The following is a 288358-nucleotide window of genomic DNA, read 5'->3' as shown; positions in this document are numbered from 1 at the left end:
GGTATCTATTAAGTCTGCAGAAGGAAGACAGATCATACACAGATTCTGAGTTAATAAAGCAGGATCTAAATGTATGAACTAGAAAGCCTTAACATGTTATCAGCACCTTTCCATGCTATAGGCAAAAACAGCACAGACATGCATATACATACATACATATATACACACACATATATGCATTTATGGTTCTTCTATGTTTATTTCCTTTCTCAGCTCTGTACCTCTTCTAGTGCTCTGTCCCTATCTTCTCCCATCCTTCCATCCCCCATTCCGCCCAGCGAGTGATGTCCTTATGACGACCTCCTTCATCTTCCCCTTTCCTCCCCTCCCTTTCTAATCCCCCTCCAGCTCCCTTTTCTTAAACTCAGTAGCTCATTTTGAGTGATTCTGCTGCCATCTGCGCTCCACAGAAGCTTTTGTAACAATTAGATGCCTCGCCTTTCGTCCCAGTTCCCTTTCAGCACCCTGTCTGTCTGTCAGTCTCGCTCCTTCTGCTAGTTGTCATTGGAGACCACACAACTTGCGGTATCCTAACGTTTATTCTTACATCCTTACATCCCACCAGCCTTGGGAATATTTCTAGAGAAACTTAGTACTAAGAGGCAAGCAGTATCTTTACAGATTTCCCTTGGTAAGAACGGCTAGTTCTCTTCGCTGCTTGGTTATTGAGACATAGCCTCTTCCCCCTCACTACTTTCCCCTTTCTTCCCCCTTTTCTTTCCCTTTGACCCCTGCCCAAAGATCCTCGTGAAGGGCATCAGTTATTCAGCTGGCTTGAGTAGGAGGAACCAAAACAATATCTTTAAATATCTTACCGAAGATCCACATTTTTGTACCTACACTTCTACGTTGTGTTTTTCCCTCTGTCTTACAGGGTCTCCCTCCTCCCCTAAACAGGGGCGTGCACAGAACAAACAGCCCCAAACTCTCCAAAACCTTAAATACCAGCAAAAGCTCCCAGGAAACACATTACTTACGTGAAAAAGAAATTTAAAATTATTACTTCGAGGAGGCAGGGGAGAATGATCACTATTCAACTTGCAATCATTCGGGGATCATTCTAAAAGCAACCTTGCAATATTGGGACACGAGTCCTCCCTTTGTGTTGTCATTCTCAAGCACTGAACAACATTCTTCTTAGAATATCTCTACTATATTTCCACCACCAAAACTGCCATCTGAACTAAGTCATTTGTAATTTGAAAGCCTCTGTCTCTGCCTCGGTCTCTGTCTCTCTCTTTCCCTTCCTTCCTCCCTCCTTCTTTCCTTCTCTCCCTCCCCTTTCCTCTGTCTCTGTCTCAGTGTCTCTCTATCTGTGTCTCTCTCTGTTTATGTCTCTCTCTTTCTGTGTGTCTCTGTCTCCCTGTCTATGTGTCACTGTCTCTGTTTCTCGATCTCTCTAACTTTCTGTTTGTCAGTGTCTCTCTGTGTGTCTGTCTCTCTGTATGTCTGGCTCCGTGTCTCTGTCTTTCTGTCTCTGTCTCTTTTTCTCCTGTCTGTCTCTGTCTACTTCTCTCTCTCTCTCTCTCTCTCTCTCTCTCTCTCTCTCTCTCTCTCTCTCTCTCTCTCTCTCTCTCTCTCCCTCTCTCTCTCCCTCTCACTCTCCCTCTCTCTCTCCCTCCCTCCCTCCCTCTCTCCCTCTCTCTCTCCCCCTCTCTCCCCCTCTCTCCTCTCTCTCTCTCTCTCTCTCTCTCTCTCTCTCTCTCTCTCTCTCTCTCTCTCTCTCTCTCTCTCTTCTGTCACAGTGACTCAATCAGCCCTTCTTGTTGGTCTGTTAGTTTGTGTGTCTCTTCCTTCGCTTTCTAAAATAATTAAAAAGAAAAAGAAAAAAGATTCCGATTTTAGAGCAATTGTTCTATATAACAATCTTGTATTCATTCCAGTCCCTCAATTTCTCAAGTTAATGGTAGACAGACTATTCCTGCTTTCCACTCTTTTTGTCCTCAAGCCCCAAAGTCACTAACTAGGGATTCTCAGAAGAGTGAATAGAACTTTCTGGCAAAACTCAACCAAAAAGAATATGGGGATGGTAAAACAAAACAAAAAACCAGCCAGGTAGGAGTATGGAGTCAAACTCAGAGAGTTGTGCAAAGAGGAAAGAGAGATGCCAGATTCCTCCGCTGCAAGTTAAGAAAGTAGCGACTGTGGGCTTGGGGCACTCTGTGTGTGTGTGTGTGTGTGTGTGTGTGTGTGTGTGTGTGTGTGTGTGTGTTTCTTCACAATCCGTCTCTTCCAACAGCTCTGCTCGTGTTCAAAGAAAATCAAAGTCAGTTCTAGACACTGAGAGGAGACATCAACCCAAAGGAGAAAGACACTGGCCACCGTGCAACCTTCCTATTTCTCCCTCTCTCAGTCTAGCAGAACACAGTGCCTTGTCTCTTCCGCCCCATCCCCCTCTCCAGTGTTTTTTCATAAGTAAACTTTTTTTTTTTTTTTTTTTTTTTTAATAAGCAATCAATTACAGTAATTTGCTGTTTTCCCAAAAGGAATTTGGAAAGCCCAGCAGAGGCAAGGGAGGAAAGAGACCGAGGGAGGAGGTGGGGGCGGGGGGAGGGGGAATAGAGGGAGGAGAGGACACACACACACACAAAGAGAGAGACAGAGGCACACAGATAAACAGAGAGGCAGAGAAAGGAAGGGAAGGGAAGAAGAGAGAGGGGAGTAGGGAGAGAGAGAGAGAGAGAGAGAGAGAGAGAGAGAGAGAGAGAGAGAGAGAGAGAGAGAGATTGCTGTGAAGTTCATCACGATAGAGATGCGTGCAGCAGCAGTCTCAAAAGGGAACCAATGCCTTTGGGTAAATGACATTCTTAGCTGTTGTAAAAAAGACACTAGGTCCGGGTTAGGGTGACACGCCTGGTTATCTCACTTTGCACTGAGTAAGATGTTCTTTTAAAGACCAAGATATGCACAGAGTTTGATAAACTTTCTTGGCACTGGATACCAGTAAGTCTCTTTTGAGTTGTGTATGGAAACATGTTTTGGGGAAAGGTACAGAGAGATAACATTAAATGGGAGGTGCAAGACATTGTTTATATCATACATTCATATGTAATTGAATATAAATAACTGCATGTCAGAGAATGCATGTGTTCTGTGTAATGCATTATTTGCAAGATATTTAATGACATATATAAATAAAATAGAATGCATAACACATAGCATGGCAGTACTTCATTGCATATATTTCCTCAGGAATATATCCATTAATTAGCTAAAGAATACTTGCTGAATCATAGAGTAGACTCATGGATCTCCTGATAAAGCAGTTTCAGACATATAGTACTCCCATAGAATTATGGGATATTAGAATTGGAAGATGCTTTAGAAATCATCTACTCCAGAATATTCATTTTGCAAAGTGAGGAATTGAAGTCTGGAGAAGAGAATTAACTAGATCTAGATAGTGTCAGAACTGGGATTAGTTTGTGTTCTTCATCCAGATGAAAGGAGTGAACTTTGCTCATATGCTTTGCAGTTCTAATTACATATTTTTCACCACTGGGGACATTTCTAAAAGATACTCTTCCATGTTATCCTTTTGCATAAATATCTAAGCAGTTACATATCTATATATCTAAATCCATATCTGAGTGTCTATAAAATCTATGGCATGTTTGGATTACAAAGCCTTTGACAGTGGACCAGATCTAATCACTTGCCTCCCAATCCCTTTTTGGATTTTGCTTCTGTTCCAAGCAACTAGAACACAACATCAAACTTCTGAAAATAGTATAAGTGATATAATTGGAACCAGATAGCCATAGGCAGGTAACTAAAGGGCCTTAATTCTATTTTTTTTTTCTTCTTGGAGAGGGAATGCTCTTTCATTTACTCTCTGACTACCTCCTTTCTTCTCTAAAAGCTGTCAGCTCAGATCAGCCTAGAACCTTCTATATAAAACTTCAGTTTGGTATAGATCTGTACTGGCATATAGTAGGTACTTAATAAATTCTTGCTGACTTGGTTGTATACTAAGTACCACTAGAGCACTTTGGGTTGAATTGGAACATAGCCCAATATGACTGCAATGGGAGTAGAGTGAAGAAGGAGGCATAAGTGTTCTCAGAAGGAATGGGACCCCAAAAGAGGCCCCTGGTTCCGGGGAACCAGCTGTGGAATTCTATCTCCCACCTAGGTCTGGTGCCAGGAAGCCTAGGATAGGTTTAAGATGTCAGTGCTGGGGAGAGTAGGCACTGGCTGAGGTGATGAGTGAGTACCCATGTCTGAACTCAGTCAGGATAAGCCCCAGAGGCGCAACCTGCTTGAGAGGCCTGCCACCGGAACCTCTCTTCTCCCCAGATCCTTTGATAGAAGAGGAAGAAGTGGCACTGGATCCTGGGCCAATGGATCCTCAGCCTCTTAGTCTGAGAGAAAGCTTTCATTTCTAAAGTGGCTTGGAAAGTCACCTGGAGCAATCCATCTAAATATCTTTGTATTTATCTCTGTCTTCACCTCTGTCTCTCCCTGAGAGGGATATAGGAGAGAGGTGAAGGGAAATGGTGTTCTCCATTGGTCTCAGAGAAAAAGGGGGAAAAAAGCATCAATTTTCTTCCCTTTACTTCTTCCTCTATCTCACGCCTCCCATCCCACAAACTTTTCCAAACCAGAACAATAGCATTTTTTTCCTCCACCACCTGCTAGAAAACAAGTTCTAAGGATGAACATCCAGCAAAGTAAAGCAAAGTAGCACAGGACCAGTTCAATGTCTCCATTCAGCCCTCATCTCCTCCTGGCCCCAAACTTAGAGTTTGAGGGAGCAAATCACAACCATTCACTGTTTTGGTTCTCTGAAGAATGAGGTATGAATTAGTACTTGTACTTGTGTGTTGGGAGTGTGGGGAGAGCAGGGAAAGTTGTTTTGGTCCTACAATCTTTTGATCAAAACTATTTGTAATGTGAATCCTTGTTTCCCCTGATTGAGGGTTCCTCCTTCTATCACTAGCTCTCAGCTGGAACACCATAAAAGTGTTCATTGTTATTGCTCCAAGTAGCATGGTTCAAACACTTTTCAGGCATAGTCCTGAGACTATGCTCAGTCCAGGATCCTAAAGCCAGAGTTACAGACACATGGCCTAAGTGCACTTGAGCTTTTTTGGTACATCATTCCAACATCTCTCTAGAGTTTTTTGTCCCAGTGATTCAACAACCCTAAGTGGAATAAATGGTTGGAGGGAGATGCAGATGAAAGAGCACTACACTATACAGGAAGGTTTTGTCTGGTGAAAATGAATACTCTCTGTCTCCTTCAACTCCCTTTTCCATATATTTGTCTTTTTATCCTTCCCTCTCTCTCCCCCTCTCCTTTCCTCCCTCCCTCCCTTCCTCTTTCCTTCATTTCCTCTATCCTCCCTCTTTTCCTCTCTCCCTTTCTTTTTCCTTCCTCTTACCTTCTCTTTTTTCTTTCTTCCCTTCCTCCTTCCCTCCCTCCTTTTCTCCTTTCCTTCCTCTCCTCCCTCCCTTCCCTCATTTTCTCCCTTCCTCCTTCCCTCCCTCCCTTTCTCCTTTCCTTCCTCTCCTCCCTCCCTTCCCTCCTTTTCTCCCTTCCTCCTTCTCTCTCTTTTTTCCTCCCTCCCTTCTTTCCCTCTCTCTCTTCCTCCCTTTCTCCCTCCCTCCCTTCCTTCTACTTCATCCTTCTCTTCTCTCTTCCTCCCTCTTTCTTTGCCTCTCTCATTCCCTCTTTCCCTCCCTCCCTCCTTCTATTCCTCCCTTCATCCCTCCTTCTGCCTCTCCCCCACCTCTCTCCCTCCCCTCCTCTCTCCCTCTTTCCCCCCTTTCCTCTCCTCTTCTCTCCCTCCCTCCCTCCCTTCCTCCCTCCCTCCCTCCTTTCTTTCCTTCTTTCCTTCCTTGCTTCCTTAAATCCATCTAGTCTGTGTTGCACTGTGAGCCTCTTCTGACTTTTCTTTTTCCTGAGGGCAATACAAAATTTTTGTAACCATTTCCTTAAATGATATGTTTTAGGGCATTGTTGACTCAAAAAAAAAAAAAAAAAAAAGGCATTTAGTGGATTTAGTTTGTTATAGTAAACAGAAAGAAATAAAAAGAAGACTCTTTAATTTCTCATCTTGCTACCTAAGAACTCAAACTTTGTGAAGCTCATGACAGGTGACTTGAAACTCCAGAAAGAAACAGCATTCTGACCAATCTGAAAGTCCAAGATAATATAACATATGCTGCTAGAATGGAATACTTGTCCTAAAATTAGTGTTCAAAAGCCAAGGAAGAATAAACAATGTGCCAATTAGCCCAGTCTCCAAATAACTTCTCTTAGTCCTTTAACTCTGGGCTAACTTGTCTTAAATAACATATCTGTGGTTATTAATTTTTCACATTAAGTTAAGCCTAGATTTAGCAAAGCTGCACATTTTAAAAGATAGAAACACACTACAAGTTTTCATCAAAGTGTCACAATGCTGGGACACAAATACTGTAACACAGAAGAAATTCTACAGAGTTTTCAAGTATTATTTGAAAAAAAATCTAGTTTATACTTAACTGTTTGATAATCACTCCAAATAGCTAGTCTTGAACAGCTGCCTATTTTCAAACTCAATCTTTTTATCCTTAAACAATTATCCTTAAAACGATTTTTGAAGAACAATAGTCTAAGTGGAAATGACATGTTATGAATTATATTTTCCAACTACTTTAGGCTAGTACATATGACAGCTGAAAAAAATCACTTATTCTGGATATAGTGAAAGAATTTTTATCTATTGAAATAATTAATTTCTTTCTTTAAAATTCTTGAGATACACATGTACATCTATATGCTTGTTAACTCTAGGAAGTTCAACTTTGTAAAACAACAACAACAACAAAGTGAAAAGCAATGATTTGCAAAGGTGATTCACTTGATAAGATTTCTTTACATTAAAGCAGATACATCACAAGTGAAGTAGTTTGTACTTACTGATAGGCGTTAGTCCATGCTTTACTGATTCCTGGGTGCCGTGGATATCAGAACTAGAAGACATTCTTAGGTATAATTATAGGTCACTCTTGGACTTAAAGCATATACCATTGAGGAAGACAAAGGTGAAGCTTGTCAAATTTTCTGGCCTTGGGGAAGATACTACAGACTACAGTAACCTTCAGTGAAAGTTAACCAACCCCCTTCACACACACACACACACACACACACATACACACACATACAGACACACACACACACATACAGACACACACACACACATACACACACACAAAAATGTTCAAGAATTCAGAAAGTAACAAGTAGGTCTTTCTCTGGACTCTGTACTTTTTTCCAACATTAGTGACCTGTTGTAAACCATGGATCCAGTTTCATGATGGTCTCTAATCAGAGGAATTGAAACTTATGATAGGCTTGACCCTGTCACGTGATTTTGTGCAGGTTGATAAGAGCACCCTGTTATAAAGTGACAGCAAAAGAGATAAGAGCTTCTGGCAGATAAAGGCAGAGAAATGATTAACTCAGAAGGGGAGAGGTGCTATACAGCAGAGAGTGAAAAGTTGTAAAATTGCGGGTCAGAGGATCATACTTAGTGGACAAAACTCCATACCAACTTAAATCTAGTAACTAAAAATTTAGGCTTGTGATAATGTGCCCTCTTTACTCCCTCTCCCAGATGTTGTCATTGCTTTGCATAGTGGAGAGCAGACATCACTGTAATGGCTTCTACAAATCCACTTTAAATGATAACAATGGATGACAAAATTAATTCCTTTAGAGATGACTGTGAATATGATTGGCACTTTGAATCACTAGTAGTAAGACTTTTCGAGTCTAAGGTTATTTATTTATTTAGTTTTGGCTGACCAAACCTTTTTTATTGCACCTATTCATTAGACAAAGGGCTAACCTTACCTTGTTTGTAAGTTGGTCAATTGGTTAAGAGGGCAACCTATTTCCCCCCAATAAAGTAAAACTTTTACTTTGAGGTTAAGTATTGCTACGATGGGAAAATCATGTATGTTGAATACCTCTTACACAATTTTAAAAAATATTTTTTCCTGGCTGGGATCATCAAACAATCAGATTGGTGGCTTTTTACTGAGCTGAATTACTGGAAGAATATTGTTAGAAGAACCAACAGTGCCTCTTACTTATTTATTTTTTCCAAGTTTGATGTTTAGATATGCATCAAATAGCTATGCTTTTCTTTAAAATCATAAATCTGAATTGCTATTAAAAAAAGAATACCTTTTCCAAAATTGTGGTGCAATTAGTAGCTTCCCAGAGATGGATAAAATCATGGAAACATTTTATCTAGCCTTCTTGTTTTTCAGATGAGGGAAGGGACTGAAACCTTTGGAAGTATACTGACTTGCCTAAGATCACAGAGTCAGCTTTAGTAATTCACATTTACATATATATCTATATCTATATCTATATCTATATCTATATCTATATCTATATCTATATCTATATCTATATCTATATTTATATCTATATCTATATATATCAGTCTCCCAGCCCAGAGCTTTTACAAATATACCAAATTACCATGGGGAGAGATTATCCTCTACTAACCCTGGGGAAAATAGCAGATTACCATTCACACAAAGCATCATCCAATTGGGCTGTTCATACTCTTCCCTTGCTCATATTATTCACAGGACAAAGAAGGGGCATCCTCTAACCTACAGGCAGATCTATTCCCATGTCTAGTTTGTTCTTGTGACCATACTTGTTGATAAAACTTTTCTGACAAAAAGCATTCTGAGGCTAGGTAATCATGGGAAAAATATAACTTTAACTCTTTAAATTTCAGAAAGATTGAGTCCCCTACAGTGACTTCCAAAGACTCATGAGTTTTGTGATATGATTTAGCCCTAGGCTCTTTCTTGGTCTTGACTGATCTGCTTTAAGCAAAGCCACAAATTCTGATACTTTATTGTACAGAGATTGTCTCCAGTCCTGGTGTCCAGGACCATTAGTGCTCTTGATATTCAGGTGAAGGAAACAGTGGCATTTTCACAGTCTTTACTGAGCTTTACTTGTATGTGGGCTTTACTTACCATTAGTCACTGAGCTTGTATGTGAAAGTGAGAGATCTCTCTTATCTTCCTCTGAGGTACTGGCAGTTCTTAGATGGCCAGTGATCTCTATACTAAAGTTAAATCAACGAGCATTTATTAAGCCCCTACTGTGTTCCAGGAACTATGCCAAGTGCTAGGGATACAAAGAAAGTAAAAACAAAACAAATAAAAAAAACCCAGAAAATTAATGCATTTTCTACTCTCAAGGAGCTCAGAGTCCGATTGAAGAAACAATATGAAAATAATTTTGTATAAGGAAAATATATACAGGACAAATGAAGGCAATGAATGACACTGGTATTAAGAAAGGTTGGGAAGGAGGTCTTGTAGAAGATAGGTCACCATTTGTTATGATCAATATTTTCACACTGGTCTAGCTCCTCTTGTCAGGATAAGCAAAAGTCCTTGCCCCACGTGTGGACGCCAATTGTAGCGAGCTGTCGTCTCCAGAAGCTGCCGGATCGCTCTCTGGGAAGAGATCTGCTGTGTCTACTCAAATCTCTCAGACAGATTCTTCTTCCTGTAGTGAACCGTTGTCTCCAGGCAGTTGCTGTTAACTCTTGTCCAGAGAAGTGACTTCCCTTCCTGCAGAAAGCCCCGTCAAGCCTGATGTAATGCAGAGACTTCTCCTTGAATCCTGGCTCTGAATCTCCTCCAGCTCTTGTCCTTCCCCAGGCAGACTAATTTCATCAGGCAGTCTAAAATAATTTTGGGTGGATCTCAAAGAATGCTATTACCCATCTTTACAAATGATAGTGCAGAGGTATAAGGGGCAAAAGTAGACTAGGAATTGATCCACATGTGCCTTAAGATATGAAAATTGTTATATTCCTCTTTACTCCCTCTCCCAGATATTGTCTACTAGAAACTCCATTAGAATACACGGAACTTGATATTATTTAGTGAGATAATATTGTGCTCTAAGTCACTATCTATGTTACAAGTCCTGGCTATGTTGATCATAGAACCCTCAATAAGTCAGAAGAAAAGAAAATATATTCCAGAAATCAAGTATCAGAAGTCATAAGTTGTTGCCAGTTTTAACTTTGAGAATCCAAGGCACATTTTAAGTGGGCAAAACTCTAGATAGGATGATACTACTTATATCAAAGCTTCTTAAACTATGGGTCATAACTCTATATGGGGTCATATAACTGAATGTAGGGATCTCAAAATTATTATTTATTAGTAAATGTTTGATTAGTGTACCTATTTTATATACTTATATGTTTGGGATCATGTTAAAAATTTCTTGGGTGAAAAAGGGATTTGATGTAAAAAGTTCATACTTTTTTTTTCCGTAAGTATTTACTTAATACCATACTTGGCTGGATCCCAATATATAGGAATGACAATTCTCCCTGTCCTCTCCTCCCATTTTCTAGATTCCCACCCCTAGAGCTTAGAAAACCTATTATGCAACCACTCACCTAGTATAGTATTTGAGTGAGCTGTTTGCATTTTTTTGTCTTTTTCATATTGGGAAGATGTCAGTTTGGACAACTCCTAGCCTGCTACCAGATGTGTAGCTTCTCCAAGTGATTTGCCTTTATCACAATAAGACTATTTTAAACAAATAAGACACTCTAAACCATTAGCAGGTCCCTTTATGCTAAATTATGGGATATACAGGATATATCACCTTCCATTATTTCACTAAATGGAAAATGTTTCTGGAGTCAGAAAGGTCACTGCTTAGAGAGGCCTTCCTCAGTTTGTTAATGATAATAATATGATATAAAACAAAGAGCCATCATTGTCTCATCAGGAACAAGTTACATCAGACTAAAGTCATTTCCTTTTTTTGACAGGATTACTAAATTAATAAATGAAGGAATGGGGTGGATATGGTTTATTTATATTTTAGCAAAGCTTTCAATAAAGTATTTTAATAAATAAAAATAAAATTTTATTTTGGAGAAGATGGAGAGATATAGATTAGACAATAATATAGCCAAAAGGATTTACAGTTAGTTGGATGGCTGGACTCAAGGAATATTTGTTAATTGTTCTATGCCACTGTTGGAGCAGGTCTCCAGTGGAGTGTTCCAAGGATCTGCCCTTGCTTTGTGCTATTTTACATAGTTACTACATGGGAGGACAGATTAAGATTTTTAACAAGTTAGAGAGAAGATCAAATTCAATAGGGATGAATCTAAAATATATATACTATATTTGGGTACAAAAATCAGCTTTACAAATAAGAGATGGGGAAGAGCATTTATAATTTGGAGAGTTGTTTAGAGGAGGATGAACAGGATGATGAAGGACTTTGAATTTGTGATGTATAAGGAATGAATGAAAGAACGGGGAAGGCTTGAAGTCTCTCATTCAGGAGAGAGATTAGACTTATTCTTTTTTGCCTAAAAGAGCAAAACTAGGGGTTGAACTTGCAAATATGCCAGTTTAGATTTAATGTCAGGAAAATAAAGCAACAAACTTCCCAATAATTTGAACTGTTCCAAAGTAGGATGGGCTGCCTCTGGAGGTGCTGCATTAAGCTCTTTATGCAAATGCTAGATAACACTGTGGAATATACTTGAGGAAGCTATAGTGGAAGTTCCCTCACCTATGAGTTAGGCTAAATAGCTGCTGAGGTGCTTCTAACTTAAATTCTATGATTCTGTAACACTGCCTTAAGAGAAGGGAACTTGGACTATAGTCCTAACTTTTTTTTGTCATTTTTGAACAAGTCACTTAAACCTTCTGAGCTTTGAGTTTGTCTTTTGTAAATGAAAGGATCTGATCTCCCCGATCTCTTTGGTGCCTTCCAGTTCTATAATATTAATGTAAACTTCCTACTGCATACTTATTTAATATATATATATATATATATATATATATATATATATATACACATATACATATATATACATATAAATAATGTATATTTCCTAAGGTATACAATATGGATTTTAAAATTTTTGTCTCAAAGGAGATAATTTAATAAATAATTTCATATTTTTAGCACATGTAGTTTTAATTTGAATTATAGTAGATTTAATATTACTATGTAATATTCACATATGCCTTTAAGATTTACAAAGTGTTTTTCACATATTATCTCATTTGGTTCTCACAAAAATTCTGTGAGGTAAATACTATTATTGTCCCCATTTTAGAGATTGAGAAACTGAGGCTGAGAGGTTGTCACTTGCTAAGAATGGTACAGATAGCTAGTAAATGACTCACTCTGCAGTCTCTCCATACTTTAGAAAATGGAAGGATTTAAAAAAAAAAGTGACCAAGACTGTGCTAATAAGCCTCTATGACCTAATTTGGATCAGTGTTCAGATGACAGACATCTAGTCTATTATTTGGCCCATATTTGAAGCCCTTCCAATCTGGCAACACTTGCCAGAACTTTTATCCTACTGGCAGAAACTCGAGTCACCTTTATGCTTTGACAAAGTATTTAACACTCTAAGTATGTTTATAATAAACATTTAAAAATCATATAAAATTGCAAGCATGATAGATTTATTACTGTCCATATGATTGTAGATAAGCCAATATAAATTGGGTTGTACCCATACTTGTAAAAATGGAAAAGAAAGAAACTTGAAGGGATGTTTAATTTTATAGGTTGGTTCAATCATAGATGGACTTTGCTTAACGAAATAGACAAAATGTAAAAAGTTGATTTTATTTATTTATTTGACAGGCCAGATTTAATGTTAAGCACACTAGAGGAATCTCTAATCAAAGGAACCCAAAAAAGGATAAAAAAAACCAAACATGTAAAGCAAAAATTCTCTCATTCAACATAAATTGGTTTTTTCTGTTAGTTCACATTTTGTCTATTTTCTTTAAGGAAATGTGTGTGTGTGTGTGTGTGTGTGTGTGTGTGTGTGTGTGTGTGTGCATGTATATATGTAAGGACTATGGTAGGATGAATCTTGAATTAGATTAATAATAAGCATATTCTTCCCTTGAGAATTTTCTTGGACACTGTGAAAGGATTGGAAAATGGGAAATGTAGCAAATTTTTGTCTGTAGCTAGAAACTTTTTTCTGTCTCATCAGAGTCAGTATCATATCTTCATTGGTCCCTTGTCTGGAACATGTAAAAGAATTCTCAGAACATGGGGGAGAGGGATGCAAACTAAAGACACTCATGATTTGGACTGCCAGACTGACTTGTCATAGTTTCTTTGAAACAAGTGTCAAGATTATTTTAAAACTCACCTCCCTCCCTTTTGGATACATTGTCATCTGGTTGAAAGATGGATTGCTGGACAAACAGCACTTTATTAATTTTCTTCAGGATGGCATGGCTGGAACACTCAAGGACATTTATTAACCTCCTAGTAAGCCAGCTTCTTTAGAACAGGTTTAGGATAGAGTTATGGCATTATCAAAACAAATATTGTGGCTGCTAGCCAAGTGGTCAAGCATAAAAGCCAGAAATGGTCCAAAACAACAAACAAACAAACAAAAGGAGTTGATGTTTCTATTGTGACTGCTTGGATTCTTATAACCCTGACCCTAAAAGTTCAAATGTTCATGGGAAGCTTCTAAGGAGTCATGGTTTTGATCCATATGAAGGTAGTTTTCGTATAGAGAAATTTTTGATAGCCTCAGTGCTCTGGAACATCATCTAGCCCTGTTAAGTTTTTCATAATGCGTGCCTTTGGTTAGAAAAAAGGACCAGGTGAGGTTCATTTATTTTGCAAATATTACAGAATAATTGAGAATCATTGAATTTTAGTATGAGGGAATTTTCTGAAATTGTGGTTTGGGGACCTAGAATTTAAAATGTATGCTGATTTTTGAAAATTCATGCTGCTATTTGGTTGAATTTTAATTGTTTAATTCCTACAGAAAACACCAGAAAAGGTATTAAAATTGGAGTTGAGGAAGATCTAGTTTCAAATCCTGTTTCAGACCTTTACTAGCTATATTATGCTGGTTACCTCTTCATTATCATTTCTGAACTTCTTTGTTTTAAAGTCTATGAAATGGAAATAATTCTTTGAGTCCTATCTTGAAGGATTATTACAAGAAGTAAATAGGATAATGTAAAGCAAAACATGCTTTATCAACTTGAAAAAGCTCTTTAAATGTTTGAAAAATGATAAAGCATTTATTAACTACTTACAGTATGCAAAACACTATGGTAAGTGCTAAGGATACAAAAAGAAAAATGAAGGAGTTAACTGAAAATATATGCAAGTCAGATGGAAAAGTGGCATGGTCATTAGATTGCAGAAGCAGATGGTAATACACCTTCTTTCTTATTATTTCCACTTATCCATTTATGATATTGTAACATTTGATAGTTCCAAGGATTTTGGTAGTTAAGAATCTTTTTTTTTTGGGGGGGGAGGGCGGTTCAGTAGCTGTGGTTGTCAGGTGTATTCCATTTTTTGTCAACCTCTAAAGGCTCACCAGACATAAAACAGATTAAAAGATGACGACACTGATATCCCTTTTAACTAAAAGCATGCATTTCCTGGCATCCCTTTTTATGAAGAATTTGATATGCATAAGCTATTGATAAATGGTTTATTATATTATATAATAATAATATAATGGTATATTATATAATAATAATATAATGGTATATTATATTATATTAAAATGAAATTGCAAGTTAGTTCTTTAATCAAGTCATATGGGTCTATAAATATATACTCAGAGAGACAGTAAGGCTAATGTAGGGAAAAGAGATGGGAAGTCTAGGTTTTAATCCTGGTTTTGTCTTTTACCACATCATTTCAGGAAGCTCTCTGAGTCTCAGTTTCTTTATCTATAAAATGAAGTTATTAATGTACCTCATAGAGTTATTGTGGACAGGATTTTATAAGTGTTATATTTATATGAAGTATATATGCATTAGTTGGTTGTTGTCCTTTATTTGCAAAGCCTACCAAAATGGTCCTCTATGATAGAACTGAGTTAGTGTGTCTGACTACTACTGATCAGATCAATATGAGCTCAGAATCCTCTACTCCAGCTCAGACACAAATAATCCATGTGTACTTTTTAGGTAGATTCTTTAACTTTGTGCATCTCATGTTTCTTTTGAGCTAATTTAATTCTGCTTTGCTCTCAGACCACAGCACCTTCTCTGATGCTAGGTGGTTCTATGTCAGTCTCTCCCATATCACACAATTGTTCTAAAGTTCTTAAGAGAGACCTTGAGAGTGTCCTTGTATCATTTGCTCTGACCACCATGTGAGCACTTGCCTTGTGTAAGTTCTTTGTAAAATACTTATACACACATATATAAATATATACATGTATATATGCATGTATCTATGTATCTATCATCTATCCATCTATTATCTCATCTATCTTCTTGTTCATTATTCCTTGTATTTTTGCTTCACAAACATTTCCAATATTCTTTTCATTTCCCCCTTATTCTGAATCTTCCACATGCAGATTTAGAACTGTCATGGACTTCAGCAGTCATTTAGTCTAATTCCCTCATTTGAGAGATAAGGAAACTGAGTCCCAAAGATGTGAAATGACTTTACCTAAATTCAAATAGGTGATGAATAATAGAATCTGGATTGAAATCTAGGTCCTCTGACACTAAACTTGACAATTTCCCCACTGTCTATGCTGCTTCCCCGTGATTAGATTAATTTGAAAAAAAAAGTTTCAGTGTCCTAGAAAATATACTCTGAGCTAGGTATAGTGGTCCATGCCTTAATTTCTGGGACTGGGGGCACTGAAGGTAGAAGACCTCTTGACCTTAAGAATTCTGAGCTATAATGGGCTAACTCAATCAGGTTTTCACATTAAATTCATCATTAGTACGGCAGATCTCTAGGACTGGGACACACCAGAATGCCTAAGAAGTGAGCTGGCTCAGAAATGGAGTAGGGTCAAAGCTTTGTGTTAATCAGAATAGGATGGGCCAAGAATAACCCCTTGCATTTCTAGCCTGCGTTAGATTGACACAGAGTATACATATATGCAAACATATATATGCATGTATGTATGGTCTATATATGTACATATATAAATATAACTATATATATTTTATGTATATACAATATAATATAACATAATATAATATATATATATGTAGTTGTTCATCCTTCATTTTCAAAGATGCACAATGATATAATGAGTAATGTATTAATTTGCACAGGAATTGGAGTTTAGTGAGGTAGGGTTGCCCAAGATGGTCAACTATGTCTTCTAGAATCATTGAAAGGAAGATGACTAATGATGGCCCAGGATCCAGTGGGTTACATTGTTACCTTTGATGTCTGTTTCAAATGCCTTTATGTCTGTTGGAACAAATTATTCTCATCTAGCTATTCCTCCTGGGAAAGTCTTAGTACATTTGGGGTAGATGTTTCCCTAACTTACTGATAGGTTTGAGGTCCATCAGTTATCCTTAACCTGATTTAACTCATCAGCCATAATAGTTTACTGCGGTATGGCCATTGAACATGTTACAGTTTCATAGGGCCACAAGTGAGAATTGGGTGAATCAAATGAAGACCAAAGTTGGATGACAGTCTGAAAAGGACTTGACAAGCTCTTTTACCAGATATTCTAGTCCTCTTGGAATATATCTATATATATCTATATATATATCTATATATATCTAGATAAAAAATTCCATATAATAGCATATGGGCGCTAATGTTAGTGGTACGAAGGCATGTAAGGAAAATGTGAAAAACACATTTTCCTATATATATAGGAAAAACATTCATTCCCATTCCTTATTCCTAGTCTCCCTGTGGCTATTCCCTGCCTAGCCTATGCCCTGTCTTGGCTCCAGACAGCCAGTGAAGAATTCATTCACCTTGGGCTTCAGTTTAAGTGGTTGGAGTCTGGGCGCCCTCTGGAAGGCAGAGGTAGGAGCAACACCTGTAAATCCCAGTATAACATGCAGCTGGGAGTCAGAAGGTTGTCTTCCTACCACTTGGAGAAATCTTGCATAATATCTTCTTGGATTGGGGAGGGATTCCATAGAGTTAAGTTTTTAGTCTTCTATGACTTTTTTTTTTAGTTCAGCTTACAATGCTGTTTTGTTTGACCCTTTAATTACTAATGCTAAATGTATCCATTGCCTTTTACTAATTTTTGTTTTGAAGTTTATTGACATTTTATAATTAAAATTATGTCTTCTATTAAATATTTGATTGCAAAATGTTGTTTCTGGAGTGTAATTTTCTTAAGCCCATTTTCCTCTCTTATGGAAGACAGTTTCAGTTTTATAATGGAACTAACTGTGTCTTAGAAATAGATAGAAAATTGCTTAAAAGCAACTTTTCTTTTGTGCTGTTATATGTAGATATTATCCACATATAACATAAATAAAGGAGTAGATCTATTTTTGTTAATTAAGATTCAATTATGTGCATAGTTTAAAATGGCCAATGTATCACATTTTTGGAACATTTAGCTGACTCCATGAGAATCAGAATGGGTGTAGTAAATAGAGGGCTGGGCATGAAGTCAGATTAAAGTCCTATCTCAGATTATACTATAAGACCCTTGGAAAGTCACATGCCCCAGGCAATTTGCCAAGACTATATTTTGCAGAATATTGCAGATCTGATTTGGTGAAGGGAATTTCTTCTTTGAGAGATTTCTACATGGGTGAAATCACAGATTCAATTAAAAATGATAACATCAAATAATATATTTTCTACCCTAGGGCAGCTATAATGCTTTAATAGTTAACCTTATGTCATTATTTTATGCCAATTGACATATTTTTAAATTGACAGATTTTAAAATCTAAGTTAATTTGATTACAAATAAAATATAACATTGGGAAAGAATGGTGGGGATGAAATAAATATGTAGTTGGGATGGTGAGGTATTGTTGGATTTTCCACACTGGAATTTTGGCAGATATTTATCATTCCCTTCTATTCACTCCTAGCTTAGTCACAAATGCTATTGCATATACTATAGAAGGCTTGATATGATTCACATACTTCCTGAAAAAGAGACCATATAATTTAATAGCATTATAAAATGATTTGCTTTTATTCCCTTCCTTTTTCTGTATGGTTAATGAAACATATAACAGCACAAAGATTGAATTTCAAGCTATGCCACCTGCTTCTGGTTAGACTGCAGAAATGGTTAAGAGAAGTAAAAAAAAATAAAGGAATAATGATAACATCCCTAGACTAGGTGGTATACTGGAATCTTTTAAAACATGTTTATTTATTGCTCGCCACCTTCTCATTCACTCTTCAATCCAATTTATTGGCATGCTGAAGAAACACTTTATTAATGAGTGACTCTGGTCTTTTGAAGCTTATCTGACAGACTAATTTAATAGAAATGGTCACTTAGAACTTGACTTTGTGAGAAAAGAACAGATTTTTTTGAAAGAGGAAATGGAGTAACTTTCACATGTGGTACAAATAACAGGTGTTCGGAACTCAGCTTCTGCAGACACGTAACAAGCAATCACAACCAAGTTGAGGAAAGATACACATTCAACAGGAACAGCACATTTACAGTGTTGGGTTCTCCAAGGAAGACTTAGCTTTTCATGTGATCTATCTCAGCATTTTCCATTCTAGTGTTCTGTTTTGATACTGCCCACTCCTGATTCTCAGTCTGCCACACACCACAGAGTGTACTTATAGTCACTGGTACTTACAAGAATATACTTTTATAATGATGAAATACTATCTGTTTACTGATTCCTGAAAGAATTGTAAATGTTCCATAGATGACTAATGACTCCAACGTATCTTTGCCAAAATCTAAAAAGCATATAATGACATCCTATGAATGTACATCCCACAATACCATTCAAATTCAGTTAACGAGCTACCTCCACTGAAAACTTCCTGAATGGATATCTTCCATGAAACTCAGTAGTCAAAAATATAGGTTAGAAATTGCCATTCACATAAGGTAAGATTTGGGGTCAATTACCTCCCACATGAAAAGCAGCATGGCAGAATGGATGGAAAATTGACTTTGGAATCAGGAAGGCCAGAGTTCAATTGCTTCTTTAGACAAAGAAAGGCTTGGTGACTCTAAACTCTTTTGTCATCAGGCAGCTATCTAAGACTATGGATTGTAGACCAGTTACTAATTTGTATTAATAGAAGAAAAATCTATCTTTCTTGCAAAATCACATGGGAAGACTTTTATATATGTACAAGATTTTGAAAAGCATGCTTATCCATAATTTTGTCTAATGATCTTTTTCAAATCTCATGATAGTACCCATAACTGTGAATCATTGAACATCATGAGCTCAAAAGAATCATAGTGGCAGATGGTCCCAAGAGCATCGGAAAGACATTTGGTGATCATGAATAGGTTGCCACTTCTTATCTACAATCATTTGGGTATATGTGTGAAATAGTGGAAAAGATCATCAAGGCCAAAACTGGAAAAGAAAGTTGAGCTGATTAGCCAGTTAGAAGAATGGATAATAACAGGATAGCTTGGGCATTCCACTTGTATCTGATGAATTATTAATAACATTAAGTAGTTTGGACATATCTGGGGTCAGACCCCACCTCTTCAACTTGTATGATCCTAAGTAAGTCATTTAATCTCCACATGCTAAAATCAAACTTATAATGAAACAATAATCTTAAGGCTTAAATATTTTCTTTAATTACTTTCAGGTTATATGTGTACATTCATTTTTTACATATTTCCATAAGCGTTGTTGGGAGAGAAAAATCAGAACAAAAGGGAAAAACCATGAGAAAGAAAAAAATAGAAGGAAAAAAAGATGAAACAGTAGACTTCAATCCAAATTCAGTCTTTATAATTCTCTTTCTGAATGTGGATGGCATTTTCCATTTAAAGTTTAATGGAATTGGCTTGGTTATTAAGTATTACTAAATATTAAATTACTTAAGTATTAAATCAAACTACAATCCTATTTCACAGAAATATTATAAAGAAATGAGGGACAGGAACTCAACCTATGCTTTTATGGGAATTCCCAGGTAAAGAAACTTTCTACCAATACTGGTCAGTAACTCAAGGTTAAGTGACTTGCCTAAAGGGTTCATAAAGTCAGGATGTATGAGAAGCTGTATCGCTGGCTTTGGGGCCAGCTCTCTCTTTACTATCCCACATTGCCTATCTTACAGTCATCCCCTTCATCTCCCTCCCACTGGAACTTGGACTTTGCCCTTGGGAAAAGTGAGTTTGTCTTATTTTCCAGGAACTACGCCTTTATCTCACTTCCCAGAAATTTCACACCAGGTCCCTTAGCCTTAGAGTAATGAGTATCCTCCCTTCATCCCCAACTTCTCTCTACCCTACTTCTAGCTCTCTTTTACATGTTCCCTTTCTCTAATAGAATGTAAGCTTTCTGCTGTCAGTCTTGCTTGTTTGTATGTGTATCCTGAGAACTTAGCACACTGCCTGGAACATTGTAAATTAAACACTTAATAAGTACTTCATCACTCATTTATTCAATTTGGAAAGTGAGTACTTTATAAGTCTTAAAGCCTTATATTAGTGAAATTACCAATTCTAATCAAAGTGGAGGGGACATCTAGCATATTAGATAAATTCATAACCTTAATAATAATAGCTATAATTTATAGAACATTTGTAATGAATATAAAACATGTTAACTCAACTGATTCTCACAACAATCTTAGGAGGTAGGTACTATTATTATCCCCATTTTACAGATAAGAAAACTGAGGCAGATAGATTTTAAGTGACTTGTCTAGGATCATAGGGCCAGTCTTTTTGAACTCAGGTCTTCTTAACTCCAAGCTCTCCTGGAAAGACATGAACTAGAATTGCCTGCAATTTAGAAGATGAGAATTGGTTTCTGTCTGCCTCCAGGAGAGAGGGTTCATACCAATGAAATCATGAACTATATCAAAGCATTGAAGTAGGTGTATCAGAAAGATGATTTTATTTTATTTTTTATTAAATCTTTTTATATTCAAAACATATGCATGCATAATTTTCCATATTTACCTTCATAAAACCTTTTGTTCCATTTTTTCCTTCTCTTCTCCCCCACCCTTTCCCCTAGACAGCAAGTAAATCAAAATAAATTATAGGTGCAATTCTATACATATTTCCACAATTATCATGCTGAGATTATCGTGTACAAAGAATAAATATTTCATTTCATAAGGGGATGTTAAGTTTATAAAAAAGCTTATAAATACTGAACCAGATCATGCTTCATGGTCATTATTTATAGTCTATTTTGTTCAATTTCTTCAGTAGTAAAACTAATTATGTATCAATGGCCACCTATGTTTCCTCCTTCAGATTTTGATCTTTTCCTCTGTTAAGTGAGGGGACTGGAAACAATGGTCTCTAAGGTCCCTTCCACCTCAGAAATTGGGAGATCTTATATCAGAAATATCAAAATCTGGGTTTAGGGCAGTAGTGATTGAGTCACATTAAAATGTAGTGGGAAAATGTTGATCAAAATAAATACAAATATAATGCAACATAAATAATGCTAATTTGTGATTTTCTAAATCAAAATGTGGTCTGAAGGAATTGTGTGCTACCACTGCTTTACATAATCCAAAACAAGAATCAAGTGGAGTTTGCATTCTTATTTTCCACCTGTTGAATTTTTTGTCACCTAGAGATGATGGTATAACAAGTTTTGAAAAGGACTGGAAAAGTAAAGATTTCTTCTCACTCTTCTTAATAATTGTGAGAAATATAGCACCTGGCAAGAAGATAAGTGACTTTTATATGGCACAATTATAGCCAGGTAAATATTACTCACTTTTTATACTACTAATTATTAAACAGTCCACCAATCAGCAAATTAAATTTTTAAATACTTTTTTCATATGTGTGTTTGTGCTGACCTCTCTGCATTTGCCAGAAAATATAATATTTTGACTTCATATTCAATGATAGTAGCAGATACATATCCCTTAGCACAAAAACAAGGAAACACAAACCATTTTGCCTCCTTTAAAGCTTTTTACAATCAATGAAACATCTGCCTAAAGCTCTGAGACAACTGATAAATCTGATAAACCAAACACATATTTGTGAATGAACTATTTAAAAAAATCAGAGCATACAGTGTCAGAAACATTTTCCTATGAGTCATGCAATAATTAATTGTTATGCTCAGAATTGTGGGATAGAATTCAGAAATCACAATTTTTCAAGGTCTGGTTCTCATGAAACTGAATGCCACCAACACAACTGGTCTCACCTTATCTTCTGGCAGACCATCTGGTATTGTATATATTTGATGAGTAGCATGAGAGGTGGAGGGAGTACTGAACTGGAGTTAGACACCAGAACTGTGTGTCACTTAACACCCTATATAGCTGATCCTTCATCTGTAAAGACAATATTATTTGTAGCACATCCTTACCTTATGGGATTTTCTTGAAAATCAGAATTGTTGCATATTAACTATATTCAGTAAATGTTAAAGTTACATGTAGATTTTAGCTATTAGCAAACTTTTTATTTGCAGTATTTGTTAGAAATGGCATAAAATTCAATATGGAGATAGTATCATGGTTAATTGCATAAATGCCATATTTCAGCTCTTTCCATAGAATGTTTGAAGTTTTAGTCCCCCTCCCCACAATTTTCTGGGACACTAATCTGTGATTAGTCTAAATATCAATCTACAGAAAGTTGCAGAATGTAGAATCATTGAATTCCAGGGCTGAAAAATCACTTGAGAGAACATTTAGTCTAAGTCACAGGTTTTACAGAAGAAACTGAAGTGAAGAGATTTGAATAAGGTTTTTAGAGAAGTTAGGGGCAAAGCTGGGATTAGAATCCTTGTCTCCTAACCAATGACCCAATTCAATTATGTGTTTTATTTGAATTTCAAAACAGTATTCTGAGCAGGGATCTATTGATTTCACCAAGCCGCCAAAAGGGGCCCATCATGCAAAATAGGTTAAGAACTCTCTGAAAAGATGAGAATTAAATAATTAATACTATTTAAAACTAGGAGGTTGTAAGGAAACCATACAGAGCTGAGAATACCAAAAGAAGTACATTAAAAGGAAGACTTAAGTTTTGAGATTGAGGGCACCCGGGTGTTCTGGCTGTAGTTACAGAGAAATGTCACAGGGCAGGCTATCCTGATAGTGGAATTACATCAGAAGGTTCTGATAACCAGCATGTTCCCTGGCCCAGATTCTATAGTTCTTAGTCTTGAATTCTGAATCAGATCCACTATTTTTAGAAGTTTATCACAACCTTGTAGCCGTTGGACAGCTTCCCATTCCTGATAGCATCCAGGCTCAGCTTCTTGCAGGGACTTAATTGATCTCAGAGAGAATTGATGAGTAGAATTTTCTTCTTTTTCAGCTAGGTTAGTAATCGCCTGAATATGTTTTACCTTCTGTTTCTTAGTTTAATTCCAGAAGAAAATAGCTGCTGATGGCTAGTATTTGTCCCCACTTCATTATCATGTGGAGAATTCAGACTATCCATAATAGAAGTCTAATGATCTCCTTTTCCTAATAATGCCTATGGCAAAATATTAGACTTTAGTAAAGAAGGAGGGGTGTTTGATTTCTCATGAGTTTGAGAATGGTGATATCAAAATTAAAAAAAAAAAGTGAACCACATTTCCAAATATGTAGCAAATGCAATCCAAGGAGATCTCTCAAATTTGATGCTTTGTGGGAAGACAAATACTTTACTTTGTGAAATGGTGGATAATGACAACAGCAAGAAAAGAAAACTTGGGACTATGAAAAAAAATTTATTAATGTTAAAAAGTTCTTCAAGAAAGAATTATCTTTGTCTTTTTTTGGGGTAGGGGGAGTGGTGCTAGAGGGATCCTACTCTTATATACTAATGTTTTTTTCCTCCCAGATACTTTTCTCATTTAGTTCTATATTTGCACTTTTCTTCTCTCCTTTTCAGCAACTATTAATTTCACTGCAGGAGGCACAAGATTTGCAAAATTCAGTCAAATGCTAGAAGGCCTATAATCTATGAGAGAGGCAAGATATCAAGTTGATACTATATGAAAATCATACACATGTATACATATATAAATAAAAAATATTTAATACATATATATATATAAGTCCAAATCTCAGGTCCAAGTTCTCTCCCTATCTCTTACAAATACACCTGTATGTGGAAAATACCTATATATGTAGAGTCATCCACATAATAAGGAAGATCTGAGATCAGCCCTATCCCTGGCATACTAGCTATGTATCCTTGGGCAAAAGATTGAATTTCTTAGTGCCCTGAGCAGCTCTTAAGACTATAAGATACAAAACAAGTATGTCATCTATATTGATGATTCCATCACAAGCTCTAACAAATGAAATCTCAGGCCTAGTGACATAAACAAAACACTTTCTCTTTGTGTAATATGTATATGTATATATATACACATGCATGCTTAAATACAAAAATTGCTATATTTCTAAAACTGAACACCTGTAAAAGTATAATCATAAGCTTTCATGTTCTTGTTTTATGGATTTGAGAGGACCTGAGTTTGAATCTCATCTCTGTTACTCTCTGGGTGATTTTGACCCTCTGTCTTATACAAACCCTTATCTATAAAATGAGAGAATTGAATTGAAAGATCTGTAAGGTCCCTCTCATCTCTTAAACCAATAAATTCATTGGAATGTAAATTCCTTGAGAGCAGGAATTAATCTCATTTTTTATTTGTATCCTATGTGTTTAGTGTAGCACCTAGAACACAATAAGGGTTTGTTTATTCATTGGTTGTTGCCTAATCCTTCAATTAAATAGAAAAAAAATTTAGAATTAAAGAATTCAAGAGTTGGAAGTACCACCCACAAATATTTAATTCAACTCTTTATTTTATATTTACTTCTTTATGTATATTTATGTTTCCCAAGAAGGACTTCAACTCCTTGGGAGCTGGGATTGTTTTATTTTGGTCTTTATATGATCAAGGCTTACCAAAGTGGCTGCCACAGTTGACAATAAGTGTCTGCTGATTGATTAACTGATCTTCTCTAAGTTACTTGGTCTGAGTGTCTTCCAGCCTATGCCTAAAGATAGTTAAAAGGTGGTTTAAAAAACCAGCCTTGAGTCTTGAATCAGAAGACTTCAAATACATCCTCAAATGCTTTATACCTATATGACCCTGACCAAAACTACTTTATCTGTCTGCCCCAGTTACCTTAATAGCAAAATGGGGATAATGATAGCATCTATCTCATAACGTTTTGTGAAGATTAATGTGATAATATTTGTAAAGTACATTTCATAGTATCTAGCATATATTAGGCATTTAATAAATGCTTATTCCTCTTACTCCTCTTATATGTCTGAAAGAAGAAAAAAAAATCTATAAATTGCTAACATCTATTTCTTACCCTTCATTCCCCATAAAAATAAGCAAGTGAGTAAGTGGACAAATAAACAAATAATTATATAAAATAGGGCAAAATTTGTCCAAAATCAGTCTTTTTCCCAGATCCTAGAAGTTAGATAGCAAACATCCCAAAACATCTATTCCCAGCTGCATCTTTGGTGATTATTTGAGGGTATGCTTTCTGGATTTTCCAGATAAGTAGAATAGTTGGAGCTGGTTTCTTCAATGCTCATCTCTCTTTGTAAAATCAAAATTATATCTTCTTTACAGGGAAATACAGAACACAGATTAGATCTAGGCTTGATATAGATATCAAAAGTGTTTTTGAATATTTGTACACTTAAATGCTTAGAAATTGAAATGTGTGAATTTGGTTTCCTTGCAGTAAATGTGCTTCTGAAAAGTTAGATGTAAATCAAACTTGATATTTTAAACTCAGGGTCCAAAGGGAATCTGTGATTGGTCTTTTTATTGGGAGCTAATCCCTTTGCAATGCAGATATCCAGTTTTTAATGGATCTCTTTGTGAAATGTATAAATTTTGATATGGAAGGGTTGTATACTTAAGACTGGTTTAGGCATGTAGGGGACACAAAGATAAAAGATCACAGAATGTTAGAATTGGAGACTTTAGAGATCATATAGTCCAAGTTCCTCTTTTTACAAAACTGGAAACTAAGGCATACAGATTTGTTCAGGATCACACGTTAGAATTCAACGCTAGGACTAGAATTCAGTTCTTGTGACTCCCTGTTAGTTTAATAGTGAACCAACCCTTACTCTCCAAGAGCTTTCAATCTATTTGAGAAGGGATTATTTTGTTTTATGTTTTAAAACCAAACAATAAAAGATTTAAGTAATGTTTCCCGGCAACAATTAAAGAGAGAGAATACTATCTAAAAACAGCATCTGACTAAGTGCCTAATTGGATCATGCAGACAATCATTGCTATAGGATTCAGAAGAGGGAGAGATTACTAACTATGAATTTTTATGTTCTGAGGTTTCACAAGACAAGGGGTGGTTTGGGGCTGACTCTTGAAAGATGAGCAGCATTGGAATAAATAAAGAAAAGGGTATGGGGCAGGAAGGACATTTTGCAGAGGGGAGCTCCCCTAAGGAAAAGGTGGAAACTTGTTTATAAACTGCTGTCTGAGTTAATGAATGAAATTTGGAAAGCACAAGGCATGTTTGGGGAATGATGTATCACCAGAAGTTGTATGCTAATCCTAATTAGATATTCTGTTTGTCCGTCTCTTTCTACACATATATACATGTAAGACATGTTATTTACACACAGGACAAATTGAGAAAAATCTCTAAGGGAAGTCATTAAATTTAAAGAGCATCGGGAAAGACGTGTAAAAGTTTGGACTTTGCCTGAAACTTGAAATCAGGAGGCAGAAATGAAGGAGAGTTTCAGGCTTAGACAATAGCCAGTGAAAATACTAGATACTGGAGATAGTGTGTTTTGAATGAGAAATAGCATAGAAGCTAGTGTTATTGGATATTTGGTACCCTATAAGATATGTGAAGGATGTAAGAAGACTAAAAATATAGAGAGGACTAAGTTAATGAAAGACTTTAAAAGCCAAACAGAAGATTTTGTAATTGATCATAGCTACAATTGTGATTCTTAGTCATGTGCAGTGATGATCAATCTTGTTGGACTATTTAGTCCTCTTCTCAGTAATGAGTTTTTCCTTCCATAAAATACCATTCTGGGTCCTTTTCTTAGCCTTTTATTCCTGGTTGCTAGATCTGGATCCACAGGGAAAATGTTGTTAAGGGTATATATGGCAGGAATGAAAATATGGCTTTATTTATATATCTGGCACTTCTTTCTCAACTGGATATCCTAGTAGCAGAGCCTTGGGGAATAAGTGGAAGGGGGTAAATGATAAGGGAAATAGTATGCATAGAGAAGTGTAGGGGTGAGCTCTTCAACTATGACTTTGCATCCATAATATATATGCCTTTCCACTGCTCCTAGAAAACGGTTTTTCTTTTTAAAAATATTTTTTAAAATAGTTCTGAACATCAACACAACTAATAAACTTATTTTAGAACTATTTTCACTTAAATTAATTCATTTCAATACATAAAATAATATAACTTTTTAGTCATTCCATTTAAATACTCCTCATGATTCTGTCTTTTTATTTTTCTTCTCTGGTGTTATTAATATAACACCCTTAATTATGTTTTTCAAAAAAAATTATCTTTCTAACATTTTCTACAGATTTTGACAAAGCTATTTTTCTAGAAGAAAAAAAATCTGGGTAATGAGGAAGCAGATGATATGGAGTGTATTTGAGAGGAGTTGGTATGGTTGCTTATTTCCTGGACTTACCTATTCAATATGTCTAATAGCACATGTCCTGGCAAGGATCATAGAGAGATGTGAAATCTCTCCTTGTGGGAAATGTTTATGAGCTCTCCAATGCTGTCTTAGGTATGTGTTTTTTTTTTACTTTTTTGTTTTTTTGTTTTTTTGTTCTTATTGTGTACTGTTTTAGATCATCAATTGTTCCCAATTCTTCATCATTTTGAATAAGTCACATTATTGACACAAAAGGCCTGAGTAGCTAACTGCCTTTTTCTTGACTTTTGGGTTTCCCAATCTTTGAATACCACCTTTCTCCTTACAAGTGAAATTTTGAATTTGATTTTGAATTGAGAGCTGGAAAGTTATTGAAATATTCATTGTAACTGGCCATTTTGAGCACTTAACTAATTTTTAAACCTATATGTTGTTTAGCCAAGAGTTGAAGGGGGTGGGAAGCACATTTTTACTTTTCCCATAAAGCCCTAGGAAAGAAGTGTGGCTTAAAAAGAAAAGCTAGGAGGGAAAGAGCTTTAGGAGATGCCTATGCATGTGGAAAGTCATAGGGGATTATAAGAAGATCTTTTCTGGAAGAATAGAGTCCTAAGCAATTTGACAACAAGTTAGATGCTCCTGGTTTTATCTTATTTGACTTCAGGAACAATAATGTCAAACATGAGGCCAATTTGGGGGATCCACGGTACTTTGTACTAAACTTTAAGTCTCAGTTGGCCTACTGTCATTGTTCTGAGAATTGTTTGTGGAGAATTTTGAATTACTACAATGATCTGAGTCAGTCCTAAAGTCACTAAAAGGTACAAAAGCCCCATTGTTGTTGATAACTTTTTGAAGAAGCATGGGAGAAACCTTACTGTTACATTAACAGTTTTCTAAATGATTGATTAATATTGTTCAAGTTGTATACCAAAGTTCCTTAAGTCTAAAAATATTGCCACACTGCCTCTGAGTGCTAAAGGGCTTGTGCTTGACTTTCCAACAAATCTATATCTATATCTATATCTATATTTTTTTTGCTGGAAAATATGAAGTCTGAACTCAAAGATATAGTCTAGAGGCCCAAGGGGTCTAAGATGCAAAAACTTTATTTCATGTCTTTGAATCCCAGCTCTTTTGTGCAAACCTCAGGTAAATCCTCTTTCACCTAATTCATCTCTGCATCTCAGTTTTCTAATATAAATGAGTAAATTAAACTTCATGACCTCTAAAACTGTCCTTTAGACCTAAATCTTTGAATCTATGATCCTGTTTAATGAACCTCTAGTATGGAAATTCCTTTCACAGATACAGATTGGTGACTTTGCACACTTAGAATCTGAGAAAGTTGCTTAGGGGGTCACTGAGAAATAAATAACATGCCCAAGGTCCATGGCTAAGAGGTAAACTCAGATCTTTTGGAACTTAGAAGGTGCTAAATAAGTGCTCTTGAATGAATGAATCAAAATGCCAGCTCTCTGTCCACCTTGCTATGCTGTAGCTAGAGAAATACATATTACATTGAAATATTTTAATTTTGTCACTTGGGAAGTTAGAGTTTATTTTTAAAAATCTTTACTTTCTCCTTTTCATTTTAGTTTTCTAGGGAAAGAGACTTTTTTTCAATTCTAAACAACAAGGATGGATTGTGTTGCTAGTTTAAGTACGTTATACACATTTTACAGGGTAAATTCAACATATTTCTTAAGTTGAGGGATCTTCTCCTTACCTTGTCAAACTTTAAACACTTCTTTTCCAAATAGCTACACACCTGCCCTCCCTCCCCCCACATTATGAGGAAAGGACAAATATTATTACCTGAACTTAATGGGATGGAAGAACCCAGGCACGAGTGGTTAAGTTGCCAGAGTTATAGTAACAAATCAACGGTGGAGCTGAGATTGAACATCTCATAAACTCAAAAGAAAATTGTTTTGCTCACCCACCCTTCTGGTCCTTAGATGGGATTTGTGGATGTGTGTGAGGTGGCTTCCCGGGAAAGCTTAACTCATGCCATAGAAAACATAGCAGTCTGAAACTGATTTGGCTGATTTTGTACACTCAATTGACATCATGCTCTTTGTCATATTCTTTCTTTTCAAAAGGAAGCAATAGAGTTTATTCTTATATTTTCTTTCTTTTTGATATATTTTTATTTCTTTTTCAACTAGCAAGCATTTAAAACAATTAATCTGTTCCTTTCACTTTACTTTTTTTCTTTTGCCTCTGCAAACAAATAAAACCAATTTACATCTATTAAATTGTTCAATTAGACAATTAAAAAAAATCCTCAATACATATCTGCAAGTCTGGCAAATCAAATTCTCACATCAGCTATGTTTGGAAATGTTTCTTTCTGTATTCTGTTCATTACCCTGACTCAGGAGCTAAGTTTTGAGCTTCATGGCAATTCAAATTTGTAGTCTATCATTGCATTCATCAGGACCCTTAAGTCTTAAATATCTTTTTCTATGATGTTCTTATCATTTTAGAAATCATTCTCCTAGTTCTATTCACTCCATAGAAATCAGTTCATTTTGCATCAGTTCATAAACATCTTTTCACTCCTCTGAAATAATCCATTTCATTATTTCTTAAGGTACAGTTTCATTGCATCCATATACCATAATTTATTTTGTCTTTTCCCAGTTGGAAGACACTCTTAGTTTCTAATTTTTGATTAATATGAAAAGAGTTACTATAACAAATATTTTTAAACATAGAGATCTTTCTCCTATTTCTTGGAGGATATGATTTTAGTAGTGTTATAGTTTGGTAACTTATTGAGCAGAGTTCCAAATTGTTTTCCAGAATGGCTGGACAATTTTACAAATCCATTTACAATGTAGCAGTGTAATTATTTTCCTATAGTTTCTTTACCATTTGTCACTTTCTTTTGCTATCCCGATATGTGTTCTGTTTTACATCAAAACTTCAAATAAAAATAAATTAATTTGGATTTCCTTAATTATTTGTGATTTGGAATATTTCCCCATCTTATTGTTGATAGCTCAGATTTCTCTTATTGAAAACTGCCTGTTCATATCTTTTGACTTTTTATCTATTGAGAAATAGCTCTTAATCTTAAATATTTTGAATCAATCTTGGATATGTAATCATTGTCAGTGAGGATATATGTCATTGCAAAGATTTCTTCCCTATTGCCCATTTCTCTTTTCATTTTTACTGTAGTGGATTTTTTGTGTGAAAATTTACATTTCATATAACCTAAAATTTCCATTTTATTTCCATTCGAGTAATTCCTTTCTTTTTTAAAAAATCAATTGTTTAGTCAAGAGCTTTTGACCATGACTCTTTCATAAAGATATGACAATCATTCTTCCTGTCTTTGTTTTCTAATTTCTTTATAATGTAATCTTTCATATTTGGAGTTTATATGAGTATATGGTATGAAATATTCATTTAATCTAAATGTTTTCTAGATTGTGGTACAGTTTTCTCAGAAATTTTTGTCAAATAGTCCTTCATTCAGTAACTGGAGTTTTTGTGTTTATCAAACAATTGATATTTTGCTTCTCTATGGCATCTATTTAATCTGTTCCACTGATTGACCTTTCTTTTTCTGGACTAGTAGCAAATTGTTTTAATGATTACTACTTTGAAGTACAATTTGAGATCTGGAATTGATAAAATCCCTTCCTTCCTACTTTATTCCCTCACTATTACCCTTCTGGTTTTCAACCTTTTGTTACTCTATATGAATTTCATTATTAATTTTTCCTGGGTCTATAAATATTCTTTTGGAAGTTTGGCATAGCACTGGATGAGTAAGTTAATTTAGGTAATGCTATTATTTTGATTATATTGGCTTGAACTATCCATAAGCAATTAATGTTTCTCCAATTGCTTTGATATCTTTTTATTTCTGCAAAAAAGTATTTTATAATTACATTCATACAGATCCCCAATGAATCTTGGTAAATAGTCTCTGAAACATTTTATGCCTTTGGCAGTTGTTTTGAAGGGAATTTATTATTCTAGTTTTTCTGTTAGATTTTGGTGATTATAAGAATGAGTGATTTATGTGGATTTATCTTATATCTCACAGATGTTTTGGTTTTCAATTAATTTTTAGTTTACTTTTTTAGAATTCTCTAAATACACCATTTATATCATCTGCAAAAAAGCAATAATTTTACTTTTTTGTTGCCTATGTTTATTACGTTAATAATTTACATAATAATATCTTTTTTTGGTCTATTTCTATAACTATCATCTTTGTGAAATATAACTATCATCTATGTGAAATAGTAGTGGTGATGATGGATATCTTTGAATTACTCCTGAACTTATTGGAAAAGCCTTAAACCTTTCTCAGTTACATATGTTTACTTTTGATTTAGATAAATATGATTGAAGTATGTATCCCATGGGGTTTTGTTACGAGAACCAAATGAAACAATATTGATGTACACTGTAAAACTTAAAAGTACAATACATATCAGATATTATATTAAAATATTTTACTTAAATTTTTGCATCAATCTTCATTTATCTCAATAGAGATATTAATCTGTAGTTTTCTTTCTTTGTTTTGTCTCTTCATAGTTCTTTATATCTTCCAAAGGGAGAAAATGCACTATCTCCCACCTTACCTTCCCCCACAATGCTATTATATTTAAAAAGCAATTTCTGCAGTAGAAGGTAGATTTAATAATTTAATTTGTTCCATTCAAAGAATGATAGAAAACTTCAAGTTTTCATGAAAGACAATATTATAGCTGTTAGCCCCCAAATCATTTTAAGAGATTATATTAGTAAGGCACTGAATTTGATTCTGTTACAAACAAGGTTTTTTTCCCCCATCTTTTGTTAAGACTAAAAGAAACCACAAGCAAAGAAAGTCATTAACTACAATCATTTTCTTCACAGAGCATCACTAACACCAGCTCTTTGGAAGGTACTTTTGACATCATCTAGTCCAACTTACTTTCTGTTTCCTTTTGTGTCTGCTTCTGGACCTGAAGTTTCTATTGACAATTTTTCAATTTTCCATGTTACAAATCGTCCTAGCATTTTTAAGTTCATTATATGGAGAGACAAACTTAGATATTTTGAAACCCTGGTCAGAGGAAATAAATGAACATCTTGGGAAAGATGAAAATATGAGCAACACTTGTATGTTTTAGTCCTATTTTCAGATCTAAATTCACTTTGATGGTTCAGGAAGACAAAGAATTATGTTGACATATTTAGAGACGCAAAGGTCTGGCAAAATTTGGGCATTCTACCATGCTACACTTAAAACTCTAGTTATGTTACATCTCAATATTTTTAGATTATTCATATTATGTGGATTTTTGGGGGGAGGGAGCATTTTAATTGGAAAAATAGCAAAGAATAGCCAAATCCCTTTAGGATTATGAAAAATTTTTATTCACATAATTATGCCTTCTTCATAAAAAACAAATAAAAACTAATATGCAACAATATAATAGAGGAAAATAAATGTTATTAAGTTCTCTCCAGCTCTATAGCCACAATCTTACAATTCTATGACCCTAAGAGACCAGTGGGCCTTAGGTCAAATTAGATTATAGTAATAATGTCTTTATAACAAAATTAATAGTCTACTTAGACTATTAATAGGGTGAAATATAAAAGTATTTCCTAGACACTGACTATGTGCCAAGGGTTGGGAATAAAAACAAAAAAGAAAGATAATTTCTGCCTTCATAGAACTCATTCTAACTGAGGGAGACAGCACTGAAGAATTCAACTACAGGATAGATAGAAAAAGTCTGTAGTCCTTATGGTAAAAAGGAAAGGCTGGTAAAAAGGCTAAGGAGCTCATGGATCCTTTGCTGAGAAGGGACAATAACAATGGGATCTAGAGGGGCAGGACTCAGAGTGGGGCTACTGGGGAGAATCCCATGGGTCTTGTGGGCTTCTTCATCAGCACCACTTGACTGGCATGGTTGGTGACCATTGTTTACATATAAAAAATCAGTCAAATCAATTTCATGCTGCAATATTTTCTGTTTCTTTTTTGAGTTGCCTTTTGTTCTTTTCTTTCTTTTTGACAAAGATATTGGAGTGGTTTACCATTTCTTTCTCCATCTCATTTTATAGATGAAAACATGGAAATAAATAAAGTTAATAAAGTGACTTGTCCAGGGTCACACAGCTATTGTTTGAGGTTGGATTTGAATTTACTTCTTCCTGACCCTAGGTTTGGTTCTCTATAGCTCCACAAATAATTTAACCATACCTAATTTAGCCAACATGCTTAGTGCCCAGCTTCTTAAACTGTGTTTCACAACCCCATATGGAGTCTCTTAACTGAATGAGAGGTTGTGAAATTATGACTTATTATCATCAAACATTTGATTTGTATACCTATTTTATATACCTCTATGCCTGGGCTCACATAAAAGTTTCTTGGGTGAAAAGGGGTCATGAGTGGAAAAAGTTTAAGAAGCCCTGGCTTAGTGGAAAACATATTAGATCTAGAGTTCTGGAATAGAGGCTCAAATCCTAACTGTCACTTAATACCTGTTTGACCACAGGAAAGCCACCTGACTTCCTGTGGCCTCAGTTTCCTTAATTGTAAAATGAAGATATTGGACAAGATTATGTCTAAGGTTCATCCATCTAAATCCATGATCATGTGACTCTTGAAACTTGATTTGACTTACATTTCTGGTATTTTAGATTTACCAATTTTATTGCACAAGCATTTATTGTGCTTATCCAGAGCACAATGCTAAGCACAGAGAGATTTATCAAAGAACTAATAGACACTAATCCCCACCCTTAAATAGGTTACAATAACTCAAGAGGGTCTAAAAACTAATACTGAGTTGTCATTTATTTGGATATTTTCTCTAATTTTGGAGACTTCAACTTGTTTATATCTTATGCCACATGATTCTTGTCCTTGTCCTACACAAAGTCTTCACAAAAGAATAGCCCAAAGTGCTGGAATGACTTCCTCTGGTTTGTAAATTATTGTGTGTGTGTGTATGTATAAAAATGACACAGTGACTGTATTAGACAGAGAGCAGGTGTTGGAGCTAGGTAGACCTGAATTGGACAACTGAGTTGAAATTCCACCTGTGATTTATACTGTTTGTCATTCTGGAAAGTGACTCAAACTCTCAGTAATCCAGGCAATGCTCTAAGACTATATATTGCAGAGAAGGTGCTGACCTCCATTGATAGAGTGAGTTTCATCATCTGGGAATTCTCTTTACCAATGAATTCAGAGGCCTAATCCTGATTCTCCTTTGCAAACTTAACAATTATCAACCAATGCAAATATTTTCTAGTTCTTTGTTTGCAAAATGAGGCATTTGGTCCTTTCCAACTCTAAAGCCATATTTATATGATTTCAAAATACAAAGGTGAGAGAGATAGAAAGAAAGAAAAGAGAGAGGAAAGGATGGAGAGAAACAGAGAGAGAAACACTCGCAGAGACAGAGACATACACACATAGCGACACAGAAAAAGAGACACAGAGAAAGAGAAGGAAAGTGGGAGAGGGAGAGAAAAAGACACAAAGAGAGCACTATAAGAAATGATGATTTTGTGTTATATACTTTAAGAAAGAGAAGTTAGTCTCTTAAATTGGATACATCAGTTTCTTTTGAGATTTGGGGGGCACCAATGCAGCCTTCAGCTGTCCATCTCTTTTCCTGCCCTCTGGTTATATACCATTGATTATTACCTTTTTTTCTAGTAGCATATGCACTTCAAGATAACTTTATTCTCTTTCCATGGTAAATTGTCAGTATATTTTTGGGCAGGGCAGCTAGGTGACATAATACATAGAACTTAAAGTCAGGAAGACAAGAGTTCTGATCCTGCCTAAAATATTGTAGCTATGTGATCCTGAGCAATTCATTTAACCTCTTCATACCTCAGGTTCTTCATGATTGAATAAGTTGTGACAAAATCTTTCACTAAATAAGGAAGAATGAAATGAGAAGAAATAAGAGAATATTGCATATGGAACAGCAATATTGTTTTAAGAATGACTTTGAGTGACTAAATAGTTTTGACTATTATAAATACACATATTAAAAATAAAGGATTGGGGCAGCTAGATAAAGCACTACCCCTGGGGTCAGGAGAACTTGAGTTCAAATGCAACCTCAGAAAGTTCCTGCTTACCATCTGTGTGACTATGGGCAACTAATTTAACCCCAACTGCCTTCCTAAAATAAATAAGTAAAGAAATATACAAAAGATGCTCTTTACAGAAAAAGAATCGATAAATAGCAGATGTATAGAATAATTTTACATATATACCTATCTTTCCAGGATAGAGGAAGGGACTTTTAAAAAAGGAAGAAAAAGACACTTATGTGATAACTGTTAAATATTTGGAAGAAATAGCAAATTGTACATTGCAGATTTGAAGTTTTGTGTGCAAATATCTTTTTCGTTGTTATACTATTGTAGAATGAAATGAAAATAAAATAAATTTTAAAAGATGAAGTTATTCATAGACCCTACCTTGCTATGAAAAATTGCTGTGAAGACCAAATAAAATAACACATAGAAAGTACTTTGAAAACACTAAAGTATTATTGTTGTTGTTACTGATGCTTCTGTAGGGATCAATGAAAGTGTACAACCTTCTCTATTCTATTAAGCCTGTTTTGCTCTTTCTTTTAAATTCTGGATCCAGGTCATTGTTCATTTATCACATTTCTCGACTGACTACTTCAAAGGACTGTGCATGCAACTGAATTTCACCATTTGGGCAATAAATTTGCTTCATCCACTTGAGTTTTCTGGTGTAGGTTGCTAGACTGTGACTGTTTTGAGTCGTTAAGAATGAAGATTGAAATCTTACACTTTTTCCCCCTTTCCCTTTCAGATTGCAAGCATTGAATAAATGTAACACATGAGCCTCAGGATTGGTGCCTGCTTTCAAATTTAAGTAGAAGTAGAGCTCATATCTAATTTCAAAATCTGTAAGGACAGTCTATATTTCTCAGTTACATGTTGATAAATAAATTATTAATATTAAGTGCATATTGTTAAGCAAGTATTATGTTTGAAATTTGAAGCTGGAAAATCATATCTTTCTTGTGTAGATGCATCTAAAATACCCTTGATATTTTTCTACAATCTTGGACATTTTGAAATTCATTTGAAAGCTTCTATTCAGGGTCTGGGCAAATTGCCCTTGTTAACACATTTCATATGCCAGAAAGGAATATGGAAAATAGGGAATGAATAGGACAAATGAACACAAATGATTGGTATTATCAGTTTCAAAATGGGAAAAATTATTCTACAGTCCCCTTTGTAAACAATTAATTTCATTTTAGTTCATACCAATTCCACAAACATTTAACAAATACTTTCTACTATGCAACAGGTACCATTCTAAGTACTAGGAGGATACAGATGAAAAGAAAGGACATTCTCCCTAACCTTAAACTGGAAATGTTTACATTCTCAAATTTTTTCATATTTTTTTCTTATTATTTTTTAGGATTCTTTGTTTATTTGCAGAGAGGTAAAGTATATGATTGGAACAGAATTGGTAAAAGATAAAGCTCAATTCCTTCCATTTTGTTGATAATTTGGAGTCTTTGGAGTCTTCACTTAAGATTACTGTGAATGAACCATAATAATAATACTTGACATTTATACCATGTTTTATTTATATATTTATGATTTATTATATTTACATTATATTTAATATATGTGTATTATATTTATTATATTTACATGTAACATTTATATCACGTTATTTCCCTGAATTTCACAACAACCTTACCAGGTTTATCATTCCCATTATATATGATACACATATACACATAGAGGGTTTATCATTCCCATTATATATGATACACACACCCACACACACACACACATATATATACAAATCTATATGTATATGTTTCTGCTTATATAAAATCAGAGAGGTCCAGTGACTTGCTCATTGTCACCAAATTAATGAACATCAGAGATAGGATTTGAACTCAAGCCTTCCCTAATTCCAAGGCTAGTACATCCATTTATGATTATGCTTTTGAAAAGCATCATTCCATTTTTGTGGGGAATGATATGGTTCATTTCCTTGGCTCATATGAAGAATTTCATCCTCAAATTATTCTTGTCTTCTAATAGCATCAATAGTATTGATATATGGAAGGGACTTTGGAGGTCCAGGGTCTGACATTATTTTATATATGTTGATTTGCCCAAGATCATCCAGGTAGCCCTGGATTTGATTCCTTATCCAGTCTTTTCCTTATGTCACATTGTTGCCTGCTAATAACTGTGCTCCTATGTCCTTTTAAATTCTAGTTTTTGACATATGCATGTGCTGGAACAATGTGTGCTGTCTGTGGGAGTAATCTTTTTTTTTTTTTTTTTTAATAAATAAAGGAGACACATTGTTTGTTTCTCTGTGTTTGATAGACATGTTGTAATAAGGTCCTGAACTGCTCCCAATCTCTTTATGTACCTTCTGTCTAAAGACTTGTAACCATTATGACCTATATTCATGGTACCACAAACAACAGGCTTAACCATTAACTTTCAAGCTGCCTTTAAATGAATTCTTTTTATAAGTTGAGTATTATATAGGGCTGAAATGGTTGGGAGGGGGGAAAATGGAAAAAAGAAACCAGGTTGAACTACGTTATTAAGGATAGGAAACTCATGACTTAGGATGCCCCTATACTGAACAGATAATTTGCTTTGACCTCGCCATGTCAGATAACATGACTTGGCTAACATTCCAATGCTCTGGAAAGATATAACACTTTAATAGAATTGGCATGGTTGAGAATACAATAAAAATGTGGTAACCTCTAGTATTTACTGAGCAAATGGTTTCATTATGCAGTGCCAGTGAATGCACTATTAGACTAATAAATGTTTCAGATTCTATATGTTTATATGAAATATGACTTCATATTGGCCCTTGAAAAAACCTAGGTTGCTAAATGCTTCTCCTCTCCTCTCATATACAAAGGAAAGGATTGCATATAAACATTATCTCTAACAGAGCTGTGCATTGTGGTTTCATACTTTGTTATAATATACCATTTTCCAACCTTAAAAAAATCCAAGGTAATGCCATACAGAAAAGCACATTGAACTCTAAGAAAGGGGGTTATCAGTACTCAATCTCAGTAATACTTGAGTACTTAATTAATTGCAATTGTTTTGTCTGCTCACATTATATTCCACTGAAGAAAAGAAACTGACTTTGGGATAGATAACCCATGGAATGCTATTAGTAATATTGGGGTGCCATTTGGAAAATTCCATTTTCAATTTTTTGTTTTTCCATTAGATAGCCAATAGAGTTTATTTCCTTATCTAGATAATTTAATGAGAATTTTTCTAAATATTTCAGAAGTTCTTTTCATTGTTTCATTTCAGTCTCTGACTTCATTGCCTGAATCACAGGGTGCTTCTTAATTCCATAATTACTACAGTTGAATTCTTAATTAAATCACAAATACTCTAATTTTATATATGTTGTATATTACATATATGTACACATACATATGACTAAAATGTTTAATAGGTAATTTACCTTTTTTAAAAGGATAAAAAAAATCCTGATGAAATTACAAACATCTTCAAGATCTGTGTAATTAGCACAGAATTAAAGCAAATCAACATAATGCAAATTTGCTACCTATATATTTTTGGGATTTGTTTAAAAATACACAAAAAAATCAACACAAAAAGGACTGGGATGAATACTTGACCAATTAATAGTGCAAGGCAGCATGTCACAAAGCAGCAGCACATGTTTAATTTCCAAATGAACTTTGTAGATAAGGTTATGGAACTTTTTGGTGACATATATTAGAATATTTGCCAAGTGAATTTCTTTTTGTCTAATTTTAAATATATTAATCTTTCATTTTTTTGGTCTGGACTTTTTGCACATTTGCTTTTTTAAAAGCTACTTTCAAATATAAACAGAAAGTAAACTTGTATTATCTTAGTATGTCTTAAATATGTGCTAATTTCAAAGGTTTTAAAAATGGCTAAAGGATGTCAATTTCAGCTGTTTTTTTCTTTTAAAAAGTAAGCAATTTATTACCAAAATATTAAATACAAAATAATGAAACTCTTTTGTTTGTCATTTGAAAATGTGAAGTTCTACTCATTAAATTTTATTCATCGCTTTTTAGTCTCCATCATGATGAAACAAGAATATTTGTAAAGTACTTAGCATAGTGCCTGACACATGGTAGGAACTATATAAATTCTTATTCCCTACCTTCTTAACTCTTTGTTCATAATTTTCCTTTTATCTACTCGAATACATATACATTATCTTCTTTTGGTAATTCTTTTTCATTATTTCATGAAAGGTTTCTAGAATCTTTTATATTGTTTACAGTTATCAATATTATTTGCATTTAAATGTTAATTATTTCCTATTGTTTGACACTTAAGTTTTTTTTCCATTTTTTTTTCACTTTCAAATAGTGCTGCTATGAAAATTTCTGAAAAAACAGTTTTTAAAAAAATAATACTTTTAGGATATATTACTAGCTATTGGGTGAGAGGAAACAATTATTTTGGCAATTGTTGATGCATACTATTAGATTATTCTCCAAAAAAAAAAAATTCTACAAGTTTGCATTTTTACCTGTAAATGAGCGGACCCATTTCTCCACTACTCAATCTATACTGAGTTTCAATGCTTTCAATTTATTTTTCTAACTACCTTGTAAGCTCTGATGTTGGAGACCATAGCTTATACTCCTTTGCATCTTCAGTATAAAATGCTTTGTATGCAATATGTGCTACACAAATATTTGTTGATTTGATTATTAGTTCTACAAATAAGTAATATTTCTATCTTAGTATTACTTTTTCCTCTACCACAGTCTCTTATCAGCTCTTCTCTAGATTATTGTAATAGTTTCCAAATTTGTTTCCCTGCCTTTAGTCTTTTTCCTCTCTAACATGAAGGATGCTTCATATAGTTATCACAATAATCTTACTGAAGCACAGATATACCAATGCCACTTCTCTGCAGGTAAACCTTCTCTGGCTTCCCATTGTCTAAGGATAAAATAAAAAATGAAACCTGGTATTTAAAGCCCTCTTCAATTGGGCTGCAAGCTACCTTTTTAAAGCCTTATTTCACAAACTGAACTATTAGCTACATTCTGAAGATTCCATCTTTCATCTCTGTGCATTCTTGAAGGCCATCCCTCCTGTTTGGAATGCATTTCCTCTTCATCTGAGTCTTTTAGAATCTTTATTCTCTCACAGGTATGGTACATTGTGGGTAATGTCAGAGTTTTTTTTAAGGTATTGACTTCTTGAGCCTACTTTTCCTTTCCCTCTTTTATTTTTAAAAAATTCTTAGTTATAAAGAGTTGCTCTCTGTAAAGGAGAAGAGAGAGATGCAGGAGGGAATCTAAGCAATGTAAAAATAAAAGATATCCATAAAAGTCTTTGAAAAAATAAATGTTTATTGATTTGAATTGAATGTCTGTATAACCTCGGGCAAAACATTTTACTTCTTTGAGCCTCAATTTCCTTTTCTGTAAAAGGAGGTTGTTGAGATAAATTGATTCCCAAGATTCTTTGTTCTAGAGCCTATGAATCAATCAGTTAACATGTATTTATTTCCAGGCACAGTGCTAGAGAGAATTTCTTCTCTCAACAAGCTTATATTCTATTAGAAAAGCCAATGCATATGTAAGAAAATGCAAAATAAATTTAATGTAAGCATAAGGTAATTTGGAAGGAGAGATCCCAGCTTCTGGACAGACCAGGAAACTTGAGCTGATATTGAAGGAAGGTAAAGTCAGTAAGGCAGACATGAGGAGAGTGGGCATTCCAGACATGGGAGACAGCTGGTACAAAGAAAGGCATGAAGGTGGGTGATGGTGTGCCAATTTTGGGGAACACTACAAATCATCAGATTGTTGGTTAGACCGTGTAGTGAGTAAAAGGAGGAATGTGTAAGAAGCCCAGAAAGGTGAGGGAAGATAAGTTGAGAGGGGCTTTAAATGCCAAACAGAGGAGTCTAAACTTTATCTACTCCACAGTTTGGTACAGAGCAGTTTTGGCTCCTTAGATGTAAACACCCAGTGTTAGATCAGGGACACTCACATTATCATCAAGTGGAAGCAGGTGGTGTGAGGAAATTAGATCTCTTAGGGAAAGATCTTTCATGGGCAACAGAGTCAGCTTTAACCATCCTGACTTTTTTGGAAGCAGCAATAAAGGAAAAAAAAGCGACTGGTTTTCTTTCCTGACCTCAGGGTTCACTGAGAAGAGATGTCTATTAATATCTATGAAGAACCATATCTTTAAATAGTAAACACCCGGATATCTCAGGTAGTGTAGAATGGGCTATTCTGAATGTTTGAATGCAGGAGAGTAATTTCCCATAGTAATGAAGACATTTATGGCAGCATCAGTATCAAATTTGTGGCCCATGGACTGGTTTGACCTGTAAAACTCTATGGGCCAGCCTGCTAGATTAAAATACAATTAAAAAAGGGGGAAGCTAGATGGTGGAATGGATAGAACACTGGCTGAAGTCAAGAGAATCTGAGTTCAATTTTTGGCTTCAGACACTTTACACTTAGTATCTGTGTGACTGTAGGGAAGTCCCTTAGAACCCAGTTATCTCACCCTCCACCTCCCAAAGAAAAATATAATAAGGAAATCTTTAACAAAATAAATAAGACATAGATAGTACTCATTTGTAGTTTTCTATATCACTGTGGCTTTTTATTTGAATTTGACACAACTCGATAGAGCATAGAATACTGGATTGTGATTCAGGAAGAAATGGATTCAAATCCTGCCTCTGACATTTTGCAGTAACCATAGGCAAAATATCTAATCTCTATGTGCCATATGAAACTTAATGGGGCCTATCTAGTAAGTCATAGGCTGTGTTTGCTGAAGGGAATAGCTCCCCAGATTCACATCCTTGTTATATTCCTATAGTATACATTAGAAATAGTGTAGTGGATAGAATACTGGACCTTGACTCAAGAAGGCCTGAGTTTGAATCTTCACTCAGACACAAACTTACTAGCTCTGTGACCTGGCAACACACCTAAATCCAGCCTGCTTCTAGTTCCTCATTGGTAAAATAAGAATAATAATAGTACCTACCTCCCTGAATTGTTGTGAGGATAAAATGAGATAACATCTGAAAAGTACTTTCAAATGTTAAAGCACTATAATATAAATGTTATTTACTAGTATTTCTGCTGTTACTACTACTGTTACTTCTATTGCTGTTGCTGCTGCTGCTACTACTACTACCACACTAGTACCACCATCACTACTACTACCACTACCACTATTACTTTTACTATCAATACTACTACTACTACTACTACTACTACTACTACTACTACTACTACTACTACCACCACCACTACTATTACCATTACTGCTACTACTGCTATTATCACTACTACTACTACTACTGCTGCTGCTGTTGCTGCTGTTATTATATCATGATGAGTTACATGTACAAAGTAATGCATCAAATAGAGCCATGTTGGGGAAGGGAGTTGAGCCAGTCAAGCACTGAAAGCAAGAATTAACAATGAAGAACAGCCCATGTGCTACATTAGCGCTCATATAATGTCAGAATATCTGGAGGAATATCTGCGAAGGTAGATAGATGCTCTTTGTGATTATGGAAGTTCATAGCTAGAGCAATGTATAAAATGCAGCATGTTTTGATGACAAGAGAGGCTAAATCCTGGTTCTCAGAATACCTCATTTAGCTCAGAACCTTAGAAACTGAGTTACTTTTGAGACTCTCAGGAACATTAGCTCACAATCTTAAGTCAGTGGGTCAAAATCTCCACTATGAGAGAAGCATAAATGATTATATGGGACTTTTTTCTTTTTCTTTTTTTTTTATTATAGCTTTTTATTTACAAGATATATGCATGGGTAATTTTTCAGCATTGACAACTGCAAAACCTTTTGTTCCAATTTTTCCCCTCCTTCCTCCCACCCCCTCCTGCAGATGGCAGGTAGATCAGTATATGTTAAATACAATATATGTATACAGGTCCATACAGTTATTTTGCTATACAAGAAGAATCAAACTTTGAAATAGTGTACAATTAACCTGTGAAGAAAATCAAAAATGCAGGTGGACAAAAATAGAGGGATTGGGAATTCTATGTAGTAGTTCACACTCATTTTACATAAGACTTTTTCATTAGATAAACTTGAAATTATTCTACAAACATATCAGGGTTAAGAAACTCTTTCCCATAATAATAGTCTCCTTCCTTGGAATTGATATTTGAATAGCCCTTTGAGATAACTGGAACAAAGTGGTGTCATGGACATCCAGGAATCTTTCATTGTCTATAGTTTTAAGAATCCTGATATCAGGGTTTTGTGTCACAAAGTACTTGTGAGTAACTCAGAAGAGTTTAGTCTCATATGAGAGCTATAAACCTTATCTTGGTAAATAAAATAAAACTGGCTAATGATCACCAGCCACATTTTCTTTTTTTCAAAGGATGGGCTTACAAAAAGGAGAATAGAATTATTTCAGTGGCAGTCAAAGAGCTTTTAGGTAAAAAACAAGCTTATATAAATAAATGCAAATTCCCCTTATTATACAAACACACCTTTCTCAGCTCAGTTCCTTTGAGGTACTAGTTTTATCCACATTGATGCAACTCTATAAGGAATTGTGCCTGCTGGAAAGTTGTTTGCATAAAGACAGTTAAAAATTACTTTTCTTTTGGGATGACTGAGGAGAAATTCTTCATTAATGAACTTGAAGCCAAATCAATTTCAGGGACGAGTGCTAGTGCTAATTAAGGTTGAAAATTTTTTCATTGCCTATTTCTCTGGGACCTAATTTAGGCAGTAGGGTGAACTAGTGGAAAGACCAAATAATTTCATTGGCCTGATTTGCTGCTGACCATTCTGATAAGTGGCAAAATGAGTGCTTTTAGGGTTATGATTATGTAGGAATGGTGTGATGATTGGAATTCAATTCAATTCAATTTAAGTAAAGTTTTACCTACTTTTCTTTATTGAAAGTGCCATTAACTTCAATTACTATAAATCAGTCAACAAAGTATTTACTGAATGCTTGAGAGGTGGATAAAGAATTAGTCTTAAGAAGAAAGGAAGACCCTAGTTCAAGTCCTACCTCTTACATATGATGGCTTGGTAACTCCACATGTCACTTAATTACTCTATGTTCTATTCAACTTTAAGATTGTAATTTGCAGAGAAGATGTCAATCTGTATTGGTAGGGGGAGTTTGCTCATCTTGGAGTTCCCTATACCAGAAATGTCAAACATGGTAGCCATATCTAGTCCACAACACTTTTGATTTTGGCTCAATCTGATTAAAATGTAGTTCTTATTTGATTTTAATGTGTTGATGCATTAATAAAAAAAGAAACATATAAACATGTAGAATTTTCTTAGTTAAAATATAATGGCTACAGAGGAATCCTTGGGTACAATTTAGTGGCCTTCATTTCTATTTATATTTGATTCCACTGTCCTATACTAATAATGTGGCAGATCTGCTCCCTATCTATTATCTACAAATAGTTTTATGCCATTTGCTGTGGGGACAAAGTACCTGGATGAAAAAAATTGAGACCATTTTGGAAATGAGATAAAAATGCATGTGAAAAGTTACATAACAAAAAGTACTAATAGTTTATGGAATAAGACTTCTGCAATGGGGAGAGACAGGATCAAAAAATATATATGCTTTGTAAACCTTGAAAGATTCTTCAAATGTCAATAATTATTTTTATCTTATTTAATAAATAAGCTAAATCCGAATGTTTAGATCAATCAGATAGAATTGTATCATTCTTCCTCTCCATTTTATTCCTCCACCCCATTATCTTGGATAGGTTATATGAAAATATTATTTGGATGAGAGTGTTCTGACTTCTATTTTTTTTAAAAAAAGTTTCATGCTCAACTTCTTATTTTACCTGTATGGAAAAGAACTGGTATATAACCTCGGTCCATTGATGTAAATGGACATCTGAGTAACTTACAGACTTAGGTACCTGGGCATTGAGAGATTAAGTGACTTGCTCACTGTCAAAAAGCTAGCATAGGTCAGAAAATGGGCTGTAACCCAGGCACCTTAATTCCAAGCCCAGGACTTTAGCCAGGATGGCTCACTTTCTGAGCCCATATGACATAGTTAAATAGAGCTAAAGATTTTTATTTTAAAAATAAATTTTTTGATATAAAAATAAACATTTAAAACATACATCCAAATGAGGAAAATATAGTCTCAAGTATTTATCCCTAATCTGCCCTTAGCATTCTAAAATTTCATTTCTGTTTCTCAAGATTGCTTTCTCAGTGATTTTAAGAGCAGAAAGTTTCATAATATTACATTCATCTTGGTGATGTCACCTTTCAAATTTGATTTAACATAGATCACTTGTATATATTGCAATGAGAGATAGTGTGGCATAATGGAGAGAGAGCTAATCTCAGTGACAAAAAAGATCAGTACTCAAGTACCATATTTGGGCTGCGCCAAGTCATATAATTGGACAAGTCAGTTCTCAGAAAAGGTGTTGATCTTCATGATAGGGGCAGTTTCCTGTCCCCATGATATCACAGGTCTGGTTTTCTTTCTCTCCCTTCTTTCCCCCAAACTCTTTAATAATTTTGCCATAAAATACTTTTTGTAAAGTAGTTATAAGGACTGATGTTTTATTTTTATAAAATGTTATACAACCATGGTCCCTGAATGATGGAGTTGAATGTATTAGATTGGCAAAAATAGAACAAATTCCTATTCTTTGTACTGCCAGCATCTGCATCCATATGGTTACACTGCATTTTCAGGTCTGTAGAACTCATGTAGAAAAAACATAACTTTATTTTTAGGATAGAATTTCATGACATACTTTAGAGAACTAACAGGGACTCCAGAGGTGGCAATGGAATTAATTCAGATATTTTGTCTATCTGTCCTCTATCACACAATTCTCTTATCTCAAATTTCTCATAAACATTTTGACATTTTTTTTGGGTTTATTTAAATCTTTTCCATCTGGTAGAGTAAAACTGGCAACTAGCTATTTTACTCATCTTGGAATGCTGAAAATTAAAATGTTAATTTAAAAAATTATAGTATACATTTCTGAGCTGGGTCCCTTGGACACATACCTTATTTTGAAGCTACAATATTTATGATAAAAGTGAGAATGAATTCTCATGAAATAGGATGAGGGAGTTGTAATCACCAGCTGCCTAAATTATTAGTTTTTTGTTTATAGAGTCTACATCCCCCTGGGAATGCCCCATAAGCATGCAATATATTTAACTAAAAAAGTCAGTACATATGCTACAAACTAGTTCTCTCTAGGCTGTTGAGGGTGTTATATCTCTCATATTTAATCTACTTTCCTGAAATGGGCTTGACACATTGTTTTCAGATGGTCTTCCTATTGGCCATGTGGACATGGAACCTGAAATGCCTTTCTTCCATCAAATAATAGACTTTTTGGAATATCAGGGTTCATAAATCTATGAAATGTATAGAAGAATGTGAACACAGATTGGCTAACTTAATTTCATACTCTCTTAATAGTAATAAACTCTCCTGACATTTCAAAGTATTTCATGGCACTTTGAGGAATAAGAAGAGTCCATTACACTGGGCAATTAAAAACAAAACAAAACACCGATGAGGTAGAAAGCCAGATTGCAAGGATTTGAAAAGTTAAAAGAGGAAATACAGGTGGTGAGAATAGGCAGGTTTTCCCAGAACTTTGGCTCTGTAAATGAGGAGAAGTATAGGACAATTATTATATTATTATATTATATATTATGTAGGGTCAAAAAAGGTGTTCTATCCTGCTCCAATTTAATAGGTAGCTGCTCAGTTTCCCAGTTCACTGAGGTTAAATCAATACTTGCAAGAAGTCAAAAGCTAAATAAATCATCCCATTAATTCAATTGTTCTCTTTCCCCCCCCATAATAATTTGGCCACAAAAATCTAAATATGCCAGGTTTTAAAATCATGAATTGAACAAAGGATTGCTTCCACTCTTTGACTTTATCTCATTCATGTAGACCTACTTTTATCATTGATAATCATTTCTCTAGTGACCATCCTTCTGACCTCACATAATTGATCACTCTCTTTTCCTTCACATTCTTTCCCTGTTGGATATTTATGACATGACTCATTCTTGATTTCCCTTCTGTCTGACCACTCCTCAGCATTGTTTGCTGGATCCTTACACATGTCCTTCCCCACTAACTATGGGTACAATCCACGACTGTTGTATGCTTTCTTGTTCTTTTACCTTCTCTCCATCACTTCCTCCTTCTTTTTTCTCCTTCCCTCTCTGTCTCTCCTTCTCTTTTATCTTTCTCTTTCTCATTTTGTCTCCCTCCTTTTCTCTCTATCATTTACATCTTTTTTAATCTCTCCCTCTCTCTCTTTTCCTTTCCTCTCTTTCTATCTCTTTCTGTCTCATCTCTTTATAGTTTTCTATAACTCTATTCCTTTAATTTACATATCATTTCTATATAGAAGTCTCCCAGATCTAGATATCCACTTTTTAAATCTTTCCTTAGAACCAGCTTCATGTCTCCAACTACCTATTGGATACTTTGAACTGAATAATCTGTGCACCAGCTTTCTAATCCTCCAGTTTGGAATTATTTTCTACTCCTTCATTCTCCCTCTTCAATCTTATACAATTAGTTCCCAGCTTTTGTCCATTCTGCTCCCACACATTTTTTAAAAAATATAGTACTTATATGCTAAACTACCATACCTTCTAATTGGATTTCCTGGTTCAAGTCCAAGCCTGATCCCAGCCTCCAAACCATTCTTTACACACCTGCTAAAGTGATCTTCCTAAAGCACAAGTGTGACTATGTTAATGTTCTGCTTAATAAGTTCTAGAGATGCTTAATTACCAAAAAAAAAAAAAAAAAGATCAAGTGGAAACTATCTGTCATTGAAAGCCTGCTGCAACTCAGTCAAACCTAGCTTTTTGTACTTATCACACATTATTACTCTTGAGGGTTGGTATAATGTAGTGCAGATACAGCCTTCAAACTATATGTGGCCTACAGCACTCCCAAGTATGATTGACCCAGATTAAAATGGAATTAGAAGATGACAAAATAAAAAAATACAATAAAATAAAGATAATATTACAGTGCAAAAATGAGTCATTATGCAGATGACAGGGGGTTTAGCAGCCTCTAATTCTATTTAAATCCCACCTACTGGCTGTGTGACACTAGGAGAATCACCTAAACTCTCAGTGCTCTGGAGAATACTTCCATTGGTAAAAAAAAAAAAAGCCCAAAAAAACAACAAAACAAAACAAAACAAAACAACAACAACAACAACAACAACAACCAACCAACCAAACAAACAAACAAACAAAAAAAACGAGGTTCCTTAGCTGGGGGTTATTTATAATAATTAAATCATAGGTCTAATTCTAAAATACTCTTTGTGTACTTTCTGGTCTTGCCAAATTGGCCTTCTTGCTGCTCCTAACCCATAGCATTCCATTCTGCATCCCCATATCCTATACTTACATTGTACTTCCATCTCATTTACTTTTTAAGAGTCCCTAGACAAGGCTGAGCTCAAGTGTTACCTCTTATGTGAAGCTTTCCTTGATTGCCCAGTTGCTAGTGTCTCCTTCTCTGAAATTACTTTGTATCTATATGTTGCATTTTGTTTTCCTTCTCTTAGAACTTAGGTTCCTTGAGGACAAAGACCATTCTGGTTTTATTTCTTTTTCTGATACCCAGTACAGGATTGGCACATTACAGGTAACAGGTATTTAACAAGGGAATGTTAGGTTATTTAATGATTAATGGAAATCTAAACTTTTTGGTCACTTAACCTATTTTATTTGGTGTTTACTAAGTTTAGAATAAAAAATCAGGAAAGAAGGAAATAAGGGAAGGGAAAGGAAGGAAAAAAGGAAAGAAGAATAATTCATCTCAGTTTCTATTATTCTGCTTTATCATTTAGTTATAATTCAGTAGTTAGATTAACAAAAGTAAAAATTCAGCACTTTTCTATGAAGGATCTCGAAATTGCCTCATATGGGATTTGAACTCAGGTCTTCTGGAAGAGATAATAGCACCTGTTTCTCAGGGTTGTTGTAATGAGCTAATGTTAAATTATTTGTAAACCTTAAAGCGTTATGTAAATAATAGCTGTTATTATTTTTACTGAAAATAGACAGGAGCTCAAGACTTATGATGAAATAAATAGTCATTACTTTGTTAAAATTATTATTCATATTCTTTAAAAAACAAACCTTAGTTTAGAATTTATGATTTTATGCATATATTTTAGATTGTACTTAAATGATCTTAATATTTATAAAATTTATAATAAAATAATATTATTAAAAACTTTTATCAACCTCTTTTATTTTGTTTATAATAACCTCACAGTTATTTTCCAATATGACTTCTCTGACAATCTGTCCTTTATATTAAAGAAAAACTAAATAAGTGATGCAATTACCATATCTGTCAGAGTTTCTTTCATTTGGCATTGATGCTTTGTCACAATCTACCCTCATTCTCCAGAGAATGGATGTATGTCTCTTCATCTGAAATCATCTGTTTTCATTGTATTCAAAATAATTGTAGGTATTTTTTGTGTTCTTTTAATTTGTATTATTATATTCATTATGTGCATGCTTTATTTTCTTCACTATCACTTCACAGTTCATGTAGGGTTTTTTTCATGTTTCCTTAAATTCCTCTTATTTGTTGGTTTAATAGAAAGTCATGTTTCAATACATTAATGTGTTATAATTTATTCAGGCATTCCCTCATTTGATGGACACTCATTTTGTTCATAGATTTTTGTTACTACAAAAGTATTTTTAAGCATGTTTAAATATATATGGAATCTTTTTCTCTGTCTTTGACTTCCTGGGAGTACATGCCATGTAGTGGGATTAGATGTCAAAAGATATGAATTATAAGTGCCTGCTGCTGTATATAGCACATAGCAGGCATGCTTATTGATAGGAATTGAATTCCAAATTGTTTTTCAGAACAGATGAATCAATTTCCTTATGTATAAGTGGTTTATTAGTGTGACTACTGTCCCACAGCTTTTTAATATTATATCTATCTTTTGGAACAATTTGTTGGATGTGAGGCAAAAGGTCAGAGTTGTTTTAATTTTAATATCACTTATGAATAGTTTGGAATGCTTTGATTCTGATTATTGATGGTTTGTATTCTTCCTTTGTAACAGTTATATTGAGCATTTTATTTAACTCTATACTTATAGCAATTCATTACATATTTTGAGTATCAGACTTTTTTTCTTTTGAAACATTTAAGACAAATCTTTGTCCCACTCAACAATTTCTCTTTTTATTTTAGTTACATTTATTTCGTTCATGAAAAAGCCTTTAAATTTTATTTAATCATTTTTTTTTTGTTATTGTATTTTCTTTCTTTTGTTAGATTATGAAATCTCCCCCTAAATATATCTGTCTGTCTTCTGTTTTCCCTCCTTTTTTTTTCTGATGTGACCTTTTACATTCTGATTTTTTTAAACTATGTGGAATAATTGTGACAATGTGTGCTGAGTTTTCTATAGAGACAAATGTAGATTTTAAGCCACTGAGGGTGTTCTTTGATTACATCTTTTAATTAACTTTCAATTTTATTTGTGCTCAACCTCTAGTTTTTGGTTTTGCCATAGCAGTATTTAATCTGCAATTTGGATTTTTATTGCCACAAAATATTCTTCTTTTCTACTTCATCATCTGATCTGTGTTCAAGAAAAGGAAACTGAGTTTATGGGATTTCAAAGATAAACCAGCTGTTTAAGAGTCATATAACAAAATTAGATAGAAATGATTTTTGCATAACTATTATTTTTGCATGATTCATGCCCATTGATTCACTCTGGGATTTGTCCAGAGCTACCCCTATCATAATATCAAATCTATCTATGTATCTAAGTATCTATGTCTCTATGTCTCTATGTCTCTATGTCTCTATCTATCTATCTATCTATCTATCTATCTATCTATCTATCTATCTATCTATCATCTATCTATGTATATAAAATAGCATAATAAAAATAAAATGAATTGCCTCTGGAGGAAGCAAGGCACAGAGGTGGGATCCTCCTTAGTAAGATTCCTCATAAAAAGGTTGGATAATCATTTTGGTATGTTAAAGATGAAATTCCTAGTTAGGTGCAGGTTAGACTAGAGGGCTACTTCCAACTCTGGAATTCCATGATGGCACACAAATTTACCTCTTTTAACAGGTAAAAGATAAAAGGACAAAATAAAAACGTTATACTTTTTCTTGATATTCAATTGCTGCTTTGAAGATAAATTAATACAATGTTTGATGCTTTGGTTAAATGCCATGGAGATCCATGATGAACAAAACACAATGTTAAGAGGATTGTGATTTTCAATATATCTGAAAGAGGGGAAGATATCAGATGCTTGGGGATAAAATCATGAACATTAGTACTATGTAAAAAAAGATGTAGTAGGAAATAACAACATATACTGATTTATTTGTCCACTTTTTCAACTTTACAAAGTCTTTGTGAGAATGATCTATCTACATGTCATATCATACCATTCATTTGTTTATTCATTTTTTTTTCATTTCCTGGACAACTAGTCATTCTGTTGCCCAGACCACATACCACTTCCTGAAGCACTTGATAGTTGTCTACCTGCTAGATCCCATCCTGAGCCCCATGGTGCTGATCGCTCAGTTACTCATGGCAAAAAAAATCCTATTTTGACTTCACATATATTCTACCTTCCTTTCTCCCAAGTTCTACAGACATAATAAAATGAGCCCTTCCATTGTCCCTGTAACACTTGTATCAACCTTCTCCCCTGTAGTTCCATTTATCATCATTATTTTTCAAATTAAAATACTCCTCCTTAGTTACCATTTCCGTGTGTGTGTTCTCTTTCTATGAGAAAGGAAGCTTTTTTGTGAGGCAATTGGGGTTAAATGACTTACCCAGTATCATACAGTTACTAAGTGTTAAATGCCCAAGGTCAGGCCTGAAGTTAGGTCCATTTGATTTGAGGGCTGGTGCTCTATCTACTGTGTCATCTGGCTGCTCCCAACATATACTTTTTGAAGGCAGGGACTCCCTTTGTTTTTGTGTTTATATCTCCAAAGTTTAGCACAGTGTATGGCACACAGTTGGTACTTTATGGCAAATAATTAATTATTTACCATATTTGTGTTAATATGGTAATTATTAAAGTAATAATTACATAATATACTGCATAATTACTATAAATAATATTAATAATAAGTTAAATAATTACTAATTTTGTTTACTAATCCATTCATCCACTCAACAAGCACTTAATATGTGCCAGGAGCTGAGCTAGGCTCTAGCATAACAAAACAGTCCTGCTTGCAAGTAATTAAAACTGTATTGGGAGTAGGAAAGAGAAGACAATGTATACACAGAATATTATATAAAATATTTGTAAAATAATTTCTAGGGGGAGAACATTGGCAACAGGAGGATCCATCAGAAGGTTTTGCAGGAGGTTGCACATGAGCTAAATTTTGAAGGAAATGATGGAATCTCTATGGCCTAGATTAGAAGAGATTGTGGCCTTTGGTGAAGAAATAGTAAGGAAAGATTTTTGCAAATGATTTTCTATAGCAACTCACTTTTTAATAATCATGTAATTGACCGAAAGGTACAGAAAATATAAGCTTCCAGTGTGTTTAATATTATTTGAAGCATTTGATTTAATATAGCTAACACTAATATTAGCATAGTACTTTAAGGTTTTACAAAGCTTTTTACATATGTTATTTCATTTGATCCTTTAAAAAATCCTCTGAGCAAGATACTACTATCTCCATTTTTCAGATGAGGAAACTGAGACTGAGAGGTTAAGAGATTTGCCCAGGATCAAACTGTTAGTGTCTGAAGGTCAGCATTTGGACTTAGATCTTGCTGATTCCAAATCCTTCACTCTCTCCATTGCACTACTTAGCTGTTTCCAATAATCAAGCAAAAAAACCTTTCCCCCAAAAGATGTCTACTGTGTTGTAGTTCAGTCATTTCAGTCCAACACTGAGAAAATTATGTATCATCTATTTTTGTTCAGTCATTTCAGCCATATCCAACTTTTTGTGATGCTGTTTGGGTTTTTCTTGGCAAAGATACTGAAGTGGTTTGCCATTTCCTTCTCCAGTTCATTACAGTGTTAAGGGACTTGCCCAGGGTCACATAGCTAGTAATTCTTTGAGGCTGGTTTTGAACTCAGGTTTTCCTGATGCCAGGCCAGGTGTTCTAAATACTGTGCCATTCTGCTTCCCCTACATATGTTAAAATTATTCAAGAGTCCTTGAAAACTGAAACAATGAAGTTAATTTTATTTGATGATCCTCTGATTACTAATAGCAAGTGAAGCATAAAAAGTACTTGCCACTTAGTTGGAGGAATTAATATTGAAGAGAGATTCCCTACAGATACTGAAATTTCTCAGATTGTCCTGTTTGCAGATGACACTGTGCTAATTGCATCAAGCACCAGAGCTCTCTGGAATCTTCTAAATATAATTCATAATCTCCTAAAATATTTGTTCCAAATTATCCATGTAGGAAAAAGAAATGAAAAAAAATGCTCATTACTCAAACAGTTATTTAAAATTGGATGACTAATTTTTTTTATTTTGATATGGCCCATACATATATCTCAGATAGACACTAACAAAAACAGTGAACAGGAATCTGAACTGAATGGAAGTATGAGAGCAGATTGAATTTTTTTAGAGAACAAGAAAGCAATTTTAACTACCTCACACTTCTCTGTCAAACAAAAGCAAATTTCCAGCCCATCTCAAGTCACCTTGCTAACCTAGAAGTCTTTCAAAATGACTAAAATAAAGATATGCTCAAAATTAGGCATTCTCAGGTTGGAGCACCTTAATTGGTTTGGAAAGATTATAAGAATCCTTGATATACCATTAATCAATTATCAAGCATTTATTAGGTTTTACTTTCCACCAGATACTATATTGCATACATAGATAATTAAATTTCACAGCTATTGATATTGAAAATCCTAACCCAAATGTCTACATAGAACTTAGAACATTTCCCTTCCCCACTCCTGTAGGAGAAAGATATAACTGAAGATCCCTGAAATGTTTGTGGCAGGTTTGATTCCCTGTGGTTCCCATAAATTTGACACAATTGGTATTGCATACCATTAAGTCTGATTTTAAATTTCCAAAAAGTAAGCCAAATATTCACACCCAAGTTGTTGAAAGCAAAAATCCTGGCAATTGCTTCCCATTACAGCCAGAGGCATATGTTTATCCTAGTGAATATGTTAAATTGATACCCACTGAAATGCCAGACTATGTGAAATCCAGCTTTGGTAGCTGTTCAGGTGATTAGGCTACATTAGCATCTTGTTCCAGCTATTTTGGCTTCCTTACTCTTTAAATAAAATGCATTAAAAGACAAGAAATTCTGGGTTGTGAGCTGATCCACTTTGCCTTTTTTGTATATATATTATAAATGGGTTCTAAACAAGCAAACAAAAACAGAATATATATCTCACAAATTGGTTGATCTTTTTAAATAGTACCCTGAGGAGGGTTTCTGTTTATCAGGTTTCATATGATGTGACTGTTTCTCAAAGGTCCACTTTGGGAATCATTTTCAAGACCTGATTAAGGAAAGGAACATGCATTCATAAAGTGCTTACTATATACCAGGCCCTGTGCTAAGTAAGCACTTTATAAATATCATCTTAGAAGGTAGATGCTACTGTCACATCCATTTTACAGTTGAGGAATCTGAAGCAAACACGATTAAGTGACTTGCGCAGAGTCATACAGCTTATGTGTTTGAAGCCAAATTTGTATTCAGGGCTTCTTGACTCTAGGTCTATATATAAATTGCACATAAATGATAAGTGCAGCTAGTTGTGTACTGTAGGTAGATTGCTTGGCCTGAAGTCAGAAAAACATCTTCCTGAGTTCAAATTCAGCCTCAGACACTTACCAACTATGTAACCCTGGGCCATTTCCTCATCTGTAAAATGAGCTGGGGAAGGAAATGGCAAACTACTACAGTATCTTTGCCGAGAAAATGTCAAATGAAGTCATGAAGAGTTGGAAAAGATTAAAATGATTGGACAAACATAGATGATACATAATCTTCTCAGTGATATTGCATCCTTTGAGGGTAAATTTGGTTTTAGGGAATAATCTTTGAGTAATAACTAATATTTGTGCAGTAATATAAGGTTTGTAAAGAGTTTTTCATATGTTACCTTCTCACAATAACTGGGAAATAGGAATTATTCTTGTCTGACTTTTACTCATGAGAAGCTGAAGCTTAAAAATTTCAAGTGATTTGCCCAGAATCAACAGCTGGCCAAGATCTGGGGCAGGATTTGAACACTTCTTCTTGAGTCCAGATGTAGTCTTCTATCTACTTTACCATCTGACTGCCTAATATCACTATGTGCCATATTTAACAAATAATGTATAGGGTAATAAGACTTGTAGTACTTCAATATATCTTTCATTCAGTGAAGCATTAATAAATCTTTATTAAGAGTCTTTTATATGCCAGATATTGTGCTAAATTGGGAATACTAAGACAAAAACCAGTCCCTCTCCTCAAGGAACTCCCAATCTAATGGGGAAGGACAGTACATAAAAGGAAGCTGAAAAGGGAGATAAAAAGTTCACCATTGAGGGTGCAAATGAAAGTTCAGAGGACTGAAGCTGAACAGGAAATAATGAAATGGCTGCCCTGAGTGTCCTTCTTAAATGGAGGATCTCTGAGGAGCTCTCTACAGTTTACACTTTATCCTCTCCAATCCAAGGAAAGAGTATGGGGTATTGAGGAAGTGTGAGTTTCAGAGTTGATGTGATTTTGTAGGACGATAAGATTCTGGAGAACATGGGAAATGATGTTGTCATCAATGTTTATGTTTTCTCTATTGGTGAAGGTCATAAGGTTACAAGTGTGATGCTGTTGAGAGAATCCAATAGACTGTAGGGAGGCTCATTACCAGTAGCTTAGTTACTAAGTGATAAAATCTTTGGTCATGATAATGCCCTCACTTTCCCCCCCTCAGCCCTCAAAAGAGTTTTCATTTTAAAAATACTATCCAAGATAAAGAAGGTCAGCTAGGTGATACAGTAGATTGATTGGGAATTGGAGTCAGGAAGACTCATCTTCATAAATTCAACTATAGTCTCAGACATTTACTAGTTGTGTGGCTCTGAGAAGTCACTTAATCCTGTTTGCCTCAGTTTCCACTTCTGTTAAATAAGCTGAGGAAGAAAAGGACAAATTTCTTTCAAATATCTTTGCCAAGAATACCCCAAATAGGGTCATGAAGAGTAAGACAGGACTTGAACATAGGTTTGAGCTGGAAACCATCTAATCTAAGTTCTACATTTTATAAGAAATTGACAGGTTAAGTATAATTAAGTAATGAAGTAAGAAATAAGTTATTTATCCAAGCTCATAATAAGTAGTAGAGCCTGGAGTCAAATCCAAGTCTTCTCATATGAAATCTGCAATCCTTTTTACCTTTCTTTGTCCCCCACACTCTCCAAAAGAGCAGCTATCAATGCTTTTGTACATACATGTCCCTTTTCCCCTTTTAAATGATCTCAGGAATTTAAAAAAATGACTAGGAATAAAGTTCTAAAAACATAATAAATATTAAATTATTATGGCAGGGAAAAAAGGACATTATCTAAAAAGGCTGATGTAGAAGGGATGGTACATACAGTATTCTTCTGTCAGAAGTTCTGAATGAGAAGGAAATGAAATGAGAATGGTAAGAAAAGGTATGGATAATAAGAATTTTTTGAAGCTATATTGGGCACAGGATGTGATATACACTTGCATTCCTTACAAGTTTAGGTGAGGCTGAAGCTCCTTGATGGCATAAGTTGGGGAGAGCTGGGCTAAAGCTGATATGGTGTCCTCTATACTCCCATCACTGATGGGTTAAGGTCCCTAGAAGGAAAGGACCATCAGGAATCTAGCAAGGAGCAATTAGTGAGATTGAAAATGGAGCAGGCCAACTTCTGTGTTAATCATTAGTGGGGCCAGCCCATGAAAGGCTGCTGCTGTTTCTACTTCCAACCCAGGAAATATAGAGACCTAGTTTCCATAAACAAAAACAAAAAATCCCAACAACTCAAAAAACAAACAAACAAAAAAATGATATTAGGGAAATGAATAGTTTGAAGGAAGGGATACAGAATAGACTTCGAAGGATCTGATATTCAACATAAGTAAGGAGATAGTGAAAGCACTCATAGATGTTCTAGGTAAGTTACTTTCTAGAGTAATGAAAAAATAAGAAGATATGATGCTGAATCCCTGAAAATAATTTTTGAAGGATTGTGTTGAATAAGAGAAATACTGGATGGAAGAATATTAACACTAGAAGGGCTAGACACATCACTTAAAGCAAAAATTATAATTTTACTTTGAAATAAAAATTTTCATCCTACTATTTCTATCTTCCTTTCCTTGTAGATAAAAGAAATATGTTCTATATCAATTGACATGGCTTGGTCCTTTGAGGTATTCTTAAATTCTTGTTCTTCTATTGTTAACCATCTCAATTTTCAAAATAAGGAAGCTTAAGGGAGTTTGGAAATTGCAGTGCCAGTGAGATTGATTTCAGTTTGTGGCAAAATTCTAGTAGGTGGTATCAAAGGAGAGATTAGTGAATTGAAGAAAAGGGAGCAGAAATCCATTAAAGAACATAAAAGGTTTTATTTTTTTAAAAAAGGTCATGGCATAGCTAGAGTTTATCTAGATTTTACTGCAAAATTTGATAAAATTCCTCATATTTTATTGGATAAATTGTAAAATGGGCTAGTAGAATAGGTAGATGTGAAGGAATGGGCAAAAATAGTAGTCATTCATCTTGGATGTTAACCTGAGTACTAGTGGAGTACTCAAGAGATGTGGGCTTTCTAACATTTCTAACATTCAAGATTTGAATAAAAACATAGATGCCATGGTCATTTAGTTTTCATATGCTGGTAAGCTAAGACATATAGCTAGCGTAATGAATGACTGAATTAGACTAGAATGTAAGGTCAAAATTGATGAGACAAAATTTAATAGGGATAAATTTAAAGTCCTATGCTTGGATTAGAAAAAAAAATCTACAGCACAAAATATAAGATGGAGTTCAATAGCAGTGTGAGAAAATCTTTTTTTTTTTTTAAACAGACTTCAAGCACAGTATCAATAAACAATTGGATATGGCAATCCACAAAACAAATGTTTTCTTAGAACTGCATTGAGGAAGGGATTGTATCTTGGATTAAGAAGGAGACAGTCTTTCTGCATTTTGTCCTGGTCATAGCTTACCTAATGTATTGGGCTCAGTTTTGGATGTCACATTTTAGGAAGGACTTTGATAAGCTGCAAAGTGAGCAAAAGAGGATAATCAGTAGGAGAAAGGACCTCAGGACTGTACCATTTGAGAATTAGTTGAAGGTTGGGGATGTTTATCTTGGAGAAGAGAAGAATCATGGGGATTATGATATCTCCTTTCAAGTATTTGAAGGACTGTCGTGTAGAAGAGAGATTAAAGTTCTCTTTGGCCCAAAAGACAAGAATTAGAAGGAATATATGGCAATTAAAGTAGCAAATTTAGCCTTGGTAAGTATAATATATATATATATATGTATATATGTATGTATGCATACATGCATACACACATAGACATATACGTATATATACACATATAAATCTGTAAATTAGATACATTTAAAAAAAGAACCCCCTCATGTTACAGAGTATCTTCAAATCCCCATTTACTTTGGTAATATCATAGTTAGTAACTAGTTCCATAAAACTTCTTTGATAGAGCCATATTTGACAGCTCATGGCTTCTAGCTGAGTGAATAAGGAATAAAAGCCTGAGAATTCCATATTGACTTTCCCTTCTCTCCCACCTTCTCAACCTTTGAACCACTCTCAAGCCTCTTTCTTCCCAAGCTCTGGTCCTCCATCTCTCCTAAACTGGATTGCTCTGCTTCTCTTTGTTGTTGTTGGAGTTGATATGACTCAATAGCAGTGTGAGAAAAATCTATTTTTTTAAACAGGCTGCAAGCACAATTTCTCTCACTGTCTCAGCACCTCACTGGCTTTCACTGTATCTAGCTCTGTCTATCTCTTTATTTCTCCTTTTTTTCCTCTGTAGCTCTTTCACTATCTCATACTTTATTTCTCTCTACCTTTCTGTGGCTCTTTTTGTTTCTCTGTCTCTGTTAGGAAAGCCCATGTGAATGAATGATAAGATATGTCATTGTTCATCCTTTGTTCTCAAAGAGGATAACTGTGTGTAATCTAATGTAATCCATCCCCTTTCCAGGAATAAGGTATACCTTGTATTTCTAGGATTATTGTTATCATCTATTTTTATTATATAGAAGTTTTATTGATAGATTTAAAATGCTATTAAGCTAATGATTTCCAAGACTATCCTTGTGCTTCATTGTTCATCTGGTACTTGATGGTACATTTGTTGCTGAGCTATGAATTTCCTTTTACTTTGTATTCTGATAATACCAATTAAATATCTCTTCTACACCAGTGCCATGGAGATATTATATAAGACCAAGGACAAAAGAAAGTTCAGAGCTTTCCTCTCTCCTGGTAATATGTAGGAGGAAGTAGAATCCCCCCCATCCTCACAACAGAGATCTTCCAGCTGAATGACCAGTTGTTGGGCAAAGTTTTAAGGGAATTTTTGTTCAGGTACTGTTTATACTCAATAGTTTCTGAGGTCTTTTTTAATTCTCAGATTCTATGATCTAGTCCAACTACTTCTTTTTTACAGGTGAAAAAATGGAGGCCCTGAAAGATAAAGTGATTTACCCAATGCCACATTGGGAATACAGAGTTGGGATTGGAATTGCTGTTCTTTGACTCTGAATTAATCACTTTTTCCCCTAAATTAGTCCACTGTAGCCCTTGATAGATACAAAGAGAAAACAGAATGCTTTAGAGTCAAGAGGAATCATTTTTTAAATTGTGCATTTATATAATATGATTTGAATGGGACCTTGAAAAATGCTGTTACTTCTTTTGAAAGTATTTTCTAAGGATGCTGTTATAGTTATCTTTGTAATAGTAAACTGCACAATATAAGTGTACATAGTAGTGGTGTTATGTATCCCAAATATTTTCCCCAAATATATTATGCTGAATATAAGTCCACTAATTTTTATATCTTATTTACTATTTATTTATTGGGCATATCAGAATCACCTTAATATAAATAACTTTAAAGAGTGCAAGAACCCATGTAGATATTATGTATTTAATTAAGAGAATATCTCTTTGATATCCTCTTTGCACTTCTTTGCATCCTGAGGGATATGCAAATGAGTCACATTACCATACATTTATTGTTATGTTCCAATTAGACAGTCTCTGCATTACAGAAAGGATAATATAATTTGATCTCTGTCATTAATCAATTGGATAACTTTGAGCAAATCACTTCACACAACCTAGAATTCTTTTGTTTTAGAGTGTGAGCATCCTGAAGGAAGCCCCACCCACCCCCTTCACCATTTATGTCCTTGCACTTATCAGAGTGCTTGACACATAGTAAGCACTTAACAAATTCTTACTGATTAATGTATTTATTGTCTGTTACATTAAAATATAAGCTTCTTAAAGTCAGGGACAGGTATTTTGGTTTTTCTTTGCATCCTCTTTGTTTAGCATGGTGCTTGAAAAATGGCAAATTTGCAGTAACTGCTTATTGGTTGACCAATTTTAATTCCACATTTTTTTTTTTTTTGATTGATAAGGAGAGGAACCTTCTTTAGTGGACATTGGGATACTTTGATATTTTAAGAGATAAATGATTTCTTTTTCAATCCTGAAATAGATTTTAATTCCTGCACAACAGATAGACAGTCTTTAGGAATTACTATGGATCTTCCAAAATTCATTTCATGGTGGCCAAACTTTGGGTACTAAACTAGATTAATCCAGGGACTATCCAATACCAATTTTCAGGTCTGTGTTCAAAACCTTTCCTCCAGAGCTCATGCTACCACAGAGTAACCTCTGAAAATTTATAATCACCTGTGATAAACAGCTCCTGAGAAATTCTTGTTCCGATTCAAAGATGTTTTATACAATGATTCACAATTCATATTTCTTGTGCCAACTAATTATCTGGCCACTACAAATTGGCCTAAAACTTTGGAGTAAAATCCTCTTATTCTCTATTCATGAATATTTTTAATACCCAGAAAAAACACTATCTTTATTCATTCATTAATTCATTTATTTAGTTTTATTAAGGATTTTTATTTACAAAACATACGCGTGGGTAATTTTTCAATATTGACCCTTGCAAAATCTTTTCTTCCAAATTTTTCCCTCATTCTCCCCCCCCTCCCTTAGCTGGCAGGTAGTCTAATACATGTAAAATATGTATATATATATATATATATATTCTTCAATTGATGGACATCCACTCAGTTTCCAGTTTCTTGCCACTACAAAAAGGGCTGCCACAAACTTTTTTTTTTTGCACATGTGGGTCCCTTTCCCTTGTTTAAGATCTCTTTGGGATATAATTCCAGTAGAAATATTGCTGGGTCAAAGGATATGCACTTTGACAGTTTTTTGAGTATAATTCCAAATTGCTCTCCAGAATGGTTGTATCTGTTCACAGTTCCCACCAACAATGTATCATTGTCCCAGTTTTTCCACATCCCCTCCAAGACTGGTCATTATCATTTCCTGTTATCTTAGCCACTCTGACAGGTGTGTAGTGGTATCTCAGAGTTGTCTTAATTTTCATTTCTCTGATCAATAGTGATGTGGAACACTCTTTCATATGATTACAAATAGTTCCAATGTCTTTATCTGAAAATTGTTCATTTTCTTTGAGCGTTTATCAATTGGAGAATGGCTTAAACTAATAAATTTGAGTCAATTCTCTATATATTTTAGAAATGAAGACTTCATCAGAACCTTTGAATGTAAAAATATTTTCCAAATTTATTGCTTCCCTTCTAATCTTGTCTGCATTAGTTTTGTTTGTACAAAAACTTTTAAACTCAGTATAATCACAATAATCTATTTTGTGATCAATAATGATCTCTAGTTCTTCTTTGGTCACAAATTCCTTCCTCCTCCATACATCTGAGAGGTAAATTATCCTACATTTTTCTAATTTGTTTATAATATTCTTTATGTCTAGATCCTGAACCATTTCAATATTATCTTTATTTGTGGTGTTAGGTGTAGGTCAATGCCTAGTTTCTGCCATACTAGTTTCCAATTTTCCCAGCAATTTTTGTCAAATAGTGAATTCTTATCCCCAAAACTGGGGTCTTTGGATGTGTCAAATAATAGATTGCTATAATCATTGACTATTTTGTTCTGTGAACCTAACCTATTCCACTGATCAACTGTGCTATTTCTTAGCCAGTACCAAATAGTTTTGATGACTGCTAAAGCACCATTTTAAAATATCATATAGTATAACTCTCTAATTTCCCATTTAATTCAGAGTTTACTCTATGATAAAAACCTATTCAGAATGAAAGATCAAAGTAAGGTGCTTGAAATTTAAGGATACTGCATCCAGGAAGGCTATGTTTGGACCACAAAATGATCAAGGATAAAAATGTATGTATTCAATAAACTTTTCTTTTAAAAAAAACTTCCTATTTTCAAATTATATGTATAGTTTTCAACATAGTTTTCAAGCAAAACCGTACATCCCAAATTTTTTTTCTCCCTTCCTTTCCCCCTCCCCAAATGGCAAATAATCTAATATACTTTAAATATGTAATTCTTCTACACATATTTCCACATTTATCATTCTGCACAAGAAAAATCATATCAAAAAGGAAAAAAATGAGAAAGAAAACAAAAAACAAGCAAACAACAACAAAAAAGTGAAAATACAATGTTTGTTCCACACTCAGTTCCCACAGTCCTCTCTATGGGTGCAGATCGCTCTCTCCATCACAAGTCCACTGAAACTGGTATGAATCATCTTGCTGTTGAAAAGAGCCACATCCAGTTTTCCCAATTATTTGTAATCATATGGTGGTATTATTTGTGAAGTAAATTAAAGTTGTAAATTATAATAATGAATTCCTTTGTTGCTAATTTCCAGAACTATACATTTAGCACTTAGCCTATGCTGCCTAGTGTTATATATCTTTTAAAGAATGCATCCTTTCTTCTCAACTTTAGTAAAGCATCTCAAAGACATGAATTTTGTCATATCTCTTTGTATCCTAATGCCTATGAATAATAATCTTCACATAGGTATACTGTCAAAGATGATAATATAATGATGATAATAATGATTTTAAATATGCATTTGCTTTGATTCAAACCTTTTAAATTGATCTTTAGATCTAATCCAGACAGAACAAAGCTAAGGCCAGGCTTAGCAATTTGCCAGGGAATGTGGGAAGTGACTTTGGATAATTCAGTCCTCAGTATCAGAGTTCTGCCTTTCAAGTATTTTGTTATATTTAATCCTTTTATTCATGAGATTTTAAGAACTACATGGCATTTTTTATGAAAAGGTCTTCCTATGTCAGAGAAATACTCCAGTCAATTTTTTGATTATTATAAAAGCATTTTTTATTCTGTGGGGCATCCAAACCACATTTTTGCTCATGGGCTAGCTTTCCATTGCCACCCTGAATATTTATAAAGACTTTTTATCCTGCTTCCAGTCAGCATGGGTTCAGCAAATACAAGGTCATTTTAATAACTCCAGTGAAACTAGTCAGAAAGGTGAATTTGTTGTAAAACATATAAATATGTATACAAATGTATACATGCAAATACATACAAACCTCTATCTATCTATCTGACTAACTGTTTATGGTATAAACATGGAGTAATTGATGAAGCCTCCAATCCACCCATAAAAATTACATACACACTTCAAGAAGTTAATCCCCTTGAATAGTAAGCTATCACTAGCATTTTTCATGACTGAAGTAAGTTTACTTCACAAAATTTAGTGAAGGCCTACAATGTTTTAAGAAAATTTCAGATAATGGGAAGACAGAGATCTTGGGACACAATGAGATTACTCTGTATATGGAGAGGGTTACCTATATTGCATCAGTTTTGAAGAATTATATTATTCTGTATTATATTACATATTCCAAATTATTATATTATATATCTTATGTCATATGATAGATGTCTATTACAAATAGTTTTTTTTGTTAGTTAGAAGGTTAAACTATTTATAAACTGCTGAATGAGGATAAGTGTTATTTGCAATTCTTATAGCTTTTAAAGTCTATTCCTAAATTCTCACTTAGAAGGTGAAAAACTTTGCTTAGGGAAGGTATTTTAGTGAACCTGTTTCCCAACTAACTAATTTTAAATTCTTTAAGCAATGATTGATATGATATTTTAATTGGTTGAACCTTAAGAAACAGAAAAAATTTGGGATTACAAATTCGGAATTGTATCTTGGAGGTTATCTATCTGACTCCCTAATTTACCAATGTGTAACTCGGACCTACAGAAAGTACACAAAGACACACAGTAGTAAATATCAGTTAGGATTTGAACCAGGTCCACTCACCCCAACCCAACATTATTTAATAAGAGTTTGTAGGCACAAGGACTTCAGAGAAATGTCTAGCTTAGTACAAATATAAATTTTTAAAAAATGACTTCAATAAACTGAAGATATAGTAGTTGAACATATCTCAAAAATAGACACAGGCATTCTTGCATATGCCTCTCCTGGTATATACCTAGACATGTGGCTAATGTTTCAATCCAAGTAACAAAAGTGAAATAGAGAGGAGGGGTAGATAGGAGTTGAGATATATGCAGGACATCTCTCTGCTTAAGTCCCAAGTAAATCATCTCTACTTGTATAGGGAACACAATACATACATGTATATGCATATATACATTCACATATGTATACGCATATGTGTGCATGTGTGTGTGTGTTCATCCAGTGTTTATAGCCTATGCATGAGCTGTCCTTGAGTTTTGGAATCAATATTCCATCTTCTAATCACAAGTCCAGATTTGATGGTTAATAGGGATGATATTCTCCTCTTTTTTTAACTTCCAAAAATTATTTTAGCCAAATGAATTTATGCATTAGATACAGACCATGTTTCAAACCTCATAACCTCTTTTCCCAAGAGCAACATGTCTTTTTGAACATGTTTTGAGTGAAATTCTTTGGTACTGACCAATTATTTCCTTTGAGATCCTCTTTCATCTCATCCTCAGTGAGTGGTTAAGTGGTATCTATTTCTCCTGATATTCATTTTCTTAGAACCCTTTTCAAATGACATTACTGAACATTAGAACTGGAAGGGGCCTTTGAGAGTTTTACAGATGAGAAAGTTAGAATGTAGAGAGATTTAGCCTCTCCAAATATGAATGTCAATCCTTAGATTTTGGATCTTGTAGACCCCTATAAAGTCATTCTGGGATAGAAGACATCAGCTGAAACAAGTTCTAGTATAAAAAATTTGAAAATAAAGAATTGAGAAACCACTTATTTTGAGTTAAAATTTCATAATTGAAATTCTGTATGTGGTATAACTATTTTCCTCCCGCTTCCTACTTTCTAATTTCTCATAGAAAAGAGTGCTAAGTGTGTGTGTGTGTGTGTGTGTGTGTGTGTGTGTGTGTGTGTGTGTGAAGGAATAAGTTTGGATAAGCTAGCACAGGGTTGAAGAATGAGTTTATTGCTTGAAGGTAATTATTACAGCTCTCTACCAGAAAGTACATATATACCCATTAACACTGGATGTAGGTGAGTGATGATACCTCCTTGACAGGTCAGGGTTGTCCCTTTGGGGATACTTGTTGATCCATTCACATGTAATTGAGAGTGAATGATTAAGTCTCAGTATTCAGAAATGATGGGCTTTTAAAAACTGGGTCTAAATAGTGTGTAAATAGTAATAATAGTTAACATTTATAATAATAATAGTTTACTCATAAATATGTATATATATATGTGTATTTGCCAGACACTATATTAAATGCTTACAATTTTTATCTCATTTAATAATAATAGCTGCCAGCACTAAGCTAAGCACTTTACTATTATCTCACTTAATCTTCACTATAATCCAGAGAGGTAGGTGCTATTATTATCTCCATTTTACAAGTACGAAAATGGCAGCAATGGGTTTAAGTGGCTTGCCCAGGTTCACACAGCTTGTAAGTTTCTAAGGCTGAGATTTGAATCAAGTGCTTCCTGAATCCAAGCCCAGGGCTCCATACACTATCACAACCACCTAGATGAAAAAATAAGATTGTAGATTTAGAGCTAGGAAAGACTTTAAGGACCCAATCATTTAGTTTTAACCCTTTCTTTTTACAGGTGAAAAAACTGAGGTCATATCCTCTGACTCTCAAATTATCATTCTTATCACTGTACTATACCATCACACAAGAGAAGTGAGGGAGAGAGAAAAGCTTTGGGAACTCTTAGTTAGAGTTGAGGTAGCTGAAAAGCCTCAGGTGGGGAGGAAAGAAAGGAAGGCTGTATATTGGAACAGATTCTATTCCAAGGACCTGCAAATGCCAGAATTGAAGATTTAATAAAGGACCTTTCAATCAGAAAGGAAAGAAGAGCCCTGGGTTGGGGTACAAGCCAAAATATATGAGAAGTGTCAAAGAACAAAACCTCTCTGTATAAGCCCAGAACTTGAGGTGTTGGGACACAGGCTACAGATTTTAAATGAAGTCATCTTTTAATATAAAAAATTTACAATGCAATTTTAAAAAATGGAATGTTTCTTGATGGAAATTGCTTTTTATCATTGAAATTAAGCCCTTATTCATATCCTTATGGAAAAAATGCCTATGTCAGTTTCAGGGAGGATAGGGGAAGGAGGTCAGAGGATGATTCAAAGAGAGCTTTAAAGGTGAGTTGACTTTTTTATAAGGAGATAAGAGAGAATTTCAGTGTTATTATAGAGTTGATGTTCTTTTTTATTGGAAAAAAATAGTGTAATAATCATAATAATAACATTTGTATAGCACTTACTATGAACTGTTATGTCTATTGCCTATTCCTCCAAAATAATGATATAATAATATCATATTCTCAGCAATATGTTAATCAATAACAAGGATAAATTGCAAAGATTAAATTAATCTATAGCTCACTTCCCACCCTACCAACCCCCAATGCCTTCCCATTTCCCAAACAAGTATAGATATGACTCCTCTCTTTACTACATACAAACAGGAAGACTCATGCTGTGGATCATTCCCGCCAGGAAGTGCCCAAAGTTATTGTGACAGGATTGTGTTTTGAGCAATTGTTGGCGATTTGTTTCTGAGCACACAAAGAAAGGAATAAATCTGTCACCCTGAAAAATCAGGTTGTGACCTAAAGGAGGGAGCAGATTGTGGCTTTATGTAAAAAAAAGTGACCTGCTGAGGAGGGTCATTTATCATTTGAACAAAATTGCTGGTCCTCTTCTAGCTGACCAGAAAGAAAGGCTGTGGTAAGCAAAATCAAGAGATGCAAGCATCCGAATATTTTTAACTGATCAATATTTTCAGGATTTGTAAGCAGCCTAAAATAAAATCTGTTGGAGTTCAGAGAAAGTATGTGACTCCCTTTCTCTCCCTTGCTCCATTTGTAAAAGGAAAGATTAAGAACCTTAATGATACTATTTAAAAAAACAACCCAATTACAATCAAAATTCACTCTAGAATGAGAGCAAGTGTTCCCCAGGGGACTTTATATCTGTAATTTCCTGAATGACAGTAAAAATCCAATGCTCGTGTCTTTCTGTGCTGTTCTTTTATGACTGAATGGAGGGATGTATGACTTCATTAGGTGAAGGAACTCTCCACTTATGACTTATTAGAATCATAAATTGAAAAAAATAGTTTTTTGATTTTTAATAGTTTTTCTTTATTATCTCTTCATTTATTATTTCAATTTATTATTTCTTCATTTTGGATTCTCTCCCCACTCTTGTTTCAAAGAAAAAAAATTAGGCAAAAAGCATAGGTTTGCCTATTCAAAGTTGCAAGAGATCTTGGAAATCAGGCAAGAGAGGTTAACCCACTTTTTCAACGTTATAGAGGTGGCTCAGAAAGGGGACTGAAGCAGAAAGAGGTAGGAGACTTGATCAAGCAGGAAATAAAACTAGTTCTTCCTGATTCCAAACCTAGTACTCTAGACACTGGATGGAATGAATGGACTAAACATTTATTAAGTGTTTAACTATGGGCCAGGCACTGTGCTGATTGTTTTTACAAATAATCTCATTTGATTTTCACAACAACCCTGGGATGTAAATGCTGTTATTATCTCCCTTTTCAGGTCAGGAATCTGAGGCATATAGGAAGAAAATGACTCTTCTAAGGTTACACACTACTAAATGAATTTGAACTCAGGTCTTTCTGAGTTTATCACCAGTTTGGTAGCACAATGGATAGAATGCCACGTCAGGAAAATAATTTTCCTGAGTTCAAATCTGACCTCAGACCAGTTGTGTGACCCTGGACAGATCACTTAACCCCATTTCCCTCATCTGTAAAATAAACTGAAGAAGCAAATAGCAAACCACTCCAATGTCTTTGCCAAGAAAATTCCAAATGGATCATGAAGAGTTGGATATGACTAAGTAATAACAAACTTTCTGACTCTAGGCTAGGTTTTCTAATTGCTGGGCTACCTAGGGGACCTGCTGGTTCATGCTGTCTCTGCAGTATTTTATATTTTGAGATAGCTAGATGTAGCAATGTTTGGAGTGCCCAGCTTGGAGAGAGCAAGGCTTAAATTCAAATTTGACCTCTAACGTAGCTGTGTGATTCTAGGCAAGTCACTTAATCTCTATTTGCCTCAAAACAAAGATTTATTTCAAGATAGGGATAATAATAACATCCACTTCCCAGGATTGTTGTCATTCTCCTCCTCTGCCTCCCACCTCCAAGGTACTTGTGAAAATTAAATAAAATAAAAAAGAGCTCAGCATAGTACCTGGCACTTAGTAAATGCTATATAAATATTAGCAAATATTAGCAAAATTTCATACAATAAACAAATCATTTTAGAGTATCAAATGTGAGGTTTTGTCTACACTTTTTATAGTCCTGAGCCTTGTCAACGTGCAGTGACTTACTTAGAAGCACTCCTAGTCTTACCATTGCCATTAATTAGTGAAGTCATTTCACTGGGCTTCAGTTTGATAATATGTAAAAGGAGGGAGGTTGAGCTAAATGATCTTCAATGTCTTTTCCAGAGCTAACATTCTGTGATGTTATATGAAGCTGATTAATCCTAAGAAGCTTGATCTCTCTTATGTTTTATTCACATTAGATACTTTCCATTTTCTTATATTAAATTGCCTCCCTTTCCCCCCAAAAAACCAACAACTCAACCCACAGATAAGTAATGTCATCTAAAATAGTATCAGGAAAATAAAGCTTTAAAGCAAAATGAAGAGTACTGATTAGAAATTCCAACTAGCTCCTTTCGTAGTTCTTCTGTCTTTTAGCACCTCCCACTGGCCCCAGTGGCTCTGAAGTCTCCTAGAACTTCTGGCTGGTGTTGATGCCTTCCACAGCCTTTTCAGCACCTTAAACAGTCATGGTAAATGATGTAAGCGGTTTGGAAAGAAAACATGAAGTTTTCACCATGTGTCAGTATTTTTATTGGCTCTTCCATATTACAAACAACATAATATGCCCGAGCTTTGGATATTATGAAGCTCAGATTTTATCTCTCCATTCTGCTGACATGTGCAAATATGATAAATCCAGTTTTATGAGACCATAAGTTCTTAATAAAATTGAAGCCTACATAAAGCATAGTGTTTCTGAGTAGTTATACTGATCACCTCTCATCCACCAGGGCCACAATAACGCTCCTAATTTTTACTTCTCCAGTCTACAAATCCAACAGTTCTTCCAACAAACTTGGCAGGCTCATCCTACTTCCCAGAAAAGATTTAGCGATCATGAGTTCACATAGTACAAAGACTTCATTACTTTTATTAGCTCTTCTTGCAGCATGTTGGCGTTACTAAATAATTGTAACTAAACTCTAGGTGTCAGAAATATAAATGTACCAAAACAGTGTGGCTTTCATTTTATTTATTTTATCTTCTTACTAAAGAGAACTTGAAAGGACAGTGGTCTCTTACTATGAAACTTATCTACTGTAAATTGTTTTTTATTTAGGCTTTACACATACGCATGCAGCTGGAATAGATTTTCATACATTCTATGTACTTTTGATATCTAGAGATACATACATATATGCATATATATATGTAAATTGTGTAGCGAAATAGCAATGTACTATCAGTTAATAAGAATTTATTAAATGGTTGCTATGTGCCAGACATTGCCCTGAGCAGTGGCTAGAATGTAACACAAAACTCATAATATTCTTGTTATTGCTGAGAGATATGTATTATAAAGGCAATTATATGGACCAGAAAAATAGTGGGGGATGCTTTCTGTCTTCTGTTAGCTTTTGTTCTTATTCAATTAGTTTTATGCTAATCTAAAAGGATTTTGAGAATAAGGTGGACTTTATAAACCTAGCTCCCATAGTTTGTGTAAATTTTTTTTTGAAGTGTCCAAAGCATATTTTAGGCAAAAGATTCATATCATGGATCAGAAAGAAGTTACAAGGAGTTTTCTAATTCTTAAGTTAGTTATCTCCTAAATCATGGACATCAAATCAATAGTAGATAGTAAATGATTCTGGAGAGCTAAAGATTAGTAAATGCAGCTTCAAAAGAGAGCAGCTAAGTAACCAGAGACATCCAAATACCAGAGATGTGACACAATAAAAGTGCAACATAATATCATCACCACAAAACATTGATAGCTTTTTGATGTTAGAAGTGGGATTGGTCTGTCTACTTAATGCATATTCCTTATCTTCATAGGTTATTAGCATGAGCCCCTTTTACACATGTGTGTCCATTCTTTCTCTATTTGTGTGTCCTCTAGGTCTATTACTTGGTCATATGTTTGGGTATTTGTGTGTGTGTGTGTGTGTGTGTGTGTGTGTGTGTCCTTTCTCACTGGTGGAGTGATGCGGTAGATAACCTATATATAGAATAAATTTTTTTTGGTTGCTGCTTTTGTTGTTTAGTAACATGCCTTATCTTTTGAATAAATATGCCATATTGTTGGACAATAAAGGAAAATGCACTGACGGGGGCTCATGAGCTCTTTAGTCTGTGTGGATGCTAACACACATAATGTTTTGAAACAGGAGTGGCTTTTCTACAGACTTTATGTATGAGACAGGCATTCTAGATGCATGTATGAATAATATATATTTTAGGCTAAGAAAAATATCAAGGGAACCTTAACTGGGCACTTTTAACTATGTTTGACTTTGGGAAAGCTATTTAATCTCTTTGCATCTCAGTCTGTCATTTACCATATGTAAAGTAGAAATAAAAAATGAAATATCCCCCTCAGGTTTTTTTTTTTTAAAAGAAGTAAATAGGAAAGCCACTGAACATCTTTAAAAATAATAATGCCTTTTACATTAGAGAAGTCCTAGCTATTCTACTAATGAGTTGTGTAACCTTGAATAAATTAATTTCTCTCTCTAGGCCCATTTTCTCATCTGCAAAAAGAAAAGGGTTGGATTATACAATTTCTTTGGCCATCCATGTGGGTAAGGAGGAATACCAATACAAATATTGCCAGTAATATACAGCATATACTATATGACAATTGTGTCTGAGAGCTATGGAACAAAAGACTAAACCATCTAAATTCTTCCAGGAAGCACAAGTAGGTTAAATCTTTGGGTTGACTTCTAGAAAAAAAGTGGGTTAAGTATCCATCCTGGTATGGTACATCCTCTCCTGGTATGGGTACCTAAATCATCCCAGATACTAAAGTCTATGTCTGCTTTATCCATTAATTACTCGTCTCATTTTTGTCTTTTTATCTCCAGTGCTAAACTGGTCTGGTTTTATATACTACACATTTACTATGAACCAGGAACTGGGTTAAGCACCAGATACAAAGATGGAACCTGCCCCCAATGAATTCACATTCTAATAGAGGAGGCAGTACATAAACAAGAAGGACATCCATGATACATATATAGAGTAGATGAAAAGAAATCTTAGAGGGGAAAGTACTAGTACTTGAGAATACCAGGAAAAGCTTTCTGCTAAAGTTGGGATCTTAGTTTATTCTTGAAGAAGGCAAAATGAGGTGAATGTGGGAATTGACTGAACTAGATCAGAAAATCACAGAACTTCGGAGCTAGAAAGAACCTGAGAACAACTAATAGAACAAGTGGGCCATTTAATTTTTGTCAAAGATTTCCAGTGGGGAAGCCCCATCACCTTTTAAGAGCTCATTCTACTGGATAACTCCAATGGTTAGAAAGTTTTCCTTTCCATGAAACTGAAATTTGTCTTTTTGCTACTTATACTTAATGATCTAAGTTATACCCTCTGAGAACATACAAAGCAACTTTAGGATATATAAAACTCTTTCAGGTGACAATCTTCTGAAATTCTTGATGAAAACTATCATGTTTTCCCCATCCCTGTCAATATTCTCTTCTCTAGAATAACATACTCTATTCAGGGGTTCTCAAACTACGGCTGGAGGGCCAGATGCGACCCGCTGAGGACGTTTATGCAGCCTGCTGGGTTATGGCAAATGGGCTGAGGGGCCAAGACAGAGTGTGAGCTTTTGTTTTTACTATAGTCCGGCCTCCAACAGTCTGAGGGACTATTTAAAAAGTTTGAGGACCACTGCTTCAATCAATTTTCATAGAACATGAATTCATTCTAATAGTGTATCCAATTCCAATAAATAAATGCATAGATAAGCATTTAAAATTATTTCAGCCCACTTTTTTTTTTTTTTTGACTGGAGGGCTTATGGGTAGTAGATACAACATGTAGGGCAGGCCTTTAAAATTATTTTTTAATGTATCATGTATTCTTTTGGCAGTCTGGTGAAACATATACATTTCTTTCCAGAATGATTTTTTAAATGCATAAAATAAATAAGATTACAAAGAAAATCAGTTATATTGAAATATAGTTAACAAAATACATTTTAAAAGTTCATAAACCCCAAGATAAGAACCACTGACACAAGGTCTCATGATAGTTTTAGTGAGTCAACTAGCCATAAGCTGTTTTGTATTCTAGTGTTATGATTGGTTTTACATAGAGGTGCACTGATTTCAGTAGAGTCAGGAATGATCAACAGATGTCTGAACTCCTAGAAAATCTGTCTACTAATCTGACATCATAAGAGGTTTGTTGAAACTTTTGAAAAGTTTTTATTATCTGGATATTGGTGACAACTTGAGTCCCCAAAGAGTTCCTTTCTTCCTCTAAAACCCAGCTACTTAAACTGGTTTGCAATCTACTATGGAGTGGTGTATGTGTGTGGAGGTCACAAAATGATGACTTATTAGTGAATATTTGATTTGTAAACCCATTTTATATATTTATATATCTGGAGTCACAAAAATTTTTTCTTGGGTGAAAAGGTGTTGTGAGTGGAAACAGTTTAAGAAGCCCTGCTCTAAAACAGCATGGTAAATGAATCACCAGCCTACAGCAATAAGAACAACTCTTCATACCCTCAGGGTGCCTAGGAAATGTCATTGATGACCTGCTGATGATTAAAAGGGTAATTTACTCATCCTGTTTATCTCTTCAGCTGAGATAGCTGCTGAGGCAACAAGTGCACACTGACTTAATAATGACCTTGAGGAATATTAAACAGTAGAGTGTACACTGTTGAGTGAGGATTGTTGATTCCACTTCTGAAAAGGGAGAACAAGAAGAAATGGATTTAACCTCTGGCAAGAGGAAGTTAGTTTATTAAGAAAGAAATTGCTATTAGTGAAAGTTGCTAATCATTGGCAATCCAGTGGCCTTTTCTGAGTCCTCAACTTATTTGACCTTTCTGTACTATTTAATGCTGCTGACTAGCCTTTCTTCCTGGAAACTCTTTCCTTTTTGGGTTTGTGTGATACTATTCTTGCTTAATACTCTTCTTTCTTATTTTCCCTTTCTCAGTCTTTGCTGGATCATCACCTATATCAAACTCTCTTACTGTTGTTGTCCCTCAAGGCTCTGTTTTGCACCCTCTTCTCCTTTTTCATTTTGAGATCATCGCTTGGCAATCTTGTCAACTCCCATGAGTTTAATTATCAGCTTCTGTGCAGAACTCCCAGATCAATCAACAAATTTCTTTTAATTATTTACTATATGCTAGGCACTGTGCTAGGCACTGAAAATACAACTACAAAGAGCAAAGCAATCTCCACTCTCAATGATTTTATATTTTAATGGAGAAAAACTAGTATACATAGTATTATACCCATAGCACTAATAAAAAAGTTTATATACATATACACTCAGAGCAGTTAAAAATAAAGTTTGGGAGATTCAGGAAAAGGCTTCATGTAAAAGATAATCTCATTTGCATATTAAAGGAAGAGAGGATTTCTATGAGAATTTCTAGGAGGAGGTACCTTTTAGGCTTTTTCCTGAATTATATTTAGTCAAATGAAGTCAAGTCAAAAAGCAATCATTTACTAAGCACTTATGATGTGCCAGACACTGTGCTAAGTGATGAGAATGCAAATTCACATAGAAAGACAAGTCTCTGTACTTGATTAGCTTATATTCTAGTGGGGAAAAACAAGACATAGAAAGAAGTTGGAAAGTGATCTTTAACATATGCTCATTTTAGCCTCTTCCTACCAAATATTATCATGAAAAGTGCACACACACACACACACACACCAACCAACTAGCAATTGTGAATGAACTCATTTATTCAAGCAAAATGCCAAACAGAAATTGGAGTTTTACAAATGAAAATATACCAAAAAATATACTAAGTAAATGAAGTCTTCACCTGGGAATGAAATAATATCTTAGTTCAGAGAAGGAGAGAGAATGAATTTATTTAGGGAAAGGCCTCTTCCAGCAATCTCTAGAATTGCTAGCCCTGGGAGCCAGTGTATAGGGCCCGTTCCCATACTTGTCCACCAGCCCAACCTATTGTTCCAAGTCTTTCTTGTTTCTCTCTACTGCTCCTTAGAGTTTCCTCTTCTCACACTATACTCTCAAAGTTTCCCACTGAAGTATTTGAAACAAACTGAAATAAATCTCTTTTGGCAGTGAATAGCATCACACTCAGCATTCTCTCAGCCAGTATTGTCCATAAGCAACCAGAGGCATCCAACCATCTCTCTGCAAATTCATTCTAGGCTTGGGCAAAAGCATTAATTAAGTTTCAGGAGTGATCATTGAACCCAGATCATTTACTCCAGAGCCAATATATTTAAATCACACCATCTTATTTATTCCTGATTTTTTTTTTTGGTAGAGAATGAAAATTTTAAAATAGCATTCCCAATAAGTACATAGTGTAATGAATAGAATATTTGGCAGGAAGACAAAAGAGCTTTTTGTTAAAGACCTTCTTCAGAAATTTACTGTATAAGTGACATTCATTATTAAGTTAGTTAACCTTTCTGAGTGTCTGGTTTCTCATCTGTGAAGTGGGGATAATAATCTTTACATTCCCTAATTCACAGGGTTTGCTGTGAAGATCAAATAATAGTATATATATTCTGAAGTTCAATCCTCAGTAAATTATAAATTCCTTGAGGGCAGGGGTAATTTTAATTTTATCCTTGTATCTCTAGAATTTACCCCAGTGCTTGGCATGTAGCAAGTGCTCAATAAATGCTTGTGGAACTGAAAGTGTTCTGTGAACCAAAGAAAGATAAATAAATGTCAGCTAGATATGGGAGCCAGTCTTTGCTATTGCTGAAGTGTTTATTTGAAGTTGACAGGCTTGTAGGAAGATTACAGACCTATTCTAAGAGAACTGAGAATTCAGAGCAGGTGTTTAATGTTCATTCTTGAACTCCATACCTCTGTCTTTCTCTTACTATTCTGTGTTCTTCATTTCCAGGTTCTTTTTCTGAGCCACTCTACGTATTTGCTCATGATTTTCCCAACTTTGTCCTGGTTTGGGCTTCCCAGTTCTTATGTTCTTAACTTTCTTCTTCAATACTGGCTGTCTTTTTCCTTGCTTTTGATTTGAGTGTTACAGTTTTTCAACATTTGCCTACATCTATGTCATTGGTTTCTTCCAAGGATCACCTCTCAACTAATGCTAACTTGTATGTCTTCACACTACTTAAAGATGGGATATATCAAAGAATCTGAAAATCTCCTGAGGGCGAATCTAGATTAACTGAACCATGGCATCAGATAATAAGACCAAACAGGCACATTTTCAGAACCCTAAAACAAATTTGATTTTTTAATGGATTCACAATCAAAGGAAAGAGTTTTTGTTTTTAAATCTATTTGTAAAGTTCAAATTTCAGATGGCGGCATGGAGGCAGATAGCTGCTTGAGCTCCATGTTTTCTCTCAGTACTTAACTTCATGACAAGCCTCAGAATTAATGCTTGACTGGAAAAGAAATCCACAAATAATCACCAACAGAAGACATCCATGAAATTCGCCAGAGAAGGTCTGTGTTTGCTCGCGGAGGGGACAAACAGACTGGGCACAGATTGAGGGCAGGCAGCAAGAGCGAGACAGGCAGCTCACATAGCTCAGACTGGAGAGGGGAGGGGTGCGATCTCTTCCATTTCTGCAAAAAGACTTTTATCCCAGTGTGGATGTTCCGTCTTGGCAGCAAGCCAGGAGCAGCTGAGAGGGTGTAAACACCAGAGGTGAAGAATAAAACCCTAGAAAACTAGCGTCTCTCAGGACCTGGCCATCCCCACCCCCACCAGGACTGACTCAGCACGTTCTTAGAGCCTCAGAGCGCAGAAGCAGGGCAGCCATCACTGTCCTATACGTGCCTCGCTGCTGTCTCCCGCAGTCTGTAGAGGAAGCCCAATAACACTATACAGTCCCATTCCCCACAAAAACAGACCAATTGTTTCTCTTGTGAATTTGTTTTCTTCAATTCCCTCTCTGACAAAATGAACAAAAAATTCAAAAGGGCTCTAACCATTGACAGCTTCTGTATGGAGAGAGAGCAGACTTCAAATACTGAGGAGACTAAAAGCAGATGGTCTCCAGAGGAATCCCCTAAGGGGGATATGATCTGCTCCTCAAGACACAAGACTCTCATAGAGAAAATCAAAAAGGTTCTCACAAGAGAGCTAGAAGAGAAATGGGAAAAGGAAAGGGAAGTGTCTGGAGAAGTCATCCCACACATATAGAGACAGAGTGGATAAAGAAATCAAATCACTGAAATTAGTGAATTAGAAAAGATAAACAACTCCAAGGAAAACAGGATTAATGAGCTGGAAAAAGAAAACAGCTCTCTAAAAAATAAAATGGATGAAATGGGGAAAAATTCCATAGAAGAAAAAAAAAACTCACTTAAAAACTCAATTGGACAATTACAAAAAGATATAAAAAAAGTGAGTAAAGAAAATACATCATTGAAAATTAGACTCGAACAAATAGAAATTAATGATTCAAGGAGAAACCAAGAAGTAGTCAAGCAAAACCAGAAAAATGAAACAATTGAAAAGAATGTCAAGCATCTTATTGGAAAGACAACAGACCTGGAAAACAGATCCAGGAGAGACAATTTGAGAATAATCAGACTCCCTGAAAAATGTGAGGAAAAAAAGAACCTGGATACTATTTTCCAGGAAATTATCAAAGAGAATTGCCCAGACATTTTGGAAATAGAGGGTAAAATAGACATTGAAAAAATTCGTTGATCACCTACTGAAAGGGACCCTAAAATCAAAACACCAAGAAATATAGTGACCAAGTTCAAGAACCATCAGACAAAGGAAAAAATATTGGAAGCTGCTAAAAAAAAGCAATTTAGATATGGAGGAGCCACAATAATGATAACTCAGGATCTAGCAGTGTCCACATTAAAAAGAATGAAGGGCCTGGGATATGATATTCTGAAAGGTTAAGGAACTTGGTATGCAGCCAAGAATAACTTACCCAGCAAAAATGAGCATCGTTTTCCAGGGAAGAAGATGGACATTTAACGAAATAAATGAATTTATAAATAAATAAATGAATTCCATCTATTCTTGATGAAAAAACCAGATCTACACAAAATGTTTGTCTTCAAATACAGAACTCAAGAGATTTTTAAAAAGGTAATAAGAAATCTTGAGAACTATATTTCTGCCATAAAGATATGTAAAGAACACATGTATAATTTGTCCTAGAAAACTATAGGTGGAAAGGAAATTATACCATAAAAAAGGGTGAAGTGGTGGTGCTACATCTCATGAAGAGGCAAAGGTAACCTATTATATCTGAGAGAAAGAAAGGAGGGGGATGGACATAGTGTGTATCAATAGACATATTCGATTTATGGTGAAACTTCTAGTTCATTGAAAAGTGCGAGAGAAGGAGTAAGTTAAGGGCAAGGGAATACAGAAATTGTGAGAAAAAGGGTAAAATAGGAAGAGGAACTTTAAGGTGGGGGAGGGATACTAAAAAGGGAGAGCTGTGAAAAGCAAGTGGTGCTCACAAGTTTAATACTGGGTAGGGGGATAAGAGGGAAGGAAAGGAGAAAAGCATAAACAGGGGTAAAAAGGATGGCAAGCAATATAGAATTAGTCATTCTAATAATCATAAATGTGAATGGGGTAAACTCCCTCATAAAGAGGAAGCAGTTAGCAGACTGGATTAAAAGTCAGACTCCTACTATATGTTGTTTATATAACCCTGAAACCCTGAAACAGGGTGATACATTCAAACTAAAAGTAAAAGGGTAGAGCAGAATCTACTATGCTTCAGATGAAGCCAAAAAAGCAGGGTAGCCATCCTCATCTCAGATCAAGCAAAAACAAAAATTGATCTAATTAAAAGAGATAAGGAAGGACATTATATCCTGCTAAAGGGTAGCATAGATAATGAAGCAATATCAATATAAAACATTTATACACCAAGTGGTTCAGCATCTAAATTCTTAAAAGAGAAATTAAGAGAGCTGCAAAAAGAAATAGACAGTAAAACTATAATAGTGGGAGATCTCAACCTTGCACTCTCAGAATTAGATAAATCGAAACCACAAAATAAATAAGAAAGAAGTCAAAGAGGCAAATAGAATACTGGAAGAGTTTGATATGATAGATCTTTGGCGAAAGCTAAATGGAGACAGAAAGGAGTAAACTTTCTTCTCAGCAGTTCATGGAATCTATACAAAAATTGATCATATACTAGGACATAAAAACCTCAAAATCCAATTCAGTAAGGCAGAAATAGTAAATGCATCCTTTTCAGACCATAATGCAATAAAAATTACATTTAACAAAAAGCCAGGGGAAAATAGACCAAAAAATAATTGGAAACTAAATAATCTTATACTAAAGAATGATTGGGTAAAACAGCAAATCATAGACATAATTAATAACTTCACCCAAAAAAATGACAATAATGAGACACCATACCATAAAATGTGTGGGATATAGCCAAAGCAGTAATAAGGGGAAGTTTTATATCTCTAGAGGCCTACTTGCATAAAATAAAGAAAGAGAGGGTCAACGAATTGGGCTTACAACTAAAAATGCTAGAAAAGGAACAAATTAAAACCCCCCAGACTAACATGAAACTTGAAATTCTAAAAATAAAAGGTGAGATTAATAAAATTGAAAATAAAAAACTATTGAATTAATTAATAAAACTAAGAGTTGGTTCTATGAAAAAACCAACAAAATAGTCAAACCCTTAGTAAATCTGATTTAAAAAAGAAAAAAGGAAAAGCAAATTGTTAGTCTTAAAAGTGAAAAGGGAGAACTCACCACTAATGAAGAGGAAATTAGAACAATAGTTAGGAGCTACTTTGCTCAACTTTATGCCAATAAATTCAATAACTTAAATGAAATGGAAGAATACCTTCAAAAATATAACTTGCCCAGGTTAACAGAAGAAGAAGTAAATAGTCCCATTTCAGAAAAAGAAATAGAACAAGCTATTAACCAACTTCCTAAGAAAAAATCCCCAGCACCAGATGGATTTACATGTGAATTCTACCAAACATTTAAAGAACAACTAACTCCAATGCTATATAAACTATTTGAAAAAATAGGGATGGAAGGAGTCCTACCAAATTCCTTTTATGACACAGGCATGGTACTGATACCTAAACCGGGTAGGCTGAAAACTGAGAAAGAAAATTTTAGACCAATCTCCCTGATGAATATTGATGCTAAAATCTTAAATAAAATATTAGCAAAAAGACTACAGAAAAGCACCCCCAGGATAATGCACTATGACCAAGTAAGATTTATACCAGGAATGCAGGGCTGGTTCAATATTAGGAAAGCTATTAGCATAATTGACTATATCAATAACCAAATTAACAAAAAACCATATGATCATCTCAATAGATGCAGAAAAAGCATTTGATAAAATGCTACTAAAAACACTTGAGAGTATAGGAATAAATGGACTATTCCTTAAAATAATAAGGAGCATATATTTAAAACCGTCAGGAAACATCATATGTAATGGCGATAAACTAGAACCTTTCCCTGTAAGATCAGGAGTGAAACAAGGTTGCCCACTATCACCATTACTATTCAATATTGTACTTTAGTACAATAGCTAGTAACGCTAGCATCGGCAATAAGAGCTGAGAAAGAGATTCAAGGAATTAGAGTAGGAAATGAGGAAATCAAACTATCACTCTTTGCAGATGACATGATGGTATACTTAGAGAACTCCAAAGACTATGCTAAAAATCTATTAGAAATAATTCAGAACTTTAGCAAAGATGCAGGATACAAAATAAATCCACACAAATCCTCAGCATTTTTATACATTACCAACACAATCCAACAGCAAGAGATACAAAGAGAAATTCCATTCAAAATAATGGTCAATAGTATAAAACATCTACCAAAGGAAAGTCAGGAATTATATGAGCAAAATTACAAAACACTTGCCACAAAAATAAAGTCAGATTTAAATAATTGGAAAGACATTAAGTGCTCTTGGATAGGCCTAGCGAATATAATTAAGATGACAATACTCCCTAAACTAATCTATTTATTTAGTGCTATACCAATCAGACTCCCAAGAAACTATTTCAATGACCTAGAAAAAATAACAACAAAATTCATATGGAAGAACAAAAGGTCAAGAATTTCAAGGGAAATAATGAAAACAAAACAAAACAAACAACAACAACAACAACAACAAAAAAACAAACAAACAAACAAACAAACAAAAAAAAAACAAATGAAGGTGGTCTAGATGTACCTGATCTAGAACTGTATTATAAAGTAGCAGTCACCAAAATCATTTGGTATTGGCTAAGAAATAGATTAGTTGATCAGTGGAATAGGTTAGGTTCTCAGGGCAAGATAGTGAATAAAAATAGCAATCTAGTGTTTGACAAATCCAAAGATCCCAACTTTTGGGATAAGAATTCCTTATTTGACAAAAACTGCTGGGAAGACTGGAAATTAGTATGGCAGAAACTAGGCATGGACCCACGTTTAACATCACATACTAAGATAAGATCAAAATGGGTCCAAGATTTAGGCATAAAGAATGAGATCATAAATAAGTTAGAGGAACATAGGATAGAGGAGGAAGGAATTTGTGACCAAAGGAGAACTAGAGATCATTATTGATCACAAAATAGAAAATTTTGAATACATCAGATTAAAAACTTTTGTACAAACAAAACTAATGCAAACAAGATTAGAAGGGAAGTAACAAATTGGGAAAACATTTTTACAGTTAAAGGTTCTAATAAAGGCCTCATGTCCAAAATATACAGAGAATTGACTTTAATTTATAAGAAATCAAAACCAATTGATAAATGGTCAAAGGATATGAACAGACAGTTTTCAGATGATGAAATTGAAACTATTTCCACTCATATAAAAGAGTGTTCCAAATCACTATTTATCAGAGAAATGCAAATTAATACAACTCTGAGATACCACTACACACCTGTCAGATTGGCTAAGATGAGAGGAGCAAATCATGATGCATGTTGGAGGGGCTGTGGGAAAACTGGGACACTAATACATTGTTGGTGGAGTTGTGAAAGAATCCAACCATTCTGGAGAGCAATCTGGAATTATGCCCAAAAAGTTATCAAACTGTGCATACCCTTTGACCCAGCATTGCTACTACTGGGCTTATATCCCAAGGAAATACTAAAGAAGGGAAAGGGACCTGTATGTGTCAAAATGTTTGTGGCAGCCCTTTTTGTAGTGGCTAGAACCTGGAAAATGAACTGATGCCCATTAATTGGAGAATGGTTGGGTAAATTATAGTATATGAATTTTATGGAATATTATTGTTTTATAAGAAATGACCAAGAGGATAAATACAGAGAGGCTTGGAGAGACTTACATCAACTGATGCTGAGTGAAATGAGCAGAACTAGGAGATCATTATATCCTTCAACAATGATACTGTATGAGGATGTATTCTGATGGAAGTGGATATTTTCAACATAGAGAAGAGCTAATCCAATTCCAATTGATCAATGATGGACAGAATCAGCTACACCCAGAAAAGGAACACTGGGAAGTGAGTGTAAACTGTTAGCATTTTTTGTTTTTCTCCCTCGATTATTTTTACCTTCCGAATCCATTTCTTCCTTTGCAACAATAACAACAAAATTCGGTTCTGCACATATATATTGCACCTAGGATATACTATAAGATATTTAATATGTATGGGAATGCCTGCCATCTAGGGAAGGGGGTGGAGGGAAGGAGGGGAAAAATTCGGAACAGAAGGGAGTACAAGGGATAATGTTGTGAAAAATTACTATGAATATGACCTGTCAAAAATGTTATAGTTATAAAATTAATAAAAAAATAAAGTTCAAATTTCATAAAAACTTACATATATTTTTAGTCAGATTATGTCAGAATCTCAAAATGAATAAGATTACAAAGAAAATCAATTTTGTTGAAATATCATTAGCAAACTACATTTTAAAAGTTCATAGATCACAAAGTAACAACCATTGACAGAGTTTCATGAAAATTTTAGCGAGTCAACCAGTCATAAGGAGTCTTATATTCTACTGGTAAGATAGGATCCACATTTTACTGAAATTTAATTGCTTGTATCCCTTTTATCTACTCTTGGATCTGAAATGCCTTAAAACTATTTAATGCCTAGAATTGAATGCATCTTTTAAACCTATGTATGCATACACATATATGTATGTTTGTTGTAGTTTGATATAAAAGGAAGAACACTTTGCTAGGAGTTTAAAGACCTCAGTTCCAGGCATTGGAAGTCACTAATTAGTAACTTTTGGTTTCACACAATCTCTCTGATTTTCATTAACCTCATTTTAGAGTAAAAGGGCTTCATAAAATGATTTCAAAAGTATTTTTCTATTCCAAAAGTTTATGGTTCCAAATTCATATGAAAATCAAAAAGCATATATTAAACACCTACCATTTGCAAAGCTTGATTCTTGGCATTTAGGATAAGGAAACACACCCCATCCTCCATCCCAAATATCTTCCTTCTAGGATCTTACATTCATTTTACTGGGAACTTACCTTCTATTTACATATGCTCTCACACATATATAAACTCAAGTATATGCATATATATATATACATGCATTTACATACATCTTTGTATATCTATATCTGTATCTATATCACATATGCACACATATGTATTGTTCATCCTTAGTTTTCAAAGAAGACCTGTAACTCTGGGGGTGGTGTCTTAACTTGGGCATAACTTAGATTTAAGTTAGACAGAGTTGCACAAAATTGTGTGCCAATTCTTTCTTCCAAGAGTCAATGAAATTCAGTGGTAAGACAAAAATCAAGATAATTGTCAATGGCTTGGGATGCAATGATTGATCTTGAAATCTTTGATGTCTGACTAAATTGTATGTGTTCCATAACACCTTCTTCAATTGCCTTTATATCCCTTGGAATAAATTGTTCTCATCTTCCATTTGGCCAAAGGAAATATTCACATGCTTGGAGTAAATGTCTCCCTAACTCACAGTTACTCTCAATCTGGTTTAGCCTATCTGCCAAGGCAGTTTTACTAGGATGTGGCCTTGCATGTTACAGCTTGTATTTATGAATCTCAGAGAATTTCCTAATACTTCCCAATTTATCTGTAAATATTAGAGAGAAAACTTTTTAGATAAAATAAATATATGATTTAATGAAAGTGACAATGACATGATTATAGAGATAGGTTGAACAAGGGTTAAAAAACAAAAACAAAACATCCAAAGCCAACACTTTTAATATCTAGTTTTCTTAGAACATGCTGCCAGAGTTTTATGTAAGCTTTTTCTCTTTCTTTCTTTCTTTCTTTCTTTCTTTCTTTCTTTCTTTCTTTCTTTCTTTCTTTCTTTCTTTCTTTCTTTCTTTCTTTCTTTCTTTCTTTCTTTCTTTCTTTCTTTCTTTCTTTCTTTCTTTCTTTCTTTCTTTTCTTTCTTTCTTCCTTTCTTTCTTTCTTTCTTTCTTCCTTTCTTTCTTTCTGTCCAGTATCCATAAGGTAGAAAACAATAGATCAAGACTCTTGCTTATATATCACCTGCCATCTAGAGTACTGTTGAGTAAGAGCTAAGATGATTTAAACATATTGATGGATGTAGCTCTTTGAGTCTTAATAGAGAAAATTGCTTCAATTATATAAATAAACTCCTGGGCTCTCCTCTCTTACTATCCCCAAAGACCAGGGCACATAAGGATTCATTTTACTTTGGCCCATCAGAAGTTAGGAAATATAGTAGTATTGGTCTATTCTTATCTCCATTTTGCATGAAAGGAAGTTGAAACAGAGAGAGATTAAAATGACTTGCCTAGACTAATATAGCTAGTAAGTGGTCCACCAATGCTCTAACAAATATATCATAGTTACTATACAGTAAAGATCAATGAAAGCACCAAATGATAGATACCAAAAGTTATAATTTTGAAAATGCCTTTTTTTTTTTTTTGTGGATTCTCTTCTCTTCATATCACGGGAAGTTCTAAGGACAGAGTGATCGGTGAAGGCTAGAAAGCTCTTAAGGAGAGATAAGCCCCCAGTGGGGACTTAAGGGCAAAGTAGGAACCAGATCAATAGAGATAAAGAAGAAATCCATTCCATATAAGGGAGAGAGAGTATGTTGAATCAAGGCATGGAGGCAAGAATGTACTTGACATGTTCAAAGGATGATGAGAAGATAAATTTGGGGAGGAGTTGAGTTTATGTATGGGATTGTAGGCCAGATTGTGAAGGGAACTGAATACTAAACTAGATCCTGGATTTTATACTCTAGGCAGTAGGGAGTGATTTAAGATCTTTTAGTAGAAAATGGCCTAAACAAAGGGATAATTTAAGAAGATTCATTTAGGTAGATTAATGTAATAACTTTATTTTCTCTCAGAGGTAGGTAAGACACATAACCTGCCTCAAGCAATCTCTATAAGATGATAAATTTCAGAATTGTCATCCACTTGCAGTAATAGGGGGAATTTCCTTACTGGGAGTTCCCTGTATCAATGATATCATAGGAACAAATCAAAATAAGCATACAAAAAATTCACTCCAGATTATAATTTAACCACATTCAATTCAACAATTCCATGTTTATTAAGTTCTTTAATATGGCTAATTACTTAATAATTAATTACCTGAGTTTATTTATAAGAAGTGGCAGAAAGTTGATGATCTTAACTATTTCTTAGGAAATCTGTGAGAGGGATAAGAGCTTCTACTAGCCTTTCTAGCATCTGAAATAATTTCAGTTGTGCAAAGAAGAACCTTGGAAAGAAGCTGAAGATCTTATAGCAAAAATACCCATGGTGAAAAAGACCCTGGAACATGGGAGTAGAAAGAAAACTTAAGATGGCTCTCATGGGCAAAGATCTCCTGGCACTGTTAAAGCCATGATGAAGTTGGGGGAGAGGGAACATTTTTAATTTGGCTTAGAATTACTTCTGCTATAGAAAGAAACTTGGAATCCACCCCTACTGATATACATGATTAACTTCTATAATAGCCTTTGATTCAGGCTTCATTTCAAGATGTGAAAGGTAAAGATACTTAATATTCCCCGTAGATTGAGTGAAATTGTAATGGCTTGAAGGTGACATATTCTTCCCAGAATGAAAGAATGTCTGCTCTAAGAATGAAAGAATGTTGGTCTAGGAAAGGAGTACCATGATGATGAGGGCATAGATAGGGTTAGCGGAAGATACAAGGTTTGGGGTAATTGCTACACACTCATACCTTTGGGGTAAAGCCCTTTTCTTTGTGCTCAAGTTAGAGATTTGAAAATAGAATACATGTAGTAATCAAAGATTATCTGTTACTGGGATGCCTATATGGAAGTGCCACAGTTGAGATAACCTGGAAAGAAGAGATGAGAAGTGAGGTTGAAAATTACTGATGTACTGAGAAGAAATGTTTTGCTCAATGAATGTCATTTATTATTACTTAGATAAATTTGTGATCTTATTGGATGCTCCCCTAACTGATGCAAATCATAATTCCTTTACCATGTGCAATTTTTGTCCATAATCTTCTACAAAGACTTCCAACATGACACAATTCTCTGGAAGCTTTTGTCTGACCCCTTCCTACCTTTCCTATCTTCTTATGCTTATTCACCCATACAAAATGCAATCCATTTACACTGATTTACTTGCAATTCCTAGTGTACAACACTCAGTCTTCCATCTTGCTGATTTTACATTGCCTCTCTCCCATCACTGTTCTTTCTCTTCACAATTCTCTCTCAGAATTAATGACATCCTTCAGTTCGCCCTAGTGCCACCTTCCTCACAAGGTCCTCCCTGGAATTCCTTGCTACTAAATCTTCCATTTTCCATCTATATTGTATATTACTTTTTACTTATATGTTTTCTTTCCCAACAGAATGTAGGGTTCTTGACAGAAGAGACTAATTCATTTTTCCCTCTAGAACTTAGTACAATTACTAAAATATAGTAGGTGCTTCATAAGTAATTGTTAATTGATTGATAATCTGTGGTGCATAGAAATCAGCTGAAATGCTCAGTTACATGAATATTAAGTGGTGGAAGAAGAACTTCTGAAATTTAGTCTTGGGCTTTATTTGCTGGGTTCTGCTGGGAATTAACTAAAATATCTGATTTTAGTTAATAGGTTAACTAATAAATTAAAATAAAATTGTACATAAAGAGACATTTTTCTTCATCCTACACTGGTTTCACTTAATCAAATGCTCATTTGAAAAGAAAGGCAAAAATCATTTTCTATATAGCCACTATCTTGATTTTATTTTTGGTTAAATATTTGTCATTGGCACTATTTTTTTTTCTATCTTTCCTCTTTTTGTTCTTTCATTGACAGTGATTAGCTAAAGGCAAAAGCTGAATTCTTTCTTAATGGGTTGATAAAGCCAGGATTCATTTGTGTTCTCTTCTTTTTTTTCTTATAAGGGAACAAGAGCCAATTGCTGAGTAGTCAGGACTTGAAGACCATCAAAAAACATTCTCTCTCCTTGATATCAGGTTGGTATTAGTTTGGGGAATCCCAAACATCAAGAAATAAAAATTATTATTTTTAGCTCCAGATGTTGCTTCAGGCCATTAGTTTCTTTCCATCTTGGGCTGGGAATTTATAATATCTGGGAAAATGAAGAGAAAGGCATGAAGACCAGAGCCTTCCCATCAGTGCATTGAAATAACAGTTTTCTTACCTTTCATACCCCACCTCTGGAAATCATTGCTGTTCAAATTCATTCCCAAGGAAGTGAATACATTTCTTTCTTTATATCTCCCATTTACCTGATCCTTCTAGTGCCTTAACAACACTCTGACATCCTTCTTAAGCCTTTCTGTGGTGAAGCTAGGCAGAGCACATTAGCAGACATCCACAGTTAAATGATCGAGTGTACACACTCTTGTACAGGGGATGCTTTTGAGGACCATTTTAGTTACTGCTGTAATTATTTCTGATTCAAGTATTCCCCAGAGAATGAAGCTTCTAGATTAAAAGTGGTCACATGTAGGATGGGCAGAAATAGTGGGGGAAGCAGGTTGCAGATGGTGGGCAGATCCTGAAAGAGAGATGCTTCTCCATGTCTTCATTTGGAGACTTTTCTGATTTTTATTTAGGTATTAAACTCACAAAAACTGAAGAATTTTTGCCTTAAATGTAGGATAATGGGAACCTCTCTCCTTCAGTCTGAACAAACTGCCCTAGCTGGAAGTATTAAATGCCTAAAATATAGGATTTATGAGGGGAGAGGATATGCATGTTTTGGATATACATTCTAGACGAAACCCCAATTTTGTCCCTTGTCTGCTCAAATTCTAATATATTGACATAAGGCAAGAGCAGTAAAATGAAAAAGAGAACCAAAGTTTTGACTCTGCTACTTTCCTAGTTGGATGACTTTTTGTAGATGGTTACATTTCTGAGTTTCACTTTCTCCATTTATACAATGTGGGTAATAATGTCTGTCCTATTTAACTCAGAAAGTTATTGTGAGGATCCAATAAAATTTTGTGTACAAGGTGCTTTGTTGCCATAAACTGTTATTTGAATGTTTGTTATTAGTTTTATTTTTATAGATGGAAAAAAAGAGGTACATAAGATTAGATGAACATGGTCAAAGTACTTAATACATACTTACCAGGTCATGATTTTATTCACTTGGGAACTCCTGGTCCCCTAGATAAGTGTATTTCCTTTCTTCTGTACTATGTTATGAAAGACAGGATGATACAGTGGAAAGAGAGCCATCTTCCATTCCAAGAACACCTGGGCTCAGGCCAAGGACTCCTACTGCCTCCAGGGCCATCTATAATCATTCTGATTTATATCTTGTTATAGGACTCAGGTGGCTCTGGAGGAGAAAGTAAGGCTGGTGACTTTGCATAGTCCTCCCTCTCTTAAATCCAATTCATGTTCAGGTCATGGCATCATCTTGCTGATATTACAGTCTTCTTCAAGAACAAAAGACAAACAACAATTATCTTTTTTTGTTATTATATTTCGATCAACAACAACAATTGATTAAAATATAATAACAAAAAAGATAATTTGAGGAAAATAAGAAGATAGAAATCAATGTTAGAGCTATTGTACAAGTTACAACCTTTCATCACTGTGAAAATCAGAATTTCTTTGGACTTCAATATCTTCATTTCTAACAAGAGGGGTTTGGATTGTATGAGTACTTGTCTCTCGTAGATCAAAATCCTATGAACTGTTATTAAATCCCTCAGAATCTCAAAATATTAAGACTGGAAGACATCTCAAGAATAATCTGTTTCATGGCTCTCTTTTTATAAGTGAAAAAATTGAGTCCTGGAAAAATGAAGAGACTTCCAGATATGCAAGCAGTTAAGTGGCAGATCTAGTCCTAGAAATTGAGTTTTTTGAGTCTTATTCTTCTTTCTCCTATACTATAATAGGCTTAATTTGGGGCTAACTAAACCCTTAGTGAAATGTTATTTTTTAAAGTTGACTTGAAGACTCTCAAATCCAAATAACATTCATGTGTCTTGCCCATTTCTGCATTATTTTGGTTATATTCTATTTGCTACTTACTAAGTATTTGTATCCCTGATCCAGAACATGTTTGTAGGAGAGTAATTAAGAACTTGAAACCATGACTGCATTAGGTTGCTTTCTTGCTATTTTTAGAAGTAGATGTGCTCTCTGGGTCCACTGTAGATTGGCACTTAAATGAGTTTGGGATAAGCAGATAATCAATCACCGCTAGATAATAGACATCAGTGATATTGCTTTGCAAGGTATACACTCTTTGATTTATGCCAGGGGATTGTTCTTTATGATACCTCAAGAAATATTTGTGACTGAATAATGCTTTTATGAGCAAGCCCCAAAGACAAAGCCATTATTAAAAAATAAATAAATAAATAAACAGCCCATTTATCCCCAGATTGATTAAATTGGAATGTTTTGGATGGTTGCCAACAAATTCAGTTTGTATAGTTTATAAAAAATGAGACTCTGTAAGTTAGGGAGAAGAGAAACTCATTGGCAATGCAGGATTTGGCTTTGCTGTCACAGCTCATTTTGAATTTTATAGTTCTTTGAACTGATTTTTACACACCATCTGAAACCTAGCCAAATGTTGGCATGCTCTGGATGGCTTAGGGTACATTTTTACTTGGCACTTATTTTAACTTAATTTATAAAGGAGGGGAATGCCTTTTTCAATATAGCAGGATCAGTGGTTCCTTCTAATCACTCTAGTTGAGGGGTAAGTTGTTTTCCAACTAAGTCCATTTATTTAAACTAGCCCATGAAAAATTTACAGCAGAAGGCCAGAACTTCTCTGTCCCCCTTTTTTGCTTTCTTTCATCTGTTTTAATACTCTACTGAAAAATCTAAGTAGAGTAAAATTGATTGAAACATCATTCTTTATTCCCTTCTGCATTGAAATTGTAGCATGTGTTGCCTTGCAAAAATGGGAATAGTGATATTGGCTCAGGTGCAGATATCAGGTAGGATACCACATGGTATAAACTCATTGCATATTAATTAAATGAATTCATGAACAAATGCAATTGAAAATATATATTTGTGTTTGTCTACACACAATGTTGGTTACAGATCAATAAATCAGATGATCCTTAAGTGGATTAATGGGTTGACATAAAACACCTGTCCAATGTGATGCAAATACATTTTGCCTATTTTTTGTTGTATCAACAGAAAGCAAACAGAAAGAAACCATTGATCACAAACTAAACCAGGATTATTTTTTTTTGAGTACTTACTACATACATACATATAACTGAGCTAGGTACTGTGGTAGATATAAGAATGAGTAAGACATGATCCTTGCTTACTAGAAGCTTATAATTCCATAGGGGAGACTGATTATAATAAGCAATAGAGTTTGAAAGTTCATAAGGGAAGTGAGAATTGTAAGAAGAGGGAGAAGTCACTTCAGACTGGAGGTAAGGGGATAAGCTTGAATGGGATAGGTGTGACTTGGACAGAGTACTCTGAAGTTATGATTAGATGCTTCTTATTATTAAATTAACATCTTTAAATTCATTAAAATCATTAAATTAACAGTAAATTAACATCTAATAGACATCCTAGAAGAGAATATCCAGAAGGAATAAGTGGACAACAGTTTCAAATGCTGTAAAAGGTTCCAGAATGATAAGGACAGAGATAATATAATACTATTAAATTTTAGAATTAGGAATCATTGTTGACCTTGGAAAGAACAGTTTTGGTCTAGTAATGATGGACAGAAAGTAGATTGTGGAGGGTTGAGACTAGAATGAGTTTTGAAGAATTCACTGATTATTAGATTCCTATTCTAATTAATGAGCTTCCTGTCTATAATTTTCTTTATGTTTATTTGTATACATCTTGTATTCCAATAGTGGAATGCAAGTTTGTGGAAGGTAGAGACAGAGATTTGGAGTTATTGATGTTATACCCCTAGTGACTGGTCAACTAGATGGCTCATTGGATAAAGAGCAGGAGTCAGAAAAACCCAGGTTCAAATCCTGCTTCAGACCCTTATTGTTTGTGATCTTGGGTAAATCTATTTACCTTGATCCAGTGGAGAAGAAAATAGCAAACTACTCCATTATCTCTGGTAAGAAAACTCCATAAACAGTCTTTTTTTTCTCCCTGAGGCAATTGGGGTTAAGTGACTTGCCCAGGGTCACACAGTCAGGAAGTGTTAAATATCTGAGGCCAGATTTGAACTCAGGTCCTCCTGACTTCAGGGCTGGTCCTCTATCTACTGCACCACCTAGCTGCCCTCATAGACAATCTTGATGTACTACGATCTGTGGGGTCATAAAGAATTGGACATGACTAAACCACAAATAGCAAGATTCAGTCAAGATGTCTGACACTGCAGGTAAAACTTAAGGGTTTTTGGCTATCTAGGTGATGCAATGGATAGATTGGAATCAGATGGACCCATTCATCTTGCTAAGTTCAAATCTGATTTCAGGCATGTAGTAGCTATGTGATCCTGGACAATTCATTTAACTCTGTCTCAGTTTCCTCTTCTGTAAAAAAAAATGAACTGGGGAAGGAAATGGCAAATCACTGCAGTATCTTTGCCAAGAAAACCATAAATGGGATTAAGAATAGTTGAATAGGACTGAAATGTGACTAGCACAGTGCTTTATATATAGCAAGTAATTAAATTACTCACTAAATTGACTTTACTTGAATAGACACAAGAATTTGAATACTGTATTTGTTCCAAGAAATATAAGAAGTTTTGCTATCCCATCATTTACCAAAGATTTTTGTTTTTCCTAAAGGTTAATTTTTATTCAACATTACATTGATAGTCAACCTTTCTTTGATTATAATTCACAACATATATGTTATCTGGGCTTGCCTTAGTCATTGGTGTGAAAGCTAATTCAATCTAATATTTGTCTATAATTCAGGGTAATTACACTCTGGACTGGGAAATCTGAGGCTGCATACATTTCTTTTACATACAAAATATGTACTTATACCTATGTCTATTTTGAGAGTGGAAAGTATTTGAGCTAATATTGTTATAATATGGAAGTAGAGAAATGGAAAAATAATCCTTAAAGGATTTACAGAATAGTACATGAATAGTAGTTAGATAATACTTGTCACCCTAGGTATAGACTACTGTTTCTTTTCCCTTCCTTCCTTCCTTCCCTCCTTCTATTTTTCTTTCTTTCTTTGTCCTCATAAGAAGTTACTATATTCACACATGGGTTTGATGGGGATGTGATTTAGATAGAATTAATTGTTGGATTATTTATTAGTAATTTGCACTGGAACATAAATAGTATCCTGAAACTTCAAAGGATAAAAAGAAATAAAACATTTTTAAAGGTAGATAAAATTTTTTAGTTTTAAAATAATAAAAGCAGAAAAGACTGCTTTTCCTCAAGAATATTTTCTGTTTCTTGTTGTTATATAGAAAAGACATCTTAATCCCAAATACTGCAATCTTTCTCTAGCCTCAACTTTCTTTTAATCTCAAATAAATGACCTGGCCTTCAGTTGTTTGTATTGGTCATTCTTGATCATCAAATGTCGTAAATAGAAGCAAATGATTATGTAGTAACCTCTTTAAACAAGGAAGTTTTGGGAAAGGGAAGAAAACATACCACAGTGATAATTTGTTAAGGATGACTGATGACCTTCAACTGCAAAAGAATACAATTTCTGCATTCTGCCATCTATTATTTATTAGAGCAACCATTTTCAAAGTTTCATGGGCAAGGGAATGGCCAGCATTTGCACATTAGAGATTATTGTGTTTTCCCAATGATGGGCTTGGAGAACATTATTGCATCTATCCCTTTCAAAACATTTTGGAAAACATTTGGGTGATGCCCTTAAATCAAAGTTCTGATTGTGGGATCCTATAAATTAAATTTATAGGCAAGACCCTTTTCTTGCTCTCATGCCAAGACTATAGCAAATTGGGATGTATTATTTCATTTTAGAGCCACTCATTATACAAGAAGTAGTTTTCTTAGGAAGAGTCATGGAAAGGAATTGATAAAAAGTTGTGTAACATTCTGGTGTACTAGATGTCCTGACTACTTTTGCAGCAAAATTCAAAAAGGCAAAATGCTTGACTATTCTTTTGAGAACAGCTATATGTATTGTGGAAAAGGAATATAATGGTATATTAGTATGCTGTAAGAAGTGATGGATACAAGGAATTCAGAAAAAAATGAGAAGCCATAAGAATGGAAGCAAGGCAAAGGAAGTAGAACTAGAAAAATAGCATACAAAATGAGTATAACACATAAATGATAAAAGCTGAAAGATAGCTAAACAGAGAGTAAGGACAATGAATATGACTGGTTCTGGAGTACAGAAGATGAAACACATATCCTTCCTCTCAATAGAAATGTAGAAGATTTTAGGAATGAAATGTGACAAAGTAAGTATATATAAGGTCAATTTATGGATTAGTTTTGTTTGTTCTTCTTTGTTATTTTAAAGGATCCATGTTTGTATCTGTGTTTTTGTATGTGACAGATATATTGGGAAATGTCTGGCATAAAAAAGCAAAAGGATCTATAAAACTTTATAAAAATAAAATAAAGGAAAAAATCCTTTTAGCTATTCCTAATCCCAAACATTTTGAGTTTGAATTTTGCTTTTGCATTTTTTTTCATGTTAGAGTCTTGCTATCTCATTCCTAAATCAGTATTATAATTCCCTAGCTTATAAGCACCTGTAATCCTTACTTCATTTAAACACTGTATTGTTTACTAATAATGGTAATAATTTTAAATGGAAGACTACAATTTGTACCTGTGGCAGATTTTTTTTTTTTGCTACTTTAATTAAAACTGATATTTTAGGGAATATTATTTTTCTTCTTAGTGTGTATCTTTGTGAAAACTGAAGGCTATCATTTTCTCTTGCTTTCTAAGTGTATTAGGAATAGTGCAGCATTTCATTTGAAGCAGACTCCAAAAAGATATGATTCTTTTCCTCCTTTTTTGTATTATACTTCATAGACTATTAACTAATCTGACCTTAATTTCCCGAAGCCTAGAGGTGTGAAATAGGTTGTCTAAGTTCACACATATAATATGTGGTAGAGTTGAGAGTCAATTCAGACATGAGAGTCAATGCTAAGGTAGCACACCAGACTGAAGCATACTGCTCTGATTTAGAGAATCTCTGTCAGAAACTGTAGGGTTAGTCAAGATAACTCCAAATTCTGATGTCCTTGCTTCCATGTGTCATGTCCCCTCCACCTCAAAGGACACTCTCCATTGATTAGAGCTGACAGAACACTTCAATTCTCTGTTCCCTCTGCTTTAGCACTAGGGTAAGATTATACAAATTACTCAACACTTATAGTTTATATCAAATGGATTTATATCTGCAAGGGATGTTCGACAGAGAGCACTGCTTAAATCTTTCATTTTACAGATGAGCTAACATGAGGATTAACTGACTTCCTCAGGATATTTAGCAAATACTTGTCCTTTTTTTCCCTTCTTCTATTATTTATTCCTAATATATATTCTTTTGAAAAACTTTTTTCTTTTTTTCTACTTATACATGTATATTAAATTTTAATAATACATATTTTTTATGAATCATAGGAGAGAAAAATCAGAACAAAAAGGAAAACAATAAGAGAAAAACAGAAAAAAGTGAACATAGTGTGTGTTGATTTGCTTTCACTATCTATAGTTCTCATTTTGGATGCAGATGGCATTTTATATCCAAAGTTATTGGGATTATCTTGGATCACTGAACTTCTGAGAAGAATTGTCTTTCACAGTTGATTATCACATAATCTTGCTGTTACTGTTTATAGTACATTCCTGGTTCTGCTTGCTTCACTCAATATTAATTCATGTAAATTTTTCTAGGCCTTTCTAAAATCAGCTGGTTCATATCCTATATATTCTTAAATAGCATATCAAGCTATATATGTACTTTCATTCTCTTAAATCAGCATGAAGAGAAAAAGAAAGGAGAGGAAGATCCAAATATCCATTACATTTATGAATCTGTGGTTTTTTTCTCTTTTTAAAATATAAATTTTTGGGATAGAGCCAAGATGGCAGAGTAAAGGCAGGAACTCATCTAACCTCTCCTCAAACTGCTCCAAATTCCTTTAAATAATGACTCTAAACAAATTTTAGAGCATCAGAACACCCCAAAATATATTTTTTCTATGTGAAGGCAACTTAGAACCTCAGAGAAAAGGTCTATGACCCCAGGGTGAGAATACAGTGTACAATCCCAGTGCAGTCCCAGTCCTGGCCCAGCTGACCTCTCAATCAGTGGCAGTACTAGTGGCTTCCAGACCTCTCAGCCCTGAGACACAAAAGAGGAGTTGGAAGGTCTGCAGAAAAGATCTGTGGAACCAGAGTGGGAGCCCAGCATGCAAGCCCAGTGTAGATCTAATACGGATCCCTGAATCAGCAGTAGTACTGGAAGCTTCTGGACCTCCAGGGACACCAGGGAGGACCCGGAAAGTCAGTGGAGAGGACGTGTGGCCATGGGGTGGGTCTGGTGTGCAGTCCCAGCCCTGGTCAGCACAGTAGATCTTAAAGCTACAGTGGGGCTGGGGACACACTTTATAGCTCCAGGGAAAAGAGTGCTTGTGGTCAGATTCTTAGAAGGATTTCTGAAAGTAGCAGCACAAATGCCCTGAAGCTTGGGACAGGGCACCTGCCATCCTGGAAACAGAGCCCTACTTTAATAAGGAATTAAAAGTAAAGTAATGCACTATGAAAATGAGCAGAAAACAACAACAAAAAAGTTTCTGACCATTGAAAGTTATTATGGTGACAAGGAAGAGCAAAACACACATTCACAAGATGAAAACAAAGTTCTTACACACAAATCTTCCAAGAAAAATAAGAATTGGTTTCAGGACATGGAAGAGCTCAAAAGGGATTTTGAAAATCAAGTAAGAGAAATAGAGGAAAAAATTAGGGAAGGAATTGAGAGAGGTTAAAAAAAATACAAAAAACTAATGAGGAAAAGAATGCCTTCACAAGCAAAATTGGCCAATTGGGAAAGGAAGTACAAAAGCTCACAGAGGAGCTTTTTTATGGACATCTTGTTGTTTTAATATTGGTATAATTCTTCCCTTCCCTCCCTTTTTGAAAGTTATCTTATATTTCAGATGACATTTTTTAAAGATAAAAAAATGAAAAAAAAACCTGATATAATCAATCAATAGATCGAAAAACTCTGAAATGTGTGCAATCTACAACAATTATGTACCTCTCAACTCCTTTTGTAAAGGAAAGGGAGTGTTTTCCCATATCTCTTCTTTCAAACCTTATTCTTTATAATTTTAAGCATTAACTTTTAATTTTTTTCATGGTGGTTCTTTTTATTTATATTGTTTGTAGTTATTTTGTATATTGTTTTCTTGGCTCAACTTACTGTATTTTTCATCAGTTTGTAGAGATCTTATTTATGTATATTGTTTTCTTGGCTCTACTTACTTTATTTTGCACCATTTTATAGAGTTCTTATGTTTTTCTGTATCATATTAATTTTTCTTACAGAACAATAATATTTGAGTTTTTTCTTAAATAATTTATGTTTTCTGATTTTTCAAATATTAGGCTATTGAATTTCATTGTTTTGGATTCTTTTTGTCTAGTTTGAACTCTTTTTAAATCAGTCCCAGATAATTCCATGATTCTTGCTGTAATTTGAGGTCTAGAAGTGCTAATTTGCCTTCATTTCTTCCTAATTTAGTCATTTTTAGTCATGATAGTTTTATTTTTCCAAATGAATTATGCTATCATTTTATCAAGTTCTAAAAAATATTCATTTGATAATTTGATTGGTACAGCATTAAAAGTGCAAATTAACTTTGCTAGTGCTGTCATTCTTATTATATTAATTATGGCCCAACACTGGGCTCTAAAATATTCTTCCAGCTATTTAAGCTTTCTCTTTGTTTCTTTAAGGAGCTCTTTTAACTTAAATTTATGTATGTATTTTTTTTCTTTTGGTAATGGATTCCCAAATATTTTATGTACTTTGTAGCTACTTTTTGCTTTTTTGTTTTTGGTCTATACTTGTGGTTTGTTGTTCTAGGGAATTCTCAATGAAGAAATTGCTTGTATCAATAATTGATTGATAAATGTGCTGACAATCAAAATAGTCAAAGGGAATTTCCTGATGCACTGAGAAGTTAAGTGACTTAGAGTTATAGACAGTGAGAGACAGGACTTACACTTAGATTTTTCCTGACTATAAAATTAGCTCTCTATGAATTATCCTGCACTTTGAGAAATTCAAATTTGCTCCCTAATAATGGTGGGGACCACCCATGTTGGTACTTTCTTGTGGTATAGAGGAAGAGTGCATTCTTGAATATGCATATGCATATTGCTATTATAAAAAAGTGAACTTTTTTTTTTTTTTTTTTTAAACAAATTGAAGTTTTTAGTATGTCCTTGGAAATAGATTTCAGGTCCTTTGTTGTTACAGGTCAACCTAAATATAAAGAAACTTGCTACTAGTAGGCTGGTTAACTGGAAACAAACATATATATATATATATATATATATATATATATATATATATATATATATATATATATATATATATATATATACACACACACACACACACATACATACATATATGTATATCACTTTGATAACTCATGAAATAGATATGAACACAAAATAGTTTTTAAGTCTCATTTGGCTCTTTTCATCTTCAACAGTGTTTAGGGGACAGGAAGGGTATAAGGTACTAAGAATCATATAGTTTTTTTCCTACATAGGAGGTTGAGGTTTTTGAAATGATATGTTTGAATTCCCTTCTGAAACTGCAACAAATGTATGTCTCAGGTGAGTAATTGAGCTATTTTTGTCATTTATGTTCTATGACTTCAAGAAGCCACTGATGGCTTCTAGAATGGGAAAGAGAAGTCCTTTCTATCTTCTAGTCATGTTCCACAAATGATCTGGGATAAGTACTCAAGGTTTATAGAATTGAGTCTTTTCTCCATTGTCCTCAACAGAGTTGTTTTCAAATTTTTAGAATCATTGTCTCTGTCTATTCTAAATTGTTTCCTCACCCCTTCATATCCAAATAGACTTTTTAAAGTTTCACATATAAGTTCAAATGGGTCACTGAATGTCTAATACTCTTACAAAATATCAAATTGTGCTATTTAGTCCAAACTCGCCCCAGAATTCTAATTTCATAAAATGGACGGGAAGTTTGCTGATGGAAGCAGAGGAGGATAGGTGGGTGGGTGTAATCAGGATTTCTCTTATCATCCATTTGATACATATACATTGTTTAATTAACACTGTCAACTGACCAGTGATTTGAGAAACTATGAAAGGAACTTTACCATACCCATATGACATTCTTGCCACACACACACACACACACATACACACACACATACAAAACAAAGAAATTTAGTTAAATGGAAAGAAGACTTGGACATTCTTTTTTTAAAAAAAGCAAATGAAATAGTTGTTGGAGTTGGTTTCATCATATTCACAAAGGGAACAAGATTTCATGGGACACTTAGTCATTTGGCTTTTTAGTACTTAGAACTTAAACAAAGAGACCACCATAAAGATAAGAACAAAAAGACATTAGTAACTGCTGACTCATATCCCTCCTTTCTCAAGTATATAAAATATTTATGAGAATGGTCTATATACTCACTAAAGGTATCCTTCATGAAAACATAAGAAGGGGACAAGTAGAAATTTTCAGACTAATTTGTATAGCAGATCCCCATCTTTATATTGATATATCTATATTTATTTATATTTATATTTATTTATTTATTTATATTTATCTATCTATTTATTTATTTATTTATACGCACATTTATTTATTTATTTATTTGTTTTTATATTTATTTATTTATATTTATATTTATTTTTATATTTATATATTATTATTATATATTTATATATTATTATATATATATTATATATAATATATATAATAATATATAATATTATAATTATAATTATATATATAATAATATATAATATTATAATATTATATTATTATTATTATATATTATTATAATATTATATTATTATTAATTATATATATAATATATATAATATAATATATATTTTATATATATAATATATAATATTATATATATAATATATAATATTATATATATAATATATATATTATATATATTATTATTATATATTTATATATTATTATTATATATTATTATATTATTTTATATTTATATTTATATTTATTTATTCATATTTATTTATTTATTTATTTATTTGAATTTATATTTATTTATTTATTTATATTGATATATCTTTATATTGATATATCTGAGATAAAGAATATCAGAATCCATTGTGTTTATTGTCTATTGATGCTTAAAACATTCTACTTGCAAGACAAGATTTAACTTGAAAGGTTCTTCACAGACAAGGTTTCTCCAAATCACATCTAAAAATTAAATAAAACTCTAGGATAGATGCAGCTATGGAAATAACAGTGAATGATTCACTCAGTGATCCAGTGATTAAATGAGATAGGTGTTCTAAAATTTTTGTGTGTCATAGAGTCTAAAAAAAGAATTGCTAATAAATTTGCAGAGTTTTTCATATGAAAAGATGCTTAGTCTACATTGTACTAATTGGATTAAAGATTCCTTAGTACAATTCATAGTAAAAGAGTGATTGATCTAACCTTCTAGACTAAGAAAACGATATTGATAAAAATGTATCACTTTATAGACAAAGACTGTTCAGTAACTGAAAGAATAGCCTATTGAGGGTATTCAATTTATTCACCAATATATTAGATAGTACTGCAAGATGATGACTTGGGCCCAAAATTGAGTCTAGGATAGAGATTAGACTAGATTGTATTTAAAATTCACTGTGCTTTCAATGATCCTAAACTGCTTACTATCTCTAAAGATATCTCTTTACGATGTCCCATTGATACTATATGTCATAAATCATAGAGTCATTGCTGGACAAGTTAAAATAATGGTTAATTCAAAGGTCAATAGAAATATTGATGGAGGATCTAACACATTCAGGTGAGTAGCACATTTCCAACAATGACTCATGCACAAAAGAGAATGTAAAAGATTATCATTGTAGGTAGGTTGATCATATTGCAAGGATAAAAGCTAGTAAATTGGAATACTAGCCAGACATTGATATCCTAGTCATATTAAAGAACAGTAAGGGCTCCAGCAGGAAGTGATGTGGCACGAATTATAGCATGTTGCACCTGGAGTCAGGAAGTTGTTGTTATTCAGTCATTTTTCAGCCATGTCTGACTCTTCATGACCCCATTTGGTGTTTCCTTGGCAAAGATACCAGTATCTGGAATGGTTTGTCATTTTCTTTTCTAGGACCTCCTCAGACACTTATTAGCTATGTGACTCGGGGTAGGTCACTTAACCTCAGTTTTCTCAAACTATAAAATGGGGATAATAACATCTACCTCACAGGACTGTTGTGAGGATGAAATGAGATAATATTTGTAAAGTTCTTAGCACAGTTCCTGGCACACACCAGGCATTTAATAAATTCTTATTTCCTTTTTCTTTTTCCACTATAATTGTGTGTTATTCTATGGAGCATCTGTAAAAACAGAGAATTACAGACTTAAAAGGCATGAAGAGGCTGAGGTCTGCTTTGAGGAAGAAAGGCCACAATTATACTACAATTTATGGGTTGTTATCCTTTTGATAAATATATCATTTTTCCTACTTGCAGGAAATATGTGCCTGTGATTTGAAGTGATATTAATAAAAAATTGGCTTGATATTTTTCTTCTTCTTGCATTACACTTGGACAGGTATTGCCTGCCTCTTAAAAAATCCACAGAAAAATCAAAATTTGAAAAATAGATCCATTAGGAGTGATTACATGTATTATAGAAGAGTCTTTGCTTTATTGCCATTTATTAGCTGTGACCTTAAGTAGAGCTTTTCCCTTCCCCTTCCTTCCCTCCCTTCCTTTTTTTTTTCACTGCCTTCCCTTACCCTGTTTTTCCTTTCACTTTTCTCCCTTCTTCTTCCCTCCCCTCCTTTCCCTTTCAGTACCTTCTCCTCCCCTTCTTCTCCTTTTCTTTTCTTTCCTTTCCTTTCCTCTCCTCTGACATTTTAAAATAAAGAAACATAGACTAACTGATCTGACATTGAAGAGTTGCATCTTCTGGACTTTCAGCCCCAATCTATTTAGAACTGTGATTTATTTTAGTTCTTACTCAGATATTTATAAGCCAACATAAAATGCAGTTATAGCACTTGGGGTGGTGACTGAGGGGTATTTGATGTAAAACCTCTACCTTGAAAGTGATCAAATATCATTGTCTGTGTTTAAGGAATAGAAAATGCTTGTAGTTACAAGCATTCATATTGAGCCAAATCTCCTAGTTATGAGCCTAACTAAATTCAATTCAAATTAACCCAATTTATTTAAAAATTATTCAATTCATAGAATCATTGAATTTCATAATTGATATAAGCCTTAATCAGTGTATTCTCTATCAGATAGATATTTGTATATTCTTTGTTTGAAGACCGTTGCCTCTTAAGGCAGCCAATTCAGCTTTTAGATAGTTCTAACAGGAACTATATATCAATATATCAAACCTAAATCTAAACTTTTGCAATTTTCACCTACTGGTTCACATTCTGTCCTCTGGGTTGAAGTAGATCAGTTTTAATTCTTCTTTCATAGGACAGCCTTTCATATTCTTGAAAACAGTTATAGTGGGTTCCACAAATCTCTTCTCAGCCTAAATATCACCAGTTTCCTTCAACTGGTTCTCATAAAGCAGATAGGATTTAAGATAAAGCAAACCCAAATATAAACTGCAGCCACAGACGTTCTCAAATGTGTAATCCACAGCTCACATCTTCAATTATGGAGTCATTAAATCCATGCAAGAAAATTTATTTTTGACTGTTCCCTAGAGTCTGGGACTTGGCCCAAGTCATGCCCCGTTCTCCAAACTTTATGATGTACTTAGTTAACTGTGAAATCCCAACACACAGGTGTAGATGTGCCTTCTGAGGCCCGCAGGCAATCAGCTTATGGCCTGGGGCAGGAGTTTCATTACACATATCATTATCATACTTTGCATAGCTACAGACGTGAATGACAGTAATTAATCCATTCAGATTTTCAAAGAAGGCATTTTAGAATGAGGCTTTTTGCTTTGGTCTTGCAATCATGATAGTTGAGCTCCAAGAGTGACCAGGGATCTATTGATTATGACCTCTGACAGATTTAATGTGAGAATCATCACAGGACACAGTCCAAGCAAGCATTCGCAGATGAGACAGAACAAACCTGCAGCAAATGTGCCTAACTGTCTCATTTGTTAAGTCTGTCCACTCTTAATGGTTCACAGAAATACTCATGGCATTTTAAAGCAGGCATTAATGGAAAATGCATTGGGAGTTTTAAGCAATTGCTTCTGTGCATTTCATTTTTGTTTTTTCTCAAATGCATTTTTAAGAATTATTTAACTACCAGTATCACTGGGGGGGGGGGGGCTGCTTTTTTTGTCCACTTGTATTTGGAGTTTCATGTTCTACATGACTGGGGAAAGAGGCAATTGTGTTAAATGGTTGCAACTTTAGCCAGTTATTGGCTATGATTTATTCACTGCTGTATAGTAGCAGAGTATGACATTCCAAAATCTTGCATCTCTTCTTTCAGATCCTGGCTAACTCTGTGCTATCATTCAGTATTGTACTATTTTCCCCTGGCTATTGTTCAGGCTTATTGTCTATTCCACAGTATTCTGCCACATGTCTGACTTTACCTTTCTTGTGAAATTGCTTCTATTTGTACTGAAAAATGTGTCCACCTTGTCCCAAAGATCTTTTCCCCAATAACCACTTTTGGATCTCTTTCCAAGATAGCCCCTTATGGTGTCTGTGGTTTCCCAAGGAACACACAGTACAACTTAATCATTCTGCAGGAGACATTGGACTTTAAATAATGTTCATAAGAAAACCTCATGTGGGAATAATTCCCCATTTGGGGGTTTCTGACTGACATCTGAAAATAACCATTAGCTGTGGGAATCATCAGTTGAGAATGGGAAGGATGTATACACCAAGGTTACTTTTTAAGCCCAAACTACTCCTTTATCTTCATATAATTCTAGTGTCACAAACAATGCACCATTCTCAGAAATGTCTTGGTGATGTGTATGATGATGATAGTAGTAATAGCAGCAACAACTCACACTTGTAGAGGGTTTTAATGTTTACAAAGCTTGTTCCTCACTTTTATAGTCTTTCATATTAATTTTATTTGTATAATTATATTTTTATTATGTTTGTGCTTAATTTTAAGTAGAGAGACCTTCTCCCAGTTGTTTCCTTTCTCTGGGCCTTCATGTCCTTTTTTATTAACGAGTTGGGCTACATCATATATACAGATGACCTTTTTTGGCTTTAATACCTTCTGTGCATTGGGGTACAATACCTGGCACAGACTAGGTTCTTAATTAATGCTTATTGGATGGACAAGTGTATTTAAAAAAAAATAAGGATATGGATTGGACCTTTGATTTCATTAGTAAAGGAAACTCCTGGGTGAGAAAACTCCTTCCACCAATCCAGGTCAATAAGTTCTCTGTAACCTAGAGTCTTAAGAGAGCTGCCCAGAACAATGATAGTTTATTTTCTTTTATTTTACTTTTTAATTTTTTTAAAATTTAATTTACTTTTTTATCCAGGGTCAAAATGTCACTATATGTCACACTTAAGTCCAGGTCTTCAGGAGCAGTCATCTATTTACCATGTCATGTTGACTCTCATTTTTTTTTTTTTTTTTTTGAGAAATCAGAGGTGACTTGCCTAGAGCCACATAATGAATTTGAATCTGAATTTGAACTTAGATTCTCCTGACTTCAGGGCTAGTGCTGTATTCACTGTACTACCTAATTGCTCCAACTCTCAAATTTTAAAAAGCATATTTTAAAAAGAGAGCCCACCTTGTTAACATCCCCTAAAGTCACTGTGTGTCTGCCTGGGATCACTTTCTGGTCAGGCAATTTGGGAATGAGCTTCCACCATTACTTTCCACTTTCACCATTACTTTCTGCCAGTGACAAGCTTACATAGAACCCAAGAATCTGGACAAATTCTCTATAGATGGAAGGGTGAATGGGTGATTTCCTAAAGGAGAGTGGAAAAATAGACACTAAAAACTTCCATTCCCCACATCTTAATCTTCACTTGGTTTTCACATTCCTTGAAAACCCATCAATTTTTATAGTGTAGGAGTAGGGCACTATATTTCTGCTTAAGATGTTGAGTATTACATCTGGGCAGTATCACATCTGGATTCCTCCAGTTTTCTTTTGTTCCAGAGTTTGGCTAGAGACTGCCTGGAATCTGCTCACACCTTATCCCCTGGCACAGATTTTTCCTGATTAAATTCCCTGGATTAGTTTCAGTTTCTCAGATTAGCTAATTGCCTTCTCCATGGTGTATTTCAACATTTATTTTGGGAATATGTAGAATACAAGTACCTTAGGCTAAGAATTATTTTCATTTTTGTCTTTATACACCTGATACCTAGCATGATGCCAGACACAGAGTAGGCATTCAATAAATGCTAATTAAATTGAATAGAATTGAATTTGTAACTCAATAACAGTGAATTTGTGATTTCATCAGTAGAGGTACTTTCTCCAGTGATGCAAATTACAATCCATTCATATTTTCTTTTCTATATCTTTCTGAATAACTTCCATAGAAAACCCATTCAACATTCTGGAAACTCTTGACACAATGTGAGTACTGAAGGAATATGGAGATTCCATCTGTTACGTTTTGCACTCACTATATCATTCAATTAATCAACCAGCAGTTATTAAGCTCCTGCAAGTTTCAGGGACCAAAGGCAAAAAAAAAACCCAAAAAACCCCAAAAAACAAATAATCCCTGCCTTCAAGGAGCTTACATATTGTCAGGGGAAACAATAGGAAGAGAAATAGGCATGTATGTAGAAGGTAATTTTGGAAGGAAAGGTACTAGAGCTATGGGAATCAAAAAAGGCTTCATGCCTGAAGTAGTGCTTGAACTAAATCTAGCAGGAAGCAAAGTGTTCTAAGAGATGGAGGGGAAGAGGGAGTGCATTCCGGGCATGAAGAACAGTGCATGTGAACACAAGGAGATGGGTCATGACATCATGTAATATATGTAGGAAGCTATTTGGCTGCATCTTAGACAATGTATAATGAAGGTGAATAGATAATTGGGGTTATATTTTAAAGAGCTTTAAAAATAGGAGGCTTCCGTTAAGTTCCAATTAAAATCCTACCTTCTACAGGAAGTTTTCCTCACCCTCTATTAATTCCATTGCCTTTCCTCTGTTAATTATCTGCCGTTTATCCTGCATTTAGCTTGTTTGGTGTGTATTTGTTTGCATGTTGTCTCCCTCATTAGATTATAAACTCTTTATAATCCAGTGATTAGCACAGTATCTGGCATATAGTAGGCATTTAATGAGTCTTGATTGATTATTGATTTCACATATATATATATACATACATACACATACACACACACACACACACACACACACACACACACACACACACACACACACATATATATGCAATGAAGAACCGGTGGAGTTTACTGAATAAGAAAATGACATATACTACTGCTAGGTCCATGCCCACAAGAGATGAGACAATAAGAAAAAGTTCTGGCATACACAAGAATATTTATATAGCTCCTTTTGTAATGGTTAAAAAAGAAGAAGAAGAAAACATCTTTTTAGGATGTCCATCAATTGAGGAATGGCTAAATAAGTTGTAATATACGAATATGAGAGAATACTATTGTGCTATAAGAAATGATGAAATGTGGAAAGACATATAAACTGATGAAGAGTAAACAGAACCAGAAGAATAATTTACATTATAACACTGATATTATGAAAGTGAACAATTTTGAGAACTTTTATTAACTGATGAAGAATTAAAAGAATGAGGACAATTTATATATTAATGATAATATAAAGAGAATCATGAAAGTTATAAGAACTATAATCAATGCATTGTACAACCATGGTTCAAAAGGATTGATGATTAAAAAAAAAAACAACACTATCCTCCACATGCTGACAGAGAGGTGATAGATTTAGGATCCAGAATTCATATATATATATATATATATATATATATATATATATATATATATATAACATATATGTAGTACACATGTATATTTGTATGCATACATATGTACATATGTGTGTATATATAGTATATAGATGTGGAGGCAATTTATTTAGCTTAACTATGATGGGAATAATCTGTATTGTTGGTAATGTAAAAACAAAATGCAGCAATAAAATTTCTGAAAAAAGAGAGTGTCATGGCCAGCTCTCTGCTTTAGGAAAATTACTTTGTCACTAGTGTAAGGAATGGATTGAATTGGAGACATATTTGGGTCAGGGTAACTAATTAGAAGTCGTGCAGTAGATAGAACACAAGGCCTGGAGTCAGGAAAACTGGAGTTAAAAATCCAGCTTCAGTATACTACCTGAGAAAATCTTGGCAAATCATTTAACCCTGTAGGTCTCAGTACCTTTTCCATAAAATGAGCTAGAGGAGAAAATGACAAACTACTCCAGGATCTTTACCAGGAAAATCTCAAATGGAATCATGAAGAGTTAGACATAAGTAAAATGATTGAAAAATGATTGTTTTTTCAAACACCCACCACAACCACCACCAAGGAGATTTTTCCAATAAATATTCCAAAAAAAAGTTGATAAGGGCCTGAGGTAGGGTAGTACTTATGTAACATTTATGACTGTACATTTCTTTACACATATCCAGTATCACACAAATTATAGTCTTATACTACTACCAGATGAACAGGTATTCACATTCTGAAGGAACATTCCCATTTTCTTTCATTTTCTTCTCTTCCTCCCCCTTCTCTTTTCCCTCACATTATATAAAATGTCACTGGAAGGATTTGAATCCTAGCTCTACATCTGTTACTGATGCCATGACATAGTGCCTTTTTCTACAGAACATTGCTCAAAATGATGGACATGAAGAAAATTTAGAACATCACAAGAAGAGTGATCTTGCTGGTATTGCCCTCCTTCCTTTTAATATTTCAGCCTTTAAATCATGACATATTGCTACTGGGCTCCAGCATGCTGTCACCATACCAGCCTGAGGTGTACATGAAGGTTTGGGATGGAGCAATTTTCTTCTTTAGTTATTTCCTGGAAATGGTTGTAAGTGGTTCCTGTGGTTCATAATCTCTCTTATTGACAGCTACAACAAGCTGGTTCACATCCAAGATATAGACCTGCTTCAAAGTCACTCACATGTCTTGCCATTATCAGCACTGGATAGTCCATCAGGTGGGTGATAGAGACTATGTTTTTGATGTCATCCTGGTGGTCAGGGATATCAATTGTATTTCTTGGTTTTGAACTTCCAGCATGATATATATTCATGTTGATGCTTCTGTCTTCAACTTTTCTAACATCCTAATCAAATGCTATTTCTTATTGCTTTTGGAGATAAAACAAAAGCAATTCTATCAATTTTTTTTCCCCTTGACTTTCTAAGTAGATCATAGGATCCATCTTGCTAGTTGATTCAACTTCCTTTTATTTTTTTATTTTATTTATAGAAAAATATTAATGATTTAGTTGTTGCCTACATGTTTATCAATATATAGATAATCAATCCTACACATTACTAAATACTCCACATTTGGCAATGTGATAATTTTTTGTTCTTTGGACAAGGATGCTGTTTTTAGAATATCAATAAATATGTTAATAGTTATAGACTGATTAAAATTGAGGCATTCTTAGTTCCTTCTGATTCCTTTCTGATTGCTTATCACTTAGGGAGTGAGGAGGGATAGAATTTGGAACTTAAAATTTCAACCCCCCCAAAGTTGAAATATTATTTTAACATGAAATTGGGGAAAAATAAAATATTATGTATTAAAGTTAAAAAAAAAGTTTATTAAGGTTATTGTTATTTACACTATAATAGCTTCTAAATAAACTACTGCACAGAAATTTCTTAGTAGTCCTTGTTTTAAATGTACTTAAAAAATTAAAATATTGTTACTGTAAGTTTAAAAGCTTGGAAAGTTAAAAGAAAAGCAGTTTTAGGTTGAAATCTTAAAAACTCAGTTGAGAAATGTCTTATTATAGTGACAGCTTAGAAAATGACTTATAAAATATCTTTCCTGATGAAATTAGAAAGTATGTATTTTACTTGAGGTCTCTAAGGATCTGAAGAATCTATTGGAAAAAAACCCCAGAATAAAGTAGGTTATAATGAACTTTTTTTTTATGAGAACTTTGTTAAGTATTATTTTATGAGGAAATCACAATAAAAGTTTATAAAGAAAATTCTAGGAAGAGTTTGAGAGGAGCTGAAAAACTATTATCATTATTGGAGAGAAACTGAAGATAAACAGGAAAAAAGAGAAACTATTTTCCTTATTGAAATAATTTTAACTGTGGTATTTAAAATTTTTTTTTAAAAAACCATCTCATAAAAAGACTGAAGAAAAGTCAATTGTTATAATGAGGGTTTAAAGTGACTCATTCTACATCACTGGTAGACCAAAATATTCAAAATGCTCATTTGATTTTTAAAAGATCACCTTTAAATCTTTAATTAAGAATAAATTGAGAGTTGTCCTCATAACCAGGAAGACCTATTTTGGGCAAGTATTCTGTGACTCTTGAAAGCTATAAATTGCAGAAAAGATGGCAACTTAGAAAGAGTTTCTTCACCTGGGAGTTCTCCATGCCAGTGAAATAAAGGCCAAGTCTATTTCTCTGTCCCTTTGGAGAGAAGTCTACTATTCCTCTATTGGAGGTTTGAGGGGACTGGGGTGGTTACATTGGTCATAGTGAAAATATTGTAAATTATTATATGTCTATCTAATAATTATATAGCTATAATTATTAATAATTATGATTATGTTCATTTATTTTTGATCCTATTTGTTAATACATTATATATCCAATAATGTTAATGTTTATTTAGGAATAGAAAGAATAATTTTTATTGTGAAAAGAAGTTTCTCCATTTCATTAAATGGTATTTAAGTAACTAGGTGCTTAAGATAATTAATTACCCAACGAGAAAGAGAACACCAATTTATTTATGAGAAATAGATTACCTAAATATATTCCTAGACCAATATAGGGAATAAAATTAAATGTATAGTAAGGAATTAAGTTTGGATGACCTACAAAGTGAGATATTTCAGATTCAAATAATAATTACATTGGACATAATAATCACACATGGACAGCTCTGTTGTGTCTTCAACCTGGTACAACAGCAAAGAAAAAAACAGTTAATATATCAAAACAGTGACTTGCATTTGAAAGCATAGGCAAAATTCTTAAGTTTATGACCCTTTCTGGAATTATATTCAAAAATAATATGAATTCTTGTCTCTTAGTGTTACTTTTTCCATAGATACCATTGTTGTTATTGTGTATACTATATTATCCTTGGGTTTTACTTTCCTTTCTTAGTACTAGTTGATACAAGTTTTCAGATGAATCTCTGAATTCTTTATATTTGTCATTCCTTACATTGTAAAGCTATTCTATTATATTCACATATTATAGTTTGTTCAGTTACCTGTGCACATATCGTCCCTCTGCCCCAATCTCAGTAAAAAGTAAGGATTATTTTCATTTTTGATTTCGAAGCCCAGCATCTAGTACAGTGCTTGGCATACAGTAGGTGTTTAACAAGTGCTGTGAAATTCAGTGAACATTAAACCATTAACAAAAGTAATTTGAAAAACAAATATTTAAAGTAAGGAATAAAATCTTGTGTAAAATCCTTAGCATTTAGCAAAATTGAGTCAAGCCAATCAACAGACAGTAAAAATAAGAAATATTTTTATTGCATGTCCTGTCAGAGCCTGTCTGAAGCTCTCCTTCTTGATTTTTGTTTTCCTTTTTTTTCTACATAGTGTGTATATATATATATATACATATATATAAATATATGTATATATATATATATATATACACACACACAAACACACACACACACAAACACACACACACACACATTGTTTTTGGCTCTGAGAGTCTTGCTTTATTACTAGATGATGTTGTGAGACTTCATCAATATTGTGGTATTTTTAAAAATCCAAATCAATCAATCCATTTTCCACCATCAATCATCTCCTATGTTTTCATTTAACTAAAATATTCACACAATTCCTTATCATTCAAGTACTAAATATATTTCACATCATAACCTGCAGGAGTTTCTAATGCACATTTGGAAGGAAAATCAATGCTCAAGCCATGCCTCTGTTCTTATCATTGGTAGCATTCTTTTTTGTCTTTCTCTTCCCCTCAATATCCTAGACTCTAACATCAGGGTCTGTTGAATTGGTAGCTAGTCTTAGAGGCAGGAACACCTGGGACTGCCTCAGGAACATACTGGCTATGTGATCACAAACAAATCTAATTTGCTTATAATATCATTCTTTATGTCTAAATCATGAACCCATTTAGACCTTATCTTGGTATATACAGTGTTAAGTGAGGGTGAATGCCTAGTTTCTGCCATACTAATTTTCGATTTTCCCAACAGTTTTTGCCAAATAGTGAATTCATATCCCAACAGCCAGAGTCTATTTAGCTGTCCCTAGGCACTAAATTTATACAACAAAGATCTCTGGACAAATAATATGACTGACTAGTTGCAAATAATTTGATGAGCTGAAGTGACTTCTGAAACCAAGATCAGGGAACTTTGTATTGTTCTAAAAACCAAAAAAACGCATCACAATTTCAGGGACAGAATTGATGCAACTCTGTCATGATGCTTAAAATAAATTTAAATTATTTAAAATAAATTATCATGTAAAATAAATTTACATGGTAAAAATCAAGATGATATAAAATTTTATGGTTTGTATTTCAGGGACATGTACTACTTAACTGCTTATTTTTTAACTATGCAAAAATATTAAAAGATTCTTAGGGCATTTCACCAACTAGAATGATAAAGCATACAGGAATACTTAATTTAAAACATCTAACCATTTTGCAAATTACAAAGCAACAAAATAGATAATATATTTGTAAAACTAAGCATTTTCCTTATAAGAAGAGAAACTGGATTATAATTACTTGTTTTACAAAATCATGTATTAGATTGTATAGTGGATAGAGCTCTATGTCAATAGACAGAAAGACCTGAGTTCAAATTTGACCTCAGATATTTTCTAGCTGAATGATCCTGAGCAAGTCACTTAACTCTGTTTGCCTCATTTTCCTCATCTGTAAAATGGAGATAATGAGACCATTTACCTTTTAGGATTGAGGCAGGGATGAAATGACATCATATGTCTAAAATGCTTAGCACAATGTCTGGCACATAGAAACTTGATAGCTAGTTATTTCATTTCCTCTCTTCCTTCCTTCCTTCCTTCCTTCCTTCCTTCCTTCCTTCCTTCCTTCCTTCCTTCCTTCCTTCCTTCCTTCCTTCCTTCCTTCCTTCCTTCCTTCCTTCCTTCCTTCCTTCCTTCCTTCCTTCTCCAAAAGACTTAGTACAAGGTTTTCCCCATAAAGCCAAATTCCTTAGTAGAAGGGATTTTTAATCTTTTTCTGTATCATAGTCCTCTTTAGTAATATGCTGAAACCTGAACTCAGAATAGTGTTTTTAAACACATAAAATAGACAGGATTACAAGTAAAACCAATTATATCTAGATCAAGTTATCAAAATATTTTTTAAAAGTTCCCAGGCCCCAGCTCAAGAACTTTTGCCCTAGTACATTTTAAAAGTTTAATTAAAGAAAACAGTTCCATGCCACTTCATGATAATGTAATATAATATAATATATAAATCAAGCCTTACTAGGATTGTTTTATGGCTAGATGCAAGAAAGGAAGAAAAAAAAAAAAACCTCAACAGTCACTCATCATTGTCTTCTGATTTTGTGGCTTGCCAGCTTATTGTTGAAGAAAAAAATGATCTTTTATGAAAACCCCTTCTGCTTCCCATTTCAAAAGTCAGAACAGCCTATTTCCCCCAATGCAGGAGGTGAATCACTCTCTTCTCCCTAGTTCTTCATCTTTCATCTTTTCAACGGTTCCTCCCACTCTTTTCCCAGTAGTACTGAATCTTTATCCAATATCAGATTTGGAAAAGTCAACCCCATGCAGAGGAGGTAAGATATCAGTTGTCCAGCTGACAAACTGAAACAATTTGGGACAACTGGCAAAAAAAAAAAAAAAAAAAAAAAAAAAAAAGACTAAACCCAAAACAAAGTATGAATCCAACTAGTGTTTTCAGAATCCACATTTGGTCCCCAAGAGAAAATATTGCCTTTCCAGGTTCCTGAATTAAGGGGGAAAAGAAAAATTGAATCAATTTAGTTCACTCCTCTCCCCCCAAAATAATATTTTCTTCTGAATAGTAATGATTATAATAATATTAATAAATAGTATTTCTATAGTGCCTTCTATGTGCCAAATACTATAAAGAGTTTTAAATCATTTGATTCTCATGATAACCCTAGGAGGCAATGCCATTATTATCTCCATTTTATAGTTGATGAAAAATGTCTTGTGCTCAGGGTCAGAAAGATGCTCTTAGGTAAAAATTGAACTCAGGTCTTTCTGACTCTAGGTTCATTGCTCTCTTCACTGAATGAGACAAACCAAAAAATCTGAAAGAAGGAACATGAAGATACACTGAAAATGATACCAGGAATTTGTCTTTAATGGCAGAACCTTCATTTGGAACATATCAAGGAGCATCATGGGGCTTTCACTATAGTGTGGCAGCCTTTCTGTCTTTGCTTGCTGTGTGACCTTGGGAGAGGAATAATCTTTCTGAAGTTTATTTTCTTAATGTGAAAGAAATGGAGATAATTACTACAAGATTCACCTCATGGAATAATTGTGGAATGGGTGCTTTGTAAGATATAAGGTGCTCTATTTTCTTCTATTTATTTCAATCTTTGAGATATTTGTGATTTTTAATAAGTACAGATACTTTCTCCATAAACATAAGCTATGATTCATTTATGACTTGGTTGATGGTCTTCAAGAACTGCTGTCCCCCCAAAAAATTCATCACCAAAAATTCATAGGAATAGAGCTCTGGACTTTGGCAGTCAGAAGATCTAAGTTCAACTGTAGTCTGAGACACTTAATAGTTGCAAATCACAAAACCTCTGTAGCTTCAATTTCCTCAACTATAAGATGGGGATGATGATAACATTTGCCTTGATAGTTATTGAGAGGATTAAATGAGGTAATATTTATAAGGCATTTAGCATGGTGCATGGGACATAGTAGACACTTAATACTGGCTCCTTCTTCCTATTGCCAGCTTGATAATGCATCACTCCTTCTCTCTCTCTTTCTCTCTTTCTCCTTCCTTTCTGCTGTCTTGTATCCATATACATATATAGCTATTAAGAGATAATGGAATCTAATGAATAGACAGCTAGCCCAAGCTAGGAAGAGCTGGTTTTACATCTCATCTCTGACACATACTGACTGTAGACTTCTGAATATGTCATTTAACTTCTCATTGAATTAGGTAACTCTCTGACATGATAAGGTAAAGTCAAGAAAGTTCTGGCTTATATTTATTGAGAGAGTTTTCTCACTGGAAGTTTATATCAGAGATTTCATAGGATTAGTTCCTATTTTTGACTTTTAAAATTTTTAAATCTGAAATCATATTTTCTCATATAATTTTTCCATGTGTCTAGTTGGACACAGGAGAAATGAAGGCTTCTGGGCATATAATTTAGAGAATATTATTAAAATATTTCCTAAAATTTATATACGACAACTTTCACAACAATATTGGTTCATAAGATACAATTATTTTTATGGTAGTCTTTTAATTTACACTCATAATGAGCCCTATAAGGCAAGATAGTCCTCTGAAATTGTTTTTTGTTTTCTTTGAACACACAAGAAAATCTATTCTAGCCATGCCCCCCCCCTTTTTTTGCTTCTCTAGTTAAAAAAAACAACCCTCTGAGTCATATTTCCATTTAGTCTCAACTTCCTTCTATATTCTGGTCTGATTTGTTACAAAAATATTAATATGTATGTGATTGAATTTCTCCTGTTGTACAGTGATTTGTTCACTGAACAAAGTCTCATATTAAATTAAGAATTAATTCTGGCACCATCATCTCAAATTTGGTGAATTCAACTTAACCTCCTAATTTAAAAAAATTGATCAAGTTTGAAATGAATCTTTTAGGAATAAGGAAATATAGTTAATAGAATAATAGAGTGTAGTGTGGTATTTGAATCCCATATATTGAGTGAGATTTCTCTTTCACTCAATCTAGAGTCAGGGCATTAAGAGATTCCTTCCCATGTCTATCTTTTCTTCTGGTTTTAGGATAAAAGGTTCTCAAATAAAATCTTCTCTTGTGCTGCTTCAGCATAGTATGGAGATAACCCTGGTTCCTCAAGGATAATTCTTACCACACTGGAAAGGCTTCAGATTTGGTCCCATTAAAACACTGAATGCCTATTAATTGCTGAAGGGTTCAGAGAAATTCACCATTAATTAACCAACCAATAAGCTTTGATTAAAGTCCTACTACATGCCCATCACTACAATAAGGATTGGAGTACAAACACAAGAAGATATCCCTCTAAAGGAATCTATTTTCTATCAAGGCAGACAGTACATATGTAGAAATTATTGGACAGTTTCACAGATCTGTATCATAAATATTTTCTTCAAGAAAAGAGTTAAAAGTCCCTTGACTTGGTGAATAGTGATCATCATGAAATATTAAATTCAATAGAACTAAACAGGTAATGTCTGGGAATCAGAATGAGAATAACTTCAGAATGAAAGTGATTTTGATTATAAGTGGATTAAGTCTACAAAGTAAGATTGCTATAAGTTAAAATAAAGAGCAAAATCAATAACAAATTAGAAGGGTTAGCTCTGAGAAGATACTTCGTGTAATTATAAAAACTCCAACTTGACTTATGCAAAATTTCTGTGCTGTAAAAGAGGAAATGGATAAAAGGAAAATAGTTGTTCTATCAGGATTTTCCTATAGTAGTTTAACTCATATCAATCAATTACTATTGCAAGGATGCCATAAGAGTCCAGAAATTGCTTTGGTAAGCAAATATTTGGTCTCTTATTAAAAGGAGAGATGTGGCAATCAGAATAATACTCTTTACAAAATAAAATCATTTTTAAAATATGAAGCCAGCAAACTAGTAAAATCAAAGAGTCAGGAATAGGCAATGTTAGAAAGGTTGTGAAAAGAAAGGAAAATGTATTTTTGGTGAAGCTTTAGATTAATGCAATCATTCTGGAGGACAAGTTGGAATTATAAAAATAAAATGATTAAAATACCCATATCATTTGATGCAGAGATTCTGTTGTTAGGCATATATCTAAGGAAGTTGGTGACAAAAAGAAAGGCACCAAATATATTGCACCAAGTATGCATATACATAGACATACATATTCCCCCTCTCAATATTTATACTGGCATGTTTAGTAGTAGCAAAGAATTGGAAACAAAGTAGATGTTTAATTGATTAGAAAATGGCCAATTTGTATTACATGAAAATAATGAAATATTTTGTAGAATAGAATATACTTCAATAGAATGTAGTATAACAAGTAAAAGACATGATGAATACAGAGGAGTCTAGAAAATATATATGAACTGATGCAAAGTGAAGTATGGAGAGTCAAAAAACTAATACACACAATAATTCAACAATGGAAATGAAAAGAACAATCACAAAAATTTAAAATTGAATGTTGCAAAATGCTAAAAAGAAGAAAAAAGCAAGGTTGGCCTCAAAAAAGTATGAGAAGAAATTTCCCCTGTTCCTTTTTAAATATGATGAGAACATTAAATATAATATCCGATTTTTTGATATATTGTTTGGTTTTTCACAATTTATTTTTCTCTTCCTTTTTAAAACAATTCTGTATAAGAGAGTGTTGGAGTTGGCTACATGATGCAGTGGAAAACATCATTCCTGAAGTCAGGAACACTTGAGTTCAAATTTGACCTCAGATATTTATGAGCTATATAACCCTAGACAAGTCATTTAACCCGAATTGCCTCAAAAAAGTTAGTTCTCTGGGAAGAGGAAGGTAGAGGATTATACAGGAAAATGTAGACAATGTAGAAATAAAAGATAGCAGTAAAACTTATTAAAATTATGAAGGAGAATGTTGAAAAATTATTAGCAGTATTACCTCATAAAACACAAGAGTAATGCAAGGAAAATTCATCTGCAGAAAGCTGACATGAGAACCCACAAAGTTAAATGATCCCAAGAGCATTCATGGATAAAAATGGAAGGACAATAAATATTTGAAAAATGAAATAGATATATAAAGAGTTCTATAATGATATGCTTTCATTATTAAATAATGAAAGTATATTTGGGTTTTAAACTTTAGGACCTAAAGTTCCATAAGAGGATTGGTAAATGGTATTCAAGAAGTAATTGGCAAGATCAGGTAGGTCAGATCAGATACACATGAAAGAATTTGTATTGAAGACAACATAATTTTGAAGGCATTGAAGGTCTGGCTTTTCAAATATCTAAAAGAAGGAAAGATATTTCAAATACCAATAAAAACATGATAATTTCATTAGCAAAGTAAGAATCATAAGGATTTTAGTAATTATGTACTATATACATTTTCTTTCATCATGTGTTTTATCATAATAATCTACACATTTATTCTTGCTAAAAATATGAGAAGGAAATAGGCAAGCTTTCCTGACTGACATTCTATAACAAACATTATCTTCTCAGGCATACAATGGACTGAAGGTATAGAAAATACACCTTCTGTTAGTCAACAAGCATTAATTAATCTTGTAATATTTGACAGATACTAGGCTACAAAGAAATATAAAACCCAACCCTCCTCCACAACAAAAATGACAACAGCAAAAACAAACAAACAAACAAAACCAAGGTAGTCCCTGCTTTTGTGGAGTACATCAAGGGAGACAATATATAAACAAATCTGTACAAACACAGGGTCATTTGGTGATAACCAGCAGAAGGAAGACATTGCCACTAAAGGAGGTCATGAAAAAAAAAATTATTTCATTTGTGTTTACTGTTGTTTAAATGTAAGGAACCTCAAATTTTGCTAGAGAAAAATGCAACCTTAAAGATTCTCCCAAAAGGATCTCACTTATATATGACCATCATAAAAGATTCCTTTGATATATACATCTGACTTCAATGATACCTTGATTATTAATATCAAGTAAGAATTAAGGGAAGTTTCAATAAAAATATTCATCACTATAATGGAGAATATCCTGCAAATGGAAGAGTGATTTCTTTTAAGACTTTATTTTGTTCCATTTAAGTCAAACACTTTCCCAGAATCAACATATCTTGTAAATCAAAAAATAATAAACATAGAAGGATTTTGTATTCTTTATACTATCAATTGATTAAATGATTGAAGAAGGGATCTTTAGACAATAATTTGTGAAGTCTTTCATTGTCTTCTGTCCTTCCATTAATATACCAAGTATTGATATTTTTGTGAGGGTAAATGAAGCTATCTTTTGTCTCAGTTCTTACTTAGATCTTAGTCATTGAATGGGTGTTACATGACACCTAAATCTTTATTTGTCATACATTTATATCTACATCATTTTTTTTCAATATAAATATCCATATATCTATACCTGGATCTATAGCTAGCTCTATATCTGGAGTATACACATTTATATACTTGATAAAATTATATGTATATATGTATATATACATATGCACAAACCTGTAATAGATATGTATGTATACATATATGCAAGATTATTCTAAACTATTCTACATATGTAGAATATTTTCAAAGAGTTGATAAATTAGCATATGGGTTTAGAAATTATTATTGTTGTTTTCTTTAGTATGCTATACAAACTTTCTAGCTTAATAGGAAACTAATGCCTAGAGAGGAAGGATAAATTTCCAAAAGTTCTTTCCTTTAAAACATAGTTTTCCTTAGCTTATAACTACAACAATGATAGCACAATTTAGCGGAGAACCAGTGTTATGTAATGAGAATAATGCTAGGTAGTCAGGACTTCTGAGTTCTATTCCTAATCCTGCAACTGACAAGCCATGTGACCATAGTCAAGTGATATCCTAATTTCATCACCTGTAAAATTAAGAAGGTTGAACTTTGGTCTCTGAGGCTTTTCTACCTTGTAAAATTCCATAACTTATTGATCGCATAATAACAACAGTCATGATGACCTTAAAATTAATTTCACATTATTAAAATTATTTTATTTTTATTGATTTTTTGTTTTCTCATAATATTTATTTTTTTAAACATTCCTTTTATCTCTCCTATCCAGCAAGCCATTTCTTAAGACAAAGATGAAAAAAAAAGAGAGAAATTCAGTTTGGTATAATTTATGAACATGTTGGCCCACCTAACATCACATGCAATGAAAGAAGGGAAGGAGATGCATTCTTAACTCTTCTTTAGGATAAACTTTGTCCATATGATAATGAAATATTTATTTTAATTTATTTTGTTGCTCTTTCCTTTGTTTTTCCTTTTCATTGTTATAGTTATTATATAAATTGTTTTCCTGGTTCTGCTTATTTTACTCTGCATCTTTTTTACTTTTTTTTTACTTCTGCATCAGAAGCTTCAAAATTCTTCATATTAATTGTCTTTCTTGGTGCTGTGATTTTCTATTAAATTTGTCATCTCCCATTGATGGCATTGATTTTGTTTCCATTTCCATGTCACAAAAGTGCTTCCATGAATATTTTGGTGTATGTGAGACTTTTTTGCTTCTGATCTCCTTGGAGTGTATAACTAGAAATGTTCTTTCTAGGTCAAAAGGACATGGATTTTTAGTTAGTTTTTCCTTTTAAACCTTTTTCAAAATTGTTTTACCAAATGGTCAGACCATTTCACAGCTCTATCAATAGTCTATTAGTGTGCCTGACTGATTTCACACTGTTTTCAAAGACCACTGCTTTCATTGCACATTTATTATAATGATGGTCCTCACAATCCTTTCCTTCATTAAAGCTTCATTTTTAACATCCAAATAAAAAGGAAGGCAAACAGATCCAAGAGAGTCCACATAGTAATGTATTGTGTAGGGTAAATATAATGTTATCAGTGCAAATAGAGTGAACTGATTTTACACAGGAAGTGGGTCCAGTTTACATGGCAGAGCAGAAATTTCATAGCTTTGACTTCAGCTTCTAAGATATGTTAGTGCAATGGGCACATTGTTAAATGGGTAACATTTAGAGTGGAGCTGACTTAATGAGATGGGAAACTTTAAAAAGCTATTATCCAAACACCATAACTTAGCTAGCAATACTACTGTTTGGCAATGGGTATCTCTGGCACCATAAAAAATAACAGTGTATGATTTACTGTTTTACTTTTTCTTCATGAGCAAGAAAGAGAATCAGCAGCAAAAAGAAGACATGTTTCTACATCTGAAGTGCTGTTTGAAAGAATCCCTGAATTTAGACTTGACTAAGAGGTCATAGGATAGTAGACTGAGAAGTAGAAGAGATCATAGAAGTCATTAAGCCCAACCCCCACATTTTATAAATGAGGAAACTGAAACCCAGAGAAGCTAATTTAACTTGCCCAGAGTTGTACAACTAGTAAGGGTCTGACAGAGATTTGAATTCAGGGCTACTGAGAGCCAGGTTGAATGCTATATACACTATGGCAGTATCATTCTTGAAATATATGTATCATAGAAGATACTATTTTAAGACTCTGGTACCCTGAGCTCTCATCAAGGAGCAGTAATCTTATCTTGTCATGTTTTCATCCTATCTGACTCCTCCTGGTCATTTGCACATCACCATTACAAGTTCCACTTCAAACCTATCATATTGACAGAGATAATAAAAAGGATGATGATAAATATTGGGAAGGCTGTAAAAAAATAGGCATATTGATACATTGTTGTTGAACCTGAGAATGGATACAACCATTCTGAAAAGTAATTAGGAATTTGATACAAAAAATATGCCCTTTGATCCAGTTACTTTATTACATAGCCTATACTCTCCAAAATATCAAAGACAATGAAAGAAGTCTTATATGTACAAAAATATTTATAGTAGTTCCTTTTATGATGTCCAAAACTAAAACCTAAAATTGAAGAATGACTGAATAAGTTGTAGTATATGAATATAATGGAATACTATTGTGCTGTAAGAAACCAGGAAACAGATTTGAAGAAACTTATATGAACAGATGCAAAGGGAAGTGAGCAGTACCAGAAGAACAATTTATTCTATAACATCAATATTATGAATACAATGAGTTTCAATGCACATACAAATCACCTAAGATGAACCCAGCATGTAGGAGATGCCAGACACCTGCTTCTAAGAGAAGCCATCCTGCATTTGCCTGTAAGGTAGATAAGAGCAGCTTCTTTTCATTGGCTATGTAGTTAGAGATAGCTGCACACTTAAATTAACCTGAGGATTGAGACAGAGTTGTTCTCTCTTTTTGCTGATGTCCAAGAATAAGGGTTTCTTTCATCCACAGCATAGGCAATATACATTAAGCTGGGTGGGAGAAAGGATACCTTTCTTTTTTTACCTTTGGGGTCCATGGCTCTGAGAATTGGACTTGAGGTTTTGTTCTTGTTTCATGCCGTCTTCGGTTCTAGGAGCAGGGAGTAAAGGTTCTGGACTTGAGAGTTTGAGCCACACTAACATTGGAACCAGGAATATATTTTTGCTTAATAGAAAAATTCCAAGAAGACAAAAAAATTGGAATGTAAGGAGAAGGAGTGCTTTGGACTTGGAACATGATGAGATTAATGCTACATACAAACTAATACATACAAACTACTTACAAGCTAAGCTGTGAGAGGTGACAGATTTAGAGTATATAATGAAACATAATTTTTATATTGCTAATGAGCCAAATTGTTTTGCTTGATATTTGTTACATGGAATTGTTTTTACTTTTGCTTCTTTCACATTGGTGTAGGAGGTGGGAGTGAGAAAAATATAGTTCTATTAAATTTTTTTTAAATTAAAAAAATAGAGAGGTGGGGGAATGATGTAGTTATGGAATGGTGCATGGATAATCTTGTAAGGTCACTTTAACTACAGTTTAACTTAATTCTTTTCATTGGTTGTAAGATATCTCTCATGAAGAGAGAGTAATTTGTGTTTGTAGTGCAAAACCAAGTTTTTAAAAAAGGATTTTTATTTTGTGGAGAAGATGGATAAATGGAGATCTTCTTACAATCGTTCCCTGTGTATGTTTCATCTTGCTGGTATGTGACATGCTCTGGCTTTCTTTTTCCTTTGCCTTTGGTATTTAGACTTATTTCAGGAAGAGTTCCTATGGAGATTTGATAGTCGTTCACTGGAGATGTTGTAGAGGAGTTTGTATTCTGGGTAGGGTGTTGAACTAAATGGCCTCTAGTCCCTCCCAACACGAAAATACTGTGGATTCATTTTCTACCTTATATATTTCATTTAGCCTAGCCAAGCACTTCAAAGGTCTGCTTAGCAATATTGCTCTGTAACCCAGGAAACCAAAGGTTTTAAATGCTGTCTCTAGCAGAGAGTGCATCCTCCTCAGGTCAGGAGTTTGGGCAATAAATGTGAAGTGTGTGTATGTGTGTACAACTGGCTGTACCCAGTCTATTTTATATCATGCCAAGGAGAGCTCTTCCTATGAAATAGGTTATTCTGCCTCTCTGATCACCAAGGAATCTTGTTTACTAAAGGTATATTAATCATAGTGATATTGCCAATGGGTTATCATTAGATGAAGCCATAGTAGGGGCAAGTGGATAATTTAATGAGGGAACACAGAAGGAAAATGAGTACTTTTATAAGGTGTGCACTATCAATAAGCATTTAATAAGTACTACTGTGCAAAGCGATGGAAACGTGAGAAAATAAACCTTGTTAATTCACAGAATCAGAAAATGATAGAATCTCAGAATTGAGACCTCAGATGCCATTTAATTCGATGTATATCCAAATAGGAGTTTTACCTCTATGATTGCATCCTGGACATTCAGTGGTATAGTGGAAAGAGTGTAGGAGGTGAGGTAAAAGGACATTGGTGTAAATCTTGATCTGATGACATTGGAAAATCATTTAACATTTCTGAGCCCATTTCTCCACTCCTTCGATGAGAGATTTAGGTGAGATGAACTTTAAAGTTCCTATAGCTCCCTATTTCTGTTGCTATAATTTCTGAACAAATGATTACTGAATAAATCAATGAGCATTTATTTAGTATCTGTTATGTACTAAACCATGTTACCATATGAAAAAGATACAAAGAAAAAGCAAAAATCATCCCTGCTTTTGAGGAGTTTATATTTTAATAAGGAAGACAGCATATAGCTAGCATTTACATCACTTCAAGGTTTGCCAAATTACTTCACAAAGATCATATTTTATTCTAACATCTCAAGAGGTTGGTGTTAATATTTTTCTCATTTTAAAAATGAGAAAATTGAGACTTATAGGAGCTAAGTGAGTTGTCTAGAGCCATTCAGGTAATAAGTATCTGAACTTGTATTTGAATTCTGGTTTTCCTAATTCTGGGTCCAGCTATCTACTCATTGTTTCACATTACTGACTCAGTTTCATTTTAACAAATTTAAAATACGATGATAAATAGGTATATACAAGATGAGTTGTTATTTTCCCTTTGTTCTAGAAGAGGAGCACATCAGGAAGGTGTCACTGACATGAAAGTGAATTGTATTTGAGTAGGGGAGGATTGTGCAAGGTTACTTGCCTTATTTTCCCCTCCAGAGACATTTGGGTCCAGTGGCCAAATATAAATTAGAATGACTGGACATGGCCCTGGATGCAATGGGAAACTTTGGCCTTTTTAAACTCTCTAACAAGTCTCTGACTTAGGCAATGCCCATGCAGTGATTATGGCTTGGGTAAGAAATGAGGCAAAGATTTCTAGTACCCTAAATCAGTATTGATCAAAGATACGCAAATTAAGACAACTCTGAGATACCACTACATACCTCTCAGATTGGCTAAAATGACAGGAAAAGATGACAAATGTAGGAAGGGATGTGGAAAACTGGAACACTAATACATTATTGGTGGAATTGTGAACAGATCCAACTATTCTGGAGAGTAATTTGGAACTATGCTCAAAAAGTTGTCAAACTGTGCATACCCTTTGTCCCAGAAATGTTTCTAATGGACTTATATCCCAAGGAGATCTTAAAGGAGGGAAAGGGACCCACATGTGCAAAAATGTGACAACCCTTTTTGTAGTGGTAAGAAACTGGAAACTGAGTGGATGCCCATCAGTTGGAGAATGGCTGAATAAATTATGGTATATGAATGATATGGAATATTATTGTTCTATAAGAAATGATCAGGATGATTTCAGAGAGGCCTGAAAACTTACATGAACTGATACTAAGTGAAATGAGCAGAACCAGGAGATCATTATGTATGGCAACAATAAGATTATATGATGATCAATTCTAATGGATGTGACTCATCAATGAAATGATTGAGGACAGTTCCAATGATCTTGTGATGAAGAGAACCAGAGAAAGGAATGTGGGAACTGAGTGTGGATCAAAACATAGCATTTTCACTTTTTTTTCCTGCATTTTGTTTTCTTTCTCATTTTTTCTTCCTTTTTGATCTGATTTTTCTTGTGCAGAAAGATTATTATATAAATATGTATACATATGTTGGATTTAATATATATTTGAATATGTTTAACATATATTGTATTACTTGTCATCTAGGGAAGGGGATGAGAGGAAGGAAGAGAAAATTGTGAACACAAGATTTTGTAAGTGTCAGTGTTGAAAAATTATCCATGCATATGTTTTGAAAATAAGAAGCTTTAAAATAAAATTAAAAAAAACTCTAATAAAAAAGGTCTAAAGAAACGAGGCAGAAAATGGCCTCTTTTACCTAGTCAAACAAATATCAATCTGGTACTCTGAAGTTTATGATTTTTTTTTAATGTTTTGATAACTTTTTTCAATATAATTGGTTTCTTTCAACCTTTTGATAGCTTTTTCAATATAATTATTTCCTTTATAATCCTATATATTTTATTTTAAACATTTATAAACATTATTCTAATGAGGGGTTCATTAGCTTCACCCAAAGGGGTTCATGGCACAAAAAGGTAAAGAACTCTTGTTTTAAGGTGTTGAGGTCTTTTTTTCTAGTAGTTGGCTGAAGCCCTTTTTCAGTATTTCCCCCATTTTAGCCACCAGTGATTAGCAACCCACTCAAAATAGCAACAACAATGACCACTGATGATAACAACAATGACAGCTTATATTTACATAGTGCTTATAATATGCCAGGCACATGGTTGCTTTACATTTATTATCCCATTTGATCCTCATAGCAACTCTGGGAGGTTATTAGGAAATAATATTATTAGATAATAATATTAGGTAAATAGAGATTAAGTGAATTGTTCAGGGTCACATAGTCAATAAGCTTTAAGATTTAAACTCAGGTTTTATTAACTCCAGGCGAAGCACTCTATCCCTTGTATCACATCTTAGCTTAAGCAATTAACATTAATTCATTTCCATAAAGAGATTATTCATTGCAAAGATATAACAATAGAAGTAAAATTTTCCCTCATCCCTTCTAATACCTGGAGCATATGGTTTCCTATACTAATTTTTTCTCTTTTTTTGGAGCATAGTAAAGTATACTTCCAAATGTGGCACAGGTACTGGAATAATTGGCATCTCATCCTGTGCTGGTCTGAGTCAAACAAATTGCTTGGTACTTTGCTCCTTACCATTGGGATTCTGGTAAATATTAGCATCAACTCCAGATTTCAGACCTCTAGTGGCCAACCATTCTGACTTTTCAAAACACAGAAGATTGTAGTGATCTCTGATACACCTTCAACTAAAATCAGGAAAGAATGTAAGAGTTGTTGAATTAAGAGCAGGGTCATGTGTTCTTGGGCTATGTGGCAACTTTGGTGGGAAAATAAAGGCCTGAGATCTCTTCTCTTTGCCTTCAATCAGTAATGGTGACAAAGTCTTGCTTTGACCAATAAATTCTTTGTGAGTGTTCCCCATTTTCAGGTACACAATCAATGAAGAGACCATCTCTTCATAATGTAACTAAGCAGACTGGACCCAGTTATGGAAAGTCTCCAGGTGCTTCAAACTGGGAGGGAGGGAATCACCTCCCTGATACATTATCATATCTTTCCAGAAGCAGGCTCCTCAATCTCTTCCATTTAGGGTTCTTACTGGTTGAATATGTTGCACATTCTCATTATCCCCTTATTGCATAGGCTAAATAAATGCCAAATGCTTCCACATTTTCTTCTTGGTTTTATTATTTATATTGAAATGAATCATTCTAAAAACTCCCTTCTAACAATTCTCTTCCTTCTTCTTAAGATGTGAAATTCTAAACCACTCAGTCTGTATTGTCTTGAATTGTACATGAAGGTTTTGTATCCCTCACCTAATTTTCACATCAGTCAAAGAATCCATCATACTATGCATAATTCTATCTTGGCTTATTCTTTTTTTTTTCTCTTTTTATCTCTCTTTTTTATTGTAGCTTTTTATTTACAAGCTATATGCATGGGTAATTTTTCAGCAATGACAATTGCAAAACCTTTTGTTCCAACTTTTGCCCTCTTTCCCCCCACCCTTTCCCCCTGATGGCAAGTTGACCAATACATATTAAATATGTTAAAGTATAAGTTAAATACAATATATGTATATTTGTTCTTGGCTTATTCTTAATACCATCCCTTAAGTGTAAGATGTTTGAGTCACTAAAAATATATATGAGCTCACATACATACTAGGAAGCCTGAAAGGATTATTTTTCTCATCTGGTATTCACCTTATTTTCATTTTGATAGAAGGTCATAATAATGCCTTCTGTGATTCTTTTTGTACTTTATTTCTTAGAATAAAGTATTGAATAAGCCAAGATTGGACTATTTTTTTAATAGTACTTTATTTTTTCAAATATACAAAGGTAGCTTTTGATATTCATCTTTGTAAAACTTTATGTTCAAAATTTGTCTTCCTCTTTTCTTCTCTTCCCCCCTCCAAGACAGCAAGCAATCTGATATAGGTTAAATATGTACAGTTCTTTTAAACATTTAAACATGAGAAAGAAAAAAAAGCAAGCAACAAAAAAGGTGAAAACATTATGTTTTGATCCCCATTCAGTTTCTATAGTTCTCTCTCTGAATATAAATGGCTCTTTCCATCACAAATCAATTGAAATTGATTAGATTTATCTTCAACCACTAGACTTTTCCTAATTTTTTCCCCTAAGGCAATTGGGTTAAGTGACTTGGCCAGGGTTATATAGCTAGGAGTTGTTAAGTGTCTAGGCCAAATTTGAACTCAGGTCCTCCTGACTTCAGGGCTGATGCTCCAATCACTATGCTACTTAGTTGCCCCTGACTTTTCCTAATTCTTGAAACCATAGAAACAATAATGTTACTTATTTTGATACTTTAAAATATTAGTGATTTTATCAGTATGGCTCCTGTTTCCACCAATACAGAATTCAATTCCTTTCTACTTTAGCCAGTGGCCTTCATAACCATGACTAAAAACCTCATGGTGATAGGCTTTACCTCTGGTGATGAGTTTCTTTTATTAAAGTCTTTTGTTAAAGACTTAGACTTGTCTTAATAAATATACAATATGTGTCCAAGTCTATACAAGCTTTTATAGTTGCTTAGCTCCTTCCTGAACTGTGTTAGCCTTAAAAACCTAGGCTCATCCCCATGCTATACTGAGACATCAGGGGATATGTCTTACTAGAGAATAAGATTCACAATCAATATTTATGTGGTATTCTTGCTCATACTATCTCATTTGATCTTTATAACAATGCTGTGGATTTGGTAGTTGTAAGTATTATTGGAAAACAATATGACATAATAGATAGAGTCAAGACATGACTTGGAGTCAAGAAGACCTTAAGCAGTCAATAAACATTTATTAAGTATCAACTGTGTGCCAGGCACTGAATTAAGCTCTAGAGATACAAAGAAAGGCAAAAGACAGCCTTTCTTTTTCAAAGAGCTTGCACAGTCTAAAGGGGGAGATAACATGGAAACAGCTATGTACAATCACCCTACAGACAGATAAGTTAGAAACAATTAAGTCACTTAACCTTCTGAGCTGTTGACTTCTGGCAAATTCCTCAATCTTTTTGAATGCCACTTTCCACATCTGTAGAATGGAGATAATACTTGAAATTTTATCTCACAGGCTTGTTGTGAGACCAAAATGACATAATATGTGTAAAGCTCTGAAAACTTTGAAGCATTAGAAATGGCAGTTATTATAACACACATTTTTCAGGAAAAGAACAAAAGGCTTAGGAAGATTAAGAAAAATGTTTAAAATTACTAAGTGGAATAGTTCAGGTTTTGTAACTCTAAGAGCAAATATTCTTTCTACAGAGGGCAGCTAAGTGGCTCAGGGGATGATCCTTGAGTAGGGAAGACCTGAATTCAAATCCAACTTCAGACTCTGATTCGTGTCACTAGTCACTTTGTGATTTTGGTCAAGTTGCTTAACTTCTGATTGCTTTGGGGGCAGTTACGGGGCTCAGTGGATAGAGCACTAGGTCTGGAGTCAGGAAGATGTGAATACAAATCTTGGCTCAGAAATTTACTACAATTTGGGCAAGTCATTTAACCTCTGTTGGCCTTAATCCACTGAAAAAAGGAATGGTAACACACTCCAGAATGTTTGCCAAGAAAATCTCATTGACAGATTGATGTGCTGTGGTCCACTGGGTCACAAAGAGGTGTACACAGTTAAGCAATAAGAATGTGGTCTTTTTATCATTATTTGGAGGCAGCTGGTGACTCAGGAGATTGAATACTGAGTCTAAGTTCAAATCCAGCCCTAGAAACTCAATAGCTATGTGACTATGGGTAGTTACTTAACTCTCTCTGCCTCACTTTCCTCAATTGCAAAATGGAGATAATAATAGTACCTTTTTCACAGAGTTATTATGAGGCTCAAATAAGATAATATTTGCAAAAAGTACTTATCACAGTATCTGGCACACAATAGGCAAATGTATGAGTAGGGATTTTGGGGAAGGACAGAGGACTACATTTCCTGGTGGCTTCTCATTTTAGGCCAATGGTTTTTGGTTTACATAAATGTGTATAACAGAAAAAAAGCAACACCCTAGCTTCCCAGTTAGAATATGGTTAGTGAAGCATCGAAGAAATGTTTTACATTCACTTAAAACTGAAGGGCAGTTGAATATTAAACAAAATATTCTTGGCTGCTCCTTGCTACAGATTTTCTCTACTCACTATAGAGCCCTGGGAACATCATTAGGTTGATAATGATTTCCTCCAGTCATGCACTGCTTCAGAAAAGCTGTAGCATAATGGAGCCCCAGCCCAATGGAAGATGGTTCTTACTTATTTATAATATTGTCTAACCAGCCATTGGTTATCAGTGAAAGCTGTTCGTGTAATGAGATTTAATGAACACAGAGATATGCTGATTAAGACAGGTTATGAGCATCTTAAAGCTACTGGACTATTCCTAAATTACTGTACCATAGCTATTTCAATTATTGGGCAAGTCACCAAATCATTCAGCTACTGTTAGAAATTTAAGCTGGGTTTTCTTGTGAAGTTTAGAGTTGAAAGTGAGGGCTTCAAATTTGCTTTACAGAAAACAAAACAAAATATCTTTTTCTTCACTTTCCCAAATAGTATTTGGAGGATGGCTATCATAGTCTTTTAGGATTTAGAGCTAGAAAGGACTACAAATCTCTAAGGTCTTTTATTCCCTTTATTTTACAAATTAGGGAAACTGAGTGCTTGCAAAGGTGAAGTGACTTGATGAAGGTCAAAATATAATAGCAGAGGTTAGGTTAGAATCCAGCTTGTCTGTTTCTACCATCAAGGTTTTCCCCAGCATGTCAGAAATGTCTTCCCCAGGTTTGTATTTGAGAAGACCTGGCCTTTTGGGGCAAATGGGATCACAATTACATAACCAACACCAATGAACTAATCAAGGTGGTTTAGTGTGGTGTAGTAGCCAAAGCACCAGAAGTTAGAAGGTTCTTGTTTTAAATGCTGATAATAGCTGTATCAATCTTAGACAAGTAGCTTAATCTCTCTGAGTCTAAGTTTCTTCATCTATAAAAAAGATGAAATTAGAGGGAATAGCAGAATTATTGAGTCTAATCCATATTTAAATAGGATGACCTTTACAACATACTAAACAAACCAAAATCAACAAACATTTAAGTACTTACTATGTGTCAGGCACATATGTGAAATGCTAGGGATTCAAAGAAAGAAGAACCCTCAAACAAAAATAGGCTTTGTTCTCAAGGAGCTTTATTTAATAGGGAGGATAACTTATAAACAATTGTTTACAAATTAGGTACATATGAGATATATTAGAGATAACTAATAGAGGGAAGGCACTAATTTTAAGGGATATCAGGAAAGGCTTCTTTTGGAAGATGAAATTTTATCTGGGACATAAAGGGATGCCAAAAGATGGAGATAATGAGGGAGAGCTTTCCACACATGGGAGATAGTCAGTGAAAATGCCCAGAGTTAGGAGTTGGAAGGTTTTGCTTGACTAATAGTAAGGAAATTAGAGTCATTGGATTGAAGAGTATGTGGGACGGAGAGAAGGTCTGGACTTGAGACTTAACAGTGAAGGGTCAACTCATCTGATGAAGCAGCTCATTCCACCGCTAGACACTTCTATTTGTTAGGATTTTCCCTTTATATTCAGAGAAATAAACTTCTCTCCAATTTCTTGCCATTTCTAGATCTGGGATCTGTGGCCAAACAGTATAAACATGGTCACTCTTCTTCTTCATGAAAGTCAGCCAAAACTTGAAAAAATTGATGTTTTTTCCTCTCTAGATGAAATATATCTGGTTCTTTCAAATGATCCTTACCTATTTCTAGTGAGTGGATAAGGATGAGTCAAGTAAAGAAGGGGAAGGTTCCTTACAAATATTATATCATTTGATCCTCAAAACAACCCTGTTAAGTAGGAGCTTGGAGTAAGGATTTCTGACTCTAACAACAGTATAATACAAGAGTATAATATAAGAGGATTCTACATTAAGACCTTATTTAACCACTGACTTTTAGTATTCATACTTATTTTTGAAATAAACTTAAAATAGAATATGCCAGAAGACTAAAAACAGATCCAATGAGAGAACTGTGACCATTCAATAAATATTGACTGAATTTTCTTTGTCTCTCAGATTTACCAATTTAATTTTAATTTATTCTTAAGAGCAAAGGAGGAACTGAATAAGTACTTTCCTTACCAAAGCCATATGAAATTGGCAGACCAAATATTACTATCTCAGTTTGTTAATATGGAAACTGAGTCTCTGAGATATGAAAAGAAATACCAGTAGATTGATGATTTAGATTCAGATTCTGGGATCCAGATTTCTTTCTATTCTACCATATGAGATAAAGGAATAAAGAAGTGATAGTGATAATCCTACCCTTTCTTCCTGGCTAGTCTCTCCTCTTGAAATTTTCATAACCCCACTTTCTTCTGATTCTCCTCCTAATTTTATTACCACTCCTCCATTTTTTTTTTGCTTTTTTATCATCCACATCACGCTCCAACCATGGGTAGGTGTTTCCCAGGTTTTTGTTCTACACTGTCTTCTCTTCTTTCTCCATTTTCTCTCTCTGTCTCTCTCTTTCTCTTTTTCTCTCTTTCTCTTTCTCTCTTAGTAAACTCATCAATTTTTATGGGTTTAGATATTTCTATGTAAATGACTCACAAATCTATTTATCTACCTTCAATGCCATCCCAACCTTCAGTTCCAGGCCATCAATTGATTGCCAATTGAAAATTTCAAACTGGATATTCTAGATACACATCTAAAACTCATTTTTTCTCTCTAAACCCTCCTCTCTTCCAATCTTTTCCACTTTTGTTGAAGGAATCACTATTGGTTCCATGTCTTAGGTTTTCAATTTTGGCATTATCTTAGACCTCTTATTATCTCCCTTAACCTATATGTTTAATCAATTGCAAAATCTCGTCATTTCTACCTACATAACATTTATTGTATTCCATCCCTTCTTTTGACTCACATAATTACCACTTTCATTTAGAACCTCATCACCTCAGTCATATTGTAAAAGAAAAAAATGAACCAGAAAACCCCTCAAAAATAAAGTAAAAGAAAGTATGTTTCAATCTCTATTTAGACTCCATCAGTTCTTTTTCTGGGGATGGATAGTATTTTTCATTGTAAGTTTTCAGAATTGTCTTAGATCATTGTATTGCTGGGAATAGCAAAGTCATTCATAGTTGATCATCATATAGTATTGCTGTTAATGTATAACAATGTTCTCCTGGTTTTGCTCATTTCACTTTTCATCACTTTCCCCAGATTTTTTGAGAGTCTTTCACTCATCATTTCTTATATTCTGTTTATCTTTTTAAATATTTTTACATTTCATTGGCTTCTATGGACATTATTCTTCCACTGATTAATTATAATTTAGGAAAACTCACTTTTTCTCAGGTTCCTTGCTCAGGATACTTCATTTCCTACCTCTGTACCTTTCCCCCATCTATCTTTCATTCCTGAAATATCCTTCCTCTTTACTTCTACCTCATAGAAACCTTCTCTTCCTCTAAGAGTAAGCTTACTTTCTGCATGAAACAATTTCTCCCCCAACTTATGCCTTTTCCTCCCAAACTCTTACTATATTTAATTACTTTGTGTATGTATACATACATATAAAACTATGTAACTATATTGAGAGTAGGAATAGTTTTATTCTTTGTAATTGTATCTTCAATGCCAGGATAGTACATGACATGCAGTAGGCACTTAAAACTTATTTTATTGACCAAAATATCATCAGCTCAAGATGTTATTTTCTATGTATAACAGATTATTGATGTATAAGCAATATAGAACATAATTAGCATAAGATAACTAAGGTCCCTGCTCAAAGCAATTCCCTCTAGCTCAGTCCATGACAATGGATTGCTTCTGACAGGTGCAATACAATTATTTCCTCAACACTTATGTATTGGACAGCCCAGAAAATGGCAGCTTAAGTATATTCTCATTTGAAACAGTGTAGGGGAAAAAAAAACTAGAAACAGAATGCTGAGAAGCTGTTGCTAGCACCTCATCTCCTGAAATACTGTGCTTTTACCAATGGCACTAATCTGACCACCGACAGGAGAGTGATCATTAGAGTAGAAAAGGGACTCTTTAAAATATTTCATTATGTTGCACATGGTAATCACTAGTGCCTACATGGGCTCATGCATCGGAGTGAGCAGAGAATAAAGAAGAACCAAATCAGTATTGGCTTCTTGGATTCATCTATAAAACAGAGGAAGATGTGGAAATACATTTTAATATTGCTTTTGAGTGATTCAGTCCCAACACAGTTTATTGCTTATCAGTGTAGAGTAAGTGAAGTGTTGCTCTCAGTTTTAAGGGTAGGTAGAAAGGAAGCAGTAGTTCTCTCTAAAAATCTAATCTAACAAGTATTTATTTGCAAGACTGGGGCAGCTAGGTGGTACAATGGATAGAGTATTGGGCTGCTAGGAATTAGGAAGACTAGTCTTCACGAGTTCAAATCTGGACTCAGATACTAGCAATGTAACCCCGGGCAAGTCACTTTACCTCCTGTTTGCCTCAGTTTCCTCATCTGTAAAAATGAATTGGAAAAGGAAATGGCAAATCACTCTAGTATCTTTGCCAAGGAAACCCTAAGTCATGAAGAATTAGACATGACTGGAATAACTAAATAAAAGAATAGATTGGATAGAAAAACAGAAGGAAAAATAGAACTTATATTCTATAGGAGAATAGGAGTGGGAGGAAAAGGAAAGGCAAAAGCATTTATATAGTGCCTACTCTGTCCTAGGTAGTGGGCTAAGAACTTTATAAATATTATTTCATTTAATCCTTATAACCACCCTGTAAAGTTAGCTGCTATTATTAAACCCATTTTACAGTTGTGAAAACTAAGGGAAACAGAAGTTAAGTAACTTAAGTAGGATCACATAGCTACAAAGTTTCTGAAAGCCTAGATTCAAACTTGGGTCTTTCTGACTGACTCCAGGTCCCATACTCATCCATTGTGTCACCTAGCTGTCTCTCGAATGCAACAGATTGATGGATAAATATATATGCATGTAAATTCTCACATTGCACATGTACAAAAATACATAATATATATGAATGAACACATATGCATGAATGTGCAATGGATAATGGCAGTTAGATGGTGCAGCAGATAGAGTCTGGATTCTAGTTTTGGAGTCCAGAAAACTTAAATTCACATCTGACCCAGGCATTCATTGGCTGTGTGACCCTGGGCAAGTCACTTATCCCTATTTGTTCCTCATATAAAATGCATCAGAGAAGGAAAGGGCAAAACATTCTGGTCTCTTTCTAATTTTCTCTCTCTCCATCCCTCCACTCCTCACTCTGTTCTCTCTTTTTCTCTGGCTCTATCTTCTCTCTTCTCTGTCTCTCTCTATGTATCTCTATCATTGTGTCTCTATGTTCCTTTCTCCTCTTACTCTTTCTCTTTTTTTCCCTCTCTCTGTACTCTCTCTGCTTTTTTTTTCTGTTTTTCTGTTTTTCTCTATTTCTTTTTCTCTCTGTTTATTTCTGTTTTTCCCTCTCTGTCTGTCTGTCTTTATCTCTAAATTCGTGGAGAGAACATCAACAATCAAGAGCATTATTAAAGTCTAGAGCTTATAAGAATTGAATTTTGAAAGTTCAGAATTTTGTGAACACACTTGAAGTAAATATGTGTAAAATAGACAACTATGAATTATTCATACTTTTTGTGATTCAAAAACACAATGATTGGTTTAGTCAGTCAATAAATACTAATTGAGCATTTGCTACATGTCAGGTATTATGCTAAGTGCTGTAGCTATGGGTCACTTGATGGAGTAGAATTTTCCCTTTTCATTTGTAGCAAAAATTATTTTGAAAATTTTCTCTCTAAATTGAAATTAATATCATTGGGGGGCAGCTAGGTGGTGCAGTGGATAGAGCACCAGCCCTGAATTCAGGAGGACCCGAGTTCAAATCTGGTCTCAGACACTTAATACTTCCTAGCTGTGTGACCCTTGGCAAGTCACTTAACCCCAGCCTCAGAAAATCAAAATTAAAAAATAAAAAAAAGAAAAGAAATTAATATAATTGAAAACTATAATCCCTAAAAAAAGAAAATCTCCCACCAGTACAGACCATCAACTAGCTTAGAATTTACTTTTTTACATTTAATTTTCTTTTTTTCCCTTTCAATTACATGTAAACAATTTTTTAATATTAAAAAAAAGTTTTTTGAGTTCCAAATTCTCTCCCTCACCTCTTCTCTTCTTGAGATGGAAAGCAATTTTATATAGATTATACCAGTGCAGTCATGCAAAATGTTTATATATTAAACTATGTTGCAAAAGAATATGCTGTGATTTATTGTCTTAAAGAGTTTCCTGAGGCCCTGAGAGGTTTAAGTGACTTGCTAGGGGTTTCAAACAAAGTGTGTTAGAAGTGGCACTCGAAACTAGATCTTCCTTATTTAAAGCTGGCCCTCTACTTACTATACCATACTGACCCTTTTCAATAGAACTTGACAAACTTCATCCAAGAATCATCCTGATGTTTAGAGGGTTTTTTTTTTTTTTTTTTTAAGAACCAAAGCTAGAAGAAGCAGCAAACTTAGTATTCCTCCATTAGCATAGATGGCCAATTCTAAAATATTTTAATGAATTATGGTGAATGAAAAGTCCCTTTTCACTGGCTATAGAGTCAGCCTGGGTGACTGATTAAGCTTATACTCAAACATAAGGTCACTGGGCCACACTGGAAGAACTTTCAATTTAATTGATATGAGGATTGATATAAAATTTTCTATGGCTTTGCAGATGTTTTTTGAATATCATTTTGGATGGAACAACTATGAGGTTTAGTGACTTGCCTGGGAGCATATAATTAATTAGTAAGCAATCAAAGTAGGATTTGAATGCAGATCTTCCTAATTTTAAGTACAAAAGCCAATCCACTATGCCACAGAATCAGTGTGACCTGCCAGAGTTTTCATAGCATAGGCTTTGAGAGTCTGTATTCACTTGTCATTTTGAGGGATCAGAAGCACTAGTGAGGAGAAGAAACACAAAAGCTATGTAACAGTTACATACATAACTATGTAATATCCCCTGTAGTAATTTTCTATAAGTGTCCCTCAATGTTCTGTCCTGGACCCATTTCTCTTCTCCCTCCATTTAGTGATCTCATTAGTGATTTCATTTAGTGATTCATTTAATAATCTCATTAATTTGATAAAAGAACAACAACATGATAAGCTTTGAAATACTGCTCAATGTAATGACTTTTTTTTTTTTTTTTGGTTGAGGCAGGTTACACATTTCATTTTCAGATATTCTGTACTTCAGATGTTCTAAGAACACTAAATCAAAGTTTTAGAACATTTAAAGTGTAAAGAGCATGAAATATATGACTTTTGTTAAGTTATTTAGCTTAATGGGAAGCCAGAAGGTATAGTCAATAGGGTTCTAGACTTGATCAGAAAGATCTGAGTTCATAACCAGGCTCAGATACTTATTACTTGTGCAAATCATTTAACTTCTGTCTGCCTCAATTTCCTCATCTATAAAAATGGGAATAATCCTAGTTCTCAGTGTCATTATAAAGATAAAATTAGATAATATTTAATAAAGCACTTTGCAAAACAAATCACTCTATAAATGCTAGCTATTGTTCTTCATCTGTGAAATTACACAGGTTTAAATTACAGTGGCTGAGAGAATAAAATAAAATAAACTCACTGAATTTTAAGTTAGAACAGGTGAGTTCAAACTCCAGCTCTGTCATCTAATATTTATGGGATTTCATGCAAATTGATTCCTCTGAGCCAAACATTTGGACATCTAGTTTGTTATTTAATACCTCAAATGAGGGGAGACTCACCAAATCCTGAGTAACTCAGTTTCCTTTAATTAGCACTAATTCTTAGGGGGAAGTTTCTACTTATTTTAAATCTAAAATTATCTTTGTGCAACTTCCATTCATTGTTCCTCATTCTGTCCTTTGTCTTCCATGTAACACATCTTCAAATGTAAGGACAACTATTACACCTCCCTTATTATATCTTCTTCATAGGCAATGGATAGAGGACTGGATCTGGAGTGAAGAGGCTCATCTTCCTGAGTTCAAATCCAGCTTCAGACACTTACTAATTATATGATCCTGGAAAGTCACTTCATCCTCTTTGCCTCAGTTCTTCATCTACAAAAAGAACTGAATAAGAAATTGACAAACTATTCCAGTATTTTTGCCAGGCAAACTTCATATAAGGTCATAAAGAATTGAATATGACTAAAATGACTGAATAATGATAACAACAAAGTCTTTTTTTTTTGGGGGGGGTTAAACATCTTCACTTCATCCAATTTATTCTCATATGGAATCTCAAAGTCCTTCATCATTCTGATTTTCTTCCTCCAGATACCTTTTAGTATCCAAATATCATTGGCTAGGGCTTGATATACATTACCATTGCTTTCCTAATTTCTACACCTTTCAGTGCAGCCTAAAATCACATTAATTTTTTACTCAGATTGAGCTTGCAATCCACTAATGATTTACTACTTTTATAGATAAATGGCTGTCTATCCATGCCTTCTTCATTTTGTACTTGTGAAATTGATTTTTTGAAGTCAGATATAAGACCTTGTATCTATTCCTATTTTATTGGATTTGGACCAGTGCCAAGATCTTTTTGCATTCTGACTCTTCTCACTAGCAATTTTAGCTATTCCCTTATAGCCATATGACATCTCAAAATTTGTTAAGCATACCATATATACTTTTATCTAAGACATTTATTAAAAAATTGAACAGATAAATATTTAAAGCATTTCTTTCTTCTCGAATTAGGACCATGAGATCTGATAACCATATATTAAAATCCCTTGGACCATTTATTGACTAAATCTCTAAATGTTTCTGAAAGATATTCCAGAGAAAAGAAAAATAGAAGGGGCAAAGTAATTCTAAAGAATTATTTAAAGAAACCTAGTTATTATCATAAAGCAGTCAAACTTTGTTTCAAGTTTGTTCTAATAATAGAAATAATATTAAAAGAATTATGACTAATATGGAAATATAGTTTTGCATTATTTACCATGTATAGTTGATAACAGATTACTTGCCTTCTTAGGGGTTAGTTAAGGGGAAGAATAGAAAGAGAGAATTTGAAACTCAAAATTAAAAATAATAGTATTAAAAGTTTTTACATGTAAATGGGAAATATTTCACAAAATAAATTAGATTTAAAAAGAATGTTTTGAAAATGAGGTGACACATGCATTATATAATCAATAAGATAGACAATTGGATGTTTTTCAAAACCCTTATTACCTCTCATACTTTTAACATATATAGAAATTGTGTCCATGAACTAAAGTAATCATGACTGTCTCCAATGATTAAGACACCAGAAAGCATAATGATAAATGATGTGAATATGCATCAAGAAAGAATTCAGAAACATTGTTAGGTATCTGTCTCAGTACCTGGTATGTATTTCATAAATGCTTTTTGACACTATTAGTCCTATATCACAAGAATATCAAGCAAAAAGAAAACTATATGTTCAATTTTTTTAATGAATGTTCTTTACTGAGGTGGTAAAAACCTGAACATCAAGTTCCTATTAATTAGAGAATAGCTGAACCAATTATGAATTGGTTGATTACAAATGTAATGAGATACTATTATGTTGTAAAAAAAAAATTGGTGAAAGAGAGTTTCAGAGTCAACTGGTAAAATGTGCTAAGTCGTAAAAAAGATAGTCAAGTATAGAAAAACAGAGGTTTATAGTTACAGGCTACAATGCAGTCAAATTTGTCATAAATATTCATGCAATGAGTAAGAAATATAAGCCTATATGGAATATAAACCAAGAAAATGTATATTTATTACAGAATGACTAACTGAAGAGTAAACTACAAAACAATCATAAATTAGAATGATAATAACAGAAATATTTTACTATCAGTGGAATGAAATCAAAGAAAGAGGTTTTCAGAAGCACATTCAGATCCTGACTGCCAATATCAATAAGAAAAATAAAAAATTAATAAATTAAGTCTATATATTAAAAATAGGGAAAATATACAAGAAAAGAGGAATAACCAAGATCAAAGCAGACATGGGTACAACTCAAAAGGATAAATGGTAAAAAATTTAAATGATACATAAACCCAAGAGCTTTAAAAAATACGTATACATGTGTTAAAATGAAAATCCAAATCGCTAAAATTAGAAACAAGAAAGGAGGGATCCTACAAATGGCAGAAGCAATGAAAGAACTAGATTTCATTACGCAGAATTCTGTGCTAATAAATTTATGATTTAAAAATAAATATAATTCATCTTAAGGATTATTGTTATTATAGAAAAATATAATAAGCATTTGTCTTCTTTTGTTATTCATAATCATAATTTTATCCATTTGTTGAACCTCTACTAGTTATGAATTTTTCTCTCTATTTTCTCTCTCTATCACTCTGTCTCTCAGTGTCTCATTTTCTCTCTTTTTCAATTGCTGTAGATTTCTGTATTTGCATCTATTTCAATACATTTCATTTGTTTCCTTAACATTCTTTACCACTCTCAAATAATTTTGTACTTTTTAAAATAGCATTGTGTCATGCTTTTGCATTTACCTTGTACTCATTGCCCTTCTTTTCATCATCTATAAATTCTTCTGTAAGACTTTATATTAGTTGATGAGTTCCTTGGGCACACAAATGATTCTTTTTGGACAATTTTTGCCTCCCCCCCCACCTCTCCACCCCTGCTTTGGAATCTTTTTTCTTTGTGATTTCAGAATTTCATTCTATTCCACTTAGATTGATTTTCTGCCATAGAATTTTCATCCTGTGGATATTTTCTATTTTATCTATTTTTCTGGCCCTTTGAAAATTGTTCCCAAAATGTTCATGTTGGTTGAACAATCAATAAACATTTAAAAATATTTTATTGTTTTAGTCAGCAAACATCTACCTCCTCATCCCCCCAATTAAGAACAGAAGAAAAATAATACCCATTAAAATATGTATTGTTAATCAGAATGAATTTCTACATTTGCTATGTCAAAAAATTGTCTTATTCTGCATTCTGAATTCTTCAGGTTTTTATTAGGATTGAGGGTGTGGGGAGTAGCATATTTTCTCATTGGTCTTCTGAAATCCTGATTGCTCATTATGCTGATAATAATATTTCATTATATTCATGAATCATAACTTTTTCATCCATTCTATAATTTATGGGTTTCCTCTTATATTTCCATTCTTTGGCACTTCAAAATGACATATAAATGTTTTTAGTACAACTTTAGAGTTTATTTTGCCTAAGATTAATCCCTCAAAATGTCCTTTTTCTATTTTCCCCTTTTCTCTCTTCCCTCCTATTTCTTTATTGAGTGAAATGTATTTCTGTGTACAACTCTGTGTATATGAGTATATTCTTCCTTCTTTTGACCAGTTTGGATGAAAATGATGTTAAAGCATCAGTTGTTTGCACATCCCTTGTTGTTTATAAAAGTGTCTATTTGTGCACCCTAATTATGTGAAATAATTTTTTAATATATTTCCTTTCCCTTCCACAGTCCCCAGTGCATTCCTTTTCCTTTCTCTTCTCATTCTTTTTAAAAATGTCATTAAGATTAACAGACTCACTCATAGGTCTTACCTAATTGGACTGACTCTATAAATCCAGATGATTATAGGGTTAAGAGGATAATCATGTTTTGTCTCCCCATTCAAGAATGTGATCAGATTATCCTTGTTTTTTAGTCCTTTATTATTGTTAATTTTTATATTTCTGTTTATATTTCTCTTCACTTGTATGTTTGTACTTCAAATTTTCTCAGCAGCTCTAGTCTTTCATTAGGAATGCTTGGAAGTGTTGTTTTTCATTAAAGGTTCAACCTGCCTCCCACATTAAAATAGTTTTTCTAAGTAAGATATTCTCAAATATAAGATCATATCATTTGCCTTCTGAAAAATCATATTCCAAATATCTTCTTATAGTAGTAACTGCTAAATTGTATGTGGTCCTGACTGTAGCTTCTTGGTACTTGAATTCTTTCTGGCCACTTGTATATTTTAATTTCATCTGGAAATCTTGGATTTAGGCTACATTGTGCTATTTTCATTATGAGATTTCTTTCAGGAGGTGACCAACAGAGTCTCTCTATTTCTACTTTTTCCTCTATTCTAAGAGATCTGGGTAGTTTTTTTCTTTTAGATTTCTTGAAATATGATGTCTGAGCATATACACACATAGACATGTAGATAGATATATGATCTTTGGGAATACACAGACCAAATTATCTAGATCTATATTTATGTATATACATATTTTTTCTTTTTGGATTAGAGTGGGAGAGATTCTAAGTAAAATCCTGAGAAGGCCCTCTAGCTTCCTGACTGACCTAGCTCCTTCTATTCTCTCTCATTGCCTCTGCTCAGGCTGCAGTGAGAGCAATTACTTCTAGAAATATTTTATGGGAATCATACACAGTAAGAAGCAAGGAAGAGTAAAACTATAACTTTCTCTGGGACCATATTCTCATTTTACCTTTCTGTCCAGATCTAAATTGGGCTTAATGAGATTAATTTAGATGATAGTGGAAAGAGATGTATTCCTCTCTGCTTCTTCTTTCCTTGTCCTAACTCCTATCACATGTCTTGACAAGATTAGTGGGCACTTTATAAATTTTTTAGGAAAAATGTTTTTAGCATGGTAGTTCTTTACAATGTTACAAAAATTAAAATATTATCCTGAAATATGCATTTGAAAGGATCAACAAATCTTATGTGTTATATACACACTTATTTCTCCAATTATATTCTCCTTTTCCATTCCACACCCCCCCCCCCCGCAAGTGTTTCTCTCCTGTCTCTCATACCAGCAGATGGTATCAGTTATATACAGTAGCTTCTATCCTCTGTGTTGCCAAGCAACAAAATGCATCCTCTCTGCATCCTTTCTTTGCTGTATCCCATTTCCGCTGAGCAACTCAAAATAACTAAGTCTAGTGCTTCAACATGCTACTTCCTCTTTTCTACAGAGTTGAATATCTATCAAGTATTTTCCTGGGCTTCCTATCTCTTCCTGCTATAGCCTTGAAAAAATGTGTTTGCCCCAAATTGATTTTCCTCATCACTTCCTATTTACATCAGTCCTCTCAGTGTTAAGGCATGCAAAACACACAGCAGTGAGTCATACAGCTGCTGCAGACCCATAGTGGGAAGAAGAGCCAGCTAATTGTGTAAGTTTTAAAACCAAAATCTTTCATTGTTGTCAAGTGTGGGGTTCCTGTTTGTATTTTTTATCCTGTCACTGTTTCTCAACAGATACTAGAATGTTAAACAACAAACTTTTTTTTTCTCTCCCATCTCCTCAATATTAAAAGAAAAGAGAGGAATGAAAACATCTGCTTTATTTGGGAGATAGCAAAAAACAGAGTTATTTTTTTAAACCTCATTTTTATGTTCACACACATTTTCTCCTCAGGATTTGAAAATTTGTTAGAAACTGTTGATTAATCCTACCTTCCAAGAGGTTACAAACATTTAGTGATCCTTTTCAAAATTTATTTTATATGGGCCGGGGATAAGGGTTACTATAATAGTATAACTTTTCAGCTGAGGGATTTAAAAATAACAAATTATATCAAGATACAAAGAAATAGCCAAGAACTAAGCAAAAATAAATAATAGGAGAGTTAGTTATCTCAACATTCTAGCTAGAGTTAGTATCCATTTTTATAGGAACAGTATATAAAATGAAAAACTATACAGAGAAATTTGGAAATTTAAATGAACATTGTTCTCAATTTTCAGTTTATTTTAATTAAAAACATTATAAGGTGAAAGTAGGTGAAAGGCACTAATCTAAGGTGACAGGATTCAAAGACAAAATTAAAGACTGTTTCTAGTTTATGAAAGGACAGGATTAGAATGGGTGGGGAGTAAAGCATATAAAAACATAAATAATATCAGGTTATTGGAGGAGGGAGAGAGCAAGGACAATAAAAAAGATCAGAAAGGTTTCTCTTAGGTAGTGGCACCTGAGTTAATTATTGAAGGAATGTAAGCATTGTTAGAGATGGGAGTGAGGATTAAGCACATTCTAGCAAAGAGGATTAGTCTAGATAGAATGCCAATTTCAAGACTAAAAGATTAGTTTAACTGGAAGAGAAATAATATTGTATAAAGTGGAATAAAAAATAAGTACAAAATAGTAGGCTACATCCAAAGGGATTTGAAGGGTTTTAAATGTTAAACTGAAGAGTTTCTATTTTATAAAGTTAGCAATTGGGAGCCACTGATACTTTTTAATAAAGGGAGTGACATAGATGGACCCAAGCTGATTATTTTAGCAGCTGTGTGGAAGATGGCCTGATGTAAAAGACATGACCTATCATTTTTTAACTTGAATTGATAGTTGAGACTCATAACCAAGGAAGCACCCTAATGATTTATTTCAAACTCAACAAAGAATATGAAACCCTCAAAGTTATTACTCTGATCTTATAGGTGCTGTTGTTTTGTGAGAGGTCCTATGCAGTAGCAAAAAAGTAGGTATGGTTTTAATTTAGCAAAAAGTACTAATATAAGAATAAGAAAATTAGATTTAAAAATTATCAGTCAATTATTATTTAGTTCTGACACTTTTTATTTTTTAATTTTGAGTTCCAGATTCTCTATCTCTCTTTCATTGCTTTTCCCCCACCCACCAAGAGGTCAAGCAATATGATATATGCAAAACAAATTTCCTTATTAGCCACATCACCAAAAAAGGGGAAAAAAACAAAGCAAAAAAATTTTACTTCAGTTTGCACCCAGAGTTCAAAACTTCTCTTTCTGTATGTGGATAGCATTTTTTTAATGATGAATCCTTTGGAATTTCTTCGGATCATATATTGATTGTTCTTTCACAGTTGATCACCTTTACAACATTGCTATTACTGCTCACAATGGTCTCCCAGTTCTCATTCCATTTTGCATCAGTTCATATAGGTCTTGCCATGTAGAAAACTCAGTTCTAGTCCTGGCTTTTTTTCTTTTTTTTCTTTCTGTGCATCACCATGAAGCTCAATTTATTCTTCATGCCTCAGTTTTCTCATCTACCAAATGAGAATAATAATGCTTGTACTATCTATCTCATGAGGTTAATGTGAGGAAAGCATAAATTCTAAATTGCTATAGAAATATGAGTTGTTATTGGGAAATTTCCATTTCTTAATGTTAGTCCTTGGAGCACCTTAATTTCTTGCACTATCATTCATTTCAATATGTCTCTGAGGGACACTTTTTGCTTCTAGCTTCATTGTTTTCATGCCTGATTTTGCTAAATTTTTGTTGGCCGGTTTCCTGAGGAGAGTTCTGACTGCATAAGCCAATGATTATCAGAAAAGTGGGTGAATACTCTGCCCAATTTATCCCACTCTTTATCTTGACACTCAGAACATTTTGATTTATTTTCAGACCATGATCCACATTGAGAATCAACAAGGAAACAGACATAATGTGGAAGACCAGAGTTTCATGGCATGGCTAATCTGAGGTTATTGTGGTCTCCTTTTCCTGACAGGACTTTATCAGTATTACTACAACAAGATGGATAATAATGGGACCACAGAAATAAATTATGCACTGTGGATACTATGACTATCCCATGCTTGAACTTTCCATGAGCAGAAACTCTAGCTTAAAGAAATCAGGATGGGTCTAAAAGAAATTAGACAGTAAGATTATAAGAAATGGAATTTTCTCTGTTTCTTTTAGTCACCATTTAATAATAAGCTGTTGTGGACAAGGCTTAGAAAGTATTTGTTTTTAAACAGAGGTTGTGTGGAGAAAAAGGAAAGAAAGAGAAAAAATAGGATTATCCTCTGTGTATGTATTCATGCATGTACACATACATGTATATGTATATTTATGTATGTACATAGAAACACATCTTAATGTGTGTAATTTCCTGTCAATGAATTATTTTAATTCCCAAAATTTACATATGCTCTATTGATATTTGCTAATATAATTCCCTATTTCTACCTCTGTTTTCTCTTTCTCCATCTGTATTGCTAAGAACACAAGCTCTGTTTAAAAATAAATACCCTCAAAGATCTCATCATAAAATTCAAGTTTTAACAAGCTTAAATTATATTAAGACTTTTAGAACTCCCTATGAGTTTGTACATGAATACATATGTATCTATATGGAAACAAATTTATTCACAAACATGTATATATAATATTCTGAAAGGCATTTTAGTATATGCCTTCTCCCAATAAATAAAATATTCTTTAACCTTTGTAATAGATATCTCTTAATTAATGGCTAATTACATTTCATATGGAAGTGTGGGTTTTTTTAAATTAGGATTTCAAATCAATCTTCCTCTTAAAATCTCTGTCTCTGTTTCTCTGACTCTGTCTTTCCTTCCTCCTCACCCTGTTTTTTTTTTTTTTTTTTTTTTTTAATGGGATGTAGGGGAATGGGAAGCTTTCATTGAGAAAGCTTCCTCTAACTAAAGCAAGTGGTCTTTGAGAGTTTTGCAGGGATCCTGAGATTAAGCAAGTCTCCTAGAATCACATAACTAGTATCATTTGAAACCATAGTTCCCTAATTCTGAAGGTTTTCTCTAAATAGTACACCATGCTACCTTACCTCCTTTGAAATTTTATCACAAACTTCACAATCTTCAAATACAAATTTATTTCCATCCTCTTATTGTTGGCTGAATATTTCCCTGACTATGCCACTGACTTTTTATTTTCAAGTTGGCAATGGGTCCTTGAAATCAATTATCCTCTAATACAATACAGTGAGTGCTTGAGTTTGATAGGCAGGAGTTGGGAAAAATTAACTTGGGTTGGCCATGCTGGTCTTTCTACTGATTAGTGGTTGATAGAATATGAAAACCTTTATAAAAGTTAATGTCAGAATGACATTTGGATAATTAGATATTTAGATATCTAAATAATTAGAAATGGCAGTTTCTTCTATGAGTAAGGTTGACTGAAGATGAAATTGGGAAATAAAGTTTGTTTGGAACTTTCTACCCCTCCTTTTCTTCTCCAGGAATTCAGCATCAGCACTTGAGTAAACCATGAAGGCCTATTGTCCTTGGCCAATGCCATATGTTTAAATCATTACTCTGCATTTTCCTCAGTTAAGACCTCCATTCCCTCAGTATTCTGTTCTAAGCTCTTATTAAGAAAAGCAAGTTATTTATACTAATCTTGTGAATTACTGACAATGTTTAATATGTTAGAAAAGATATAATAATAGACAGAACCCTGAAATGGGCAATCAGGAGACTTACATTCTAGTCATTGCTCTGCCACTAATTAGTTGTGTGATTTGGAAAAAAATCTTTCTTTGGGTTTTAGTTTTCTTATCCATAAACTTGGAAGGTTGAACCTGGTAGCCTCTAAGATCCCTTATTGTTGTTTGAGCATTTTCAGTTGTGTCTGATACTCCCTGGCCCCTTTGGGAATTTTTTTTTGGGGTAAAGATATTGGGATAGTTTTCCATTTTCTTCTTCAGCTCATTTTCACAAGATGAGGAACCTGAGGTAAATGGGTTAACAGACTTAGCCAGGGTCACATAGCCAGTGTCTGAAGCCAGATTTAAACTCAGGAAGATGAATTTTTTCTGACTCCAGGCCCGGCATTTTATCTGCACACTGAACTATCAAGCTGTCCTCTGTAAGGCCCTTGCAATTCCATAATTGAATGATTTCCTAGCCACCTCACTCTTATTCAGAATGATCTGTAGTTTTTTTTTTTTTTAAGAGTGCTTGATCACCCAGAGAGTTAAATACTAAAATATAACTGAAGATATATTTTTTAAAGTGAGGAGGGGAGATGTTGTTGGCTGTTGGCTAGGCATTTCCTTCTCAAATGATATATTTTAGATGATATCAATCATTCTATCTATCTATGTGACTAGATTTGTTTCAGTCTTGTCTTTCTGGATAGACTGTGGGCCCCCTGAAGACAGAGCTTTCCCCCAATCTCTAAAAGTAATTAACATCATACTGAGCCCATAGTAAGTACTCAACAAAGTCTTGTTAAATCAAAGAGGCATAATATAATTATCAACAATGACATCCTCAATTGGGCAAGGCAGGCTTTGCGCTGAGAATCAAATACAGATGATGCAATTATTATTGCATGGCAAATTGAGGTGAGGGAGTGGTAAACAGAGTGGTTGGAAGAAACATGTCAAGGTTTTTCTGAAACACAGAGAGATAAATGCCATGTTTCTGGGAAAGCACAGAGCCAAAAGACCAGCCTGACACACAACTCCAAAGAATAGGGGTTGGAGGTAGGATTGCTTCTCACTAAAGGTACTGAGATGATCCAAGGATTGCCTCATACATTTCTGAAATTTGTATGTAATATTGCATTACTTGGGTCTATCAACTTCCTGCCTCTCCCTCCTCTTATCCTTGTCCAACCACAGAGATTATTGCCATTGATAGAATCATCTTCCAAATACTTACACATGAGATAGATGAATAATATTCTTACTCTAATTTTGGTGATATAAATGATCTCTGTACCATAGTATACATCCAGGGTAATATTGTAAACCATTGTTGAGTAAAGAATAACCAAGTTACATAAACCAAATTTATTATTATTATTATTATTATTTACCTAGGCTTTGACTTGTTAAAATAGATATTTAGATGTCCCCTTTGACATTTCCTGTCTGCTGAGCACAGGGATAGGGATTGTGATTTTATTGGTCCTTCCAGGTAAGGGAACTTCCTTGATAAAGTCAGGTCAATACTGTCAACTTCTTGAAATAACAGACAGGTTGTGATTTGCCCAAGGTCACAGAACCACCATGTGTCAGAAATGTACTTAGGTCCAAGTCTTAAATGCTTCAAGGCCAGTTTTGGAGGCCTGCAGTACATTGTTTCTCCTTGCCTGATTGGGCTGTGAAAACTGGGCTAATCATTTGACTATGCTGCAATTTTGTACCTAGAATGGAGAACTCATAAGGAAACAATTTAGTTTTATCTAAATGGAAAATAATAAAACTATAGAATAATATTTATGGGAATTTTGTTTTTGGTGAATTAACCAAAAAGTCAATGTACTCATTCTCCTTCCAGGTGGGAATATTTTTTTTTTTCTGGAGTTGGGCCATTTCAGCATCAACTGGCTGAAATTGCCAGATATTTTAGTTGTTCTGTCCCGGCACTCACTATCTCATAACTTAAAAAGTATCTTAAAGCTGCATTAAAAAAGTGAAGCCACAAAGTAGGACATCCTCAAAAAGTTCAAGGTTCTGGTACAAAGAAAAATAAATTAAGGAATCATAGAAACATTCCTGATTTCAGAAAAAAAAATTCTCTGTCTCTGTTTCTCTCTTTCTTTTTGTCTCTTTGTCTCTCTCTCTCTCTCTCTCTGTTTTTTCTTTCTGTTTCTCTCTCTCTCTGTTTTCCCCTCTCTCCTCTTCTCTGTCTGTCTGTCTGTCTGTCTGTCTGTTTCTCTCCCTTTCCCTCTCCCTCTCCCACTCTCTTTCTCTGTGTGTGTGTTTCAGTCTCTGTGTCTGTCTCAGTTTCTATCTTTGTCTCTCTGTCTGTCTCTATCTCAGTCTCTCTGTGTGTCTCTTTTCTTTTTGAAGCATTTTACTCCTAGGTTATTGACAAAAGCAACTACATGCTTTGATGCTTGTGATTTTTGTAAAGTAATAGATAGAGATCTTGCCACCATGTCTTTAAACAAGATATTCTATGAAGTTCCCATGAAAAAAACATCATTTTAACAGAGATAAAATTATTTTGTGAATAAGCTAAGCAAAATCTTTCTAGCTACAAAAATATTCTCATGCATGAAAAGAAATGTCTTAATTCCTCAGGATTCCCTGTGTCAACTAAGCATTTTGTTATTTAGTCATTTCAGTCATAGTTGATTCTTCATGATCTCATGTGAGGTTTTCTTAGCAAAGTTACTGGAGTGATTTGTCATTTCCTTTGCCTGCTCATTTTACAGATGAGGAAACTGAAGCAAACAGAGTGAAGTGACTTTTCCAAGTTCACAAAGTTAATAAGTGTCTGAGGCCAGTTTTGAATTTAGATTTTTCTGACTCCAGGCCCAATGCTCTATTTATTGTGTCTCCTCGCTGCCCCAAGAGAATAAAATATTTAACAGAGTAAGAAAGTGTGAAGCAGTAGACTGACATGCTGTTCTCTAAATGTTTTTAGTGTATCCTTCTATCCATTAAAATTTTTTGAGCATGTACCTCTAATATGTATGTACACAAGCACATATTTACTTGTAAATTGTATATCTGTACTACTATACTACTAATTATACACATTATAAAACAAAGACAAAAATAGAAAATTTAAAAATGATGAGATAAAATAAATTATTTAACCTTATATTCAATACAGAGCCATTGAAAAATAAGTGGGATAGTGAAATGGTCAGACCTTTGCTTTAGAAAAACCACTTTGTGTGAGGATAGATTGAACTTGGGGGAGACTTAGAGCAAGGAGACCAATTAATCCCTACAGAGATGATAAGGTCCTGAAACAGGGTGCAGTTGTCTGAGTGTAGGGGTGAGGTATACAAGAAGTGTAGAGATAGAATGAGTAGGAAATGGCACTTGTGAAGCACTTAGCATAGAATCTGGTACAGAGTATTATACAAATGTTTATTCTCTTCTTCTTTCCTCATTCCCTCTTAATCAAGCAATAAGTATTTTATTAAGTGCTTGTTGTGTGCCAAGCACTGTGCTAAGGTCTGGGGAATACAAAAAAAGTGAAAAAAGCCTTGTTATCAAGGAACTTATTGTCTATAGAGAGACAAATTATGTTCATGTATAAATAAATAAGAAGATATACAAAGTGAATCAAAGTAGTTTTGAGGAGGAGAAGATTAGCAACTGGATAGATCAGGAAAGGTTCCATGTAGTTAGTCGTGCTTGAACTAACTTTTAATGGAATCAGTAATTTGAAGAGTTGGCTGGAAAGAATAAGAGAATTCTAGACACAAGCTATAGTCCACGAAAAGATAGAGATGGGAGAAAGAATGTTGGGTGTGACAGACAACAAATAAACCATTTTGCCTATAATATGGAATGCAAGAAGGATTGAAATGTTTAATGATGCTGAAAAGATAGGTTAGGGTCAGATTATAGAAAACTTTATGCAACAATTACATTTGCTTCTAGAGACAACTGGAGGTTTTTTTTTTTTTTTTTTAAAGTAAGAGTGATATGGTGAAACTTTCATTTAAGAAAAATCAATATAGCAGCTACATGGAGGTTTGAACTTAATTCGAATCTTCCTTTAATATTAGTACTTTCCTTATGTTGGCTGTGTCCCATTTAACCTGCATTTAACATTTATAGGTTGTTGCCATTGAACTGGGAGCTCCATGAAAAAGGGACTATCTATTCCTTTTTTTTTTTTTTTTTTTTTTTTTTTTTTGGTAGCCTCAGCATTTAGCACAGTGCCTAGCAGAAAGGTAGATACTTAATGCTGATCGGTTGAATGGAGAGAAGGAAATGAATACTAAAGAACAGATTAAATGCTTATTATGTACAAGGCACATTGGAGCACAGTCTTAGACAACTGAAGAAGGGGAACAAGAATTTGATGAGTTCTTATTATGTAACAAGTACTGTGCTAAGTGCTTTACAATTATTATCTCATTTGATCTTCACAACAGGTAGATGTAAGATAAGTGCTATTACTATACTCATTTTTTTCTCTATTGAGGACATTGGCAGACAGACATTAAATTAATAGTCAATAAATATTTATTAAATACCTATTGTATTCTATGCATTGGTTAAATATTGAGACTGTTGTTCATCCTTCTTTCTTGAAGAGGACCAATGAGTCAGGAAGGTGATATTTTTACTTGCAAATAAATTGAATTTAAGTGAGTTAGGAGTGTGCAAAGTTATCAACCTCCTTCTCTGCTCCAGAGTTATTGAAGTCTAGTGGCAAGACCACCAGACCAGCTGGTCAGAACACCTAGCAGCACCAGGCTACAAATAAGAAAAAAAAAAAAGCTCCTTTGAAGGAGCTTAAAAGTGTGTGTGTGTGTGTGTGTGTGTGTGTGTGTGTGTGTGTGTGTATAAGATAACACACAAATGAAATCTGAAAAATCAGAGGGTTGATGGAGAAGGATAGGAAGTCAAGAAGGCATCATATTTGTGAAGTTAAAACCAAACAGTGTACCTGATGGGAAATGAATTTATTTGGACAGTTCTGAGGATTTTATATAAAGGGAATCTTTGGGAGTGTATTGCTCTGCCTTCTAGCCCTCCAGTCAGAAGAGAGAGGCAAATCAGGGCATGGAGGTGGTGTTGAATTTTGAAGTTGGATCAATTTTAAATGATTTGTTCCAGGTCACATAACTAGGAAGTGAATTTGAAAGTTGAATTTGAACTCAAGTCTTTCTGATTCAAGGCTAGACACAATGCCACCTAATTTCCCCATCCATACAAAAGAATCCCAAGGTTCAGGTATAGGTCTGTTTGAAGGATGCAAAATGATTCCAGGGTTGGAGATATAAGTAACAACCAAGAAGATGCATGAAATGATGTAGGATATGGATTATAAATCAAATCTTTAAGGGATCCAGTTATTTTAAGGGACAAAGGATAAAGTGGGAAAATACAGATCATGAAAAGAGGAAATAGGTGGGAGATGGAATGTTATGTTTGAGAACTATGGATTATATTACAAGTTTATTAGGAAGATTTCATGTTCTGGAAATCATTCATTGAAATACCTCATATCACTTATTTACTACAAATTTTTAAGAATTTTGAATGCTATTATTGTTTTGGGCTGCTGCTGCATTATATAAATCACCCAAAACAGAAATATAGATTTAAAAATGTAAATATAACACGAAGCGTGTTCTATTTCTGTAAATTGATTTGAGGAAGACTTCAGGGTACAAATGGCACAATATAATTTTCATGTGCTGTTGATATTTCATAGTAATAAGAAAGCTTTATTATTAAAAGTGAAATCACTTACCCTTAATTTGGCAGAAATTGCTGCTTCTGATTTAAATTTTAATAGATCTGTGGGAGGGGTGTCAGACGTGTTTTTCCCCCCCATTTTGTAGATGGTAAATTGAGGAGCTGAGGATGTACTTATCATATTTCCTACCAGAGATATTTAGGCATATATGAAATAGAACCCAGAACTCCTGGTTTTCTAGCCAGTAATGACACTAAGAATCTTCACAAAATTTGCTAAGAAGGAAAAATTACCTAATATGGTGTCACTCCCCCCTCTCCAAAGTAGTAAAATAGTACACAGAACCTTGTGCTGACTTGGAGACCAGCCATCTTCTGAAGGATTGTATATAGTGGTTCTCAGTATTCTCTTTGACATAGAACATAAATGTGGTCAGTGTGAAGACTGCTGTTGGCCACATGCTGACTTCTGGGAATTCTGTTGGCCAACATTTGAACAGAAGGGAAATAACACCTATCAACAGCCTATCTCTGAAAAGGAAGGAAAACAATTCTCCCTGCAGCACACAGCAGCGAAAAGGTTTGTTCTCCCTAGTTCCCTCTCTTATAACATACCCACCTGGTTTTTTGCTCAGGGCAAACCAGCATTATAGTAAAAGAGCCTAAAGGCTGCAGTGGTTCTGTGGGGTCAAGATCAACAACATAGTAGATTAACCAAATGAAATAACTGGTGTCATGAGGGTGTATGTCTGGGAAGGTACAGGTTAAAGGGCTACTGTGTTATCTAATCTCATTGGATCCCTTTTAAAAATCAATATAGGCATTTATTTTAAATAAACTTAACTTTTACAAGGTGACTAATGGGGATACAATAGGCTTTAACTTCCCTCCAGTGCTTTTAACTAGGCCAGGAAATCAGACCAAGACTCTGTGGGACATTCCTTCTGGTAAATCTGTTAGAGGAAGTTCCCAATGGGATTTTTAATTCTTTTGCACATGATTGTGGTTTTTCAAGTATCATTCCAAAGCTCCCCACAAAATGCCCGCTATGGCCTTCTTGATACTCTTGGGGATGATTTGCAATGCCTCATTTTATGGTGTAAGATGCACCATGTAGTGTAAGAAGCCACTATGACATATGGTCTTTGTTGCATATGAGGAGCCACTTTATTGAATAGCAGGTGGGTTGGGCTTGCAAGAAAGAGTTCAAAATTGCAGATACTACTTATTTCCATGTTCCAGTAAACAGTTCAAGTCAATAGAAAACAGTTCAGTAGCTATTGAGACAAACTCATTGTTATGGTATATTCCTTTTATAGGGAAACCAAGAAACTTACTTCAGCATTGTGATCTGTCCAATAAATGAACTATTCCAAGGAAGGAGGGAATATGGCTAAAACAAAACAAATGAGCATTTTGTTAATGTCACAGATTTAAAAATAGGATACAGATGTCCTGAGCTCAAAAAATTCTAGTACTTTAATCAGTCACTTAGAGACTTGAATGGGCAGCAACAAACAAAATCAAAGTTAATAGGCATAAATGCAAGTTCCTGCTTTTTAGTTAAAAAAAAATCAATAGAATGTGAAACTACAGTTAGATGCACGTGAAGAAGATGTAGAGGCATTAGTGAATAAGAAGCTCAATACTAGTCAATGGTGTGGCAGTGCTTTCCCAAAGGCAATTTAGGTTACATTAGTAGAAATATAGTGTAAAGCATAAAGAAGTGATATACCTAACTGTTTTTAGTTCCAGGGTCCATAATTTTAGAAGGATAAATTGGAGCATGTACAAAAAGTCAAGTTAAGATGATGAAGGAATTCATATGAGGGAAAAGGTTGTTTAGCCTAGGGAAGGGGAAGTTTTTACAGAGATATGAAATCAATCTTCAATAGATGATGAATTATAAGGGGAATAATACTTATTTTGTACATACACACAGTTTTTAATGTAATATCTATAAATAGTGAATGCTTAATATATTAATTTTCATTCATTGTTTCATGGATTGGACAGATAAAGTTCCAATATTCTATAAGATTTTTACTTCTCTAATAAGGTGCTAATTAGTCCAACATCTAACCTTAATAAAGGCCAGTTTGCTTTGTCTTATTCTTGAACCTTTGATAAAACTATTAATTCCAGCCAGTTACCCAACAAAATGGGGATCTTGGTCACAGAGCAATGAGACAGATTGATGTAGCTACATTGCTAGTACTGAAACCAAATTAAAAACTAGGCTTGCCCTTCCTCTTTCCATTCTTGTCCTCTTTATTTTTGCTGAAAGTCAAGTGCATTGACGGGAATATTGAGACTGGAAAAGTAGATTGGGGCTCGATTAGGACAGGATTTAAATGCCAAACAGAAGAATTTGAATTTGCTCCTAAAGGTAACAGAAACCACCAGTGTTTGTTTTTGAAGAAGAGTGATCTTGCCAGAAGTAAGCTTTAAGAATATCATTTTGACCACCATGTGGAGGATGAATTGTAGTGAGATAAGACTTGAATGAGGGAGGTGAATTAGAAAAGATATAATTATATAGGCAAGAGATAACTAAGGCCTGAATTAGGGTGTTGGCCATATGAATATTGAATAGAGGGTAAATATGAAAAATGTTGTAAAAATAGAATCAACAAGGTATGGTAACTGATTATCCATGAGGCTGGTAGTAACTAGCCCTTATGTTACTAAGATTTCTTGTTCATGTTCAGATTAGACTATATCAATGGTCTGCGAAGTGGAGGGATCTCTTGGGTGGTGGTAGAATGATCCCAGCAAGAATATGGTTTAATCCAGAGAAGTTATATGAACAGCTAGTCAGTAGGCAGGAAGTTAGGTCTTATTCCACCTAGCTAAAGCTTGTCTCAAACATAACTCTTTTACTATCTTCAGCATTTTCCCACTCTACTCCCACCTGCTTTCTTCTTTTTGTAGCTGACCTGAGTGTGATTACTGAGGGAGGTTATAACCTAATTGTGTCTTAAATACCTATGCTTCCCTGAAAGCATTTTCCTCCAGTAGTATCTCTACCCCTATACCCTGATCATCAGGCTGATCACACAACAGCTGACTGTTGGTTATGGATTATCAACTGATAAGTCACTCTTTGATTACTTCTCCTTTTCTCCAACACACACACACACACACACACACACACACACACACACTTTTTTTTCTTATGAAAAAGAGCAAGTAGAACATGATGAATAGGCATAGATGGTATTTGTAGGTTAGAGCTGATTCAAGCTGTCTTCTACTTTAGAGCCATGTTAGGATGAAACAAGACACATAAAAGCCAAAGTAAAGGGCCAGGACTTTTAGCAAGGCCACAGTACAACTTCCTTGCTTTGGTTATGCTGGTCTATTGGTCAGAAGTCAGAGGGAGAAGCTTTTCATTTCACATTCTCTGGCTTTTGTACTTAGGCTGCCCCAAAGCTACATCCATAGTTCAAGCCTTTGTCTCCTGGACCAATTAAATCTCAAAGATGGTTTCTATTTCCTTTGTGACAGGGGACAAGACAATTAGCCCAATTTCATAGGATAAAGATATTTGATGTTGCTTCCATCAGAGGTGATCCCTTAATTAAGTTATCTTTTCCCACAAACCTACCCATCCTCCAAATTTTTGTTGAGGATGTCATTAATTTTCCAATCATGAAACCTTTGCATGGCAACTTTAATGCTCTACTTTCCATCACCTTACAATCACCAAATTTTGTTTTTATTTTTGAAGCATCTCTTGCAACTGGACTGACTATTCTTTCCACTCACATAGCTGCCATACTAGTTCAGATCCTCATATTCTTTCACCTGTACCATTGTAATGGCTTTCTAATTGGATGTCCTTAAATCAAGTCTTTACTCTCCCCAATTTATACCCCACACAGCTACCTAAGTCATTTTATTACACTATGGTATAACTATGACACTTCCGTTTGCAATGGTTACCCCTAAATTGATTCTAGAATGAAATATTATTTCATCTTTTTTCTCATCCATTTTATTTCTATTTTGTGTCAATTTCATAAGGTATTAAATTGTTAATACAGTAATATATGTAATTTATATATAAGTAGCTGCTCAAAAGTTTTTAACTGGTGCAAATATATGATAAAAAATTGAGATTAATTTTGGGACTTCTGGCCAAGATGGCGGCTTGGAGGCAAACAGCTGCTTGAGCTCTGCGTTTTCTCTCAGAACTTACTTCATGACAAGCCTCGGAATTAATGCTTGACCGGAAAAGAAACCCACAAATAATCACCAACAGAAGACATCCTTGAAATTCTCCAGAGAAGGTCTGTGTTTGCTTGGAAGAGGGGACGAACAGACTGGGTACAGACTGAGGGCAAGCAGAGAGAGCAAAGCAGGCAGCTTACACTGCTCAGACAAGAGCGGGGAGGGGTGCAATGTCTTCCGTTTCTGCGAAAAGACTTTTACCCCAGTGTGGATACTCCATCTTGGCAGCAAGCCAGGAGCAGCAGAGAAGGTGTAAACACAGGAGGTAAAGAATAAAACCCCCGGAAAGCCAGTGTCTCTCGGGACCCAGCCACCCCCAGCCCCACCCAGAGTGACTCAGTGCATTCTTAGAGCCTCAGAGCACAGAGGCAGCACAGCCATTGCTGTCCTGCTAGTGCCTCACTGGTGTCTCCCGCAGTCTGTAGATGAAGCCCAATAACACTATACAGCCCCATCTTCCCCCCCAGAAACAGACCAGTTGTTTCTCTTGTCAATTTGTTTTCTTTGATTCCCGCTCTGACAAAATGAACAAAAACTTTAAAAGGTCTCTAATCATTAACAGCTTCTGTATGGAGAGAGAGCAGACTTCAAACACTGAGGAGACTAAAAGCAGATTATCTCCAGAGGAATCCCCAAAAGGGGAATATGAGCTGCTCCTTAATACATAAGACTCTGATAGAAGAAATCAAAAAGGCTCTCACAAGAGAACTAAAAGAGAAATGGGAAAAGGAAAGGGAAGCTTGGCAAGAGAGTCTGGAGAAGTTATCCCAGGCATTTAAAGACAGAAAACAAATCATCGAGAAATAAAATTAGTGAGTTGGAAAAAGAAAACAGCTTTCTAAAAACTAAAATAGATGAAATGGAAAAAAATTCCATAGAAGAAAAAAACTCACTTAAAAACTCAATTGGACAATTACAAAAATATATAGAAAAAGTGAGTGAAGAAAATACATCATTGAAAATTAGACTCGAACAAGTACAAGTGAATAACTCAAGGAGAAACCAAGAAGTAGTCAAGCAAAACCAGAAAAACGAAACAATTGAAAAGAATGTCAAGTACCTTATTCAAAAGACAACAGACCTAGAAAACAGATCCAGGAGAGACAATTTGAGAATAATTGGACTCCCTGAAAAATGTGAGGAAAAAAAGAGCCTGGACACTATTTTCCAGGAAATTATCAAAGGGAACTGCCCAGATGTTTTACAAACAGAGGGTAAAATAGACATTTAAAAAATTCATCGATCACCTACTGAAAAGGACCCTAAAATCAAAACACCAAGAAATATAGTGGCCAAGTTAAAAAACCATCAGATGAAGGAAAAAATATTGGAAGCTGTTAGGAAAAAGTAATTCAGATATGGAGGAGCCACAATAAGGATAACCCAGAATCTAGCAGCATCCACATTAAAGGAATGAAAGGCCTGGAATATGATATTCCAAAAGACTAAGGAACTTGGTATGCAGCCAAGAATAACTTACCTAGCAAAAATGAGCATCGTTTTCCAGGGAAGAAGATGGATATTTAATAAAATAAATGAATTCCATCTATTCTCGATGAAAAAACCCGATCTACACAAAATGTCTGATCTTCAAATACAGAACTCAAGAGATTTCTAAAAAGGTAAAAAGAAATCTTGAGAACTATATTTCTGTCACAGAGATATGTAAAGAACACATGTATAATTTGTCCTAGAAACCAGAGGTGGAAAGGAAATTATATCATAAAAAAGGGCAAAGTGGTGGTACTACATCTCATGAAGAGGCAAAGGCAACCTATTATATCTGAGAGAAAGAAAGGAGGGGGATGAACATAATGTGCATCAATTGACATATTCAATTTATGGTGAAACTTCTTCCACTTCATTGAAAAGTGAGAGTGAAGGAGTAAGCTAAGGGGAAGGTAATACAGAAATTGTGAGGAAAAGGGGTAAAATAGGGGGAAGAACCTTAAGGTGGGGGCGGGATACTAAAAAGGGAGGGCTGTGAAAAGCAAGTAGTGTTCACAAGTTTAATACTGGAGAGGGGGATAAGAGGAAAGGAAATAAGCAGGAGTTAACAGGATGGCAAGCAGTATAGAATTAGTCATTCTAACCATAAATGTGAATGGGGTAAACTCCCCCATAAAAAGGAAACAGTTAGCAGACTGGATTAAAAGCCAGAATCCTACTATATGTTGTTTACAGGAAACACACCTGAAACAGGGTGATACATTCAGAATAAAGGTGAAAAGGTCGAGCAGAATCTACTATGTAAAGCCAAAAAAGCAGGGGTAGCCATCCTCATTTCAGATCAAGCAAAAACAAAAATTGATCTAATTAAAAGAGATAAGGAAGGGCATTATATCTTGCTAAAGGGTAGCATAGATAATGAAGCAATATCAATATTAAACATATATGCATTAAGTGGTGCAGCATCTAAATTCTTAAAAGAGAAATTAAGAGAGCTGCGAGAAGAAATAGACAGCAAAACTATAACAGTGGGAGATCTCAAACTTGCACTCTCAGAATTAGATAAATCAAACCACAAAATAAATAAGAAAGAAGTCAGAGAGGTAAATAGAATATGATAGATCTTTGACAAAAGCTAAATGGAGACAGAAAGGAGTAAACTTTCTTCTCAGCAGTTCATGGAACCTATACAAAAACTGATCATATACTAGGACATAAACTTCAAAATCAAATGCAGTAAGGCAGAATTAGCAAATGTATCCTTTTCAGACCACAATGCAATGAAAATTACATTCAATAAAAAGCTAGGGGAAAATAGACCAAAAAATAATTGGAAACTAAATAATCTCATACTAAAGAATGATTGGGTGAAAAAGCAAATCATAGACATAATTAATAACTTCTCCCAAGAAAATGACAATAATGAGACATCATACCAAAATGTGTGGGATACAGCCAAAGTAGTAATAAGGGGAAGTTTTATATCTCTAGAGGCCTACTTGCATAAAATAGAGAAAGAGAAGATCAACGAATTGGGTTTACAACTAAAAATGCTAGAAAAGGAACAAATTAAAAACCCCCAGACAAACATGAAACTTGAAATTCTAAAAATAAAAGGTGAGATTAATAAAATTGAAAGTAAAAAAAAAAACTATTGAATTAATTAATAAAACCAACAAAATAGACAAACCCTTAGCAAATCTGATTTAAAAAAGGAAAGAGGCAACTTGATAGTCTTTTTAAAAATTTTTATTTATTTATAATTTTTTTTGACAGCATGAGTAATTTTTTTTAAACATTATCCCTTGTATTCATTTTTCTAAATTATCCCCTCCCTCCCTCTACTCCCTCCCCTTGATGACAGGCAATCCCATACATTTTACATATGTTACAATATAACCTAGATACAATATATGTGTGTAAATACCATTTTCTTGTTGCACATTAAGTATTAGATTCTTAAGGTATAAGTAACCTGGGTAGATAGACAGTAGTGCTAACAATTTACATTCACTTCCCAGTGTTCCTTCTCTGGGTGTAGTTGTTTCTGTCCATCATTGATCAACTGGAAATGAGTTGGATCTTCTTTATGTTGAAGATTTCCACTTCCATCAGAATACAACTTTATACAGCATTGAAGTGTACAGCGATCTTCTGGTTCTATTCATTTCACTCAGCATTAGCAACTTGATAGTCTTAAAAATAAAAAGGGAGAACTCACCAGTAACGAAGAGGAAATTAGAAAAATAGGAGCTACTTTGCCCAACTTTTTGCCAATAAATTCGATAACTTAAATAAAATGGAAGAATACCTTCAAAAATATAGCTTGCCCATATTAACAGAGGAAGAAGTAGATAGTCTAAATAGTCTCATTTCAGAAAAAAGAAATAGAACAAGCTATTAACCAACTCCCTAAGAAAAAATCCCTAGGACCAGATGGATTTACATGTGAATTCTACCAAACATTTAAAGAACAACTAACTCCAGTGCTATATAAACTATTTGAAAAAATAGGGATTGAAGGAGTCCTACCAAATTCCTTTTATGACACAGACAAGGTACTGATACCTAAACCAGGTAGGCTGAAAACTGAGAAAGAAAATTATAGACCAATCTCCCTGATGAATATTGATGCTAAAATCTTAAATAAAATATTAGCAAAAAGACTACAAAAAATCATCCCCAGGATAATACACTATGACCAAGTGGGATTTATACCAGGAATGCAGGGCTAGTTCAATATTAGGAAAACTATTAGCATAATTGACTATATCAATAACCAAATTAACAAAAACCATATGATCATCTCAATAGATGCAGAAAAAGCATTTGATAAAATCCAACATCCATTCCTACTAAAAACAATTGAGAGTATAGGAATAAATGAACTATTCCTTAAAATAATAAGGAGCATATATTTAAAACCACCAGTAAACGTCATATGTAATGGCAATAAACTGGAACCTTTCCCTGTAAGATCAGGAGTGAAACAAGTTTACTCACTATCATCATTACTATTCAATATAGTACTAGAAATGCTAGCTTTGGCAATAAGAGCCAAGAAAGAGATTCAAGGAATTAGAGTAGGTAATGAGGAAATCAAACTATCACTCTTTGTAGATGACATGATAGTATACTTAGAGAACCCCAAAGACTCTGCTAAAAAGCTATTAGAAATAATTCAGAACTTTAGCAAAGTTGCAGGATACAAAATAAATCCACATAAATCCTCAGCATTTTTATACATTACCAACACAACCCAACAGCAAGAGATACAAAGAGAAATTCCATTCAAAATAACTGTTGATAGTATAAAATATTTGGGAATATATCTACCAAAGGAAAGTCAGGAATTATATGAGCAAAATTACAAAACACTTCCACAAAAATAAAGTCAGATTTAAATAATTGGAAAGACATTAAGTGCTCTTGGATAGGGCAAATGAATTTAATCAAGATGACAATACTCCCTAATCTATTTATTTAGTACTATACCAATTAGACTCCCAAGAAACTATTTTAATGACCTAGAAAAAATAACAATGAAATTCATATAGAAGAACAAAAAGTCAAGAATTTCAAGGGAATTAATGAAAAAAAAAACTCAAATGAAGGTGGCCTACTATACCTGATCTAGAACTATATTATAAAGCAGCAGTCACCAAAACCATTTGGTATTGGCTAAGAAATAGACTAGTTGATCAGTGGAATAGGTTAGGTTCACAGGATAAGATAGTGAATAAAAATAGCAATCTAGTGTTTGACAAACCCAAAGATCCCAACTTTTGGGATAAGAATTCATTATTTGACAAAAACTGCTGGGAAAACTGGAGATTAGTATGGCAGAAACTAGGCATGGACCCACACTTAACATCACATACTAAGATAAGATCAAAATGGGTCCATGATTTAGGCATAAAGATCGAGATCATAAATAAATTAGAGGAACATAGGATAGTTTACCTTTCAGACTTGTAGAGAAGAAAGGAATTTGTGACCAAAGGAGAACTAGAGATCATTATTGATCAAAAAATAGAAAATTTTGATTACATCAAAATAAAAAGCTTTTGTGCAAACAGAACTAATGCAAACAAGATTAGAAAGGAAGTAACAAATTGGGAAAACATTTTTACAGTTAAAGGTTCTGATAAAGGCCTCATGTCCAAAATATACAGAGAATTGACTTTAATTTATAAGAAATCAAGCCATTCTCCAATTGATAAATGGTCAAAGGATATGAACAGACAATTTTCAGATGATAAAATTAAAACTATTTCCACTCATATGAAAGAGTGTTCCAAATCACTATTGAGAAATGCTAATTAAGACAACTCTGAGACACCACTACACACCTGTCAGATTGGCTAAGATGACAGGGACAAATCATGATGCACGTTGGAGGGGATGTGGGAAAACTGGGACACTGATGTATTGTTGGTGGAGTTGTGAAAGAATCCAACCATTCTGGAGAGCAATCTGGAATTATGCCCAAAAAGTCATCAAATTATGCATACTCTTTGACTCAGCAGTGCTACTACTGGGCCTATATCCCAAGGAAATACTAAAGAAGGGAAAGGGACCTGTATGTGCCAAAATGTTTGTGGCAGCTCTTTTTGTAGTGGCTAGAAACTGGAAAATGAATGGATGCCCATCAATTGGAGAATGGTTGAGTAAATTATGGTATATGAATGTTAAGGAATATTATTGTTTTATAAGAAATGACCAGCAGGATGAATACAGAGGATCAGAGAGACTTACATCAATTGATGCTGAGTGAAATGAGCAGAACTAGGAGATCATTATACACTTCATCAACAATACTATAAGAGGATATATTCTGATGGAAGTGAATATCTTCAACATAGAGAAGAGCTAATCCAATTCCAATTGATCAATGATGGACAGAATCATCTACACCCAGAGAAGGAACACTGGGAAATGAGTGTAAACTATTAGCATTATTTTTGTTTTTCTCCCCAGGTTATTTTTACCTTCTGAATCCAATTCTTCCTTTGCAATAACAACAACAACAACAAAATTCGGTTCTGCACATATATATTGTACCTAGGATATACTATAAGATATTTAATATGTATGGGAATGCCTGCCATCTAGGGGAGGGGGTGGAGGGAAGGAGGGGAAAAATTCGGAACAGAAGGAGTACAAGAGATAATGTTGTAAAAAATTACCTATGCATATGTACTGTCAAAAAATGTTATAATTATAAAATTATTTAAAAAAGGAAAAAAATTGAGATTAAAAAACCCAACCAATTAATTAATGATTTTTATAATCTCTTCTAAGTTTAAAATTCTGGGAATTATAATTACTTAAGGCAAATAATTTAGACCTTAATTTCTTCATCTATATAATAAGAGGGTTCAATTAGATTATGTCTATAATCCTTTTCATCTCTAAATTTGGTGAATCTATGTATTAGATATGTTTAAGTAGGAGAACTCTAAAGTTAGAAAGTATCTTTTATAATTGTTATCTTAAAAATAGGTGCTTTAAGAATTCACCTTAGATTCAGAGAACTAATTCAACAGGACAGACATTTATAAAGTGTCTACTATGTGTTAAGTTCCTGAAATGTAAAGAGAAAAATAAAACCACTTAGTATGAGAGTTAGAAAGGATCTCAGAAATGATCTGGACCAAAGTTTTCATTTTACAGTTAGGGAAAGTGAGGAACAGAAACTGGGGTGAACTGCCTAAAGCAACATTAGTGAGTGGCAGAAGCTATATTCACACACAAGCTCCCTGATTCTTAATTTTTGCACTTTTTATTCTACATCTTGAAGGATGTGCAACCTTCCAGAGGACAGATTCAGAAGCAGTGCAAGGAAATTAAAAGAAACAGAATTTTTGGTTCAATCAAAAAACAACAACAACAACAACAACAACAAAGTAATATATAAATATAATATAAAGGTTTATAGATAAAGAGTTGCAATAGAACAAAGAGGCTAGCTAACTCTTATTTTCCAGTTGGAGAAAGTGAATGCCAAGGTTATTTGTTCAAGATCACATAGAGAGTAGGAGGTAATAAAGTAATTAATAAATATTTATTAATCAAACACTATGTGCAAGGTCTATTACTCAGTGCAGGGAATTCTTTGTATTGAAATTCCTTCCACCAATGTAGAATAGGAGCTCATCTATATTCTATAGTTTCAGAGATTAATAGATTTGCCCATTATGATACAATTAGTATGTGTCAGAGGCAGGGCTTTAAACCAGGTTTTCCTGAATCTAAGCCCAACCTTTTATTTATCAGGTCATGTTGAACATCCTTATAAAAGATAAAAATCAATGTCAATCTTCCCTCAAGGGAAGTACAGTTTAGGTGAGTAGCTCAGATATACACAAGACTGGATTTGATAGATGCCCTTTAAATATTACATGATGATACAAGAAGGAACAATATCTTTCTTTTCCATTCTTTGTTTAGCATCTTTCCTTCTCAGACATTTTTTAAGCCTCTTGTTCCTCTCTACTCATTTTGTTAAAGACATATCTGAAACTTCATCAGGGTGGTTACTCTATTCACCGGTTGGATCTTTTAATATTTCCTTTTCCCACAAAATTGATTGCCCACAAAATTGCATTCAGGAATATTTTATTCATAGTCAATATGTAGATAAAATATGTCCTAACTGGCTCTTGTTTAGTGAGATATTCTATAGTTAATTCTCAGCATATGCTCAGAGATTTAATTTTATAGTGATCAACAACACGAGAGGCTATCAGTGTTTCCATGGAGTAGAGTTTTCTAGTGTCCTAATATCAACACTGAAGTCATCTATAATAAGGTCATATTATTTCCCAATATGCTGAATGGGGGAAAAAGTTTATCCTGAGAGTTTTTGAAACATATAGTTTGGCTCCAAAAAATCTCTCATCACTTTTAACATAAATGTAAGTAAGACTTGCAGAAAGAAGTTTGTGCAACCATATTTTTATACAGATGTCAATTATATAGAAGCTTCCCAAAAGGGGCACTAACTTTATTATTGACCTAGTAATAGTCAATTACTATAATTAGCAATCAATTTTACTGTTAGATACATTTGTAGGCCAACAAAGAAGACAAAAGACTGTACTTTTGAGCTATATTGTAGCTTTTCTGCCAAGCTGTACTTGGAGTTTCATAAGGTGAAAAAAAGGAAACTCTTAAGATATAAAAAGCCCTTAAAATCAATTTTTTTATTTAAGAGTATATATGTATATATATGGAAACCTTATAACAAATGACATATTACCAAATGAATTTGTATGCTATCAGTTAAAGGTGAAAAAACTGAGTTGATGGACAGGAGGAAGAGAGGAAAAAAGTATCTGCTTTCCTGTTTTTTCTCTATTCTCTGAAAGATAAGGTAAGAAAATTATTTTCCAGAGACTTGTCATCATTTCTGAATATTATCTAGACAAGCCAAACAAATGCAATGTAAATGAGGAAATTTCAAATCATACAGATCCTGGGGAAATCAGGATTCTGATTGTCCAATTTCCTTTCCATATTCTAGATGTATATAATTAGGTTTATTTTAAATGAGGGAGTATGGTGGAGTGCTAAAGTTTTCAATATTAACAGTTTACATCACATGACACTTTAATGATTCTGAATCAATTTTACATAAAATATCTTCTTTGAACTTTATGACAACCTTTAGAAGTAGTTACTCTAGGTATTATTATTTCCATTTTACAGATAAGGAATTTGAGTGCTAGAAAGATTATGGTACTTTCACTAGGTAATTTTGCCTAGAATATTTATTCAGAGATTAGAAAAAGAAGGTTTACTGACTCTGGGAATCCTTACCTTTATTTAAGTTTTAGATTAAGAGCTACTTCTAACACTAAATCTTGATAGTCTACTTCCCCCATAACTATGTACTTGAAATGACTAGATAGCAAGATGAGTAAGAGTCTTAGACTTTGTATCAGGAAGTTCTGAGTTAGACTCCTGTGTTAGCCCCTTAATAATTAATTTCATAATCCTAGGCAAGTCACTTAATCTCGGTTTTCTCACCTGTAAAGATTCTTACAAAGTTGTTGTAGGATCAAGTGAGATATTATGTTTAGAACTATGCAGCTAGGTAAGCTAGGTGGCGCTATACTGTCTAGAGTGCTGGGCCTGAAATCAAGAAGATTCATGTTCCTAAGTTCAAATCTAGCTTAGAACACTTCCTAGCTGTGTGACCCTGTGAAAGTCACTTAACCCTGTTTGACTCAGTTTCCTCCTCTGTAAAATGAGCTGGAAAAGGAAATGGCAGACCATTCCAGCAAAACTCCAAATAGGGTTACTAAAAGTCAGATATAACTGAACAATAATAATGCTCTCCATACCTTAAAGTGCTATGTAAATGTTAATAACTATTATTATTACTGCTGGTGGGGCTACTACTATACTGCTCCTTCTGCTGCTGCTATTACTACTATGATATCCTCCTTTTCTCTTCCTTTCCTGCACAGTTCTGGTACTACCTCTGATAAGCCTTCTTTACTGATTTCCCAGTTATTAACTATGTCTTTTTGTATATTGACTTGTGCTGACACAGAAGCTCTTTGAGAGAGGGAATATATATATATATATGTGTGTGTGTGTGTGTGTGTGTGTGTGTGTGTGTGTGGGTGTGTGTATACATATATATAAAGTATACATATATTTAAAGTACATATATTGTCTTTAAATCTCCAGAATCTGGTACCTTGAAAGTCTATTTTAAAATGTCTATTGAAATGCTTCCTGACTATTTATATAGTATTGATATTTTAGCTCAGCTCTTTATCACCTTTAATTGATGACTTAAGTTTTAATTTGGTTTGCTTTGAAGTTTATAATTAGCTTTTCATATATTATCTTATTTTTTCCTCATAATAACCCTGTAAAGCAGGCAATGTATGTCCGCATTTTAAGCAAGAATAAATTTAATGAGAGTGCTAGATGATGTTTTGGTGATCACATAGAGTCTGGATTTGAAATCAGGTCTTCTCTGAGTCCAGCTTTAATGTTTTGTTTTATTTTTTCCCTATTATTTTATGCTATTCTCTAGCCGACACTGTAAAATTCATTAAAATTTACAAAATATTTTGATGCATTATTGCATTTAGTACTTATAACAATTTTTTGTAGTAGGCACTATAGACATTAACCACACTTTATAGATAAGGCATTTAACTGTCAGGGATTTAGAATCACTCAATTCAATTAAATTGAATATTTTGATTTTATACAAATTGATTATTTGTATTAAAAGTGTCACATTGGGACAAGCATTGGCTCTGACATCAGTGGGTATAGGTTCAAATCCTGAGTTTGTCACCTACTACTTGTGTGACTTTGGGCAAATTAACTTCATGTATCTCAGTTCCTTTTTAAATAAAATTCATAAATTTTAAGACGATCTCTAAGATGCTTTCCCTTTTGTAACTATACATCTAGGAATTAAATTAAAATATTTAATAAGCATCTGCTATAATTAATTGTCCTTTCCATCAATATTCTTTCAGGTACCTAGGGTCATACATAGATTCAGAGTTAAGCTTGATTCTTTCACTATCATTCACTATTCAATCAGTTGCCAAATCTTGTTAATTTCTACAAAATATTTTACAATCAACTATTTCTTCCTACCATACTGACATTTCTATTTAAAATCCTCATTATTCATTCCCCAGATAATTACAATGGCTTCCTAGTCTTCACTTTATCCTCTACACAGCTTCCAAAATAATTTTCCTTATGGATATATTTGACCATGTCACTTCCTTACCCAATTCTCCTGTAGATCTCTATGCCTCTAGGAAACACTCTCAATCTCTCTCTCTCTCTCTCTCTCTCTCTCTCTCTCTCTCTCTCTCTCTTTCTCTCTCTCTCTCTCTCTCTCTCTCTCTTTTCTCTCTCTTTTTCTCTCTTTCTCTGTCTCTCTCTCCTCTCTCCTTTATTTTTTTCTCTCTATTTCCCTACCCCTCTTTACATATTCATATAAAGTATACATCTATATGTGTGTACATATACATTTGTATGTACATATATGTATATAAGAAAAGAGAGGAGAGACAGAAAGAGACAGAGACAGGAGGGGGAGGGGGAAAGAGAGAGTTAAAGAGATAGACACAGAGAGACACACATAGAGAAAGAGAGACAGAGAGATGGGAGACTGGATTTTAAAAACCATTCACAACATGGTCCCAACCTATCCTATTAATGTCAATTTGCATTACTTCCTTTTCTACATTCTACAATCCAGGCAAACTCATCTTTACCGTGTTTTTCCCCTCCCCCCACATTACTCTTATCTCCTGTTTTTAGGTCCACTTTTGTCTTGTAGGCCCACCTTATTTTTTCTTTAGAGACTTTTTCTTCAAGACTGAGCTCAAGCTTCTACATCAGACCTTTCCTGATCTTCCTAGTTGTTTGTGCTGTACCTTCCTAATTATATTATATTTATTTTATATTTCTTCTGTTTATATTTCTTCTGTACATATTTGTATATGAATATATTGTCCCCCTTAAGAGAATATAATCTTGAGACTAAAGATTGCTTTTTTGTATTTGAGCAAATCTTTAAGCAAAGTGTCTGCACATAGCAGATGCTTGGTAAATCCTTGTTGATTGTTCAGTATACTGGGGCTAGGAACTCACAAGGGAGGTCTAGAATAAGAATTTAATTTCATGTTATAATTAAACTCTAAAAATCTACTTCATAATGCTTTTCTATAGCAGGGATCTCATATAAGGCAAAGAATTTTCTTTTCCTGTTCTCACTTAGTTGAGAATGAGTACAAAATGGAGTAACTGAAGATAGCAATTGAAAGGTTAGCTTAGAAGATTTTTTGTTGTAAAAATTGTTGTAAAAATATTATGAATGCTATAATAGAAGACTTATTAATTATTAGCTAATTCTGGTGAGTAGGATAGCACAATATTGTAACTCATGACAATTTGATTACCATTGGAAATTTGAAAAATAGATTTGATAGTATGCATGATCTAAATGAAAGACTAGTCTTGACTTGGTAGGCAATACTTTGGAATATTTCATATCTAAACATTATTGAAGTTGCTCATAAGGGACAGATAATTTAATATTGACATAACCTTAAATAAATTGAAAAAGCATAAATCAGAGTAATGAGATTCATAACCCTGTTAATATTAATGGGGCAACCTTTTGGGAAGCATGGTAGAAAATCAAAGAAACTAAGAACTCTAGATGTAAATGATGAGATGAAGTAATGAATAAAAGATTGAGTATTTTGTTTCAGTCTCTTCCTAAGTTAGAGCTACCATTAGAAATAGTGCTTATATCTAATCAGAAAATAGAACATAAAATTCTAAGGAAAAATTTTTAATTCACTGCTCAAAACATCATAACCTGACCTCTTTAGTCTTCGTATAGAAGAATAGAATTCTTCTTAAATTAATCTTTGTATTCACCTCAAGTAACAAGGTTGGAAATCTTTATTTCTAAGAACTCCTGATTTGCAGAAACTGTTCTATTGAATGATTAAAAATCCGTTTTATAATTGGTAGCATTTATGTAGCTATTTAAGTTTTACACAATACTATGTACATGTTATCCTATTTGTTCCTCCAACTTGATGAAATGAGTGTTATTATTATTATTAACTCTATTTTACAGATGAAGCTGAGAGCAATTAAGTGACTTCCCACTGTCATACATCTAGTAGATATCTGAGCTAGAATTTGAACTCAGATCTACCTAATTTTCACATTCTATCCACTGTGTCACCTGATAATCATTATCATTATCATTAAATTATTACCAATTACTTTATCAGTCTATAATTTTACCAATAATGGAATGGCCATCATTTTAGCCTATAAGATCAAGGAATGAAGAAAGAAAGAAGAGGATGCTGCATCAATATCTATATGAAGAAAAATTTCCTTATAGCAAAAATTGATGAGGATGGGAACAAATTGCTGAGAAAAAAATACCCAATTCCTTCCTCAGATAACCTTAAAAAGGCTCTTAGCTAAATGGGTCTAAGTAGGAATAAATGGTTCTTTGCTTTCTAGGTTCAAGGAACATTCCTATAGAAAGTTCTATTAGTATGCGGCCCAAAGAACTATTTATAAAATCAACTGGTTATTAAAAAGATAGTTGAGTTTGGCCAGTTGGGCAATTTGAAAAGTAACTGTTTGTCACACCATTTTCTTTACTATTTTTTTTTTCTTTTACCATCTTGGTTTTCAAACTGATTTGTTTGTGCATCATTTATTGGAGCTGGATTTTTAAAAATCAGAGTTTGGTTTTCTTTCATTTTATAGACTCATACAGAGATAAAACATTAAGTTCTTCCTATGCCTCAGGTGATATGCTAAATATGATGGGGTTGGGAGATGGGTAGGGGAATGTACATAAACAAGCAAAAAGGATAGTATTCATTCTCAAGGATCTTAAATTTCAATGGAGAAAAACAACACAAGAAGGAGAGCTGTTTATATAGTCTATAAATTAATGATCTCTAAAGTATTTCCCTGCTCTAAATCTGGGATCATGAAATGATGACTATCCAGAGGAGGAGCAGGGGATAAACACAGTTATATTTATGGGTGATCCTGGACTATTCATTAGAGTACATAAAACTAATGAATTCAAGCCAGGTGAGGGAGTAGGATAAGAGACACTATACCTGAAAAAATGCAAGAGAAGGTGATGATATATTAGTTATTGGATAGTCTTGAATTCTGGGTTTAGCTATAGGTTAAAGAATATGGCTATATGGAGAGTTATTCTCAGAGTACCATGAATGGCTATGTGTTAGGAATTTGAATATCCTGTAATTACTAGGTTCTAGGAATGGTCATGTTTTATAAGGAAGAAGGGTTAGGGAAATAAGAGATAACTCTATCAGCAATTGCTAGATAATATGGTAAAAATCTCTGATATTTTTGTGTAGTACTTTTCAGCAAGGTAGTTCAGTGGATAGACTTCCTGGCCTGGAGTCAGGAAGACCCATCTTTTTGATTTCAAATCCATCCTTAGACACTTAACAACCATATAACTCTGACACCCATTTGCCTCAGTTTCCTCATCTGTAAAATAAGCTGGAGAGGGAATTGGCAAATATTCAGTATCTTTGCCAAGAAAACTCCTAATAGGGTCATAAAGAGTTGGATATGGTTGAAAACAACTGAGCAGCAACATGTCCATTTTACAATTGAAGAAACTGAAACTCATAGAGACAGGACTTGAGAGTTAAGTGACTGTCACTTTTTGCTTCCATATCTGGAGTATCCTCTTTCCTTCCCTTCCCCTTAGAGAGTCCTTCTCTTTCTTTAAGAAATAGCTCCAACATTATCTTCTGTATGAAGCCTTTCCTGACTTTTCCTCCTCAATTGCTAGAACCCTCCCTTCACAACTACCTTTTTTTTTTTTTAACTATTTTGCATATATTTTTAGTCATTAAATTTGTATTCATATTAAATATATGTTTTCATGTTTGTTTTCACTATTAGAATGGGAACTCATCAAGAATAGGATTATTTCATTCAGTATTCTTGTATCACTGGATGCCTAGCACACCAATGCCTGATGTATGGTAGGGCCTTAAGAAGTACTTCTTACCCAAGATTAAAGGATTTCTAATTCTAAATCCATTTCTCTTTTCACTATAACCTTGCTCCCCTTGACAAGAAACACAAAGGATTCCTACAGGAATATTATGCCTGGCACATTGGTAGATGCTTCTAAGTACATTAATGGCTTCTTCAATTCCTTTTTCTAAAATTAGTTTATTTAAGTATTTTATTTTTTTCCCATTAATATGAGTAATTTGTATTTTTGTATATATTCATTCATTTCCTTAAGACTGTCAAATTTATAGGCACACAATAGGACAAAACAGCTGCCAATAATTGTCTTAATTGCTCCTTTATTGGTGATGAATTAATACCCTTCATTTTTGATAATAGCAAATTTGTTTTTTTCTTTTATAAATGAAATTAATTAATGACATATCTCTTTTATTGTTTTCCTCTTACAAAACCACTTTCTAATTTCATTTATTAGTTCAATGGTTTTCTTACTTTTAATTTTATTTTCTTGAATTTTCAGTGTTTCCATTTTGATGTTTAATTGGGGATTTTTAATTTGTTCTTTTTCTAGTTTTTTTTAGTTGCATGACCAATGCATTGAATTTGCTTTTTCTCTATTTTATTGATATAAACATTTAGAGATATAAATTTCTCCCTAAATACCACTTTGATGGCATCTCATAAATTTTGGCATGTTTTCTCATTGTTTTCTTGATTTGTTTCCTTAATTTGTTCTTTGACTCACTTTTTAAAGAATTAGATTATTTAAATCCCAATTAATTTTTATTTCCATTTCCATTTTACAATATTTAGTGTCATTTTTATTGCATTATGATCTGAAAAGGGTATGTTTTTTATTTCTGATTTCTGCATTTGGTTATAGGATTTTAAGTCCTAATTTTCATGTAGGTGTCATGAACTGCTAAGGCAAAAATATTTTTCTATTCCAATTCTGTTTTCTACAAAGATCTATCATATCTAAATTTTCCAGAATTTTATTCACCTCCTTATTTTCTTGTATATTTTGGTTAGATTTGTCTAATTCTGAGAGGGAAAGTTGAGGTCTCTCAGTAGCATTGCTTTATCATCTATTTCTTTCTGTAATTCATTTAATTTCTCATTCAAAATTTTAGATATACCATTTGGTGCATATGTATTTAGGATTGATGTAACTTTATTGTTTCTGGTACCTTTCAGCAAAATGTAATTTCCTTCTTTATTTTAATTAGGTCTATTTTTGTTTTTGCTTTGTCTGAGATCATGAATGGTACCTCTGCTTTCTTTGCTTCAGTTGAAACATAATAGATTCTGCTCCAATCCCTTATCATTCCTCTGTGTATCTCTCTGATTCAAATGTGTTTTTTATAAATAACATATTGTAGATTCTGATTTTTAAATTATTCTGCTATCCTCTTCTTATGGATGACCTCATCCCATTCACAATTATAGTTATGATCACTAATTATATTTCCCTCCCTGATATTTTTTACTTGCTTATTCCCTGTTTCTTATCCTGTCCAACTCTCACAAGTGTCTGATAGTCTGCTTTTATTCATTGCTCCTATCTCTGATCATATAAATTTCAATCCCTTCAAATATTCATATAGATAAATAACATGAAATTGATTATCTTGATCATAATAAAGCTTTTTAAATGAAATCCATTATAAAGGTCCAATCGTCTCTAAGTTATCCTTCCAGCCTGCCATCTCAACTCTGTCCCAGACTAGACTCAGTCCTTGCCCTCCTGCCCTCCTCTTTTATCCTAGCAGAGATTGTAGTGAGAATTCAACAGGCCTTGTGAGAAAATTACTTCAACCAATGAACTTGCTCCTCCCAAAGGTTGTGTAAACTCCTTTTCAGAAGTTCAAAGGTGCAAACTCCCCCTAAAGGCCAGAACTAAAGGTGTGAATTCTGAGCTAGAGAATTGCCCAGACAACCTGAGTTCTCACATTGTAATCCTAACAATCCATCATTATTTTTAATGGGTTGATCTAATCAACTAGAATAAACAAAGAGGATGAAAGATGCATACTTTCTAGTAATGACAATCAGTCCACAGATTTGGAGGTTTTTTCTTTTCTCCTTTTATTCCTTTCTCTCTTTCTCTCTAAACTCATTTCCTCTCACATATACACATATACATGCCCTACAAATATGCATGAATGTGTTGGCAAATTCTAGACAATGATTGTCACAAAGTCGAATAAAATTATAAAATGAAGGCAGTTTGCACTTGGAAAATTCTGTTTCTGACTCATGTAAAATTCCATCTCTCACATACTAATATTCTCCTGATTATTTCTTGATGACTTTATATCATGGAAAAATACCATTTTGGAGACAAATTTCAGATTACCCAAGGATAGTAGAAAGACAAATACTGAGTATTACTATCCTGTAGAACATTACCAATGATAAGGAATGGAATCTGAGAATCTGAGAAATGGAATAAAAGGTTTATCTCTAAGGATTATAAAAGGAGATATAATAATCTAGTAGTAAGACAAAGGAAATGTAAAAAAATGGAATTCTGCCCAAGACATTAAAATATCTAGATAAAAATCTCCAGTATGTTGGGGAGATCAATGAAAATGGTTGGAGAGACATGAATGAAAATTAAATGGCATAAAATATATATGGCAGGCTTTTGATCTTTATGCAAGAGAATAGTATAATACCTAGGAAATCAAAATTGATGAAAATATAAAAATAAAGATTTATATATTTACTCAGAAAACCACATGCTCACATATTCACATATATATACATAGTTAGAAGCAGAAAGAGACAGGACAGAAAAATACTTAGAGGAGAAGGAAAAAAAGAAGATGAAGACAAAGGAAGGGAGGAGGATGATAAGAGAAGAAGAAAAAGAATTTTTCTGCACAAGGAAACTTACTACTTTTTAAGTAATAACTTTATCAACAACAAAATAACCTTGAAAGGAGAGCATTGGAAGTATAGAAGTGGAGAGTTGGTATTCATAACATTATGGGTGATAATGAATTTTAAAATTTGCTCACTAAAGACCATCCACTTTATTTTACACAATTGATTTTTTACTTGTAAGAATAGGCATACTTTTTATAATGAAATTCATTAAATATCATCAAATATATCTACTAAAATTTATTAAGAAATAAAGCAACAGGACTACTTTTTTTCAAATTTAAAATTATTTAGTAGTACTAATAGCAGCTTTTATTAAATGCTTACTGTAAAGGGAAGAATGTTCTGAACAATGAAGGCTTTGAGTTTTGTAGATACTTGGTATATGGCCTTGCTTGATGGATGAGAGTTAAAATAGCCAGAAAAGATTTAAAAATTTATATATAAACAGAAAAAAAAAATGATCACAACTTTATCAATATAGTTTTGCCTACACTAGTGCATTTGTTTCTTATAACTACCCTGTGAGATAGTCTTTGATTAAAAAAAAAAAAGCTATAAGTAAGGAAGGAAAGAAACAGACATTTATCAAAAGATTATTTTGTGCCAGGCATTATGCTGAGTGCTGGAAATTATCTATCTATCTATCTATCTATCTATCTATCTATCTATCTATCTATCTATACACACACACACACACACACACACACACACACACACACACACACATATATATACACACAAAACAACATACAAAAGCTGGAGGACAGAGGGGAAGACACCCAGCATTGAGGCATAATTTCAAAATCTAAGAACCAGGAATAGGAACAGAAGATTAATGGGCTTCACTTTGCCACAAAATCAAAAGAATTCAAAAGAATTCACTATTGGGAAGAGGGGACAGACCTTACAGAGAAGTGTTTTAGGAGACAGGTCATTGGGTGGTTGGATGTTCCAGGACAAAGAGGTCTCAGTTGCAAAGCTATAATAGTAAAATAGTTCAAATAGGACAGAAAGAACATAGTCAGGCTCCTTCCTACTTCCACAAATGATCCCTTGATCCTAAAGGAAATTAAGTATGCTGCATATTGAATTTGGTCTTGAAGACAAAGTCAGAAAGAAGTGTTTTTCTTAATGTTATTTAAATCTCATTCTGAATTCTCTAGGCATTTATCTGAATGACTTTCTTCCTTTTTAGAAGAAGCAAAGAATCCTTAAAAGGAGAATTTTTTATGTGGTTTAGTTGTATAGAAAATCCTGAAATTGACAGCAGAAGCTTGATCGACTACAAAATGTTTCTAGAAATTGCATCAGGAAGATAATATGTATGTTGATACATATTCATAAGCCCTTTGATACTACAGAAATGGTACAAAAGTTAAAAGTTCCTAAAAATTGCATCAGGAAGATAATATGTATATTGTTGTATGTTCATGAGGTGCTTTGATACAAAGTTACCAAATAACCAAAGTTAAAAGATGAATAACATTTTAAGTAGGCAATACAATTGCTTTCTTTAAAACATTGGGTAAATAATCTAGAAAGTATTTTTATATTTTTTCCCTGCAAATAAAACAAGAAACAAATATAATGCTTACAGTAACTTGATTTTTTAAATACAAACTTTCTGTTTGGTCCAGGATTGAATTTCTGGCAATAATATGCTCTGTAGCATGTTGGACCTAATTCTGTCTAAGAAGTCTCTTTACTGCTTAGAACATCTGCAAAAATAATTGTATCTGTAATGAACTGGTAAGGGATTTGCCCCACCCCTTGTTGAAGGATGAGGGCTTTGACAGGGGTAAATTTCTTTGCCAGATTTTTTTGTTGGTTTGGGAATTTGCCTTTATGTCACTAGAGAATGCTTCACCACTGTGGGAAGTCCTGAACTCCAGATTCTTGTGGATTGGGATTGGAACTTTATAATCTAATCCTTGAAAAGTCTGACTGTACAAAAAAAAAAAAAAAGAGTATTTTGAGAGGCAGTACAGAAAGATGAAATGTGATAAAGTAAACATTTGAAAACTTGATTACTACAGCTGTTGTTCATGAAGGATACCTCTTCTCAGGATTGTTATTTGACTTGGAAGTCATTCTTCTATTATCTTACAATGTCAAAGAAAGAAATGAATTTAGAAATATAAATAGGGAAGAAAATTTTCTGTAGAATGTTCTTAATTAATAGGCTAATGTTGCAAAAAAATAAAAATAATAAAAATCCTGTGAGGAGGATAAATACATGTTATGGAACCCTGAAGGAGGGCCCTGGGGAGAATATCAAATCTTGTCATAGAATCTGGTTTCAATTTTTTTGGTTAGTCACTTATGATCTTGGGCAAATCTTTTAATTTCTAAAATATCTTCCAGCTCTGAATCTTTGATTTACTGATATAAGTACTCTCTGTCTCTATCTCTCTCAGTCTGCCTGTCTATTTGTGTTTCTCTCATATATATACACATGATACATGTGTATATACATCACACAAATACTATTCATGAAGAATAAAATTTAGGATTGTCTTATTATATTATTGAAATGTTTTTTCTCCTCTCAGTTTGATGTGATCATTGTATAGTATATCATCAGATCTGCTTAGTTGTTTTTTTTTTTTTTTTAATTACATGTTCCTAAAGATTTACTTTTGAACTTATAACTTAGGTTTCCAGAATGTGGTTGTCTTGAATTCTAGAGGTAACCTATAGGTCTACACTTTTAATGCAGTAATTCATGAGTCCCTACATCTATGTTGAATAAAACTAGTTCTTAGCAAAGGCATTTGCTTAAGTGATATGCTATAGTAGTAGTTACCAAGCCCTTCTCCATATATAAATGTGGGGTGTGATCTCGCACAAATTCATCTAGGAAGAATGACATCAAATTTGGAGTATAATGGTAGTGAGTATGCCGTGTAGAGTGTATTTGTGACAAAGACACATGTTCTGATATAGCAGAGCCAAGAATTCATTTCCTTCTTTAGAAAATTTTTTTATTATTAATTAAAGCCTTTTATTTTCAAAACATATGCATGGATAATTTTTCAACATTGAGCACTGCAAAACATTATGTTTCAAATCACCCCCCCCTTTCCCCCCCCTTCTCCTATATGGTTTTGTAGAATCTTTCATGTTCCTAAAGTCTTTAACTGGTTTGATTGTAGTGGGTATATCTTTTCATAGCCTAATGGTCAGTAGTTTACTTTCAAAAATACATGGCATAGTTCAGGATAGACAGAGAATGAGACATTTCTGCCTCTTTCCCTTTTAGGGGTCTCCCCCTTCCTGCCCCAACATATATCTTGCAGTATTCTACTACACAATTGCTTTAAGTTTTGATTGTTTTGACCTTCTCAGAGTTTAATTACTTAAAGCCCCAGAGTCTCAGATAATTTGCTTTTGCAGTCAATCATATTGTTTCCCTCTTAAGTCAATCAGAGAGGTGTTACACTTTCATAAAGGAATAGATGCATCATTTAGAGTTCATTTAGCATTTCATTAATATCTTGTGATTACATTCTGAACCTTCTGTGACTACATCAATTAAGGTGTGTGTGTGTGTGTGTGTGTGTGTGTGTGTGTGTGTATTTTGTACATGATGGTGGTGGGACCTTCCCTTTACTAGTTCAAAATAGAATGTTATGTGAGGTCCAATGGGGGAGCTCAGGAAAGGCTGCATGGATATAATTGAATACAAATTTTTTTTTTTATATATATATGGCTAATTGTCTGCAACCATGTACAGTGGTTTCAGTAAAAAAAAAAATTAGGAATTAATTCTTAACAATATACACTATTTAAATATTTGGTTTAAAAACACATTAACTTTTTTATTTGCTTTTATTTAATTATAAAAAAAAAATCAAAAGACTAATATTTTCTTTCTTCCTGAACAGATGAGAATAAAGACATGATTTGCCATGTTTTATTCAGAAAGCTATCCACTTTCAACATGGAGTGATGGATCCAGGAAGGAGTAAATAGGGGGGAGGTCTTCTTTAGTCAAGCTTTCCCAGTAGAGCTTTATTCTTTTATTTGGAAAGAGCTCTCAAAATATAAGTTGTATCCATATTCAAAAGTAAATACAAAAATACATTTTAAGAATAAATACAATTACTTCTGGAGTTCTTTAACACTTCTATTGTACAAGAAGGATTAGATATGGAATTCAAAAATGTCATAAAATGTGACATATAAAAATTGGAGAGACAGTTTTTGGGTAATTAATCATTTTATTAATTATTGCTAGTGGATAATTAATTAAAGGAGTCAATAGTGTTACACCCCTATGGACTACTCTAACCTGGTAGCTCCCCTTAGAGCTACTCTTAATGGCCCTCCATTGACAGCACCGCTAGGCCACACTTACCTGTCTTTGGGCACCAACCCGGATCCCATAGAGACAGACCACCAGAAGGTAGGGGTGAAGCGAAAGAGAGCTTTATTCTGAGCATATATTTATACCCCACTGATGATATGGGGGAAAAGGGGGGTCTTCTAGGAACCTGGGATAATGGGATTGGCCCGAGAAGAAGTACTAGGCTTTGAGAGCACTAAGGAGGGAGGCGTGGTACCTGGAATCAGACACCGCTTCATGGGGCTATGCCCCCCTCCACATAGGACTTACCTGTGCCTCAGAACCTCTCATTCCTCAGGTCCTCCCATATGCTTTGAACTGCATTCCTTGCTTCTAGAGGCTTTTTAACCCTTTCAAATGGCATTCTTGAATGTCAAAGAACCCCCATGGAACCCAGTCAATGTTTACATGCTCTTAGAAAAAAAGGGTTCCTGAGAATGGCAGTTAGCTCTAATTGGTTACCCATTAATGAAAAAAAAAAAGAATATTATAATTCTAATGAAGCGCTTGTGACAGACTCTGATCACTCTCTCCCAGACCACTCCCAGCTTTGAGCAATCTAGACAACTGATCTATCTCTATCCAGAACAGAATATAATGGGCTTTCCTACTTGAGTGGCATCTGAATAAAATTGAGGAAAAAGATAAACCAATCTCATTATCAGCTAAGTCTTTCAGATGCTAATTTGACCTAGAAAAGAATGCAGATCTAGGAAGGGAAAAAACAAACAAACAAACAAACAAACAAACCTGGATCTCCCCAATAATTGGTCATTTAATAATTATTTCTCTTAAGTCCAAGTTCTTTCTCTGTCATTTACTAACTGTGCTAATAAAACTGAGGCACAGTTTCCTCTATGTAAAATGGAGACAATAAGGTGCATAAATCACATGATTATTGTGAGCATAGGGTACTTTGTAAACTTCTTAGATGCCATAGAAATATATTTTATTATTACAAATAAATAAACGATTTAAGTGTAAAATAAACTGTAAGAAGTAATAAATAAGCTGGTAGATCTTAAAACAGGACAAGATAAAATATATGATCAATATCTAAGAATTTGCAAATCTCTCAAGTTCCATGGCTTACCTCATTCAGTTCCCAGCCTTACTGGACAAATTTTCTTGAAAGAATCAAAGGTACACAGTGGAAGGAGGAATAGTCAAAGGTATTATCCAATTCACTTTTATATTTCTCTCAAGAATGAAGATGTGCAATAGAGGGGAGAAGAAATCTTTGGCAAGACTAATGAAGGAATTATACCACTACAGGACCTCAAAGGGATGAGCTATACATCTGGTTCTGGAATAGATAAGAGAGATCAAGCCAAACACAAAAAAAAGAGAACTGAATTTCAGGGCTACCTTGTATTGAGTTCAAATGGGAAATAGTAATCATTTTGTAATCACAAAACATTATATAAAGTACAATAATGGATTCTAAGATCAAGTCAACAAGTCCCATTTATTAAGCATTTACTATGTGCTAGGTATTATACTAAGTGCTATGGATAGAAAGAAAAGCAAAAACCAGTCCTTGCTCTTAGAGTGTTAATAATCTAGTTGGGAAAGCAATATTCATAAAACAAAACACAACACAACAACAACAACAAAACTATACAAAAATGTATAAAGGATAAATTAGAGGTTAGCTCAGAAGGAAGGCACTTAGCTTAAGGAGAACTGAAAATGATATCATAGAAAGTAAAATATTAGCTGAAATTTGAAAAAAGTCCGGGCGACCAAGAGATAGAGCTGAGAGTAGAAGGAGATTCAAGTAGCAGCATGGGGAGTGGAGGGAGTTCAGGGAAAAAACTCACAAATACATTAATAGATTTACACAAAGATGGCATTTTGTAGACATATATACATGGGCGGGGAAGTAAATATTATAGAATGTTTTTCAATGCCTTTGACTGGGATGGATTTACACATATGTAATCAAGAATAGCCAAATATTTATGCTACTAAAGAAAGCATATAATTATGCTGACAAGTCTACCCAATACGTAGTGACATGAGAGAAATGAATCTAAGATTTGTACTTTAGAAATACTGACATCTTTACTTATCTCCCAGATTGTTATGGGAAAAGTGTTTTATAAATCTTAAAATGCAGCAGACATATGAATAATTATTGATATTATAAACACAACTAATTATTTTAATTAAAACATTCAGCACAAAGTTTAGGCCAACTACTAAATATCCAAATACATGTTAGTTATAAATTTTGAATAAGCACATATAAACTACATGAAAGCACTGTTGTTAAAAAAAAGATCTCCTTATGAACAACAACAAAAAACAAATTGAACTTTAACATAACAGTGAAAATTGTAGATATCCACATTTTTATTCAGTCTTAAAAAAATCCCATAGTTAATTCTTATTCATGTGTAACTGACTACTGTACATCAATAGTATTTTCAATTCTCAAATCGATAGCCTAGATGTTTTCAGAAAAAAACTAATTAGTCTCACTGAGGGGTTACTGTGTTAGGCAGGGGAAAAACCCACTGCTACTGATGTATTGACTGCACAGTCAACTGGATGGAAGCAATTTTTATCCTCCCCCTAAGAGGTCAATTTAAGTGCTCTGGGCAATACATGAGAAGTATAGCAGCTTTAAGGACTATGTCTTCTGTTGTTATGCTTAGTACCATTAATAGCACTTTGTTTAGATTTGGGAAAATTACACATTTTACTTTGGATGCAGATTTTACCAAAATGCAGCAGGAATGTTCAAAAGTTAGCATATGTCTGTGGATTATATCATACAACCTTAAAATAGATCCCAAGCTATTAATGCTTCTTTAGAGCCCACAATGGAACATTCCCACTGAAATTAGAATAGATGGGCAATTTAGATACAGTTCCCACCTTAAATGTATTGAACACAGTTTGTCTTCTAACCCTTCTTTGGTTTAACTATCAGGACAACAGAATACATATCTACTAGCTGCAGCAAAATGAAAGTCAAGTAAGCTCTTAGAGTCATATGACCAATGAGTGTGCCAAATCCTTATCAAATACAATGATTTTAATGTTTGTGTGGTTAATATTTATTTCTATTGGCAACCAGACAACTAGTTGAATTTTTACTTATTTATTTTAGAAACTATTTCTAGTCAGACATAGTAAGTGATAGTATGGTTAAGGATCATTGATTTTTGAGCTAGAAAGAAACTTGGAAGCCATTGGAAAGCCACTCTTCATTTTAAAGATGAAATAGAGACTTACCCAAGGTCATAGTTATTAGGTGTCTGGGGTAGGATTTGAACCCAGATCTTTCTTACTTTAAGTCCAACTCTTTATTTACTAATCCCTGATCCCTCTTATCTTGAAGGCCTAGAATAATTACAACTTATAAATAGTAAATCTGAATCCAAATCAATGGATTAATTTATTTGAAAATAAAAAAAAAAACTTGTTATTCAGTTGTTTCAGTCTTGCCTGATTCTTTGTTACTCCCTTTGGGGTTTGCTTGGCAGATATACTGAAGTGGTTTGCCATTTTCTTCTTCAGCTCATTTTACAGATAAGGAAACTGAGGCATATGGGGTTAAGTGACATGTCCAGGATCACACAGATAGTAAGAGATGTTTTTAGGTTATTACAATTCTGATTTAGAGCTACAGTAAGAGGTAGAAGAAAGACCTAGATAAAATCAGAAGAACTGATGAGATTTGGCTCTTCTATTTATTAACTATGTAACTTTGGGAAACTCATTGAACTTTTCTGAAGTTCATTTTCCCCATCTTTAAAAGGAGAATAAAATATTTGTATAATTTACATCATAAAATTATTAGAATCAATTGATTTAATATTTAATTAATAAATTGCTCTCCAAATGTAGGCTATTATTGACACAAGTCTATTTTGACCTATTTTGCATTATATTAACTATATGGTACCTTCAATGCTTTTGGAAGTAGATGTAATGCAAAATTATAGAATCATAGTGTTAAGAATCTTGTAGCTCAAATTAACTTGTTATTTCTAAATTAATAAATGAGTTAATAAATAAAATTTTATTTTCAAAAACATGTACAATATTTATGTATACATATGTATATGACATATTTACTAATATATGTACAGAGATACATGCATATGCACAGAGACATAAAGATACACATCCCATGCATTCATGCATAAAATTGCTACAACAATAAAAGAGGTTGTAAGATTATATGATTCAAAACCAAGTAACATCATTGGTAGATTAATGCTATTAATGTTTGTATACATAAATGCTTGGAATCATGAACTGTGTAGTTTATCAAATGCAAGCCAGAATCCTCTCTCCTCTTATTTAGAGGCTATAAAAAGATAATATTGGAGTCCCAATGTCCATTGTTTAATTCTTCTCATACTTTTTAGCTGTGTGGTTCTTGGAGACTGCTTTAATATCACTGATTACCTGCTTATACAAACATATGAGGATACATATAGTAAAAATTTACAAGATGGTTGTAATGATCAAATTACTTATTGTACATATAGAGTGCCTTGCAAAAATTAAAGCAATAGTCGGTATCAATAAACATTCATTAAATGCTTGTTATGTGTCAAGGATTGTACTAAAACATGGGGATACAAAGAAAAAGTGAAAACACTGCAGGGTTCTCCTATCCTAATGAGGGAGAAAAATGTAAGCAACAATATACATATAAGATATGCATAATACAAATGGAAAGTAGTTGTTGTTTATCCTTCATTTTCCAAGATGATCATAACATTAGAGAAGTGATACCGTGACATGCAAGTGAATTGGATTTCAATGAGGGAGGTCTGTGGAAAGTCACCTGCCTCACTTTCCTCCCTCTCCCCCCCAGAGCCACCTGGGTTCAGTGGCCAGATATAGATCAGGATGACTGGAAATGGCTCTGGATCCAATGGAAGACTTTAATCTTTTTAAGTTAAAATTTTTAATGGATCTCAGTTTAACTGAAGCAAATGCACATTTCGTGATTAAGTCTAAGTAAGAAAAGAGGCAAAGGATGTCTTTTTTATTAAAAAAAAAAAAACAACAAGCAAACAAACAAAACCTCAAAACAAACAAACAAACAAAAAAATCAGTCTGGGAAGGGAAGATCCTTAGGGTTTCTGGCCAAAATAGAAACAAATGCTATTTACATTCATTTTGAAGAAATTATCAGTGGAAGGTAGCCAGAGTAATTGGGTTTAAGTCCTGGTCCTTAAGTAAGAAATCTAGATGTCTTCCCGAGGATTCAGAAAGCAAAATTTACATTCCTTTGGGCAGAGCACCTCAGAAAAGGAAAGGAAAGAAAAAGAAAAGAAAGAAAGGAAGGAAGGAAGCAAGGAAGGAAGGAAGGAAAGAAAAAAGGGATATAGAAAGAAAAATAGAAAGGCTCTAAGAGGGAAAGCACTGGACTGATGGTAGTGGTGGTAGGTGGAACAAAGGAAAAGGTAGATTTGAGTTAAGTCTTAAAGGAAGCCTGGAAAAGGAAAAGATGACACAAAAGATATAGAGTGGCTGGAAGGAAAAATAAGTGCAACCCATTATTATCTGGGTGAAAGGAGGTGGAATGTGCATAAGGAAAATCCTTCTTTAAAAGGTAAGCTTTGAACTGAGTCTTGAAGGCTGCAGGAAAAACAAAAGGTGAAAGTGAAGAAGAGCATGCTAGGCTTGGAGATGGGAAAGGCAGCAGAAAGACCTGGAGGTATGAAGATAATAGCCATAATTTCACTGATTAAATAATCGCTTTATCCTTGCAGATGATGACCAGTTCATGCTTTATCATTCTGTTTAATTCTTACTAGTGACTTCCAATATTTTCAGTACTTTCCTTTGGACCTTTTTGTATTTTTTAAAGTACTGACACAGGACTTTATCTTTGTTATAATTCACTCACACTAGCATGGAGTCTGCCATTTCCTATATAATTAGGCCATCTGATGAGTATGAACTAGTGTTTATATGTAAGACCTTCAGAATCAAGGTATAAAGTACAGTATATGAAGAGCTTTCATCCTTTTCCAGAAATATATTTCCTTTATGCCTTTTCTCATATGTAGGTGATTGGTGGCATTATGCTATAGATCACTTATTTTCACCACATTTCTCTCATAAAGTTCCATAATTTCTGTAAGATTTTTGTTATTAGAAAGATAGATTTGTGTCCATGAACTTTGGAATCATGGGACAGACTGTATAGTTTCTCTTTTCCTCTTATTGAGTCTAGATATCCATAGATAATCATCTCCAGTTTTCTTGGAGTTTTTGTTTTGTTTTGTTTTATTAGTAACTCTTTTGAGAAAGTAGGGATTTTGTATTTTGTAATAATTTTATTATAATTATATGTAGAGAATTCAGAAATAGGAGAAAGAAATCTTATGTTTGATCCAGAGATGAAAGAAGATATAGGAACTCTGAGATTCCTAATAGTAAGGATTATTTCATTAACTCTATGTGTATTCTCAGTGCCCTTCATAGTGTCTGGTATGTAGTAGGTGCTTAACAAATATGTGTTGGTGAGTTGATTTCTGGCATGATGTTAAATAGAATTCTCTATTAACCAGCACTTCTGACCATTTAGAGTTGTGTTGGATGCTTATAATTGGTAATAAAGAGACAGAGATTATGATTAAGAACTCTAAGAATGTGAGAACTTAAAGGGACCCCAGAGATCATTTTATCTAACTTGAGTATCTAGGATTAAGGCCTAGATTTTAGGCCATATAACATAAGGGTCAAGGCCTCAGTCATTGGCTCATTTGGGTAGGAACTTAATAAGAAAGATAGTCTTTTTATCAAGGTCAGAGTCCTCTATATTTGGAGGACTAAATAGACAGGAATCTCATTTGTTGAAGGAATATATTAAAGAAGAAACCCTCTTAGGAGGAAATAAGATCATAAGAACTCACTTTCTAATGACTGAGGAACCAGGACACAGGATCAGAACCAGATTGACTTGATGTTGAGTGAGAGAATTACTGAATTATGATTCTTTCTCTCTCCTTATTAGTCTTAAAGCAAGATTAGGTCTTCAGGTGAGAGCTCAGCAGATATCCTTGTCAGGTTTAGAGACACACAGAATAGCTCAAGAATAAAATTAGAAATATGATATAAAACCATCATTACCTTTTGCAAGACAATTCAATTTGCAAGACAATTTCTGATGGTGGGTCAATTTCATTCTATGTAGTTAAAAGAATGACCTCCATGCTGGAGCAGAAGGAGATCTCAAAAAGTTCCCTATCTGGGATAATGTAGCAAGGCAATATAAACTAAAATTCAATAAGCTTCTGAGGATGTTGCTTTTTGTACAAAATCCATAATGGCTTAGATTTTTGAAAATTCCTTTGCCATCAGCTCTTTACCTGCCCATTAAAAGCACCTGTCCCTGTGGATTTTCCACACTGTAAAAGTTTCCCCATTATTCTTTAATCAGCATGCAGCAGCTAAAAACTTATTAGTTTTGTCTTTTTCCAGATACAATGGGGATGAATTCTCTTCTGGGTATCCCTGAAGTGAATCACAGTATGTAAACATCCTATAGATATTGATATATTGATTAAATAACGGTCTGCTTCATATGACTTTGATCTTTTTCTTCTTTTTTTTAAAAACAACTCATTGTTTCAAAGATTAAACTAGTGTAAAGAATATCAGTGCCAAAAATTTAAATAGTGATTTACATAAAAGAAAATAAGTATATTTCTGAATATTCTCAGGAAATAATTATGAAGAAATTTTTAGCAAATCAAGTGAAATATAAAATCCTCATATCCTACTATCCTAGAATACATATAGCAATGTGATATACCACATATATGTGTGTATCCATTTTATATTACATATGTATATACAAATAGACCAAAAATTGTCCTAACATTCCCATGCAAAAAAATTTCATAGATAATTTTCGAGAATACTCTTCATAGTTGACTAATACATAATATGATAATTCCTTTTTAATGGACCAAAATCAAAGCATTATAAAGAAGTCAATTCTGTTCGAAGACATGGAAGTCATTGCTCTTTTGAACGATCCTGGTTATCATGTTGTTTTTATACAGGAAAATATAATTTACAAAGAAATTATGGTTACATGTTACCCCATCAGAAGAATATAAAAAGGATTAAGAGAATAAAATCAACAAAACAAAACAAAACAAAAAAACAAAACAAATATGAACACCTGAGACTTTAAAAAAAATTTCTTAGCATATTGACAATGAGTTATAGATATTGGTAGGTTGCCTTTCTGGAGAGTGATGAGAATTAATGCATTGGTTTAAGCCAGATATATGCCAGAGTAATGGACTTAGAGTCAAGAAAATCTGAGTTCAATTGGCTAAGATGACAGGAAAAAATAATGAACAATGTTGGTGGGGCTGTGGGAAAACTGGGACACTGATACATTGTTGGTGGAGTTGTGAAAGAATCCAACCATTCTGAAGAGCAATCTGGAATTATGCCCCAAAAGTTATCAAACTGTGCATACCCTTTGATCCAGCAGTGCTACTACTGGGCTTATATCCCAAGGAAATACTAAAGAAGGGAAAGGTTCCTGTATGTGCCAAAATGTTTGTGGCAGCCCTTTTCGTAGTGGCTAGAAACTGGAAAATGAATGGATGTCCATCAATTGGAGAATGGTTGGGTACATTATGGTATATGAATGTTATGGAATATTATTGCTCTGTAAGAAATGACCAGCAGGATGAATACAGAGAGGCTTGGAGAGACTTACATGAACTGATGCTGAGTGAAATGAGCAGAACTAGGAGATCACTATACACTTCAAAAATGATACTGTATGAAGATGTATTCTAATGGAAGTGGATATATTCAACATAGAGAAGATCTAATTCAGTTCCAGTTGATCAATGATGGACGGAATCAGCTACACCCAGAGAAGAAACCCTGGGAATTGAGTGTAAACTGTTTTTACTATTGTCTTTCTTCCCAGGTTACTTTTACCTTTTGAATCCAATTCTTCCTGTGCAACAAGAAATTCAGTTCTTCACACATATATTGTATCTAGGATATGCTATAACACATTTAACATGTATGGAATTGCCTGTCATCTAGGGGAGGGGATAGAGGGAAAGAGGGGAAAATTCAGAACAGAAGTGAGTACAAGGGATAATGTTGTAAAAAAAAATTACTCATGCATATGTACTGTCAAAAATGTTATAATTATAAAATTAACTGAAAAATATAAAAAAAAGAAAATCTGAGTTCAAATCCTTCTTCAGACAATCAATAGATATGTGAGACTCCTAGCAAGTCAGTTGATCTCTCTCAGTCTCAATTTCCCCATCCATAAAAGGAGAATAATAATAATAGGATTGATGTGAGAATAAAAAATGAAATAACAAATATTTGTTACAAGTGCTTTGTAATCCTAAAAGCACAATAAATACGAGCTATTTTATCTTTTCTATTTTATTTGTTGGTGAAGCAATTGGGATTAAGAGAATTGCAGGATCACACAGCTAATAAGTGTTAAGTGTCTGAAGTCAGATTTGAATGCAAATTCTCCTAACTTCAGGGCCAGTGCTCTAACTATTGAGCTACCTAGCTATGCTTCTCCTCTCTTCCCCTACCCCATTATTTTTTCTAAAGGAAATAATGATTACTTTCTTCTTTGGAGCATCATTATGGATTTTTTTAACCTTTATAAAAGCACAAGTGTTTCATAAATTGAATATTTTCTTGATAGCACAAGACAGAGCTTGACAACTTTTAATAGATTTTGAAACCCAATTTGATGTCTGACATGATAATGAAATATCTATCACTGGTTGGTCTTCATTGAAAATTTTTAGAAATAAAAGAGTCATTTAAAATAAGTGACAAAAATAATGGTTGGGAAAGTTATGCTATTCATCTTGGGGATAGGAGTGTGGAACCCACAAGCATCTGTAAGAAAAACAGAAAATGATAGATGTTGATGGTGATCAGTGATGGATATGCCTTGGATCACTATTGCAGCACATCTGAAATTTCAGGGCAGCCTCTTTGATGTGGTCCCATGGGAAGGGCCTACCTCTCATACCAATAATGTAGTGATGATCTGCTAATAGGGAAAACATGTAACCCAATATGTCTATGTGGGAGCATTGGAAGAACTCTAGATGCAATTTAGAACATAAGCTTTATAGTCAAGAAGTTAAATTAGCTAGTATTCATATTAACTTTAATTATCATTAAGTCTTACTCCTTTTAGTGTGTTAATAATTTCCCATTCTTAATTGTGAATGGATGGATAAAGAGAAGATTTAAATGAAAACTTTCCTTGGGCTTAAGGATGGTTTAAGAACTGATAACTTTAGTCCCTTGGTTGATTGTTTTGTCTATATCTGTATGTTTAAAATAGGTTCTGTGGACCCCCATTGGTCTACTGAAATTCTGCAGGTGTCTCTCAGGCTAGCAGGGGTCTAGGAAAAAGGAGGTCAACATTCATCTGGGTGGTCCTAGCAAAGGCTAGCCAGGAACAATAGATTCGGCCAGTATGAAGAGGATTGTATGTGTAATTGTGTGTGTGTTTGTGATTTCTAGGTATCTGTGTTGTACCTATAAATTTTTAGACATACTGTATGTGCCCAAACTGGAAAAACTGATGTCTGTCTTACTTTTCATTATGCTTTCATTAATCTAGTGAGAGGATGGGGGTATAGAGTAGTGTGTGAATGCCGATAAGTTGGGAGTGGGTTCACAAGTATAGTTTTTTGAAATAAAGTGACTGAAGCCCATTCACTGACTGACTATATTGTCATATATTGTCATATAATATATATAATAGTATTAGAAAACCAAGAGTATTCTCTTTTACTTGGTCAAAAAAATGTAAATAAATAAATTGCTACCTAGCTTTAATAATTGAATGGATATCACCTCACTCAAATGGAGAACTATTGAAGACTTTAGCTTAAAAAGTCCAAGGTCTCCCTCTGCATCCAGAGCCATCTCCAGTTGTCTTGGTCTATATTTGGCCATTGAACCCAGGTGATTCTGGAGGGGAAAGTGAGACAGGTGACCTTGCACACCTCCCTCACTAATGCATATCATGGCATTACCTCCCTGATACCATGACTTCATCTTTCTAAACTTATAAGGTTTGGAAAAACCTTATAAAAGGAAGATTTTGGACTAATTTGTCTATATAGTCATTTTAACTATTTTGTTCTACTATTCTAATTATTTGCAATCTCAAAAAAGATTGAGAAACTTGAGATCTGTGTGATTCCAAGAAATTGATTGGTCTTATTCTCCATTTGCAAATATGTAGATACTGGTTTTATCCATAAAGCTTCACTGTAATTATTATTTAAGTCTCTTCACCCACAAAACATCTGTAAGTACTGGAAACAAATATCATTCTATCAAATTGCATTTCCTTTTTATTCCTAATTTGTTCTGTTAACCAGCAAATAATTGAGAATTCAGTTAAGCCTAATAGTAAAATGAAAAACAAGAGAACAATCAATTCCCTTCCATTCATTTCCAGCAAATATTAAATGTTTATTATGTACCCTTTGCACTAATGGAGTACTGAGGATACACTGGCAAAAAATGAAATAGCTCTGTCCTTAGGGAACTTTCATTCCATTAGGGAGATACAGCAAGTTTACAACTTAGGTGGAAGGAAATGATAGATGTTGATGGTGATCAGTGATAGACATGTTTCAGATCACTATTGAGGAACATCTGAAACTTCAGGGTGGCCTCTTTGATGTGGCCCCAAGGGGAGGGCTATGTGAGATAAAATGGTGAAGGGGGCTAACAATTAAGATAACCAGGAAAGGCTTCACAGAAAATACTGATATCTTGAAAAGAAAAGATGGTTTCTAGAAGCAAGTATAAAAGCTGGAAAAGGCTTCAAATACAGGGCTTCTTAAACTTTTTCCATTTGTGACCCCTTTTCCTCTAAGAAATTTTTATGTATGGCCCCAGGTAGATATGTGAAAAAGGTATATAAATTGAACATTTACTGATAATAAATCATAATTTTGAGACCTCCACATTCAGTTAAGACACCTCAGATGGGATCTCAAACCACAATTTAAGAGGCTTTGATCTACTCTAATCTCTCTCTTTTATAGATGAAGAAGAAGCTGAAGTCCAAAACTGACCTGGCCAGGGTCACAGCTGGAATTCTGGATCTAGATTAAGTAGTTTTTGACTATATTACTGTTTCCCAAGTCTGAAAGTCTAACCTGTAATGGGGCATATACCATTTTTGTAAATGAATGGAGGGAAGGGGGCTATAACTCAGAGGAAGGAAGGGGATGGAAAAGTAGGGAAGAGCTGGAAGGAAAGCCTTAAATGACAATCTGAGGCATTTAATCTATATGTGAGAGGCAATATGGAACCCCCTGAGGATTTTAAATAGAGGAGTGACATGGTTACATCTATATTTTAGGAAGATTATGACACTGGTTTAGAGAGGAAATAATATTTATAAAGTACTTTGAAAATCTTAAGGAACTATATAAATGCTAGTTATATTGTTATTGTTGTAGACTGGATCATAGATGTGACACACTGGAAGTAGGGAGACCAATTAGGTAACTACTACCCCAGAAAGGAGAGAAGTGATGATTGTCTGAAAGGGTGGAGGCTAAGTTAGTAGAGAGAGGAGAGGATGTATCTGACAGATTTCATAGAAGTAGAATCAATTAAGACTTAACATCTGATTAGATGTAGTAAGTGAGAGAGAAGGAAAGGAGAAGATGACTCTGAAGGTTTGAACCTGTGTAATTGGGAAAATGATGACGCACTGAGTGGAATAGAGAAGGTGGGGAAAAAAATGTGCATTTAGGGAGGGTCATTACAACCTGGAAAATAAGCTTTTGAATGGCCACATAACTGGTTGTGTTGTCTTTGTTAGATTGGCTGAAAGCAACAAAAATATTATTAAAACTGGATTGACTTGTTATCCTATTGCCAGATAATTCTGATAATACCAGATGCCAAGAACAATGATAATGACTCATATTTATGTAGTGCATTTAAAGCTCTTTCAAATAGAATATCTCATTTAATCTTTATAACTACCTGAGCAGTTAGGTATTATCAGACTATTTTATAGATGAACAAAATGACACTCAAAAGATGAAATGACTTGCTTAAGGTTACATAGTTAGTTGGTAGTCCAGCTTTGACAGCTATTCACCTCTTTGGACATAAAGTTCAGCGTTATATTATCATATACCCCAAGAGAGTTGTAGGAAGTATCCCAAAAGTTTGACCATAGTTTTAAGCCACTAGAGCTAATTATTGTAATTATTAAAACTACTTAAACTATTAAAGCTTAAAACTACCCTAAGATTTTTGGGACATTCTGTATTTCAAGCACTGTCAAATTCTGATTTTATTTGCACAAGGTGAATAGAGTGGACATATGAAGATCTCAATTACCATTCTTTTTTTATTTCGTTTTAACTTTGTAGTAGACACATATATTCTCTCTATATCTATCTATAGATATACAGATATGCATAGATACATATATATGTGTATATCTATATCTATATCTATATCTATATCTATATATATAGAAAGAGAGAGAGAGAAGCAGAGACAAAGAAAGGAAGATAGAAAAGAGGGAGAGAAAGAAAGAGAAGGAGAGAGAGAAACAGAGAGAGAAAGAGAGAAAGGAAGAGAAAAAAGAGGAAGAGACAGAGAGAGAGAGAGTTAGAAAGAGAAACACAGAGAAAGGAAAAGAAGAAGAGAGAGGCAGAGAGAGAGAGACAGAAATAGAAAGAGAAAAAGAAACAGAGAAAGAGAAAGGTAAAGAAGAAGAAAGAGTCAAAGAGCAAGAGAGACAGAGAAGTAGAGAGAAAGACAGAGAAAGAGAAAGATATACATAGAGAGACAGAGACAGAGGTGTGTGTGTGTGTGTGTGTGTGTGTGTGTGTGTGTGTATTTGTGTATATGTGCAGATATCTCCTAATTTTGTGTTTTAAATGTTTCTGGCTTTGTGACATTTATCAATTGTGTTTTTGTTTTCTCTACTAATTCTTTCTGCTTCACTTATTGAATTAAGACTTTGTTTTAAGGCCAAACTGTGTACTTTGGGGGATGATTTTAGAGACTTGTTTAGTTTTGATGGGGCAAGAAATGGGGCAATTAGTTCAACAAGAATCTCAGGGACAACTCAGTCCTGGACCTGTAAACTTTCTGTGAGACTTCAGATGATTGATCTGGGGTGTGATCTGATTGCTGTTCTTTCAACCTGAACTTGGTAGGCTCTTGACCCTATCAACTAGAGACTTGGGCCTGGTTGGAACTCTCAGAGATTTGCTGATCCCAGTTTCTGGTCAGTTAGCTGGGAGGCTCTGCAGGTTCAAAGTGGTATCTTTACTCTTGCTTTGGGGTTGAAATAACACATTAGCAGGCTCTTCCCTGGTCGATATTCACTAAGCCATTGCATAGCTGTGGACCACAGGTTCCATCCCTGATGTGTTTGAAGGCTCCAAAATGTACCATAGAGTTTTTTCTGCTTTTGTTCCTTGCCCTGGGACACAGTTGCTAGCTAGTTCTAGCCCATTTTAGAATTCTAGGAAGACCTGCTTTAGGTCTTTTTGTCTAGACCCATTCATTCTCCAGTAAATTCAAGCCTGGTTGTTTCTCTGTGATGAGCTAGGCCATAAAAAAAATGATCTACTATGATTTATCCTTCCATTTCCCAAAAAACCCAAAACAAAACAAAACATTCAATGTGGTGTCCTTCTTTCATCTTTTTTGGACTAATTGTAAAAGAACTGGGTTATACTGTTTCTTCTTCCTCTGCCAACTTTTACAATTACTAGTAGATAGTTCATGAAAATCCCTGTGTCCAAAAATTCATCTCTCTGCAACTAATCTGGTGGTGAGCCTCTCCAAGTTTTAGCTTGTCTTTGATTAACAGATATAGTCTATGATTTGATCAATAGCTAGAGTTTTTCCTGCTTGGTAGAACCAGCAAGAGCTTAAGTTCAGCTGACTGTGGTATAATCATTAAGAATCTGGAGCCATCCCCATGATACGATGGGCCTTTAATTTGAGCAAAACTTTTGCTTCTTAAAATACTACCTTAGAAAGGTCATAAAAATGAATGACAAAATTTAATCCAGTAACTTCTGAGTGCTTTGAGAAGGCAAAAATTGTAAAAATAGGTTACTTTCAGATAGACATTTGCAAAGATAATTTTTTAACGTTAAACTTCATGAATTTTCTGTAATACAGCAATATAAAGTCTATATTACACAAGTTGTTGGTGGTAGGTAAACCTACCAGAGGTCAAATATTACCTTTAAGATGTTCAAAAATAAGGGAGAATTTACTATGGGTTTCCTCTACTATAGCCTTGTCAACCTTTTTCACTTAGTGTAACAGTTATATAAATTGTCCTATTTTCCATGACCAATTTTCAGTAGGATCTGAAAAAAGATGATTTTTCCACAAGTTCAGGGTGACAAATATTTCATAGAACCTATGTGTTGTTTAAGAAAGGTGTTGATGAAATGATTTGTAAGGGGCTGAAACTCTTGAGTCAAAACTCCAGTGGCTTCCTCTTGGCTCTTAAGAGAAAAATAAACCACTCTATTTGCCTTCTAAAATCTTTTATAACCTGTACCCTCATATTTTTACACCATTTCATTCAGTCTGTTTTCTAGTCAAAGAGACAGCGTTCTTCATGACCCATAGCACTCCTGCTCCATCTCTGTGGTTCTGCATTGGCTATCCCCTATACTTGGAATACTTTCCCTCCTTACCTCCTCCTTATAGAGAGCTTTTGTTCTTTCAAGATATACAACTTTTTACAAGAGACTTTCCTTGATCTCTTCAACTTCCAGTGCCCTTCCCTTTCTAAAAGAGGCTAAATTTATAATTTCTTTGTATAAGGAACTTCTGGGAGAGGCTTCTTCTGTCAATAGAGGACAGAATGGCCAGAAACCCTGAGGGTTTTCCTTTCCCAAATTAAATTTTTTTTGGGGTGGCCCTAGGTAAAAGAGGTCATTTTTGCCTGAATTCTTACCTATCCTTAATCACTGATTGGTTTGCTTCAGTTAAACTGAGACCTGTTAAAGGTCTAGCTTAAAAAGGCAAAGGATTCCCACTATATCTGAGGCCATTTCCGCTTTTCCTGATCTACATCTTGCCACTGGATTCAGATGTCTCTGGAGGAGAAAGGTGACTTTACACAGCCCTCCCTCACTTAAATCCAATTCACTTACATGCCATGACATTATCTTATTATGCTATTATTATGTCCTTATTATGTCATGGCCCTCTTAGTGAATGAAGGACAAACAATAATATTTACAAGAAGATCAGTACCTGCTCTACAACTTGTAGGTATAGAATGTTGTCTAGGTTAATGAAAGATTAAGTGACTTGCCCAGTGTTACACAGTCACTACTATATAGGAAAGTCTTTTTGATTTTAGGAATTTCTTCCTCTGTATTTAGCTAGCTTTAATTTATTTTATATTTATATCTGATATTTGGATTTATCATATATAATATAACATTATAAAGTAATAATATAATAAAAATAAGATATATCATATTATAATGAAATAATATTTATATAATATTTTAAGGTTTGTGAAATACTATACAATTATGATCCCAGTTTATTCTCATAAAAAAACTGGGAGGTAGGTGCTAGCATTAGCTTCATTTTCCAGGTGAGGAAATTGAGCCATAGTGAGGCTAAGTGACTTGCTCAGGTTCACATAGTTAGTAAGTGTATATATGCTTAAGTATGTGCATATTTAACTTCCCTTTTAGAAAAAGCTCCTCCAAGGAAGGAATTTGTAACCAAAGGAGAACTAGAGATCATTATTAATCACAAAATAAAAATTTTGATTACATCAAATTAAGAAGCTTTTGTACAAACAAAACTAATGAAAACAAGATTAGAAGGGAAGTAACAAATTGGGAAAACATTTTTACAGTTAAAGGTTCTGATAAAGGCCTCATCTCCAAAATATGCAGAGAATTGACTCTAATTTATAAGAAATCAAGCCATTCTCCAATTGGTAAATGGTCAAAGGATATGAACAGACAATTTTCAGATGATGAATATGAAAGAGTGTTCCAAATCACTATTGATCAGAGAAATGCAAATTAAGACAACTCTGAGATACCACTACACACCTGTCAGATTGGCTAAGATGACAGGAACAAATAATGATGAATGTTGGAGGGGCTGTGGGAAAACTGGGACACTGATGCATTGGTGGTGGAGTTGTGAAAGAATCCAACCATTCTGGAGAGCAATCTGGAATTATGCCCAAAATGTTATCAAAATGTGCATACCCTTTGACCCAGCCATACTACTACTGGGCTTATATCCCAAGGAAATACTAAAGAAGGGAAAGGGACCTGTATGTGCCAAAATGTTTGTGGCAGCCCTTTTCATAGTGGCTAGAAGCTGGAAAATGAATGGATGTCCATCAATTGGAGAATGGTTGGGTACATTATGGTATATGAATGTTATGGAATATTATTGTTCTGTAAAAAATGACCAACAGGATGAATACAGAGAGGCTTGGAGAGACTTACATGAACTGATGCTGAGTGAAATGAGCAGAACTAGGAGATCATTATACACTTCAACAATGATACTGTATAAGGCTGTATTCTGATGGAAGTGGATATCTTCAACATAGAGAAGAGCTAATCCAATTCCAATTGATCAATGATGGACAGAATCAGCTACACCCAGAAAAAGGAACACTGGGAAATGAGTGTAAACTGTGTGTAAGGGGCCTTTAAATGGGTGCCACAGCGCATCGGGAGATTGAGGCCCGGAAGTAATTTCTGTGGATATTAGGACTGCCCTTGGGCGGGATCCTGGCCATATTGAGATAGCTTTGTAATGGGTGACTCTCTTGCTGATTGGCTGTGTGTGTGACCTCACAGGCCCTATATAAGCCCACTGCAGCTAGTAGGCGGCCTCTTTAACCTCGCGCTCTTCACCCTGGCTCCCTAGCCTGGGTGGCCAAGCCAAGATGGGTAGCCAAAAGAGGTCAGGGTTTTGGTAGTGAACACATGGGTCTTCTGACCAGGTGTTCACTCGGGAACCAACAAGTCAGGGCATCAAGTCAGGGCATTATGTGAGTAGGTATAATAAAGGCTTTTAAGATTACACGTGGCTGTTCTTGAGTGCGCTACCGGTTATTAAGCTATAGATTCAAGAGATTGTGGCCAGAGACCTTAGAAGGCCTCAGAGGAGGTGAGCCGGGTAGAGTTCACACTGCAAAGGACAGTGGTCAAAGGTACTCTGGTGGGTCTAGGACAGACTAGTAATTGTAACTGCCAGGAGAACACGTTACAACTGTGAGCATTTTTTTTTTTCTTCCCAGATTATTTTTACCTTCTGAATCCAATTCTTCCTTTGCAACAACTACAACACAATTTGGTTCTGCACATATATATTGTATCTAGGATATACTATAAGATATTTAATATGTATGGGAATGCCTGCCATCTAGGGGAGGAGGTGGAGGGAAGGAGGGGAAAAATTTGGAACAGAAGGGAGTACAAGGGATAATGTTGTAAAAAATTACCTATGCATATGTACTGCCAAAAATGTTATAATTATAAAATTAATAAAAAAAATTTAAAAAAAAAAGAAGAAAAAGAAAAAGAAAAAGCTCCTCCAGGCCAAGAGTTGTTTCATTCTTTGTAACAGTATCCCCATCTCTTAGCACCAGTGCCTGGTACATAAGAAAGTAATTAATAAATGTTTCTTGGTTTTTTGATTGATTGATTATGCTGCTTCTTCTTCATAGGAAGTTCCAGGAATTCCAGCTCCTGGTCCAATTGGGACCAGCCAACATAGATCCTAATCTCATAATCATGCCATCACATTTGAACAACTGCTCCCACCACAAAAATTACTTTGATTATCTGGAAAGATATTTTCTCTTTCTTGAGTTAATGATAATGAGCTGCATTTGAGTATGGAGATGGGAAAACTCTTGGAGTGGTCAAAACATATAGAGGGTCATTTTAATATGGTTGATTGTTAAGAGTCACCAAGCCTCGTGTTAAAAGAGAAGAAGAAAAAAACTCATTAGAATTTGAGATAAAGCTGATTATAGATGAATGCACAGAATTGAATGTTAAGAAGATTAAGAGGAGCCCTGGCCAAGTGTTGTTATATTCCATTGGGACTACTCTAATGCGGACACCATCCCAATCAGTGGTACCCAAAGGCAATTTTTACCTCTGTGTATCTATCCTGCTGGAGAGTAAACTCAGAGTTTGGCCAAAGGTAACAATAAATATTAAAACCTTTATTATCAATGTTTGATAGAACCATGAAACATTTATCATTATGTACTGTTTCGTTTTCGGCAAAGAAGCAGGTGATTTTTTTAAAAAAGATTTTATCATTAGGTCATTTAAAAAAAGATCTAATTATCTTTCTACCAATTTCTCTTTGTTATCTCTTTCTATAGCAGGGTAAACAAAGAAATCCTACCTTGGAAGGAAATAACACTTGCTCACAATAAAATAGTTTGTTCAAAATCAAGGTCGGTTGCAGAGAGGCTGTTGTGTTTTGACTCTTTTTAAATTTTCTGTTTAACCCCTTTCACTGTGTAGCTCTGAACAAGCTTTCAGTGGCTCAGATACAAATGCATTCAGACATTTTTGCAGTCACAAAAGCCTAGTTTCCAGTGATAGGAAGAATTAACAAGAAAATTTCTTCAGCAGGCACTTAGTAACCTTATTACCTGGGGTAGTAGAGATGGTAGTGGTGGTAGAGAAATGTCTTTCTGTGAAATTAAAAAGAAAAAAAAAAAACCCTTGAGCATTCTGAATGTAACTGCATATCTATTTGTTCCCTTTTGTGTGGTCATATAAAGCAAGTAACATAATAAGTTGTGTTTATAAAATATGATTAAGGTGAAATTTCTTAAAATATCTTTTATAATTAACCTTTAGAAAATTATCTTTACAAAAGTTGACGATGAACAGTTGGCCTTGGTCTTCCTCATGTGAATAGAATGAAACACACATTTTCTATACATGTATTTATTTTGATAAGCCAGTTATTAAAAAGGTTCTGCATTACTCCAGAAAGTGTGGAATTTACTCTATTTTTATTGGAATGTGTGAAGTTCAGGATAGATTTTTAAGACCTCACAGAAAAATAGAATGTCACTTCTGGAAGATGTTAGCTGATGTTCATTGGTTCTATGTAGGTGAGGTGGAATTGAAAAGGTGTCTACCACTTAACACAGGGGTTGGAACATGGTAAGCACTTAAGAATTTCTTGTTGACTGACTAGCTGACTTGCCTCCTGAATAAAGCAGTTACCCTGCTTCTGGTGGATTTGAATTACAGCCTCTGGGGTTTATTGCCATTTTGGATCCTAAATGGCTAATTGATGGGTGTTCCTGGTCTGATTCTATCTTGGGAATATGAATTTGAAGCCTCTGTCTTTTTCACTGAGGGCTCTGCCCTGGACCCTATTTTCTTCTTCCTTTATATAATTTCACTTGCTATCATCAGCTCTCTTGGATTCCGTTATCATATCCATGCAGATGATTCTCAATCTGCTTATCTGGTCCTAGTCTTGCATGTTCAGCTGCCCATTAGACATCTTGAATTGGGTGTCCTGTAGCTTAATATCTAAAACTGAATTCATTATCTTTTGTCCAACTTTCCCCTCTCACTTTCAAATCTCTATACTACTGTTGGAGGACCATCATCCTCCCCGTGCCCCAGGCTCATGTTCTAGGTATCACATCCTGATTCCTTTCTCTCATTGCCCATATTCAATTGCTTGTCAAGGCTTGTTGCTTTTTCATTTGTAAAATACTCCTTTCTATCCTGTGATACTGAGACATTATTGATTAGTTGTTTTTCTTTCATGTCTGATTCTTTGTGATCCCATTTGAGGTTTCCTTGGCAAGGATACTATAATGATTTGCCATTTCTTTTTCCAGCTCATTTTAGAAATAAGGAAATTGAGGCAAACAGTGGCTTGCCCAAGATCATATAGCTAGAAAGTTTCTGAGGATTCAGGAAATTGAATCTTCCTAACTCTAGGCCTGTGACTCTATCCATTGTGCTGCTTAGCTGCCCTCTTTGTTGTTATTACCTCTGCACAAATACCTCTTTTCATTGCAACTGAACTATTGATAAAACCCACTGGTTGGTCTGTCTACCACAAGTTTCTCCCCATTTTAATCCATTTTCCATTCATCTGCTAAAGTGATTTTCCTAAATCCAGGTTCAACTATATCACCTTCTTCAATAAACTTCAGTAGCTTCCTATTGTCTCCAGGATTAAATATAAAATTCTCTGTTGATCATTAATGCCCTTGATAACTCTCCTCTCTGCCTCCTTCCTTCCATTATACAACACATATAATATTTGATTCAATGACACTGAATACTGTTCCATGAATAAGACTCCATCATTTTCACTGGCTATCTTTCATACCTAGAATCTTTTCCCTTTGTATCTCCACCTTTAGATTTCCTTCAAGTCCCAGCTAAAAATCCATTTTCTATAGGAAACATTTTCCTGATCTCTCTTAATACAAATTCTTTCCTTCTGTTTATTATTTCCCCATTTCCCTATATATAATTTGTTTGCATGTAGTTGTTAGGATGTTGTCTCTCAGGCAGTGAGCATCATGGGGAAGCAAAGAAAGGCAAAAGATAGTTCTTGCCATCATTTTCCCAGCAGTTAGCCTGACAGAGAATAAGGGACTTAAATGTTATTTGATCAACAAAATATGGTTTAGATTTGGTGAATATTGGTTCTTTTCTACACCACCCATTATGCTTCACTTGATCTGCTGTTCCTCTATCATTTTGTTTATAAGGCTCACCTTCCCTTCCCACCCTATTCCTAGCCACAGGGATCTGGCTGGGCCATGACACAAGAGAGATCATTTAGCCCAATCACCCTTATATATGGGATATAATTAGATAGTAAGTACAGCAGAGAGATACTGCGCCTGGAATCAGGAAGACTTATATTCATGAGTTCAAATCTGCCCTCAGATACTTTCTAGCTGTGTGACCCTGAGCAAATCATGTAACCCTATTTTTCTCAGTTTCCTAATCTGTAAAATGAGCTGGAGAAAGAAGTGGCAAATCACTCCAGCATCTTTGCCAAGGAAATATCAAATAATAAAAGTAATGAACTGAACTTGCTACACCCAGCAAAAGAACTCTGGGAGATGACTATGAACCACTACATAGAATTCCCAATCCCTCTATTTTTGTCTGGCTGCATTTTTTATTTCCTTCACAGGCTAATTGTACACTATTTCAAAGTCCGATTCTTTTTGTACAGCAAAATAACTGTATGGACAAGTATACATATATTGTATTTAACATATACTTTAACATATTTAACATGTATTGATCAACCTGCCATCAGGGAGAAGGGCTGGGGGGAAAGAGGGGAAAAGTTGGAACAAAAGCTTTTGCAATTGTCAATGCTGAAAAATTACCCATACACATATCTTATAAATAAAAAGCTATAATAATAAAAAAGAATATCATTTCAGCAACTGTGTGGAAGATGAAATCATCTTGCATTGTCACAAGGAGGTTTCAGGGTATAGATTTAATGAAAGATTAATTCAAGCGTATGTGAAAATCATTATATTATATATATATATATATATATATATATAAACACACTTACTTCAAATGCCAGACAGAAAATTTTATTGTAGAATGTTTTTGATCAGAGAGGGACATGATTCTATCCTTACTTTAGGATTAAGCAGCATATATATGTAATATGTATATATCTCTGTGTATATATACATCTATAGGCGTACTCTTATCTGTTTATATATCTAACTCACTATCTATCTATTCATTTCAAGAATTGCACAAATACTACCATGGCAGGTTGATGGTGCAGTAGATAGATCAGGCCTGGAGTCAGAAGGACTTGGGTTCAAATCCAGATTCATATAATTACTAGGGGTATAACCCTGGGCAAGTCACTTAGCCTTGTTTGCCTCAGTTTCCTCATATTTTAAATGAACTGGAGAGGGAAATGGCAAATTATTTCAGTATCTTGTCAAGAAAACCTCAAATATAGTCATGAAGATTTGAACATAATTGAAATGATTTGATGACAACTCAAATGCCACTTGTTATTATTTTGACTTTGCATATCAAATGCAGCATGTGAAAGTCAAAAGAACACTGAATAAGGTGTCAGAAGACCTAAGGACTGTTCAGTCAACAAGTATTTATTATTTATGTGCCAGGCACTGTGCTAATGATGAGGATAAAAAGAAAGGGGAAAAGAGACTTTGACTTCTAGGAGTTCACTTTCTAAAAGAGGAGATAACAAAAAGATAATAGATACATACCAAGTAGATCTGGATAATCTTGGAAGGCATTCCTTCACTCATTAATTGTATGTCTTTAGGGAAATTATATTACTGCTTTGAGCTTCAATTTTGTCACCTATAAAATGAAAGTCTTTGTCAGAATTCCTAAAAGTTTTTATAGTAGTGTAACCTTTTACTTTATAAAGAAAAATTTGGTGGAATCCTTGTAGTAAAATAGATTAAATGATTTAAAATCTATTACAAAATGTCCCAAATTGTATACATACATATATACCTATGTATGTATGTATATGATTTTAAAACTTATCTTTCAGTCAATTTTATTTCAAATTTAACAAGATTACAAATTTACTTGGGGCTGTGTATTGACTCAGAAAGCCACAAATTAACATTATGTTGCATTGTATTTTTATTTTTGTTAAACATTTTCCATTTCCATTTTATTTTTAGGAGCAAGTTTAGCACTTCAATATAGGGGTATAAAGATAAAAAAAGATAATTCCTCAAAGGAGTAGGAAATATGTTCAATCAGGGAGATAATATGCAGATATGAAAATATACATAGAATAAATATAAAATATAGTGGTACCTTCACACTAGTCTGATTTAAAATTTGTAGAACTTGGTATTTAATCCATTTTGATGATAAAAAAAAAATGCTTCAGAACTTGATACTTGCTTGATACTTGTCTTGGTTGAACAATAAGGATGTGAGGTTGTCCTGATGTACTGCCCAGTCCCCATTTCCTTCAGTCATGGACTACCTCAGTGAAAGTAGTGGACAGGACTGTCAGATTGGAGCCCATGATGCTGAGGTTGTGCACATTGGCCCGCAGGTGAAAGGGCAATTCCTGAAGAATGATGTGGCTGCTGCATATGGTCTCCCGGCTCTAAAAACAACTGAAAGGGGCACAGAACAGCCAAAATGCTCAGCAGGAGGAGAAGCAGCAGAAGCAGAAGTAGCTGGGGTTGAGTAAGCAGAAGCTGTGGAATGCAGAGCTAGGCAGTCCCTGGACTTAGTTGGCAACCAGAGCTCTGGGCAGCCGTAGTTGGGGGACTATAGCTTCTGACTCTAGATTGCTCCCTTCTCCCTCCAAGAAACTTGGACAGTGTGGAATGGGGGAGGGGGTACAGTATAAAGGTCATAGTTCCTCTCAAAAAAGTGAATTGGTTCAAGAAGGGAGAAACCTGGCTCCTCTGAGATATTTTGTTTAGAAGCTTATTTGCACCTTTGGGGAACTGGGTCAGTCAGTAGGGATGGTTAGATTATGGACTGGAGAGGTTCTCTTTATTGGAAAGATCCAAGTACTTTTGGAATAAGAATAAGAATAAGAGGTACCATTGTAAATACAAATTGTTAAATACAAGTTAGGGAAGGAGGCACTAAGTGTTGGAGGGGATCAGGATAATTCATGTAGAAGGTGGCTTTTTTTTAAAATTTTTTTTTTGAGTAGAGCACTTCTACTTTTTTTTAAAATTAATTTTATAATTATATATATATATATATATTTTTTGACATATGCATAGGTAATTTTTTTACAACATTATCCCTTGTACTCCCTTCTGTTCCAAATTTTCCCCTCCTTCCCTCTACCCCCTCCCCTAGATGGCAGGCATTCCCATACATATTAAATATCTTATAGTATATCCTAGATACAATATATATGTGCAGAACCAAATTGTGTTGTAGTTGTTGCAAAGGAAGAATTGGATTCAGAAGGTAAAAATAATCTGGGAAGAAAAACAAAACAAAAAAAAAATGCTCACAGTTTACACTCATTTCCCAGTGTCCTTTTTCTGGGTGTAGCTGATTCTGTCCATCATTGATCAATTGGAATTGGATTAGCTCTTTTCTATGTTGAAGATATCCACTTCCATCAGAATACAGCCTTATACAGTATCATTGTTGAAGTGTATAATGATCTCCTAGTTCTGCTCATTTCACTCAGCATCAGTTCATGTAAGTCTCTCCAAGCCTCTCTGTATTCATCCTGTTGGTCATTTTTTACAGAACAATAATATTCCATAACATTCATATACCATAATGTACCCAACCATTATCCAATTGATGGACATCCATTCATTTTCCAGTTTCTAGCCACTACAAAAAGGGCTGCCACAAACATTTTGGCACATACAGGTCCCTTTCCCTTCTTTAGTATTTCCTTGGGATATAAGCCCAGTAGTAGTATGGCTGGGTCAAAGGGTATGCACATTTTGATAACATTTTGGGCATAATTCCAGATTGCTCTCCAGAATGGTTGGATTCTTTCACAACTCCACCACCAATGCATCAATGTCCTAGTTTTCCCACAGCCCCTCCAACATTCATCATTATTTGTTCCTGTCATCTTAGCCAATCTGACAGGTGTGTAGTGGTATCTCAGAGTTGTCTTAATTTGCATTTCTCTGATCAATAGTGATTTGGAACACTCTTTCATATGAGTGGAAATAGTTTCAGTTTCATCATCTGAAAATTGTCTGTTCATATCCTTTGACCATTTATCAATTGGAGAATGGCTTGATTTCTTATAAATTAGAGTCAATTCTCTGCATATTTTGGAGATGAGGCCTTTATCAGAACCTTTAACTGTAAAAATGTTTTCCCAATTTGTTACTTCCCTTCTAATCTTGTTTTCATTAGTTTTGTTTGTACAAAAGCTTCTTAATTTGATGTAATCAAAATTTTCTATTTTGTGATCAATAATGATCTCTAGTTCTCCTTTGGACACAAATTCCTTCCTCCTCCACAAGTCTGAGAGGTAAACTATCCTATGTTCCTCTAATTTATTTATGATCTTATTCTTTATGCCTAAATCTTGGACCCATTTTGATCTTATCTTAATATGTGGTGTTAAATGTGGGTCCATGTCTAGTTTCTGCCATAGTAATTTCCAATTTTCCCAGCAGTTTTTGTCAAATAATGAATTCTTATCCCAAAAGCTGGGATCTTTGGGTTTGTCAAACAATAGATTGCTATTTTATTCACTACCTTGCCCTGTGAACCTAACCTATTCCACTGATCAACTAGTCTATTTCTTAGCCAATACCAAATGGTTTTGGTGACTGCTGCTTTATAATATAGTTCTAGATCAGATACAGCTAGACCACCTTCATTTAATTTTTTTTTTTCATTACTTCCCTTGAAATTCTCGACCTTTTGTTCTTCCATATGAATTTTTTTGTTATTTTTTCTAGGTCATTAAAATAGTTTCTTGGGAGTCTGATTGGTGTAGCACTAAATAAATAGATTAGTTTAGGGAGTATTGTCATCTTAATTATATTCGCTAGACTATGCAAGAGCACTTAATGTCTTTCCAATTATTTAAATCTGACTTTATTTTTGTGGCAAGTGTTATGTAATTTTGCTCATATAATTCCTGACTTTCCTTTGGTAGATATATTTCCAAATATTTTATATTATCGACAGTTATTTTGAATGGAATTTCTCTTTGTATCTCTTGCTGTTGGATTGTGTTGGTAATGTATAAAAATGCTGAGGATTTATGTGGATTTATTTTGTATCCTGCAACTTTGCTAAAGTTCTGAATTATTTCTAATAGCTTTTTAGCAGAGTCTTTGGGGTTCTCTAAGTATACTATCATGTCATCTGCAAAGAGTGATAGTTTGATTTCCTCATTACCTACTCTAATTCCTTGAATCTCTTTCTTGGCTCTTATTGCCGATGCTAGCATTTCTAGTACTATATTGAATAGTAATGATGATAATGAGTAAACTTGTTTCACTCCTGATCTTACAGGGAAAGATTCCAGTTTATCACCATTACATATGATGTTTACTGAAGGTTTTAAATATATGCTCATTATTTTAAGGAATAGTTCATTTATTCCTATACTCTCAATTGTTTTTAGTAGGAATAGATGTTCGAGTTTATCAAATGCTTTTTCTGCATCTATTGAGATGATCATATGGTTTTTGTTAATTTGGTTATTGATATAGTCGATTATGCTAATGGTTTTCCTAATATTGAACCAGCCTTGCATTCCTGGTATAAATACCACTTGGTCATAGTGTATTATCCTGGGGATGATTTTCTGTAGTCTTTTTGCTAATATTTTATTTAAGATTTTAGCATCAATATTCATCAGGGAGATTGGTCTATAATTTTCTTTCTCAGTTTTCAGCCTACCTGGTTTAGGTATCAGTACCATGCCTGTGTCATAAAAGGAATTTGGTAGGACTCCTTCAATCCCTATTTTTTTCAAATAGCTTATATAGCATTGGAGTTAGTTATTCTTTAAATATTTGGTAGAATTCACATGCAAATCCATCTGGTCCTAGGTATTTTTTCTTAAGGAGTTGGTTAATAGCTTGTTCTATTTCTTTTTCTGAAATGGGACTATTTACTTCTTCCTCTGTTAACCTGGGCAAGTTATATTTTTGAAGGTATTCTTCCATTTCATTTAAGTTATTGAATTTATTGGCATAAAGTTGAGCAAAGTAGCTCCTAACTATTGTTCTAATTTCCTCTTCATTAGTGGTGAGTTCTCCCTTTTCATTTTTTAAGACTAACAATTTGCTTTTCCTCTTTCCTTTTTTTAATCAGATTTACTAAGGGTTTGACTATTTTGTTGGTTTTTTCATAGAACCAACTCTTAGTTTTATTAATTAATTCAATAGTTTTTTTGCTTTCAATTTTATTAATCTCTTTTATTTTTAGAATTTCAAGTTTCGTGTTAGTCTGGGGGTTTTAATATGTTCCTTTTCTAGCATTTTTAGTTGTAAGCCCAATTTGTTGACCCTCTCTCTTTCTTTATTTTATGCAAGTAGGCCTCTAGAGATATAAAACTTCCCCTTATTACTGCTTTGGCTGTATCCCACACATTTTGGTATAATGTCTCATTATTGTCATTTTCTTGGGTGAAGTTATTATGTCTATGATTTGCTGTTTTATCCAATCATTCTTTAGTATAAGATTATTTAGTTTCCAATTATTTTTTTTTGGTCTATTTTCCCCTGGCTTTTTATTAAATGTAGTTTTAATTGCATTGTGGTCTGAAAAGGATAGATTTACTATTTCTGCCTTACTGAATTGGATTTTGAGGTTTTTATGTCCTAGTATATGATCAATTTTTGTATAGGTTCCATGAACTGCTGAGAAGAAAGTACACTCCTTTCTGTCTCCATTTAGCTTTCGCCAAAGATCTATCATATCAAACTTTTCCAATATTCTATTTACCTCTTTGACTTCTTTCTTATTTATTTTGTGGTTTGATTTATCTAATTCTGAGAGTGCAAGGTTGAGATCTCCCACTATTATAGTTTTGCTGTCTATTTCTTTTTGCAGCTCTCTTAATTTCTCTTTTAAGAATTTAGATGCTGCACAACTTGGTGTGTATATGTTTAATATTGATATTGCTTCATTATCTATGCTACCCTTTAGCAGGATATAATGTCCTTCCTTATCTCTTTTAATTAGATCAATTTTTGTTTTTGCTTGATCTGAGATGAGAATGGCTACCCCTGCTTTTTTGGCTTCACCTGAAGCATAGTAGATTCTGCTCTACCCTTTTACTTTTAGTTTGAATGTATCACCCTGTTTCAGGTGTGTTTCCTGTAAACAACATATAGTAGGATTCTGGCTTTTAATCCAGTCTGCTAACTGCTTCCTCTTTATGGGGGGGTTTACCCCATTTACATTTATGGCTAGAATGACTAATTCTATATTGCTTGCCATCCTGTTAACCCCTGCTTATGCTTTTCTCCTTTCCTTCCCTCTTACCACCCTACCCAGTATTAAACTTGTGAATACCACTTGCTTTTCACAGCCCTCCCTTTTTAGTATCCCTCCCCCACCTTAAAGTTCCTCTTCCTATTTTACCCCTTTTTCTCACAATTTCTGTATTCCCTTGCCCTTAGCTTCCTTCTTCCCCTTAGCTTCCTCTTTCCCTCTCACTTTTCATTGAAGTGGAAGAAGTTTCACCATAATCGAATATTTCTATTGATACACACTATGTTCATCTTCTTCCTTTCTTTCTCTCAGATATATAATAATATAATGCCTCTTCATGAAATGTAGTACCACCACTTTACCCTTTTTTATGATATAATTTCCTTTCCACCTCTAGTTTCTAGGACAAATTATACATGTGTTCTTTACATATCTTTATGGCAGAAATATAGTTCTCAAGATTTTTTATTACGTTTTTGGAAATCTTTTGAGTTCTGTATTTGAAGATCAAACATTTTGTATAGGTCTGGTTTTTTCATCAAGAATAGATGGAATTCATTTATTTCGTTAAATGTCCATCTTCTTCCCTGGAAAACGATACTCATTTTTATTAGGTAAGTTATTCTTGGCTGCATACCAAGTTCCTTAGCCTTTTGGAATATCATATTCCAACCTCTTCGTTCTTTTAATGTGGATGATGCTAGATCCTAGGTTATCCTTATTGTGGCTCCTCCATATCTGAATTGCTTTTTTCTAACAGTTTCCAATATTTTTCCTTCATCTGATGGTTCTTGAACTTGGCCAGTATATTTCTTGGCATTTTGATTTTAGGGTCCCTTTCAGTAGGTGATCAATGAATTTTTTCAATGTCTATTTTACCTTCTGTTTCCAAAACATCTGGGCAGTTCTCTTTGATAACTTCTTGGAAAATAGTGTCTGGGCTCTTTTTTTCCTCACATTTTTCAGGGAGTCCAATTATTCTCAGATTGTCTCTCCTGGATCTGTTTTCCAGGTCTGTTGTCTTTTGAATAAGGTACTTGACATTCTTTTCAATTGTTTCATTTTTCTGGTTTTGCTTGTCTACTTCTTGGTTTCTCTTTGAGTTATTCATTTCTACTTGTTCAAATCTAATTTTCAGTGATGTATTTTCTTCACTCACTTTTTTTTATATCTTTTTGTAATTGTCAAATTGAGTTTTTAAGTGTTTTTTTCTTCTATGGAATTTTTTTCCATTTCATCCCTATAATTTTTTAGAGAGCTGTTTTCTTTTTCCAGCTCACTAATTTTATTTCTCAATGATTTGCTTTCTTTATCCGTTCTGTCTTTAAATGCGTGGAATGACTTCTCTAGGTTCTCTTGCCAAGCTTCCCTTTCCTTTTTCCATTTCTCTTCTAGCTCTCTTGTGAGATCCTTTTTGATTTCCTCTATGAGATTCTTTTGTATTGAGGAAGAGATCATATCCCCCTTAAGGGAGTACTCTGGAGACAATCTGCTTTTAGTCTCCTCAGTATTTGAAGTCTGCTCTCTCTCCATACAGAAGCTGTCAATGGTTAGAGCCCTTTTGAATTTTTTGTTCATTTTGTCAGAGCAGGAACTGAAGAAAACAAATTCACAAGAGAAACAATTGGTCTGTGTTGGGGAGGGATGGGGCTGTATAGTGTTATTGGGCTTCCTCTACAGACTGCGGAAGACAGCAGCGAGGCACTAACAGGACAGAGATGGCTGCCCTGCTTCTGCGCTCTAAGGATCTGAGAATGTGCTGAGTCACTCCAGGTGGGGGTGGGGGTGGCCGAGTCCAGAGATGCTAGCTTTCCAGAGTTTTATTCTTCACCTCAGGTGTTTACACCCCCTCCTTGCTCCTGGCTTGCTGCCAAGAGGGAACATCCACACTGGGGTAAAAGTCTTTTTGCAGAAACGGAATAGATCGTACCCCTCCCCCCTCCAGTCTGAGCTATGTGAGCTGCCTGTCTCGCTCTTGCTGCCTGCCCTCAATCTGTGCCCAGTCTGTTAGACCCTCCCCTGAGCAAACACAGACCTTCTCTGGAGAATTTCAAGGATGTCTTCTGTTGGTGATTATTTGTGGGTTTCTTTTCTGGTCAAGCATTAACTCCAAGGCTTGTCATGAAGTAAATTGTGAGAGAAAACGCGGAACTGAAGCAGCTGTCTGCATCCATGCTGCCATCTTGGCTGGAAACCCAGAAGGTGGCTTTTTAATGTCACCTCGAAGAAAGTGAATATTCTATGAAGTGGAGGGGAGGAAATAGTACATCCTACATATGTCAGAGATTTAGGAACTGGGTACAAGGAACAATGTAAGCAAAGGAATCATAAAAAATGAGGTGGTAAAAATAAATCAGGCCAGGTTGAGAAGGATATATAATGAAGGTTATATAATGGTTATATAATGAAGGGTAAGTTTGGGCAACCAAAACGAGTCAATTGAGGGTGCAATCTTTTGGAGAAAATAGAAGAGAATGGGATAGAGGATATATATCTTGTATAATTATTCCTTCCATGTCTCTTGGGTTAGGAATCACAGTACCATGATCTGGAAAAACTGCATAAAATTTTTGGGTATTTTCAGAGAAGTCTGAATTTTTTCTTTTTCTTTTATACAGTATTTACAGTACCTTATTATAAAATTTGGGTTGATACTATAAAATACTCTTCATATATTTTAATTTTTTCCTGTCATCTGCTAGCCTTCACCTATTGTTCGAGGTTTCCACAAAAGTCCCTCATAATTCTCATTTAATTTTCCATGCTGACATGTGATATATTGAAACTTAGATGGGAAAAGTCACAATGTGGAAGGGACAGCTGTAGTTGATCTTGACAAAAAGAGAGGGAGGGAGGGAGGTATGGAGAGAAGGAAAGACAGAAAGGGAAGGAGAAAGAGACAAAGACAGACAGAGAGACAGAGTCACAGAAACAGAGAGATGGAGAGTGAAGGAGAGAGACCCTTGGGGAGATAAAGGAAGGCTTCATGGAGGAGATGGCACTCTGAAAGAAGCTAAGAATTTAAAGAGGTAGAAATGAGGAAGAAGTACTTCCAGGTATAAGAGACTTCATATATGAAAATAAAGACATAAGGAATGCAATTCTGAGTTCAGGAACTAGGTCTATTTGACTGTAATATAGAAAATATGATGGAAAATAATCTCTAAGAATCAAAATAGCAGGTTATCAAGTGTGAAGTAGAGAATATAACATTACTGATAATATAAAATATTTTCTTAAAGATTAAAAAAAAAAAGCAAGTCAGTTGGCTAGTATTCGGAATTGATATTTAAGCAATTTAAGTGGCACAATGGATAGAACAGTGGACTTAGATGCAGGAAAACCTGACTGAACTCTTTTTCAGATAATTCTTTTTTACTGACTATATGACCCTCTGTTTGCCTCAGTTTTCTCATCTATAAAATGGAGATAATAATATCTATTTTCCACAGTTCTTGTGAGGGTAATAGAAGAAATATATAAATATTGTTGTTATAAATTATAATTCATGTCTTTGATGTTGTCTATATGAATATATGGGAACAAAGGACAAGAATATTCTAATTTAATTTAGTCCACAAAGAGAAGGTTCATTCCTGGAACTGTAGCTGTTCCAAAATCTTAAATTTCCTGTGACTCTGTGTGGTGTGATTTCTCATAAATAAACTAAATTCAATCAAAGAACTTTAAAAACCCCTACTATAAAAATTCACTCAACACATGAATGCAAAAAATAGCTTTTTTGCACATATTTAGATTAAATAAATGAAAAATGAAAAATCTTCTTCTTCTTCTACACCCATAATACATCAAGGTAATGGGTACTGATTAGTGTCCAGGGGCATTCAGCAACTTGTTAAGGAAAGACAATCTTCTTCTCCCCTCTCCCACTCTGTTCTCCTTCCTTGAAGGTGGATAACTTCCTTAGTAGTATTTACAATTGCTTCTTTGGCCATTAGTAGATATCTCAATTTCACTGGTTTCCCAAGCTTTTGGATGAACTCATTGTAAATATTCTTGTCTTTAATTTTTTTTAAACATGTTAGCTTGGTGGTTTGATATGTTGGAAAGGAAGATTGCCACTCTTCCAACTGTAAGAAAAGAAAGAGTCAGATTAACTAGGTGACCTAGAAAAAATAGCCCAGTGACACTATAAATTAAGGAGTTCTGAGACATTTTTTTCTTAGGGAATTAGACAAGTATGTCAGAGGTTCCCCTAAATTTTGAGTCCTCATGCCCCAAGACTTTCAATAAATCTTCCTAAACTATATTTAATAGTAAAGAAAATAAATTCTAGAGTTTGCTATACATATGAACACAAGAAATAAAATAAATAAATTTTTATAAATTAAAGCCTTGTGAGCATATTTAGTAAGAAATGAATATGATTGAATAAGAATTGCAATATGGAAGTAAATTAAAACCAAATCAAAATTTCTCTTGCACTGCTTTCACAATCCTCTTGTTCTTGTGGTAACATACATACCCCAAGTCGGGAATCATTGAAATAGCTTTTTTTTTTTTTTTTCTAAGTTTCTTTCCATCTCTAAATCTTATGAGAGTCGTTCAAATAGCCAACAAGTGATTAGTTAAGTATGTTTCAGATACTGTTATTTATAGGTTTAAAAAAAAAAAAGCCCCAAAGCCCCAAACAAACATGGTGTCCACCTTCAAGGAGCTCACATTCTGATGGGGAGACAACATGTAAATAATTAAGAATATACACAACACACAAAAAAGTGTAGATGGAAGGCAATCTCTTCATTCCCATCAGCTGATGCTGATTAAAGGCATCAGCAAATGTATATTGTGGGGGATGCTGAGGAGGTGAGAGAGATTTCATGAAGAGAGAAACCTTGAAGGAAAGGTGAGGAGAAAGAGAGTTCCAAGTATAGGGGGTACTCAGTGCAAATACATAGGAAATGAATGTTGTGTGGAAAAAACAGCAAGCAGACCTGTGTTGCTAGATCATAAAATGTCTAGAGGAGATATAAAGGTTGGAAGGAGCTAGATTGTAAAGGGCTTTAAATACCAAGTGATTTTATATTTGATTCTGGAGATGATAGGAAGCTCTCATAGTATTCCGTGTGCCTTCTCTTCTATAGATTCAATATTCCTTCAAAGGGTCTAGATGGTTCAGCGGATAGATAGCCTGGACTCAGAAAGACACATTTTTTTAAAATTCAAATTTGACCTCAGACACTTACTAACTATATGATTCTGCACTAGTTATTTAACCTTATTTTCCTCAATTTTCTCATCTGTAAAAGGAGGTAGAGAAGGAACTGGTAAATCATTCCAAATTCATGCCAAAAGGGGTCATGAAGAGTCAGACATGACTGAAAGAACTGAATAGCAAGTTCAAATCCTTTATCTCAAAGGTGAAGAAACAGGTCTAGGGGAATTAGAAGAGTGGTTTGAGATAATATAAGTAGTATTAGAAAGAGAATTTGAATCTAGATTCTCTGCAGAGTCAAAGGTTTTTTTTTTTGTTTGTTTGTTTTGTTTTTTACTACATATTCAGCTGTGGAGTTATATCATATGTTGAATCGAATAAAAATAAAACTTTTGTATGTTTTAAAAAAGGGAATTTTTGGAGAAACCACAGCAAATATTTAATACATTTTTTGTTAATTTATCTTGGGTTCTCCATTTTTGAGTCATAGCCTTTCAGTTGATTTTGATTGTCAAAAAATGCACGTATTGTATTATGTCTAAATAAGTGGGTCAGCATAAACTAAGGCTTAGTTCAACGAAATAGCCTGAATATATTAATTTGATTAGGATAATGTTTCTCCTTACTGGACCAGGGCTTACACTCTATTGAACTAAAACTAAGTCTTAAAGGTGGCAAGCTTTTAGCTCATATTATTTACAATGGCTTAAAAAAAAAAAACATACTATATTAATAGCAGCTTTAGGATTTAAATAAAATTGCCTTCACCTTTAAAAAGGCATCAGCACTAGCATACACTGTGCCTTCCTGGAATGCTCACCATAAAGAGTTTCTGCAAATGTCCACGGTGTCCTTAGTGGAGAACAAATCTATTTCAATAAAACCAGTAATCTAAAGGTAATTAAAGTAGTTTGGTAAGGTGCAATAAACATCCATTGTTGGGTCTACAGTGCATTAGTTTATGCTATTGTAAAGAAGATGTCTTTTTAGGCTCTGAGCTGTTTTGAAAAAATGCAGAGACCACAAATCTAAAAAAAAAAACCAAACAAAAAAACCAAAACAAAACAAAACAAAAAAAACAAGGACAAGATAATGATTGGAGACACAATTAATCCCTTCGCTTCTGCATAGGACAAACTGTTACAACAATCAGGAGAAAAAAACTGTACAGAGGTTATAGGAAGTTAATGCATAGCCTTAAAAAAGGGAAGACGAAAGCTTAAATAGATGATAATGACCATGACAGAGAAATGAAAACTGTAGCTTAAGAAACATTGAGTTTTAAGGAAAGGCAGGAAAAATGAGAATGTTAGTTGAAAACATGAAATAAAATTTGTGGGGATGTGCATTGAATATGAGATAGATTTTGTGTAAATAACTATGTTTATTCGGTAGTGACCTCAATGGTTATGTAGGCAAAGCTTGAACAGTACTGGGTAATGTCATGCATTCCCTAAGCAGAACTCAACAGCTTTCTACCTTGGGGATGTACCCCACCATGTATCCTAAAAAAAAAAAAAAAAATTTCTTGCTTATTTGCTGAAGGTCAGTATTAAGTTTTGGTTGGGGATTTGATTTGTATTTCTCTGACTCTTTCTCAAGCTCCCTTCAGAGGGATCTCTCTGCAAAGCCATATGAAAATAACCAGAAACCAGACTCTTCTTAGTAAATTGTTTTTTGGATGCAAGGGGGTCTGAAGAAACTCAGGGGTCTAGATGTTATATGTGTTGCCTCATTTTAAAAATTCAAAGCACTTCAACACTTCAATTGAATATCACTCTATTTCCCCTTCCTTTGAATTATTTAAATGAGAGATCACAGCTGTTGTTTTTATTTTTTTATTAAGTGGATTCAGGCAGCATTTTAGAAAAAGAAGTAATCAGTCATCATTTCACAAAACACTTTAAAAATGAATGTAGTCAATTAATTCCAGTGATCCCTTCCAGATTTGTTTGTTGTTTAGTAACTTTCAGTCCTGTCCAACTCTTGGCCACCCTTTCTGTTTTTTTGTTTTTTGATTTTTTTTTTTTTGGCAAAGATTCTGGAGTACTTTACCCCTTCCTTTTCTAGATTATTTCACAGATGAGGAAACTGAGGCAGGGTCACAGATAAGAAGTGTCTGAGCCTGGATTTGAACTCAGGTTGTCCTGATGCCAGATCTGGCACACTATCTCCATAGTGTCACCTTCCAGATTTAAATATGGGTAATTATATTTGAACAACATCACTAACTTTACGAATTTCTTTCCCTGGATAAAAAGAAGGTTGTAGACCACCTTCTTATCTCTATTAAAAGGCCATAGACAGGACCCGTGGTCTGTGTTTTAGGTTTAATGTCAGGATTCATGCCCTTCTTAGTTAGCAGGATAAAAAAAAAAAAATAAAAAAAAAAAAAGATTAAACAGAATCCTTCTGTCCCACATGAGAGAGCTGTAGTAGCCTGGACTACTGACAAGAAGAAACTGTACTTAGAACAGGAGATCCTTGAATTAATCAATTCTTTTCCACCTCTGACACAGAATGGCTGTGAAACCCTGTGAAACCAGAGTCTGGTTTCAGATAATTTTTGCCTGGCTTTGAAGAGTGAGAACTTGAGAAAGGGCCAGGGAATTACAAATCTAAACCCCAATCAAAACTTAATATTGACCTTCAGCAAATAAACAATCTCTTAGCTTCCCCTACAGAACATTCTATGACTAGATTGAAGAGAAGGTGCTGACCTGATTCCTTAGAGAGCCTGTTCTGTCTCCAGAGGATGTCCATTCAGTTGAAGTGACAGAATTAGTTTTTATATTGGAAACCCATGGAAAGCTTTTGGGCCCCATGACAAATTTAAGATTATAAATGTAGAGTTGGACAGGATCTTAGAAGCCATATAATTCAAGTTCCTCATTTGTAGATAATGAAATAGAGGCCCCCAAAAGATTAAGGGATTTGTATAAGATCTTCTAGGTAGTAAGTATCAGAGATGAGATTTGAATCCAGCTCTTTTGTCTCCAGACCAGAGCTTTTTTCCCCCACTGTAAAACTATCCTCTTTAGATAGTGGGGAGGAGATTGGCTTGGAATAAGAGTAAGACTGTGTAATTCCTCCACCTTATCAATACATTGATCAACACTATTTCCTTCTTATTCTCACTAGTCATGAAAGTTCTATACCCAAAGATGCCTTCATTGATTAAAATCACCCAGGGGCATCTTTCCTGCTCTATCTGCAGCATGATCAGGGAGGAATCTCAACACTCTTTTGCCCTAGGGGTGATGAATGATGGCATTTCTGCAAAATTAAGCTTCAGCTGTAAAAGGAATAGAATATGGATACTTTTTGTAGTCATGACTGGGTGTGACACTTTTCTATGTGAAGGAAGCAGTTGTGATAAGTATTTTTAAAAAATTCAATGATCCTCCTTATATCCTTGTATCACTGTTTTGAGCATTTCACAGGTTAGGTAACTGAAATGAAAAGAGCCAAAATGTTGTTCTTGCTCATTTGATAGAAATGATAACAATGGCTCAAATGTGTAATTCATTTTAAGGTTTATAAGGTACTTTGAATACTTATTTTATTTGGCATTTTTGTGTTTTTCCAGGGAGGACCAGTCCTAGAAAATATCTGAAATGGAAATGTAAGAACTTTTCACCGAGTTTTCTCCATTAAATCACCAGTATGGTTGGTACATATCTATGCTTTTCCAATGCTCTCCTTTCAAAAATATTACCAACAAAATTGTAATAAAGTCATTTACAATTAGGTAACACCTGTAAAGGCTATTTCACTTTAAAATAATTTTCATTTTTAACCCAAAGGTATGGATTACAAAAGGTACACTTTTCATCAGTAATATGTAAAGTATACATTTTTGGAGGGGAGAAATTAAGGGGTTCTCTTGAATCTCTTTCATCTTGCACAAAGAAATTAGTTTGGCTTTTAGAGGATGCTTTTGAGATATACTACTGAGGCAGATATCAAGAAATCCCTCAGCTGCCTTAACTGTCTTTAGATAATTTGTTTTCTTCTTTCCCGTCTTACTATTTTCCAACCTATTCTTGACACCAGAATCTGAAGCATCCATGTGGCTCTAGGATGAATTTGGTCCCTTTGAGCACTATCTGACACTTATAGAAAACCAATTCGGACTTCACTAAAGGGATCAGGTGAGAAGGAAGAAGGAAGGTTCCTTTGCTTCATGCTTTTTTTTCAGAATCAGAGTCCAAAATGTTATATCCTCAAGAGTTCATTGTGTACCTGCATGGATAGGTCAACATGTCAAAGCATGTTGAATCAGCATTAATATATATGTGAGGATGTGGGAAATAGATGCTGACATGGGGATTTCTATGTTAAAGTAGTCCAGATCGGAAGAAAGTCCCATAATATTTGGTGATATGGTATATTCCTAGAGGATTCAGTTTAATGTAATATAAGGGACCTGAACTCAAGAAGATTATCTTTCAATTTCTGCCCCAGACATTTACTGGCAGTGTGACCCTGTACAAGCCATTTAAATTCTATTTTCTTCAATTTCTTCATCTGTAAAACGGGGAGTTGGATTTGAACACTTCTAAAGATCACTTCCAACTCTAAATTTATAATCCTAATATAATAATATCCTTCTTACAAATAGACTTGTTAAAAATGACTGAAATACTCAGTGTAATAGCAGATAGAGGTCAGCCTTAGATAACTTGGTTTTTCTAATCTTGCTTCTGACATACTAAGTGACTAAACACATCACTTAACCTTCTTCTGCCCCCTCCCTCAAACAAGCTCAAAGACTGAAAGATGGAAAAGTATGACAGTTTCTTAGGGGAAAAGTTGATCATTTCAATCAAAATCAGGCAGCATTTGAACAAGGATTTCAGTATCTTCTTCTGAAGCTAGGTAACTGCTGACCCTAGTATCTTTAAATTAACCTCTTAGGAAATGAAATATTTATATATTGTGGGTTTAAAAAAAAAAAAACCACTTTTTTTAGGGGGAGGGAAATGAGTCTTAATAATTCAAAGAACTTTTTAATGGTTTAAAGAGTACATGTTAAGTACTTGATGGATTGATCAATCTAGTCCTTTGCATGGCTAAGGGTGGACATCTCTACATATGGAAATTTGACAGATGTACTGAAATTCTCTACAGGATGGGATGTTTCTTTATGACATTTCCTTGTGCACTGCATTTCAGGGAAGAAATGTGTGTGTGCACTTTATAATGAGTCATTAACTATGAAAACAAACTTATTCACAAACTTGGCTTTGATCTGGATTTCCTGTGATTTATCTTTGCTGTCTAAGCATGCACTGAATTCCTGATTGTTATTAACTCCCCAAATATTTATATCACTCCAGATAATCAATGCTTATCACAGTCAATACAGATGTTACAAGTTTCTAGAAGAAAGGCAGTGTCAGCATAATAACAATTTAATTATCATAGCATGTGTGTTGAACGGCATCTTTTGTTTACAGTATCAATTAAAGGCAGCTACCGTATATGTCTAATTAATAGATGGTATTAAAAGTGATGGTACATGTAAATTATAGCTTTTCCCACCAAAGATTTGAAGCAATAATGCAATGTCTTCGAGGTATTAATGTTCATTTAATTAATTTAAATCGAGGCTATATTTTCACTCCCTGTTCCCTTGTGTTTCAGCTCTCTGTAGGGTTAATCAACTGCTGGGTAAAACAAATTTGCTTGTGAGGCTTTTAATGATGCAACATACCTGACTTGAACTACTCTAGCAGTTCTACAAGTGGATTCACACGCTGCAGAAAAAGGAACTCCCCTTCTCTTTTGTTTTATTTGGAAGAGCTGCTTTATCTGCATTATATGTTGAATTCACTCAATATGAGACCAATTTGAGATTCTGCAGAACCTGAGGCATACTGACTTTTCAAGGTCTTCTCAGAATCTGCACAGCTCCTGGATCTGCTGAGGTTGACACTGGGTCTTTAGTGAACCATCAAAAGTGACCTGGGCTTTTCTGGGAAAGGTTTCTCCCAATAGAAACTTTGTTTCTCCAGGGAAGAGTCTATTTCCCTTTTTTTTTTTTTTTTTTTTTTTTTTTGGTCTTTTTATTCTCAGCATCTTTCCCAGAATCAGGCTTCTTAGCAGTCACTTAATAAATGTTTGCTGAATTTGAATTTTTAAATTTGAATTGGACTACCTTCTTCCCGGTTTTCTTTGAAGGCTTTAATTTTGCTGTTGAATGTCCATACCCTAAAAATCAATTTCAAGGACTGTTAGGAATGTATTTACATCTCAGAACATATCATCTTGCCTTTAAGTAAACAGCAGATTCCTGTGTGTGAAATATTTCTATAGAAAATCTAGGTACATTTGGCAGTACAGTCACCAGCTACTGAGGCACTGATAAACCTAGTTTAGCAACACACATCCAGAATATTATGAAACACCAAACACAGAGATCTGGTGAATGTTAATGGACAAAAGTTGTCTCCCCGGAGAGAATGTAAGTATTTTAAGTGCAGGAAATGTTTCTATAAAGCTATTTTTTTCCCTGATCTGCTAATGCTGTTCCTAATACATAATAGGTATTTAATAAATATTTGTTGATATTTTGATTGAATTTCTTAATAACAACAAAAAAACCAATCAAAAAGGCCAATTTGTCTCTCACTCCTTCCATGTACATATAAATGTGAATATTTATATATCTGTATATGCATATGTATATGTGTACATATATGTTCAGATACTCATGCTTACACATATGTCCACACACATAAACATATACGTATTGTACGTAGATATAGTCCACAACATATGCATGTATATAGATAAACACATGACTATAAATATGTGATTATGTGTGTATGTGTAATAGTAATAACAGTAATGATTATTGAGTGACTCATCAACTGGACTTATCATTTCATTTGTATAAGGAAATCCCAGGTTAGGAGTTTGCCAATGATTTGGCATATTCTCTAAAACTTACAGTTTTAAGGAATTCTTACAACTCCTTAGGAGTTAGGAGGCGCTCTCTCTCTCTCTCTCTCTTTCTTTCTTTCCTCCTTCTCTCTTTCTTTCTTTCCTCCTTCCCTCTTTCCCTTCTTTTCTCTTTCTCTCCCTCCCTCTCCCCTCTCTCTTTCCCTAAATCTCTCTGTATCATTTTCTTTCTGTCTCTGTTCTTCTGCCTCTGTCTTTATTTGTCTCTTTCTCCCATCTTTTTTCCTTCCCTCTCTCTGTCTCTCTAGTCTGTCTCTTTTCCCTCTCTGTCTCTGTCTCTTTCTGTATCTCTATTTCTCCTTCCCTCCCCTGGGATCATTATGATAATCATTACTCCATCTATTTTTGGAGAGACTCTGATACAGTTAGGGAACCTTGGAACTCTATCTATTTCAGCTTCTTTTGTTATCTTGGGCAAATTCTTTCATCTAGGAAAAGTGATATCCACCTTGGCACTTGTCATGGAAGCTCTGACTGTCCTAGGGATTCACTAATCCCAAGGTCCACTGTACCAAGTGGTACTCAGGTGAATTTTCCCAGGTGAATTTTCCCTTTATTGCTAACTCTACTTTTAATTCAAAAGTGGTAGCAGTAATGGAATAGGGATTCATTCCAATTGACTAGAAGGCTGTTAAAAATACTGTTGTAAATAATTAATTTGTCTTTCTGTTTCCTAAGCTGTAATATGATTCTACATATACAACATGCATATATTATAATACAGAATATACACATTATATTTTTATATACATGTATAATGAAATGTTATGCAAATATGTAATTTACATTTAATATATATGTGTATATATTTTATGTAATATTTTAGTGCAGTGAGATATCATTAGGTTTTAATAAGGAAGTAGCTTCAAAAGATTATTTGGCCCTAAGTCAGGTCAACTATCCCTGAAGGAATTGAATGAAACTTTTTAGAGAAAGACTTTTTTTTTTGGAAGCCCAAATTATAAGTAATATATAAAATAAATTATATTTACATACAAATTTAATTTGGAATTTTAAAAAAATTCTCCACATGAGGAGGTTCTTTTAGATACCTTAGATAAGTTTTTGACTATTGTCTTTAATCCAATTTTTTGTTGTCCTGACTTGAGCACTGAGCTTGTATCTTCTTCCAGTAGGTTACACTCAACTTTATGAATACTTTCAGAATTGTCACCTGAAGCTATGTTGAAAAACCATTGCAATATAATAATGACTGTCAAAAATTACATACATTGTTTGTAGTTTAGTGGAAAAAAGTGAAATTAAATCTTGCATTGAATTGTAAGAGATGAAAAAAAATCATTCTAATTAATAAGATCATATGATATTTCATTTACATTCTAGAGCTTTTGGTATTTTGGGTTGTATAGTATGCCATTTAAACAATCTAATCAATTCTCCAATCTGCAAATAAATGGCAAGTCAACAAGCATTTATTAAGCACTTACTGTATACCAGACATATGCTAAGAATACAAATACAAACAAAATATTTCTCATCAATTTCATTCCTTAGATTCTACACCATCATCATTCTCTCAGGACAAGTTCTTCACCAGGAAACTCATTATCTAAGATTGCATTGTTTTTGATACTTACATTTTATCTGTATCCTCTGCTTCTCTAATAAGTAGGCAAGAGGATAGAGCAAAAAACAAACAAACAAACAAACAAAACCAATAACCAAACAGAAAAAAAAAATGCTTCTGAAAGTCTCCATTTAAAGAAGACTTAAAGCACTGGCCATTCCCATTAAATTCGCAATCTTATTCCACTCTCACCTCATATTATTTTTGTATTGTTTTCTCCTGTAAGAGTGTAAGCTCCTTGAAGTCAGGACCTTTTTTCCCTTTCTTATTTTTATCCACAGTACATATAGCAAAGTGCCAGAAATAGACTAGTTGCTTTATGTGTTTATCAAATTGAATTAAATGAGGGAACACAGATGTCAGCCAAGAAATGAATGAAAACAAGGTTTAGCAGCTTCTACATTAAATGATCAGAGGGCTTGGACTATGATATGCTAGAGGGCAAAAGAGCTGGGATTACAACCAAGTATCACTTGCTCAGTTTATTCCATCAGGGGGAAAATAGATATTCAATAAAATAGAGTTCTTTCAAGTATTCTTGATGAAAAGACCAGAGCTGGAAAAAAAAAAAAAAAAAAAAAAAAGACTTTCAAATCCAAGACTCAAGAGAAGCATGGAAAAATAAGCAGGAAAAGGAAATAATGAGGTATTTAATAAAGTTAAACTATTTACATTCCTGCTTGGGAAGATTATACTTGTAGCATAAGAATTTCCTCACTGTTGGGGCAGTTAAAAAGAATATCTATCTATCTATCTATCTATCTATCTATCTATCTATCTATCTATCTAAACACACCCAGAGGATATAGATATTAGCTGAGTGTGAAAGGATGATATCTAAAAAACAAAATTAAGGGGTGAGAGAGGAATGTATTGGGATAAAAGGAAAGGTAGAAGTATAATGAGGTAAAAAATCTTACATAAAAGAATCAAGATAAACCTTTTATAATGCATGGGAAAGTGGGAAAGTAGGGAGAATGAATGAATCTAACTCATCAGAATTGGCTGTATGAGGGAATAAATACACTCAATTGGGTATAGAAATCTACCTTACTCTACAAGAAAGTAAGAAGGGAAGGAAAAAAAAGATAAGAGAGTGGTTGATTGAAAAAAAGGCAGATTATAGAGGAGATTAGTTAGAAGTAAACTCTTTTTAGGAGAGATGGGATAAAAGGAGAGAGAAAATAAAATAAAAAGTGGGCAGGGAGGGAATAGGATAGAAGGAAATGCAATGAGCAATAAGTGTGAAAAAAATTTGAAGCAAGTTTCTCTGACAAAGGCCTCATTTCTCAATATGTAAAGAATTAAATCAAATTTATAAAAATAAAAGCCATTTCCAATTGATAAATGATCAAAATATATAAACAGTTTTCAGATGAAATAATCAAAACTAACTATAGCCATGCGAAAAATTTCCCTAAATCACTATTGATTGAAAAAATGCAAATTATGTCAATTCTGAGTTACTACCTCATACTGATTAGGCTAATGAAACAGAAAAATAAAATACCCAAAATTAAAGAGGATATGGGAAAAATGAGACACCAATGAATTGTTCATGGAGCTGTGAATTGATTCAACAATTTTGATAGAGCAATTTGGAACTATGCCCAAAGGCCTATAAAGCTATGCATATCCTTTGACCTAGCAATATCACTACTAGATCTGTATCCCCAAAAGAGATAAAAAACAAAAGAGAAAAGGACATATATGTACCAAAATATTTATAGCACTTCTTTCCTGAGGGCAAAGAATTGGAAACTGACGATGCCCATCAACTGGGAAATGGTTGAACAAATTGTGTTACATGATTGTGATGGACTATTATTGTGCCACAAGAAATGATGAGCAGAATACTCTACAAAAACTTGACAAGATTTCTGTGAACTGATGCAAAGTGAAATGCACTATGTACAAAGTAGCAGCAATTTGTGAGATGATAAGCTATGAATGATATCCATTCTCAGCAATACAAAGATCAAAAACAACTCTAAAGGTCCTATAATGAAAAATGCTATCAATCACCAGAGAATGAGCTGATGGTGTCTGAATACAGATTGAAGCCTACTTTTGTAAACTTTGTTTATCTTGAGGTTTGTTTGTTTTTTGGTATGTTTTCTTTCACAACATGACCAATATGGAAATATTTTACATGACTACACACTTATAACCTCTACCTAACTGCTTTCCTTCTTAATGAAGGGGTTTGGGAGGGAGAAGGGAGTGAATTTGAACTTAAAGTTTTACAAATGAATCATAAAAAATTGCTTCTACATATAACTGGGGGAAAAGAAAAAAATAAATAAAAAATTTAAACCAAAAAAAGTGTATAAATGACAGCTACCATCACTACTATGATCATCATTATTACTGTTATTATTATAACTATCATCATCTTCATCCCCATTCACTCTAGGCAGTAGCTCCATCCCTTGGTAATTTGATTGATATAGCAATAAATTGCTATATTAACTTAAGAAGCATTATTATTTTAATAATAGTGGTGCATTCTAGAATTAACATCAAATATATGTCTAATTATTTTGTAGGTATATGTACTTTAGGTTAATTGCCAGATATTAATACATTTTGTAATTTTAAATGATTTTTTCTATATATTTTGACTTTTCTTAATGAGAAACTAAGATGTGGACTTTTTTGATGATATTGTAACTAAATTGCCACTTTACTGAAACTACTGTATATGTATGTATATATGTGTGTATTATTCCTTGGGAATTTCTTTGCAAATGATTATATTATTGGCAAATAGCCATGTTTATTCTCTTAATTTCTCTTTTTCTTCCCTTCCCTCACTCTTTCCTTCCCTCCCCTCCTTCTTTCCTTCCCTCCTTCCTTCCTTCCTTCCCTCCTTCCCTCCTTCTCTCCCTCCTTCCTTCCTTCCTTCCTTCTCTCCCTCCTTCCTTCCTTCCTTCCTTCCTTCCTTCCTTCCTTCCTTCCTTCCTTCCTTCCTTCCTTCCTTCCTTCCTTCCTTCCTTCCTTCCTTCCTTCCTTCCTTCCTTCCCTCCTTCCCTCCCTTCCTCCCTCTCTCCTTCCTTCCTTCCTTCCTTCCTTCCTTCCTTCCTTCCTTCCTTCCTTTCTTCCTTCCTTCTCTCCTTCCTTCCTTCCTTACCTTCCTTCCTTCCTTACCTTCCTTCCTTCTTTCCTTCCTTCTTTCCTTCCTTCTTTCCTTCCTTCCTTCCTTCCTTCCTTCCTTCCTTCCTTCCTTCCTTCCTTCCTTCCTTCCTTTCTTCCTTCCTTCCTTCCTTCCTTACCTTCCTTCCTTCCTTACCTTCCTTCCTTCCCTGCTTCCTTCTTTCCTTCCTTTTTTCCTTCCTTCCTTCCTTCCTTCCTTCCTTCCTTCCTTCCTTCCTTCCTTCCTTCCTTCCTTCCTTCCTTCCTTCCTTCCTTCCCCCTTCCCTCCTTCCTCCCTCCCTCCCTCCCTCCCCTCCCTCCTCCCTCCTTCCCTTCTTTCCTTCCTTCCTTCCTTCCTTCCTTCCTTCCTTCCTTCCTTCCTTCCTTCCTTCCTTCCTTCCTTCCTTCCTTCCTTCCTTCCCCCTTCCCTCCTTCCTCCCTCCCTCCCTCCCTCCCCTCCTCCCTCCTTCCCTTCTTTCCTTCCTTCCTTCCTTCCTTCCTTCCTTCCTTCCTTCCTTCCTTCCTTCCTTCCTTCCTTCCTTCCTTCCTTCCTTCCTTCCTTCCTTCCTTCCTTCCTTTCTTCCTTCTTTCCTTCTGTCTCTGTCTGATTCTTATAAATAGTTCTACTATTATGTTATAAAATCATAAGCTTACATCTTACAAAGTATTTTAGAGATCATCTAAAGTAAAATTCTCAAAAATGAAGAACTATGTCCTAAAATTGACTATTGTCACACAAGTTGTAAGTGATAAGACCAGGGTTTAAACTGAGTTCTTCTGACTCCACAGATGTCATGTTCCAATAAATCACACTGCTTTTCTAAAGTGGAGACAGTAGGTGTCCTTGCTTCATCACCGATCTTACTGGGAAAACTTCTAGTGTTTTTCCATTACAAATAATACTAGCTCTTAATTGGGGCTAATGATTTTCATCATATTTCATCATGCATATTTTTCATAAAGGTCCTTATAGTTTGGCATTTTGTATAGGTTTTTTTAAAATATAAACAAGTTCCATATTATTCAAAAGCTCTATCTGTATTTTTAATTAATTGTGTGTCCTGGTACTATTCTTATATGACCAGAATTGTTCTTACAAGACTATACTATGCTTCTATATTCATTCATTGCTGTTTGTTTTGGCTTCCATGGTTTTATATATCTTTTAAAAATTTTAATTACTTGATGAATTCCCCATGAATACACAGTGATATAAATAACAACTTCCCCTTCTCTTGTCAATAGAACTGATTATCTTTATATCTTTAGAATTCATGTTTAAGAAATTTCTATTGTAGAACTTTAATCCATAGCTCTCTCCCTATCATTTCCTTGAACCCTCTGGAATCTCATCTCTGATAATGTGTTATATGTTAGTAAACAGGCTGCTTGATGGAGTGGATAGAGAAGATGTCTCAGTTAGAAAGAACTGGATTTGAATTCTGCCTTTGTGACCCTGGTAAGTCATTTACCCAAGAACCCTAGGTAACATTATATGAGGGAAGGAAGGGATATTGCTTCTTCTGAGACAGAAAGGTGGAGGAGAATGAACATGAAGATATAGAGGGATCTTAAAGCTACCTTTCTCATGATTCTCTATGACAGGTGCATTGAAGAATGACTTCTAGGCTGTTGATAGTCTAGTTCCATCCTCACTTACCACCCTAAAAATCATACCCTGGAGAAGCATCAGGCTTGGGCCTTGCTTTTCTGTTTTTGTGATTGCCTTTCCTGGAATAATTTCGAGAAAACCTTGACTTTACTTTTCAGGCAATTTTCTAACCAGTGACCTTGCCTCAGCTCCCATTTCTTCCCCTCCACCCCGTGATCAAATTAACTGCTCCATTGCTCCTGGATAAGGTGTGTCAAGTTATACCTCTGTAGCCCAACTTAACATCCCTGTAACTTTCTGGACCAAAATGGCTTTCCAAAATCCCCTCTGAGTGTTTTATTATATCCATTAGAATGCAAACTGAATTAGGATACTGCCTTTTAAAAAAAATTTATATCCCTAACACTTGACACATAGTAAATACTTAACAGATGCTTTTACCCATTCATTCATTCATTCATTCATTTGTTTGTTGCAGAGAAGGTACTGATGTATATTGGTAGAGTGATCAAAATAGGATATTTCCTATTTGAATGAAATCATAGTTCCCTATCCCATTTCCTCTTCCTATATCAGACAATTGGATCTTCTTCTGAACATTCCTATTAGTGAAAACCATCCATCCATTCATCCATCCATTGAGACTTACAGCTTTTATGTCCTCCTCAACTATTTTTCTTTCACTCCTTCCAAATATTCAATTTATTGCCTAGTCTTGGTATTACTACTTTAACAACATTTCTTATACACATTCTTTTTACACCATTCACATAATGACAGGTATCAGCTGTCATTATCTCATGCCTGGATTATTCCAGGAACCTAGTTGTTAGCTTCTCAATAACTATCTCTCTTTCCATTCTAATGTATCTTTCAATTTAATTATCTTTCATTTTTATTAAAGCCTAAAGCTAACCATGCTTTGCCCTTATTTAACAAATTCCAGTAGTTCCCTATTGCCTCAAGGATCAAATATAAAATTCTGTTTGGTATTTTTAAAGCCTCTTAACTCTTTTTCAAATATCCTTACAGTTCATTACCATTCAAATCCTCTAATATGCTATATAGGAGCTAGTTGCCATAGTGGATAGAATGTTGAGCCTGAGTCAGAAAGATCTGGATTCAAATGTGACCTCAGATACTTACCAGTTGTATGACCTTGCACGTCACCTTAACTGTAAAAAAATGATCTAGAAAGGGAAATGACAAAGAAAATTCCAAATGGGGTAACAAAGAGTCTGAAGTGACTGGACAAGATTATGACATTAGTCTTCTTTGGGTTTCTCACACATGATAGTCTATCATTCAAATCTACCTTTTCATTGGCTTTCCCCTATGTGTAGAATATTCTCTCTCACCTCAGCTTCCTAACTTCTGTGATTGATTTCCTTTGGAACTCAGCTGAAATTTCACTTTTTGCAGGAGTTCTTTTTGAGTCTCTTCTCTCCCCTAGTGCCTTCCCTCTGATTTCCAGTGAATATTTATCTTGTACGTACATAGTCATTAACATGTTGCCTCTCCTATTAACATGTGAGCTCCTAGAGGGACCGTACTATATATATTTTTTGCCATAATCTTAGTTTAGACACCTGTCTCCTTCCTATTGCAATGGTCTTGATCTCTTTGGTCTACTTGCTTCAAACGTGTCCCCATTTCAATCCATCCTACATTTGGTTGCCAGAATAATTTTCCTAAAACAAAGGTCTGATAATTTTTGGCCCCCTGCAAAATAAGCTCCAATTGTTTGTTGATGTTTCTGGGATAAAATATAAATTCTTGTGTTATTACAATCTCTTCACAACCTGAAATCTTACTTTTCTCTTTCTCATGATTCTGTCTATTAGCAGAATGCATTCTTATGCATTACTCCTTTTCTAACAAGCACCACATCGGACTACCTGTTCTTGTCATATGGCATTCTATCTTCCTCTTTAGGCCTTCACACCAATTGTCCCCATGTCTGAGATGCTATTCCTCTTGAAATCCCTGTGTTTTCCCCCCTCCCCCCCATAACTCTGGCTGCTAGAACCTTTCTCTCCAAGATTATTGTCCATTTTTTATATACTTATTTACATATGCAAAATGTTCTTAGTCTCTCATGTCATAGACCTCTTTGTCAGTCTGGTGTTGCTTCCCTAGAATAATATTTTAAAATAAATGGCAGAATACTTTATTTTGAATAAATATTAGTGAAAAACAGATGGAATTTTATTTCCCATTCAAGTTTAAGGACTCCTTGAAATCTATCCCTAGCATCTCTTTGGAAGGATCTGTGAACCCAGCTTAAGATCCCCTGATATATATTCCCATGAGAATGTAATTTCTTAGAGGGCAGAGGAGATTTAATTTTTGTTCTTGTAGTCCTAGCACATGGAGATACAAAACTCATGTAATGTCTGGTGCAGAGTAAGGCCCATTATTTGCTCAGTCCTTTCAATTTTTGAAGGAAAACATCATCAAGTCAAATCAAGAAATTATTTGTACTTGGGAAGACTTAGAACTCTAGCAAATGTGTGGATATTTTGAAACTTTGCATCAATATTATGTTCCTCATTCTGATTATGATTTGTTTCCCAGACCCATCATCTATTTCCTTTGTCTTTTAAGAAGGTCTTCAGTGTAATGTTCTGATTGTTTCTCAGTTATAATCCTTCTCTGGGAGGAAATCTCTTTTCTCTGTGAATCCTTTTCTCTGTGTGCAGGTTTCTTGGGAAGCTTCTGGAGCCTCCAGCCAGAGGGAAAGTAGAATCTTGAATCCTCTTCTTCCTGAATCTTGGCTCTGAATTTCCTCGAGTTTCCCTGAAGTTCTCCCGGGAAGTCTTGTTTTTCTCCCAGTCTAGACTCTCCTTCCAGACTGCCATCCCAACTCTGTCCCAGTCTAGACTGACTCCTTGCCCGACTGCCCTCCTCTTTTATCCTAGCAGAGATTGGGCTAGTGAGAACTTCCAGGCACTTGTGGGAACTCCTACAGCCAATCAACTTGCTCCTTTAAAGGTTGTGTAAACTCCTTTTCAGAAGTCTAAAGGTATAAACTCCTAAAGGTGTAAACTCTGAGCTAGAGAATTGTTTAGACAACTTGAGTTATCACCTTGTAATCCTAACATCTCCCCCTTTTTTTGATTTAGAACATAGGGTGGTCATGACCTTGAAAAGTAAATCCATCAATATGGGAGGTATTACACATAATTCCATATATTACTTAAATACATAGTAACATAATACATGCTAAAAGTGATGTAACAAATAACATGATCAAATAATCATAAATTGAGAATTTATATATGTCCATAATTCCATTGTCCATTAGTCTCATCTTGTGTTAGGAAATCCAATGATTCCTGCTGGTTTTAAAGTTCTTTAACAGTCTCCTTATCAGCCATGCTCTTTCAGTGTCAGATGTTTCTTAGATCTTCTCCTTTGTTTTGAGGTCTTTCTCTTTTTAGCACATATGGGTTCCTTTCCCTTCTTTAATATCTCTTTGTGATATAAGCCCGATAGTAATAAAAAAGTATATCTTTTTAATATAATAGTGATAGGTGATATAATTTATATAGCATTTTAAAATTTGTGAGAGGATTTCCATACATACATTTTTTGAGACTTATAACATTCTTGTGAAGTAGATACTAAAATATAATTTCTGTTGGCACATAAAAAACTAAAACACAAAAGAAGTTAAGGATTGTCAAATATGTTAGCTAAGTGTTTATTATAAAAACATACACTGTATTATGTTTATATACTCCACAATGTATATATATATTATATTTATAAATGTTATGAATACATATTTATATATATAAATATATATTAAATATTTATGTATGCTAGGAAAAATTATCAAGATTTAATAAAACTATTATTTTCAGCCTATTAACTTTGAATTAATGATAATTTATTTAGGGCATGCCTAATGCCCTTTTTATCAAGGGGAAAATGTTTTACTACAAATGGAACAAACATTAATAATACTACAAGAAATGCATTTAGCTACTTAAGAGCAATATAAAAGAAGAATATTTATAACCTTTCAAGAATTTTGGATGCTGGAATACTACTTCATTATAAGAAATGATGAACTGATTGATTTCAGAAAAACAAGGAAAGACTTGCATGAAGTAATGAAGAATGAAATGAGCAAAACAGTAATAGCAATATTGTTGTAAGAACAACTTTGAACAGCCAAGTCATTTTAAATATTATAAATAGTCAAAATAACTACAAAGAACTTTTGGAGATGTTATCTGCATCCAGTGGAAGAACTGATAAATAGAAGTATATGGAGTATGTACACATCTCTATCTACATATATGGGTGTGTATGTATTTGTATATATTTACATATACATATACAGTTTGTATCTAATGACAGACTTCTTTAGAATGGTGTGGGGTGGGGAGGGAGAGAAAAAAGTGAAGGGCAGAGAACAAAAGAAAATTTGGAAGCACAGAGAAGCAAAGTACCTGTAAAAATGATGTGTATTGCTTGTTACATAGCTTTCAAAATAAAAAGTAAACTTGGAATGAAAATTCATGATTTTATATTGAATCCTCTTTTTATTTTGTCCTGTATACATAGAAATGTTCTTTTTTCAATCTTTTTGTATTGAAATACAAAATGAACAAAAATTGGAATTTGGAAGCACCCATCTATCAAGAAACAAAAAAAGTTCCATTAACAAACAATCAATTTCAATTACTAAAATCTCAAAAGAGAACACTAATTTAATTTTAATAACTGATATACATTGAAGGAAAAAATAATTTGTTCAAAAGTTTTCCTTTCAAATTAAGTCAAATGAAAAAGCATTAAGTACATACTAGATTCTAAGTACTCTACTAAGTACTGGGTATAAAAAGAAGGACAAAATGATGGTTCCTACCTTCACATAATTTATATTCCAATGCAAAATAACTAGGTGCTTAGAAGACACACACATATGTCTACATATATGTCTTGTGTGAAATATAGCCAGGAAGTCAGTGTCATTGAATTGTACATGTTATTAAGGACTTTAAAAGTCAAACATATGTTTATATAGTTGATCCTGAAGGTAATAAGAAGCCATTGTGGCTCACTGGGTTATACAATCAGGTTTACATTTTGGAGAATCATTTTTGGCAGCTAAGTGGAAAAAGGATTGAACCAAGATGAGACGAGGTTAGAAGCTCTTCTCAGGCCCTCTTAACTTTAGTGATTTTTCTCTGCTAATTATTTCATATTTATCCTTGATATAGGTTTTTTGGTATATGTTTATTTGCTTGAGTGGAGAGAAAGGAAGACACAACGAAGAATAGATTTGGGGTTTTAAGGCAATGGGAAAGATGGAATGCTAAAAGATCATGTTCAGATAAAGAAATTTTGGAGCACAATGAACAAAACAATAGAAGGGATAGATCATGGAAAAATCAATGATATGACTATTTCTGTATGTAACTAAGTAGAAGAAATCACGAAAATAAAGTAGAATGAGAAACCAAAAAGTTAAGGTAATTGAGGGATTCATTGATATATGTATGTGTGTGTGTGTGTGTGTGTGTGTGTGTGTGTGTGTGTGTGTGTGTGTGTGTGAGTCTCCTATTGTGAGGGTAAAAGAGAAGGAAGTGAGAAAGACTGAGCCAAGCCCTCCACTCACCGAGGAAAGAATAGATTCTCAATTAGATGACAAATTGGGATAGTATAAACCTTAAGAGGGGGAATCTGCCTACTGTAAAGAAAGAGGGAGAATCTGGAGATAGCAACAAGAAGGAAGACTATAGTGTCCAATACTGGAAGAGTGGTGAAGGAAGTAGTATGATCAAAAAAATTGCTTGGTTGACTGTTGACCTTCATTCTCCAATATCATCAAAATGACATTAGGATGATAGAGCCAAGTTATAGACTTGTAATTCATCAGACCAGCATGAGCTGGAATGTTCCACCAAAAATAGGACACAAATAATCCAGATGAACACTTGGGATAGATTCTCTAAATTTGCACAACTCATGTTTCTTTTGAGCTATTTCAATTCTGCTTTGACACAGGTATCTCATGCTAGGTGGTCTTGTGCCAGTATCTCCCACTTCCAAGGCTATTCAGAGAAATCATGAAAATGTCTTTGTACTCTTTGTGCACTCTCTGTAAAATAATCTTTTAGGCAAGTGTACTTTGGCATTTGAACAATGTGACTTGTCCCTTGGCATTGCGCTCTCTGCAGTAAAGTTGGAATGCTTGGCAATTTAATTTGAGAAAGGACCTCAGTGTCTGGTACTTCATCCTACCAGGTGATCTTCAGCATCTTCTTGAGATAATTCAAATGGAAATGATTCAGTTTCCAGGTATGAAACTGGCATATTCTCCAGGTTTCAAGAATGCCACACTTAGTGAAGACCAGAAGGTGGAAGGAGTGAAAAAGAAAGAGGTTTAAAATAAAAAGAAGTTTGTTCAGACTTTCTCTAAATCAGATTGATTATGTTCATCTTTCACTTGGCTTCTTTCCACATGATCATAGCCAGAGTAAGCAGTATAAATGTTTCCTGCTGGAGCTGAGAGAAGACATTTATTTAGTTTCTATGTTATATATACAAGTTATTGTTTATTTATAGAAAACTCAATATCAGTTACTAGGATTTTGCCATGGAAAGAGAATATGCAGGTTTTTACTTGATATTTAAAATATAGAAAATCATTTTCATTCTCTATTTTACAAACTAAAAAAAAAATTTTGAATAGAGTAACCACTGGAAATTATGGGATCCTTAGGCATGCACTTTAAACAGGAACACAGCAACTTTGGTCACTGCTTCCTGTACTACTGCCCATACAACCCAGATACTCTTTATCATTTCTTTCAAATCTCTAATTCTAACCCTCTCCAAACATCCTGAGGTTAACATTATAAGCGTCTTGGTGCTTCTTCACTGTACTGTTTATGTGTGTGTCACACACCTAGTAAATGTTAAGTATCTGAGGCTGGATTTGACTCTAGGACCAGTATTCTATCCACTATACCATCCAGCTGTCCCTCTTTGCTAGACTCATTAGCTCTTCTTAAAGTGACTCTAATAAGTAATATTAATCTTTGAATTTCTGAAATTCAGTTTAATTCAATAGACATTTATTATTCCCTTATTGCAGAGAAGACAATGTACAAGGCATTAGGATAGTCAGTTATGAAGGACTTTTCAATTTAATGTGCATGTATTTGTATCAAGAGATACAAATTTGTGTGAGTCCTTTTTAGAAGATATGATGAAAGAAAGTGTGATGAAATATTTGAGAAACAAGAGACCACTTTATCTGCTAACTAAGCAAAGGTTTTGTGAGGATGTGGCCTTGACATTTGGGAGTTAGATGGAGTTGAGAGTATGGAGAAATTCACTACAGGTGTCGAGAGAAGAGCAAAATAGAAATTAAATAGAAGAACATAGAAAAAGTACAGAACAATGAATATTCCTACCTATTTGTTTATATTGAGCAGGGTTCTCAAACTATGGCCTGCAGGCCTGCTGGGTTATGGCAAATGGGCTGAGGGGTGGGGACAGTGTGAGTTTTTGCTTTTACTATAGTCCGGCCCTCCCACAGTCTGAGGGACAGTGAACTGGCCCCAGATTTAAAAAGTTTGAGACCACTGGTATTGATACTTCATGAAAGAGAATAGTATGAAATAAGCGAGGATATGTAGTTTTCAGCCAAAATGTAGAAGATTTTGAATTCCAGAATTAGAAATTTATTCATTAGGGAATGGAGATCCCTAGGAAGCTTTTGAGACCCACAATTGATCAGTGACATGATAAGAACAGTGCATTAGGAATATATACATAAACATACACATATATATATGTATGTACACAAAAGCATATATATTAGGATATATGTACATGGTGTTTAGATATGAACAAATATAGTGACATGTATATATACACAGTGCATACATATGGATACATATATATTTAGACACAATTTATACACATATTATATGTGTCTTAAGAATATATAGACATGTATATATGTATACATTTACATATCTGTATATATATTCCTAATACACTATCATATGTTTGTATACATGCATATATACACATATGTATTCATACATACATAGTATATATGTGTTTATATGCATGTAAACAATTTCTAAAACCATCAAATATTTATAAGGTCAAATAAGCTTTCCAATAACAATGTTTTCCTCGATATGGCCTTAGAATCCATTCAGTAGTCCACATAGCAGCTAGTAGACAAATAAAATGAATAGACAATTATTCAATTGTATAGCCCTCTGGATAACTGAATCTCTCAAAGATTTCTTCACCTCCCCCACCAAGCCATTATCCTTTATTTGTTTTTATTTTAACCTCATCAATTATCTGTACACTTGCTCTAATTTTTTCCATTGGTTTCTATTATGTCTTTTGCAGACCATCTATTTTCACTGAGCACTGATGGAGGTTAGTGGCTGTTTTTGTTTGAGAAGCTATTCACTGTGACTGAGAGATGTTTGTTCAGGGAGCAAGCCATGAGGGTGCCCACATGAATGTTAAACCACCCATTTCTTCCTCAGACATGTTGGTCCTTTCAGAGTGGTTCCTGAGGTCACTGGTGGGGCACTGGAAGGGATGGATGCACAGCTGATTTTATTAGGGGCTATGTAGATAAGGACAGACCATAGCTGCAAGGTCAAATATTTGACCAAAAGTGAAAACAAAATAAAGCTGGATGTTGAAAATATGAGAGGAAAGAGAGTCTTTTAAAAGAATGACATAAAAGAGCCAAACAGAAAAGAAACCACTATCGTTTCCATGAGAATCTTTAGTTAGTTTCTGTTCTCTCCTTTTATGACCATTTCAAGTAACTAAGTACATATGGCATGTTTGTAAGTAAAGCAGTCGATGAAGTTAGTTACACCTCTGCATTTATGGCCATGCCCCTGAGTATTATTAACTTTTACACTCCCCATAAAATATAATTTATCACTTAAATAATTTGCTTTGTGTCAGGGCTCAGTGTGCTCCAGTGCTTTCCTGCTCATTAAATGAGATATTTTTACTTAATGAGCCAAGGATGTCCTTTGCATTTAACATTAGAATTGATTTCAAACACTTCATTTTTATAACACTTTGGGTATGTGATTTCAAAAATGTAGGTTTCATCTCAAAATGTCAATGGGAAACAAATCAGAGATTGTTAAATGTGGGCAGCATTTTAGGTGATAAGGAAAAAGTTTTATACATGGTGAAATCTGGAGATTTAGACCTGTGAAAAAGAAATCCAAACAAAACAATGTCCTCCTACCCCCTGAAAAACCTCATAACATTGTCCCGAAGTAATCAGACTTCCTTCTTAATAGTAATACAGAAATTTGAAGAATAATGTAATAATGTTCAGGGGAAAAGTCTATCCTAAATAATTCTGAAAGCAAGATGGAAAGTCTGAACCCAAAGCAGTCTGAATATCAATATGTAGGGTAGTTATCTTCTGATTGATCACTGGGGGGCATGCTTAAGGACTGGATCTTTGATATCATTTTTAGAAGAGCTCCCAGCTGAGGAAATTCCCTCTCACCAATTCATGTCAGCAACTTTTCTGCAACCTACTGAGAAGTCAAGTTACTTGTCCAGGGTCATGTATCATATCAGATATGGGACTTGAATCCACTTTCCTGGTTTCCAGGCTGGCTCCCTATCCACCCTGCTAGGCTGGCTCTCAATTTGATTTTGTCCTCATGAAAATGATAAATGGCTACTTCAGCCTTCCATTCATCTAGCTAACTAAAGATTTCAGATTTGAAAATTTCTACTTAAAAAAAAAATGATAGATGTCTTATGCAATGTCCAAAGAGAAATAATATTCCCTATAAAGGTGGAAATTCTCCAAAAGGAATGTATGGATTTCATCAAGCTATAGGGTCTTTTCAGGAAGATATACAGTCTCTAAAAAGAAACCAGTCTAGCCAGCTGCACTGTAAAAGCAGCATGGATAATAATCTCTTAAGACAAGGACATTTGAATAGGTGCTGATATATGGTGGTGAAAGCAGCATTCACAGAAATGAAAATATAATATCAAAATTATGAAGTATTAAGACATTTTTAAAGATTTTTACAAATTTTTTACATCATAGTAAACTGAACAGATTTTCTGTCACTAAGAAAGTATTTATTAATTAAATTATTTTATTGTGAAAAATTGTTTTAAAAATTAGTTGTTTTGAAAAAAAAAATTCTTGGAATATATACTGAATTTATTTCCTACTGTGAGGATATAGAATTTTCCTAGCATATGGCAGAAACAACACTGGGAGACTCTTTTCTCCCTTTGTTATGCTATGGAAAGGTTAATAAAAGAAGCAAGTGTTCGTCTGTGATATATGTTGACACAGCTTTTTAATGAACCATGGAGACCTAGTGTCTGCTGCAGTTTTAAAGGCAGCACCCTCTTAGTTCAGGTTTGATATTGGAATGAAGGCATCTTGCAAGCTAAAAACATTTAATAAAGGAGACATTTGCAAGTCATTGAACATTTAATAAAGGAGGTTTATTTGCCCTAACACAGCAAAGATATGTAACAAGGATACATTGGTGTGAAGTATTTCTTCTCTGGATACTGTTCCCCTTAACTCTATCCAGAACCATGTCTATTCAATAAGTTATTAGGGTTGAGAATTCACATGTTCTTTTACACCTACAAAGTCAAATAGTTCTAGACTCATGTGACTTGGATTTTTTATGTCCCTAGGTAACACAGAAGCTGCACCAGGAAAGCCAGGGCTTTAAGGACAAATTAATCTTGGGCTTATTCCATGTTGCTTGGAGGATAAAATGGGGAAAGAGAAGGGACAGCGAAGGGAATAAGTATTTGTAAAGTGCCTACTATCATCCAAGTACTGTGTTGTGCTTCTTACTAATATTATCTCACTTAATCCCTCACAACAATCTTGCGAGAGAGGTCTTATTATTTATTTTTTTATAATGAAGGAAACTGAGGCAAACTGAGGAAACTTAACTGAAGTTAAGTGACTTGTGCAGCAAGTGTCTGAGTTCAGATTTTTCTGAGTCCATGTCCAGTGCTCTGTTTAATGCATCATCAGGTACCGCCACATTAAAGAAACATTGGCCTTATCACACCTAACAGTGTAATTTGGCCATGAATCATGTAGCACCATGAATTCTGAAAAAATAAAATAGAAGTTGGTATAAGAAGATTATAGAATATGGATGAAAATTACTTGTATGAAAGAAGTGACATAATATATATTATTAGAGATCATATCGGCCAATATTATGTGTTATAAATTAGAAAAATTCTATAGTCTTACAGTAGAAGATAAATTTGTTATAACATTATCCAAAGAAAAACATATTTTCAAAATAACTATTTTTTTTCAATTTAAAAAACCTCTTTCAAAATAAAACAATGTATAATCAGAAAAGGAGTAGACAAATCATGTAGTTGAGAAGCAAAGATTGCAGATTTAACTGAATACTGAAGTTGTACCCATGGAATTTTTTTTGCTTTCTATTTCAATATTTTATTGATTTTTAAAATTATAAATGTATATATGTGTATCATGTGTATTGAATACTATATAATGTGTGACACATGACATCATTTTATATGAAAATATTTGTTGTTCAGTTGTTCATTCATCTCCAAATCTTTGTGACCATATGGATCAATTGTCTATATGGTTTTCTTGACAAAAATACTGGACTAGTTTGCCATTTCTTTCTCCAGTTTTATGCAGACAGGGATTAAGTGACTTGCATGGTCACACAGCTGGTAAACAGCTAAGGTCAATTTTTAATTCTGGTCTTTTTGAGTCCATGAATACATTGTATCTTCTCATTGACTTTGTGCTCCCCCCACTTTCAAGTAAAAGCCTTCTTATGACAAATAAATATAATCAATCAAAACAAATCAGCATATTGGCTATATCCATAAATGTATGTCCAATTCTATATCTATTTTTTGCCATTTTTCTTCTAAGTGATGGAAGACATACTTCAACATCAAGTCCATAAACATGGCTCATCAATGTTCTGAAGTCTTTGGATATTGTTTGTATTTATATTATTTTATGTATGAAAAGTTAAAAAAAACTAAGGGGAAGGTATCTAGTGAATTGAGTTGTATTCATTCAAGGATAGGAATCTCATAGCATGGGAAGTCTTAGATGGATTGCAGTCTGAACTATTGCTGGAAAATGCTTTGTTGTTGACATCATGGATCCACTAAAGTATCAAGAAAAATATAAAATTTAAAAAAGATAAATGGGAAGAAAAAAATTCAGAAAAATAGATTTCATTTAGTTTCCAGCCTAGAAGGAAGAAATGTTTCTTGTTTTAAAAGACAAAAGTTAAGATCATAATTATGGTTTTATTCTACACAGAAGCAATTAAAATAAAAAAAAAATTCCACTTTCCCTTCTTTTATGTTACTTGAAAAAAAAACTAACAAAAAGAGTTTAATACTTACATATATAGTGGCTCATGTGTTGCAGGTGTTTGTTTTTGTTTGTTTTTGTTTTTCCTGGAAAAACACCACTGCAGTTGACTTTTTCTTGTTACAATTAAAAACAAAAAGAATATTTCTCATTCAATGTGTACTGGTAAAATATTAGATTCTATGGGGGGCAGCTAGATAGAGCACAGTGGATAGAGCACCATACCTGAAGTCAGGAGGACCTGAGTTCAAATGTGGCCTCAGACATTTAACATTTATTTTTGCCCAGGATCACACAGCTAGGAAATGTTAAATGGCAGAAAAAAAATAGATTCTATTGAACAGGATAGACTTAAAAGAGATGTGGCAATAGTTGGAAAATAATGGAAAGTTGAAATGAATTATATTTCTTTTAAGTCCATCAAACTTTCTTTAATGAAATTAGATAAGCCCTAAATTATTTTTCTTTACAAAATAGCTATATTGGAGAGGGACAGTTAAGTAGCACAGTGGATAGAACCTTGGAATCAGGAAGAGGAGTCTTCCTGAATTAAGATCTGGCTTCTGGACAAGTCATTTAATTCTATTTCAGTTTCCCTCATCTAAGAAATGAGTTGGAGAAAAAAAAAAAGTCACACCATTTTAGGATTTTTTTCCCAAGAAAATTTCCAAATGAAGTTGCAAATAATTGGATATGACTGAAAAATAACTGAACAATAAACAATATTGGGGTTAGTACGTGTCTATGCATTAGTACTAAGCTGTTTCAGACAAAATCCACTTTAAGTAACCAAAAATGGGTGAGATATGAGGATTTTTCAAATGCCAAAGTCAAAAGGAAGAGTTACATTAAAAAGAGGCAAGGAAAACTGTTTGGCAAATCGAATAGGTTAGAGGCAATTTGGAAAAATAGAAATAAACAATAGATTTGGAGTCAGAGGACCTGAGTTCAAAAATCTGCTTTGGTCATTAACTATCTGACTTTGAACAAGCCATGTAAACTCTGTGGGATTCAATTTTCTGCTCTGAAGAGATTGAACTAGTTGCCCCCAGTTGTTGTTTCCATCAATAGGTCTATAATCTTACCATTCTTTACAGATAATGGCTATCTCTCTTGAACAGTGTAAGAGATGAACAAAAGCTTTTATTCATTTATTCATAATAGTATTGTATTTTTCCAAATGCATGCAAAGATAGTTTTCAACATTCATCTTTGCAAAACCTTATGCTCCAGATTTTTTCCCCTTTCCCCCCTCCCCAGATAGCAAGCAATCAAATATGTTTTACTTGTGCAATTCTTCTAAACAAATTTCTACATTTATGCTGTGCAAAAAAAAAAAAAAAAACAATCAAAAGGGAAAGAAAACAACAAAACATCAAGCAAACAACAAGCAAAAAACAACACAAGAAACAAAAAAGAAACATCAAGCAAACAACAACAAAATGGAAATACTATGCTTTGATGCATAACAATGTATGTGTCCAAGTTTCCCTACATCCCCTCTAACATTTATCATTATCTTTGCCTATCACCTTAGCTTGTATGAGATGTATGAAGTAGTACCTTAGAGTTGTCTTAATTTGCATTTCTCTAAATAGTGATTTAGAACATTTTTATATGAGTAGAAATAGCTTTAATTTCTTCATTTGAAAATTGTCTATTCATATCCTTTGACCATTTATCAGTTGGGGAATGATTTTTATTCTAAGTTTGAGTCAATTCTCTATATATTTTAGAAATGAAGCTTTTATCAAAAACACTGATTATAAAAAATTTCCCCCAGCCTTCTGTTTCTCTTCTAATCTTGGATGCATTGGTTTTTAATTTAATGTAATCAGAGTTATCCATTTTGCATTTCTTAATATTCTCTAGTTCTTCTTTGGCCATATTTTCCTCATTTATCTACTGGACCTGAGATCTAGACTATCCCTTGTTTTCTAAATTTGTTTATAGTATCAACTTTATGTCTAAATCATGAACTTATTTCAGCTATATCTTGCTATACCATATTAGGTGTTGGTCAATGCCTAGTTTCTGCCTTACTATTTTCTAGTTTTCCCAGCAATTTTTGTCAAATAATGGGTCCTTATTCCAGAAGCTGGAGTCTTTGGGCTAATAAAATACTATATTACTATAGTCACTAACTATTATGCCTTGTGAACCTAACCTATTCTATTCATCTACTGCTCTATTTCTTAGCCAGTACCAAATGGTTTCCATGACCGCTGCTTTATAATATAGTTTTAGATCTGGTACAGTGAGGCATTTTTTCTTTGCATTTTCTTTCATTACTTTGCAGTTTTTCCATTAATTCCCTTGAAATTCTTGACCTTTTTGAACATAAGCTTTTAAAAGAAGCTCTGGTACTTGAGAAATTAGACAACTAGAAGGCTATGAAAGCAATGAGCTCTTCACCCTTCACTCTCTAAAACTGTTTCTCAATCAACATTCATAAAATATCTACCATATAAAAAGTACCAGTAATGGAAAGACAAAAAAATGAAACATGTCTTGTCATCAAGGTGATTACATTCAACTGGGGAGATGGAACATATACATGAAAAATAAACATAAGGTAATTTGAGAAAGGAGAGGGCACTGCTATCTGATGGGGGTAAAGTGATTTTGGAGTAGGATGGATCCAAGAAGGTTTTCTCTAGGAGGTGACCCTTTTGCTCAGCTTTATATGAAAGTCCACTAGGTAGAGAAGAGGAGAAAGTGTATTTCAGGCTTGGGAGAATAACATAGGAAATAGAAGATCTTGAATAAAGAATAGCAAGTAATCCAGTATGAAATAAAATTGTGGAGAAGGCAAGAAGGAGCCAGATTGTGGAGAGCTTCACATGTCAAACTGAGGAATCCATAGATAGACTGTAGAACATAGAGTCATTAGAGGCTCTTGAGTAAGAGAGATAAACTGATTCTCATAAAGTCACACAGTGGCAGCATTACTACTCAAACACAGTGTTTTTGACTCCCAGGTTTACAGTCTTTCCACCATGTCAAGCTGCCTCATACCAGAGTAAAATCAAGTCAAAAGGCATTTATTAAATGAAAAATATACCAAAAATAGTGGTATACACACACACACACACACACAAACACACACACACACACACACACACACACACACACACACACATCCCAAACTCCGTGTATGGGTTCTTACATTCTAATTGTAGATTGTAACTATTCCAGATTTTACATGACTCTATTTTTGAATCTCTGTAGCTTAGAAAAGTTCATCAACTTGAATGCAAGGCCATGGTGATAAAAAGTTGAGTTAGGTTGATCTAATAACAGGCCATCACTTAGTGCCAGATCAAAGTCTTTGTAACAGCATAGCTGAAGCCCACTGGCATAGGTTTTCTAGAACCCAGGGTCATCACCTTGCCATCTTGAGGACTTTAGTGAAGGATTAATGGTGTACTCATATTTTATTTAACAAATAATAAATAATGTGTCCTATTTCTGCCTGCTATTTTAGACTTTTACTGTAAGAAAGATCATTATCACCTCCAACAGTTTGATTTCTAAAGAGCTTTAGTTGTCAATATTTATATCAGATTCCTTGTTTTGTTCTAATTATGCTTCCTATTTTCCCCTCAGCTCTCTTTTTGTGGTCAACATCACATTCAATGAGTAGCAGAGTGCACTCATTTAACAATTTCGTCCTTCAAAACCAGTTTGAGATAGAACAAGATTATTGTTGTTAGGCTTTTTTTTTTTTTTTCTCTTTCTGTCAGCACATGATACAGTAGAAATCCTAAATCAATAACACTTTTTATTCCTACACAATTGATGCATAACATCCTTCTTCACATGGAGGTTTAATGTGTTGTAAATTAATTATCTGGAATGAACACAGGGTCAATGGGCCTTGGTATGACCGGGATGTAATGTTAAAGTGTTCCATTTCCTCCCTCCACTCTTCAGCTCTTACTGAGTCTTTTATACATGTCAGTTATGCCATCTTCCGCAATCGGCTCCCTTAAGGGTAGTTAATGCCCCTCTAGGGATTGATCGATAGAAAAAATTTTGCTTTACCATAAATTTACTCAACTATTTTCTGCCTTCCAGGCACAAAAGGGACATTTTTATTCGCCATACCTCCAGCAGTGCATTTTCTATTAAGAAAATTTAATTGAAATGAATCTCACACATTTTGTCTCCATCCAGAGTGTTATATGAAAGATCCAAATGGGGCACATGTGGGTTTTATTATCCCTCTCTGCCAACGGGGAAGGAAAATAATTGTTTATTTTCCTCCCACTCCAAACCAAAGAAAGATAAAGTTATCCACCCCATGATCTAATTGTGGAAATGAAGGCAGTTCCATTTCAAATGAAATAAAAACAACTCCAGTAAAGTGGAGTCTTCATCAGGAGCAAAGCAATTAGAAAACAGAAATTCACTAAGTTTCACTAAGTACTCAATTTTCGTTTTCTTCCCTTTAAAATAAGACAAAGAGCGACAAACTCCATTATAATTTTGAGATAGCTCTGCTATTAGTAGCTATAGAAACAAGGTAACCAGGTAGTGAATACAGGCTAGACACACACAGATACAAGCACACATATATGCACATCAATGCAGCTAGGATAATGAGAAGACAAATAAGACCTTTTAAATTCTTATCTTGTAGTGATGTCCCTGGTTAGTGGGGTGACCCACTGGGAAAAGGAAGGTCCAACATCACTCTGTCGTTTCAGTGGCAAGTCTGGGAATTCACTGGGATGTGTTGTTCCCCTACCAGCAGCCACCCATCCTTCAGTAAACAAGGCAGCGCTAAAACTGCACTCACATCAAATAACAGGAAGCCCCCACTAGGGTCAACGCCATGATTTCTTTTCAGATGTTCTTTCTCTTTTGTCAAATGATGATGTCAAGTGCAGGGGTGGTGAGTGGAACCAAATCTCCTTTACTTCCCTTGACAACGAGGTCAACAGCACTTGTAAATTCAGCCTATCCCAGCTGCAGCTGTGTCAAAAGTTGCGAGCTCAGCGGGACGGTGAAATGATACAAGGAACAACGTATTTCCCGAACTCCCACTTGCCGTGTATCTAGGGAAAATGCTTCTCTTTGATCTTAAGACAAGTTTCTAAGGAAGATTTTTCATCTCAGGATTTATCTCCACATCGGCTCTTGGGTCATCAGAGACCCTCTGTCTCTGGATTTTGAGGGGTGATATGAGTGCCACATAAGGAGCATTATAGGTAGATCTCTTGTTATCTTCCATTCACATGTTTCAGGAGTCTGAGTCCTATGTAAAAAGAAAAATCACCTATATATCCCTGAATAATACAGTAATAGGCAGAAGAAGTATAATTCTAATGAGACCTTCTGATTCTGAAGGCAAAGTTCTTTTCTCTCTCTCTCTCTCTCTCTCTCTCTCTCTCTCTCTCTCTCTCTCTCTCTCTCTCTCTCTGTCTCTCTCTCTCTCTCTCTGTCTCTCTCTCTCTCTCTCTGTCTCTGTCTCTCTCTCTCTGTGTCTCTCTCTCTCTCTCTGTCTCTGTCTCTCTCTCTCTCTGTCTCTCTGTCTCTCTCTCTCTCTCTCATATAGTAGAATATGCTATATTCCACTACATACTACATATACACATATGTACATACACATATGCATGCATACACATATATAAATCCATACATACATATATATGCAAACACACACACACATATATATATATACCTGCACACACATAAATATTAATTTATATATATGTATTATATATATAATATATATATATGTATATATATATATATATAGCTTCTTTGTATTTCTGAGATCTAGAATGCTCCATTCCACTTCAGGAGATTTGGTCTTATTAACTTCAAGATTTGGAGGAACTATTGGACAAATTCATTTCATTATAAAAAAAAAAAAACCAAACCCTGAATTTTTTTCACCCATCAAATAAATATAATGCAATACTTTAATATCATTGGTGATTCATGATTTCATCAATGTGATCTTCTCCCTATTTCCTCTTATATAAGTCATAATCTTCCCCATTCTAACTCATCCTAGAAAATTCTTGGCCATACTTTCTAATAAGTTCTTCATAAAGATTAGCTTTAATATACTTGGCCTTCTCTTTAGTCATGCAATGTGCCAGTATAGCATAAAGAATGTCAATTTATTGTCTCTTATTCTTATTATAAAATTGACTAATTTTCTTTTCAGATTATATTAGTCTCCATCTGTAATATAATAGAGTGAGGGACAAATTCTTTTCTTGCACCAAAGTTGTCATTTATAGCATTAGAAGTTGCTGTTACCTCATTGTTAGTTAATCATTTCAGTTATGTCTCACTCCCCCATTTGGATTTTCTTGGCAAAGAAACTGGAATATTTTGCAATTTTCTTTTTCAGCTCATTTGAAAGGTGAGGAAACTGAGGCAAATAGGATTAAGCAACTTGCCCAGGATCATACAGCTGGTAAGTGTCTGAGGTCAGATTTGAACTCAGGAAAGTTAAGCCTTCCTGACTCCAGACCTGGTGCTCTATCCAGTGTGCCACATGGTTGTTGTCACCTACCAGGTACCTTTCAATTATATTTTAGTTTGATAATTTTATATCTGTTTAGGCAATGTGTAGTGATCTGTGATTTGTAGTCACATGTAGCAGAAGAATGCTGGTTTTGAAAACATGGTATTTCCCATCAGAACATACTGATAACAATATAAATGCTGAATGGGCACACAGACTAATGTAGATGAAAAAGAGAAGAGAGACCTGGAGTCAGGAGGATCAGAGTTCAAATCTAGCCTCAAATATTTATAAGCTGCATGATGCTGGGCAATTCCATTAATATCTGGTACTCCAGTTTTTTCATCACAAATGGTGAAAATAATTAAATCTATCTCTCAGGGTTATTTTGAAACTCAAATGAGATAATTTGTAAAGTGCTAAGTACAATGTCTGACATATAGTAAGCACTGTGTTAGCTATCATCATCAACATCATCATCATCATCATCATTGTTAATTACAAGATCTCATTTTTGTCCTTCTGTATAATTGCCAGGTGACTTCTAGAAAAGGCTAGCAAGATGGAAAGAGGCTTAGATTGCTATGAATTCTGAATGTCTCTTTCTAGGAAATGCCATTTCATAAAGATTTTGGATTGTATTTTTCAAATGGATACTGACCTTAAATCCCTCCAGTTAGTCCAATCACCATGATTGGATGAGTTGTCTATTATCCCACAAGGAGTATGTCCACAAAATCAGAATTTGAATTTAGCTGTCCTGATCTCAAACTGAGGACTTTTCCCACATATCACATTGCCACTTCATTCTCCAAATGGAAAAGAATCTCAGCTCTTTAAAAAAATGTGATCCTTAATGCTTTGAGAAGCTAAGTTCTTAACATCATTTTTGTGTGCTCCCCTGCAAGGTATCAGGCTACAGACTTGGATGAAATCCAGTGTTGTAGATTAATAAGAGACCAGACTTTGACTACTGTAAAGTTGTGCTATATCTGCAACCCAAGTAGAAAGTCTGTAACTCCCTGATTGGCTAATAATGTATAGAATTTATTTAACATGTGACACAAAAACATGCATGTAAACATAAAAAGAACTCCCTCATTCAATACTCTTTCCCTCTACCAAAATATAATTACATTGAAATAATTGAGATTGAAATGCTGAATTATTTTTTGGCTACCCATAAATAGAAGCAGCCTGTTACAGTGGATAGGATATTGGGTCTGACATCAGGAAAAACTGGGTTCAGATCTCAGCTCTAACTCTTATTAACTGGCTGACATTAGGCAAGTCACAACTTTTGAACCTTCAGACTTCTTAGAATCTATCTGCTTAGCTCTTGAGGACTGAAATTTGATTTGCCATACTGTTTAATGGGTATCTTCAATAAAAACCATTCGTCTACATTACTGTTTATTATACATGTGTCATAGTTATCCTTGCACTTAAAAGAATTGTGTTTGTGTGTGATTATGTCTCTTTTGTCAGACTTAGTCATCATTTTAAACAGAAATTAAAGAGACTGTTGAAGTTATATTATTTTCCCAATTTTCAAGGAACTGACTATCATACCCTCATCATTAGGCAGAATTATCTTTTGTGGGGAGTGGGAAGAAGAAAAAGTGAACATGTAACTAAAGAATCAGAGAAAAAAAAGTTCAGAAAGAATGTCAATTTGTGAGAAAAGGATGGATTTTATGAGGTGAAGAATTGGCACTTAATTATCTTTCATACTGGAGCTGTACACTTTGGGCAGAAATCTTTTTTTATTTTATTTTATTTATTTTATTAATTTTTATAATTATAACATTTTTTGACAGTACATATGTATAGGTAATTTTTTTTTACAACATTATCCCTTATACTCCCTTCTGTTCCGAAATTTTCCCCTCCTTCCCTCCACCCCTTCCCCTAGATGGCAGGCATTCCCATACATATTAAATACCTTATAGTATATCCTAGGCACAACATATATGTGCAGAACCGAATTTTGTTGTTGTTGTTGTTGCAAAGGAAGAATTGTATTTGGAAGGTAAAAATAATCTGGGAAGAAAAACAAAAAAAATGCTCACAGTTTATACTCATTTTTGGGCAGAAATCTTAATATATGAATATGGAGGGAAGGGTAAGAGAGAGTGTTGGCATGCATTATATAGTATTTTGGTTATATAGTATTTTATATCTTATGTGGGAATAGTCTTATTCTCTTACTCTAATTTTCTCATTCTGGAAGGTTTGGCTGCTTAGAGAAGATCCACCATCAAAAGTCAAACTCAAATGCTCTCACAATCCTAGAGGTAAGCCTGTTGAAGAGGAATACCCTTCCCTTACTCATCACTTTAGCTCTTGAGAGGAATCAAAATACCATGGTGAATACAGGACTGGACCTAGAATCAACTCTGAGCTCAAATCTATACATACACTTTTCAACTGTTTGACTCTCAACAAATCCCTTAACTTCTCTCTGCTTCAATTTTCTTATCTCTAAAATAGGTCAATGATGGCAACTACCTCCTTAGGCTACTTTGAAGATAAATGATACAATATTTTTAAAGTCATTTGCAAATCTTCAGTGATTATATAAATGAAAATTATCATCATTATTGTTGTTATTATTACTACTAGGACAACTATTAGTAAGCTCCCAGATATGTATTTCTTTGTACACAAACTAATCTCACAACAATGTTCTTTTTAGATTTTAAACATAACAATTTATTTAGCAATGAGGCAAAATAAGTGATGTCATGGATATTTATTATGTAGTAAAGCAAAATGCAAAAGGAAAAAAAAATATGTCAAACTTCACACAATTTTGGGTCACATTGTCCCACCAAAGAACTTAGAATTTGTGGGGGAGAGTGGGCACATACAGAAAACTGTGGTACTTACAGAAAACTGAAAGGGAAATGTGAAAAAAAATTATGTGCTTGGGGTAATTTACAACTTTGAACTATAGACTTTGATGTCAGTAGTCTATTCAGCAACATCTGCACCACTTGAAGCCATTTCTTTGCCAACTATCTGTTGTTCCTTACTTCTCCCTAGGTGGGCAAGTCTTTTTCTCTTGTTTTCCCCAAAACATGTAACATTTATAAGCTCTTTCCACTTACAGTCACCTTTAAATAGAAACCTTGAAGGGATGTTGGGAAAATGTTGCCTTATTTGTATCTTCTAGTGGTTCTTTTTAAGCTGGAGAATAGCAGTGTCATGAGGCTGGCAAATTCTGGCAATTACAGACCAGATATTCATTCATTTGCCAAGATTCTGCTGTGTTGGCCAATAAGATGTTAGCAAAACAGCTCAGGTTGATCTCTCTAAGCATCCAACTCTTCATGTACTAGCATCCTAAGCTGTTCGAATTGATCTCAGCAGTTCTGTTCATACAGGTAAATGGTTGCATAAATCTTTTTTTCCCTTTTAGCTTTTCTCTCTCAAACTAGAGAGGATAGCAAAGAGCAACAATAGCTAGAACTCCAGTCTTTATTAAATCAATAAGGATCTTAGCATCTTTTGTCATCTGACTATTCCTCCTGGCTTTTTTCCTAAGTAGCTCTAGTGGAAATGCTTTTCAATCCCACACTGAGTCGTCTTTTACCCCTTCTTGATCATTTCAGTTTCATCTTTAGCCTCTACCTTTTCCAATCTCTCTAATTTGTTTCAATGATTTCAATCACCCACTGAGTGACTCATCTTTCACATATGAATTTCCCTTAAAAAATCAACAGTCATTTAATTGTTATTTAAGGCTTAAAATAGTTATATGTCAATGAACAGAGGGATCATAATGTCCTACAAATTTACGTTCACAAACAACCCTCCATTTCTGTCTATAACCATGAAATTGCTTTTATGACCTTACATATGATCAGTTTTTAATAAATTATAAAAATTGGGCTTTAAACCATCAAAATATTCACAAGACATCACCTTACATCCTTTACAATCTTTATATTTAGAACATTATGAATTTTCTGCCCATAGTGATTAAATTCCATCTGATATCTGTGTTTTTGTCACATATATATCTTAATAGTTTTTATTAAATCAAAGTTCTTTTCCTATTCCTTAAAGATATCAAATTATTCATCTATGAAAGAGGAAATACTTTACAGTTAAACTCATTCTTTTCAGGAAAGTACTTTTCTGCTTCTCTGAGCACTAAATTATTTCATATAAAATGGCACCACCTTAAAGTATAACTTCTTGAGGCCATTTTTTTTTGGTGATGGTTCTAGTGGGGGATGAGTTATTCTTCTCTCTGCTCCTTGAGAACCTTAGAAAAAATGTCAATGAATTTTGGCTCATTGGTGAACAACACTGTGGTCCCTTGATATGTTAGGTTAATGAGGAATTTCTCTCCCCATTTTTGAAATTGTCTAGAGATAGGATAGAACACAAGAAGTTGTTCAGGACCTCAATATCGTTCTTCATTAAATTTTTCTTTCTGATTGGAAAGGAGTCAGAGAAGCAGATTTAAAGAAATAAGGAGTCATCTTGTAATTCAAAATTAGAAGTTAGTCACAAACATTTATTAAGCACATATGCCTGGTACTATGCTAAGCAGTATTATAATTAGAAATGTTTGGGCACAATATTTACAAAAACTTTTATTTTCAAATCATACAAAAATTATTCTAATCCAGGAAAGATTTTATTACAAAATTTATTATATTAATGCCTATTGTAATAAACAGAAACCTATGAGTATTTATTTGTATCTTAAAGATTGAAAGGTGATGATATCATCCCATTAGCCTTTGAGTCTGGCTAAAGACTCATTTCCAATGTTGAATCAAAGGCATGTTTGCTCAATATAAACAAATATGCTCCTTATCAGGTCCTTTTGTATGAAGACATACTTTTTAATTTTTAAAAAATTTTCATGCTTGTTCAACTGTGTAAATCTTTTCATGAGGGAAAACAAAATTTGCCCTTTCTATCTCCTCCCTCCATTCAGCTTCCCTGAGCTTAACATTATTAAATACTTAGGTCTAATTATTTTGAGACATATCATTTGATCATTTGAAATGATAGAAAGCCCCTGGTTTATTTGTAATGTGGAGAAACCATACTACATATGCTATCAGCAAATCTTCTTAGATAGATGCTAATTCAAAGAACAAACAAACAAGCAACAAAATTAGTGAAAGAACAGATGAATTCATGCTTCATTCTTTAAATTTTAAACTTCACCAAATAGCATATTTAATTAGAAAACATTTTTCTCCAAGGTGAGAAAAGGATTAAATTATGAGACTATTTTATAAAGCTGGCAAAATATTTTTAAAATGCCTTAGAATCATCTAGCCTTATAACAACCTTATTATATGGAAATTTAAAAATAGAAAAAACCGAGGTCAAAAAATGTTCAAGGGAAATACCTTGGATCCAAGGGAAGGTGGAATTTAGTCATGCTATTCTAAAAGGTGTCTGTATTAATCTCTATTCTTCATCTATATCAAAAATTTAAGACTGTTCAATGCCTTTTAAATATTTGTATCTAAATTAATTGACCAATTTCCTAGAGAAGGATAGATAACCATTGGCCCATGGAAGGATCCTAGCTTTAAAGCTGATAAAGACTTTTGAAGTCATATAGTCCAGGCCACTATTTTTTATAAAGAAACTGAAGTCCAGAAGACTTAAATGGTTGAATCAAGGACATATAAGGGGAAGAATCAGGATGTTATAGGAGAATTCTTCTCAAGTCTTTTGGTATCAGGACCCTTGAGGACTTCCCCAAAAATTTTTGTTTGTGTGGATTATAACTGTAACATATTTATCATATAAGAAATATTAAAAGTCTTAGAATAAAAATAATTTTGATCTAGTGTATCTCTGAAAAGGTCTTAGAAACATCCAGAAACCTCTGGTCTGTAATTTGAGAACCACCACTGTTTTAATAGATAGTCTTCTGCTACAGGGTAACTAAATGATTTTTAAGGTCTATTGTAATTCTGAAATTCTATGTTTAAACTTTAGAACTGGGGTATTCGGGAATACATTTACTAGAATGAGTGTTATTTGCTCAAGAGCTCTTAATACTCTCTCTCTCTCTTTCTCACTCTCTCTCTCTCTCTGTGTGTTTCTATCTCTGTCTCTCTGTCTCTCTCAATCTGTAAATAGATATAGATGTAATATATAGAGATATAAATATTTAATATGTGTGTTTTCCCTCAATTACATGTTAAAATTATTTTTAAACATTTTTAAAAAAAGGTTTGAGTTCTAAATTTTATCCCTCTCTCCCTTCTCCAGGCCCTCAGTTTCTTTATCTATAACTTTAGTGGCCTAGATCACATGACTTCAGAGATCTTTTTTAGTTTTACAGGTAGGATCCTCTAATAGACAAATGGTTAGTTATTCTTTTCTAGGAAATGGGGTGATAATTTTCAATACAAGTATTTAAGAGGTATTGAATAAGTTTAAGTTTCTTGACATGACTGAATAATAGAGATTAAAGCAGCAATAAAATATAGGTTATACATATGCAATCATGTAAACTATTTCCATATTAGTTGTTTTGTACAAGAAGACAATTTTAAAAAAACTTTTTTTTTTTAATGGACCCTTTTGGCAGTCTAGGGAAACTTATAAACCTCTTCTCAAAACAATGTTTTTAAATGCAAAAATATATACATATACACATACATGCTTACGTATAGATGGCAAGGAAGGCAAAAGCAAGTAAAAATAATGTTATAATTTTCTTAACAATCCAAACTCACAGAACTCCTGAATCTATAGACCTTTGTGGAGAGTGGACTCCAGTTGAAGTCTTTGACTTAAGACAAATATAGAAGCAATCTTGGAATTGTTTATAGAGCTTTGGACCAAAAGTGAGAAAAATCTGAGTTTAAATCCTGCCTCAGAAATTTATTAAGACTCTTGGCAAGTCACTTAAACTCTTGGGTTTTTTAGGGGTTTTAATAGGGATCAGGTGGATAATTTATGTGTAAAACATTTTTGAACCCTGAAGGTTCATATCATAATTGAAGGAATGGACATATGATAGATAAAGATTTTCTCTATTGGACATGACTTTATTTAACAACAAAATCAAATTATACAGATACTATTGAGCACCATATTGAATACAATTTTAGAAAAGGAATCTTAGTCTTTTTTTCCCTTGATGGTCTAGAAATTAAATATAAGACAATATGGCAGATAAGAAATGTGCTGTAGTAAAAAGAATATGTCTAGATGAAGCCCTAGTTTTGCAGTTTGACTATGTTACCTATTATCTTTGTGGCCTTAGGGAAGTTATTTCTCTTTAGCCTTCATCTGAAAAATGAAGGGATTGGTATAACTGATTTTTTAAGTGGCTCTTCTAGCTCTAAAATCTGTTACCTAACAGTGATCATTTTCTCTTTGATGAAATGAATTGTTGAGGAAAACCAATGTTAGACCAGACTTTACTCCACCATAACCTAAACTCCAGAAAATAGTTAACTGAGGTTCTCCAAATCCATGTAAATTACCTTTTATTCTAAATTTTTGCATTAGTTTATCAATTTTCTTAGTATGAGATTTAAGTAAGTTTTTTTTTAAAATATATAGATTCTTGACACACAGTAGCACTTACTAAATGTTTGCTGATTGATGTATTAGATGATTGACTGTTCCTTGTATGCAACCATAAGTTAGAAAAACTTAGTTCTCCAGTACTAAGTTCTCAAGTTCAACAAGTCTGTTGGCTCTTGGTCCCACCAGTAGGGCTAAATCATCCTTGTTCTTTATTCATCTCCTATTATATGTGATATAGGAAGCTTAGCTCTGGCAAACCAATGATCCAGAATAAGATATCACTAAGAGCTGCCATTATTGTGTTTCCTATTGATGTCACTATATAAAAGTTACAGATTTTTTGGGGTTCTCTCCTATTGTATAATTGCTATGATCATTCTTCTTCATTCTCCAAATATTCCATTTGACTCAATCAAAATATAGACAGATTTTTTTCCATAATGAATAGGATGGTCTGCTAACTGTTACAACATTTTCTTGGATATCACTGAACAAACAGAAGTTGTCATGATCAACATTAGAATGAGAGAGAGAGAGAGAGAGAGAGAGAGAGAGAGAGAGAGAGAGAGAGAGAGAGAGAGAGAGAGAGAGAGGAGAGAGAGAGAGGGAGAGAGACAGAGACAGAGACGGAGTAGGAAAGGGGCAATAGGAAAGTAGAAAAGGGGAAAAAGAGAGGGTTAAGGAGAGATAATGTAACATGAGACAAAAAACTTTATAGTACTACTATTGCTTTCACAGGGTTACATGTTGCTCAACTATGATTGAAAATGATCAGTCCCTCTTTTCCTTTTTTTTTTTTTAAATGTAAAGAATACAAAATGGACTGGTTGCTTCCTCTTTAAGCTTTTATTTCCCTCCCCTCACTGTCTTGCTGCCTCCAACAATATTTCCTCTCAGTGTTATTGTACAGCTCCAGGGGCAGGATTATAGACTGGCCTGAAGCATTCTGCCAGAACCTTCCCTTTAAATCTACTTCATACAAGATTTCTTTTTCTCCCTTTGGACCAATTCAGTGAGCAGAGGAGAAGAGAGAAAAATAAATTTAATATTTAGAAAATTAATCAATTTGTTTTCCTATTTTGATGAAAATATAAACATAGTTGGAATTTTTTGAAGTGCATTCTTTCTTTTCTGGGTTCTTTTTATTCTTTGTGATATTGTTTCTATGGTCATATTTATTTTTATATCTGAAAGACATACTTTTTTTAGCCATATATACACCAAGTACAGTTGGATCAAATAGTTTTTATCTTCTACCAATGTAAGTAGCTTTCTTTATATTTATATAGTTCAATGTTATATGATTTTTTAAACTTTTTTTCTCATGTATTCTATTTCTCATTTTTCCCAAAGGACATATGGTTTTTTGCCCTTGTCATTTGTTAAAGAAGGATTTAGAGTCCCTTTCTAAAACTTCACTCAATTAGAAATCATATTCTTCTCTACTGTTTTCATCATGAAATGGACTTCTTTAAATTCATTCTGTCATTCATTTCCACTTTCTCTATGCAAATCTTCTTCATTGCACATTTTCTTCATTGTCTGCATGATGGAGTTGCTTTTTTTTTAGATTTGAAATCATAAAACAATATTGTATAATAGAAAGAGCATTTTTTTTGGAGTCAGAGTACCAGGATTCACATCCTGAATCTTTACATACTAGCTGTGTGACATTGAGTTAGTCACTTAATATCTGTGAGTTTCAGTTTCCTCATATGCAGGTGATCATGAATGTGGGTCCCTTCCAAGTTTAAATCTATCATAATTAATATGATATGACAGAACTAGGTTTGATATCCAGCTCTATTACTTATTATTTGAGATTTAGATTGTTACAACACAAATGAATTTATGTTCTTAACAGTTTAACTTTTCCCTCTTTTTACTCTGAAGGCTGCTTAACCATAGGTAAGAGCATCCTGTGGGATTCTTAAATCCTCTATGGAAGATCCTTTCTTGTTTAATATATCCCTATAATCATTATACTATTTTACCAATGTTAATATAATACTTAGGCTGTCCAAGCATCTTTTGGAGACTATTTTACAGTATCAAATAGATTGGGATATTAAGAAATTCTACTTAATTTCCTCAACACTATCCATACTGATCTTATCTTTTTATTTAAAGTGGCAGCAATTCATTCTCTATTTGCAATGTTTTTCTATGATACTATTCTTCATATATTAACTTTTCCCTATTCTGGGTGACTAATTCACTATCCTCTGAGTGACTGTGGATCTCTTTGGGAAGGTTCCATTAGTTGGTTCAATTTAAATTAATTTGACAAACGTGTATAAGAATTTAACAAAATCTTTCTATGTATAAGGCATTGTTCTGTCATATTCCAGTGCTAAGTGAAATCATGCCAGGATCCAACAGGAATATTTAGAGACCCTCTCTGATGAAAGAGAATGCCTTTTCTATTTAAATTATATAGGTTACGTGAAGTGATCTTGAAGAACACTTGGGTTGAAACATACTTTACAAAGAACAATTCTTCCTCATTTCAATCAACATAACTATATGATAAGGCTAATGGAAAGTGAATTCCCCAGTGTGAGAGGAGGCTTATATAGGTTTGAGGTATATTAGATATAAACTCATCTTCAAAAAGGAAAAAAATCAGAAGGTGAGTGACAGGAGAATACAAGGCAGGGGGAGGGGGGAGGGAGACTAAAGCCACCAGATACTTCAGGAAGAAGAAAAATCAGTCAAAAATCCAGAGCACGAGTAGAAAAATCAACTGTGAAAATGCTAAAATCAATAGAGTATATGAGCAATAAGTATTTAAAATGTCACAAACAGCTATAAATAAATACTATGAGACAAAAGAAATTGAACTAAAATCTGTTGAATGCTTATCCACAAGAGAGCATGGAAGTGAAGAAGCAAAATGTTCCTGAATGGTTTAAGAGAGAATTTTTTTTTTTTCCGCCGCGTGTCGCTTGTCCTTAAAAGAACTGCTCAAATTTGGACTAAGCGGAACCAGTTATAAACAAGCTGGGATGCTCTTGCACTGCTGCTTGGCCCGGGATACCACAGCACAGGCATTCCATGGGTTCAAAAGCAAGTGTGAGAGAAAGAAAAATTTTGAAAGCAGAAGATATAAGAGAATTTCTGGTCTATACTGAGGAATAGAATTAGTGGAATAGAAAAACCTGAATCACCTGAATGATGATGAGTCTTTGCAAAGAAATGAAAGAGAGAATGACTGATTAGGAATTCAAAGATACTTAATTAAAGTACAAATTAGAAGAATGGCAAAAAAAAATAGTAACATTGAAAGAACACATATCTTCCAGCAAATAAAATATAATCTCAAAAAGCAGCATGAGCAGATCCAGGAACATGCAATAAATATTATCTACAATCATTTGAACAAAAGTTATCAGGAATGATTGGAAAAGTAGTCTTGATGAAAACTTGGGGGGAAATTGCAAAAAACATGAAACTGTGAAATTAATTTATTAAAATGTAAAATGATTTCTAAGGAAGTTTAGTCATTTATGTTGATTTTTAATGTTTCTCATGTAATATTTAAGTTAGAAACATTAAATGAGACCTACTTTTTGTCTTCATGGAGTTTGTAACCTTGGAGAATTGAGAAAAATGTATATAGAAATGATTGCAATGCCAATATAGTAGAGAGACATACAAATGATGTAATCTTTTCCTCCATTTTCCCTTAGGTCCATGCTGGATCGAATACCTGCATGACTTCATACTGAGCAATATAAGGTGGTGATGGTACTCCTTTGGTCATAATCATTGAAAATATTAGAGATACAGTGTTTGGAATACATTTGTTTCTTTACTTTAACAAATCCACCAAAGTCTCCCTCTGATCTTTCATGTGATATGGAATGAATCCTGAGTTCTCAAAGGCTGTTCTAGCAGATTGTGAGTGCTTGTAGATCCAGCCAGGTGGGAAAAGTCCAGTAATCAACTATGTTCATTGTATGAGGGGATTCCTCTTCAGATTGACTAGAGAGCAGACTGTGATTCAAAGACTACTCTGGGTTAAAACCTATGGATCTCTTCTCAGAATGAGGTTTTTAAAAAATACATAATAAAATGCAAAGAATTAGCAAGGAAAGCAATTATATTGGAATGGCTAGTTATCTATTATCTATTTTTCACTTCTATCATCTATCTCCTCTTTCATCTACAAAATACCCCAGAAGTCTTTGTGTATTAAACTTTAATATCTTTTGAAGTATAAATGCTAAATTTTTATGAAAAATCATTTGAAATTTTAATTATTTAAATTTATTTTGTATTTTTAAAATTTTAAATTACACACATATATAGCATATTGTTACTTTGCATTGCATGTGACATTTTCTGAGACTAGAGGATTGGTGGAGAGGTATTCCCTCTTGATCACATATCACTTGATCTATCTTCTTTACACCTTTCCTTGTGGGGTCACATCAAAATTGTTATGAAAACATCATAACCTCTCTCTTTGGAAGAACCTAAGGCTAGGATTATAAATTCAGTCACTGAATATTAGCTGACAAAGTTCTTGTAAAGTTCAAGAATTGATTAGAGTTATGTATAGTATGAAATGGTGGTTATATTGAATTTTAATAAAAAAATCAATATTTTAGAATTTGAGATAATCAAATTTTCATCTTTTTCAAATTATATTTATTCTTCTGAATTTATTAAGATATATAACTTTAATAGAACTTTTGGGAAACCATATATACATATATATATGCACAATATACATGCCTACATAAAATACATACTTATAAAACATATATGTACATATTTACACGCATATATGTATACAGATATATATATATATATATTTTATAGGTTTGTATATCTATTTATCCAGTAGCGTCTTAATCTAAACATGTTCATAACAGAACACATAATTTCTACCCTCCAATTTTTCCTACCTCTATCTTCTTTATTACTGTAGCAAACATTATCATCCTCCCAGTCCTCCCAGCTTGCAACTTTGTCATCTTTATTCCTCACTATCTTTTGCTTTCCATATTTAATTTACTGTCAAGATCTCTTGAGTCTTCGCAACATCTCTCCAGTATGGCCTCATTCTCCCATTCTGGTGCAGATCCTCATCATCTCATGACCAGATCATTGCAATATCCAGTTGGTGTGTCTGCCTGCTTCATGTTTCACCTCATTCAATTTAGCTATTAAAGTAATTTTCCTAAGGTATAGAGGTTTGATCATGTCACCTCCCTGCTAAATAAATTCCATTGGCTCATGGTCTCCTGGCTGATCCAAAGCCTGACACTTCTTTTCCCAATTTGAGGCTTTTTCTCTAGCTATCCCCTATCCCTGGAATGCTCTGTAGATTCTCTGGATCTTTCCCAATTCCTTTTAATTCTAATACTTCCTCTTTCTTATTTATTTCCTATTCCTATTTATTTCCCATCTAACATCTGTTTGTACATATTTTCTTATTGTTTCCCTGATTAGATTTTGAGTCCCCTATGAGTGGGGGTTGTCTTTTGTTTCTCTTTTGTGTAGCACACTTAAACATAAACATATACATGTATGTGTATGTATATTTATATACATATACATATACAGTGTACATACATATATGCATGCATACATATATACATATATATGTGTGTGTGTGTATACACACATATTCACTTACACACATATACTAGTGGTTTTACTCTAAAGGAAACTCCTCATTTGGTAATTTGCTTAATCAGTATAGATGGATACTCTTTTATAACCTGTGGTTTTTAGAGAATATGCTGAAAGCATAGAAATTAAATTATTTCCCCATGGTTACACCTCTAGTATATGCCAGAGGTAAAGATTTGAACTTAGATTTTCCAGTTTCCAAGATTGGCTCTCTATGCAGAGTGTCATGCTGTAGTCTTTCATTTATACAATAGCTTACTGCCCGAGGTCACAAAGTTAGCAAATGCCAGAGCTAAGATGTCAGTCAAGATCCTCAGATTTCTATCCAATATTATTTTAAGATAAACAAATTTAGCTTTTATGCATTGACTCATATTTAAACATCCTATACCAAGAGAAGGTCAAACTGGGTTCATGATTTAGACACAAAGAATGATATTATAAGCAAATTAGAAGAATAAAGGATAGTTTACCATTCAGATCTATGGAGAAGGAAGAAATTTGTGACTAAAGAAGAACTGGATCACATTATTAAATACAAAAATGGGTAATTTTGATTATATTAAGTTAAAAAGGTTTTGTCCAAACAAAATGCAGACAAGATTAGAAGGGAAGCAATAAACTGGGAATTTTTTTTTTTTACATTCAAGGGTTTTGATAAAGACTTCATTTCTAAAATATATACAAACAGATTTAAATTGATAAGAATTCAAACCATTCTTCAATTGATAAATGGTCAAAGGATATTAATAGACAATTTTCAGATGAAGAAATTAAAACTATTTCTAGTCATATGAAAAGGTATGCTAATCATTATTAATCAGAGAAATCCAAATTAAGACAGCCCTGATACCTCTCAGATTAGCTAAAATGACAGGAAAAAATAATGACAAATGTTGGAGGGGATGTGGGAAAACTGGGACACTAATACATTGTTGATGGAGTTGTGAACTGATCCAACCATTCTGGAGAGCAATTTGGAACTACGTTCAAATGGCTATCAAACTACATATTCTTTGATGCAGCAATGTTTCTATTGGACTTGTATCCCAAAGAGATCATAAAGAGGGAAAGGGACCCACATGTGCAAAAATGATGTTTTCCCAGCCTTATATTTTAAACATTTTCTTAAATCTTTCTCATATTGGGTCAAATTTATCATCAGTGTACTTCACCCATTTTTGACTTTCCATGTTGACTGTCTTGGAAAATGCCTAACAACTTCACTCTCTGAGTTAAAAATAAGATAGCTGGCTTTACTAATTAACTTAGTATTTCTTTCAGGAAAGTAGGATAGTTATTCAGACTTTAGTGACAATAATACGATTTCTGAGGCAAAGTGCTCAAAGCCTGCTTAAAACTGAGTTATTTGAAAATGATAACTGATTATTAGATAGTTAGGTCGAGTGGTCAGCAGAATATTGGAGCTGAAGGCATACAGATCAGAGTACAAATCTTTTCTCAGATGCTAGCTTTAGGACTCTGTGACATATCACCTTTGCCTTTTCTCCTATCTGCAAAATGGATCTAATAATACTTTTTATCTCCCTAGATTATTGTGAGAATCAAATGTACTAATATTATTATAGTGCTTTGAAAACTTTACATGCTATACAAATGCTATTATTATATTACAATAGCATATCGCATTATATCATGTTACTTCCTATTATGTCATAGCATATATTACCCACTAAGAAGGGAAATGAAGAATGAGAAAGAAACAAACACTCTCCCTTTCATCAACCATTTTAATGGTGAAACAGTTAAGAGTGGCTAATGTATCCCTAAGTGCTAGCTGTCTGCACCAATCCCTACCCCAGAATGACATCGATTCTGCCTCCAAGGCACTCATGCTAAATGGACAGTTCAGTGGATGGAATCTCACTGGTTACTCCCCTGGGAAATCCTGGGACTAAATTATGAAGAAAAATGACATGACCTTTCATAAAAAGCTAAGAAGTGATAGTAAGTTTAATATTGTTTTAATAAGATTTAATCAGATCTGGATTCCTCTGCTATTTATCCCACCTTTCTAATACACTATAGTAACTTAAGGAAACAATTTGTATATTGGGACAAGGTAAATCAATCAACAAGAATTTATTGAGTGTTTGCTATGTGTCATTGTCTGAAGATGAAAAGAATCAACTTAAAACAATATGAACATAAATAATGTATGTAAAATATGTAGAAATAAGTATAAAATAAATGTATGGCAGGGAGAGTAGAGGACTATCAGCTGGGGCAATGAGGAAAGGCTTCATGTATAAGGTATCATTTGAACAGAATTTTGAAGGAAACAAAGAATTCTAAAAAGTGGAGGTAAGACAGGGAGTGCATTACAGGCGTGATGAGATGGCCAGTACAAATGTGTGGAGGTAAGAGATGAAATGGGTAATATAAAGAAAGCCTAGAGCATCAGTTTGGTTGGAATATATAATTCAGGAAGGGGAAGTAGAATCAGTCTGACTAGAGGAGCTGTTATGCTGGGAGAGGGATTGATCACTCTTTATATGCACAGAGGTTAAAGAGAAACTTAGGTGTGCAAAAGTGGAGTTATGGGAACAGAATTTTGGAAGTGGCCAGTAGTCATTGCAACAGCTAATAGAGAACCAGGAAGCAAGGCGTAGGAATAGTGGTATTTGTGGGCAGCCTGCTCTCTATTGTTATCTTGGAAAAAGGCTGGCTACCCTCAGCTAGTTAAATTCTACTTGCTAGGTATGGTTATAGACATTTAATCCTGTTATGATACAAATATATACATATATGATATATACATACATTTTATTTATATATATATATATATATATACATATATATATATATATGTATATATATATATATAATCAGTTCCCAGAGAGGCAAAGTTGCAAGCCTTAAATTCAGGAAGAACCAGGTATAAATGTCCTTTTTGGACAAATGTGTTGATAGACTAACCCCTGGACAAATCATCACAAGCAGTTTTAATACTTACTTATAGACAAGTCACTGATCTGCCTCAGTGTGGGAAATTCCCATGCCAGGGATTCTATATGGTAAAAAGAAAAAAAAAGAATCATATTTAGACAATATTATTCTCCCTTTTTTATCTCTTCTTTTTCCTCCTAATTTCTAGTATGCTTGTGAAAGTTTGAAAATGACTAATCTGAAAAATGTTACTTTTTCCACCAGAAGATGATTCTGAAGTAATAAATAAGGAATTTTGCTATTTAGTTGTTTTCAGTCATGTCCAACTTTTCGTGATCCTTTTTAGAATTTTCTTGGCAAAGATACTGGAGTATTCTCTAGCTCATCTTACAACTTGGGGAAACTGAGGCAAATAGTGACTTGCTCAGAATCACACAGCTAATATTCAGGGATGCATCTGAATTTAGATCTCCTTGACTGGATCCAGATCTTGAAAGTTCTGAACTGGAACCAGAATTCTAAACACATGTTAAGTCATTGAGTGACTGATTCTCAAATCTCTGTGCACAAAAAAAGATAGAGCTTGCTTCTTTTAAAAAAAAAAATTGATTTATTCTATTTATCTTCATTTTCAAATACATTTCTTCTCTCTTCCCTCCCCAGAGAGCCATCTTCCAATAACAAAGAACAATTGGAAAAAAGAAAAAAAGAAAAAAGCAGAGTAAGGAAATTAAGCACATTTCAACCAATGTTTCACAACCATAGCCCTCTATTTCTGCAAAACAAAACAAAACAAACAAAAAAGCAAAAACTCAACAACCCATAAAACATAGGGAGGCTTGTTTGCCTTTAACAATTTTATGAGAAAAGTTTAAAACAATATATGAGATTAAACAATCTTTAAAAAAAAATAAACAATTTTAAGACAATTGTATGAGAAAAGTTCTGACTTTGGGTAGCCTACCTGGGATGAAAATATGGGACCCAAGACCAAAGTAAATAATTTGTCTGGGGGTTTGTGGAGTAAATAACCTTAGGAAAAGAAGTAAAAAAAATATAAAAAGGAGGTATCTGGGAGGGACTGGGATTTCAGTGGACTTCTGGAACCTTTTGGCACAACTCAATCAGCCTTTCCTGGTTTCATCCTGAAAGGTCTCCAAGCTATGTGGTAACATTATATCTTAACAAGTCTAACACTGTGAGCTGATGTACATTTTTAATCCTAACACATGGGAGGAAAACATTGCAGCTCAGAGTGGTGTTATTTTTAAAGCAGCATGTGTTTGTCTTGTAAGTGTGACAGGAGGAAGGGACGAGGTCTCAGGTTTCCCTTCTCCTTGTGTGTGAAGAGTGTTCCAACTGGCTTGCTTGCCCATTGACATAAATGATCTTCAATTTTCAGGCTAAAACAAAAACAGGCCGTATTAAATTTACATTGGACTCTTTGCTAAAAATGTGTATGGATTTGTATCCACACTAAAAATCCTTACCTTGGGATGCAGATTGCATAAAGCAGTCTCAGGACAGAGTCTGCCAATGCTAGATCAAGATTAACAAGGGAATGAAGAAAACTGTGTCCCTACTTAAAGATTAATACAAAGAAATAGTAAAGTTCAGATGATGTCTATTTGGAAGGCCAAAAAAATGACCTTTTTCATATTAGAAAATGCATTTGGCAATAATAAATGAATAACCCTCTAGTAAAACAGTTGGAAATATAAGACCTATTTCCAATGTACAGGATTAAGGATATCTATTATTTTGGTAAGAAATGCCTAAATTGAAATTCCAAAGGGTATTATGAACTTCAATTAAAAAGGTAATGGATTTCTTAATAAGTTCTGGGTCAAGATGTATTATAAAACTATTTTCCATAGGGCATAGTCTATCCTTGTAATAATACTAAGTCTAGTCTTACTTCCAGTGGCCAGCTGAGGCTGCTTATCTATTAGAGGCTCTCCCACCATACCTTAGAAATGAACAAATAACTGCATGGCCTATGAAACATTTTAAGTAGAACTGTCTCTTGGTTGGGGGGAGTAGGGAGGGGAACTATTGTTACTGACATAGGCAGGTTCAATCCACACAGGGAGAACCTGCTTTAGGAAAGTAGATCGATATCATTTGGGAGTAAATAGAAGTAAGTAAGTATTATGATGAATAAAGTAAATCATAAAACAAGTGATCTATGAACTGGAGTGCATCCTTTGGATGCAATCTGATTGCACCAGTCAGAAAAAAACCAAGGGCCATTTCTATGAGTCTGGCAATCTGAGAGGCTTTCAAAAAAGCAATTTAAGCTCGACAAACTATATATTAGTTAGAAAAGCACTTTGTCTGCAAATCTTCACTGACCTACAAGTAACTTGCTTCTGCATTTGAAAAAGAACCTATAAATTCTACATCTAAAAAGATCAGTCACTACCTTTTCTAGCCTGGGATCTAGCTTCAAATACAGCACTCTAATCAGTGATGGAGATTGCTTTTTTTTTTTTTTCAGATTCTGCTATCATTCAAATCTGTTATTTTACATTTAAGGTAGCTAGTTGGCACAATAGATAAAGTAGGGAGACTCATCTTCCTGAGATCAAATCCACCCTCACACACTAACTAACTGTGTGACATTGGGCTTATCTTGCCTTATCTAGAAAATGATCTAGGGAAGGAAATGGCAAATCACTCCAGTATCTTTGCCAAAAAACTCCAAATGGGGTCACAAAAAGTTGGAAATGCCTGAATAATAAAATGCTTGCTTTTTTTTGTTTTGTTTTGTTTTGTTTTTTTTTGTTCAACTCCACTTTTAGAATGTGTGCTTACCTATATAGCTTCCACCTTTCCTGGGAAAAGGTATAGGGAAAAGAATTGTAGTTATAGGGAAACTGATGTAAGATAGTTGGCAAGGAATTTTCCACGCTATCACATGTCAAGTTAATAGACAATCAGAAGCGAGTAGTTCTTTAAAAAATTGTCCTAAAAAAGTTAATTGATAGGAGGACATAAAGACAATGCAACACTTTGTTTTTAGAAATGAGAAAACTTAACTTACTACTCTCTTTTTTTCTGCTTTTGTTTTTTCTGGAATACAAATGCCTAATAGAAGAAAGAAAATGAAATATAAGTATGAGAGTAGGAAGAGATCCCCTGGTAGCCATTTTTGAAGTCAAATGGCCTGTTCCAGATAAATTCTATCCCAGAGTAGTGAAAGAAATTGCTTGCATTTTTGTTGAACTGTTTTTGATAATCTTTGACAAATCACAGCAGATAGAAGTGCAATAGAACTGCAGAAGGGCAGAAATTGTTTTCCTTCTTGGAGGAAGCTAATGAACTAGGAGTTCCCTAAATCAATGAAATCATAGGTTTGGTTTAAAAAAATAAAAACAAATCTTTTTGAACAAATGAGGTAGTCCAATTATAGTCTTCTTTTGACAGATGCCATTAGGAAGGACAGTGACATGCTGGAAAATCTATACGGGAAGATAATTAGAAGAGGGAAGAGACTAAAAGTAAGCATTTATTAAGTACTTACTGTGTTCTATACACTGTGCTAAGCACTCAGGATACAAAGTAAAGTCCTTACTTTCAAGTATGGTGGAGACAATGCACAAATAACTATATACACATAAATATAACTATGCCATATAAGAATTGATTGAAGAAAATGATAACGTTTAGACTGGAAAGAGGGAGGACATGAAGCCTGGGTGAGGAGGACATGATAATTATCTTTGAATATCTGAAAGCTCTTGAAGAGGGATCAGAAATGGTTTGAAATTCATGCCATTGGCTAGAAGTTATAAGAAAGTCAATTTCGTGTCAGCCTTTCCCCAAAATTATCTTGAGATTATGGGAGGTTTTATCTTTATATTCACATATTTAGCCCCTAATATAGTGTCTATTACACAATTGATTTTTATAAATGTATGTTGATAATTGTATTAGAATTGATGAAAAATTAATTACTTTTGGGGAGGGTGAATTCCTGTCATTGGATCTAGTCAATAGGTACTTTGGTGACAGTTTTTGCCATCTTGTAGGGGAGATTCAGCGCGAATTTAGGAAAAAGAAAATTAAAGTATAAATTCTGTTCTTGCTACTAGCTTGCCCATGACCTTGACTTTGATCAAATTGTTTTTCTCCAGGCTTCAGCTTCCTCATTTTGTAAAACAAGAATGTTGGGTTATATGATTTCTAAGGTCTCTTTTGGTGCTAAATATCTGATTTTATAAATATAAAGGCTTTTTATGACTGAGATTGAGCAATGTTTCATAGTAGGTACTATGAAACTTGCATTTGTTCTAGACAGTTTTTGACTAGGCAAAGGAATTTATTCTCTAAAATCATGCAAGGATCAAATTCTTCATTAAAATGTCCTATTATTTTTCTATACTTTCCATATCACCAAGACTTCAGTAAGATAAAAGACAGCTTGTTACTGGAGACGTTTTTAAGGAAATCAGAGAGAGCAGATCTGGAAAACATATTCATATTATTTTTTCTGGAAATGGGCAACAATTCATAAAACATTAGCACATTCAAGGTCACTTTGTTCTCCTGCATGCTATTCATAATAGGCTGTTGACAACTCAGTGACATTCAAAGTAGGAACAAGCTCCTGGAGCCACCAGCTTCCAAATATTGGTTGAAGAATTTGTGAAAACTCTGAAAGCCCACAACAAAATACCCCATTTCCTAGAGGTGCCATGAATATTCTGGAAACCATACTTGGTAATTTACTAAAGAGAAATATAAAAAGAGCTGATCCCAGAAGAAAACCCAATTGGTTTCATTTCAAGAAGCAGCTGTGGTTTATTTTATTAACTTAGCAAAGATATGTGAAAATTATGCTACTGTACTTTTAGAAGGATAACCTCATTGTCATTTTTTATGCATGGGGTGAATTTGTTTACCAGCTGCATTTATGCATGTTATTCTAATATCTCCTGTCTCTGATCTAATCCCTTTGTGCATTTTTATGTATTACATGTTCTCATTAATTTTAGTAAGTGTAGGAAAAAATGTGCCCCAAAATGCTTCCTATTAGTACCTGCTATGTTTTAGACTTTGGACTTCAAGCTTAGAGGGCAATCCCCTCCCCACAAAAGTTTCCATATAGCAATTTTATTCAAGAAAACAATCCCTGATAAGGATGCTGTCTTAAAGCACTTTACAATTTTCTTTTAAACCTATTAATGTTTCCCCTTTACCTTCCCGCTTTATATAATTCACTTCTAAATTGAAGTCTTAAAGACATAGGAGAGGAGTAGTGAAAAAACAAGATTTGGAGTCAGAAGAAATCTGGGTGTGAACCGTGTCTTTGATATTCATTAATTATCTGATCTTGGGAAAAGCAGTTTAGAACTGTTACTTCATCTATAAAATGGAGCTAATACCAAAATTAGCTACTGATCAGGGTTTTTACACTGATTGAATCTATATCTATATCTACATCTACATCTATATCTATCTATATATAGAAAGAGAGAGAGGGAAAGAAAGCATTGTGCACATTAAAAAAATTTTTTTATTAATTTTATAATTATAAAAAAAATTTTGACAGTACATATGCATGAGTAATTTTTTTTTTATAACATTGTCCCTTGTATTCATTTTTCCAGATTTTCCTCTCCCTCCCTCTATTCCCTCCCCTAGATGACAGGCAATCCCATAAATTTTACATGTGTTACAGTATAACCTAGATACAATATATGTGTGTAAATCCAATTTTCTTGTTGCACATTAAGAATTAGGTTCCGAAAGTATAAGTAACCTGGGTAGAAAGACAGTAGTGCTAACACTTTACATTCAATTCCCAGTGTTCCTTCTCTGGGTGTAGTTGTTTCTGTCCATCATTGATCAACTGGAAGTGAGTTGGATCTTCTTTATGTTGAAGATATCCACTTCCATCAGAATACATCCTCATACAGTATTGTTGTTGAAGTGTATAGTGATCTTCTGGTTCTGCTCATTTCACTCAACATCAGTTCATGTAAGTCTCTCCAAATCTCTCATATTCATCCTGCTGGTCATTTCTTACAGAGCAATAATATTCCATAACCTTCATATACCATAATTTACCCAACCATTCTCCAATTGATGGACATCCATTCATTTTCCAGTTTCTAGCCACTATGAAAAGAACTGCCACAAACATTTTGGCACATACAGGTCCCTTTCCCTTCTTTAGTATTTCCTTGGGATATAAGCCCAGTAGTAGTATGGCTGGGTCAAAGGGTATGCAGTGTTTGATAACTTTTTGGGCATAATTCCAGATTGCTCTCCAGAATGGCTGGATTCTTTCACAAATCCACCAACAATGCATCAGTGTCCCAGTTTTCCCACATCCCCTCCAACATTCATCATTATTTGTTCCTGTCATCTTAGCCAATCTTACAGGTGTGTAGTGGTATCTCAGAGTTATCTTAATTTGCATTTCTCTGATCAGTAGTGATTTGGAACACTCTTTCATATGAGTGGATATAGTTTCAATTTCATCATCTGAGAATTGTCTGTTCATATCCTTTGACCATTTATCAATTGGAGAATGGTTTGATTTCTTACAAATTAGGGTCAGTTCTCTATCTATTTTGGAAATGAGGCCTTTATCAGAACCTTTAACTGTAAAAATATTTTCCCAATTTGTTACTTCTCTTCTAATCTTGTTTGCATTAGTTTTGTTTGTACAGAAACCTTTTAGTTTGATATAATCAAAATCTTCTATTTTGTGATCAATAATGATCTCTAGTTCTCTTCTGGTCACAAATTCCTTCCTCCTCCACAGGTCTGAGAGGTAGACTATCCTCTGTTCCTCTAATCTATTTATGGTCTCATTCTTTATGCCTAAATCATGGACCCATTTTGATCTTATCTTAGTATATGGTGTTAAGTGTGGATCCATATCTAATTTCTGCCATACTAATTTCCAGTTTTCCCAACAGTTTTTTTTCAAATAATGAATTTTTATCCCAAATGTTGGTATCTTTGGGTTTGTCAAACACTAGATTACTATAGTAGATACTATAGTATAGATTACTATACTTTTTTTGTCCTTTGTACCTAATCTGTTCCACTGATTGACTAGTCTATTTCTTAGCCAATACCAAATGGTTTTGGTGAGTGCTGCTATATAATATAGCTTCAGATCAGGTACACCTAAACCACCTTCTTCTGACTTTTTTTTTTTCATTAATTCCCTTTAAATTCTCGACCTTTTATTCTTCCATATGAATTTTGTTGTTATTTTTTCTAGGTCATTAAAATAGTTTCTTGGGAGTCTGATTGGTATAGTACTAAATAAATAGATTAGTTTGGGGAGTATTGTCATCTTTATTATATTCACTCGGCCTATCCATGAGCACTGAATGTCTTTCCAATTATTTAAATCTGACTTTATTTTTGCGGCAAGTGTTTTGTAATTTTGTTCATATAAGTCCTGACTTTTCTTTGGTAGATGGATTCCCAAATATTTTATACTTGACATCTGTTTTGAATGGAATTTCTCTTTGTATCTCTTGCTGTTGCATTTTATTGGTGATATATAAAAATGCTGAGGATTTATGTGGATTTATTTTGTATCCAGCAACTTTGCTAAAGTTGTGAATTATTTCTAATCTTTTTATTAGAATCTCTGGGATTCTCTAGGTATACCATCATATCATCTGCAAAGAGTGACAGTTTGATTTCCTCATTACCTACTCTTATTCCTTTAATCTCTTTCTCCACTCTTATTGCAGAGGCTAGCATTTCTAATACAATATTGAATAGTAATGGTGATAGTGGGCAACTTTGTTTAACTCCTGATCTTACTGGGAAAGGTTCCAGTTTATCTCCATTACATATTATGCTTACTGACGGTCTTAAATATATGCTTCTGATTATTTTAAGGAATTGTCCATTTATTCCTATACTCTCAAATGTTTTTAGTAGGAATGGATGTTGGATTTTATCAAATGCTTTTTCTGCATCTATTAAGATGATCATATGGCTTTTATTAATTTGATTATTAATATGGTCAATTATACTAATAGTTTTCCTAATATTAAACCAGCCCTGCATTCCTGGTATAAATCCTACTTGATCATAGTGTATTTTCCTGGAGATGATTTTCTGAAGTCTTTTTGCTAATATCTTATTTAAGATTTTAGCATCAATATTCATTAAGGAAATCTACCTGGTTTAGATATCAGTACCATGTCTGTGTCATAAAAGGAGTTTGGTAAGACTCGTTCATCCCCTATTTTTTCAAATAATTTATATAACATTGGGGCTAACTGTTCTTTAAATGTTTAGTAGAATTCACATATAAATCCATCTGGTCCTGGGGATTTTTTCCTGGGGAGTTGATTAATAGCTTGTTCTATTTCTTTTTCTGAAATGGGACTATTTAAGCAATTTATCTCCTCCTCTGTTAATCTAGGAAGCCTATATTTTTGGAAGTAGTCATCCATTTCACTTAAGTTATCAAATTTATTGGCATAAATTTGGGCAAAGTAACTCATTATTTCTCTAATTTCCTCTTCATTTGGTGGAAAGATCCCCCTTTTCATTTGTAAGACTAACAATTTGATTTTCCTCTTTCCTTTTTCTGAACAGATTTACCAAAGGTTTATCTATTTTATTGGCTTTTTCATAAAACCAACTCTTGGTTTTATTTATTAATTCAATAGATTTTTTAATTTCAATATTATTGATTTCTCCTTTTAATATTTCAAGTTTGATTTTTGGTTGGGGGTTTTTAATTTTTTTTTTCTAGCTTTTTAAGTTGCGGGCCCAATTCATTAATCTTTTCTTTCTCTATTTTGTTCAAATGAGCCACTAAAGATATAAAATTTCCCCTTATTACCGCTATAGCTGCTCTTTCACCCAGTCATTCTTTAAGATGAGATCATTCAGTTTCCAATTACTTTTTGGTCTGTTTACCCCTAACTTCTTATTGAATGTAGTTTTTATTGCATTGTGATCTGAGAAGAAGGCATTTACTATTTCTGCCTTCCTGCATTTAATTTTGAGATCTTTATGTCCTAATATATGGTCAATTTTTGTATAGGTTCCATGAACTGCTGAGAAGAAAGTATGCTCCTTTCTATCACCATTCAGTTTTCTCCAAAGGTCTATCATACCTAGTTTTTCTAATGTCATTGTGCACATTTTTAAAGTTTGCATAAATAATACATATTATTCTAGATTATTTAGAGTATCTGCTTTTGGTGCTTGAGATGATCATTTCAATTATAGTCATCATGGTAGCCTTAATTAATTAATTAATTTACTAAGCATTTCTCTGTGCATAATGCCCATATTTATAAATCCTGTTTTACTCACTTTCCTGAGTGAGCCCCAGCCCTTTATCACTAACTGCACAATAGATATTGTACCCCCAAACTCATTATCCTTGCATCTTTATCCACTTCTTTTCCTGAATTTTCTTATTACTGTTCTGTTTCCTATGTTCTATTCAGGACACCATCATCTTTCTATATGCTGAGATTCACAACCTTTGTGTAATGTTCTATTTCTCATTCTGTGTGTTATGTGTCCTGTCTGTTGCTGAATCTTTTTTTTTTTTTTGCCTCTATGGTTTTTCTTGAAGCTAGATGATACAGTGGATAAAATTTTGGGCCTGAAGTCAGGAAGATCTGAATTCAAATCCAGTGTCTTAATGGTTAATCTCTGGACAAGTCACTTTATTTCTGCCTACCTCAGTTTCCTCAACTGTAAAATAGAAACAATAGCACCTACTTTGAGAGATATTTGTAAAGGATTTAGTTCCAATCATAACACATAATTGGTACCTAATAAATGCTAGCTTCTTTCTTCCCTTACTTCCATTCCATTCTTTATACTCTCACAGCTATCACTCTACTTTAGACTCTCATAACTTCTCACCTGGACTATCTTAATAGCTTTATAATTGATTCTCCCACCTGATACCTCACCTTACTTAAATTTATTCTGTATTATAGAAGCCAATGTTATTTTTTTCAAAGCATCGCTCTGACCAAGCTCCTATTCTACCCAACAAACTCCAGCATCATTTTTTTTACCTTTAGTTTCAAAAATAGATTCCTCTTGTTTTATATTTAACTTCCCCCCAAAACCAACCAAACAAAAACAAAGGCAAAATAAAACAAACCCAGGATTTTGGCTCCATATTATCATTCTAGCCTAATCATATATTACTTCTCTTCACATACATTATTGTTTTACCCAGCTTCCCTCATTGCGCTGTCTTCAACCCTGAACCTTTCTTCCTTCTTCCCCTCCAGATAGGACTTATTGCACACCTTAAACCCATCTTCTCAGTGTGACTACAAATTGAAAATTTGGCTAATTAACATAGATAAATTTATGACTCCTCACTATGGGAGACTCCAAGAACTCTTCTTTCCATTTCAGCTACTACATATACATTTTAAAAGTAACCTTGATGAGACAATTCAATTTAATATATATTTTTAAAGATTCTTTATGTGAAACATTTTGACATTTTGGATTCAAAGATGAAAGATAGCAGTTTGTGATCTCAGAAATGGCATATAATGTAGATGGACAAATAATTTTAATTCAAGGAAGCATATGATAAGGGGAAAAGAAAGAAAAAATATAGTGGTACTCTGTACCTGTCATTAATTGGTTCCAGAGGGGCAGTGTAAGTGGCAAAAACAAGTACTGAATGAATTTTTACTATAAAGAGTATATCTTCAGTCCTCAGCTTAACCATTCTTCCTCACACAATTCCCCGAAGGGGTAAGTGGGATTTCCACTTGTGAAGAGACAAGCCAGAGGAACTGGTCAGGCTCTTCCTTTCTCTATCCAACTCACTTTCTCTTCAACTTCACTCAGATCCAAGCTTCCTTGGGAGTGAGGGTGGGAGTAGATGTGGAGGTGGAAGGTGTCCCCATACCTTCTGTTGCCCAGGGCTCTGGTGGCTGCCCAAGCTCAGGGCTTCCAGGAGCCCTGAGTGCTCTGTTGTTGACTCCTTCTCTTGGTCTCCCACCACTGCTGCCCCCCTCCCCCTCCCCTGCTCCTGTTCCTGCTGCTTCTCTTCCTGCTAAGCATACTGACCATTCTATGCTACTTCCAATACTACTGTTTTGGGAGCCAGAAGACTATACCTGCACTCACCTTGTCTTGCAGGTGCTGTCCCTTGACCTGCACAACCTCAGCATCTTGGGTTCCAGTCTGATAATTCTATGCAATGTCCCAGGGCACAATGTCCCAGGGCACTATGTCCAGTCAACTTCACATCTCTACTGGTCAACCAAAACAATAGCCAAGTGCCACAAATGCCAAGGATTCATCAAGTGCTGAAGCATTTTTTTTTTCACATGAAATACAACAAATACTGAATTCATGGAGTTTTGAAGCAGACAAGTATTGAGTTACCAATGTGCTAAAAAAGAATTTGAAGTGAACAAGGTCTCTGAACAGAACAGCTCTTTTTAGGAATGAAATATATGAAATCTGTGGACTCCATCCACTCTACCTTAGAGTGTTGGATGCATGCATGAATAATGAAAAATAAATAAAGGCAGGTGAGAACTAGATTGTTGAGGACTGCAAAAACCGGATACTTACTGCCATTCTCAGCTGCCTCATTCTCAGGGTACTTGTTATAGATGGAGTCCACAGATTTCATATATTTCATTCCTAAAAAGAGCTGTTATCTTATCTAGGTTCCTTATTATCAGATGAGAAAATATTCCTACAAATGAGAAAATGATCATTATATAAATAGCACATAATAGAGGCAGGATTCTTGGAGTACTTTTTCTGTTGTACCTTGCAAATTTTAAATGGGTAAGAGAAAAAAGATGAGTCTGGTAGATGGTTTTATTTACTGTAGGACCAGTGCTGGTTTTGTTTGAAATGGGCAGATGGGGGCATGAGAAAATTTTCTCCAGATGCCATGAGACAGGAGGACTTTATGAAGGAAGCACTGGTAAAATCACTGGCATAATCATTGGAGATTTTTAAAAAATTAAATTCTGCAAACCATATGATCCTCAGAAAATCATCTTCATTGACATTAAAATGGAGGAAAAAGTCCTTGGAGGAAAAAAAAAAGAGAAATCACTGGCATTAAGTAAACACACAGCTCTGAAAATAAAGAAATTCGTTGTCTTAGTAAATGTGTTCTTTAGTGACTGAATATCTCTGAAAGGATTCAGAGTTCTTCTTGCCCCTGAAAGACTATTAAAACAAAAAAATTATATTATAAATACATACAAAACCCCTTATTTTTTTAAACAGAAATTACATTTCAAAAGAAAATTATATTGTTTATTTATTTTTGGTGCAAATATCTTATTTAATCAGTACAGGGAACTCATGAAAGAGTTGTAAACAGAATGTTTTGCAAAACTTAAAAAAGTCTGTATTAATATGAATTATTATTGTGGTTGTCAAGAGCAGTAATAGTAACAATAATTATAATGAGTATCATTGTCAACACTATTATTGTTTGGCTCTATGATTTCATCAGTGAAAGAGTCCTCCAGTGTAGAAATTGCCTTCATTGACAAAGATTGGCAATTCTACTATGACTCACTGACTTGATAGACAGGCTTAGGGCTTTGGAAGAGGGATATCTTTGAGTATGGCAATCAACTTTGATTACAAATTTATTGAGAGAATGAATATTACAATGAGGGCTTGGGAGTGACATCATTTCAAAGAAAGACTATCCCTATAGGTAGTATAACTACCTTGTGGATCTAATCAAAAAATCCTCACCCAAATCTGATTAGAGCACAATTCCTTTCCCACTTGGCTGGAGTCTGAACAAGATTGTGAAGAAAGTTAATCAGTAATGTCCCTTAAAGAAACTGAACTTTTGAAATCAAGACTTTAGAAAAAGGGGGGAACTCTGGATCTCCCCAAATTATTAGCTTTTGATAATCATTTCTCTAAAATATATATATAAGAGTTAGGACTTGAATTGAGTTCTTTCTGAATACTAGGCTAGTCCCGTATTCACTATATCATGTTACCTCTCCAGAGGGAAGATTCTAGAAATTAAAAATTGGAAATAAACAGAAACCCTGAATTTCAGATGCCAGTGTGCTTGATTCATTCTTGTTTAGTCTTGAAAACAGATCAATAAAATACTTGGTTGTGAAATGTGACACCATAAAGACTGAGATTTTCTTCCTTCTGCAGATCTACAGTCATGCTCTGAGGAAGTGAGATTTTTCTGCTGAATCTGAGGGTCTTGCCTAAAAAAAAAACACAGAGCAACAGAAAGGCCAATTTTTTCCTCTATACAAATTAAATTTTATAAATTTTCATATCACAGGTGAGTTGTTTGAATATAATTTGGGGATTCTGAATTTATGAATGAATGTTCAGCCTTGAACTTTACCTAGAAACAGGTACTATTCACCATTTAGAGCTTAAATTCCCTTAGATTTACATTACATTTTATCCATTATGAACCTCTAATGCTAAATGCTGTGTCAGGGCTTCAAAGGAACCATCACAAGTAATAACCTTTGAGAGGAAAAAAAAACAATAAAATTGACAAATGGGATTCCCTCCCTCCCTGAATAAATCACAAAGTCTAAAAAGTCAACTTCTAAGTCTACACATTAGAAAAAGGGAATGCAGAGGAAGGAGGAAACAGCACTGACAAATGTGATATGACTCAGGGAGTTACCAACAACAATCATGGAAAGAATTCTTCTGATACTTCTGATTTAAGAGTCAGAAGGAACCTCAGAAGACAGCTGCTTCGATTTTCCCATTTCAAAGATGAGAAAACTGAGTCCTAGAGAAGTTAAATGAAATGACCAAACAAACAAAAGAAACTTGCTAATTAAGATGGAGAAAGCCATGTATATTGACACGTCTTGATTATTAAAAACTGGAAGGCAAAATAGAACATAGGGAAATTTGTTACTTTTAGTGCAGGCTGCAGTCAATCCAATAAGCTTTTATGAAGTGTCTACTATATTTCTTGTAAAAAGCAGCATAGTGGTTAGAAAGCAGATTTGGAGGCAGGAGGTCCTGGGCTTGAGGCTCACATAATAACTTCACAGTGCCCAAGGCAACCTTCTCAGATGATAAATCATTGATGAACAGCAGATCCTCATTATGGAGAAAGTTCTCTATACAAATGAAATTATAAGTGTACCTTCAAAACAAACAAACAAAAAACAAACAAAAAATACAGTTCCTGACTTAAGGGAGCCTTTCTGGGGCATATAACAACATGGTGATTTGAGGATGAAGGGAGAGATCACTTAGAAGATGGATATCAGAAATCATTTCCCATAGGTGGTAGTATGTTGTTGTATGTCCTGTTCAACTCTTTGTAATTCCATTTGGGGTTTTCTTGACAAAGATACTGAAATAGTTTGCCATTTCCTTCTCCAGCTCATTTTACACATGAGGAAACTGTGGCAAATAGGGTTAAGTGACTTGTATAGAGTCACATAGTTATTAAGTGTCTGAAGTCAGATTTAAACTCAGGAAGATGAGTCTTCATGATTTCAGGTCTGGAATTCTGCCTACTGAGTCCCTTAGTTGCCTCAAGAGGTGATATAAAAACTGGGTATTATGGGAAGCTCTGGATTCTAGGAAACAAAGAAAAGAAAAAAATGCGTTTCAAGTAAGGGGAGAAAAGCCTATGCTTTAGGCATGGAGGAATGGGATTGAAATCCTCATTCAGAGGAATGTTAGTGTAAAGAGGAGAAATATGAAACATACCAGGAAAAGTAAGCAGGAACATGTCAAAGAAAGGTCTCATAGATTAGCAATGATGGAAGAGACCTTTAGTGATTGTCAAGTCACTCAAATAGAAATAGGTCCCTACAAGTGCCATATTGATTTAGAAAAACACAAATTGGGGCAGATAGGTGGTTTGAGGGATAGAGCACTAGCCCTGAAGTCAGGAGGACCTGAGTTCAAATCTAGCCTCAGAGACTTAATGCTTTCTGGCTGTGTGACCCTGGGGAAGTCACTTAACCCCAATTAGCTCAGCAAAAAAACAAAAACAAAAAAAAAATAAATTGACATTATTTATATTGTACTGTATTTTTTTTATTAATTTTGTTCAATATTCATTAAATTTGTTAAAATCTGGCTCAGGCATATTACAGAATTTTGAGGTTGTTTGCAATGGAGTTTGACATCTCTGGTATTCTGCTTCCTTTATTTAATAGCTAAGAAAACTCTTGTCCAGAGAATAAAAAGTGAATTGTCATAGACTGTTTAACAAGATAATTACTACTAGCCAAAAGAGCTTGTGTTATTTTCACCTCTATTCTATGTCCTCCTACTGCTGTAGGGGCAGCCAATATATACTCAGTAATATAAGTCCATAATCAGCTCTTACTTTAAATATATATATGGCTATCAATAAAATCTACCCTAGGGCTCCTAAGTGAAACAGTGGACTGAAGCTGGGGAGACTCGTCTTCCTCAATTTAAATTTGGCCTAGAAAACTTATGAGTTGTGTGAACCTGAGTGAGTCACTTAACCTTATTCTCATACTTTTCTCATCTGTAAAATGAACTGGAGAAGGAAATTTCAAATAGCTCTAGTATCTTTGATAAGAAAACCCAAACAGGGTCACTAAGAACTGGTCATAACTAAAAAATAGCTGAACTAAAAAATCTACCTGACAAGGTGGTTGTATGATCAAATGAAGTATACATTCTAATTTAAAGGAATAGAATAATAATATAGATGAATACAACATGTATGAAAATATATACATACATATATACATATACTGTTATATATAGTCTCATTTGATATATTTTCTATATAGTCTCTCAATAGTTTATGTACATATTAACATATATGAATATAATAATATACAAGTAGAATATATTTTCATATGCAATCTCACATATAAGAATGGAATAATAACATATGAATATAATGTAGTCTAATATATGTGTATATTCTCATTTGCTATTTATTCTCTAGTCTCTACATATGTATATTCTTATATATATATGAATAGGATAATAATATAGATGTATAGAATATATTATTATATATATTATAATATCTATATATTCTCATTTGATATAAATTTTCCATATAATCTATATTCCATAAATTCTATTTATATTCTATATGTATATTCTTGTATGTAAATGATATATTCTCATATATATATATTTAATTTTTATATATTCTATATATTATCTCTCTATGCTCCATATTTATATTCTCATGTATATGAATAGAATAATAATGTATAAGTAGAATATATTATAGTATACTCTTATTTATATGGGTAGAATAATAATAAAGAAATGGAATATACTCTCATATATGTATATATATATATGTATATATATATATTCTTCTTACATATCTATGTCTATATCTATATTTTCATTTGATCATCACCACAAGTTTGGGAGTTAGGCTTTATCTTTATTTATTTATTTATTTTTTGCTGAGGCAATTGGGGTTAAGTGACTTGCCCAGGGTCACACAGCTAGGAAGTATTAAGTGTCTGAGATCGGATTTGAATTCAGGTCCTCCTGACTTTGGGGCTGGTGCTCTATCCCACTGTACCACCTAATTGCCCCAGGGATTCAGGATTTTACAAAAATCATCATATCCATTTAACAGTTAAGGAAACAGTTTAAGTGATTCAGAAATATAGGATAATAGAGCTAGAAGAGATCTAAAAGGCTATCTACTGATAGCTGTAATTTTAATACTTTTTCCAAGTTTGCAAAGCACTTTCTATACATGTCAGCTCACTTGGTCCTCACTCTGTGAGGTAAGCACTATTAATATTTACATTTTACAGATGAAGAAACTGAAGTGGAAACAAGTGATCTGCCCAAGGTGGTACAGCTAAGTGTCTAAGGCTGGCAGGATTTGAATTCAAGTGTATCTGACTCTAGATTCCAACTCCATACACTGTGCCAAGTTGTTGCTACCAACTATTCCAAATCCATTTTAGTGATGATAAAATCAAGACCCAGAGAGGTTATTGGTCTGCTTAAAATTGCCCAAGTTTTAAGTTTTGAAGAACAGGTTTGAATCCATGTTCTCTGACCTCAGAGACAGTGGTTTAAGAAATTATCTTGACTCAAGGTCACACAGCTAAGAAACTTACTCAAAATCACACTTTTATTCATATTAAAAGCCAAGTCTACATAAAAATAACTGTCATCTCTCCAGTGATCCATATCCATTTCATGCTCCCAGAAACCTCATAAAGTAGGTAAAATTATTATTATCCCCAGTTACAATCTATAAAATAGGAAAATAAGTCTCAGAGAGATGAAATGATGGTCCAGGCCATACAACTACAGTGGCAAAAACTTCTACCTGAACTCAGGTCTTCTAAATCTAAGTCCAGTGCTGTCTCCATTACATTTGACTCTTCTCAAGCAACTTTGGACAGTACAAAAAATAAGTACAAAGTTTTGTTGTTGTTGTCTGAGATGTACATTTTCAGATGTATTCTCTATATAGTCTATATAGCCATTTTTATGATCTTATATACATGAATAGAATAATAATATGGATGAATAGTATATGTATTCTAATATATATTTGCACATATTCTCATTCGATATACCTACATATATATTTATTCTCTATATATTCCATGTGTACATTTTTAAATATGAATAGAATACATTATAATACAATATATCTAGTCTAATCTAATCTATGTCTATATTACTCTGTAAGAAATAATGAATATGAAGAACTTAGGGAAACATGGAAAGACACTGATACAAAGTGAAGTAAGAAAAATCAGGAAAACAATGTAGAATGTTGACAATAATACAAATGGAAAGAACCATAACTGACAATGAACAAACAATAAATAAGCCTGAACTTTTTATCTCTTCCTAAAACATACATGAAAAAATATTCTTCTCTATTTTCATTGAAGAATTAGGGAACTTTGGGTGTGGAAAAATTTCATATACTGCTAGACTCAGTTGATTTATTGTTAATTTTGTAAAGTCCCCACTCTTAAGGTTTTTATTATCATTATTATTACTATTTTTTATAAGAGGTTCTTTGCTGGGTGGTTGTGGAAGAATGCACATATTCAGAAATGAAGGTGAAATAAAAATAAAAGCTATTAATAAAAGTTTTAAAAAGCAGTAAGTCCCATTGCCTTACTGATCCAAAGTGTTATCACTTGAAGAGCTTTTTAGAAATTTTACTGAATTATCTTTTGAAAATATCTACAATGTTTAGGATGTTTTCTATGCCAATGTTTGTTAGTTATTTTCCCCTTATTCTTTCTTCAAGTAAGTATAGTGCTAGAAGAAGGAAATAAGTTAAAGAACTAATTTTTATGGAGAAATAGACTACTAGGAGAAAATAGAACGGGAAAAGGAGATATCTTGCAAATGAGAATATAGTCATACTCAATCTGACCATACAATTTTGTGACTTGGAAAATAGAACATGGCTATAAAAATATCTTTATTTAGGACTTCACATCAAAAAGGTGTTTGAAGCACCCCCGTCTTTAGAACAGGATTTTTAGCACCATTTTTTCTAACAAACATGTTTTTATCTGTTTAATTATTTTAAAGTATATAAAATTGTTTGTTTGTTTGTCTTGAAGATTCTCTTTATTGGTTTTTGATCTCTCTTAATGTGTTCCTTGAGCTTAGACAAGATGCTTTAGCCAGTTTGCTAAAAAAGTCAGAACTGTAACTAAGTTGATAATCTCTCGTGTTCTATTCCATACACAAGAGATGCTTTCTAAATACTAATTGGCTATTTTAAATGATCTATTTTCTGCTATCATGTAAGAGATAAAGCCATGTTTTCAAAGCAATATAGGTCTCTAATCTAGAGAATGTTGCTTTGAAAGAGCTTGTTCATACTCTAATAATTAATTTTTTTCTCTGAATTAAGCTTTACACACACATACACACATGTATTTATTTATTGAACATATATATTACTTTGTTGAAACATTAAAAAAAAGACAAGAAAAAAAGTGGATTGCTTTATTTAGTCAGTCAGTCAGTCAATCAATAAATGTTTATGAAATGCCTTCCCTGTGTCAGGGTTAGGATATATAGAAAGGCTCTCCACAAGGTCAGTCTAAATGAGAGAGACAGTATGAAAACAAAAATAACCCCATCAAATTCTGATATGGAAAGGATAAATAGAGGGAAAACATTTGCATTAAGGGCAATGGGGAAAACTTCTAGGGGAAGGTAGAATTTTGGGATTGGAAGGAACTCAAGAAAGCCAGGAGGCAGAGATGAGGAGGGAGAAAATTCCACTTAGGGAGGACAGCCACTGAAAATGGTTAGAAATGAAGGATAGAGAAACTTGGGCAAAAAGAGCAAGACCAGTGCCATTGAAATGTAAAGTATGTGAGTGGTATAAGTATAAGATTGGAAAGGTGGATCAGTTTATGAAAAGCTTTGAATGCCAAAGAAAGAATTTTGTATTTGAACTTGGATGTGATAGAGTCATTGGATTTTATTAAATAAATCCAATAAAACCACTTTATAGATGGCTCCATAGATAACAATGTGATAATAAGAGATTTAAAGGAAGAGATTAAAGGATAACAGCAAATTGGGTTACCTTCCCCTTTCCCTTTGGGAATATTTATAGGATGATAAGTATTAAAATCACTCTAAATAAGAAGGGATAAATGGGTTGAAGACTAAATCACTGGAAGAAGTGAGAGAGATGAGCTCTAATCTAGCATAATATTGATGTTTACATGCATAAATAATGATAATTCTATATTCAACAGATACTTATTGGGCATCTAGTATGTATATCTAAGGCATGGGCCAAGCAATGGTGGATATTTTATAATCTGGTAGGAGAATGAGGACATGTATATATAAAAATATGTGAGAAAAAGCGTAAGAGGTAGAAATAAAGTGCTCTGAAAGGTTAAAGAAAAAAGAAATTACTTCTGGATGTGATAGAGAAGTGAATTTCAAGAAGACACATTTGTTGGCTGTATATCAGCTGGAGTTGCCATGCCTAGTACAACAAGGTAGGGAAATCTTAGCACATCTGTTAGGACACTTATGCATAGTAGGATAAAAAGGCAGTAAAAAAGGAAGCAAAGAAACAAGAAAGGAAGGAGAGAAAGGATGAAAGGGAAGAAGAAAAGCAGGTAGGAAAGTAGGAAAAAAAGGAAAAAAAAATGAAGAAAATAAGGAAAAAAAGAAAGAAAGATAGAAAAGAAAAGAGGGAAGAGAAGATTTACTAAGCAAAATTCTGGCCATTATGCCAAGTATTTCACAAATATTATCTCATTAAATCCTTTCAATGATCCCGGGGAATAGGTACTATTATTATTATTGTTCTTATCCTCATTTTATAGGTAAGGAAACTGAAGCAGATTGAGATTAAATTCCTTTCCTGGGATCACACAACTAGTATCTGAAGCTACATTTTGATTTAGATCTTGACTACAGGCTCAGCTCTCTTATCCCTTGTACCACATAGATGGTGGAATGGAAAGAAGACTGGATTGGAAAACTGGGGCAGATTTTTTTCCTAATCTTAAAATCCTTGAAATTATATTCCTGTTCTCCTTGCCCTCCATTTGCTCCCCAAAAATGATGATTAAAGATCAATCCAGAATAAAATCTCATCCATAGAATCCCCAGGAGCATTAAAAAATATTTATAGGTCAAAAATAAGGAAATACCAGAGCTAGTACTAGGAAGGTGGAGGGCTAGGCAGCCTGTATTGGTATGATTTTTGATATTGAACATGGCATCTGGTATAAATTTGTGTTTGACCTTCACCGGGACCAGAAAGGTCACATAAAAAAACTCAGAGCACATGGATGCTCATTTTCTTTATAGCTTCTCAGATCTCTGGAAACTGGAGATTTGGTATTTATCAAATTTGAGTTGGAAAATCTCAAAAGTATCTCATGGAAACTCCAGACCTCCAGAACCTATAGAAATCCTGGCTTTGTGGCTGAATGTTTCAGAGTTTGCAGAACTTTGGGACTTAATAATAGCTGCCCAAAAGGACTGAGGAAAATGATATAATTGATGATAATAATTTTGTATTAATATTTAGGATATGAAGTATATCCTAAGACACTCACCGTACAAAAGCTTTCTTTAAGAACAGAGAAGTTGAACACCTTAAATGACTTTCAAAAATTAATAGGAGATATCCAATGGATGCGTCCAGTGTTAGGCTTAACTACCAATCAACTACAACCTCTATATGACATTTTAAGGGGAGACAGTGCTTTAAATTCACCACGCCAGCTTACAAAAGAAGCACAAAAGGCTTTGAGAGAAGTTGAACTGGCTTTATCCAATGTGGTTGAAAGAGTCACTCAAAAACCCTTGGAAATATCAGTTTTTGCTACAAAAGAGGCACCCACAGCAGTCCTTCATCAAGGAGACAGAGTGATTGAGTGGGTGAACCTCCCAGCACAACCAGAACAAAGCCTTACACCTTACCCAGTGCTTGTGGCTAGGATTTTATTAAAGGCTATTAAGAGAGTAACACAATTATCTGGGATAAGTCCTGAAAAAATATATACATTCTATACTAACGCACAGATTAATGTATGCTGTGAGACCATCCCAGAATGGCAAATTTTATTGGCCACCGCTCCAAATTTTGCACATGGATCTCCATTAAAGATTACCCGGCTACTACATAATTGGCGATGGATTTTTGAAGAAAAGGTTTCTAAGGTTCCTCTTAAAGGACCAACAATCTTTACAGATGCCTCCAAAGAAAATATTTGTGCCATATACTCTCATGATTTAACCATAAAGAGAGTAATCAGGACTCCTTTTCAATCCACTCAACAGAATGAATTATTTGCTATCATGCTAGCTCTCACTTATTACCCAGGAGACGTAAATATAATTACTGATTCAGCCTATTCAGTAGGTGTAGTACAAAGAATTGCCACAGCCCAAACAAAATTTGCAGCCTCTAATATTTATCAGCTCTTTAAGGAACTTCAAGAGCAAGTGAGAAAACATCCAGGCAAGATTTATATCTTGCATGTCCACTCACATAGTGGACTTCCAGGTCCCATTTTTGATGGAAATTCAAAGGCAGATAGCCTTCTAACCATGTTAGCCAGTAGTCCTTTATTTCAGGAAGCACAAGAATCTCATTCTAAATATCATCAGGCTGCTCGAGCTTTACGTTTACAATTTGGAATCACAAGAGAGGAAGCTAGGAGCATAGTAAAAAGCTGTACAGCTTGTCTTCCTTTCCATGCTCCTACACTCCCTCTAGGGAAGAATCCTCATGGTTTGAGACCCAATGAAATCTGGCAAATGGATGTGACCCATTATAAATCTTTTGGTCGTCTATCTTTTATTCATGTCGTGGTAGACACCTTTTCAGGATTCACATTTGCAATGCCAGCAGCAAAAGAGACAGCCCGAGTGGTCACTGAATTCCTTATACAAGCTTTTGCAATTATGGGTGTGCCACAAGCAATAAAAACAGACAATGGACCTGCATATACGTCCAAACATTTTACACACTTTTGTGCACAGTATAAGATTTTACATACCACGGGCATACCCTTTAATCCTCAAGGGCAGGCAATAGTAGAGAGAAGAAACAGAGATATTAAGACACTCCTCCAAAAACAAAAGAAAGGGGGAGCCACAGGTAGCCCTAGGGAACTTCTAAATTTAGTTCTCTATACCATTAATTTTCTAATTTTTGACAAAGATGCACTGGCTCCAGCAGACAGGTTTTATAACCCACCAGAAGGGCAGTGTCCAGTGAGAGCATCTCCACTGTCCTTAGATAATCGCCAGGTGATGTGGAGAGATCCAGAAAGTGGTGAATGGAAGGGACCAGATAGGTTAACTGCCTGGGGGAGAGGGTTTGCTTGTATTTCTTCAGCAGGAGAAGGAATCAGATGGGTGCCAACGAGTCATATTCGCCTTATCCATCAGAGAGAGACAGAAAAAGAGAAAGACCTCAAAATAAAGGAGAAGATCTAAGAAACATCTGACACTGAAAGAGCATGGATAATAAGAAGACTGTTAAAGAACTTTAAAAACCAGCAGGAATCATTGGACTTCCTCACACAAGATGAGAATAATGGACAATGGACTTATGGACATTTATAAATTTTCAATTTATGATTATTTGATTATGTTATATACTTCTAGCATGCGTTATGTTACTATGTTACTATATGCTTATGTAATTTATGTAATTATCTGTAATACTTCCCATATTGATGGATTTATGTTTCAAGGTCATGACTGTCCTATGTTCTAAATCAAAAGAAAGGGGGAGATGTTAGGATTACTAAGTGAGAACTGAGGTTGTCTGGACAGTGACAAGGTGAGAATTCAGGTTTTCTGGACAATTACAAGGTGAGAACTCAGGTTGACTTGATAGAAGGAGCAAGCCCATTGGCTGAAGTGGTTCTTCCCAGAAGCCCTTGCATTATCCCACGCCCATTCTCTGGGAGGATAAAGAGGACAGCACTCCAGGAAGAGAAGAAGACTCTGAATTGCATCAGGCTTGACGGGGCTCTCTGCAGGAAGGGAAGTAACTTCTAAGGACAAGAGTTAACAGCAACTGCCTGGAGACAACGGTTCACTACAGGAAGAAGAATCTGTCTGAAAGATTTGAGTAGACACAGCAGATCTCTTCCCAGAGAGTAATCTGGCAGCTTCTAGAGACGACAGCTCGTTACAGGATGTAAAAAGAATTGTTCCAAGCAACCTCAAAGATAAAAATGATTATTTCCTAGGTTATACCAAGTAATTAGACAAGTAACCTATGAGCTAGTCTAGTGTATATATGTAGATTTGTAAATATGCATAATTATATTTTATTATATTGAACAAGCATTAAAGGAAAAACCATGAGCTTGGCCAAGAATTGGGTAAAAGGAGAGCAGTCTGGGTTATATCTACTATGAAGCATGTACAAAAAAGAGAGACAAGAGAATGGTACATTGTCATTAGAACTGGGAATACTTGGGTTTGTAACTCATCTTAGATAAGCTCGAAGTAACCCTGGTATGTGTGATACTATATTACTTAATCTTTTTCAAACTTCATTCTCTCATTTGTCAAAAGGGATGATAATATCTCTAAAATGACTCACAGGGTTGATGTTAGGAGCATAGATGAGGTCATATATGCAAATCTTGAAATGTCATATAAGGTCATTATTATTATTATTATTATTGTTATCATTATTATGCAAGGATTCTCAAACTACGGCCCGTGGGCCAGATGCTGCCTGCTGAGGATGTTTATGTAGCCTGCAAATGGGCTGAGGGGCGGAGACAGAGTGTGAGTTTTTGTTTTTACTATAGTCCGGCCCGCCAACAGTCTGAGGGACAGTGAACTGGCTCCCTATTTAAAAAGTTTGAGGACCACTGTAGAGAATGAAAAAAAAATGTAAGGATACATGTCAATTATGACATGTATAAGATTGTCTGACCTTACTGAAATCTCAGATTACTTACACTATCATTTGGTATTGAAGTTTTTTTTTTGTTTTTAAGATAAGAAAAAAAACTGCTCACTTGAATGTCCCATATCAACATAAATTTATAATGTTAAAGTTTTTAATGGAAAATAAATATACTTATGATAATAAACAAAGTAATAATAAGCATAACTGAAACTTTGCTTAATGACTCAGAGTCATCATTCTGAATATCAATGATTCGTCTTTTATTTATACAGTGATGTCTTCATGGATTATTGACTTGTTTTGAGTTGCTTACCCCTGTGCTAAATGTTCTGAAGCTACTGTGCTTTTATACCATTTTTATTATGAATAGCTCCTTTATTTCCTCGCTCCAGAATTAGCTGTCTCTTCTTCTGTCTGAGGGAACTCACAATATTTCAGTCTCTTATTAAGTCACTAGGTAGTGGTAGCAGGTAACAGGTAATATAGAAGAGGATATTTTTCTGCCCTGTGTTAACATCATTATAGTTTTTGTTTTTACTATAGCTTTTTTTTCCAATTGCTTTAGTTGTTTCTGATTCTTTGAGACCCCATTTGTACTTTTCTTGATAAAAATATTTGAGTGGTTTTTCGTTTCCTTCTCTAGCTCATTTTATAAATGAGAAAGCTGAGACAAAGAGAATTAGGTGACTTGCCCATATTCACATGGCTAATAAATGTCTAAGGCCAGTTTTGAACTTATGAAAAAAAGTCTTCCTGGCTTCCATCCTGGTGCTCTATAGTCATTGTGTATATACAGTATTCCAACAGTCTTAGTGCAGTTTCAAGTTATCAAAAGGTTATTTTTCAAGTTTTAGTGGCATAAAACTATAGTAAAACTTTGGAATATTCTTCATACTCCATGTTAATTTATCATATATATATGATAAAAATAATTTCATATAAATATATTTTGAATTTAAAAAAAACTGATTCTTAATTCTTCCTTGGACAGATGCACTTTAAAGAAAGCAGTATTTCTGATTAGTATGCTTAGATGAATCCTCAAAGATGCCCTCTCTCATCCTCCCCTGATAGAAAATCCAATAAGAATGCTGAGAAATGTGTTCTGGTTTGTTCACATATTTCACGCTTGAGATGTTAATTGATGAAGAGTGATATCTCATGTTTTTAACTCCTTCTTCTCCCTGACTGGAATTCCAGTGATATATATCATAGTTTCCTCCCTCCCTCCTTCCTTAGAAGGAGAATATGTAAGAAATTCAACCCTGTAAAATATTTTTTTTAACAATTAACATTAACAAAACATTTTAATAGTGCTTTTTGTTTTCATAGAACATGTAAATTAAAAATAGAATAATCTAGAATTTTCAAGTCCAGAATGGGTCACATTTCCTTTTTTTTTTTTTTTAATCTTTGATTTAGTATATTGACTATTCAAGAATAATAAGTGATTTGTCTGTTTCAGGTTAAATGTTGGGATGAAGATTTGGGCTATGATTTTATTATGGTTGATATTTCATCATTCTTTTCTTTTTTTGAGGTGGTAAAGGAAGTTTCTACCATTTTAGAATGATTAGTGATATTTTTCTTTTCCTCCCCCCTTCAGAAAATTAATTGAACAATTATGCATCTGAATTAAAGATAAGATAGTATAATAAGATAATATTATTTGATACTTGTTTTAGATTCTAGGCTATTATTATTTTTAATGTCATTATACTTTTGTCAGCCTTTCTGAACACCAGGTCTACTGTGACCTCTTTGTTTTTAATATGATATCATCCCATGTGATAGTTCAAAGACTTTTAGACAGGTATGCTGTTTTTTGGAATACCATCCTTAGCAAGTCCATGTGAATAATAGTAGGCAATGATGCTATCTTAGTGGAAATCCCACTTGGATGGTAGTGTTTATAGTAGGATGAGTATAGGAGGGAGGATGGACTATGAACTCTAGGAGACAGAATATACGTAAAATATTGGGAAAGAAGAGTAACAGATATAATTCTGGGAATCCTGGCAACTACATTAAATTATTTCCTTTACAAAATGAGATCCTTTCCCTTTTTCAGGTTGAGAAAAAAATGGCTATAGAAGTATCCCAAGAAATGTTAGTACTGGGCACATAGCATTTTGTGATAAAGTTTTAAATTTTAAATTTAAATATTTAAAATGGGAAAAAATGCCATATATAGAGCAGATCATAGAAGAGATTTGATATAAAACAATACATTTCCATTTCAAGAAAACCTATATAATAAATACTCCACATTGTTTTGAAAGATGTTCAACTTTTCTTTGCTTAGATGTGTGTCTACACATATGCATATACACCTAGGTATCTATAAATACACATACATATATACAACATATATGTGTATATTATGCTTATTTACCTGTCACTTGCTTTTCTAAAGGTCGGTAGCACTTTCCTTCAAAGGTTCAAGTCTTTCCAGGTTTTTTTTTTTTTTAATCAACCATCTTATCATTTGCTATTTACAATGATTTTTAACCTAATTATATTCTTAATTTTTTATTTAAATGTAAAATAATGTGTCATACTTTTCATATTTCAACACTGCTCTCCCTTATAACATATTTTAAAGTTTGATAATTGCTGAATCTACTTCCTTTATATCTTTTTTCCCCTAGTTTTTTTGAAGTTCC

The 288358-nt window shown here is 34.1% G+C and overlaps 1 protein-coding gene, 1 long non-coding RNA gene and 1 other non-coding gene across 5 annotated transcripts in view; 1 reads left to right on the top strand and 2 right to left on the bottom strand.

Annotated features, from left to right (window-relative positions):
* Positions 1 to 7321, bottom strand: part of NR5A2 (nuclear receptor subfamily 5 group A member 2) — a 172395-nt gene extending 165074 nt beyond the window's left edge. Inside the window, exon 1 of one of the 2 annotated variants that reach the window (XM_074308709.1) lies at positions 6911 to 7321. In XM_074308709.1, coding sequence (XP_074164810.1) covers positions 6911 to 6974 — 64 coding nt within the window. In that variant the 5' untranslated portion in view covers positions 6975 to 7321. The remainder of the gene's footprint in view (positions 1 to 6910) is intronic. The other variant, XM_074308704.1, reaches the window with a different exon arrangement.
* Positions 7322 to 50169: 42848 nt separating this feature from the next.
* Positions 50170 to 274586, top strand: LOC141540992 (uncharacterized). 2 transcript variants are annotated; one of them, XR_012481620.1, is made up of 6 exons: positions 50170 to 50237; positions 88093 to 88164; positions 216587 to 216666; positions 247449 to 247512; positions 256441 to 256489; positions 274463 to 274586. It is a non-coding gene; the product is annotated as an uncharacterized LOC141540992 (long non-coding RNA). The 2 variants fall into 2 exon arrangements; XR_012481621.1 differs by lacking the exon at positions 274463 to 274586 and adding an exon at positions 264734 to 264807.
* LOC141542076 (small nucleolar RNA SNORA76) lies at positions 255688 to 255825 on the bottom strand. Its single transcript, XR_012482080.1, has one exon. It is a non-coding gene; the product is annotated as a small nucleolar RNA SNORA76 (small nucleolar RNA).
* Positions 274587 to 288358: the final 13772 nt, after the last annotated feature.

This window comes from Sminthopsis crassicaudata, chromosome 4, assembly GCF_048593235.1.
Source record: "Sminthopsis crassicaudata isolate SCR6 chromosome 4, ASM4859323v1, whole genome shotgun sequence".
NCBI classification, from domain to species: Eukaryota; Metazoa; Chordata; class Mammalia; order Dasyuromorphia; family Dasyuridae; genus Sminthopsis; species Sminthopsis crassicaudata.
This window is presented reverse-complemented; position numbering and strand designations above follow the sequence as displayed.